This window comes from Doryrhamphus excisus, chromosome 1 (assembly GCF_030265055.1).
Source record: "Doryrhamphus excisus isolate RoL2022-K1 chromosome 1, RoL_Dexc_1.0, whole genome shotgun sequence".
NCBI classification, from domain to species: Eukaryota; Metazoa; Chordata; class Actinopteri; order Syngnathiformes; family Syngnathidae; genus Doryrhamphus; species Doryrhamphus excisus.
The window spans coordinates 35,266,170-35,554,527 of NC_080466.1; the positions used below are offsets into that span (position 1 = coordinate 35,266,170).

The 288,358-nt window shown below is 41.2% G+C and overlaps 13 protein-coding genes, 1 long non-coding RNA gene and 2 other non-coding genes across 28 annotated transcripts; 8 read left to right on the forward strand and 8 right to left on the reverse strand.

Annotated features, from left to right (window-relative positions):
• Positions 1 to 8,301: 8,301 nt before the first annotated feature.
• Positions 8,302 to 112,451, reverse strand: pde1cb (phosphodiesterase 1C, calmodulin-dependent b). Of its 4 annotated transcripts, none has more exons than XM_058065233.1 (18): positions 112,020 to 112,451; positions 91,682 to 91,732; positions 89,660 to 89,825; positions 36,044 to 36,157; positions 34,155 to 34,337; positions 32,842 to 32,908; positions 32,602 to 32,718; positions 31,165 to 31,305; positions 26,892 to 26,992; positions 25,190 to 25,318; positions 23,153 to 23,254; positions 19,159 to 19,279; positions 17,416 to 17,497; positions 14,896 to 15,016; positions 11,874 to 12,049; positions 10,758 to 10,988; positions 10,613 to 10,675; positions 8,302 to 9,322 (listed from the first exon to the last, which is right to left on the reverse strand). In XM_058065233.1, exons 1-18 carry the CDS (start codon positions 112,255 to 112,257, stop codon positions 9,234 to 9,236), a joined length of 2,292 nt encoding a protein of 763 aa, XP_057921216.1. In that variant the 5' UTR covers positions 112,258 to 112,451; the 3' UTR covers positions 8,302 to 9,233. The 4 variants fall into 4 exon arrangements, with proteins under 4 accessions (XP_057921216.1, XP_057921217.1, XP_057921218.1 ...); XM_058065234.1 differs by having other exon boundaries at positions 8,302 to 9,327; positions 112,020 to 112,450; XM_058065235.1 differs by lacking the exon at positions 112,020 to 112,451 and adding an exon at positions 102,046 to 102,260.
• On the forward strand, positions 12,796 to 14,838 carry LOC131120556 (uncharacterized). The gene is made up of 3 exons (XR_009127114.1): positions 12,796 to 13,029; positions 13,214 to 13,325; positions 14,694 to 14,838. It is a non-coding gene; the product is annotated as an uncharacterized LOC131120556 (long non-coding RNA).
• A 1,147-nt stretch (positions 112,452 to 113,598) lies between the features above and the next one.
• On the reverse strand, positions 113,599 to 124,079 carry LOC131132311 (vimentin A2-like). The gene is made up of 9 exons (XM_058077831.1): positions 123,493 to 124,079; positions 121,784 to 121,844; positions 120,164 to 120,259; positions 119,859 to 120,026; positions 117,269 to 117,394; positions 116,963 to 117,183; positions 115,065 to 115,108; positions 114,911 to 114,996; positions 113,599 to 114,831 (listed from the first exon to the last, which is right to left on the reverse strand). Exons 1-9 carry the CDS (start codon positions 124,029 to 124,031, stop codon positions 114,790 to 114,792), a joined length of 1,383 nt encoding a protein of 460 aa, XP_057933814.1. The 5' UTR covers positions 124,032 to 124,079; the 3' UTR covers positions 113,599 to 114,789.
• Positions 124,080 to 128,435: 4,356 nt separating this feature from the next.
• LOC131132303 (oxygen-regulated protein 1) lies at positions 128,436 to 138,300 on the reverse strand. Its single transcript, XM_058077820.1, has 4 exons — positions 137,869 to 138,300; positions 136,064 to 136,741; positions 135,800 to 135,953; positions 128,436 to 133,928 (listed from the first exon to the last, which is right to left on the reverse strand). Exons 2-4 carry the CDS (start codon positions 136,730 to 136,732, stop codon positions 129,514 to 129,516), a joined length of 5,238 nt encoding a protein of 1,745 aa, XP_057933803.1. The 5' UTR covers positions 136,733 to 136,741; positions 137,869 to 138,300; the 3' UTR covers positions 128,436 to 129,513.
• Positions 138,301 to 140,002: 1,702 nt separating this feature from the next.
• Positions 140,003 to 146,732, forward strand: tcea1 (transcription elongation factor A (SII), 1). 3 transcript variants are annotated; one of them, XM_058079061.1, is made up of 10 exons: positions 140,003 to 140,250; positions 140,668 to 140,730; positions 140,817 to 140,922; positions 142,870 to 142,969; positions 143,042 to 143,187; positions 143,260 to 143,316; positions 143,455 to 143,609; positions 144,903 to 145,049; positions 145,536 to 145,607; positions 146,081 to 146,732. In XM_058079061.1, the coding sequence occupies exons 1-10, from the start codon at positions 140,176 to 140,178 to the stop codon at positions 146,087 to 146,089; spliced, it is 930 nt and encodes a 309-aa protein (XP_057935044.1). In that variant the 5' UTR covers positions 140,003 to 140,175; the 3' UTR covers positions 146,090 to 146,732. The 3 variants fall into 3 exon arrangements, with proteins under 3 accessions (XP_057935044.1, XP_057935036.1, XP_057935054.1); XM_058079053.1 differs by having other exon boundaries at positions 143,039 to 143,187; positions 146,081 to 146,727; XM_058079071.1 differs by lacking the exon at positions 140,003 to 140,250 and adding an exon at positions 140,275 to 140,349 and having other exon boundaries at positions 143,039 to 143,187.
• Positions 146,733 to 152,992: 6,260 nt separating this feature from the next.
• rgs20 (regulator of G protein signaling 20) lies at positions 152,993 to 166,113 on the reverse strand. Of its 3 annotated transcripts, XM_058079093.1 has the most exons (6): positions 166,048 to 166,113; positions 165,552 to 165,878; positions 158,373 to 158,539; positions 157,318 to 157,392; positions 157,004 to 157,238; positions 152,993 to 156,101 (listed from the first exon to the last, which is right to left on the reverse strand). In XM_058079093.1, the coding sequence occupies exons 2-6, from the start codon at positions 165,738 to 165,740 to the stop codon at positions 155,913 to 155,915; spliced, it is 855 nt and encodes a 284-aa protein (XP_057935076.1). In that variant the 5' UTR covers positions 165,741 to 165,878; positions 166,048 to 166,113; the 3' UTR covers positions 152,993 to 155,912. The 3 variants fall into 3 exon arrangements, with proteins under 3 accessions (XP_057935076.1, XP_057935066.1, XP_057935085.1); XM_058079083.1 differs by lacking the exon at positions 166,048 to 166,113 and having other exon boundaries at positions 165,552 to 165,906; XM_058079102.1 differs by lacking the exons at positions 165,552 to 165,878; positions 166,048 to 166,113 and adding an exon at positions 160,662 to 161,010 and having other exon boundaries at positions 153,182 to 156,101.
• A 1,602-nt stretch (positions 166,114 to 167,715) lies between these two features.
• On the forward strand, positions 167,716 to 191,447 carry atp6v1h (ATPase H+ transporting V1 subunit H). 2 transcript variants are annotated; one of them, XM_058078932.1, is made up of 14 exons: positions 167,716 to 167,787; positions 168,174 to 168,326; positions 169,460 to 169,559; positions 169,641 to 169,730; positions 171,124 to 171,237; positions 172,555 to 172,659; positions 175,297 to 175,356; positions 176,195 to 176,292; positions 180,040 to 180,232; positions 184,071 to 184,249; positions 184,340 to 184,465; positions 186,267 to 186,368; positions 186,448 to 186,561; positions 191,137 to 191,447. In XM_058078932.1, exons 2-14 carry the CDS (start codon positions 168,223 to 168,225, stop codon positions 191,204 to 191,206), a joined length of 1,455 nt encoding a protein of 484 aa, XP_057934915.1. In that variant the 5' UTR covers positions 167,716 to 167,787; positions 168,174 to 168,222; the 3' UTR covers positions 191,207 to 191,447. The 2 variants fall into 2 exon arrangements, with proteins under 2 accessions (XP_057934915.1, XP_057934917.1); XM_058078934.1 differs by lacking the exon at positions 175,297 to 175,356.
• Positions 191,448 to 199,521: 8,074 nt separating this feature from the next.
• oprk1 (opioid receptor, kappa 1) lies at positions 199,522 to 205,248 on the forward strand. The gene is made up of 4 exons (XM_058046148.1): positions 199,522 to 199,689; positions 200,049 to 200,298; positions 201,994 to 202,346; positions 203,799 to 205,248. The coding sequence occupies exons 2-4, from the start codon at positions 200,069 to 200,071 to the stop codon at positions 204,329 to 204,331; spliced, it is 1,116 nt and encodes a 371-aa protein (XP_057902131.1). The 5' UTR covers positions 199,522 to 199,689; positions 200,049 to 200,068; the 3' UTR covers positions 204,332 to 205,248.
• Positions 205,249 to 206,045: 797 nt separating this feature from the next.
• Positions 206,046 to 209,952, forward strand: chmp5a (charged multivesicular body protein 5a). Its single transcript, XM_058046149.1, has 8 exons — positions 206,046 to 206,228; positions 206,447 to 206,551; positions 206,617 to 206,663; positions 206,814 to 206,907; positions 207,779 to 207,850; positions 208,043 to 208,151; positions 209,396 to 209,511; positions 209,594 to 209,952. The coding sequence occupies exons 1-8, from the start codon at positions 206,160 to 206,162 to the stop codon at positions 209,642 to 209,644; spliced, it is 663 nt and encodes a 220-aa protein (XP_057902132.1). The 5' UTR covers positions 206,046 to 206,159; the 3' UTR covers positions 209,645 to 209,952.
• On the reverse strand, positions 208,409 to 208,502 carry trnar-ucu (transfer RNA arginine (anticodon UCU)). The gene is made up of 2 exons: positions 208,466 to 208,502; positions 208,409 to 208,444 (listed from the first exon to the last, which is right to left on the reverse strand). It is a non-coding gene; the product is annotated as a tRNA-Arg (tRNA).
• Positions 209,953 to 210,107: 155 nt separating the features above from the next.
• trnar-ucu (transfer RNA arginine (anticodon UCU)) lies at positions 210,108 to 210,201 on the reverse strand. The gene is made up of 2 exons: positions 210,165 to 210,201; positions 210,108 to 210,143 (listed from the first exon to the last, which is right to left on the reverse strand). It is a non-coding gene; the product is annotated as a tRNA-Arg (tRNA).
• A 185-nt stretch (positions 210,202 to 210,386) lies between these two features.
• bag1 (BCL2 associated athanogene 1) lies at positions 210,387 to 213,424 on the forward strand. Its single transcript, XM_058046150.1, has 7 exons — positions 210,387 to 210,519; positions 211,119 to 211,247; positions 211,313 to 211,395; positions 211,476 to 211,589; positions 211,681 to 211,788; positions 212,771 to 212,833; positions 212,922 to 213,424. The coding sequence occupies exons 1-7, from the start codon at positions 210,483 to 210,485 to the stop codon at positions 213,009 to 213,011; spliced, it is 624 nt and encodes a 207-aa protein (XP_057902133.1). The 5' UTR covers positions 210,387 to 210,482; the 3' UTR covers positions 213,012 to 213,424.
• myl12.2 (myosin, light chain 12, genome duplicate 2) lies at positions 212,798 to 214,808 on the reverse strand. Of its 2 annotated transcripts, none has more exons than XM_058046152.1 (4): positions 214,431 to 214,631; positions 214,095 to 214,304; positions 213,866 to 214,027; positions 212,798 to 213,793 (listed from the first exon to the last, which is right to left on the reverse strand). In XM_058046152.1, exons 2-4 carry the CDS (start codon positions 214,276 to 214,278, stop codon positions 213,621 to 213,623), a joined length of 519 nt encoding a protein of 172 aa, XP_057902135.1. In that variant the 5' UTR covers positions 214,279 to 214,304; positions 214,431 to 214,631; the 3' UTR covers positions 212,798 to 213,620. The 2 variants fall into 2 exon arrangements, with proteins under 2 accessions (XP_057902135.1, XP_057902134.1); XM_058046151.1 differs by lacking the exon at positions 214,431 to 214,631 and adding an exon at positions 214,672 to 214,808 and having other exon boundaries at positions 212,812 to 213,793.
• An 875-nt stretch (positions 214,809 to 215,683) lies between these two features.
• Positions 215,684 to 242,610, forward strand: myom1a (myomesin 1a (skelemin)). 3 transcript variants are annotated; one of them, XM_058046141.1, is made up of 39 exons: positions 215,695 to 215,783; positions 217,508 to 217,636; positions 219,517 to 219,752; positions 221,515 to 221,655; positions 221,717 to 221,903; positions 221,977 to 222,134; positions 222,257 to 222,349; positions 222,439 to 222,527; positions 222,599 to 222,643; positions 224,085 to 224,246; positions 224,320 to 224,481; positions 226,077 to 226,218; positions 226,284 to 226,483; positions 226,548 to 226,601; positions 226,670 to 226,794; positions 228,732 to 228,915; positions 228,983 to 229,157; positions 230,065 to 230,186; positions 231,729 to 231,925; positions 232,018 to 232,144; positions 233,418 to 233,602; positions 234,751 to 234,865; positions 234,926 to 235,082; positions 235,246 to 235,352; positions 235,500 to 235,544; positions 235,629 to 235,765; positions 235,840 to 235,984; positions 236,095 to 236,154; positions 236,227 to 236,294; positions 236,360 to 236,485; positions 238,640 to 238,729; positions 238,938 to 239,025; positions 239,982 to 240,020; positions 240,103 to 240,208; positions 240,821 to 240,984; positions 241,062 to 241,098; positions 241,295 to 241,317; positions 242,161 to 242,216; positions 242,302 to 242,610. In XM_058046141.1, exons 3-39 carry the CDS (start codon positions 219,562 to 219,564, stop codon positions 242,569 to 242,571), a joined length of 4,572 nt encoding a protein of 1,523 aa, XP_057902124.1. In that variant the 5' UTR covers positions 215,695 to 215,783; positions 217,508 to 217,636; positions 219,517 to 219,561; the 3' UTR covers positions 242,572 to 242,610. The 3 variants fall into 3 exon arrangements, with proteins under 3 accessions (XP_057902125.1, XP_057902124.1, XP_057902126.1); XM_058046142.1 differs by lacking the exon at positions 217,508 to 217,636 and having other exon boundaries at positions 215,684 to 215,783; XM_058046143.1 differs by lacking the exon at positions 241,062 to 241,098 and having other exon boundaries at positions 242,302 to 242,448.
• A 1,851-nt stretch (positions 242,611 to 244,461) lies between these two features.
• lpin2 (lipin 2) lies at positions 244,462 to 265,702 on the forward strand. Of its 2 annotated transcripts, none has more exons than XM_058046146.1 (20): positions 244,462 to 244,778; positions 250,423 to 250,623; positions 252,077 to 252,172; positions 253,243 to 253,589; positions 253,660 to 253,767; positions 255,263 to 255,389; positions 255,479 to 255,776; positions 255,844 to 255,943; positions 256,903 to 257,090; positions 257,228 to 257,321; positions 257,406 to 257,475; positions 258,258 to 258,350; positions 258,444 to 258,526; positions 258,618 to 258,765; positions 258,944 to 259,092; positions 259,787 to 259,873; positions 260,174 to 260,326; positions 261,796 to 261,910; positions 263,146 to 263,249; positions 263,348 to 265,702. In XM_058046146.1, the coding sequence occupies exons 2-20, from the start codon at positions 250,432 to 250,434 to the stop codon at positions 263,490 to 263,492; spliced, it is 2,697 nt and encodes an 898-aa protein (XP_057902129.1). In that variant the 5' UTR covers positions 244,462 to 244,778; positions 250,423 to 250,431; the 3' UTR covers positions 263,493 to 265,702. The 2 variants fall into 2 exon arrangements, with proteins under 2 accessions (XP_057902129.1, XP_057902130.1); XM_058046147.1 differs by having other exon boundaries at positions 253,246 to 253,589.
• Positions 265,703 to 266,054: 352 nt separating this feature from the next.
• emilin2a (elastin microfibril interfacer 2a) lies at positions 266,055 to 281,692 on the reverse strand. Its single transcript, XM_058046144.1, has 9 exons — positions 281,295 to 281,692; positions 280,026 to 280,151; positions 278,333 to 278,526; positions 276,376 to 278,256; positions 269,412 to 269,723; positions 269,292 to 269,345; positions 268,492 to 268,542; positions 268,243 to 268,383; positions 266,055 to 267,314 (listed from the first exon to the last, which is right to left on the reverse strand). The coding sequence occupies exons 1-9, from the start codon at positions 281,429 to 281,431 to the stop codon at positions 266,953 to 266,955; spliced, it is 3,258 nt and encodes a 1,085-aa protein (XP_057902127.1). The 5' UTR covers positions 281,432 to 281,692; the 3' UTR covers positions 266,055 to 266,952.
• Between the last annotated feature and the right edge of the window lie 6,666 nt (positions 281,693 to 288,358).

Sequence of the window (288,358 nt, forward strand, 5' to 3'; positions counted from 1 at the left end):
TATAATATTAGTAGTAGCCATAGCAACAGTAATGATAAACTAATGACACATCCTGGGGGGGGGGGGGGGGGGGGCTTGTTTGGGCTTGTTCCCAAAGCCCCCCCGCCCACCCCCACCTGCAGACTCCTCTTGTGATTCCAAAATCAAAGTTAGCAAAGTTTTTTCTAGCCTTTTTACAAAGTAAAAAATAAATAAAAATAACAAAGTGCCCCCCCCCCCATCCTTTGGTTTTCAGTAGCATTTACTTATAGATTTGCATTATTCTATTAAAGATGAAATTATCAATTTTTACATTAAAAATTATGCAAAAAGATGTTAATGTTTGTAAAATAATAACAACACACATTTTGGTGCCCGTTGTGAAAAACAAAGCTGGTAAAATAAATAGTAAAGATTAGGGGCGTCACTTGGTTCTGAGGACAGGGGGGGTTTAGCCCCCTGGACATGCACAGGATATGAATGAATGTAGTAGACGTTAAAAACAAACAAACAAACAAAAAAAAGAATTCCAAAAAACAAATAAGGAACAAGAACCGGGATATAACTTTCCCACTTTTGGACAGATTTAGTAGAGATACTCAATTGTTTTAGGCCAAATTATATTATTAATTAGCCTATTTTTATTACTATCATTCTTCTTCTTCTTCTGATTATTACTACTATTATTACTACTTTTGCCCTATTAAATGAAATTTGTCAGATATTTTTTTGTAAAAAAATCAATAAAAAATATCTAAAAAATCAATAAAAAATATCAAATTATTTAGGGGGGCTTAAGAACATTTTAGGGGGGTTGAAGGCCCTCTAATGACAATATATACATATATATATATACCAGTGGCCTAATGACGCCCAACAGCACAGGCAAGCACTTTATTGAAGGTCTTGGAGAGGGCTACATTGAATAGAATGGAGACGTTTATTATATCATCGGATAATCAGTTTGGATTTAAATCCAAGCTTGGCACAGATATGTGCATTTATGCTTTAAAAAAAATGATAGATTTGTATAACAGACATAACTCCACACAGACATGGCCGAGGGCGGAATTGAACTTGGGTCTCCTAGCTGTGTCCCCTGCGCGCAAACCACTCGTCAGCTGTCCAGCTGTCATTAGTGTGCATATAAATAATATTTAATGTGTAAATAAACATAATTTGGAAACAATTATTTTTTCCAGGTTTTACCTTATAGACCTTATTTACAATATGACAATAAATAAGGGACTAAAGTGTAAGTGTAGAGCTTAAAAGATATTTACCAAGTGGGAATTACATTTTATGCAGAATTATAGCTGCAGGGACTCAAACGTATTTGTAATGTTGTCAATCATGCGACATCTTCACCTTTGAACTTTGAACTCCTATATGTCTTTGCATCAGATGCATGACCTGCCCATACACGTTTACTGTATGTACTGTATACAATACAAGCACTTGATGTTTGCTAAAAAGATGAACCATTCATGATGTGCTATATATATCACTATATTGACACTTACTATGGTACCTATTATGTCATTGGATGCTCATATCACCTCCTACTTAAAAAATAAAATGTAAAAAAAACTAAAAAAAAACTTAAACTGTATTATGAAAAGCAGGAAGTGAACAAATGTAACAGTTACTGTTTTTATTTTAATTAAAAAATTAAAATTAAAATTAAAATTAAAATTAAAATTAAAATTAAAATTAAAATTAAAATTAAAATTAAAATTAAAATTAAAATTAAAATTAAAATTAAAATTAAAATTAAAATTAAAATTAAAATTAAAATTAAAATTAAAATTAAAATTAAAATTAAAATTAAAAATAGGAAAGCAGGAAGTGAACAAATGTAACAGCTACTGATTGTAAAAGTATCAGATGGAGGGGTAGGATTTAATAAGCTTTGCTTCTTCCTACTCCTTTTGGACATGTGGAACTGTGAACTGATAATGGGATGCACTCAATTGTAATCTGATTCATGTTCAAATGAAATAAAACCATTACCATTACTGTATACTGTATGTACTCTATACTGTATGCACTACGTGTACGTGAGGAGGCTGCTGTGCTTGTTTTGCTGAAAAGTGGCGCGAACACGAGAGCGTCCACGTGACTGAATCACGCGCACATCCAGACGAGTAACGAGAGGACAGATTGGCGAATGCCTTCTGCCTCCCTGCTCCTCCTCCTCCTCCTCCTCCACTCCACGTCCTCGTCCGCCAGTGAGCGGTGCTACTGGAGCTCAGCCCGAGTCGGGACAGGAGGTAGGGTGGAGCACAAATACCAACACACACACACACACACGGATGGATGCATGAATGTATTTGTAAAACAGCAGTGTGAAGTATGTGGTGGCGTGTAGAGAATAAAGCCAATGAACTCACATCCATAAGATAAAAGTGTGTGTGTGTGTGTGTGTGTGTGTGTGTGTGTCTGGAATGAAGTGTAGCAGCTCATTTCCACATCTCACTCGCAAGCAGATTGACTATTAAATAGAGTAATGGGCCAAAACAAAGGCTCTGTAAATCAGCAGTGAGCCAAAAGACAAATAAGTCGCATTCTAGCATCCAAACACAACAACGCACACACACAAAAAAACGCCTTTAAAATGCTGCGGGCCCTTGTGGTGACGCCTGGCAATGTGCTTTAATGGCGGCAGAGCTAATAGAAGATTGCTGCTCTAGTGCAAACACTGTGGCCAACGGGCAGAGAGGAACAGCTGCCGTGTAATTGAATTAACATTCGCCGTCTGCTTCGGCAGCGGCGAGGCCTCGCACACGTCCCTCTACTCGCACCATCAAGAAGTGCATGAATATGCATGCGGACCATGATGAATTTTGCTCTTGTTTGTGTGTGTTGTGTCTAATGTGGTTGTGTGTGTGTGTGTGTGTGAGAGAGAGAGAGTTTCTAAGAAGTGATGTCCTCCACACACACACCATCTTGACATAAACACACCTCATAGAAGTCCACCGCTACTCCGGTGTTAGTGCCTCAAGGCCTCTACGGCAGTATTGTGGCTTTAAGTGAAACAGCGACATCCAGTGTTTGTTTACGGAATAGCATTACATTAGACCCCTTCGTCGCTGCATAGGCTAGGATTCTTGACGTAGGAAATAAAGGGAAAAAAATTTAATAAAATAAAATTGTTATTTCTTAAAATAAACGTATATTTAAATAAATATAAAAACAATATTTAAACTGTATAGTTGAAACTTTTTTTTAATATTACAAAAAAATGTATTTAATACTAGTTATTTCAGTGTTTTTATAAAAAATAATTTAATAAAATCTAACAAATATTAGTAAATATAAGGGTTCAGGAAATCAAGAGTAAATAACAAAAATCATCCATACGCTCAACCTAAATTCAAGAAAATATATTTTAGTAGAAGTTAGTTCACTATTTAAAAAAAAAACTACCTTGTATTGTAAAAAATATATATAAAAATGCACACAAAAAATAAATTCGCCCTGCGATTGGCTAGCGACCAGTTCAGGGTGTACCCCGCCTCTCGCCCAAAGACAGCTGGGATAGGCTCCAGCATCCCTGCGACCCTCGTGAGGAAAAAGCGGTAGAAAATGAATGAATGAATGAATATTTTAGTAGAAGTTAGTTCACTATTAAAAAAAACTACCTCATATTGTAAAAAATATATTTAAAAATGCACACAAAAAATAAATTTGCCCTGCGATTGGCTGGCGACCAGTTCGGTGGCAACTGGGATAGCCTCCAGCATACCCCCTTACAGCCCTAATGATGATAAGCGGCATATAAAATAAATGGATGGATGAATGAACAAAAAATTTGAGATACAAAATATGTATGGCTTCTGGAAATAAACATAACAACAATTAAAAAGAATGAATGGACCCAGTACTACTTAAACATGATTCACAACACAAAATGAATGGGTTAATACATTAATTTAATAACGCATTATTTATCTATAAAATGTAACAGACATTAGATGGGATACAACAAGATGGTCTGCATTATTCAGAGATACTGTATGTATCTTATAGTAAAACAATCAAAACCAAAGAGTTACTGATTGTTACCTGTTACCAAAACACTGTACACACGTCTAGAATGAGCGGGGGGGTGGGAGGTGGAGGGAGTAACCCACTGACCTTAAACCCAGACACTTGGACCCGATGACACTTCAGTAGGTCAACGTAATGACATAGAATGTCACAAAGTGCCTGCCTTTTATCACACAGTTATAGAAATACGCAGTATATCATGTCATATAGTATATAATTTAATAGTATATCATGTCTTCCATTAGATTGCTGATTTAACGCGTCGCAGTTGGAGGAATAAGGACATGCTGACATGATCTGAGCCCTTTGAGTCCAGTTTATTGATACAGATGTGCAGTCACATAGCATGGTGGCACAATGGAACAGTGACACACACATGCATGCATGTACATGCACACACACACACACACACACACACACACACACACACACACACACACACACACACACACAGACACACGCCTTCAGTCGCTTGAGTCTCACAAAGGCACACACACAGACTTGCAGATTTAGGGGGTATACTGCGAAGCGGGTTTCATTTCTTTAGCAAGGTTGTAGACCAGGGGTCTCAAACACGCGGTCTGCGGGCCACACACTAGTTTGAGGCCCCCACCTTGATATGAAAGTTTAATGTTAGTGCGGCCCGCGCAAGTTTGATATGGATGCTGTATGGTATCATGTACCCAGAAAAAATTATTATTACGTTTGGTTAATGTTCATGTTAAAGGTTAAATAACTGTTAATAGTTACCCTCCCGATCCGTGTGGAAGTGGTAAGTTTTTGGCTATTTAAGTTTAAAGGAAATAACTTGAAGGCTACCGTTTAGGTCGCTAGCGCTCTAGTTTGCGAGTTAGCATGTGTCTCAAGACCCTGCAGTTGCGCAATATGTTGTAAATAAAAAGAGTATAAATGTGTATAGTCGTGTTTTGTCATGTCTACAGGGCTCTAATAATGCTTTGTTCATTTTAATCTGAAAAAAATAATTTGTCTACCCACCAACTATATGTGGACTCTTAAGTTTTTATTATTTGCCCTTTTATTATTATTATTATATTTATTTATTTATGACTGATTGATTGATTTTCTTTATTCTTGATTTGTTTATTTATTTTTCATCTTATTTTGTGTAGAAAAATAAAAAGTAAGATATTTGAGAACAGTGGAATGTTTTATTTATATGAACTTTGTTTTTTGGGGAATTTGGGTTTTGTTGAGCTGCATCTTGAGCACAAAGACCGGGTGTTGATCCACTGTCGCAGTATACCACCTTAGACAAGAGATTTCACTGCTTGGAATTGATCTTTTCGTGTTGTTTTTCAATCAAGCACAGCAATTTGCCCTCTCTCTGTTAAGAAAGCGCTTATCTGAAATGCATTTGTGATTGTGTCAGCACTTCTCATACACACACACACACACACACACACACACACACACATTCATCAGCAGAGCAGGTCACAGTGAGGAGATCAGAAATGCACGTTTAAGTATTTTCCGGTGTTTTTAACCTCACACTCTTCCGCATCCATCGGACCTCAAAGTCACCGCCAGTGAGATCAGTCGTGTTAAGAAATAGGAAAAGTGGAGGACAACGGATTCTAAGAACAACATATCCAAATGCCACATGGAGAAGACCACGAGGCCGCATTCACACTTGTCACGTTTGGACTGCTTCCAAGGATGTACGTTGCGTTTGCTCTGCCAGTGCTTCGTCCCGTCAAATGTGACACCATCACCCAAATCCAGAGATCCCTATTGCCTACTTCCGCCTGTGAGTGAACTTTGGCGCGGTTTGGGTCACTTGAGCTCAAATGTGAACGCTAAAGGCAGGGGCGTCAGATTATATTTCAGAAAAAGCTTCTAAAATAGACTTTTAAAGAGCTTTTGTGACATATTATGTGAGGTAACTCAAATATCCCAAATCAAAGTGCCGTCAGCCGGGGTGATTATGTTGGCAATTGTTATATTCTCCTGTGTTTTACCAGATTAAATTTCACAAAAAGCTTCTAAAATAGACTTTTAAAGAGCTTTTGTGACATATTATGGGAGGAAACACAAATATCCCAAACCAAAATGCCATCAGCTGGGTTGATTATGTTGGTAATTTTTATAGTCTGCTGTGATTTACCAGATTTTATTTGACAAACAGCTTCTAAAATAGACTTTTAAAGAGCTTTTGTGACATATGTGAGGTGACTCAAATATCCCAAACCAAAATGCCATCAGATGGGGGGATTATGTTAGTAGTTTTTATAGTCTGCTTTGATTTAGCAGATTATATTTCACAAAAAGCTTCTAAAATAGACTTTTCAAGAGCTTTTGTGAAATATTATGTGAGGTATCTCAAATATCCCAAACCAAAGTGCCATCAGCTGGGTTGATTACTTTGCTAATTTTTATAGTCTGCTTTGATTTACCAGATTATATTTCACAAACAGCTTCTAAAATAGACTTTTCAAGCGCTTTTGTGAAATGTGAAACCAAAATACCATCAGCTCCATCAGCTGGGTTGATTATGTTGGCAATTTCTATAGTCTGTTTTGATTTACTAGATTATGTTTCACAAAAGGCTTCTAAAATAGACTTTTAAAGAGCTTTTGTGACATATGTGAGGTAACTCAAATATCCCAAACCAAAATGCCATAAGATGGGGGGATTATGTTAGTAATTTTTATATTCTGTGTTTTTCTAGATTATATTTCACAAAAAGCTTCTAAAATTGACTTTTCAAGAGCTTTTGTGAAATATGATGTGAGGTAACTCAAATATCCCAAACCAAAATGCCAACAGCTGGGTTGATTACGTTGCTAATTTTTATATTCTGCTATGATTTACCAGATTAGATTTCACAAAGAGCTTCTAAAATAGACTTTTCAAGCGCTTTTGTGAAATATGTGAGGTAACTCAAATATCCCAAACCAAAATGCCATCAGCTGGGTTGATTATGTTGGCAATTTTTATAGTCTGCTTTGATTTACCAGATTATATTTCACAAAAAGCTTCTACAATAGACTTTTAAAGAGTGTCATTGTCACACACAGAGGGAGACAGCAAAGCAGAGAGATTTTCTCTTCCACATTTGTGGGATGATGACCAAACGAAGCATACGAGCAAACGCAGCATAGTTGGTGGCAATGGAAACAAACATGACACGTGTGAACGCAACGTACATATAAACGTCAGTGGCTTGCTAGACAGCCGTAGAGCAGCGTGTGAAAGATTACAGAGGAAAGAGGTTCTACTCCACGACGCCACACAAGCTGTGTGTTGGTTCTAAATCATCACTGAATGCTTCAATGTAGAAAAATACAACAGAGAGACAACAACACTCAATCCAAAAAGAGGAAAACACAAAGAGGAAAGCGCAAAGAGACACAAAAAGAGCAAAAACAGCACATCAAAATGCTAAAATCAACATGGAAGGACCGAATGAAAGTACATGTCAGAGGCACACAGCCAGCCAGCGTGGCCGCAGGTAGAAAGTAGCATGGATATACACACACACACACACATATTGTACAGCAACAACAGCACATTATGTCCTATAAAAACATTTTTTTTTTACAGAAAAAGGCAAAAAAAAGGTTCTGTAATTCCTATTTATATAAATGTATAGTTAAAGGTGCTGCCTGCCTTGGCTAGGTATCACACCGTCTTGCCTCTCCAACATTGCAAGCCACGCCCCACGTAATACACACACACAAACACACACACACACACACACGAGTTGTTTGTTGACAGCTAATAATAGCAAACTGGCCAAGTCTATTGAATGTACATTCCAACACACTTAGGCTGTTCTTGTGTACGCACTAGATTCTTATTCCTCCCGGAAATGTGGGAAAAAAATCTTCAAATTGTGACAAATTTGAATTTGTGACAATATTTATTTATTAATACATTTAAATTAAAATTTAAATGAGCAAATTTAAATTTTAATAAATTTTAATAAATTTTAAGTTAACATTAAATGTTTTAAATTTAAAATTCAATTTAAATTTATTACAATTTATTAAAATTTATTTAAGTTAAAATTAAATTAATTTAAATATTTTTTTTAAATTAAATGTAAAATTAAATGTAAAATAAAATTTATTAAAATTTATTAAAATGTATTAAAATTTATTAAAATTCATTAAAATTCATTAAAATTTTAATTTAAATTTAATTATAAATAAATATTGTCACAAATTCAAATTTGTCACAATTTAAAGATTTTTTTAATAATTGTTTTTTAAATCTAAATTTATTAATAAATAAATATTGTCACAAATTAAAATTTGTCACAATTTGAAGATTTTTTTTCCCACATTTCCGGGACAAATAAGAATCTAGTACATAATTAGATTTAAATTACGCACTGGATGTAATTTAGTAATTACTAGAAGTAATTTAATTTTAAATGTATCAATATTTATTCTACTGCTATCTAGTGTTGTTCTTATAATTTTCGTTTAAAAAAAGTGTAATTTAGAGCCGAAGACGGACAGCACCTTTAAATTAAATAAAAACAAAACAATAATTTAAAATAATGAACCTATATAATTATGAAATGAATAAAAGTACACAGTTACAAGGGAAATGTCCCGTTTGTAATGCAAATACTGCCCAAATGCAGTATCCAAATCCGTCTTTGTAGCATCCTAATTATAGTATATTTACAAATACAACTAAAGCAGATGTTTGCTACACTATATTACATATGCCTCATAAGCAATATTTGCATCTTATATTTAAATGAATGACAATAAAACAGACACAAGCTGGATGGATAAACAGGGAGCTTGTAAGAAGGCATCGTGACGAGCGACACACACGCATGCGCGCATAAAGGACGTCAACAAATGAATGCATTTGTGTGTGATATGTTTTAAAAAAGGTTTTTTTATGTGACAAAAGCTTACGTTAAAGTCCACCATTTACATAAAATGAGAGTAAGGACGGGGAGTGAAGGAGCACAAATGCATCAAATGCATGAACGAGTTCTCCCTTTTTGCTTCTGTTAAGAGTTTAAAAGCAGCGCTGGTAGCAAACTTTTACAAAAGCTCAATCCAGGACGTAAAATGTACATTTGACATACAATAACTAAAAGCAGCAGCCATCAATCTCACATGTGAATGCATCAGGAGGAGGGACGTATGGCAGAAATCAAAACACATACTCAATACAACACAGGAAAAGAATGGTGTCAGTTTGTCGCTTTCCTACAGGGGGCGACAAAGTCCAATGAAAGACTTTTGTCCTGCCTGCTGGTTCTTGGCTGTGATTTCCTTCTCCTTTATTCCATTGCCACCTCCACTTGGGAAGAGAAAAAAAAACGGAAAATATGAGGGAAAAAATATGGGTGCCCTTTAGAAATATAAATACAGTGGAACCTCAAAAAAGTCAAACATTGTGAAGTGAATTCACCTGTTCATAAACCCTTGATATAAACTGTACGGCCAATGGTCAAAAAAGCGTAAAAATAATCATACAACTTAATTAATCGCAATAAAAATAATGAGACATTTGTCATTTATGGAAAAGCATATTTTCACCACTGAAAAAAAGTCATAATAATGACATGAGATGTCAAAAATAATAGAATTATGAAATAAAAAGTCAGTATTATGAAATAAAAAGTCAGAATTATGAGATAAAAATTCAAAATTATGAGAACTGTACGGTCAATGGTAAAAAAAAAAGTGTACAAATAATTATACAACTTAATTAATCGCAATAAAAATAAAGAGTCATTTGTCATTTATGGAAAAGCATATTTTCATCACTGAAAAAACGTCATAATAATGACATGAGATGTAAAAAAAATAGAATTATGAAATAAAAAGTCAGAATTATGAGATAAAAATTCAAAATTGTGAGAACTGTACGGCCAATGGTAAAAAAAAGTGTAAAAATAATCATACAATTTAATTAATCGCAATAAAAATAAAGAGTCATTTGTCTTTTATGGAAAAGCATATTTACACCACTGAAAAAAAGTCATAATAATGACATGAGATGTCAAAAATAATAGAATTATGAAAAATAAAGTCAGAATTATGAGATAAAAATTCAAAATGATGAGAAACTAACTGTGCATGGTACTACTCTTCACATGGTATCAACTTTTTATCTTACAATTCATATTTTTTCATCTCGTAATTTTGACATTATAAATAAAGTTTGCTTGATTGATTGTATACAAGGAGTCCATGCTGTTTAAGTCACAGGTGAGCTCTGACTTGTGAGGTAAAGTATCTTATATCTCGTTTCCTTGATTAGTGATTAATCAGACTTTTGTCATATTGTACTCCCAAATTCCATTTCCTGTGGTTCCATTTTCCTATGGTTGTCATCATCATATTTTGTCCCGTCGTTTTTGGTGTTGACTTGTCCTTTAGATAAATTGTACTGAGCAACCCAGACAAGCGTACTACTTTTTGGTTGTTCATTACAATAAAATCACACAAGCTAAAGAAAAAGCAAAGTTCTTTTCAATTTATGTTTATGTGCAACTTTTGGGGTAAGTTTTTCCACACAATGTTTGAACTTCGGAGGTTCCAAAGTGTATATTTACTATGAAATATTGTTGTCAACTCACCATCAACCATTGTGTTTTTGGTCTCGTCATTCCCTGGAGAGTCCGCACCCTCAGACAATTCTCCTGACAAGTAAGACATTTTAGATAGATTGTTATGAAATACATCCTATGGTTTATCTTAGCCGGTGCTAGTCTTAGCTAGTACCGTTCTGCAGCGAGGGACTCTTATGCGCAGCAGCGTCCCCTGTTGATGGCGGCGCTGTGTCTCCAGTGTCGAGTGGCGTGCCCGTGGCCTGCTTGGACGGCACATCCTCCTCCTGCTTGCCGTCTTTTGGCTCCGGTTGCTTAGTGGACCCCGTGTTGTCCTCTTGGGGATCCATAGAGTCCTCCTGCTGGGCCTCCTCCTCCGCTTCCTTTTTCGCTCGCTCCTCTGCCTCTGAGGTCCACATGGAGGCCAGTGACAGGTTAGCATGTGCTTGTTAGCATGGATGGATGGATGGATGGATAGATGGATAGATGGATAGATGGATAGATGGATGGATGGATGGATGGATGGATGGATGGATGGATGATAGATGGATGGATGGATGATAGATAGATGGAGATAGATGGAGATGGATGGATAGATAGATGGAGATGGATGGATAGATAGATGGAGATGCATGGATGGATGGATGGATGGATGATAGATGAATGGATAGATGGATGAATGGATGGATGATAAATGGATGATAGATGGATGGATGGATAGATAGATGGATGGATAGATAGATGGATGGGTAGATAGATGGATGGATGGAAAGATAGATGGAGATAGATGGATGGATGGATGATGGATGGATAGATGGATGGATGGGTAGATAGATGGATGGATGGAAAGATAGATTGATTGATAGATGGAGATAGATGGAGATAGATGGATGGATGGATGGATGATAGATGGATGGATGGATGGATAGATGGATGGATAGATGATAGATAGATGGATGATAGATGATAGATAGATGGATGATAGATGGGTAGATAAGATAGATGGATGGGTAGATGGACGGATGGATGGGTAGATGGATGGATGGATAGATGGCATAAACAGTAAATTGTACAAATAATTTAAATAATTACGTCTCCAGAACCAAAACAAATCCAGTTTCTCTTTAAATGAGCTTTGTTAGGATTAGTATTTATACAACCTTGAGGCGTTGTGTGTGTGTGTGTGTGTGTGTGTAGGTGTGTGTGTGCACAGATGCTCCAAGTGTAAATAGTCAATCCACGAGAGAGTGAGAGTCTACCATAAAAAACAGTAGAAATGTTGAGGCCCCACCTTTGGTAGCCTGTGCTTTCCAGCGCTCCCTGTTCTGGTAGACCTCTTCATTCCACAGCGCCTTAAAGTTCTTCATGTCGACAGCCAGCAGGGAGCCCTGACCCAAGGAGCAGCTGTCGGAGCCCATACTCTTCACGCTGTGCCTCTTGGCCTCCTCCGAGCTAATACTGTTCAGACTGGACACAGGCAAAGCACACACGCATGTGAGGAAATGATCTCCGAGCACATCGTTTATGGGATCGGACATTAGCATGTTTATCCCGGCCTTAGTGCAAAAAATAAATAAATAACGTAAATCTCTTAGTGATGGATGACTCCATTTTAATCTAGTAACACAGATTATAATATATTTCGATATGATCCAATACAGTGTCCAAACAATGGGATTCGATTCAATTTAGTTTGATCCGATGGTTCATGTTTGTTCATGTAGATCAGTGGTTCCCAAATTGGGGTACACCAAATGGTAATTAATGGTTTAATTTCATTTGAACATGCATCAGATTACAATTGAATGCATCACATAATCAGTTCACAGTTCCACATGTCCAAAAGGAAATACTACCCCACCATCTGGTACTTTTACAATCACTTTTACTTTTACATTTGTTCACTTCCTGCTTTCCATAATACAGTTTAAGGTTTTTTTTTGTTTGTTTTTTTAATAATGCACCTCGTACCGAAGTACAAGGTGATATGACCATACAAGTATGGATTTATGGCTGTTTTCTATCGATCCAGGAGGCTTCTGCCAGTGCAACTGTATCTCTGACTTCTCCACCCTGGTGCAAAACAACAGTGTTGATCTGATGTGGCTTTCTAAGGACTGGATTGCATAATGTTTGTAAAAAATATCAACCGTAGCAAAAATTTAAATTTTGAGTGTGATTCAACTAAAATTGACAGAATTGGAAACTTTTAACAAAATTAATATTTTAATTAGAATACCTGTGCTGCCCTTCATATGTTGTATTATTTGGCTGTTGATTTGGCGACACCTAGTGGACGCAATAATTCACTGCATATTCGTTGGCTGCTGTTCAACTCGAACTATCGCCATATATGCTATTACTTGTCGTAACGGAATATGATCTATTACGGTTCTGCCTTGGATACTATATCTCTGGAAGTAACGTCTAACATCATTTAAATAATTGTAAGACATTAGAAATGTAATTTTGCGACTGTCGTATTGTTTGTATAGGTTTGCTAAGTGTGATGCTAAGTTGTGACGCTCGTAGCTATTATGCTAGCTGTACTCATATTGATGGTTATATTCTTTGTACACATATCTCTGTATATAATGTATATTTTGATGCTGTGTTTATGTTTCTGGACAGTTTTACAATATTAGAAGAAGAATTACTCCAATAAAGGACAAGAAAAGACAAACCTTGTTTGTTTATGGAGCAGCTTCCAGCTACCAAGCTTTGCATAGAAACGCACTGCAAGGTCAGTACAATAACATTTATTTAAAATGTCAAAATGTAATTACATTTTATTATTATATTATTTATATATAATGCACATTTGAGAAATTATTGTAATTTTATAAAATTATAATTTTGTACATTGTATTTTATGACATCAAAGTGTTTAGAAAACTGTATTTCCTTACTTTTACCCACATGATGCAACAATAAAACGCCATAAAACCGACGAAATGATTGCAAATTTGTGCCAGGTTGCCATGTTATGTATTAAGTTTAAGTTAAGAGTCTAAAAAAAGATATACAAAAGCAAATAACTGCTAGGGTCTCTAATTAGAACAGCATCAAAAAAGATTATCAGTCACAGCTGTGGCTGTAGGCAACCTCCTGATGTACAATTGTTATTTTTGGTCAGTATCCGGGTGTCCACCTCTGCATGCGTTATAAAATGTTGCCACTCAGCTGTTGGTATGGAAGTCATGATCTAATTGTTTACATGAAATCACGTAGCATTTTGTAGCATTTCCTATTACATTGTGGTGACTTTTCTTTGGTTTCTATGCCTTTTCCTCCCTTCATAAAAGAGCGAGAGCATCATAATCAATAGAATACATTAGTAACAGCGTGTGTCCCATCATCTGACAGCTCTATGAGTGGATTAGAGAAGATGGGCATCAGGGTAGTCAGTGGCATTCATCATTTGGGGCCATCATGAATATCTGAATACGAGCAAATAAGGCATGAAGAGGCATTCAGGAGCTCTTGCAATAATTCAGTTTGGGCTCAAAAGTGTCCGTCTGACCAATGAGATGGAAGAGACAACATGGTGAGCGGTGACTGAATACAGCAATAATTGCTGCGACGGAAAGCGGACGGACTCCAACGTGGTCCATCAGCACCCAGGTGTGCATGGAGGACAAATCAGCCGCCACTGTCTGAGAGTTCCGCTCGGTTAGCTCGGACTGCTGAGTGATGCTGATGGCGGATGCTGAGCATAAGCAGCAGGCAGATATCGATGCGTAGACGTGATGGTCGTTCCCGGGGAACCACTCAATGAGCTCTTTACCCACTCAAACTTTTTTTTTTTTTCACTCGGATTGTCAGATAGTTTAGACATGAATAATAGGGTGAACCAAACCCTCCTTTTGTCAAGTTTGTTCTTTCCTGCCTGCACGCAGCTTCCCCAGCTTGATACTTTAAGTGTTAAGCGTTTGCTAAGCTGACATTAATCATTTTTTATTGGTGCTTTCATTTGAAAAAAAAAAAAATTGTTATTAATGAATGTGATATAGTATTAGCTATTATGCTAATTTGCTTTGGAATATGTGGATGTCATGTTTGAATAGTTTAGCATATATTAATAGCATATATTGGTCCATTATTTTTTCAGTCTGCGGCCTTTTGGACAAGAAATTTGGACACCCCTTCTATAAGCTAAAGTGGTCCTAAATGGAATGGACCTGTTGTTGATCAAAATGGCGACCTACGGAGGAGCAGTATCAGTATACAAAGACGAGTGACTGTGCTGAATGAAAGCTGAGGCTGATGCCATGCATACAAAAACGAATGATCACAATTAGCACGAGTCCCACCTCGAGCGGCGAAAGCCAGCGAAACCCGAGTGCGAGGCCTCGTCCATGAGCGGTGTCACGATGCGTTCCATCATGTCGGTCAGCACGGTGAAGGTGGGCACCACGATAAAGTCGATGAAGCCTGCAGATGAAAAGATCAGCACATTCTAATGATGTGTTCAATGTCCTGTCCAACATGCTAGTTTGATGTGTTCGTCTACTGCAGGTGTGCTCACGCTTTTTCAGACCGCAAGCTAATTTGAAATTTAACTGGAATGGCTGATCCCAAAAAACTGTGATTTATAAGGGAAAATACATACAGTGGTATAAAAAAGTTTGATCATTTTCAACCTTTTTCTTAATAAATGACTGGTTGTTGTGACCGTCCATTCCAGTTAAATATATCATATATCTATATATTTAACTGGAATGACTGATCCCCCAAACCAGTGATTTATAAAGGAAAATACATACAGTGGTATAAAAAAGTTTGGGCACCCCTGATCATTTTCAAGAGTTTCCTTTATAAATCACTGGTTTTTGGGATCTTCCATTCCAGTTAAATATATCATATATCAGACTATTTGACTGGAATGACTGATCCCAAAACCCATTGATTTACAAAAGAAAATACATACAGTGGTATAAAAAAGTTGGGGCACCCCTGATCATTTTCAACCTTTTTCTTAATAAATGACTGGTTGTTGGGATCGTCCATTCCAGTTAAATATATCATATATCAGACTATTTAACTGGAAGGGCTGATCCCCCAAACCAGTGATTTATAAAGGAAACTACATACAGTGGTATAAAAAAGTTTGGGCACCCCTGGTCTTTTTCAACCTTTTCTTTAATAAATGACTGGTTGTTGGGATCGTCCATTCCAGTTAAATATATCATATATCAGACTATTTAACTGGAAGGGCCGATCCCAAAAAACAGTGATTTATAAAGGAAAGTGATATAAAAAAAGTTTGGGCACCCCTGATCATTTTCAAGATTTTCCTTTATAAATCACTGGTTGTTGGGATCAGCCATTCTAGTTAAATAGTCTGATATAGGATATATTTAACTGGAATGGACAATCCCAACAACCAGTCATTTATTTATTAAGGAAAATCTTGAAAATGACCAAGGGTGCCCAAACATTTTTATACCACTGTATGTATTTTCTTTTGTAAATCAATGGGTTTTGGGATCAGCCATTCCAGTCAAATAGTCTGATATATGATATATTTAACTGGAATGGACGATCCCAAAAAACAGTGATTTATAAAGGAAAATCTTGAAAATGATCAGGGGTGCCCAAACTTTTTTATACCACTGTATGTATTTTCCTTTATAAATCACTGTTTTTTGGGATCAGCCATTTTAGTTAAATAGTCTGATATATGATATACGTATTTAACTGGAATGGACAATCCCAACAAAATCCCAACAAAATGACCAGGGGTGGCCATACTTTTTCATACCACTGTCTATGTTTACTATATTCATGAGTATTCATGTATGTTGTAGATACATTACAAGGGGCAACGCTTTTTCAGCACTCCTACCCAAATGACCTCAATGACTGACTGGTCGCTCACAATCGATGTCATCTACTGTATGTGCATCCCGAGGAACCGAAGAACGATTGTCATCTTTTCATCACATTTTAATAATTCACAACTTGAGAAATGGAGCGTCAAAGCTAAAGCAGTGTAGATGAATAAAACAAAATTAGGAGCCATACCAAACGTCTAGCCAGGAAATGTGATAAAAACGCAATGAGCCATATTTTTAATAGTGGCTCTCCCACTCAACTGCAGATAAAAGAAAAATCTAATGTAATGTTTTTAAAAAAATGTATATTGATAAAATATGATGAAATGTGTACATATAATAAAATACTATATAAATATCTCTACTTTTTCTTTTTTTTTACAAATGCAAATAATACTAAATATGTTGTCATAATTCTCATACACTATTAGATTTTTTTTGTATAATTTATATACAATGTAATATATTTTTGACCAAAAATTGCAGATTTAGTGCCGCCATCTGTTTTGTTTCAATGAAAGGCAAAAATGTGGTATTTATTTGAGGTGAGACGTTTATTTGTGTTGACACTATTTGTGATTTATTGGAGGCATGGCGTCTATTAGAAGTGATTCTCAACTGGTGGGACTGCGACTGAGCCATTTTCAGTAGGTCACGGGTCTTGCAAGGGCCCAAAAAAACCTTGAGGTCCATGAGGTTCACATTCACGTCTCTGCTGTTCGCTCGCTTTGCCGCCACAAGGTGAGTGCCATGTTTTTGGGCGACTTTGTCAGGCTTGAGTGGACGGGGAAGGACATCAAGCCCGGGGCTTTAAGCGCCATCTGTCATTGCTTTGCCTGTCACTGAAATAGTGTTGATAGATGAGCTAACATATTTTGGATCAACTAAGCAAAATGAGATCATTTAACTTTAATTTATCAAGCTGAGGGAGTCACTGGCTTGGTTGTCATGTGTTGTTACTAAGGTAAACCTTCCATAGGCGGAGGAGCGACTCACCAATCTGTGACTGCGCCACCATTGTTGACTTTCGGTCGCAGAGCGGCGAGAAAGGAAGGCCAAGCTCTGCTTCTTTGTCCCCCTGTGAAAAACATTTTTATTTGGTTTTGTACAAACAACAGAAAAGCTCTGACTCATAAACATGAAGTAGTACTATGAACAGGCCATGTTGTTTTGAGTTTTTCAGACATATGGAGGTGGGAGTCAGCTTTTGCGCGGAGATGCTGTTTATTGACACTGCGCTGCCCCTTGAGACTAAAGCCTCGTGATAGCAAACGTAATGGCATAATGGCAACACTACACTTTAATAGTAGAGTCTGTTAAACCTCTGCCCCATTAAAAAGCATGGCGGCAAAAAAAACAGCCACAAACACCAGCTCAGAAATCATTTCAATATTTCTGTGGGTGAAAAGTGAGAATGAAAGACTGAATCAACACCTAAAACTGTTCACTGTTTATGATTATGTATTGTCCTAGTGGAATTGTTGCACAATATAATATCCATTAATTCATTTTCTCACAAGGGCTGGGGGGGGGGGGGTTGCTGGAGCCTATCCCAGCTGTCTTTGGGCGAGAGAGGCGGGGTACACCCTGGACTGGTGGCCAGCCAATCACAGGGCACATATAGACAAACAACCATTCACACTCACATTCATACCTATGGACAATTTGGAGTGGCCAATTAACCTAGCATGTTTTTGGAATGTGGGAGGAAACCGGAGTACCCGGAGAAAACCCACGCATGCACGGGGAGAACATGCAAACTCCACACAGAGATGGCCGAGGGTGGAATTGAACGCTGGTCTCCAAGCTGTGAGGTCTGCGTGCTAACCACTCTATCCCCGTGCAGCCTGGACCGAAACAGTGGTGGTGATTCTCACAATCTGAATACAAGCTCTTTATTTACAAATACGTTGCGTTCAATGTTCTTAATGAAATGATTGTGTCCAATGAATGCACAACACTGGTGTACATAAACCTGAGTATGTCAGTCAAAATAACTATGTAGCGTTCATTAGAAACGCAGTTCATGTTAGCATTTGCTATTAAATGTTACAAATATACAAGAAATTAAAATGATTATGCAAAAAAAAATTCAATCAAAGTCAAGGCAACATTAATATTAAAGTTTTCGGCGATGGGCACATTTTCAATCAAGGAATAAGGAAACTGCCCACCAAAATTTGGATCATTTGGACAACCATAACAGCAGTATAGTAGTGATTACTAGAGCTAAGTTTTGGTTAACCCTTAGATGCATGAGTGGGTCAAAAATGACCCGGTCAGGTTGTTTTCTTGAAATATCTTTGTAATGAAAATTTTTCATCATTTCATATTCCAGGTATTCCTCAAAAAACATGTTTTTGATATCATATCACATTTTTAACTTACCTTTTATACATTTGAAGACATTGTTGTTTTTGTGTTACTACCCCAACCTTACATAAGTGGGTCAAAAATGATCCGCATGCATTTTCTATGGAATCCAATAGGAACCTTTGATTCTTATCAACTTTGGCTGTCAGGAATAAATTAACTGTAGAAATCATTCTTGTGTGGTCCTAAATATAATACTAAATATCATACAAGTCATTATTCCTAACCAAAATGACAAAATTGGCATAAAAACACATTGATTCTAATATGGGTCATTTTTGACCCATATTTGACATTTTTGACCCACTTATGGAAGAGTTTGGGGTCCAGTCACTCGTGCATCTAAGGGTTAATACTGGTGCCCACCTGTCTGAAAAACTCTTCCAGCAGAGAGGTGGTCCAGCGGTGGTGGAGGTCCCAGCTTTTGGCTGGGTGGCTGATGTCGGCAGTGTGCAGCAGTAAGGAAAGAGCTTTGGGCTTGTCAATGCTACAAATGAGAGAAGATGGAGTGTCAGAAAAATAAGAACACCAAGTGATTAGACATTTGTCAGTGAGCCTCTACATCAGGGGTCACAAAGTGCGGCCCGCGGGCCAAATGTGGCCCGCAGGACACTAGTTTGAGGCCCCCGCCTTGATATGAAAGTTTAATGTTAGTGCGGCCCACGCAAGTTTGATATGGATGCTGTATGGTATCATGTACCCAGAAAAAATTATGTTTGATTAATGTTCATGTTAAAGGTTAAATAACTGTTAATAGTTACCCTCCCTATCCGTGTGGAAGTGGTAAGTTTTTGTTTTTTTTAAGTTTAAAGGAAATAACTTGGAGGCTACCGTTTAGGTCGCTAGCTCTTTAGTTTGCGAGTTAGCATGTGTCTCAAGACCCTGCAGTTGCGCAATATGTTGTAAATAAAAAGAGTATAAATGTGACTATAGTGGTGTTTTGTCATGTCTACAGGGCTCTAATAATGCTTTGTTCATTTTAATCTGAAAAAAATAATTTGTCTACCCACCAACAATTATTATTATTATTTGCCGTTTTATTATTATTATTATATTTATTTATTGCTGATTGATTGATTTTCTTTACTCTTGATTTGTTTATTTATTTTTCATCTTATTTTGTGTAGAAAAATAAAAATTAAGATATTTGAGAACAGTGGAATGTTTTATCAGAGCTTTTCTTGTAGAAAATCAGAACCAAAGCAAAGTTTATTCATTTTTCTGTTTTTAATAAATGCGTTTTTTGTTTTTTTTGGGAAAACCTAATGCGGCCCAGCCTCGCCCAGACCCTAGCTCCAGTGGCCCCCAGGTAAATTGAGTTTGAGACCCCTGCTCTACATTAATTCATAAGTCATTTAACACGCCGGGGAAACCTTTGGGCTGCGTGACAGATACAAAGTAAATAACCCTCGAAGAAGGAGAACAAAATGTACCAGAACAAGAGGAGCATCGGCACACATTCTCTGGCATCCAGAGACAATGGTGGTGCCCCGCTAGGTGAATAATCAGTTTTGCTGAGAGCAGCGTCTGATGTGACTCAGCAGTCTGATTCCATGGCACACACAACGTTGGACGGCTGGACAGAGGCCTGGCTTTGCTGTCTCTGTTTTGTACGTTCTTGCTTACTTTCCAGCTGGAAGTTCCTCGTCTCCTCACCTCTCCTGACTCCTTCAAGCACAATGCAGCTGACACTAGTTCCCAAACTGTTTGGATCAACGTCTGCCAGTTTCATATCCTTAAAGCGTAGTACTACGTCGCCATACAGTATGTCCTTGGGGATGCGGCCATGGTTCATGAAAAACACATACCCAAACCCAGGATGCGTTGTAGGCAGTGAAGGTAGCAGATTTCCAGGCGGTTCTCCTGTCTGGTCCGTTGGTAATTGATTAATCGTGTTTTTTTTTTTATTTCAAAATAGAACCTCTGATTTCACCATCTCAAATGTGAATATTATTTTATTTATTATTTTATTTTCTCTGTCATCTATGGAGCTCAAAGTATCCATTGTCATCCTGGCTTAAGTAAGAACCATTCTTCCGCTTATCCTCACTAGGGAGCCTATCCCAGCTGTCTTTGGGCAGGAGAGGGTGAAATCACTAACTGTTACATTTGTTCACTTCCTGCTTTCCTAATATAGTTAAAGTTTTTATTTTATTTTATTATTCTTTCATTCATTCGTTCATTTTCTACCGCTTATCCTCACGAGGGTCGCGGGGGTGCTGGAGCCTATCCCAGCTGTCTTCGGGCAGGAGAGGCGGGGTACACCCTGGACTGGTGGCCAGCCAATCACAGGGCACATATAGACAAACAACCATTCACACTCACATTCATACCTATGGACAATTTGGAGTGTTTTTGGAATGTGGGAGGAAACCGGAGTACCCGGAGAAAACCCACGCATGCAAACACCACACAGAGATGGTCATCCGAGGGTGGAATTGAACCCTGGTCTCTTAGCTGTGAGGTCTGCGCGCTAACCACTCGTCCGCCGTGCCGCCCCGCTAGCAAGTCATCCAAAGCATTTTGACAACAACCCATAGGAGGCGCCACATGTGTCCATTGTTTTTTTTCCCATTGCTGTATTTCACATACAATTCCACCGTCCACTTTCAGCTAATTTGTCAGTTCCACTGCAACACGGTGTGAAGATCATATCATTTTCGAAATGAGCAGTCACATGATTCCATTACAACCCTGTCACGCTTAATGAAGTCAAGCAGGGCCAGAAAAAAAAACGTAAAGGCAAAACAAAAACACAAACACATTCATACAAGGTTACACCACAGTGAGAAGAGACGCTTTACATTTCCTCTCATCCTATTTCCGTCAGGCCTGCAGGAGCCCAAGCTGGAATTACATTACAGTCCATTCAGCATTACAGCCTCCTGCACACTCAATCTCTCATGCATGATTGTGTGTGTGTGTGTGTGTGACACAATGGTGGATGGATGCCCTCCCGTCAGCATTCTTCTTGTGTTGTGCTCACACATCAGGCAAGGTCTGGTGCTGATTCCAACACATGCTCCTCCAGGAAGCTTGTCTTTCTCCTATCAGTGCTTTCAGTGCAGTTTTTGGAAATAACACCATGAAGGTCAACAGTTTGCCCCTTGGTCTTTTCTTATCATTACACTCTCTTAAACGCCGGTTTGTTAGTCATCTCTCGGCTTGCACCATATATGACAGTCCAGTCATGGACCATAATAAAGGATATTGTGCTGACTAGAACGATACGTGTCGAGCTGCAACAATGATTAATCAAGACTCCAATCAAGCCACAACTATTTTGGAAATTGATTAATCGTGTTTTTTTAATTTAAAAATGTAAATAATTTAGGGCGGCACAGCGGTCGAGTGGTTAGCGGGCAGACCTCACAGCTAGGAAACCAGGGTTCAATTCCACCCTCCGCCATCTCTGTGTGGAGTTTGCATGTGGCTGTCTTCGGCCGAGAGGCGGGGTACACCCTGGACTGGTGGCCAGCCAATCACAGGGCACATATAGACAAACAACCATTCACACTCACATTCATACCTATGGACACTCATACCTATGGACGACTATGGAGTCGCTAATTAACCTAGCATGTTTTTGTAAAGTGGGGTTTGTTTGATGTTAAGCAGCACTTTGGGCATGTGACCAATCCCAGCAGAGTGGGCCTGCCCAGAGGTGGGCTGTGGGTGGAATAAATTAAAACAGATGTTTTGGCAGGTAGCATAAATCAATCAGTAATAAATAAATATAATAATAATAATAAAGCGGCAAATAATAAAAACTTAAGAAACCACATATAGTTGGTGGGTAGACCAATTTTTTTCAGATTAAAATGAACAAAGCATTATTAGAGCCCTGTAGACATGACAAAACACGACTATAGTCACATTTATACTCTTTTTATTTACAACATATTGCGCAACTGCAGGGTCTTGAGACACATGATAACTCGCAAACTAGAGAGCTAGCGACCTAAACGGTAGCCTCCAAGTTATTTCCTTTAAACTTAAAAGTCCAAAAACTTACCACTTCCACATGAATAGGGAGGATAACTATTAACAGTTATTTAACCTTTAACATGAACATTAATCAAACGTAGTAATTTTTTCTGTGTACATGATACCATACAGCATCCATATCAAACTTGCGCGGGCCGCACTAACATTAAACTTTCATATCAAGGCGGGGGCCTGAACTAGCATCCGGGCTGCGTGTTTGAGACCCCTGCTCTAGTACCTGGTTACCATATTTTGCTGTATTTGTACCTAAGTGCACCACCTGCTGTACTGTAATGTACTGTACATGTAGAATGTATGAATGATTGCGCCATCTAGTGACAAAAGACCTGCGCAGAAAAAAAACCCAACTGACCTCTCAGGTTGTTGCAGGAAGTTTTTCATGGCCTTCACCTGCTGGAAGTGGCACGACATGTCGGTGGCCAGCACCATTTCCACCACCAAAGCTCTCAGCTCTCTGCATGGAAAAGAGGAGTCAAATCATGACGTGTCACACCTTGGTAGAAAATAAAAGTGAATACATTAAAAAAAAGCATTTGCTACAACAAAAGAAGGCAGCCAGCAGATATTGCAAGAGCTATTTATAATGTCTGTGCTTTGATAGATTTGGATCCAAATCCAAATTGGATTGCAGCTGTCTTCTTTAACGTCCTATCACATGTTCTGGGGTGCAGAAGAATTGGACCTTGAAAGCGCACAGAATGAGCTGAATATAATGTAAATGGCTGCACTTCCTGCACTGTATCAACACTCTATTTCTCCAGTATGGTTTTTCGGTATCCATGGTTTGAACCCGAACCCCACCCCGATCCCTAACCCTAACCAACTTCCACCACGAGCTTTCGATTGAGACCAACCGTGACTCTGTACAACTTTCAATTCCGAAGATACTGCCTTTTTTTGACGGTTACGCCCACTTCCGGCGGTCAAAGGAAGTCGGGGAAAGCTCGTGGCTACTTATGGGGGGGCGGGCCTTGGTTTCATCTTGATAGGACATACCGTTCTCGAGTTATTTCGGTATGATAGCAACTATCAAAACCCCTATACCCTAACTCTAAACCCTAACCCCAACCCTAACCCGAACCAACTTCCGCCTACACTAATTCGGTCACAAGCTTTCGATTGAGACCACCAGCAACTCTGTACGACTTTCGGTTCCAAAAATACACAATTTTTTGACGGTTATGCCCACTTCCGGTGGTCACAGGAAGTCGGGAACGGTTCCAAACGAAAGCTTGTGGCCACTTATGGGGGGGGGGGGCGGGCCTTCGTTCTATCTTGATAGGACATACCGTTCTCAAGTTATTTCGATATGATAGCAGCTATCAAAACCTCTGTCACTCCTATACCCTAACCCTAAAATCTAACCCCTAACCCGAACCAACTTCCGCCTACACTAATTCGGCCACAAGCTTTCGATTTAGACCACCCACGACTCTGTACGACTTTTGGTTCCGAAGATATACGGCCGTTTTTTGACGGTTACACCCACTTCCGGCAGTCACAGGAAGTTGGGAATGGTCCCAAACGAAAGCTGGTGGCCACTTATGGAGGGGGCGGGCCTTGGTTTCATCTTGATAGGACATACCGTTCTCAAGTTATTTCGATATGATAGCAGCTATCAAAACCTCCGTCACTCCATACCCTATATTCTAACCCTAACCCCTAACCAACTTCCGCCTATACTAATTCGGCCACGAGCTTTCAATTGAGACCACCCACGACTCTGTACGACTTTCGATTCCGAAGATACGGCCGTTTTTTGACGGTTACGCCCACTTCCGGTGGTCACAGGAAGTCTAATATGCTTCTACTTGGAGGCTATGTCTGTAAGTAATGTGCAATAATGATAATACCTGTGTGGATCAAGAAATGTGGTATTTAGTGTTGGATAAATAGTGTGGATAAATAGTGTGCAGATTGTAGATACCGCTTATCCTTATTACGATTGTGGGGGTATAGAGGCGGGGTACACCCCCTCCAATAGGGCACATACGTATAGACAAACAACCATTCCCACCCACATTTATACCTATGGACAATTTGGAGTCGCCAATAAACCTAGAATGTTTTTGGAATGTGGGAGGAAACCAGTCATGTCACATATTTATTTTAGGTATGTTTATATTGTATTCATATACTTATTTCAGTTTGTGTTCTGGTTGGCCTCTCCCTTGTTTTATTTTCTTGTACTTTAATGTTGTTAGGAGCGGCGCTATGAAGATTTCTAAAAAAACTTCTCCATCCAAACGTCATTTATAGTCCAGTGCAACTTAAATTGTTTTTTTTCCCTCTTCATGCTACAAATGTGACTTATTGTCAACAAAATACAATATTTTATTTCACTTTGCTGGCACTGTGCTCTTGTCATCCCGGCATCCATCATTCTGACCTCCAGTCATCCTTGGAGAGGTTGTAGAGGATGTTCATCTCGTCGTCGTCCTGCAGCAGGCGGTAGGCTGCGCTCACATGGTGGCTCTCCAAGACGGAGCGGTCGTTATACAGGATGGCTGTGTCCGACCTGGGAGGAGGCAAAGCAAATAACTACTTGCAGAATGCCAGTAAAAGACAGTCCTTTTTCCCTGTCACTATTGCAACACTGTGGCTGGGAGAAAATGAATGGAGTGAGGTTCCCTGGGGCTAAAAAAGTTAGCGTGTCAATACGTACTCATTAGGCAGCTTTCACATGTTGACATGCGGGAATCAATAGGCCTTTTTTTGTGTTGGGGCCTGCGTGAGGTCACAGTGGGCTTTGACTTTTTTCTTATTTCAAGTTGTTCTGTTTTTATTTCTGTTACGTAAGGTGGTGGTTATCATTACTCCATTCATTAATAGAGGAATAGAGGAATATACGACACAGCTTAGATTGAGATCACCGTGGGCTTTGACTTTGTGGATTATTTCAGATCATCCTGTCATTATTTCTTCTGTGCAAGATTAATCATTAATACAAGGATGAAGAGTCTTGAACCAGTCATGATGTGCTATATATATCACTATATTGACACTTACTATGGTACACATTATGTCATTGGATGCTCATATCACCTCCTACTTCGGTATGTGACAAAAATAAAATAAATAAAAATAAAAAAAACTTAAACTATATTGGGAAAGCAGGAAGTGAACAAATGTAACAGTTATGCTTGTAAAAGTACCAGATGGAGGGGTAGGATTTAATAAGCTTTGCTTCTTCCTACTCCTTTTGGACATGTGGAACTGTGAACTGATTATGGGATGCACTCAATTGTAATCTGATGCATGTTCAAATGAAATTAAACCATTACCATTACATTACCATTACCATAATAACCGGTGGAAGGAAGAATCTCTTTAATTATATAACATGTTCTTGTTGTTTCCCCGTGCACGCGTTTGTGCATGAGGAAGCTCACACTGGTTATTGTATTGTATTTCTATAGTACAAGTGGTGGTAATCATTAGTAACAGTGAGATGAAGACATTGTGGATTATTTCGAGTTATTGTATAGTATTTCTATTGTACAAGTGGTGGTAATCATTAATAACGGTGAGATGAAGACTTTGTGGATTATTTTGAATCGTCCTATTGTATTTGGACAAGTGGTGGTAATCATTAATAACAGTGAGATGAAGACTTTGTGGATTATTTCGAGTTATTGTATTATATTTCTATTGTACAAGTGGTGGTAATCATTAAGAACAGTGAGATGAAGACTTTGTGGATTATTTTGAATCGTCCTGTTGTATTTGGACAAGTGGTGGTAATCATTAATAACTGCGGAGAGGAAGAATCTCTTCAATTATACGACATGTCTTGGTTGCTGGAGGTGGCGGGTATCGTTAATAACCGGCAGGGGGAACTACAAGAAGTGTGCTGTGCTTGAGCAAACAAGTCAAAAGGCGTTTACGCCTCCTATAAAATTCGTATCTGTCCATATCACGGTTCTCCATAAACACCAACGACTCAGAACGGGGATGAAGTTGACCTGACACTCTGTTTTACAAGCTTAGGAGCTCCATTTTCTCCATTTGTTTCTGCACACATTCATAGGCCCTGCAGTGTTTATGAGGGGCATCCATCTCAGAGCACTTTTGATTTTATGATCCATTACCTTGTCTGAATGTGGAAGTTGTTTGTGGTCCCCGTGTGCTCATAGTCGTGCACGGCCGCCGCAAAGATCATGGCAAAGATCTCCAGCTCACTTAACCAGTGCTGCGACGAGGGGGCACATACAGTCGAGAAGAACAAGTGGGGTGTGTGATGGTGGAGAAAGGACATGAAAAGGGAGCGTCATGCAACAATGGAAAGGGCAGGCGTGAATGAGAAAGGAAAAATAATGGACAGGAATTACAGGATAAGAAATGGGAAGCCAGTGAATGGAAAACAGGAAGGTTCCACCATCAAGATGTGGAGGAGACACCATGGAGACACATGAGGGTGAATGGAAACACATAAGGGTGGGGAAGCAAAAAGAAGAAACAAGAAGTCACATTTCTGAACATTCCCTTTTTTTCCTCTCAGTTGCTAAATATAAATACATCTTTATTATAAATATAATTTTAATTTCATAAGGAGCTGAGAGGTTGTCACAAGATAAAAATACACATCGTTCATTTTTTTTTTGGTCAGGTTAAAATCTTTTATCCTACTAATATGCAAACACGAATGGAAATGGATGGAAATATTTTTCAAATGAGGCTTGTGGCTTAAACACAGAAATGAACAAGGCTTGACCGGAAATTGCAGTGGTATTTTTCCGAGAAAAGATTAGTATACAATATGGAAATATTAGTATGGTGTAATAGTACACCATAATCACGGTTTAGTTCATTTTAGGTACAGGGAAGAAAACGGTAAACATGAATGTGCTTAGCTTTTGTGTACAGTATTCTGCTTTACTGAGCCGTCAAAAAAACACACGATTGTTTACATCAATAAAATGCAACAAAGTGAAAAGTAAAATGTTACAAAAGACAGCACAGGGTTGGGGTGGTGCTAGGAGCGCCGACAAAAATGGAGAGATCCTGGGCAAGGGAATTGTGGAGCTGTTCGGATCTGACAGTGAAGAAGATGACTTTAGTGGTTTCTGTCCGGGAGGACAAGAACAGCAATGAATGACTTTTTTTGGTAGACTACAGTTTAACCAACCGTATTACACGCACTGTGGAACAACTTTCTGCGTACTAAATATCGTATGGACACCTACGGCTTATAGATCGGTGTAGTCTAAATATGTAGACATCAGGCTGAAAAACGACGGTATTGTAAATTGTATTCAGTAATCGTATGTTTCAATTTGAATCTGCCCACCTGGAACGAATTACTGACAAGGTTCCATTGTACTCTTAAAAAATACATCTCTTATAATAATTGTATGTGTTCTTTAACTAATACATACAGTGGTGAAAAAGCCTTCCTGATTTGCAAGTTTGTCACACGCAAATGTTTCAGATCATTCAACTAATTTAAACATTAGTCAACGACAACATATTAAATTAAACCTTTTATGATTAAAAACAAAAATGCCAAAACATAACTGAGATCTATCAATCTGATAAAGTCATTTCTAAAGCTTTGGGACTCCAGCAAACCACAGTGAGAGTCGTTATCCACAAAATATGTAACTACGGTGAACCTTCCCAGGAATGGCAAGCCAAGCAAAATTACTCCAAGAGCGGATGACTCATCTAAGAGGTCACAAAGGACCCCACAGCAACATCCAAATACTCTGTGGTCTGACAAGACAAAACTTGAACTTTTTGGCAGGTGTGTGTCCCATGACATCGAAAAGTAACTGTAAAAGCAACGCCGCATTACATAAAAAAAACATCATACCAACAGTAAAATATGGTGGTGGCAGTGAGATGGTCTGGTACTGTTTGGTTGTTTCAGGACCTGGAAGACTTTCTCTGATAAATGGAAGCATGAATTCTGCTGTCTACCAAAAAATCCTGAAGGACAATGTCCGAAATTCCTCCACAGCGCTGTAAGAGACTCATTGCAAGTTATTGCAAATGCTTGATTGCAGTTGTTACTGTTCACTAAAGACCCCACAGCAACATCCAACAAACGGTAGGCCTCACTTGCTTCAGTTAAAGTCCGTTCATGACTCCACCAAAAGAATAATAAGGCCAGAAAATTCCTAGATGATCCCCAAGACCTTTGGGAAAATACTCTGTGGTCTGACAAGACAAAACTTTTTTGGCAGGTGCGTGTCCCATTACATCGAAAAGTAACTGTAAAAGTAACGCTGCATTACATAAAAAGAACATCAAACCAACAGTAAAATATGGTGGTGGTAGTGAGATGGTCTGGTACTGTTTTGTTGTTTCAGGACCTTGAAGACTTCCTATGATAAATGGACCCATGGATTCTGCTAGGACAATGTCCGGCCTCAAAACTGAAACCAACTTGGGTTCTGCAGTAGGACAATGATCCAAAACACACCAGCAAGTCCACCTCTGATTGGCTGAAGAAAAACAAAAGTCCTAGTCAAAGTCATGACCTTAAAAAAGCTTCATGCTGGAAAAGCCTCCTTTGTGGCTGAATGACAACAATTCTGCAAAGATGAGTGGGCCAAAATTTCCTCCACAGCGCCGTAAGAGACTCATTGCAAGTTATCGCAAATGCTTGATTGCAGTTGTTGCTGCTGAAGTGGCCCAACCAGTTATTAGCTTCAAGGGGCAATCACTTTTTCACACAGGGCCATTGACTAATATTTAAATATTTAAGTGTGACCGACATGCAAAAAAATAACTAATCAGGAATACATTTTACATACATTATTTCCACTGTATTTATATTATTATATTATTTTGCGTGTGCGTTGCACACTGTAACCCTGTGTATGAAATGAGTAGTGAAAAGAAACTTGACCGTTCATGCATGAGCTTTTATTAACCTTCAATCCGTGTGTTCACGTTGCGCACACACACGGCTACACACACAGCTGCTAGTGGGTACTTTGGTGTGAGCGCCATGTTCATCGGAGTGCACTCATGTATGTAAAGGGGGTTTTATGGAGCCTGATCGATATCTTTCACTAACCAACATGGAGGTGTAGAGGTCATTAACAACAAGATGGCCGATCCCCCCCCCCTTCTGGTATATTTCCTTGTGAAGGCCTTGCTTTATGAATGACCTGTTGATTGTTGATTTAATGGCGTCTGGAGGGCGTGCGGAATGATAAATGCTCTTCGGCGGCTCTCCCAGGAGAAGCAAGGCTCCAGCAGTAATGTTCTTTCCTCTCCAGGGAAAAGGCGGCATGTGGACAGCTGTCATGGCCACCTTATTAAGGTGATGAAATAAAAACAGTGGGAGCAGGGCTGGCTGGCTGGCTGGCTGGAATAGAGTATACACCAGCATACACCCCAAGGAGACTTGAGGTTGTTTTGTGTGCTGGGGGGGGGGGGTTATTTCATGAAGAACAGCTACATCATGACATGACTTCAAAAAGTACAGTAATGACTCAATATTTTCAAATATTCACTAAAACGCAAAATGATCGCTCTTTCGTAGTATACTATGGCCTAAAAAATGTTGAAAAACAAGTTATATGTAGCGTAGTGGTCACTTCAGTAACATCAGTAATGTTTTGAGACATGACATTAGACGACATCATCTTCACACTACATGGAGATGGCAGGAACGAGCCGACATGCCATGGCTGAGATGGAGAGGACAAAAAGGTTCTCCTCTCATTCCATGTGGAAGTGGTTTTTGTTTCCTTCACCACTCTGTTTGAAACACTAAGTTTAAAAGAAGTCAATTGGAACTGGTAACGAGTTAGCTCGGCAGCTTGCTATGCAAGTGCTAGCCATCTGTTACGTCTCTGCAGGGCTCTCTGAGAAATGCGATGTAAACAAATAATAAAAGTGTTTATTATGGTGTTATTTCTTTAGGGGCTATAAGGGCTGTTAAAACAGGTTTTGTATGAAAATTCATTAATTTTCTACCGCTTATCCTCACAAGGGTTAGACTGGTCACCAGCCTATCACAGGGCACATATAGACAAACAACCATTCACACTCACATTCATACCTATGGACAATTTGGAGTCGCTAATTAACCTAGCATGTTTTTGGAATGTGGGAGGAAACCGGAGTACCCGGAGAAAACCCACACATGCACAGGGAGAACATGCAGAGATGGCAGAGGGTGGAATTGAACTTGAGTCACCTTGTTGTGAGGCCTGAGTGCTAACCACTCGACTACCGTGCAGGCTTGTATGAAAATATTGCTATGAAAATATTTAATGTATTCACTTTATTGCGGAAATTCATTTAATGTGGTCAAACCAATGAACCGTGATAAACGAGGGATTATTGTAGTGGGAAAATGAAAGTAGAAATTAAATGGTCAGGTGTGTGTGATGGTTTACTCACCACCATGCCAGTCTTGAGTAACAAGTAATGAACAGTCTGCGTGACATCAGCAGCATGTATCAGGTTGTGGTACGGGTTTTTATGCTTGCTGTATCCCACTTCCAGAGCCTCCACAAACGACACCACGGCAGAAATTGGGATCTGGTAAGAAAAGTCAAAATAACATAACGTTCCCACTTTTGGACAGATTTAGTAGAGATACTCAATTGTTTTAGGCCACCATTAAATTTACACAAGTAAACACAATCTACATTGCAAAACTGCTGCTCAAGCTTTGCAACCATCAATTATATAATATTATTATCAATTATATAATAATCATTATTATATTATTAATTAGCCTATTATTATTACTAACATCATTATTCTTCATTATTCTTCTTCTGATTATTACTACTACTACTAGTAGTAGTAGGCTAGTATTAGCCTGCCTATTGGCTTTCTTATTAGCCTGCTTTTGCCCTATTATATGAAATTTGTCAGAGATTTTTTTTGTTAAAAAAATCAATAAAAATTTTGAAAAATCAATAAAAAATATCAAATTATTTAGGGGGGCTTAAGAACATTTTAGGGGGAATGAAGACCGCCTAAAATAGGCCTAATGACACCACTGGATCAAGGCTTGTCTATATGACAGAAGCAGATGAAATTTGTCAGAGATTTTTTTTTTGTTAAAAAAAATCAATAATAATTGTTTAAAAATCAATAAAAAAATATCAAATTATTTAGGGGGGCTTAAGAACATTTTAGGGGGAATGAAGACCCCCTAAAATAGGCCTAATGACGCCACTGGATCACGGATTGTCTATATGACAGAAGCAGATGAAATTTGTCAGAGATTTTTTTTGTAAAAAAAAAAAATCAATAAAATTTTTTGGAAAATCAATAAAAAATATCTATATGACAGAAGCACTCGGCTGTTTTTAAGGAACTATGACAAAAATGCCAGTCAAAAATTTTCTAGAAGTAATGCTCTGCTGTTTTTAAGGATCTACTCCAAAAAAAATACTCAAAGATCCTCTCTATATGACAGAGCACTTGGTTATTTGAAGATGTACTGCAAAACCGCTTGTCAAAGATCCTCTGTATGACCGAAGTGCTCTGTGTATTTTTTATAAATCAGTTGCAGTACTTGCTACAATGTTTTGACCTATGTGGTATCAGTACGGTATCATTCACGGGACAGATAAGGGCCGCAGGCCACCAGTTGTACATCCTATGATAGACATCCCCTGCAGCAAGTGAGCCTGCTGCGGCAAGATGGATTGTGCATCATTTGGGCTGTGATGGCCCGTTCATATTGCCCCCCCCCCCCCCCCATCATTAGTCATGTCCTCAGCAGATCTAATGCAGTATATCCGACCTCCTTCATACATAACAACAGCAAAACCTTGTTTTTTTTCCATAGAAATGACCAAAATAGATAATAATCTTTACCTTGAAGCGGCTGATGAGGTCATATCTGGTGAGCAACTCGTAGAAAATAAACTTAAGTGAATGTTCGCTGCTGACTTCATTTAAAGCGAAGACATCAAATGACCACTTGTCAACATTCTGTGTGGGGGAAAAGAAAAAGGAGTTCAAATTATCATGTGTTCCTTTTTCACAGAAATTGTGGTGGGGGTGCACTCCCTAAGTCCTGTGATGTAGTTGCATTGGAGGGGCATGTGTTCATACCTTCAGCACAGATATAACGGAAGGCGGGTAGCTGAGTCCCACCAAATTAGAGGTGCGCCGGTACATCCTGTTTGGATGAGATAAAACACATCAAACACACATAAAAAAAAAACAAAAAAAAACACTGAGCATAAACACCAAAGTGGCCCGAAACCACAGCTTGGGTTGATTGCTCGTTAAGCTGCAAATCTACACAACAACACTCGAACAAACGTGACCGTGACTAAAGATGACGAGGATGACGAATGAAGGATCTGGATTTTTGTTGTTACATCCCCCATTCTAGCATTTCACCATTTGGTGTGTCTGTAGCTTTAATGTTAATGAGCTGTGTTTGTCGCTGATAATGTGTCTACACCAAGCGTCATCGAGTACTTCATAGACTTTTTACAAATATAGTACAGTCCTCCCTGCTTCACTCTATCAGATGTTTTCAAAATATATTCATAAATGATGCTCTGTCATGGTGAAATATGGCCCATTATGACTTTTTACAAATATACTACAGTCTTCTCAGCTTCACTTTATCAGATGTTTTCAAAATATATTCATAAATGATGCTCTGTCATGGTTAAATATGGCCTATTATGACTTTTTACAAATATAGTACAGTCCTCCCAGCTTCACTCTATCAGATGTTTTCTAAATATATTCATAAATGATGCTCTGTCATGGTGAAATATGGCCTATTATGACTTTTTACAAATATAGTACAGTCTTCTCAGCTTCACTTTATCAGATGTTTTCAAAATATATTCATAAATGATGCTCTGTCATGGTTAAATATGGCCTATTATGACTTTTTACAAATATAGTACAGTCCTCTCAGCTTCACTTTATCAGATGTTTTCAAAATATATTCATAAATTATGCTCTGTTCGCGACACTAGCATACAGTAGCTATCTGAGCTACAGCGCTAACAATACGCTCACATTTTAACAGCAGCGTCTTGCTAGGTTAGCCTGAAGGAAAAAAAAAGATGAAACTTACAGCTCATATGTCTGTAGCACACAGATTGTGGAGCAAATGATAAATATTTCCCACGTTTGATGCTCAGAAAACATGCTCGGTTAATTAGCAACTCCAAATTGTCCATAGGTATGAATGTGAGTGTGAATGGTTGTTTGTTTATATGTGCCCTGTGACTGGCGGGCAAGCCAGTCCAGGGTGTACCCCGCCTCTTGCCCGAAGACAGCTGGGATAGGCTCCAGCAGCACCCCCGCGACCCTCGTGTGGATAAGCGAATGTTGTGAAAATACAATGTAATAAGCATAAAGCTTTGTAGCATATTATTCTTATTTTTATTATTTACCTTTCAACAAATATTCCAGCCTGTACGGCATGGACAATGCTGCGGAAGCGAGGTTTCTCCTCATTGCGACGCAGCATCAAGCCCATCTGCCGAGTGAAGGTGGAGGCCAGCCAGTCGCGCACCTCCGAGGGTACTGACTCCGACTGTATGTCACTGAGCTCATCCTCCGTGTCCACCAAGCGCCTGAAAGAGGAGAGGTAAAATGGGGTAAAATAGATAACAGTCTGACAGCGGATCAACGGCCAAATCCTAGTGCGCTGTCCATCAAACATCACCACATCTTACGTAACGCCCGAAGCAACCCCGTTTTCTTCAAAACACCACTATGTGCTCTTCAAATCCAATTGTGTGACATAATTCTTCTTGTTGACATGTGCTGGCAAAGCCACCACCGCCCCTTTGAACCAAATCCAAGCTGGGATAGCAACGAGACAGCGCCCGTATCGCGGCCATAATTCATCATTGGATTGTTCATCCCTCCTCCATTCTGGGGTGCTCGTGCCATCGCCAGCCCTAATCTACTTGGATCCAGATGACGAGAGGTTTACATAATTCCATAATCTCGGACTGCGGAACCGCAATAATCGGTTGACATACACTGTCCCAACCTCATATGTGTCATTCTGCTGCGTTTGCTCTGATGGTACAGTGAGTGTGAATGCTATGGTAGCAACCTTGGTGGTACGGCGCCTGGTGTAAGGAACCTACTGATTTGTTTGGGGACTGAGTACTTCTTGTTGTTGGTACCTGTGTGGGAATTACGAGTGAACAGAAGGGGTCTGTATTCAATCTGTGATGAGAAAAAAAGATCCAAGGTAGTGATTTTAGGGTGGGGGGTGTTGTGTTGACATTTCCTGACCTTCATTAGGACATTTGGACTAGGCAGACCTGTTTTGAATGTACTGTAATACCACATGGTCCATCAATTGACTTCATCAGTCTGTCAGTTATACTGTGTATTGACCTTGATGTACATTGCGTTCAAGGCAACGCCAGAATCCAAACATCAAAGTTTGGCGACGTGCCACGCCCACATCCTATGGCGCGGCCCAAAATCCTTCGCAATTTAACATCGCCCATCCATCTAGTGTCTGTTGATGCGACATTGGGTTAATTTGGTCAAACCCCCTAGGAGGAGTTTGTCGAGATACGACCCCTACTTTTGCCCCCAAATCGTCGCCGCCATCCAAAAATGTCCGACTTCCTGTTGGTTTTTGAACATGGGTTCTTGAGACTTTTTTGTGCATCCTATCATGAGTGATGTCTCCCCCGAAAATCATGACGATCCGTGCAACGGGTGGTGAGGGATAATTATTTAAAAACTTCTAGGTGGCGCTAGTGAGTCAATTTGGATTGGTTTCATATGGAAGCCCCACCAGGGCGCTCAGGCCGGGATTCTGACCTCCCGTATAAGTTTTCAACCACATGCGACCTTCTGCGGGCGAATTATGACCCTTTGATGGTCAATGACGAGGCCTGAACATTCACCGCCATGCCACGCCCACCACATGCGCTTTTCCCGCATCATGGTCCATCAATAGGCTTCATCAGTCTGTCAGTCAGTGACCTTGTGACCTTGATGTTCATCTGATGAATCTCCTGCCAGAAAAGAGCTGATGTAGATCACAAAATTTATCCTGTTGCCAATAGGAGGCGCTGCTTTGCAGGGAACCCAATGAAGACGCTGGTACAATAATCCAGTCTTGAGTCTCAATACCTCGCAAATGCTGCCTTTGGTTCCATGTTAATGCTAAGTGAACTGCACCAAAGTTTGCACCAAGTATCTTTTTTCTTTATAATTTTTAGTCAAACCCTTTGTATACCTCACATAAAAAAATAATCAAAAATTAAGCATCCCACATCAAGTATCATGGTGAATGAAATCTCACCTGGTCTCCTCGATGTAGACCGACTCCAACACAGAAGCCGCATACTCCAAGTTCTTCTTGAGGTCAGCCAGGGAAGCCTCTCCTCTCTCCAGCTGTTTGACCAGACATCTTAATCTAAAACAAAGATAACAGCCACTTCACAAATGGGATTACTTCATATGATTTACCTATGATGACCCTTTTCTGAATCACGTCTACTACAGTGCCTCGTGATGTAGAAATCCTCCTCCTGAGGACTCTAAGTGGGTTTCGAATACAGGATAAGGGAATTTTAAAGAACCAAATCATAGCATGAGAACCAGATTGTTTATTCCTGACAACAATACCTAATACAGACGTCCGGGCTTATCTGCAGTCCCTGTATGCCTACAAGTAAGCGGGTGTTATTACAGCACAGCTGAAAAAAAGTACCCTTCCCTAGAAAGTCATCCCTCACTACTTTAAAAATATTCATGATGTTTTGTAGTTGAGACAAAACAAATGCATTTTTTTTGCAAATGTTGCATATTTTTGGTGTACAGTGGTGGCCTATGGAGGGCAGTGATGTTATGCATGCTGGGTTTAGAAAATAGGAAATGGGAATTCGGAAAACTGTTCATACGGTGCTTTGAGCGTTTGCATGTAGGACGTAGTGCCCTTTGTCTATATCAAATACAAAGACTGACTAGTTTACTGCCATCTTGACGTGGTGTCACTCAGCCTCCATTACATTACATTGATGAGACAATAGCCACCGCAGGAAGTACGCGCTAGAAAAGAGCCCGCATACGTCTTCCTATAGTCAAAAGATGAAGCATGTTGTGAGCGTAGGTTTCTGGGCCGAGCATAGAGTACTAGGTCCACCGAATAGGAAGGTACCAAATGTCATATTTTATATTTTGTACTAACTTTTCAGCACTAATTATTATACATTTAGGATTAATATGATTAAATGTGTTTTGCCACGGCGGCACGGTGGTCCAGTGGTTAGCACGCAGACCTCACAGCTAGGAGACCAGGGTTCAATTCCACCCTCGGCCATCTCTGTGTGGAGTTTGCATGTTCTCCCCGTGCATGCATGGGTTTTCTCCGGGTACTCCGGTTTCCTCCCACATTCCAAAAACATGCTAGGTTAATTGGTGACTCCAAATTGTCCATAGGTATGAATGTGAGTGTGAATGGTTGTTTGTCTTTATGTGCCCTGTGATTGGCTGGCCACCAGTCCAGGGTGTACCCCGCCTCTCGCCCAAAGACAGCTGGGATAGGCTCCAGCACCCCCGCAAATCTCATGAGGAAAAGCGATAGAAAATGAATGAATGTTTTGCTACTTCTTATGTACCTTTGTGGACATGTGGAACTGTGAATTGTAACATGTGATGTATTCAAATATACCGTAACTTGTATGCATGGTCAAAATAAAACTGCACTGGCATTTTACATCTAATACTAATGAATGAGTTAAAAAAATAATCATTTGTATTTTGTGTACTCTGACCTCTTGCAGGATACCACCTGCTGCACTCGAGGTCATGTGTTTGTTGACTGTGAATGCCCACCATCCGGGCTTTGCATGGTATTGAATTATTTAGCAGATAGGTGGGAGACAAAAGAGGCTCTCATTGATTCCCTGACAGTGGCAATATTGTTTCCCTTAATTAAAGGCTCCTGTGTACGGCAATCCTTTAGAATCATCTGTCAGGCTACATTTTGTGTGTGTGTGTGACAACAACCGATAGAGGCCAATATTCACAGACAGTAGATGAAAGGAATGCTTCAAAAGATTAGGGATACCCCAGTCCGATGTCGTATCAGGTGAAGTTAGTTTCACTTTGGACGTTGGATAACAGTCTACAACAGTAGGTACAGCGGTAGTTACCCCTCACTGTGCCCGGACTGCTTTGTCATGTTGCGGGGAGCTCTAAACGCTGGTTAATAATACAGACCGTCAATAAATTACAATATATAAGTATGATAACTATAGATATGATATATGATATATTCTAAATCACGCCACAAATTGATCAAATTGTTCAAGAATGTTGGCTGCACGGCGGCCGAGTGGTTAGACCTCACAGCTAGGAGACCAGGGTTCAATTCCACCCTCGGCCATCTCTGTGTGGAGTTTGCATGTTTCCTCCCACATTTCAAAAACATGCTAGGTTAATTAGCGACTCCAAATTGTCCATAGGTATGAATGTGAGTGTGAATGGTTGTTTGTCTATATGTGCCCTGTGATTGGCTGGCCACCAGTCCAGGGTGAGAGACCCCGCCTCTCGCCCGAAGACAGCTGGGATAGGCTCCAGCACCCCCCGCAACCCTCGTGAAGATAAGCTGCATTAGCCACCTGACTCACATGCTGTGTAATTTATGCAATACTTTTGTTACATTAGTTTTAATGCTTTGAAGAGTTATGTTCATAAACATAATCAATTCCACAAAATGATGTTTGTAAAAAAAAAAAGCTCATTATCATTAAAAATAAAAATAAAGTAATCTGTACCGGATCGGATCAGCAGGACTAAAAAAAAACATCTAATCGGATCGGAAAACAAAAAAAGTGTATGTGGACATCCCTATAAACACTAGCAATTTTCTACCTCAAGACTTGACCGACACGCCGTCTTGCTCTGCGATAACGAGTAGTTAAATAAAACAGCAGCTTGACCGCCAATGCCGACCCTGCCTGGCGGCTCATTGTTATCTCTTTATAGTTTTACCCGCACAAAAGGGTCAACAAATTAACCTTGTGAGAGAACACACACTCCTGGGAATTCTGCTTTATAATCTCACAAATCCATCATGTCCAACCTCGGACTGATAAGACAGGGGGGAAAAAACGTGTGTGTGTGTGGGGGGGGGGGGGGGGGGGGGGGTTGTATGATGACAACGGCAGTCGACAAAGACGCTAGATGAGATTCGGACAAACAAGCAGTTTTATCAGAATTGTTGTGACTGGTGGCATTTAGCTTATTAGCCTATGTTTCCTTCCCATAACTCTTTCTCTGAATAATTTAACGAGTCAATAGCGAATAACGGTAAAACCAACCCAGCTTGCTTTAAAAGCTGCCATTGTACAGATACTGTATATCTACAATGCTAATGCTAATAACTGAAGTGGAATGATACATGTAGTATTCCTTATTGGATTTCCTGGTATGATACCAAGGCGTACTAATCTTAAAGGGGGCCTATTAGGCTCATTTTTCGACCCTTTTGAGTTGTGGACCCCAGCCACACCCAACAATCTACACATAACTGTCTAGATTAGGGGTCTCAAACACGCGGCCCGCGGGCCAAATGTGGCCCGCAGGACACTAGTTTGAGGCCCCCGCCTTGATATGAAAGTTTAATGTAAAGTTTGATATGGATGCTGTATGGTATCATGTACCCAGAAAAAATTATTACGTTTGATTAATGTTCATGTTAAAGGTTAAATAACTGTTAATAGTTATCCTCCCTATCCGTGTGGAAGTGGTAAGTTTTTGGCTATTTAAGTTTAAAGGAAATAACTTGAAGGCTACCGTTTAGGTCGCTAGCTCTCTAGTTTGCGAGTTAGCATGTGTCTCAAGACCCTGCAGTTGCGCAATATGTTGTAAATAAAAAGAGTATAAATGTGACTATAGTCGTGTTTTGTCATGTCTACAGGGCTCTAATAATGCTTTGTTCATTTTAATCTGAAAAAAATAATTTGTCTACTCACTAACTATATGTGGTTTCTTAATTTTTAATTATTTGCCGTTTTATTATTATTATTATATTTATTTAATACTGATTGATTTTCTTTATTCTTGATTTGTTTATTTATTTTTCATCTTATTTTGTGCAGAAAAATACAAATTAAGATATTTGAGAACAGTGGAATGTTTTATCAGAGCTTCTATTGTCGAAAATTGGAACCAAAGCACTGAAAAAGTTTGTATATTTTTCTGTTTTTAATAAATGCGTTTGTTTCTTTTTGGAAAACCTGATGCGGCCCAGCCTTGCCCAGACCCTAGCTCCAGTGGCCCCCAGGTAAATCGAGTTTGAGACCTCTGGTCTAGATCTTCCAGAATCTGCACCTATTTCAGTTGTATTTCCTTGGATTTGTGCTTTCCGACAAAATGGTCTTAATTCATTCCACCCATGGCCCGCCTCTGGGCACGGTCACTCCACTGTGATTGGCCACATGCCCAAAGTGCTTCCTAACTACAAACTGGATGGAGACCCCTGAGTTACCGTGTATCAACTCAAAAAGTAGGCATCTGGTGCTCCTCCAACGTCGTCTGCCCAAGGAGGAGGACTCACTGTCAGACACACTTTGTCAGGGCCTCAGAAGCAGGACGTGGAGGCGACGTGTGGACGCACAGCGTGTCCAAAATTTATGCACCTTTCCCGGCGAGAGCGCACTGCTTCTGGCTTCAGCAGATATTTCACGGTCCCGTGTGAAATGTCGTTGACAAAATGAAAGTATTTTTAATATTAATTAAAAATAACTTCTGCCAGAGCTTGCGTCGTAAACAGAGAAGCAGAGCTTGGGGGAGGGCAGAGAGTGTATCGCGCCTACAGCCACGCCCATATAAACAAGCCCGCTCCTCTGTGACATCACAAAGGAACAGTTTTGTAACGCCCTCTGAAACCGAGCGTTTTGAGCCATCCCAAACTTCTTTCAGGGCTCACTTCCAAATGTGCAAACCTCATTATCTGTAACTGTGGCATGGTTTAACACCAGAATACAACATTCTTTTATTTATTTATTTTCAATTTTTTTTTTTCATTTTTTAAATTTATTATTTTTTATTTAATTTTATTTTATTTTATTTTTTAATATACAGTATAGATAACCATAACCCAACATTCTAACTACATTTATAGGTCAGAAAAGTGGAAGTCCCCGTTAAAACAAAGGTACGCACCAAACCGTGACGACGCCGTTCCATTACACCCCAACTAATAAGCGATACATCTCCTCTCTGCTCACTGCCGCCAATTCCTACGTCGTGGGCTGGCTATTTTAAGGGTCATAAGGAAGTGATTGCATGAAAGGCAGAATCAGTGCTCATGTAATTTGACTGCACTAATGGTGGTTATTAAGAGCAGCTGCGTGCCACAGAGCCTCCTTGCTAATATGCAGGAACAGGAAGAAAAACAAATCCCCTTCCACAAAAATCAGCATTCAAAACCTGGGGGTACGTATGTGCTTTATGATTATGCTTTTGTCATAATCTTTTCTAGAGGGACGTATTTATGTCAACATAACTGCAATGACGGCAGTCGAGTGGTTAGCGCACAGACCTCACAGCTAGGAGACCAGGGTTCAATTCCACCCTCGGCCATCTCTGTGTGGAGTTTGCATGTTCTCCCCGTGCATGCGTGGGTTTTCTCCGGGTACTCCGGTTTCCTCCCACATTCCAAAAACATGCTAATTGGTCACTCCAAATTGTCCATAGGTATGAATGTGAGTGGTAATGGTACTGGTTTTATTTCATTTGAACATGCATCAGACTACAATTGAGTGCATCCCATAATCAGTTCACAGTTCCACATGTCCAAAAGGAGTAGGAAGAAGCAAAGCTTATTAAATCCTACCCCTCCATCTGGTACTTTTACAATCACTAACTGTTACATTTGTTCACTTCCTGCTTTCCAAATATAGTTTATTTTATTTATGTTTTATTTTTTTGTCACATACCAAAGTACGAGGTACCGATTATCCTCACGAGGGTCGCGGGGGGTGCTGGAGCCTATCCCAGCTGTCTTCGAGCGAGAGGCGGGGTACACCCTGGACTGGTGGCCAGCCAATCACAGGGCACATATAGACAAACAACCATTCACACTCACATTCATAGCTATGGACAATTTGGAGTGGCTAATTAACCTAGCATGTTTTTGGAATGTGGGAGGAAACCGGAGTACCCGGAGAAAACCCACGCATGCACGGGGAGAACATGCAAACTCCACACAGAGATGGCCGAGGGTGGAATTGAATTCGGGTCTCGTAGCTGTGTGGCCTGAGCGCTAACCACTCGGACCACCGTGCAGCCATCTAGGATAATAATTTATCTATTCATCAGTGCGCATGTGCTCACACGGAATCACTATAAAATGAATGAACAAATGAATCAGCTTCAATATTTCACATTTTTTTAAGGTTTATGTTTTTTTAAGTGTGAAGGAGTAGGGGGTACATGGCTTCAGGTGAAATGTCTGAAGGGGTACGTGACGTAAAAAGTCATTACATACTATCATGACTGTACCTGGTAGTGCAATAAAGAATTTATGATTTAATTTCTACTTTTTTTAATGTATTCAAAACAAAGATAAATACAAATTCAAACAGCAGGCTGGAACAGATGGAGTAAAAATGTTCTTTGGCAAAAAAAAAAAGTGATGTATTTGTCCCTGCTCATCATAAAAAAGTCATTTTCAGTCGTGATAAGAGTATTTTCAACACAGCAGGAAGAAAGGGGGCGGGGGGCATAATGGGCAGCCAAAGTCAACCAACGCAGCGGCGGGATGCAGAAATCGGTCAAATGACATTCTCGCCTCGACGGTGCATAATCAATAGCCTGGGGTCAATGTAATCACCAGCGGATTTTTAGCATGCGCTCGAGGAACACACACAGCTTTTCCCACCGATAAGACCGTAAAAAGACCATGTCTGAGTCCAGCCGCATGATTGGTGCCTGCGGCCGCCTCATCAATATCACCAGAAACTTCCCGAGCGTCTTCATCCGAGACAAGATAGATGGCAGGAAGCAACAACTCCAATCGAAAGTTGGTGTGTGATCATATTTATCCTATTCATTCATTTTCTACTGCTTTTTCGAGCTTATCGTTATGTAAATAGAACTTATAAAGCGACACCCACACTTCATTTTTTTTGGGGGGGGCGAGCATCTGCAGTGGAGCAGACTAAATGATTGTTGATAATCAAATGACATTACCTTCTTTTGTGTGCAGGCAAGCACGCTTTGTGGAAAAATGGCGGTGACTCCTTGAACATTTCCGATATCGGTTCTAAACAAAGCCTATCCCGTGGGAGGCTGTTGATGACAGATGTGACAAGTCTGGCGAGTGGGGGGGGGGGAAGAATCCTTAAAAAAGATCAGTGGTTGGCTGAATGCAGCCCACTCATGTCAAAGTCTCAATCAAAAGAAATATTGACTATGCATGAAATACTCGCATATTGTATCCATTTTGTATTGGATGAACAGCAGCGTTTCCATCATCATCCATTATGATTTGGTCATCTTATAACAGATTCCTTTATAAAGTGGACCTATTATGCTTTTTCCACTTTTCTGACCTATAAATGTAGTTAGAATGTTGTATTCTGGTGTTAAACCATACCAAAGTTTCAGATAATGAGGTTTGGGCATTTGGAAGTGAGCCCTGAAAGACGTTTGGGATGGCTCAAAACACTCTGTTTCAAAAGGCGTGGCAAAAGTACACCTTTGTGATGTCACACATTGGCAGACTTCCTTATATGGGCGTGTCTGTAAGCTAGATAAGCCCTCCTCCAAGCTCTGCTCCTCTGTTTACTTGGTAGCAAAGCTACATTCGTTTACAATTCCAACAACGCCACCATTAGACACAAGTGGTTGGAATTCCTGATTCCCTACCAGCAAAAGAAATGTAATTTAATCTGTCAACGGCATTTGAACCAGTCATGATGTGCTATATATATCACTATATTGACACTTACTATGGTATTTGGCTAGTTTTTCACTTTCCGAATGGAAACTCGTCATGAGTCCTCCGAATGACCTTTCCAAAAACAATGGTATCCATGGAAACGAATATTCCAATCTCTTGTTTACATGCGCCGCTATAACCAAACAGAATAGTCAATGGGGCATGCGCAGTAAAGCGTAAACACCAACATCACGTGATACCGATTTCTTCGAGTTTTTCTTTGACTTGTTGGAATAACTCCGTATTGCCAGTTTTTCGTTCGTCCAGTCTTGAAATTTAGTTTGGATCAAAAACAAACTTTCCGCAGCAGTCCAGTACCGATTGCTGGCCTCCATTTTTAAAACTGAAGAACATCTGGAGCTGCGTGTTACGTCATATCTGAGCATGTGCTGAAAGAACGCACCCGGGATAAATTTAAACAGGAAAAGATCAAATTCAATCTTGCTAATATTTTATAATTAAATTCGGGACATGTATTATATAGATATATTCATTCATTCATTCATTCATTTTCTACCGCTTTTTCCTCATGAGGGTCGCGGGGGTGCTGGAGCCTATCCCAGCTGTCTTCGGGCGAGAGGCAGGGTACACCCTGGACTGGTCATATAGATATATATTTAAAAAAAAAAAAAAAATTCAATAAAAGTGGACTTGTGAATGGCGTATAGAAGGGTTTAGATTCTGTTCCACAAATGGCGCTAATGCACACGAAAGCTGCTCGCCAACCGCCAATAAACAACAGAGGAAGAAAAACACCACGAAGAACAACTTTCCGTTTGAGCCGATACAAGATACCTCAATGGGATTGGGGAAAGGAATATTCCACCCCCGGGAATCCGATTATATATTCATTCGGATTGGCACTTGGTGTATACAAAGGTTCAATTCTTTCCGTTTGTGCAAATAAACCGAATGCAATTGGACTATTTGGGTCCATGTATACGTGGATACTGATGCGGCTCACTTGTTCATTATGGAGAATGCATGGAGAGGTGAATGTGATGCGCTTTCAGGTTGAAGATGATAAATCCAGTGGCTTTAGCTCAGGTCTGCCAGTGGATCTTGACAGCATTGAGTGGTGTCAGGAGATCCAATGTCGCCGGTGAGTTATTTCTTGAATTGATTGTCTAAAAAAAAGAACATCTTTCTGTGTACTAAATATCACATGTTACGACATGTGACAGCTTATAGACCGGCGGTCGAGTGGTTAGCGCGCAGACCTGGGTTCAATTCCACCCTCGGCCATGTCTGTGTGGAGTTTGCATGTTCTCCCCGTTGCATGCGTGGGTTTTCTCCAGGTACTCCGGTTTCCTCCCACATTCCAAAAACATGCTAGGTTAATTAGCGACTCCAAATTGTCCATAGGTATGAATGTGAGTGTGAATGGTTGTTTGTCTATATGTGCCCTGTGATTGGCTGGCCACCAGTCCAGGGTGTACCCCGCCTCTCGCCCAAAGACAGCTGGGATAGGCTCCAGCACCCCCGCGACCCTCGTGAAGAAAAGCGGTAGAAAATGAATGAATTAATAAATTTGATGTGTGCAGCTTGCATACCAATGTGTTCAATAGTCTGTAAATGACCGTAATTTTACCCTCATTGACGATGTGAGACAAAAACATGAAAAACCACGCTGTGACAGTGAGATCAACACAAACACCACCTTTCTTATGAGTTGTTTCTTGAATTCAATAGTATTCCTCACCTTCTTTATCAAAATGCTGGCACTTGCAGCTTTCTTTGGCTCCATTTTGGGTTATTTTGCAGCCCTGATCAAAAGAAAAGCAGAGACCTGACGTGAGAAACACTATTGAGCTCAAGAAATAACATATGGCAAAACAAGAAGGTGGTGTCACATGTTGCCATATCGTTTCTTTGGCTACAAGCACATCTTCAATGAAGGTTGAATAAAGGTAACCTTATTTTATAACCTTATAATGATTGCATTAGAGTAGTTTTTGGTTAGAGTTGGACCTTAATGACGCTAACCAAGGTTCTGCTGTATGAACTTATACAGTGGACCCTTGGTTAGCCAACAGTGTACAATATACCACACATCTTGTCGGGTTATTAATGTGTTCGTAACATCACGCTAGCATCACGCTAGCATGGAAACCGAAACCGAAGGTCATTACCCTCCAGCATCGTCACCTGTTTTACTCTATGCAACTTAAAGTTGCCACCATTTTGACAAAGAAGGCGGGAAATAATTCAAGAAATAACTCATAGCAAAGGTAGTGTTCGTGTTGATCTCGATGCCGCAGCGTGTTTTTGTCTAATGTCGTCAATGAGGATAAAATTACCGTAATAGTCCATAAGCTGTAATATGTCGTAACATCACAACATGGGATATTTAGTATACAGAAAGTAATTTTTTTTCCACATTAATGAATTCAAGCAATAACTCATAGCAAAACACCACAAAGGTGTTGTCCGTGTTTATCTCATTGCCCTTCATGTTGATTTATCGATATATGCATTTCCATTTGTTTTTTGCATGGAAAACTATAATTGTGAAGCATAAATAAAATAATAAAATAATAAAATAATAAAATAATAAAATAATAAAATAATAAAATAATAAAATAATAAAATAATAAAATAATAAAATAATAAAATAATAAAATAATAAAATAATAAAATAATAAAATAATTATTCATTAATTCATTCATTTTCTACCGCTTTTTCCTCACGAGGGTCGTGGGGGATGTTGTAGCCTATCCCAGCTGTCTTTGGGCGAGAGGCGGGGTACACCCTGGACTGGTGGCCAGCCAATCACAGGGCACATACAGACAAACAACCATTCACACTCACATTCATACCACACAGCGATGGCCGAGGGTGGAATTGAACCCTGGTCTCCTAGCTGTGAGGTCTGCGTGCTAACCATAATAATAAAATGATAAAATGATAAAATGATAAAATGATAAAATGATTAAATGATTAAATGATTAAATGATTAAATGATTAAATAATTAAATCTTGTGTTTTTTTGGATGTCTGGAACAGATTCATTGGATTGGCGTTATTTCTTACGAGAAAAACTGATTTGGTTAGAGGACATTTAGGTATGAGCCTGACCTTCTCCTTCATTTGTCATGTAGTTTATGGGAAAAAAGGAGGCGTCGTACTGGTTAGATTTCAGCAATGTCCCCAGATTTTAGGAAATGCAATAAGACGTCGTTGTCCCACTCTAAAAACGCTGAAACACTCAAGCAAATACACATCTGCTTAGCTCCAGATGCTAAACTGGAGTGAAAAGAAGGAAATGAACTTGGGCAAATTCTTGCCTCTTGTAAGCGTCAGTGAAAGCAATGCGGTGTTTGCCGCCGACAGCAGAGGGTGGGTGTTTGATTTACCAAGTAGCCAAGTCATCGTTTTAAAAGGTTGGTTCATCTGCCATATGGGCTTTTAGCGTCATGCTAGCACTGCATCTTATTTTACAAGCTACATGTGAAAAAAAGCAGCATTTCTGGCTGCGTATCCAGCATCTATGGCAACAATGGCAACAAGACTACAAATGGCTCAAATTACATTTGATTAAACCCCCCAAAAATACAAGAAAAACATCAGCGGATACCATTTGGTTTCTGGGAAAAAACATACCACAGAAAACATCCGCTAAAAGACAAAGTAAAGCGGAATAAATTCATTCATTGATTCATTTTCTACCGCTTTTTCCTCATGAGGGTCGCGGGGGTGCTGGAGCCTATCCCAGCTGTCTTCGGGCAAGAGGCGGGGTACACCCTGGACTGGTGGCCAGCCAATCACAGGGCACATATAGACAAACAACCATTCACACTCACATTCATACCTATGGACAATTTGGAGTGGCCAATTAACCTAGCATGTTTTTGGAGTGTGGGAGGAAAACGGAGTACCCGGAGAAAACCCACGCATGCACAGGGAGAACATGCAAACTCCACACAGAGATGGCCGAGGGTGGAATTGAACCCTGGTTTCCTAGCTGTGAGGTCTGCGCGCTAACCACTCGACCGCCATGCCTCCCCAGAACTAATTCCAATTTAATAATTAATTTTAGTCCTAAATAGTGCGTTATCGGTGGTGAGTGGTTAACTCGCAGACATCACAGCTAGGAGACCCGAGTTCAATTCCACCCTCGGCCATCTCTGTGTGGAGTTTGCATGTTCTCCCCGTGCATGCGTTCAATTCTATATGTGCCCTGTGATTGGCTGGCACCCAGTCCAGGGTGTACCCCGCCTCTCGCCAGAAGACAGCTGGGATAGGCTCCAGCATCCCCCGCAACCCTCGTGAGGATAAGTGGTAGAAATTAATCAATTAATTAATCTGTTTCTTTGCATTGGAGGTGGAAAACATGGATTGTCTGCCATTGTGTTTTGGCTTGTTTAGTAAAAACTGAGAGGTTCCCATTGTAGTCGGGAGGGCAAGGTGAGGAGCGGTGACAAGAGACAAAAATGGAGGCGCATGTGAAAGCTGTGAGAGCAGTGCAACTGGTTTTAGAATTTGACCAAATAACCAAATATTCTTTAATATGACAATAAGGGCCAATAAAAAAACAAGCCGCACTTTGGACACCTTTGTGTTAATGATTATTATATTTTTAGTCAAGTGTGTTATTGGTTGAATTATACTGTAGCAGTACGCATTCATCACAGTTGTGTGATGACCTGATACTGAGTAAAATTCAGGCCGGTATTTGCGATACCAATACGATACTGATACTTTGTGTAAAATACTACTTCAGTGTGGTGAATATTTGTCACCCCTGTGCTATTTGTACTTTTTCAGACAAATACACCACATGGTGACGATCCTATTGCACCCCATTGACCTGAAAGTTCATATAGGAGGAGTCACTGCATAGATAGCATGAAGTAGGTTATCCAAAAAAAAAAAAGCACCAAGATAACATACAATAATCCAGAAATATACCTTGACCTCACTTGAGAGCGTTCAAATGCAGCAGACGGTCAAATTAGGGGAATAAATGGTGGAAGTTACAAAGAGCATCGTGTAATCAGCTGAGTTCAGTGGCCTGATAATAAAACAACCCAAGTGCATTAATTGACCTCGACGAGGAGCTATAGCTCCACAATTCACACTGGGACGGGATGATCATTGCCGAAATGGAACATGCACACCACACGACCTTATTTATAGTCTTTCACCGTATCTACACTCCACCCCCAACTCAGCTCCGTGTCCATGAAGCTCCCAAGATGCAACACTGACCGTATGTTTTGTCCCTAAACGTAACCAAAACCTGACATAGGAGATATTTCAATCCAGAGCACACACAACAAAATAATAAAAAAAAAAACATCAACCATAATCTGAAACAAATCCGCACTTTTGATTTGCATCCAGCGGGCATACCGTCAATACAGAACTATGCTATCCTGTCAAACATGCACTCTCCAATGACATGGAATATATAATCCCAAATGCACATTGGTGCAATCGCTGTGTAATCCCAGAGATTAAAACATGAATGACCCACCCCAGTTGTAGTGGGATTGGAGGATGTAACGATTCATCTACTATATCGATATATCGATTTATATGACATATATATCGGGCAGTACGGCGGTCTAGTGGTTAGCGCGCAGACCTCACAGCTAGGAGACCAGGGTTCAATTCCACCCTCGGCCATCTCTGTGTGGAGTTTGCATGTTCTCCCTGTGCATGAGTGCTCCTGAATAAACATAGGACATGGGAACATACAGCTGATAGTATATAACACTTTTACAACCCTTGTGAGGAAAAAGCGGTCGAAAATGAATGAATGAATGACATATATCAGGCTGCACGGTGGACCAGTGGTTAGCAGGTTGGCCACACAGTCAGGGAGACGTAGGTTAGAATCTCCGCTTGGCCATCTCTGTGTGGAAGTTGCATGCGTCCAAAAACATGCATGTATGAATGTGAGTGTGAATGGTTGTTTGTCTATATGTGCCCTGTGATTGGCTGGCCACCAGTCCAGGGTGCACCCCGCCCAAAGACAGCTGGGATAGGCTCCAGCACCTCGTGAGGAAAAAGCGGTAGAAAATGAATGAATTAATGAATGAATGACATATATCAGGCTGCACGGTGGATGAATGATTAGCAAGTTGGCCGCACAGTCAGGAAGACATAGGTTAGAATCTCTGCTTGGCCATCTCTGTGTGGAGGTTGCATGCGTCCAAAAACATGCATGTTCATTGTCTGCATGTATGAATGTGAGTGTGAATGGTTGTTTGTCTATATGTACCCTGTGATTGGCTGGCCACCAGTCCAGGGTGTACCCAGCCTCTCGCCCAAAGACAGCTGGGATAGGCTCCAGCACCCGTGGTGAGGATAAGCGGTAGAAAATGAATGAATAAATGAATCCAGAACATGGATGGTAACATGTCAGGTGAGTATGCTGGTCATGCAAGTACTAGTATGTTTTCACTTCCTGCTTCATACATACAGTATACAGTATATATATATATATATATATATATATATATATATATTCAATTCAAATGTGCCTGTGTTGTGGATGGAGTGGCCAATGGTGGAAGTGGGGTTATGAAATGGGAGGACACATATGTTACGGACAACAAGCATGTTGGTGTGTGTTGAAGTATTCAACCCCAAGTTACTCCTGATGCTACGTCTTCAGTAGGTTAAAGTGCCAACGGCGTGGAAGCGCTTTGGTGTGGTGGGAAAGCGTTAAATACAGCTTAACTGTATTGATGGCATTTTGAATAGAGACCTCGGGATGCTCTGGATCAGTGTATACGGTATCTGAGGCAAATGTCAGTGCAATACAAAGGGAAACGCTCACACTCGCAAACAGTCAGTAAATCACAGGTCAGGGTATAACTTCTGCTTAAACCGTATGCTCTGTTTACAGATTCCCATTAGAAGCTGGAATAATGAGATGGAACCAATCAGCCGTTGGCCACTCACAAGTGACCTCATCTCCTCAAGGGGTTAAAAGCTTTGCACTATTACACTGTGTATAGTTTCAACAAGAGCGGTGAATGAATCAAGTCCAAAGCTCCTACACTAGAAAACAGGAAGAAGAATACAAGAAAAAGCGAAGAAGGCAGCGATCCAAAGTCATTCATTTTCTACCGCTTTTTCCTCACAAGGTGCTGGAGCCTATCCCAGCTGTCTTCGGGCAAGAGACGGGGTACACCCTGGACTGGTGGCCAGCCGGGCAGATCCAAAGTCAAATAATTGTAATGATGAAAGTGCAGCAAACCAAATGAAGCCATTATGGTTTGGAACAGACGCTCCCACACTGTCAAAAAGCCAACATATTCCCATTCTGGTAAGAAAAGTAATCATCCAGGGACATTTCTTAACGATCCTAAAAACAGCATTTCGCCCATTAACAAAACTGTTTCACAATCCCACGTTATGTGTACGTATCATGGGGACGTTGATTTGCAAGAGCCGTCCTGTATGCCAACAACAAGTCCTGGCATTGCCAAATTCTGATGCCATGATAAATAATAATTTTAATACACACACACACACCTCGATCTGTCAGTCCCATTATGAGATGTCAAGCCCTTACTGTGGCAACCGTGTTGCAGCAATGGTAACTACTACTAAAAGCCAAAAAGTACACTTTAAGTGTGATGGTGAAATAGAAACACAGTAAAAGATGTGAATAAATGAATTAATGAGGTACTATGACACATGAAGGTCTCTATTCAGGCACCGGGTATCCTAGTCGCTGGATGATCTACAAAATATTTCCTATAAATGGTTAATTGGTTCCGGACCCGACGGTGATTAGTGAATTTAATAGTAGGACTCCATATTAATAAATGTAATATTTTCATCGTTAGAGCATAAATATGGGTTTTAACATTATTAGAGCACTCTAGACATAAAATAATACCCACTATATGAGATATAATGATGTCAGGGGTTCAGAGTTGAGTTTTAGTGTCCTGGGTTATAGCCACAACAGTACCCCCTGTTATGATTATGATATATTTTTTGTATTTTAATATTGTGCCTGAGATCATTTACTATAAAAAAAAATATAAAAGCAATCTTCACTCGCTAAATGTACTGCAAAAAAGGTCAGTAAGGATCATTCATAATGCCGCCTACAGAGAACATACTAACTCCTTATTTCTAAAATCACAAATACTTCAACTTGCTGAGTCTTGAACCAGTCATGATGTGCTATATATATCACTATATTGACGGTTACTATGGTACCCATTATGTCATTGTATGGTCATATCACCTCCTACTTTGGTATGTGACAAAAATATATAACAAAAACAAATAAAAAAAATATTTAAAAATGTAAAAAAAATAAAAATAAATAAAATAAATAACAACTAAAAAACTTAAATTATATTAGGAAAGCAGGAAGTGAACAAATGTAACAGTTAGTGATTGTAAAAGTACCAGATGGAGGGGTAGGATTTAATAAGCTTTGCTTCTTCCTACTCCTTTTGGACATGTGGAACTGTGAACTGATTATGTGATGCACTCAATTGTAATCTGATGCATGTTCAAATGAAATTAAACCATTACCATTACCATTTAAACCTGCAATAAAAGCCTGCTGTTCCGGAGATCAGGTCTGGTCCATGTCTCACCAAACAATTACAAACCTAGTGACATTGAAAATTCGTAGGTATGCATTAATCTTTTACTAATAACAGCATGATTAATCAATTAATTTGTGTTTGAAAAACTTTGATAAAGTGTAGCTGTGAAATTCGAACCGCGACGTGGCGAGGGACATCTGTAACAAAATGCTAGTATACATGGAACACATACCATCATTTTATCATCATCAGACGAATGCTCAATAACTTATGGACAATTTGTCCCAAAGACATTTTGATTGATGGTGGCCATGTTTTTCCAATCAATTTAGTTGAAATTGTACACACCCGTGCTTGTCAGTACGCTAAAGGTGTATACCACATTTACCACAATTTACATTGGCTTGTTTCAATCAATATTTGTCAGAAAAATAATAGCACATGCACACGTTTGGACGCATTTTCACTCTTTTATGTGCAACGTTTCAGGAGTAGGAAAGTTAGTTTCTATCAAAACATCCTGTGAAAAAATTACATCAGAAAAGTTTGAGAACTAACATATTATTATTATCTAGTATTAGTCCATAAATGTCATGGATTTTGTAAGATTGGGGCCAAATTGAAAAGGTAAAATGCATCATTTTTTAGAGCAGTGAGACGTTCCGCCGCTCTTTCCCAGCAGAGATCCGACGTGGGAACAGAAGCTGAGAAATATTTGAATAAAAGTGGGGCCATAATCTTGAACGGTACTTAAAGATAACTACATTGTTGAGGTAAAGGGCAGTATGGATGACCCGTGGTAGGCCACTAAGCTAACTCGATAAAAGGAGACAAGGGTAGAGAAAGCGGCGCGGTCAATGGGATTATTATGCTGATCCAGCGAAGTAATAAAACATAGTATATAATTCTGTGCCTCCATCAGATTATTGCAGCGGTAATCCAGGTAGCGGGGGTCAGCCGTTGACAAAAGACAACAGATGCATCAGCTCATAAGCAAACACAGGGAGGCTGATCCTTTTAGGCTGAGCTGCAGCGATAGCGCCGCTGCTAACTGGCATACGTATATATACACCACAGGACAGATGATTCAGGTGGCTAATTACAAAAAACAACCGAGCCAGGAAGAAAAACGAGGAGGATGCGGGACAATGTAGTTGTCACATGCAAACACACACACACACCATTAAATCAATACATGCTGAAAAGTGGTGCAGATCACCCATGGTCTGTCCTTCAACCTGTCACAAACAAGGACATCACATTGCATGTGTGTGTATATATATATATATATATATATATATATATAGTATGAGGAAAAAAACAATAGCAGATAGTCCTTCTTATTCTTCTATGCTACAGCATGCCTCTTCGACTGGCGACCAATGGCTAAATGCAAGACTTCACCTCAAACCTTGGGAGAGACAACCATTTTTGAAGAAAGTTGCTCACAACACACAGTCTTGTCATATATAGAGGATCTTTGAAGAGCGTTTGAACAGCAGATATTTAAAAAGAGAAGCATGCTCCTGACTAGTGTTTGAGCAGTATTCATTCATTCATTCAATTTCACGGGGGGTGCTGGAGCCTATCCCCATAAAAACCTAGCTCTACTCATACTCATCTCTTACATCCCTGAAAGAAAGAAAGAAAGAAAGAAAGAAAGAAAGAAAGAAAGAAAGAAAGGAAAAAAGGAAGAAAGGAAGAAAGGAAGAAAGAAAGAAAGAGAGAGAGAGAGAGAGAGAGAGAGGGAGAGAGGGAAGGGGGGGCGGAGGGAGGGAGGAAGGAAGGAAGGAAGGAAGGAAGGAAGGAAGGAAGGAAGGAAGGAAGGAAGGAAGGAAGGAAGGAAGGAAGGAAGGGAGGGAGGGAGGGAGGAAGGAACAAAAAAATTAGGAAAACCATGAAATAGATTTCATAGGGCCCTACTAAGGGATTCCAGAATCTGTCCATTGTGTCCTAACCTTAACAGAACCATGACCCATTCTTCACAGAGACTGAGTTGCCAATGATGCTGCGTTTGGGTACTCGATTCCACAGAGTGGTACACAGGCAAATGGACTTCAAAAACGAAACCGAGGTTCCACTCTAATTTCGTCATTTAGTTCCACAATTTTATTTACTGTCTACGCTGGTAAAATAAGAGTAAAAGGTAAAAAAACTGATTTCTGAAACATTAAAAAGGAAAGAAAGAACCTGGAAAAAAAACAAAAAAACTATGAAAACCATGAAATAGATTTGATAGGGCCCTACTAAGGGATTCCTTGGTCAGAATCTGTCCATTGTGTCCCAGCTCTAACAGAACCACAACCCATTCTTCACTTAGACTGAGTCGCCAATGATGCTGTGTTTGGGTACTCGATTCCACAGAGTGATACGCAGGCAAATGGACTTCAAAAACCAAAACCTGTGAAAAACGAGGTTCCACTCTAATTTCGTCATTTAGTTCCACAATTTTATTTACTGTCTATGCTGGTAAAAATAAGAGTATAAGGTAAAAAAAAATGATTTCTGAAAAAATTAAAAAAGGAAAGAAGGAACTTGGAAAAAAACAAAAAAAAATAGGAAAACCATGAAATAGATTTCATAGGGCCGACTAAGGGATTCCTTGGTCAGAATCTGTCCATTGTGTCCCAGCTCTAACAGAACCACGACCCATTCTTCACAGAGACTGAGTCGCCAATGATGCTGTGTTTGGGTACTCGATTCCACAGAGTGATACGCAGGCAAATGGACTTCAAAAACCAAAACCTGTGAAAGCCGAGGTTCCACTCTAATTTCGTCATTTAGTTCCACAATTTTATTTACTGTCTACGCTCGTAAAATAAGAGTATAAGGTAAAAAAAAAAAGATTTCTGAAACATTAAAAAGGAAAGAAAGAACCTGGAAAAAAACAAAAAAACTATGAAAACCATGAAATAGTTTTAATAGGGCCCTACTAAGGGATTCCTTGGTCAGAATCTGTCCATTGTGTCCCAGCTCTAACAAAACCACAAGCCATTCTTCACAGAGACTGAGTCACCAATGATGCTGTGTTTGGGTACTCGATTCCACAGAGTGATACGCAGGCAAATGGACTTCAAAAACCAAAACCCGTGAAAACCGAGGTTCCACTCTAATTTCGTCATTTAGTTCCACAATTTTATTTACTGTCTACGCTGGTAAAATAAGAATATAAGGTAAAAAAAATTATTTCTGAAAAATTTAAACGGAAAAAAAGAACTTGGGGGAAAAAACTAAAAAATCAGGAAAACCATGAAATAGATTTGATTGGGCCGACTAAGGGATTCCTTGGTCAGAATCTGTCCATTGTGTCCCAGCTCTAACAGACCCACGACCCATTCTTCACAGACACTGAGTCGCCAATGATGCTGCATTTGGGTACTCGATTGATCGAATGATACGCAGGCAAGTGGACAAATGGAAACCGAGGTTCCACTCTAATTTCGTCATTGAGTTCCACAATTATTTATTTTTCGTTAACTATTTTTCAATCCCATTTTTGCTTTTAAATCCACATTAAATCTATAGTGTGGAGCTACTTTCACTGCAGATGCATTGATCCGTGGGCGACTGCATGGAGAATGATCTACAATCACTTTAGTCATCATTTAATTTAATCGGAATCACAAATCCAGTTAATGCTGCTAATGAAAATGAAGGTTCCAGAAAAAGGAAGAATCGCCACAAAATGAAATTAATGAGGCAGCGAGATGTAGTGGGCTGAATTCATCATCTCTTTGTCACCTTGAAGATATTTCTATCCTAGCAAAAATAATGGTTTCATTGGGAAAAGGAGGAAGTAGAAAATCAAGCTACATATGATTCCCTCCCGCCAGTGGACTCAAAACCAGCCACTCGGTTCCTGTCTCAATTAGGCCGCATTGCATTGGGCAAGAACAGCGTGCAGAGATACTATGAACACTGAAGGTGCTCCACTTCGACTTAATGATCTTCCACGCTCCTTCAGATTGGCCGTGAGAGTGCGCTAATCAAGTGTGCATTACGTGGACCCAACCACTCACACAAATGGCTCCCATCCACCAATGAAAGTCTTTGTTTTGTATTTCTTAGCGTCATAGCATAGCAAGCTGTGAGGAATGTCAACAGGAAATATTCGGCTCGTAGCTATCAGGTGTGGGACACGTACTCATATAAGCCATAAAGCTGTTTTCATCATTGGCTTGGATACACAAAATACTATTTTTTAATGTACTTTTACAGTACTACTACATGTACTGACGTGACATGAGTGCAAAAGAATCCTGATTATTTGGGAGCCATTATTTACCAAGAATAACAGTGTCAATTTTTTTGTGTAAAATGTATTTTTTGTAATTTTGTGTAAAATCATTACCATAGTCAAAATATTAGCATATTCATATGACCAACATACGTGGCGTGTAAGTTAGATTCTACTTTAGTATAGTATTTTTTAGACAATAAATTACAGTAGGTGTGGCTTATATATAACAAAATACATATTTTCATTCATTCATTCATTTTCTATCGCTTATCCTCACGAGGGTCGCAGGACCCTGGACTGGTGGCCAGCCAATCATAGGGCACATATAGACAAACAACCATTCACACTCACATTCATACCTATGGACAATTTGGAGTCGCCAAAAAATACATATGTAATATATGTATTTAACATGCCTTTTTAAAAACTATAATTCTATAATAATATAGTATATAGTACTATAGTATAGTATATAGTATAATAATACTCTATATTATAGTTCTTTCTAGAACAGAAAATAAGGGTTTACATTATTTCTTATAAGAAACATTGATTCTGTTCGAGTCAATTTCAGTTAGTGTCGGACCTTCTGAAACTGACTAATGCTGCTAACTAAGGTTCCACTGTTTTTATTTGAATACTGGCACCAGAGCCAATAACCAGAATTGCTCGTAAAACATCCTTGTTGGTTTAGCGTTGATGTTGAGGAAGCTGACGCAGCACTGGGGTGTTTATTGTTGGGCCGTCATGTTGAACGAAACAAGCAAGCCCGATTGCTTATTTTCAGTGTTTGGTTTCTACTCATTTTCTCTGCTGTCTCCACTTCTGCCTCACCATGTGTTCTTTCTACATATTGACCTTATGCATCTTCTTATAAATAAATGACAATTTTATTAAGCGATGCACCGCCTGTAACAAATTTGCATAATTGACGTTGTCGATTATGTTGAGTGACGTTGCAGCCATTATGCAGAATGTATTCTTCTCCTCAGGTTGCTGACAAAACAACTGAGATGATTACCTTCAATTTGCTCTTCACCGCATTCAACAAGAGCCCGAAAGAATACGATCCAAGATTTCCCTTGCGGACACGCTCGTCTCCAGAGAGTCAGTTTTAGTCTCTGCACCGATCCATCCACATCGGTGTCATATTGCAATCTGTTTTTTTCTTCTAAAATTGACCTGCCCTTGTAGAGACAATACTGAAATAAGGCAAACCTCCACCTAAACCTGCCGCTGATATCTACACCAAAACAGTCCTTAGCATGTATGAAGCATCAGTGTAAGGATATTATTGTTTTTGTGCTGTCATTGATGAAAACAGCCTAAAGAGAAGCCTTCGTTCTTTTTTGAAGACGCGTCATTCACAGAAGCTGAGCTGTTTGAATATGCTGCAACTCCCACTAGGAAATAACTGGGTTGGCTGGAGATGAATGAGGTGATCTGACAGATAGCTGAATGGAAAAACAAACACACACACACACACGTCATACTTGGCGAGGACACGCATCCACTAGAGCAGCGGTGTTCATGATGTCATTATCGCCAAGGTAGTTTGGGTTGCTCGTGTAAACATCATATGACATCATCATCATACTGAAAAGCCATAGCTTTTTTTTTTTTGGAGCGGTAGTGTACATATAAGCATCTTAGAGTTTAGAGTTAGCTTTTCAGTATGTGGAATCAAACTATGGAATGGATTGAGTAAGGACCTCAAACAATGCACAACGATGAGCCAATTCAAGAAACAATACAAGCAGTTGATGTTTGCTAAATACAAGGATGAAGAGTCTTGAACCAGTCATGATGTGCTATATATATCACTATATTGACACTTACTATGGTACCCATTATGGCATTGGATGCTCATATCACCTACTACTTCGATACGAGGTGCATTATTTAAAAAAAAAAAAAAACTTAAACTGTATACTGTATTATGGAAAGCAGGAAGTGAACAAATGTAACAGTTACTGATTGTAAAAGTAGCAGATGGAGGGGTATGATTTGGGTCGGGTTGGTGTTTGGGCGAGACGTGGGGACGCCTCCCTAGGGAGGTGTTTGGGATCCACATGGAGGACCTGGAAGAAGTGGCCGGAGAGAGGAAAGTCTGGGCCTCCATGCTTGATCCGACCTCGGATAAGCGGTAGAAGATGGATGGATGGATGGCTGGATGAATGGATGGATGGGAGCATGAAGAAGTAGCAGAGGAACTTGCTAACTTGTATCAACTTTTAAGATCAAATTAGGAATTATTTAGATAATATTGATTTTCAGCAAGTCACATTCGAATGAAAAAATATGCAAACAAATCAAACTCCGAGACCAAAAACAGGGAAATCACCTGGGGAAATGAATTATATCAAAAGTTTAAAAATCTAATTGCCCCTTTATTTATAAGTGCCTGTAACTATGAATTACAATCAGGAAAATGTGCTCAAACTTGGCAATCATCACTAATAAGATATAATATAATATAATAATAATAATGAAAGTATTAATCCACAATGAAGGGAAAGACCAGGATACAAACTCAGACCAAAAACCAAAATAATTCAACTGTACATGACTAAAAATAGTAGTAATTTAACTCATACACCCTGTCTGTACAAAACAACACCTTAAAGAGTCATAAGCCAGACAAAAGTGAGCATTTTACTACAGGAAAGCATGCTGGGAAATGCATAATATGCTAATTTCACAGCTGCAAACTCTTCCGGGTTAAACATCTCGCCGATTGTGATTGTATGATTTATGTTGATATAAATCACAACTAATACAACAATGCCAAAGCAACCATACCCATATATCCCAAGTAGGAACGAACGGAAAACAAAATTCCCAATTCCTTTATGTCCATTTCTGCCTATCTGCCTCAGACACATGTGGACAAACAGCAGGCTGTACGGTATAGCGGCGCGATGCAGAGGCAGAGGTTGGTTGGAGATAAACAAGCAGATTGAGTCGACAATCAGCACCATGAATCTGCAATGCAGGCAGCAGGGATGGGGAAGCTTTAAAAGAGCTGAATCTGAAACCAGGGAAGCCCTGTGACGTTTATGTCCTTATCACCGCGGTATGGACTCAACACTGGATAAAAACTTGAAAGCCTCAGAATCGATCACGAGGATGCTAATGTAAGGTACAGAAAAGATAAGGTAACATGGTTTTTAAAAAAATGCTTAAAATGCATAAATATGCTTAGAGTATTTAAGAGTAGTAATAGTTCATGTCATACATATAAAATTCAGTTGTAAAAGAAAAAAAGACACCCTACTATTTTTTTTATATATTTGTTTCTAAAATAACCAAATCTCCATTGTTGGCGTTTGGGTGTAATACCGCAATGTCCACTAGGGGGTGCTAGCAGCGATGGCGGGATAGAGTAGATGACAAAACCACAGAGGAAGAATAAATCCTGAGGGTAAATATATGTCAAATAATCGTGGATTGCCTTCCTTATTCTGTACCACAGGTTAGTACAAAGTATAATAATTTATATTTTAACGACTGTAAAGAGTTTAGAAAGTTGCTAGAGTAAACAGCTGCCTGCTAAATGTTTGTTACAAAATGTGTTGTAGAGCATTTGAACATAAGCGAAATGGCTAATGCTAGCCAGCTTTAATGTACAGTTGATAGCATGAAGCAGGCTAGCTGAAAAATGTGAAAAGTGTCTGGAAATAAATTGGTAATTGTTGATGTAATCATCTTATGATATCTGAAATGTTGTTATTTTTGAGAGGAAGAATAAATCCTGAGAGTGAATATACGTCAAGTCATCGTGGATTAGCTCAGCTATGCAAGTGAGGTCAGCTAACGAGGTCGAAATAAGCGACGCAGACACTTACACATACTTTTACATCCACTTGACATTAATGTGGTCCATGCACAAAGCAAGGACATCCTTGGAATTGGACTTCCACCCAAACACAGACTCACAAAATCACGCTCAAGCAACCCTACAAAACAAAACGTGCACCTGCAATACTTGGAAACGGCTCGAAGGAAGAAAACACGACAATATAATTAGCCCAGAGATGGTGGAAGCGGGGAAATTACTACTCTAATCATCAGGTGGTAGCCGAGACGAAGAGACGTGGCAACAGGAGGAAAAAATAGATGAAGAAAGGTACATGCAACAAAAAGAAAGAAAGGAGAGCTAATCAGTGCACATTTTTCTCCCTGAGAGAGCTTTATTTCACGCTTTCATCTGAGGATGTACTAAGACTTTATTATGCAGTGGAAAAAAACGGGGGGAAAAAAAAAGACCTGACACCTCCATTATTCATTAACAGAATTACAGAAGGAAGGAAAAGTCAGTCATGGCTGAAATTGATGTATTCAGCTTCCTGTACTTTTGGATAGTTCCTAAAATTGGAGATACCGCTACAAGCAGGAAGTACAATAAATGCATTTTGGTTTGTGGAAAAAGGGAAGGAAAAACTTTTGCTACTTCAATCGACAGTAAAATTGAACTTTTACAGTAGATTATTTTAATATAAGTGAAAGAAAACAGCACGGCGGTCGAGTGGTTAGAGCGCAGACCTCACAGCTAGGAGACCAGAGTTCAATCCTACCCTCAATTTGCATGTTCTCCACGTGCATGCGTGGGTTTTCTCCGAGTACTCCGGTTTCCTCCCACATTCCAAAAACATGCTAGGTTAATTAGCGACTCCAAATTGTCCATAGGTATGAATGTGAGTGTGAATGGTTGTTTGTCTATATGTCCCCTGTGATTGGCTGGCCACCAGTCCAGGGTGTACCCCGCCTCTCGCTCGAAGACAGCTGGGATAGGCTCCAGCACCCCCTGCGACTCTTGTGAGGATAAGCGGTAGAAAATGTATGGATGGCATATGATTGGTATTGGTATTGGTATTGGTATTGGTATTGGTATTGTATTGGTATTGGTATCGGTATCGATTTCACTCCTAGATTATCAGGATCGGTATCAGCAGCATAACATCCTGATGGGAACATAATTCCTTTTCATTCATTCATTTTCTACAAATTTCTACCAATTTGGACCAAATTCACACTCACATTCATACCTATGGACAATTTGGAGTAGCCAATTAACCTAGCATGTTTTTGGAATGTGGGAGGAAACCGGAGTACCCGGAGAAAACCCACGCATGCACGGGGAGAACATGCAAACTCCACACAGAGATGGCCGAGGGTGGAATTGAACTCAGGTCTCCTCACTGAGAGGTTTGCGGACTAACCACTCATCCGCCGTGCAGCCGTATTATTATTATCATCATTATTATTATTATTCATTCATTCATTTTCTACCACTTATCCTCACAAGGGTCGCGGAGGGGTTGCTGGAGCCTATCCCAGCTGTCTTCGCACAAGAGGCGGGGTACACCCTGGACTGGTGGCCAGCCAATCCCAGGGCACATATAGACAAACAACCATTCAAACTCACATTCATACCTATGGACAATTTGGAGTACATTTTCTATGCCACTTATCCTAATTAGGGTATGCTAGAGCCTTTCCCAGCCTTTATACGTATAACATATTCAAGCAAAGTGAATTGAACACTTTAATTGTCCAATATTTACTGACAAATACAGTGCATTGTGGCGCTGTTATTAAACCCCTTAAGCCAAACTGACTTGAAAGTTCTCGCACAGCTACACATGAATGCACTGTAACTTTAGAGTGTGATACTGAAAAATGACCAAATTTGATACACAGCTTTAGGGAACTGACAAAATTTGAGCATGATTGGTTGGAAAACATGGCAATCAAGGAAAACATCCTTGAGGGGGTATGGGTGCAGGACGGAGCAACTCAAATGTTCAAATGTTACTAAAAACCTTTAGACTTAGAAGGGTTTGTTTTTTTGTTTTTTTTAGCTTATATCTTTCTGTTATTTGTTTGTCCTTTACACTCAGCGAAAGATCTCGACCTTTACTGTTTTTGATTTTCATGTTTGCGTCAGTGAATGCTCGTCTTTGTCGCGATGAAGATGTCTGAATGCATCTGAAGTGTTTTGACAGCGCAGCCCACCTCGCATCGTTGGCCCACCCGGCAATATATCTTTGTAGTAAGCGACTTTTTGTGTCCGCTCTCGCCCCTCTGGGACGACCATGTTTGTTCTCCTGTTTTTTCAGTCGCGGCCGTGACTCTGCTTCTGTGACATTTACAGTCGACTATTCTTTTTCATGATGTGTTTACACAGCAGGGGGATTGAGATGTGTTTTTGGCATTCCCGACCAGTCCAATGAATCAACTGTGGCCTGGACTCATAATTCCCTTTCAGCCCAGTAATGAGATCATTTCATGTGAGTAGTGTTTCGCTCAAGTTGAAATGACTACTTTAAAGGTCCACTGTCTTTCATAAGATGAGACATTCAGGTACCAGTGGAGTCACCCTGTTTTTTTTTTTTTCATTTTTTTTTTTTAATTCATGTACCCCCCCGGGTTAGGCGTACCCCACTATGCGAATCGAGGATGTAGGTTACAGCAGCATACTAGGACTGAAAAGATGGATAATGGTTAATGGGTAATTAAGCCATATTAATTTGAATTAATATAGATTAATCGTGATCTGTTTGCATTATATATTGTATAAAAAGTGTCTAAAATATGTGTTTACATGTGCATTTAGTAGTTATGAGAATTATAGCACTAAAAGCTACAACAACAATGGATTCATTCATCCATTTTCTGTGGCGCTAAAAGGTCGCTGGAGCCTATCCCAGCTGACTTTGGGCAAGAGGCGGTGTACGCCCTTGACTGGCATTTGGAATGTAATTGAGTAATCGAGTGGTTTGCGCGCAGGCCACACAGCTAGGAAACCCGGGTTCGATTCCACCTTTGGCCATCTCTGTGTGGAGTTTGCATGTTCTCCCCGTGCATGCATGGGTTTTCTCCAGGTATTCCGGTTTCGGACTGAATGGCAGAAAATTGGGACTCTCAATTTAAGACAAATTTCACCAGGGAGTGTCCCAATCCGATGCTGATATCGGAACGATCCATCCAAACACAAGCATGTTTTTGGAATGTGGAAGGAACCCGGAGTACCCGGAGAAAACCCACGCATGCACGGGGAGAACATGCAAACCCCACACAGAGATATCCAATGGAGATTCGATCTCCTGACCTGTGTAGCCAACATGCTAACCAATAGCCACCCTGTGGGCCACAACAACAAACACCTTTTATTAAAATCTTGCAGCATTCCAATGTGATATACACCGTAAACACCAACGAGAGGGTGCTGTGAATATGAATGTACCAACCAATGGTCAGTCACTCACAGGAAAGGAAGTCGCCAGAGAGAACTGAAGCTCATGTCAGTAATTAGCGAGCAGATCTTGCAGGCATCGGTTGCCTTTCAAGAGCAGCCCATTAGGCCATGTCTCTGTGTCCTCCATCAGTCTCTTTATTGGCCGGCATTTATTAGCATTCAGGGGCCAACTGAGCCATACTTGACTTGTTTGTTGCATTTGGCACCTCGAGCCAAGACGGTGACCAGTCCCATAAAGCAAATACATTTTCCTAATAGCGGGTATAAATTGCTTTATCATTAAGACGATGATGTGCTCCATTAACAAATGAGAATGCAAATGATGCATGCATAGTTGATGCTGGTGTCAGCTTGCTCTTTTTTAACTGAAAAAAGAAAGACTAATGGATGGATGATCCAAGGATCCAAGGATGGATGGATGGATGGATCCATGGATGGATGGATGATCCATGGATGGATGGATGATCCATGGATGAATGGATGGATGGATGGATGATCCATGGATGAATGGATGGCTGGATGGATGGATGATCCATGGCTGGATGGATCCATGGATGGATGGATGGATCCATGAATTTTGGATGGATGGATGAATTTTCACGGAAACATGAAGTAGCTTTTAACATTTTTTTCCCAGATTTGGGAGTATGAGTCGCATCAGTCAAAAAAACGTGTAAAGTCACACTGGACTATAAATTCCATGGCTCCATGGATGGATGGATCCATTGATGGATCCATGGATGGAGGGATCGTACCGATATCCGATATCAGCATCGGATTGGGACACGCCCTGGTGAAATTGGTCTTAAATTGAGAGTCCCAGTTTTCTGCCATTCATTCCGAAACCGGAGTACCCAGGTCTCCTAGCTGTGAGGTCTGCACGCTAACAGCTAGGAGACCCGGGTTTGATTCCACCCTCGGCCATCTCTGTGTGGAGTTTTCATGTTCTCCCCGTGCATGCGTGGGTTTTCTCCGGGTACTCCGGTTTCCTCCCACATTCCAAAAACATGCTAGGTTAATTGGCCACTCCAAATTGTCCATAGGTATGAATGTGAGTGTGAATGGTCGTTTGTCTATATGTGCCCTGTGATTGGCTGGCCACCAGTGCAGGGTGTACCCCATCTCTCGCCCGAAGACAGCTGGGATAGGCTCCAGCATCCCCCGCAACCCTCGGGAGGAAAAAGCGGAAGAAAATGAATGAATGAATGTCAGTTGCAATTCCACCAAAGGCAGGTATGCTTTTTCCCAAAGGTTTGCAAAGGCAGCATCAGACAATAATAGCGACCATGTGATCAAACACAATCATCCAAAATAGCGACAGTAAACAGTTTGTGTTCCACCAACGCCAAGCCCACGTACTAGATCCACACAAAATATCTTCTCTTTGCTTCCATCTTTTCTTTCATCACGCCCTCACCTCCTCCATCGCTCCCCACTCTCTCTCTCTCTCTCTCTCTCTCTCTCTCTCTCTCTCTCCCTCCATCTGAATGAAGGGCTGTCCTGGTGTGCCAGTAATGACAATGTCCCAGTGTTCCTCTCTGCCAATTAACCCATCTGTAATTACACAGACACATGTGGCGCTGTCAATCATATGGCTCCTCCACACAGGAACTCACCCAGCGAGCATGGCGAAATAGAAAGAGAGATAGAGACTGTGGCAATGAGCAGCATTTCGCTCGATTGCTCTAACTGTGCAGCAATCCCACAGCTCAGAGGAAAACGCCATGAAAACCGCATCAGAGTGGCGCCTCAGCAACCGTTATTTGTTTAGAGCTTGGTTACCGTGTGCCATTTGCTCACGTCATGAACTTTGTGCCAACGCACTCCACAGACTGCAGCAGGTGTTAGTATAGACAATATACAATAGTACACAATACTAATATAATACAATATTCATATTATATATTTATGCCATAATTGAAACATTGGAAACCATGCCGGCTGCAAACTTTCACAAAGTGTACATTTGTAGCCATAACTGATTCTGATTCTGAGGAGCACTCATTGTCGGGCACACTATGTCAGAGGCACCACTCGTGCTGTGGAGCTCAGAAGCCGGATGTGAAGGTGCCGTGTTTACGAACTGCAGACAATCTTAGCAGAATATCGGTAGTGGAAATGTGGTCATTACACGTTTTTTACAGGACTACCAGTAAGCACTGCGGTTCTCACTGCGTCTCTGACATTAATGCACCTTTCCTGGCGAGAGCACGGCGGATATTTCACGTTCATGTTCACAAATACAGTCCTGTGTGAAATGCCGTTGACAGATGAAAATATTTTTCTTTTGCTCGAATAACTTCTGCCTGAGCTTGCCTCAATTTTCAAGAAACAATACAAGCAGTTGATGTTTGCTAAATACAAGGATGAAGAGTCTTGAACCAGTCATGATGTGCTATATATATCACTATATTGACACTTACTATGGTACCCATTAAAAAATTGAAAAAAATTAAAAAATGATTAAAAAAAAACAAAAAAATGCCTTAAACTACATTAGGAAAGCAGGAAGTGAACAAATGTAACAGTTCCTGATTGTAAAAGTACCATATGGAGGGGTAGGATTTAATAAGCTTTGCTTCTTCCTACTCCTTTTGGACATGTGGAACTGTGAACTGATTATGTGATGCATTCAATTGGAATCTGATGCATGTTCAAATGAAATAAAACCATTACCATTACCATTAAACAGAGAGGCAAAGCTGAGAGGAGGGCAGAGTGTGTATTGTGCCTACAGCCACGCCCATAAGGAAGCCCGCTTTTCTGTGACATCACAAAGCAATAGTTTTACCACGCCCTCTGAAACCGAGCATTTTGATCCATCCCAAACTTCTTTCAGGGCTCACTTCCAAATGTGCAAACCTCATTATCTGAAACGTTGGCATGGTTTAACACCAGAATACAACATTCTAACTACATTTATAGGTCAGAAAAGTGGAAAAAGCATAATAGGTCCCCTTTAATAGATGACACGCCACTTCATTTAAAAAAAGTCTCCATTAAAATGAACTCACAAGGTTATATTCATATTATTTTTTCACTTTCACTGAAAGCAAGTTCACTGACCCACCGGTTTGGAATGCTGCTGTATATTGAGTTACACAGAGCGAGGTTTTGTTTGTTTGGTGTTTTCATAAGCACATCATTTCATGGTATTATTAGAACAGAAGGGGTTTTTCAAGTGTAACTTAATTTGACGATACAGCCTCAACAATTTAACTATCTCAACTCAAAAGTCCCCACAGCTCCTGAATCGATGCAATTTGCTGTTTTGGTGTGCAAAAAAAAAATAATCACAGCAGAGAAAAGAGTAATGGCCACCGATGGCATGTTTCAGATCAATAAAGAGACAACCTTAATAAATGATCCTTAAATATCCATTAGCTACTTCTTCAACTGGCATGAATTAATCCTCGCTTTTTGTGCCATTAAGTAAATGCATTTAACTGCAGTTAATAGAGGCTGTGATTTCCCTCCGGGCTTCGCCAAACAGAGTCAAACAAATGAAAGTTTTACGCAGGCGTCAATAATATGTGTGCATGTGAGTTATGGTTGTCTACGGCATCCACTTCGTGCTTGCTCAAGGCGCCATGTATCGAGGGGGGCGACTGATATGTCGCGTTTACAAATGAATACTTGTGGAATAATGAGGATGTTTTGACAAGCACATTAAATAGTAGGACGAGCTAACCGGTGCAAAAAAAAAAGGCCAATTAAATACAACACAGTACTGTATACAGGTACACATGGTTATATAATGCATACTTTTATTCAAAACTGGACTTTTCTTCTATTCACATAGTAGAAAGATAAACAAATCAAATTGCAATAATAAAGTCATTCAATCAGGAGAATAAGAATAATATTACAAGCATAAATCACCTTTGTTTCAGTCGGTAATGTCATATTATGATGCAAATTTTAACAAATACGCCATAAAAGAAGCAATAAATATCAAGAATTATGGTGGCATACAAACAGGGACAACGAGTCTTAGACTGCTGCTTCTCATAAACTTATGATTTATATTACAAATCATAACAGAATGACTTTTACCTCATAACTTGAACACGTATTAACATAACAGTTCATCTATTCTCGGACAATTACGACTTTACAGGTCATAACTATTAGTCACATTAGGATGTTTTTTGTCAGGATTTACACTTCCCCCTCATGCACATCTTTTTATCCAGAGACAGACTTGATTTTTCCGCCACTATCCCAATGGGAATTTTGTCCATCATCCACAATCATTATGTGAGAGCTTTTTTCTTTCTCCATGTTTTCTAAACATATAAAAACAGTTAAAAAGAGGCAGGTAATTCATGCATGTAATGGGACACACCTATTCCACTGAGATAGTCTGGTATTTTTCCCTATTTTGGTCATCATAAACGTTACCAGAGCTTCCATAGAAAAGAACACTACACCTGTGGGCGAGTGTGTGGTGAAGCTAGTCACTACGTGGCTCTGTTTTTATATCTTTAGAATTCACGGAACAGAGTTCATGTCCCACATAGAGATTGTGGAAGATGGGCGGAATTCCACAAAAAAACTAAATTGAAAATAAAAAACAACAAAAAAGAAAATTTAAGGATAAAAAAGATGGACATGAAGGGGAAATATGAGTACACTTTTCAGACACTGAAAAACACAATACAGTGGAACCTCAGTTAGCATGCGCCCCAGTTAGCATGTTTTTGTGTTGACGTCCAATATTTACAGCAACATTTTGTCGAAGTTTTAGTACATTATCCGGTACAATATAGCATGCGTCTTATCGTGTATTTACTACAAGAGAGTGACCGTGTTCTTAATGTATTTTTATCACAAAACATCGTTGTTAGCGACTTGCTAATACACGGCAACAGGAAGCGGAAGTCAGCTCTGTCGCCCGTCTATGATGTCATCAACGGTTGACTCATGTTATTTTGACTCCAGTACAAAATAAAGCCAAAGAAAGTCACAAGTTTTGATAAAGAAGCACAGAAACACGACAGAATTCAAGAAATAACTCATGGCAAAACACAAGAGTGGTGACTGTGTTGATCACACTCACTTTGTCAAGAATCACATCATCAATGAAGGTATAAGTAACCCTACATTTTCGGCATATATATCATAACAGAGAGGGGTGGCTTGACATGGTCCGCATGTGTTAATTACGCTGAAAATGTTAATTAATGGAATGAATTAGCTTCCTCTATTAATGTCCTATTTGTGAGACCCCTAGGCAAAACAGAATGGTGGTGTTGAAGAGGAAGGTGTTGATCTCGCTGCCACATCGCGTCATCGTGACAGTCTTCAATGAAGGTAAAAGAAAACTTAAATGATCTTTTATCTCTTCCCTTCATCAAACTATCATTGTAAAATTCTACAAATTGTGTTGATATTTTGGTCTTTCTGGAACAAATTAATTGGATTGCGATTATTTCTAATGGGACAAATTTATTTGGTTAAAGTACATTTTGGTTAGAGTCGGACCTTGTGGATGCTAACCAAGTTTCCACTGTACTTTGACCGTAAACAAAGCGAAGGATGAGGCATCCCGGTGTCCCGTCGCCAGGTCTTACCTCTGGGATGTCTTCTTGTACTTCCGCCTGCCGGAGATAAAGACAACGTTAGATTTGGATGAAAATAAATAATAAGAGTGCTTACTCACATACCACTTTGCTCTATAAATAAACCACAAGGGCTAAGAACACAAAGGCTCGTATTTATATGACATTTATTGTGCTGAATTTATTCATATTATATATTACAGACAGTAAAGTTAATAACAGTACAACGTACTATTACTTAAGCGGATGATTTAAGAGGAAATGGTGAGGACATGCATAAAACATTAGCATTCTATCGCATACGTGCACACAAGCACTCCACCCTCTGACATCCTGCCCACTTGACGACACACACATCTTATGTAGAGCGAGCCCACACATCGCTGAAACACACCCACACCTGCACGAGGAGGGTGCAGCGCCTCCTGTAAAAGCCCCAACGCACACCGAAGGCCCTTGTCATGACGTGCAAGTGGTAGGCTTCCACTTTAGATTGACAACACGCAGGCGTGGATTGAAATTCCGCTCATGCAGAATTTGCAGCACTTAGCTTGATTTGTTTCTTCAATAGTTCTTTGCAGCAATCTTTTCCCGGAGCTCCGTCTACGACTGCGAGATAAGGAGTGTATTCCACGTAGGGGAGGCAAAAAAAAAAAAAAAAATCAATCCCGTGTCTCCATCAAGTGATTAAAATGATCGGTATGGAACAAACTGTCAGGTAAATGTAGGCCAGACTTGTTTGAGTTGTGACAGAGCTTCAACAACGATACTCAAAGGCCGATGTAGCAGATGGTAAAAAAAAAAAAAAAAAAAAAAATGACTAAATAGATAAACAGGAAGCAGCTGTAATGACCTTCCCTTGCATCCTTACTTCCTCTCCTTTCCTTCATCCCATCCTTCACCTCTCCTGCCCCTGTTGAGCTGACTTGAGTGTCAAGGAGACAGTGTTGTATAATTGAATAGCTGGACATAATGAGGAAGTGGGTTAAAATCCCATGAATGACTGACTAACACACATTACGTTAAGACATTCATTAATTAATTCATTCATTTTCTACCGCTTTTTCCTCACGAGGGTCGCGGGGGTGCTGGAGCCTATCCCAGCTGTCTTCGGGCGAGAGGCGGGGTACATCCTGGACTGGTGGCCAGCCAATCACAGGGCACATATAGACAAACAACCATTCACACTCACATTCATACCTATGGACAATTTGGAGTGGCTAATTAACCTAGCATGTTTTTGGAATGTGGGAGGAAACCGGAGTACCCGGAGAAACCCCACGCATGCACGGGGAGAACATGCAAACTCCACACCGAGGGTGGAATTGAACCCTGGTCTCCTAGCTGTGAGGTCTGCGCGCTAACCACTCGACCGCCGTGTCGCCTACGTTACGACATAGTGTTATTATTTGAAGACCCATATAGTGCAAAAGGAAGGTTAGCCAGTCACTGCTGTTGTGTCCTTGGGCAAGACACTTAACCCACATTAGCTCTAATTCCACCCACAATCGTGTATAAATGGTATACTAACTGGTTAGACCACCCTTTGCAGCAACAACTGCAAACAAGCGTTGGCTACTCATCCACTCATCTTTGCAGAATTGTTGCCATTCAGTCACAGTTGAGGGTTTCCCAGCATGGGCCGACTGTTTAAGGTCATGCCACAGAATCTCAATCGGATTCAGGTCAGGACACTGACTAGGTCACACCAAAGTCTTCATTTTGTTTTTCTTCATCAGCTATTCAGATGTGGACTTGCTGGTGTGTTTTTGGATCATTGTCCTACTGCAGAACTGCAGAAGTTGGATTTGTTTGGTCAGAATACCTGGTTCTATTTATCACAGCAAGTCTTCCTGCAAAAGAGCCCTAAACCATCATACTACCACCACTATATTTTACTATTTGGTATGATGTTCTTTTTCTGTAACTGCATTTTCTGTTCAGTTGTGTTGTCATTGACTAATAACTAAAAATTTAATTTTGTTTGATGATATGAAAAGGGCTGCACGGTGATCTAGTGGTTCATGCGCAGGCCTCACAGCTAAAACACCCGAGTTCAATTCCACCCTCGGCCATCTCTGTGTGGAGTTTGCATGTTCTCCCCGTGCATGTGTGGGTTTTCTCCGGGTACTCCGGTTTCCTCCCACATTCCAAAAACATGTTAGGTTAATTAGCGACTCCAAATTGTCCATAGGTATGAATGTGAGTGTGAATGCTTGTTTGTCTATATGTGCCATGTGATTGGCTGGCCACCAGTCCAGGGTGCACCCCGCCTCTCACTCGAAGACAGCGACCCTTGTAGGGAAAAAGCGGTAGAAAATGAATGAATGAATGAATATGAAAAGGGCTGCACGGTGATAGAGTGGCTAGCGCTCATGCCTCACAGCTAGAAGAGCCGAGTTCACTTCCACCCTTGGCCATCTCTGTGCGGAGTTTGCATGTTTGTCTATATGTGCCCTGTGATTGGCTGGCCACCAGTCCAGGGTGTACCCCACCTCTCACTCAAAGACAGCTGGGATAGGCTCGAGCACTCCCGCGACCCCGTGGTAGAAAATGAATGAAACGTGTGACAAACATGCAAAAAGACAAGTGAGGCGTTAGAGTGTATTCGGTGTATCACAGTGCATTTAGTCATCCCTCGTTTATCACGGTTAATTAGTTCCAGACCCGACCTCGATAAGTGAATTTCCACAAAGTAGCAAAGAGAATATTTTTGCAGTTAGACTATAGAAAACCTGTTTATGACCTTCTGAATAGACTGACTACAGTCACCTTTACACTCCTATTACTCTTTGTTTACACCACATTGTGCAACACTGTGCGGGCTACAGGATCACTGCAGGGATGTATAAGAGTAGAGTATGAGTAGAGCTAAGTTTCCATCCCTGAGCTAACTAGTTAGCCAACAATTTATTTGTTCTAAACTTACATTTGCATCACAAAAATACCTCCTTAAAAGAATCGCCCGGTGCTACTTTCTCTCCGATGGTATCACTGTGCATTGCATTCACGCACGGCAGGCTTCATGTGGATGCGTGTTTGTTAGCACAAGCCTACAACTCCATCTTTTCTTTCTTCACATCGGCTCGATTACGTACAAGTCGGCTTGTGGGGCTGAGAGAGTGCAGCCCGTGTTGCCAACTTGGCGATTTTGTCACTAGATTTGGTGACATTGACGACTCCTTGACAACATATTTTCTCAAAAGCAACAGCGGAGGCTGTTGACAGGTCCCCCCACCCCCACCCCCTAAAAACAATCACAAGCCAGCAGGAACGACGCGGGTGTCAAGCTCTAAAACGCTCTTCAATTAGCCTGGATAAAATAGGAGGTGTGGAATATCCCTGTGAAATATGTGAACCAGGGATGTCCAAAGCGAGGCCTGCGAGCCATTTGTGGACCGCATTTTTTATGGGCCCATTGTAGAAACAAATATAAAATAAAACTGTAAAAATGAAACAAAAAAAGTAAAAACAAAGGTTTGGATTGCACTATTTAAAGTCAATAATTCATCATAGTCAACTCTGTTCCTCCTGATTTTCTCATTGATCATTTATTCTCAAGTATGTCGGCATTATTAATCATTCATAAAGCAATCAGAATCTAGGAACCTTCACCTGTACTGTCCAGTATGCAAGTTTTTATTTTACAATAAAATAAACCGTTTTGGCTAAAAAGTTACTGAATCAAATCGTATTCTTCAAAATGAAACGAAATCGTCATGGAATCGTATCAGCAACCACAAATCGTGAATGGAATCACTATTAAAATTCATCATTACCCCCCTAGTTATGTGGCATTAATGTGACTAGTGTTGTATACTATAGACCAGGGGTGGGCAAACTACGGCCCGGGGGCCACATGCGGCCCACTAAGCGTTTGAACTCGGCCCGCCAGTTGCTTTCTATAGTAATGGTAATGGTTTAATTTCATTTAAACATGCAACAGATTACAATTGAATGCATCACATAATCAGTTCACAGTTGCACATGTCCAAAAGGAGTAGGAAGAAGCAAAGCTTATTAAATCCTACCCCTCCATCTGGTGCTTTTACAATCAGTAACTGTTACATTTGTTCACTTCCTGCTTTCCATAATACAGTTTAAGGTTTTTTTTGTTGTTTTTTTTAATAATGTACCTCGTACCGAAGTACGAGGTGATATGACCATACCATGGCATAATGGGTACCATAGTAACTGTCAATATAGTGATTTATTGTATTTATTAGTGATTATTTAGCAAACATCAACTGCTTCTAAATATTTCAAATTTTAACAATTTTAACAACAGCTGGCAACATAAGTCAAGTCGGATGTTTGATTCAGAAAAAACAAAACTGTAAAATTAAATTTCGTAATTTGCTGTGGTCTGATAGTGACAGCTGATAGTATGATTTACAGATAAAATTAGACTAATAATTCAATGCAGACTGTCAGAATTATAAGCGTAAAATAGTGTGTATTAAATATATATTCTGCCCCCCCCCCTGGGACAAAGTGGCCAGCGAGTCAAAAAGTTTGCCCACCCCTGCTATAGACTGTATATGATTTGTCTTTCTATTATTTTTGACGAGTAGTCGACCACGAAACAGCCATCAATTATTACCATATTTTCCGGACTATAAGTCACACTTTTTTTTCATAGGTTGGCTGTTCCTGTGACTTATACTCCAGAGCGACGTTATGTTACATAAACACTGGACACCTTTTGTGTTCATGTTTATTTTTGGTGTAGCTGAATAAGCATTGTGTTAGCATATCTTACACCTATTCAGCCTGTTCTCTATTCTTTTATTGTTACAACTTGCCTTCCAAGAGGACGTAATGTCTGTTTTGGTCAAGTAGTTTGGAAAATAAATTACCCACAAAAAGTGCGACTTATACTCTAGTGCGACTTATGTATGTTTTTTTCGACCTAATTTTTGGCCTTGTGCGATTTATACTCCGGAGCGACTTATAGTCCAGAAAATACGATAATTCTTTTTTTCCAACAATGATGTAGCATCTCAAAACTTCAGTGTTCCTGGTGACAAACACAATGTCGGAGACGAACACACAACACGGAATGTTCTATTTTAATATTGTTGATAAATAGTATTGCATGGTACATTTAATGTCGGTCACGCCCTAACAAGCCAGATGGTCGTCCACCTTGAGTCAAAGTCACCTATACCTTAAGGGAACCTCCTGAGATGAACTCTTAATTAAGTGACTGAATAATTCATTGATTTCCATTAATCAGTGAAGACGACAGTTAGGTCGGTCCATGGTCGGCTATGTCATTTATTTATGGAAATCCATTGGAATCCATGCAAAAACATAAAGGGCCAATTTGTCAAAGAGAAGAGGTAATAAAGCCAAGTGGACACACTGTTTCATGCCTTGATCGTCTGATGCCAACGTGCTTTACGCTGCATAATGGACTGCAGAGCAAGGACAAGAGCTGTCCAACGCAAACGCACTAGCTGTCTATCTAAGAGCAATTGGCATGCCCTGTGGGAGAATCCATGCCGCGACACGTGCACCAATCACGCAGCTGCCATCCAACTCTGGCATGATATGATGACAGCACATACAGTCAATGTCACTATGCCGCCATTATGTACATGCCAAAACAAAAGCATTTACACTTTTTCCACATGTGCACAGTGTCAACCCTCGCGTCTCCGTTTACTGTCAACAGCTGTGGATGTGACAATCACCGTGCACTCCCTCATTGAGATTACACACTGATATGATCTCTGACATGCAGGATGCACGATAAAACTATGACTAATCCCTGATGAGAAAATAACACAAATTATTTACAATTATTACCTGTCGGATTTTATTTTAAAAAAAGGCTGCAGTTGCAAGTACACTCTCGCCCTTGCTGGGTGGGAATGACGAGAGATAAAAGTGCATAAAAGATAATTGCCACTTCATCTCAGGCCGGACTAGCGTGGAGATTCGTTCTAGGAGCCAGGAGAGGTCAGGGAGGTGTTGATTGGTTGGCACATACGGGGGGCTTCTTCGAAAAAGACACAGGGACTTTAAAATATCTTGTAAAAATGTCAGCCCTCAGAGGTCCTCCTCGTTAATACGTTATTAAAAAGAGCAACACAGAGAATGAGGCGAGAGAAGACGACAATGATGGCGGAAAAAAATTTCCTGTGTCATGGTCATACCGACAATAATAACAAGTGGAATAATGCAGACGACAAATCGAGTAGAGTGGCCTCTGTTGATAACCATCCAGTCAAAAATAGAAAATTTAATGTAAAAAGTGGAAAAACGCAAGGGGTGCTGGAGCCTATCCCAGCTGTCTTCAGGCAAGAGACAGGGTACACCCTGGACTGGTGGCCAGCCAATCACAGGGAACATATAGACAAACAACCATTCACACTCACATTCATACCTATGGACAATTTGGAGTGGCCAATTAACCTAGCATGTTTTTGGAATGTGGGAGGAAACCGGAGTACCCGGAGAAAACCCACTCATGAACGGGGAGAACATGCTAACTCCACACAGTGATGGCCGAGAATGGGATTGAACTCGGGTCTCCTAGCTGTGAGGTCTGCGCGCTAACCACTCACGAGATACAAAATGACTCTTTACGAGATACAAATGACTCTCGATGAGACAAGCTTTTAACGTTCATTTTAAGAAAAGTACAATCACAAAAAAAAAGACTGAACCGTGTCACAAAATAACGCAAGTGTGTTTTGTTTATGTTTATTGTCCCACAAATTGATGCTAAAAAAATATTTTTGTTGAGGGGGCTGCACGGCGAACGAGTGGTTAGCGCGATGACCTCACAGCTAGGAAACCCGAGTTCAATTCCACCCTCGGCCATCTCTGTGTGGAGTTTGCATGTTCTCCCCGTGCATGCGTGGGTTTTCGCCGGGTACTCCGGTTTCCTCCCACATTCCAAAAACATGCTAGGTTAATTAGTGACTCCAAATTGTCCATAGGTATGAATGTGAGTGTGAATGGTTGTTTGTCTATATGTGCCTGTGATTGGCTGGCCACCAATCCAGGGTGTACCCCGCCTCTCGCCCGAAGACAGCTGGGATAGGCTCCAGCACCCCCGCGACCCTTGTGAGGAAAAGCGGTAGAAAATGAATGAATGAATGAATGAAAAGTTGTGGAATTGCCATTTTTTCCACAGGAAATTCATACTGTCTGCCAAATGTTTGCAGCATTTCTTGAAATGCTGCCTTTTCAACAGTGTTAAAGAGCAGCACCTCATGCGATGACTTTCTGTGAACACATACGGTTTTGTGCTGTTGAGTATGTTTGAGGTGGGCAAGTTTTTTTTTGTCTTTTATGTTGCTAGCAATTTCACATAAATGTGGCATCTCTTTCCCTGTAATTTCTCATTTTCTATTATGTTACTTTGCATTTCTCTTCCGAAAGCTCCACTCTTTTTGCTGTGTGTGTATGCTATACCCCCCGGGCTACAATTTAAAACGGATTACATCATCGCACCCGTCACTGTCACGTGACTATACGTGAGCTTTGCAATAAGCTAACAGAATATGTTACTATTTGGAGTATCCCGACTCACCGCCGTCAACATTCCGCCTTTACTTTCTTGTCTTATACTCCCAAAATGACGCACATGTAATTCCACTCTTTAAAAAGCTACATACAAGTGACTCAAGCACATATGTTCTTTCTTCTTCTATGCTTTGGTAGGTCACGTGGATTGGTCTATGTATTTCTTCACAGCGCCACCCTAGCATCAACATAGATTTTTTCGAAAAAGTAAGAAAAAGCTTCAAAAATGGTTTTAGTGCTATTGCAAAAATCAATGGCGCCATAAAGTGTTGTGATGCCAAGAAAAGGTGAGGCGGAACCGCACAGACACACACTTCATGTTGTGTGAGCTCCATCTAGCATCATCATACACACACACACACACTTGTTGACAAGATGAAATAAACGGTTCATACTCACAGTCCTCGAAGTCTGAGCCAAATCTTTTCAATTTGTTCCGGCTGGAGGTACTTCAGGGCCGTGCTTTCAAACTCCTCGATCTCTTTGGTGGGAGACTCCATGTCACACGCTGACACTCAAGTTACACTCGTGCCAACAGGAGGATCAGGGAGGAAAAGGAAAAAAAAAAAAAGTTTAATCCCCCTCACGTGTGAGTGGTTGAGGAAGAGAGAGCGGTGGCAAAGTGGCGGCGCTCAAATCGGACCTACAGTTACCCAAGAGTGGATCTCTTACAGGGGCGGCATGCTTCCTTTCCTCTTCCCCCCCACCACCCCTTGCTCTTAAATTCTGTAAGCGAGTCTTTCAGTCAGGCGGTGGTTATGGCAGCCCTTCCTTTTCACTTCTCTCCCGCATGAGGACAGGGGTCCTGGAGGCATGCCATGCTCACCCAGCAAAGATGGGACGCAGACGGCAGGGCAGCGCAATCCGGGATTAACGCGCGTTGCCGAGCTCTTCACACAAAAGAGGGGAGGGAGGGAGAGAGAGGGAGAGTGGAGGAACAGCAGCAGTCAAAGAGGGGGAGGAGTCGGGCTTGATAATGAGAAAGCAAGTTCTGGTCCATCGACTGGAAACCGCAGAAGAGGATGATGGGGGGGATGATGCTACTGAGTGAAAGGACGACCATAACATGACTTCTACGCTATTGTTTACATTCAAAATTCACCATTTAGTTGTGATCTATAGTAGGAATGTTGGACCAGTCACCAGGGACGTGGTCTACCCCACTAGTGTACTAGTAGTGTACTACACTAGTGTACCTTGAGAAACAGTCAGGTGTACCCTGAGGAATTATCCAATATCACTTTTTTATAATTAACATTTATTAATCATCATTTGCAAATACAGGGTGAACCCCAAAAAAACCGGGCCTGTGTACACTTTATGTCAGGGGTCTCAAACACGCGGCCCGTGGGCCAAATTTGGCCCGCAGGACACTAGTTTGAGGCCCCCGCCTTAATATGAAAGTTTAATGTTAATGCGGCCCGCACAAGTTTGATGTGGATGCTGTATGGTATCATGTACGCAGAAAAAATTATTACGTTTGATTAATGTTCATCTTAAAGGTTAAATAACTGTTAATAGTTATCCTCCCTATCCGTGTGGAAGTGGTAAGTTTTTGGCTATTTAAGTTTAAAGGAAATAACTTGAAGGCTACCGTTTAGGTCGCTAGCGCTCTAGTTTGCGAGTTAGCATGTGTCTCAAGACCCTGCAGTTGCGCAATATGTTGTAAATAAAAAAAAGTATAAATGTGACTATAGTCGTGTTTTGTCATGTCTACAGGGCCAAGGAACAGTATTTGGAGGTCCTCAAAACCTTCAAGAATGAACTCCAGACCAATCTACCCGTTGCTCATGAGCAAGTTCTGGTTCCAGCAAGACAGAGCAAGTTCTCACACAATCAAACCTGTCCCGCGATTGGCTGAAAGAGAACTTCGGAGGCCACTGATTTTGAGTGGGCACCCCATAGCCCGGACCTAAGCCCCCCCCCCTGATTTTTTTTCTTTGGGGCTATCTTAAGGACAGAGTCTACGCAGGGAAACCCAGAACCATTACGGAACTCAAGAAAGCCATCAGGGAGGAGATGAGAGCCATTACCAATTCAGTCTGTAAGAACGTCATGGACAACTTCGTCCTGCCGTGGCTCAAAAAAGGTTAAAAATCACTGGTCTACCCAAACAAAAAACATTGACATTAACAACATTGGCTGTGTCGACCTCTGCATGCAACCTCCAAATGTGAAAACTCAGTCATTGGTGTGAAAGTCATCCATGTGACCGTATGAACTCATAACCGCTATTAATACCATTTTGAGCAGTTTGCTTACCGCTATTCCAACATTGGTTCTGTGTTGTTCAATATGCATACACTACCGCTCAAAAGTTTGGGATCACTTGCAAATTTCTTTGTTTTCCAAAGAAAAACAAATTTTCCTGCATTTCACGAACATTTTTTTCCATTTCACAAACATTTAAAATGAATCAGATGATTCATTTTTGCATAGAGGCCTACTATCAACAACTGTCCTCTGCATCAATCTCCTGGTATGGCTGCTAATCCAAGTTCATCATTTTATAAGGCTAATAGATGATTAGAAAAGCCATGTAAAAAACCTCTTACCATGCTGTTAACTACTCCCTTCAGAGAGCAGCACAAACTGGGTCTAACAAGGACAGAAAAACGATGCACAACTGTGCAAGAAGACAAATATCTGAGAGTGTGTAGTCATTAGGAATCAACCGATATGTTTTTTTTCGGGCCGATGCCAATAACAATTTTTTTTCCATCACCCTTAGCCGATGGCCAATTTTACTTGGGCCGATATTGCTTTTGCTCCCTAAATTTACATGAAAAACTGACAATTATAACAAATATTACAGGTCTCAAGTTTAAACAAATATTTATTGAAATGTAAACACTGAACACAGTAGGTAGGATTGAGCTTTCTTAAACACGCATTTAAACGGCATTATCAACTTTAAAAGGAATAAATATTCAACCATGTGCAAAACATTTCTGTCGTAGTTTAAGTTTTATCTAGCATCGATGATCAATGACTGCTCCTCCGCAGTGAGACGCATATATCGGCCGGCCGATGTATCGGTCGAACCTTAGTAGTCGTCACCTGGCAGCTGCACTAAATAGTAGCCGTCAAACACCAGTGTCAGTATCAACAGTGAAGCAGCGACTTCAGGATGTTGGACTTCATGGCAGGATTGCCAAGAAAAAGCCATGAATCCTTAAACTGCAAAGTGGCAATAAAATGTTTGAGTCTGCCAATAATACCTCCGCTTTGCTAGCTCTTCACAACCAAAATATATATAGTACTAGCTACAGTATATACGTACTCTCTTGGTGGGCCTTACCTCCACCATACAGCAGCAACAGTGCCATCATCACATGGACTGAGAAAGTGACGCACGTCATCAGCAAACACACGGATCAAGATTTTGACGTTTGATGGCAAAAGCATGCAGTAGGGCTTTGCGGACTGTCGTCATCGCCAACATGCAGATAATACTTTTTGCAGTGGAACATATTAAATGCCGAGCCAAGCGGGATTAAATAGCAGGCAGACAGCGCCCTGACACTGATTTGACCGAGATTACACTGATCCAATGAGAGCATCTCCACATCCTATGATCACATCCAACACAGGCATTGTGGACGGAATCATTTCTATCCCTCCTGTTTCTCCTCTGCTTCTTCTCTATGATCAAATTTCTCTGTGTTTGGTTTAGGGCTGTCAGTCCATTTAGTCAATATTTAATCACAATCATATTTTGTCAATAGTTAACTCATAATTAATCACATTCCATCACAGCCGATTATATTTATATTATCTATACTAAGTAGAGATGTAAATCTATTTGTGGTAATCGATTTGATACACAACGATAACTACATCAAATTTTATGGAAAGTGGATACATATGGACCATTATTTTAAGGGACTAGCTAGGAGACCGGAGTTCAATTCCACCCTCGGCCATCTCTGTGTGGAGTTTGCATGTTCTCCCCGTGCATGCGTGGGTTTTCTCCAGGTACTCCGGTTTCCTCCCACATTCCAAAAACATGCTAGGTTAATTGGCCACTCCAAATTGTCCATAGGTATGAATGTGAGTGTGAATGGTTGTTTGTCTATATGTGCCCTGTGATTGGCTGGCCACCAGTCCAGGGTGTACCCTGTCTCTTGCCTGAAGACAGCTGGGATAGGCTCCAGCACCCCCCACAACCCTCGTGAGGATAAGCGGTAGAAAATGAATGAATTAATAATAATAATAATCATAATCAATATTATGATTAGGATTATTATTAATGGTTAATGATTATTATTATTGTGATATTATTAGTATTATTATGGTTATTATTATGGTGATGATGATGATGATTATTATTATAGTATTATCTAATATTAAAATAACAATAATTATTATTATTATGACTCCGGTTTCCACCCCCAATCCAATGAATAATAATAATAATAATACATATTATTATTATTATTATTATTTTAATATAATATAATACTATAATAATAATCATCATCATCATCATAATTATTATTATTATTGTATTAATATTATAATATAATATTCTAATAAGATAATAATAATTATGATGATGATGATTATTATTATTATAGTATTATCTAATATTAAAATAGTAATAATAATAATTATTATTTTAATATGATATAATACTATAATAATAATCACCATCATCATAATAATAATTATTATTAATATTAATATTATATTAATATTATAATATAATATTCTAATAAGATAATAATAATTATGATGATGATGATTATTATTATTATTATAGTATTATATCATATTAAAATAATAATAATTATTATTATTATTAGCATTCATTGGATTGGGGGAGGAAACCGGAGTCCCTGGAGAAATCCCATGCATGCACGGGAAGAACATGCAAACTCCACTGCCGGATGTTTTTGTTTGGGGATTGATTCCACTCATTGATACGTGGGCCAATTTTTTGGCACACTGTTGATAACAGAGACATATTTTTTAGCAATATTTTTCAGCAAAAGCAGAAGAGAATCCTCCACAAACGGGGGCCTGTTTTTCCTCTTGTTTCTCCCAAGCTGCTGCACCTCCACAGTAGCTTGTGGAGCCTCCCTAGAGAGATGAACATTGCACATTGAAAAGCCCTGAACTATACATACTCCTCAGATGACAACAAACACAAAGAAAGAAGAACATTAAGCTCCATTTTCTTCTCTCCAAAACTTGCAAGGATGACTCAACAACACTCTTCTCTGCCATACCCCCCCCCCCAACACACCCCTCGGCCACAGTCGCAGGTCTTTCAATTACTTGATGCAGGGTGCGGAGATAAAGCCAGGGTGCCACCTCAAAAGAGGCACCGCCTTTCATCTGCCAAGAGGGCTCTTGCATGGGGAGGAGGTGAGAGGTTTTCCCGAGCGCCACAAAGCCTGCTGATGTTCTCTTCAAAGACACGCTAGTTTCTCCTCTTCTGTCTTTCAGCTTTCCTAAATGCACTATTCATCAATGCTTTTTTTTTTTTTGTGGAGGTATGCTTGCAGACCGAAAAGGCCAGGTCAACTCGAGGGGAAAGCTGCACAACAGTGGCTTCGGCCTTCTGTTCGCAGGTTTGAACCCCCGGGAACTGGACTACAGTGTGATGTAGTCCAGTGAAATGTGTAAATATGACACACAGTCTTGTGACTACGACTACAGCTATGTTGATAAAAGCCTGAAAAGGACCCAAACGTTTATTCATTCATTCATTCATTCATTCATTCATTCATTTTCTACCGCTTTTCCTCACGAGGGTTGTGGGGGGTGCTGGAGCCTATCCCAGCTGTGTTAGGGCGAGAGGCGGGGTACACACTGGACCGGTGGCCAGCCAATCACTGGGCACATATAGACAAACAACCATTCACACTAACATTCATACCTATGGACAATTTGGACCATTTTCTATACCATTTTTCCTCACAAGGGTCGCAGGCATGCTGGAGTTTTTAGCCTTAGAGAGGCTATGTGAGATACTGTAATCCAGGGGTCTCAAACATGCGGCCGGCGGGTCAAATGTGGCCCGCAGGACACTAGTTTGAGGCACCCGCCTTGATACAAAAGTTTAATGTTTAAAGTGCGACCCGCGCAAGTTTGATATGGATGCTGTAGGGTATCATGTACCCAGAAAAAATTATTACGTTTGATTAATGTTCATCTTAAAGGTTAAATAACTGTTAATAGTTATCCTCCCTGTCCGTGTGGAAGTGGTAAGTTTTTGGGTATTTCAGTTTAAAGGAAATAACTTGAAGGCTACCGTTTAGGTCGCTAGCTCTCTAGTTTGCGAGTTAGCATGTGTCCCAAGACCCCGCAGTTGCGCAATATGTTGTAAATAAAAAGAGTATAAATGTGACTATAGTCGTGTTTTGTCATGTCTACAGGGCTCTAATAATGCTTTGTTCATTTTAATCTGAAAAAAATAATTTGTCTACCCACCAACTATATGTGGTTTCTTAAGTTTTTATTATTTGCCGTTTTATTATTATATTTATTTATTTATTACTGATTGATTTTCTTTATTCTTGATTTGTTTATTTATTTTTCATCTTATTTTGTGTAGAAAAATAAAAATTAAGATATTTGAGAACAGTGGAATGTTTTATCAGAGCTTTTATTGTAGAAAATTGGAACCAAAGCGAAGTTTTTGAAATTTTTTTGTTTTCAATAAATGCGTTTTTTTTTGTTTTTTTTGGAAAACCTGATGCGGCCCAGTCTCACCCAGACCCAAGCTCCAGTGGCCCCCAAGTAAATTGAGTTTGAGACCCCTGCTGTAATCTATCCCAGTATGTTTTTAACAACACAGTGGACTTCATATGACATGAGGCATCTTATTCCGCACATCAGAATTAAATAATCACAGCAACAAAACAAGACTAAATAATCAACTCACACACAAAATGAAGGCTCTATCAACTGTGACAAAATGACAGTCAAGGTATTCTTGTCACTGTGCTCGGGCGCCCTTAAAGCACACGTATTCCAATCATGGCATTAAGCGGGAGGTGGCCATTTGGAGGTACATAAAAAATTCAGAGCTCATTAAAATCCCTAAGCAAGTCGATAAGGCCATCTATGCATCAAAATAGCAACAGCGCTCCCTGGAATAGCCACATTTGAGTATTAGCATCCATCATAAAACATTAGCCGTCATAAAAGTTTGCCCATCAAAACACAATTTCTCTGCTTGATTGGGCGACGGGTAAAGAATAGAAGCGAGAATCTAAGGATACACAAGCACTGAGGTATTGGAGGTGGGAGTATGCGGCAAAAAGGATGTAAGATCTACGACACAGGCTGGAGGGGAAAATGGAGAGCAATGTGGATTTTTTTGGGGAGTCAGTGAGGATGGATGGAGTCAAAAGAGCTCTGATTTTTGCACTGATTGGAAAGTTAAAGGGGAACTGCACTTTTTTTTTTAAACTTTGCCCATCATTCACATATTTGGAATGGAATGGAATGGAATGGCCTTTATTGTCATTATACAAGATGTACAACGAGATTGGAGAGCTTCTCCTTTCAGTGCAGTAGTCAAGTTAAAAAAAAAAAGTATATAAAAGTAGAGTAAAAAAAGACAATTTAACAAGATATATACAAGATATCAAAAAAATACACTTAGTATTGCACAGGAGCATATGCAGGAGCAGACATATTGCAGATATATTAATTTTAGTGCAATGATAAATGGGTCATAGTGCAAATAATAACTGTAATAATGAATGTGTATTGTATTGTGTTGTTAAATAAATAAATATGATTGAGGTAGTAACAGAGGCAGTGGTGGAAATATTGCACATTTGCATTACGCTAAATATTGCACATTTCCATTATGCTAATGACTGGGTACGTTGTATGTCTGAGTTCAGGGCGGTGATGGCTCTTGGGAAGAAGCTGTTTCTCAGTCTGCTTGTTTTTGCCTTATATTTCTGTTGTTGCCGGGAAGTTTTGCTAGTGTTTTAAATCATAAAAATACGGCAAGATATTGGAACTATGACGTTAGCATCTGTGTATGTGTTAATGCATAATCACAGCATGGATATGAAACGATGCAACTTTGTGAGAGGTTGTTTTAGAGGGCTTCATAGTCGAAATAGTTGTATCGCAATGATGTGCATTGTTAGCACATTGCTAGCACATTGTCTCTGAACTGGCCTGGAAACGCCTCGGGATCCGTCGGGAAGAGCTGGACAAAGTGGCCGGTGAAAGGGAAGTCTGAGTTTCCCTGCTAAGGCTGCTGCCCCCACGACCCCACCTCAGATAAGTGGATGGATGGATGCCAACATTGCGGCAATTTATGGATGTCAACCGGGTCCTTCGTTTGCTCTTTGGGTGTTCATCATAGCTTTACATAGTAGTACAACCAGGGAACCACTGAGCATCATCCCCGTCCAAGTTCATATCTCAGTTGTCAACACTTATGGCTCCCCCAAGCAAGTGATGCATGGCGGGTTTCTGTCCTGCCAGAGTTCACGTCAGGGTCAAGGCTTTGGCAAAGAGCACACTCATCTAAAAGTGACAACGCTCCCTGCAGAATTACACCTTTCACTGTGAGTGCCTACCGGCTGGTGGCTACTTTGACGCCCTCACAGGTTCAGAAAAGTTAAGTAAACAAAGACGCAATACAAGACTTTACAAACACTTAAGACCTTAAAATAATTACTGTGTCTATATTGTCACATAAAACACAATCCTCTGACAGTTCTGTGTAAAAGCCATTGATATTGTACAATGTTTTATTGAACAGGAAGAGAACAAAATGTCAGCAAGTATTATACTGCAAGTGTCAACCTGTAAAATGTATCTTGTTTAGCATGTCTGAGAAGTATAGACCATTGGTTCCCAAACTTTTTACAGTCACGTACCCCCTCAGACATTGGACCTGAAGCCACGTATACCCTACTCCTAGACCCGTACAAAACATAAACCTTTTTTAATCTTCATTAACTTGAAATATTGAACATAATTAATTGGTTAACTAATGTTTACAGTAATTCCAAGTCAAAAATGTGCACTTTTCATGGTCACATTTTGATACATTTTCACATTGATAGATTAGATTAAATGATCTGATTGTTGTTTTTAGTCACGTACCCCATGACAATTGCTGTACCCCTGGGGGTATGCATACCCCACTTTGCTCAGGATGTACAATTGTACTATACCATACCAAAAAGTACAGTATGTGTGCGTGAGGGCAGGAGTTGGGAGGTGAAGATGAGGACAAATCCCAAGAAAAATGACCAAAATGTAAATGTAAAAGGTTTATAGGTTGTGAACACAGGGACAAACTTATTGATGTAAGCCAAGGTTAAAAGCCTTTGCCTAACAGCACTGATAAAAGGATATGTAAAACAAGCCAATACAATAGCAAGAACATATTTATTTTTTTTATATTATTTTTATATTTATATAAAAAAAATTTTGGGGGGTGGGGGGTTTGGACCACGGCATCTAATTTCACAAGAAAACTAAGCAACAACAAACTAAACAACAGCAAAAATAAGCAGTAATTTCACATGAAAAAGTAAAAATATTAAAAGAAAAAAAAGTAAATGTAACTCAAACAAACAAATCAAACAAAAAAAGTTGTAGCTTTACAATGTAAGAAGAAATAAATATTTGGAAAATAATAGTAAATAAAATAGCAATTATGTGTAAAAAAGAGCAAAGACTGAAGTTCATACATTGGTGATGATGTTAAATGTTCATTTAACTACAATCTTAATCAATCAATAAAATGTGTTTTGTGTTTTTTTTTAAATATTCGGGGGTGTGGAATTAATTGGATTTACATCATTTTCTATGGGAAAACTTGTCTTGGTTAAAGTCCGTCTTGGTTTACGTACAATGGATTAATGATGCTAACCAAGGCCATTGCTAGGGCAATAGTTTAGTTGAATAGTTTTCTTGAAATATATATATATAAAACTTAGTTTCCAAAATATCAAAGTGACCCTTGCATTCTTTCCTTTTTCAGTATGCAACCTCCGCAGGAAACTGGAAACGGAGAGCAAATGTATTCTAACCAAAGCTGAAAGGAGTGGCCTCTGGCAGAGGGGAATATAACCGTTTAACTATCATTACTGGGAAGTGACGTCTCTGTACTTCTGCTATATGTCCATGCATGTGCGTGCATACACACACAAAATGGAGGCTCGTTAGCCAGTATGTGGAGCTCGTGATGAAAGCAGCAGCAGCCAAAGGACAGGGTCAGCCAGCAAAACTGGGGCTGCCATAAGACGCTGTCGTCCTAATGAACTGCAAAGTTCCCAGCAGTACATGGCATCCAATTAGCCAGCAGATAAATCACGGCAGCGGGCCATGGAAACGCCATCCATGACCCACCATGCTAAAATGTAAACACGATAGAAGGGCATGCTACATTTGCTTTTGAAATTTTAACTGTAATTGTAATTGTATTATATTTATTATTTATTATTTATTATTTATTATTTATTATTTATTATTTATTATTTATTATTTATTATTTATTATTTATTATTTATTATTTATTATTTATTATTTATTATTTACTATTTACTATTTATTATTTACTATTTATTATTACACAGGACGACATTTCGTTGGCAATTTCACTGCTGTGTTATTGTGCAATGACAATAAAGAAAGTCTATGTCAATGTCTTATCAGTCCCCTAAAGGCCAAATATACCAAATTTTGGACGAGTCAACAAAACCCAGTAGATTTGTAGAGTGCCTTGAGATGTGTGAGAAACTTCAAGGCATTCCAATAATTGTTGTGTTTAATGACAGTGTCATCTTGTGGAGGATTTTTCTGAAATATAATAGCACAGGCAATATAGTAGTTACGTATGAAACTGTTGTGAAAATTTCACCCTTTGGTATGCAGTGCTTCAGGAGTAGAAGTGTTGCTTGACTCACACAAACAAATACTCAGGTGAAAAAGTTGGCCCACCCATTGGGTGAAATGACATTCTAAAGATATCCTCAAGGTTTCATCATCATTGGTGCCTGGTGACTTACGGATGATTAGATGCTGAGTAAGACATTTTGCAAGAAATCTTAACACATAGACCCCTAAAGGTGCCAAATTTACTAGCGAGTCGGCAAAACAACCTAAAGTTACAGGGGGTATTTTTCATGGCTATGTGAGAAATTTCAAGTCAATCTGACTTATGGGGTATAAAACTTCAAGGTTTATAGTACAGTCCTACCAAGTTCACTTTGCCAGTAACAGCTGTCCTATCGCTTGCTCCTGTCCCGCCCGCTGCATATCACACATCACGCTCTTCAATAAAATGTCATTTTCATCGCCTACAGGATATAAATGGGGCAGCGATGGCCTCCAAGGTGACAGAGCAGTTACATCACTTTATGGATTACCAGAAATTCTGTGCTCATTTAGTCAGTAGCTACTTTAAACTGGCTATGTGTCATCCCATGGTGCATCCCCTCCATTCCCCAATGGATTGACCTATTGACCTTCAGTTAACTGCTCTCGGCCTGGCCAAAGACGTCCACGGACATAAGTGGGATTATCCATAACATGACCTAACACTGTAAAATGGCTTTGCATGAATAAGTTGTAAAAACTAATTCACCGGCTGAATTATGACGGCCGAGATGCTGAATTAATGGTTGATTCCAAATCCCTTATTTATCGTGGTTAACAGATTTTAAGACCGTTCAAAATCCCATTTAAGAACCTTTTAGACATCTTAAGGCCTTCAGAAAATTGTATAATTGCATATATTGTAATATTTATATTTATATTTATATTTATTCATAAAAAATATTTAGAATTTAAATAAACAATTTCTCACATTTAAGAGCATTTTAGACATCTTAAGGCCTTGAATTCATATTCACAAAATTGTATATTTATTCATTGTACATTGTATATATTGTAATTGTATATATTGTATTATTTATATTTATATTTATTTTATTATTAAAATATTATTTATATTATTATTTTATTTGTTCATAAAAATATTTTTAATTTAAATAAACAATTTCTCACAGGGGCTGCACGGCGGTTGAGTGGCTAGCACGCAGACCTCACAGCTAGGAGACCAGGGTTCAATCCCACCCTCGGCCATCTCTGTGTGGAGTTCGCATGTTCTCCCCGTGCATGCGTGGGTTTTCTCCGGGTACTCCGGTTTCCTCCCATATTCCAAAAACATGCTAGGTTAATTAGTGACTCCAAATTGTCCATAGGTATGAATGTGAGTGTGAATGGTTGTTTGTCTATATGTGCCCTGTGATTGGCTGGCCACCAGACCAGGGTGTACCTCTCCTCTTGCCCGAAGACAGCTGGGATAGGCTCTAGCACCCGCGCAACCCTTGTGAGGATAAGTGGTAGAAAATGAATGAATGAATGAATTTCTCACAGTTTAACAGAGAAAATGAGTGAACCTAAGTCTGTGTGAAGTCCATATACAAAGAATCTTATCATCATAACCAAACGCCACCTGTGCCATTTTCTAGCAGTCCTCCGGTGGAATCACACGTTTAAAAAGGAGGTTCAGTATTTCAAAAGTAACAACAAATGATGCTAATGTCCTTGTCATCGAGGTGAAATCAATCACGGCCACATCCCTTGAGGTCAGCATCAATACATATCAATTAGCATAGCTGTGTGTGTGTGTGTGTGTGTGTGTGTTCGATTGCGTGCAACAAGGATGCTAAATGTCCAGATTATTATGCAGCCAACAAAGATTCTCCTTCAATGTTGACACATGATTGTAAACGTGTCAATATGGCGTCCAAATATAGAAAAGCATCAGATTGTTTGCACAGCGGACAGATGCTGACTGACGTGTGACAACAAGAGCAAACCTGATGGCAGTTTTCTCAGACGCATCTGGTTCGTCTGTAGCTGGAAGCTCATCCGCCAGAATCTCCTCAGGACTTCGAGGGTCAATCTGGGGGGGCTTCTGCTCTTTGCCTTTGATCCCCATGCCTGTTGTGATGGCGTTCCATAGAGCGCTCTGCGATTTGGAGCCTGAAACACAAACCAGTGCTGGGTGGTGGTGGTGGTGGAAAAATTCGATGCATCGGTCTTGTGTTGCAAATGTATTTTCAGTGTTGTTTTTGTTTGTGGATTCACATAAACAACACTGACCTGAATGAGCGGAAGTGGAAGTGGACTAACATTCTTATGCTGCCATCATGTGGGTGTTTAATGTAACACAAAAATAAATAAGGTGATGTTTAAGTATGTTGCAGTACTTGAAATGCTTTTGGAGACATATTTCGGAACTAAAAGTAGAGTCAAAAAAGCACAGAGGGTGACCAGAATTTGATTACCAAAAACCAGGACACTTGGAACGCCAATGAGAGTCTTACAGTCCTAACAGCTAGGAGTTCAATCCCACTCTCGGCCATCTCTGTGTGGAGTTTGCATGTTCTCCCCGTGCATGCGTGGGTTTTCTCCGGGTACTCCGGTTTCCTCCCACATTCCAAAAACATGCTAAGTTAATTGGCCACTCCAAATTGTTCATAACGATCGACCAATATGTTTTTTTTTCGGGCCGATGCCGATACCAATTTTTTTTCATCACCCTTAGCCGATGGCCGATTTTGCTTGGGCCGATATTTGTAGCCGATGCTGCTTTTGCTCCCTCAATTCACATGAAAAAATGAAAATGATAACAAATATTACAGGTGTCTAGTTTAAACAAATATTTACTGAAATGTAAACACTGAACACACATTTTTTAAACACACATTTAAAGAGCGCTCTATAAAGGTTCAGATTAGTTTAGTTTAGTTTAGTTTAGTTATACCTTTATTCATCCCTCAGTGGGGAAAATTACCTTGCACACCAGCAAAGAGGACAGAACCAGTTAAATAGTAAAAAATAAAATCTAAAATAAATATAAAAAAAAAAAATACATCTAAAAATAGACAATTTAAACAACCTAATAAGTAGTAACAAATTAACCCAGGATTATATCCAAATAAAGTTTACAATATAATATGAAATATATGACCAGTATATACACTGAGATCTTGCTAGTAAATTAAATCTCAAATATGAAGCATTAAGAATATTATACTTAGAACTTAATATATTGCACTAAGAAATGGGTCCTTAAAGGGGGCCTATTATGCTTTCTCCACTTTTCTGACCTATAAATGTAGTTAGAATGTTATATTCTCGTGTTAAACTATGCCAAAATTTCAGATAATGAGGTTTGCGCATTTGGAAGTGAGCCCTGAAAGAAGTTTAGGATGGCTCAAAACGCTCGGTTTCAAAACGCGTCGTAGAACTGTTCCTTTGTGATGTCACAGAGGGGCGGACTTCCTTATATGGTTCATAGTTAGGAAGCACTTTGAGCTTGTGACCAATCACAACAGAAAATTAAATTAAAACAGAGCATTTTTGCTGGAAGCACAAATTTGTGCTGGTTATTGTGTGTAGCTGCTCTATAGGAGACCACAACTCAATACATTCATTCATTCATTCATTTTCTACCGCTTTTTCCTCACGAGGGTCGCAGGGGTGCTGGAGCCTATCCCAGCGGTCTTCGGGCAAGATGCGGGGTACACACTGGACTGGTCGCCAGCCACAGGGCACATATAGACAAACAACCATTCACACTCACATTCATACCTATGGACAATTTGGAGTCGCCAATTAACCTAGCATGTTTTTGGAAAACCCACGCATGCACGGGGAAAACATGCTAACTCCACACAGAGATGTCCGAGGGTGGAATTGAACCCTAGTCTCCGAGCTGTGAGGTCTGCGCGCTAACCACTAGACCGCCGTGTCGCTCAACTCAATACAAAGTGACAAAAAAATGAGCATAATAGGTCAAAATATGCGATTATACAGCTCATACAAAAACTTACGTGCAAAACTGGCCTGCGGTCGAGTTGAGCTTTCTCCATCTTCATTTGCCACTGGAAGAAAAGAAAAAAAATACAAAGTTAAAAATATGAAGCCAAAAGCGAGTAAACAAGAGTGGCTGCAAACATTTAATAATGAAACACATTGGTGCAATATCGTTGAAACCCTTCCAAGCTTCTCGGGGAACCTCAAACTATGTTCACACTGAATATTTGATTTATAGACACTTACTTACGTCTAAAGGATCTTACTGTGAAGGTGCCAGCTTATTGAGGGAAAAGTAATTGAGCCAGGTTATTGCCCTTTTAAAGTGTTGCGGTGAGTCCCTCCATAATTCTGGTGAAATCGCTGGAAAGTAAGCCAGCATTGGACCCAAGACAAATCTCACCTTAACTGTCAGATTTATTACACAAATGGATCATTTCATACTGACTGACATGAACCATAGTTTGAACTTTACTAGGGACAACAGCAAGAGGGCGCTGCAGGCTTGTGTTAACTATATATGTTGCTCCTATGTGACTTCAGTGAAGTGGAATGAGATCGGGAGCTTGGTGAACTTTCGTCACGATAATTTGCTTGTTGTTCTCACCGACTTGTTATGTTTATTTAGCCTATTCAGCCTCTCAGGTGTGCTCATAATGCAATTATGTAACATAATAAATAACTCTTGTTATTATGTGTTATGTTAACATACCGAACACTTTTGCGGCTTTATATATTATTATATATCTATATAAAACATGTCCAGAGTTTAATTATTAAATATTAGCAAGATCTTTTCCTGTTCCCGGGTGTGTTCTTTCAGCGCATGCTCAGATATGACGTAACATGCAGCTCCAGACGTTCTTCAGTTTTAAAAATGGAGGCGAGCAATGAGCACTGGACTGCTGCGGAAAGTTTATTTTTGATCCAAACTAAATTTCAAGACTGGACAAACGAAAAACTGGCAATATGGAGTTATTCCAACAAGTGAAAGAAAAACTTGGGGAAGTCGGTATCACATGATGTTGATGTTTACGTTTTACTGGGCATGCCCCATTGACTATTCTGTTTGATTATAGCGGTGCATATAGACAAGAGATTGGAATATTCCTTTCCATGTATACCATTGTTTTCGGAAAAGTTATTCGGAGAGATTCCATTGATCTTTGAATGATAATTTGTTTTCTTAGAAGTTGCCAAATATCGGTCAATAATCGGTCAATACCACAATTATCAACCGGCAAAATTTGTTAACATGACAGGGCTAATTTGTGTACAACCAGAGGCAACATTTTCTTAACCAGATGATGAATAATAATAATAACGGATTCGATTTTATTGACGCGGGCCACAGTCACAGTCAGGAGCTCGGGAAGACCTGTGTTCGATTCTCCACTTGGGCATGTCTGTTTGGAGTTTGCATATTGCCTGTGTGTGGTGTACTCCGGGTACTCCGGTTTCCTCCCACATTCCAAAAGCATGCATGTTAGGTTGATTGGCCACTCCAAATTTCGTACATCTTTAGCCACAGCTGTCCCTACGCCCTCTCCGGCCGACCATTATTCTGGTTTCTATGCCACCTGCTCTACACCTCCTGAACAACTGCCGCCCAATTATCAGGAGATTAAGAAGAAAGAGGGCAAGACTTTTGGCTAAGGCAGTTAGAGAGACCTGTTCCGGAGCCGGGAATGGGGGGACATGAGCCACTTCACTGAAAGAGATTTTTTTTTTTAATGTTCAGATGACAAGAAGAATTTTTGCCCACATTTGTGAGTAATCGCTGGAAAGTGAACCAGCATTGTACCCAAGACAAATCTGATGTGGAATGAGATCGGGAGCTCGGTGAACTTTCGTCACAATAATTTGCTTGTTGTCCTCACCGGCTTGTTATGTTCATTTAGCCTATTCAGCCTCTCAGGTGTGCTCATTATGCAATTATGTAGCATAATAAATAACTCTTAATGTGTTATGTTAATATACCAAACACTTTTGCAGGCTTTATTGTATGCCTGACACTAGCATCTAGTGGCTCAAACGTGACATGACCCAATAGCCACGTATACACGGACCCAAATATTCCAATCGCATTGGGTTTATTTGCTCAAACGGAAACAATATAACCTTTGTATACACCCCATTCCGAAATAAAAGTGCTAATCCGAATGAATATATAATCGGATTAACGTGGGTGGAATATTCCTTTCCCCAATCCGATTGATGTATCTTGTACCCGGTCAAACGGAAAGTTGTTCTTTGTCACGTTTTTAATTTTCAGATGACAAGAAGAATTTTTGCCCACATTTGTGAGTAATCGCTGGAAAGTGAACCAGCATTGTACCCAAGACAAATCTAATGTGGAATGAGATCGGGAGCTTGGTGAACTTTCAACACGATAATTTGCTTGTTGTCCTCACCGGCTTGTTATGTTCATTGAGCCTATTCAGCAGTTGTTCTACGTCACGTTTTTAATTTTCAGATGACAAGAAGAATTTTTGCCCATATTTGTGAGTACCTTTCCCCCAGAATTCTCGATTTTCGATGACGTGTAAGTCATACATATGTGACCAGGCTGCAGTAGTATTGGATACGTATCGGATTTCAAGCTGCATACAAAAAAGTTTTTTTTTTTTTTTGTTTGTTTTTTTTTTAATCATAACTACTCGTCACATATAACCAAAAAAGAAAATCAAAATTGACATAGAAATTTGTAAACACACACGTGCCGTCATTGTTTAATACTACAGTCACCCAACAAGAAACTTACTACAAATTCAAGTAATCATTACATTCGTTCCACAAAGGCAACTTTGCGCATACTGTAGTAAACTCCGATTGCGTCCTAAAGGACAGATGGTACCTCTGGCTTCTGGTTGACCCCTCACCATGAGCCCGACTCTCACTATACCTTATAACCTGGTCCACTGCAGGTCTAAAGGGAGGGTTGATGCAACCATCTGCATGCTGAAATGAGATGAAAGGAGGGCCATCACCCTCCTCTTGGGGATCATCATAGATTACTGGTAGAATTTCAACACAGACGCCGCAGAATTTTTAACCAAAGAACATAATCCACCTGCATGAAATTATTTCCGCAAGTATATTTCCAGGCATCTTTGCATTATCTAGAGCTGTCAATTTCACATTTGTATCCTGCATCCTTGAGAGGTCCTTTAGAGAGCGGACAGACAGATTAGCAAGGCCCTCAATAAAGCTTAAAGTCGCGTGGCAGACTCAAACTTCATCATTTCCACTCTTGATTTCAGTCTTGAGCTGAAATATGCATGCAGAAAATGGGAAAGCTCTGCATTTTTATTAAGACTAATCCTGATTTTTATTTTAACACGGGACTTGACTTTGAAAACGTCATACAGTGATATTTTATTATCATTTCATCATCATCATCATAAAAGGTCCAATAATAAAATAAGTGTAATTTATCGCGGTCAACTTGTTCTAACCCCGACAGAGGTAGGCTTCACTATTAATACACAGAATATTTTAGTAGCTAGAACAAGGGTCTCAAACATGCGGCCCGCGGGCCAAATGTGGCCCGCAGGACACTAGTTTGAGGCCCCCGCCTTGATATGAAAGTTTAATGTTAGTGCGTCCCGCGCAAGTTTGATATGGATGCTGTATGGTATCATGTACCCAGAAAAAATTATTACGTTTGATTAATGTTGATGTTAAAGGTTAAATAACTGTTAATAGTTATCCTCCCTATCCGTGTGGAAGTGGTAAGTTTTTGGCTTTTTAAGTTTAAAGGAAATAACTTGAAGGCTACCGTTTAGGTCGCTAGCTCTCAAGTTTGCGAGTTAGCTTGTGTCTCAAGACCCTGCAGTTGCGCAATATGTTGTAAATAAAGAGTATAAATGTGACTATAGTCGTGTTTTGTCATGTCTACAGGGCTCTAATAATGCTTTGTTCATTTTAATCTGAAAAAAATAATTTGTCTACCCACCAATTATATGTGGTTTCTTAATTTTTAATTATTTGCCGTTTTATTATTATTATATTTATTTATTACTGATTGATTGATTTTCTTTATTTTTATCTTATTTTGTGTAGAAAAATTAAAATGAAGATATTTGAGAACAGTGGAATTTAGACATAAAATAACACCCTTTTAGTTCCCTTTACACTCCTCTTATTCTTTGTTTACGCTTATGGTTTGTAAGTTTTGAGTATCGACTCTACAACTTTAGCTAGAGCTAACACTAGGCTAGAGTAGCTAGAGCATTTTTCCTTTCCAAATATGTTGTTTTTACCATTACAAAAGCCATTTAGACATAAAATAACACCCTTTTAGTTCCCTTTACACTCCTCATATTCTTTGTTTACGTTTATGATTTGTAAGTTTTGAGTATCAACTCTACAACTTTCATATTTTTCTTTACTTTGTGCTTTTCTTTTTTATTTTTCCAGTTTTATTTTATATTTTGTTTCTACAATGTGACAAACTCCACTTATCCCTGGTTTACAAATTTCACAGGGAGTGTAGCCATGCTATGTTTATCTATCACGAAATGACCACAGCTATAAAGCAGAGGCTAGATACAGGCTTCCACAGTGGTGCACATTTGTACATTTGTATATTTCTTCCCAAGGTTGGCCCGGTGTATTCAGTTGTACTTTGTGCCTTTTCCTCACCTGTGAGAGTCCCTTTGTTAATAAACTCTTGTTTTACTACTACCTCTACATTCTGGAAAACTAATTTAGCGGCCTTGGCCAACCGTGACAACTGCGCCCTATCGACAAGCCTCTCGTGAGGATTAGACAGTTAATGCATGACGAAACAAACACTTTATCGCTTTCCTTTATTTTCTGCATCAGGGGAAGAGTACATCAGTCACAGAGAGCGGCCATCTCCCCTGCAATGCTCCAGTATGCATCTGATAACATACGTAGCTAGTTAGCCACAAGTGCATCTGGTATGGCTGAGACGTCAGCGCGCATCAACGCAAGAGTTGCTGGCAAATAAAATTTGTAAAAGGTTTATATAGACGAAGAAGAAGAATTATATACAGACATGTGAAAATTTTACCCCAATACAGAGGGATGGCAGTGAGCTAGGTAGTGAAATCCCTATAGAGCAGCTCCACACAATAACCCACACAGTAAGCTTTCAATATCTTCCAGAATCTGCACCTATTACAAATGTATTTCCTTGCTTGCCAAAAAGATCTACCACCCATGGCCTGCCTCCGGGCATGTGATTGGTCACACTCCCAAAAGCTCTTGATGACTTCTAGACTACTGCCGAACCCCACTCTGTAATTTTGTCAATATAGGAGTTAGTAATAAATGAATAAACCCTTTGGATAGCTACTTGAAAAGTAGTTAGGTTAGTTAGTAGTTAGCTACTGGTAACTCCTGACTTAACGTGTAGGAACTCAGAGTGGTAAAGTAGGTCCACGTTTATTGAGTGCAGACAATCTTGACACAGCATCGGCCAAATGAATTAGGTCACTAAACGTTTTTTGCGGGACTAACCATGTTTCCAAAAATTGTGGTGGAAAAGACTGCTAGCAACTTCAGACAATGAGTTTGTAATTTGCATGCATGCAGGTAAGACCTCCCTATATGCGCACTCTGTACTACTACACAGACAACAACTTACTTAATTGTTTAATTACTTATTTAATTGTTACTTACAGCTTGCACTTTGACTCTGTGCACATGTTCATAAAACAGTCCCATATTTTGGTAGTCAAGAATCGGAAACTCCAACCACTTCTGCCTGATGTTTGCCTCTTTAGGCAAGCTCATATTTGAACAAATATTTCCTAGAGGCCATTAGCTTTAGCTCCTTGCTAACACAGAGCTACAGCTTGTACCTGGGAACGCCCACTGTCACAATGAGCCATCCCAAACTTCTTTTAGCGCTCACTTCCAAATGCACAAACCTCATTATCTAAAACTTGCCTTTGTTTTCATTTCATTTCAATTATTTCAATTATATTTACTGTATGTGTAACTATGCTGCATTGTTTTCCTGCTTGTACTTTGTATGCCACGGTGTTGCAGACCCCTAGCATATAGCATAAATATTGCAGTTCATTTGTTATAAATAAATCCACCAAACAGAAGGCAAAACCTTTGGCCACTTCAAACCAGTCAATCCCAGGAGACATCTCACCCCTCAGACCCTCTTCGTTTTAGACCAGGATATGTGCAGGACACAAGACTTTTTTGAGCAATGATTAAGGCCAGAATAACTATACAGACCATGCCTTCATCCTACGGAGTATACGAGCCAATTAATTTTACACCGGCCTGGCACTTGTCCTGGTGTATGTCCAATTAAGGACGACATCCTCTTCAGTAAAGATTGTCTTTTCCATCCAACCATCCATTTTGTATCCTGCTTATCCTCACTAGGATTGCAAGTATGCTGGAGCCTATCCCAGCCGACTAAATAAAGCATTTTCAAGCATAGACATGGCTTAATTAACTAAAATTCAAATATAAAGTATTCAGGAGACACATTGAAAAACATGACAAGTAGTATTCTACATTAGTCAGTAAGTGTTAGCAAGTATCTGATGAGACAACAGGAAGTCAAAAAGGAACAAGGAACTGTTGTTGTTAAAGCTAAAACGTGTGAGTCTATATTATCGCTTTCTTATTTACTCTTATTGTGTCCATTACAGGGTAATATGAGTGTAAAGTTCACTATAGGGGTGTTATTTCATGTCTAGAGGGCTCTAATAATGAAACCATATTTAGCAACAGGTCGCGAACAGATTGTTCATTCATTCATTCATTTTCTACCGCTTATCCTCACCAGGGTCGCGGGGGTGCTGGAGCCTATCCCAGCTGTCTTCGGGCGAGAGGCGGGGTACACCCTGGACTGGTGGCCAGTCAATCACAGAGCACATATAGACAAACAACCATTCACACTCACATTCATACCTATGGACAATTTGGAGTCGCTAATTAACCTAGCGTGTTTTTGGAATGTGGGAGGAAACCGGAGTACCTGGATCTTCCTGATCTCCTGCTTGTGTGGGCAATATGCTAGCCACTCCACCACCGTGCAGCATGATTTTCTTACCCCCCAAAAAAACAAACAATGACATAATCATAGAGTTTATATATTTTAATAGGGGTGCTCTGATCGATCAGCCAATGATCGGTTTCGGTTGATATCAGTAAAAAGCATGGTATCGATATCGGCTGATACTTGCTTTAAATCACAGATCCACTCCGTGTTCAATCCTGTTCAGATTTAATATTTGTGTTTTTCAATATACAGATTCAAGTAAAGAACACAAATATCGCCCCAATATATCAGCCGGACGATGTAGTTTGGAGACATTTTTTTTTTAAGCATGACAATGTGTCTCCAAATTTTGGACTAGAAAATATAAGCTATTATAAACATATACATTTTAGAATACCACATTTGGTCCAATAAGCTGCCTCCATAAGACAATGTACCTCAATTAATTGAATTACTGTATTTTCCGGACTATAAGTCGCACTTTTTTCATAGGTTGGCTGTTCCTGCGACTTATACTCCAGAGCGAATTATAAATGAAAAAAGTGTTTATGTTACATAAACACTGGACACCTTTTCTGTTAATGTTTATTTTTTGTGTAGCTGAATAAGCATTATGTTAGCATATCTTACACCTATTCAGCCTTTTCTCTATTCTTTTATTAATGTTAGAACTTGCCTTCCAAGAGGACGTAATGTCTGTTTTGGTCAAGTAGTTAAAATAAATTACCTACAAAAAATGCGACTTATATAGGTTTTTTTCTACCTAATTATACATTTGTGGCATTGAGCGACTTGTAGTCCGGAGCAACTTATAGTCCAGAAAATACTGTATTTGCTGTACTTCCTGCGGTGGTTATTGCCTTATCAATGTAACTTTACAGTGTCAAATACTACATATCAACTACCTGTGTTTGAATGCATCTTCTGAATGCCTTATCTTGGTATTTCAGTTCATTTAGTCATTTTTATGCTTATATGCATTTTTAATTCTGGACAGAAATCTGTCAAATTAGCTTGAATTTGGATATATCTTTTTTTTACTCAGCCGTGAAACAATTTAATGTATGTATTTTTGAAAAACTGTACGGTAATAAATGCATGACCTCAAACAGACTCCTTCATTTGCAACTTTTAACAGTGTTGAATGGCAAATTTGACCTTAACTATGACTGATAATACAAACTTGCCTGCAGATCGGAAGTTTAAAACTGAGTTTAAAGAACGAAATCTCTTTAATATCAAGCCTGACACGACTGTTGACCATTGTTTCTTCTCGTTATTGAGTAAGGGAATGTGCTGAACCACTAAGTGGTCGAAAGAAAACAAGAACCCGATGTAATTACTGAAGAAACATAAAAAAAAGTCTGATTATGATTATGACGAGCCAGCGGCCAAGTTCAGCTCCGTTTGCATCGGCGTCCATAACCAGTAGCGACACCAGCGCGCTAACAAGCCGCTTCACGACAAAGCGCCACAGTAGGAGTCCAAACATCAGCAGCCCGTCCGTGTTTTAATAGAGCGATTGGACCCAAGCGGTCCAGCCAGGCAATGAGGTACCAGTGCTTTGCAGTCACGCTTCAGAGGACGTGATTGGCAACAGACCCTGGCCCAGTGAGCCCATTGATTGTGATTCTAACTGGGTTGCCATGAGAACTGCTGTTTGCTTGCAGACAGCGTAGCGGTGATACAGGACGACTATGACAACCGGCAGATATTTTCAGACCTACTTACTTCCTTGAAAGTACAAAGTTAATTTGGAAGGGAATTGTAAAATCCTCTTGTGTTGTGTTTATTGCTTTAAAGTGGCATGCCTGGGGATTACGTGAGGATTTGTCTCCACCCGGAACTATGAACACCCCCATCTTATCACTTTGAGAGCTCCAGGAGTTTGAGTACTCTCTGGCTTCAGGCAATCTAGGCAGACATCAAGGCTGGGGTGCTCAAAGCAAACTACAGCTTGTTTTTTTTTTTTATTGGAATGTGCAATATTGGAAAAATAAATTGAAACACAGCCTGCAACAGAACAGAATTAGGGCCACGTTGAAAAGGACAAAAAGCTTAAAAGTTAACACGGTATTGCAAGCATATGTTGAGCTACGTAACGTTTTGTAAACTAAACGTGAGGAATCACAACGACCTGGAGTCACCAATTAACCTAGCATGTTTTTGGAATGTGGGAGGAAACCGGAGTACCCGGAGAAAACCCACGCATGCACGGGGAGAACATGCAAACTCCACACAGAGATGGCCGAGGGTGGAATTGAACTCGGGTCTCCTAGCTGTGAGGCCTGCGTGCTAACCACTCGATCGCCGTGCAGCCCTTTCATTCATTCATTCATTTTCTACCGCTTTTTCCTCACTAGGGTCGCGGGGGATGCTGGAGCCTATCCCAGCTGTCTTCGGGCGAGAGGCGGGGTACACCCTGGACTGGTCGCCAGCCAATCACAGGGCACATATAGACAAACAACCATTCACACTCACATTCATACCTATGGACAATTTGGAGTCGCTAATTAACCTAGCATGTTTTTGAAATGTGGGAGCAAACCGGAATACCCAAAGAAAACCCATGCATGCAACACGGAAATGCAAACTCCACACAGAGATGGCCGAGGGTGGAATTGAACTCAGGTCTCCTAGCTGTGAGGCCTGTGTGCTAACCACTCAACCGCCGTGCCGGCATGATTACTATTATTATTATTATTATTCATTTATTGATTTTCTACCGCTTATCCACACAAGGGTCGCAGGGGTGCTGGAGCCTATCCCAGCTGTCTTCGGGCGAGAGGCGGGGTACACCCTGGACTGGTGGCCAGCCAATCACAGGCCACATATAGACAAACAACCATTCACACCAATTAACCTAGCATGTTTTTGGAATGTGGGAGGAAACCGGAATACCCGGAGAAAACCCATGCATGCAACACGCACATGCAAACTGGAATTGAACTCGGGTCTCCTAGCTGTGAGGCCTGTGTGCTAACCACTCAACCGCCGTGCAGCCTATTATTATTATTATTATTATCACACAAACAAAGGCAGAATGATGACCCTCCTTGCCTATAACATCACAACAAAACATTCCCTCCTAAAACACTCCGAGATTGAACGTTTCCCCACATGCTCATAAACTGATGACCACTGTGGATGTCAGGACAATAGAATGAATGGCGACGTCTAAAAGCTGGCTTGTTTCCATGGTGTGCTGGCAGTACAGTAGCAAGCATCAACTTCAGCTGAATCGACTAATGCGCCGAATTGAGCGGCAAGGCACAAATGTAAATGTACGTAACGATGCTGCCGTGTCATCCCGGCTAAAGTGCTTGGTTACCGAACACACACACACACACACACAAGTGTGTGGAAAAGCGCACCTACCTATAGTGATGTTGAAGCCGTCAATGCTGAAAGTCGCACTCCGACCCTTTCTAAAGCGATGCTTCTTTGAATTGGCCTCCATTGTTTGGGCACCTTGGAGACTCTAATCTGCTTTTGAAAGCAGCCACTCAGTTGCTGAGTCTTTGCTTTCAGTTCAACAACTCTCCTTGGGGATAAAAAATAAATAAATAAATAAATAAATAAATACGACCGTACGCGCTTCTGACTTCACTGCTGGTGGAGAACTGTCAGACTCAGGCGCAAAAACCTTCTCCACCTCTCCACCCTCCCTCCCTCCCTCTCGACGTTTCCTCACACCTCAACAAGCTAATTTCAACTTATGCCTCTTGACTTCTCTGCCTCTCTCTCCCATCCCCTGGAGGTATGGTAGGTGTGGAGTGGGTGCGGGGAGGGGGACATCTCTGGAGATCTTTCAAAGAGCATGACTCCTCCTCCTATTCCATCAACACTTTTTTAGCAGAAAACATTGGAGGCTCGTCAGAGTTGTCATGACAAACAACGTTGGAATCTTTCCTGAAAACAGCAAAGGTTGTATTGCAAAGAGAAAGCAGGAAATAGGGACTATGTGTACAGAGTTCCGATATATCAATAATTAACGCCACTGTGTGATTTCTTTTTGCAGGAGCTGATTTACAGACACTCCAATGAATTCATGCTGGAACAAGGACTGGATTTTTTAATCATGATCATCCCTTTGTGCCTGTTTCCTTTAAATACGATGTGCACACACACTCGATCAACAAAGAGTATAAAGCTACCCTCATTAACACCATCTGACATTTAGCTATGGAAACCCCTTACCCTCTCCATTTACCCATTCCATCCTTGAGTGCTTTTCATGACGCCGTTCTCACAATTTCCCTTTCAGTGCAGATGCTGGAAGCAAAAAGTGCAGATGACATCATGGGATGTCTCCTTAATGTCATTTAATTCTTAATAAATTACACGTAGATATATAGTAGAAACGCAAATCAAACACAATAGAATTATTATTTTTGTATGTATTTTGGATTTACTGTTGCGTGTATGGAGTTTGCATGTTCTCCCCGTGCATGCGTGAGTTTTCTCCAAGGACTCCGGTTTCCTCCCACATTCCAAAAAAAAAAAAAAAACATGCTAGGTTAATTAGCGACTCCAAATTGTCCATAGGTATGAATGTGAGTGTGAATGGTTGTTTGTCTATATGTGCCCTGTGATTGGCTGGCCACCAGTCCAGGGTGTACCCCGCCTCTCGCCCGAAGACAGCTGGGATAGGCTCCAGCACCCCCCCCCGCGACCCTCGTGAGGAAAAAGCGGTAGAAAATGAATGAATGAATGAATGTTGCATGTATTATTTACCCTCTACCCTCTTATATTAGGAAAGCAGGAAGTGAACAAATGTAACAGTTAGTGATTGTAAAAGTACCAGATGGAGGGGTAGGATTTAATAAGCTTTGCTTCTTCCTACTCCTTTTGGACATGTGGAACTGGGAACTGATTATGGGATGCACTCAATTGTAATCTGATGCATGTTCAAATGAAATTAAACCATTACCATTACCATTTATTCTGTTGGCAAACTTAATAGCAGGTTCATTCATTCATTCATTTTCTACCGCTTTTCCTCACAAGGGTCGCGGGGGTTGCTGGAGCCTATCCCAGCTGTCTTCGGACGAGAGGCGGGGTACACTCTGGACTGGTGGCCAGCCAATCACAGGGCACATATAGACAAACAACCATTCACACTCACATTCATACCAATCGACAATTTGGAGTCGCCAATTAACCTAGCATGGTTTTGGAATGTGGGAGGAAACTGGAGTACCCGGAAAAAAACCCATGCATGCACGGGGAGAACATGCAAACTCCACACAGAGATGGCCGAGGGTGGAATTGAACTCGGGTCTCCTAGCTGTGAGGCCTGCGTGCTAACCACTCGTTCACTGTGCAGCCCTGCGATGATAGGTGTTTGGTGTTGTTATTCCCGTCCGACATTGGAATGCATGACTACTCTGTTAACAACTGGTCTGGCATCAGGACCGCATGTAATGTTAAGCTAAGTCACAATCACTTTCTTCATGTGTGCACTCTGCTCCAATTCATCTACCCAGCACATCCTTTGCTTTACAATTCGATCCTGTTCATCATTGTGATTCTTTGAAGAATCCACCTTTTCTTCAACCCCCAAAAAAATTTTGTGTGTGAACACAAACACAGCATCTTATTAGGATTCAGGTCAGGACTTTGACTACGCCACTCCAAAGTCTCTATTCAGAGGCGTACTTGCTGGCGTGTTTTCGATTATTGTCCTTCTGTGGAACCCAAGTTTGTTTAAGCTTGAGGTCACCAAGTTTGGTGTTGGTTGGTAGATAGCAGAATCCATGCTTCCATTTATCACAGCAACTCTTCCAGGTCGTGAAGCAGCAAAACAGCCAAACCATCACACTACCACCACCATATTTTACTATGAAATATTTTTGCTATGATGTTACTTTTACACTACTCAGGAGCAGACATGGCTGACAAACAACTAGAAATGAATAATTATTCCAAAAAAAATCCTCCAATTCTATCACACTATAATGAGTGATTACATGTTGAGGTGAATGTAAAGTGGCATGACTGTGAGCAATAGCCGGTAATTAAACAATATGTGATGCGGCAAACAGGCACGTAACCAAAATGACAATAAGCACTCTACGGACGCACTGACGTATACATCGTAGGTGTAGCGGATCAATCACAATCAAGACATCTATCCAATTACAACGGAGAGCCAGAGTAACCTGCAGCAGCTCCAGGAGACACATTACACTCGACACTTGTTAGGTAATTACGTTCGGACTCATTTTGTCTGCCGCTGCCGGTAAGAGCTCTGAAAGCTGCTCACGGCCTGTAATGTAGGCCCCACAACGGCAATTTGTGAAGATCCTCATTTTGTCCCACTCCCAATCCACTGAGCCTGCCTGTTGCAAGGTGTACTATGATGCATTTGCACCTCCAGGAAAACAGGACAGTATGGATGGAGTTGATCCCCGGGGCAGATTCACACACCTATGGACAATTTAGAGCCAGGGGTCTCAAACACACGGCCCGTGGGCCAAATGTGGCCCGCAGGACACTAGTTTGAGGCCCCCGCCTTGATATGAAAGTTTAATGTTAGTGCGGCCCACGCAAGTTTGATATGGATGCTGTATGGTATCATGTACCCAGAAAAAAATTATTACGTTTGATTAATGTTCATGTTAAAGGTTAAATAACTGTTAATAGTTGTCCTCCCTATCCGTGTGGAAGTGGTAAGTTTTTGGCTATTTAAGTTTAAAGGAAATTACTTGGAGGCTACCGTTTAGGTCGCTAGCTCTCTAATTTGCGAGTTAGCATGTGTCTCAAGACCCTGCAGTTGCGCAATATGTTGTAAATAAAAAAAGTATAAATGTGACTATAGTCGTGTTTTGTCATGTCTACAGGGCTCTAATAATGCTTTGTTAATTTTAATCTGAAAAAAATATTTGTCTACCCACCAACTATACGTGGTTTCTTAATTTTTTATTATTTGCCGTTTTATTATTATTATTATTATATTTATTTATTACTGATTGATTGATTTTCTTTATTCTTGATTTGTGAGGATAAGCGGTAGAAAATGAATGAATGAATGAATGAATATTTTATAAATTAAAATTTAATGAAATTTAAATTTAAGTCCAATGAATAGCTTGAAATGGTATAAAAAGTGGTGAAGTGTATGGAGGTGTTGGGTGCCTTCAATGTCACTGTACATTTTTACAGTACTGTGCGTCGCGAGTAATTATGGTATCTTTACGTTACTGTATGTTGGACCACATCCAAGAAAATTTCAGTGTAAAATCTTCCTGATGAGGTGTTTTGTTTTAAATATTAACAACGCCATAACACATTTAAAAAGACAACAACACTGCATACTGCGAACATGTCAGTCTGTCAGTGTGATGGCTTTTTAAGGACATAAAGCGTCCCAATGGCAACACGACAATAACGCAATCAAACAGCAACAACAAGCTCATCAGAGGTTTCTCCAAGACTGTGGAACGACACACGGCTTTTCAGTCCCCACACTGCTGTCACCAGAGTGACATACACACTCGTGTAATTACGACACCAAGGGACTGGGCGCTTTCCTTTCCCCTCTGTTAAATGCTCATTAGAGGCACTTTCAAAATATTGCTGGAGTAATGCTGGAGCACAGCGGAAACCTGAGGGAACTCGCTGACATGAAAAAATAAGTAATGGCAACAACATCCTGAAGGTAACATAGCCAAAAAAATAGCTAAGGATTTTTTTTGTGTGTCGCCGAGAAACAAACTGTTGGGGACAGTGTTCAGTCAACGACAACATTTTGATTGGAAGCCTCGTATATATATTTTTTTTACCAAGGCGCATCCTAATCAGTCACGTTTGGCCAACACCAAAACCGTCTGGCTAATTAGCAGATGCATTCCCCCATGGAGGCTTCGAAAGAAACACAGAAACATGGCTACTCTGATACAATAGAATACAACACAATACTAGTATCATTTTCTTCCATCTATTATTGCAATGTTACGCAAATATTAATTCATTGTGTCTACAAGCAATTGAGGCAATCTGCACGATGTAGTTAGAACCAGAAGAGGGTTGATCATCGCGGTGACTGTTTACCGGTTTATCTACACTACCGCTCAAAAGTTTGGGATCACTTGGAAGTTTTTTTTAATGGCTTTTTCTTGGCAGTCCTTCACTGTTGATACTGACACTGGTGTTTGACGGGTACTATACTAAAGTACACACTCTCAGATATTTGTCTTCTTGCACAATTGTGAAGCGTTTTTCTGTCCTTGTTAGACACAGTTTGTGCTGCTCTCTGAAGGGATTAGTTAACAACAAGCTCAGAGATACTTTACATGGGTTTTCTAATAATCTATTAGCCTTACAAAATGATTAATTTGGATTAGCAGCCATACCAGGAGATTGATGCAGAGGACTAACAGTTGTTGATAGTAGGCCTCTATGCAAAAATGTACATCCTTCTTTGAAAATCATCTGATTCATTTTAATTGTTTGTGAAATGGAAAAAAATGTTTGTGAAATGCAGGAAAATTTGTTTTTCTTAGGAAAACAAAGAAATTTGCAAGGTATGCAAAACTTTTGTACCTATGGACAATTTGGAGTCACAAATTAACCTAGCATGTTAAATGCTAAATATTAAAAATATGTTAGGTTAATTGGTGATTCCAAATTGTCCATAGGTATGAATGTGAGTGTGAATGGTTGTTTGTCTATATGTGCCCTGTGTTTAGCTGGCCACCAGTCCAGGGTGTACCCCGCCTCTCGCCCAAAGACAACTGGGATAGGCTCCAGCACCCCCCGTGACCCTTGTGAGGAAAAGCGGTAGAAAATGAATGAATATTTGTCTCCATCTTAGCCAAGAAGTGTTGCTGAACGAGCATTCACACATTTTTATGTGCAGTTTTAAGCCTTTTCAAATGAGTGACTCAATCTTTACAGTCCTTTCAGACTACTGAAATATTAAATAATAAAAAAAAGTAATTTCCTTGCTACAGGCTGACGTTTCATAAGTTATTCAGGAAGCAAAAAATGCCTGAGGCCTGCCACTCCACAACACTAACAACTGCATCAATATGTCATGTGGCAATGTTGTCAAACAGGAAATCATTTAACATCAAAATAAAAACACATAACCTTAATCAGTGCAGTATACGGTATATGCACAGTCTGTATTATCCAGTTTTTAGAATCTATTTTAATCCCAGAGGTCCCTAAATATAGTCCACCATAATAGATAGACATAAATATAATAATAATAATAATAAAACGGCAAATAATAAAAACTTAAGAAACCACGTATAGTTGTTGGGTGGACAAATTTTTTTTTTCAGATTAAAATGAACAAAGCATTATTAGAGCCCTGTAGACATGACAAAACACAACTATAGTCACATTTATACTCTTTTTATTTACAACATATTGCGCAACTGCAGGGTCTTGAGACACATGCTAACTCGCAAACTAGAGAGCTAGCGACCTAAACGGTAGCCTTCAAGTTATTTCCTTTAAACTTAAATAGCCAAAAACTTACTACTTCCACATGGATAGGGAGGATAACTATTAACAGTTATTTAACCTTTAACATGAACATTAATCAAACGTAATAATTTTTTCTGGGTACATGATACCATACAGCATCCATATCAAACTTGCGCGGGCCGCACTAACATTAAACTTTCATCTCAAGGCGGGGGCCTCAAACTTGTGTCCTGCGGGCCACATTTGGCCTGCGGGCCACGTGTTTGAGACCCCTGGCTTAAGGTTTGTAGCTTTTTATCCAAGATCTGCTGAATTTAAACTTTGTATCATTTCATATTGTCGTATCGTGATACATTCCAAAAAATATTGTGATATACGCTAATGTCCATATCAGCCAGATATGTAGCAACGCCTGATAAAGCCTGATACATACACACAATGTAAGACTCAAAATTACAAATGCGCCTGAACGCCTCAAAGTGCGAGGAGACTGGGTCTAGGGTTGTTGAGCTTTAAACACCACTGGGACTGTCTGACACTGAGAGTCAGCCAGGAGACACCTCAACACACAAGAGCATCACTGAGGGGTGTGGGAGGGGCTGAGGGGGGGGGCATGATGGGAGTCTACGCTGTGATGCGGTCATGGAAACACAACAGCAGGGGCGGTAATTTTAGGTTCAGCCCAGGAGACGGCCGTTCCCTCTGAGGACTACAGTGCTAGGGATAGTGGATTGTAAACAGGACAGATACTATCGCTCAAAAGTTTGGGAAAACTTGGAAATTTTTTGGCAATCCTGCCATGAATTCTGAAGTTCTGAAGTCCTGAAGTCACCGCTTCACTGTTGATACTGACACTGGTGTTTGATGGCTACTATTTAGTGCAGCTGCCAGGTGACGACCTGTGAGGCGTCTTTGTCTTAAACTACACACTCTCAGATATTTGTCTTCTGGCACAGTTGTGCAGCGTTTTTCTGTCCTTGTTAGACCCAGTTTGTGCTGCTCTCTGAAGGGAGTAGTTAACAGCATGGTAAGAGATTTTTTTACATGGGTTTTCTAATCATCTATTAGCCTTATAAAATGATGAACTTGGATTAGCATCCATACCAGGAGATTGATGCAGAGGACTGACAGTTGTTGATAGTAGGCCTCTATGCAAAAATGTACATCCTTCTTTGAAAATCATCAGTTCTTGCGTCGACATGTCATCCTATTAGACATATCCCGTAGGTCCTGCCCTATTAGACATATCGGTATCAACTGATGTCGGCATCGCATATTGAGAGTTGGACAATATCGGCATCTCGGTTTTCGGCAAAAAAAAAGTCAATATCGGAGATCCCTGGTTATTATACTTTACTTAATACTTTGTTTTTTATATTCAGTATAGTTACTCCAGACTCCATTCTCTGTGCAATATCTGATCAACCTCCACGTGCAATATTAAGGCTCTAAATGCAATATATTGAGTTCTATGTGAAGTATTTCTATAATGCCTCATATTAACTCACTAGCAAGATCTCAGTGTACAGACTGGTCATATATCTCATCTCGTATTTGGTAATGGTAATGGTTCATTTGAACATGCATCAGATTACAATTGAGTACATCCCATAATCAGTTCACAGTTCCACATGTCCAAAAGGAGTAGGAAGAAGCAAAGCTTATTAATCCTACCCCTCCATCTGGCACTTTTACAATCACTAACTGTTACATTTGTTCACTTCCTGCTTTCCATAGTACAATTTAAGGTTTTTTTTTGTTTTTTTAATAATGCACCTCGTACCAAAGTAGGAGGTGATATGAGCATCCAATGCCATAATGGGTACCATAGTAAGTGTCAATATAGTGATATAGATAGCACATCATGACTGGTTCAAGACTCTTCATCCTTGTATTTAGCAAACATCAACTGCTTGTATTGTTTCTTGAATTGGCTCATCATTGTGCATTGTTTGAGGTCCTTACTCAATCCATTCCATAGTTTGATTCCACATACTGAAATGCTATGGCTTTTTAACGTAGTCCTAGCATAGAAGTGTTTCAAATGTACTTCTTCCCTGAGATCATATTTCTCCTCTCTTGTAGAGAAGTATTGGATGACATTTTTAGCTAATTGCTTATTTTTAGCCTTATGCATTATTTTAGCTGTTTGAAGATGAACTATATCATCAAGTTGAAGTATTTGTGATTTTAGAAATAAGGAGTTAGTATGTTCTCTGTAGGCGGCATTATGAATTATCCTTACTGACCTTTTTTGCAGTACATTTAGAGAGTGAAGATTGCTTTTTATAGTTATTAGACCATATTTCCACACAGTAAGTAAGATATGCTAGAACCAGAGAGCAATAAAGAGTGTGGAGTGTGGAGTGATTTCTGATTGAGAACAAGTATTTGGGAACTTGGGTTGTTTATATTGTCTATTTTTCTATATTGTGTATTTTGTACTGCTTAACTGATTCTGTACCCTTGCTGCTGTGCAATGCAAATTTCGACACTGAGGGACGAATAAAGGCATATCTTATCTTATGTCCGTACCCCACACAAAGGATACGTCCTTTAATAATCGTACAACAGAATAATGCCGAGCTGCACATAAAGGTCAAATAGAAGTTGAAAAAAAAATTGCACATTCTGCTTAGTGCACACGGCACTACTGACGCCTCGCTAGTGGAGATATGCTGCATTGAGGTTGGCCTTCAAAGAGAGCTGCATTCATCCACTAAATAGCTTTTTTTAAGCGGAATATTCACATCCATCCTCTGAAGTGACCACTTGCTCTCATCTACAGATAGAAGCATGCAATGAGCCGCAGGGAAATAACACAACAGCTGTACCGAGGAACAGAACGGCCTGCGGGACATTATCATTGTTGTTTGAACAAAAGGATAAAGCATTTTCTTTTTTTTTTTTAAATGAAAAGCGACAATGAGTGAAAAGAAGCTCTAAAGCTCGTCTCATCTGTGGGTGCGTTTTTTTCTGTTTCCATGATAACTGTTTTATAATTGTGATGCTTTGGCTTGAATGCAAAAGCTCCGTGACCTTCAGCTGATGAGTTAAGCACAAACACATTTAAGTGCGCCACTTGCTGAGGTTGAGTATTTTCCACTTTTGAATCACCTGCAGTGAAAACATTGTTTTTGCTCAGAAAAAGCAGTAACCTTTAAGAGGTAAGGTAAAGCTGCATTGCACTGAATTTTGCCCTCCATCTTGTATGTAAGACATACAACACATATGTCCTTCTCTTTTCTGTGTGGTCTAAAGCAGTGTTTTTCAACCTTTTTTGAGCCAAGGTACATTTTTTACGTTGGAAAAATTTTGCGGCACACCAATAACCAACATTATTTGCTTCTTTCAGTTTTTTCCTGATTACGGACTCGCCACAGCAGATCCTTTTGATCCGCATACTAATTTAACCAACAATGTTACAACATGTCACAACTACCTCTCACGTGCATCACTAAGTCTATTAGAAGAACGAGGCAACGAGTCTTTACACCAATGACACGCGACAATGACATAATATTTGCAGAAAATTATTAATACATATTAATCTAAAAAAAGTGATATTGAATAATTCCTCACGGCACACCTGACGATTTCTCACGACACAGTTGTTGAAAATCACTGGTCTAAAGATGTTAAAAAAAAAATTTTTTAAAGAGACAGTTCATGTCGTTTTTTTTTTAAACACTGGCTCACTGTGACTTCACAGTTAGTCTTGAATGGGCATGCCCGGGTACAAGATGAACAAGCTGAGTGGGAGCAATCACAGCAAAGTGGGCAGTGGGTGGAATTAAAATCCAAATTGTAGTAAAATAAATTCATATCTCTGCCCCTGTAAAGTTTTTGCATTGCTCCGTGTAACACATTATCACCTTCTCAGTGCAACAGGTGGGAAACATTCCACTCACCACTTGGTTGCATCTCGCCTGACTTTTTCACGCTATCCGAGTCCTGCCGGCTCAAAACCGATTGGCGGGAACTCTGCCGAGCGGCTTGGATTGTGATGTGGAACCGACCGCTCCTCTTCCGTGTTCGGTCCGACTGGGGCGCAGACTGGCTCCTCTCCGGGTCGTGACTCTGCGGCTCCGAACCCACTTTGACCAGAGCGTGGCGTGTCCTCGTGAGGGCGGAAGTCACTGAGCCCATCGCCGGGTCGGTGGGGAAGGGGAAGCAACAAGTGTAAACCCCCTTTTTACTGGACAAAAAACGCTACTTTACTTCACTCTTCATTAAAAAAAAAAAGAAGGAAAGACCAACTCCCGCCATTTACTCGCTTAATGGCGTCGGTTGAAAAGGGGACAACTGAGTTCAAGCGGGTCATGTCGGCGTGTCCCTCGGTGTGCTTTTCCCACCGCTGCAGACACGTCACAGGCGGAGAAAGTTTCCCTGTCAACAAACACCGCTCCAAGGTGGCGCCCCGCCGGAAGCAACAGGCATCATCCATACGGTAATGAGTTTATATTTAGGAGTTTATGTTTTTCAGTTCCTTTCGATGGATATTTCATCAAATATCTATTGATTTTGTTGTGTTGTTCATATTCTCACCTTGTTTATATATGGTGAATATATTTATATACATGTGTATGTATATATATATATATGTGTGTGTATGTGTGTGTATATATATATATATATATATATATATATATATATATATATACACACACACACATATATATGCATATATATAGCTATACATATACATACATACATACATATATAGATATACATATATACATATATATAATAAATATCATACATTTTGATCAGGAGTGTATGTATGTGTGTGTATATATATGTGTATGTATATATATATATATATATGTGTGTATGTGTATATATATATACACATATGTGTGTGTATGTATATATATATATATATATATATATATATACACACACACATACGTATATATATACATTCACATATATATACACACACATACATACACTCCTGATCAAAATTTAAAGAATAGTATATATATATATATTCATTCATTTTCTACCGCTTTTCCTCACGAGGGTCGCGGGGGTGCTGGAGCCTATCCCAGCTGTCTTCGGGCGTGAGGCGGGGTACACCCTGGACTGGTCGCCAGCCAATCACAGGGCACATATAGACAAACAACCATTCACACTCACATTCATACCGATGGACAATTTGGAGTGGCCAATTAACCTAGCATGTTTTTGGAATGTGGGAGGAAACCGGAGTACCCGGAGAAAACCCACGCATGCACGGGGAGAACATGCAAACTCCACACAGAGATGGCCGAGGGTGGAATATATATATATATATATATATATATATATATATATATATATATATATATATATATATATATATATATATATATATATATATATATATATATACGTACACTCACAAGACACAGGACCGCCATCCTCGGCCCCCTGGTGTTGGGTGAGTTGAGAAGTTCCATTTACTGTTGCTAACAGGAAACGTACATAAACTTGCCTAGCCCTAGCCACAGCTCCCATCCTTTATTTACATCGAAATTCCACATCAGCTGGCATCCGGAAACCCTGGCAGACATTGGAATGAGACAGATTCGACTTCCTCATATACTGACTGCTTATAGGAAGTCCGACATAGCATGCTAAAGCTAGGATCCAACACATGTGTTTCACAGCTAGCGGCACAACACCGGAATTCCTTCTAAACACTTGGAAGTGTGACCAATCACGACGGGGTGGGCGTGCCTGGAGGCAGGCCATGGGCAGAATACATTTAAACAGACCGTTTTTGCAGGAAGCACAAAAACTAAAGAAATACAGCTGGATTAGGTGCAGATTCTGGAAGAACTAAAAAGTGTTGTGCACTGGTTATTGTGTGTAGCTGCTCTATAAGAGTCCACAACTCAATACAAAGGGCAGAAATATGAGCATAATAGGTCCCCCTTTAAGTGAAGGTGTACTGTTATTGAACACATTTTGATATGAAACAGCAGGGGAAATAATAATAATAACCGTCATGTGTTAATAATCATAAAGGCACTGAATCCAGGATACTTGCTGAGATTACTGTATGTGAAAACACTTGCAGGTGTGGAGCTATCTTTTCTTTACAGTTTTCTATCACAGTACGACACAACATATATCAAACCCGGCTCACAGTCTTACTTGTTTATTGCTGCTTATTGGCAATTGTGACATTATATTTAGCATTCAGAACTGCTGCTGGTTATTTGTGCATGATGAATCTACAGTTTACTACAAATTAAATCATTTGTACAAGTCAACAAAAGAGTGTTAGGGCCACACTGTGAAGAAAAACATGTTATAATAAGTTTATTCTAAGGGGGAAAAAGTGAAAAAAAATTAGACATAATTATAAGAATAATCAGACATTTTTTTTCTCAAACAAGTTTTAAAAACTTTGTTGTTGTAGTATGATTTATTTTTCGTGACACCGTGGCTGTAATGCTCCTTAGTAGACCACTATGATTGACAATACAGTCGTTGTGTTGTGTATCACACCTGTGTCTAGACAAAATGACACCAAAAATATACTGCTAAGCTAACTAGCTAGCTTACCAAATCATCACATAAAAAGGCACTTAGAGAAGTTGTTTTTTGTGGAATTGTCGTTTGAATGCGAGTGAAAATCTTCTGATTGTTTTTGTTGGTCATTTGGCAAGAGCCTTATTATTCTTATCACTACTCCATGTCATCGTGGTTCTGGGTTGACTCGTTGATCACCTTAATAAAAAAAAAAAAAGAAAAGACATTAGAGTGGTTTCATTTGAGATCAATCTGGATCACTTTATGGGTTTTCTACCTGACCGTCTCTGGTCTCGATGGTCTTGATGAGAACCTTCTTGGTCGTCGAGGTTTCGATGTGAGGTTTGGAATCAATCATGGTTTCTAGAACAGATAAATGTTGCAATGGCATCAACTTCTCAGTGGTGCAAAATGTGTAAACATCAACTTACCTCTCAGGTTAAGAGATGAGAAGTTTGGCAGAGGGGTGGAGATTCTGGAAATAATGGAAAGCAGCAATCAGATTCTGTGTTGTGATTTCTCCTTCAAGGCCTAATTTCATTCCATGATTTGAGTATATGTCACGGGTCGGTCAGAAACAGAAGACCTGTGGTCTTTCTTGTGAACGGGCTACATAAATAAACCTGACTTGACTTGATCAAATATAAGTGTGATATCACACTCGTCACACTCGTCACGTATCACATATCATCCGAATTCCAACACAGCCCCGCACACAACCAAAGTTCCTCCTCCACTAAAAGTGCTACTAGTGTCTGAGTGCTCCCAAATCCATACTCACATACTCATCCCCAAATTTTCCCCACATTCCCAAGTACAGCGGGTCGGGACGGATGGTCACATCGCCAGCCTCGAAAACTCACCACACCCTGCTAAGTGTTCGCCCCCGAAACGCCACACCAATCTAAAGCTTTTTAAAGCTCCACTCCGGTACTCCGATATTTTTGTGGCAAAAAAAACTTCTATCACTCTCACAAAGACAGGAAGTCCCACACTCGGCAGACATGCTTGTTCTGGATGCTGCAGCAAGGGCGGAGCTGAATGGCAGATGGGATTGGCGTTCTGAAACAAGTATCAGCCGATATCGATACCGTGCTTTTTCTACTGATATCAGCTGATCCCGATCTGTGGTCGATCGATCGGAGCACCCCTAATAAATATAAATAAATATTTTTGCCGATAATTCCTGTGTTAGATGTGTGCTCAAATGTTCACAAATATTTACAGTTTTTTCAGCACTTTTCATAATAGTTAGTTTTCTCTTTTTTTTTTAGTCTGCAACTGATATTTTCCTTAAACCTACACATGTTCTACTGCTGATTGATTAAAAATGGAAAAAGGTAGAAAAAACTTTGTTTTCTCTAATGAAAGACGGGAATCTAATATTTCTTTTGTTTGGTTCTATGTTTATACGTATAGCCATAGAACACAATATTCAGTGTGCCTTGAAAGATTTGTCAAAATCGTCTAAAATGGCCGGTCCTGAAGGGGTTGTCTTTGGAAAAATTACTGAGATTGAAGTTAATCTAAAGAGTGTTGTTTCGATTAATTTAGTAATGGTGATGGTAATGCTAATGGCTTTATTTCATTGGAACATGCATCAGATTACAATTGAGTGCGTCCCATAATCAGTTCATAGTTCCACATGTCCAAAAGGAGTAGGAAGAAGCAAAGATTATTAAATCCTACCCCTCCATCTGGTACTTTTACAATCACTAACTGTTAGATTTGTTCACTTCCTGCTTTCCATAATACCGTTTAAGGTTTTTTTTTTTTCTTTTTTTTTTTTCAATAATGTACCTCGTACTGAAGTAGGAGGTGATATGACCATCCAATGACATAATGGATGTCATTGGATCCCAGCTGTCATCGGGCAAGAGGCGGGGTACACCCTGGACTGGTGGCCAGCCAATCACAGGGCACATATAGACAAACAACCATTCACACTCACATTCATACCTATGGACAATTTGGAGTCGGCAATTAACCTAGCATGTTTTTGGAATGTGGGAGGAAACCGTAGTACCCGGAGAAAACCCACGCATGCACGGGGAGAACATGCAAACTCCACACAGAGATGGCCGAGGGTGGAATTGAACCCTCGTCTCCTAGCTGTGGGTCTGCAACATAGTATCAGAAAATGGGCAAAAACATCCTTTGCTGTTTTCTTCTGCTTTAACTCAAAAAAATCACATTTGAGAGCCTAAAATCAGATGAATTATTTTTTTTAATTTAAGAAAAAATTAATCAAATACTGAAATAGTTGTAATATCGATTCATTGATTAATTGTTCTAACGCTCTAACACTAAATACAAAGATACTGATTACCTGCTCTCCTCCCCTTCCAGCAGCTTCCGATAGGTGGCGATCTCAATATCCAGGGCCATCTTGACATTGAGGAGGTCCTGGTACTCGCGGAGGTGTCGGGCCATCTCATCCTTCATGTTGTGAATATCATCCTCCAGGCGGGCAATGGTGTCCTGATAGCCCCCGGTCTCCATGGAGAAGTTATCCTCCATCTCTCTCATCTGGCGCTCCAGGGACTCATTCTGGGATAAAAAAAAAAGATGACACAAAAGTGGCATCAAATATCAAATCCATCCTTTCCATATAAGTATTAAGTTGCACACTCACAGTTCCTTTGAGAGCATCCACCTCACAGGTGAGGGCCTGGACTTGACGTCTGTAGTCATTCGCCTCCTGCTTGGCCATTCTCAAAGCATCATTATTGCGAGCAGCCGCTTCGGTGAGGTCAGCAAACTAGCCGTCACAGCGCATAGAAAAAAAGATGGAGGGTGCAGAAATGAGTTTTTTAATAAATGATGAGTCACTTTGGGGGGAGTGAGAGTAAATGGGGCAGACTATGAAAAATGTACATAATGACAGATGTAATATCACTTTACTGTGAAAATGTCATGCAAAAGGAAATGTAGTTTTACAGTGTTGATTAGAGCCTTTGGGCCTGACCTGGACTGTAAACAGTACAAATAGGATTGGTATCCTTTTATAGGTGTTCCATAGAAGCAATTCCTACATACTGTATGGTTTAGTAGCTGCACTGTGACCCAAAACAAAGGCCTTCCAAAAGGTCATCAACACTGGACGACCTTCACAGTGCTCGCTGTGCTAAAAAAAAAAAGCTCTGAGGATTGTTAAAGACTGTCAGATAGACGTTACAGGTTAATAAAATCAAGAACAAATCCGGAATCCGGAAATCCTTCAAACACAGCGACAGTAGATACAAATATCTTCGGTCTTGCTACAAGAGTCATCTGCCAGGGCTTTGAAGCTAACTTTACCAATCTAAGTACTCTTTTCGTTTTCCATTTCCCATTTTGGCGACAGAGTTACAGTGCTTTAATCAAACTACGGTGGGGGCCGAGGGTCAAACAGGAAGAGTGCACTTTAATCGCACATTCAAAAATTCATATCATATAATATATTATATATATCAGAAAGGTACGTTTCTTGGTGAGACCGCAGAGCATGCCGGGTTCAGCCAATGAGTGACTGGTGTTCAGCAGTCGGGGGGCGGGGACAGAGCTTCACACAGCAACGGAAGAGGCTGAATTTAGTTAGCATCCGTATTTTGCTTTGTAAACATACGACCTTTCACCTCAACTGGGTTTCATATGCTGTTTTCAACCATCTGTAATCGCGGAGTTTGACTGGGAGATGATTCCGTTGGGCTGCATTTAGTTGCTATTTATTTCTGCGGTTGGGCGTTCTCCTGTTGGCTGTGTTAGCATTAGCTTGCTAACGTTAAGGTTGTTGATAGTGTAATGTTCAAATTGGCTTTAAACGGTTAAGTAGGTAAGGCTTAGGAACTTGCGTAGAATTGTATGCACTTCTGGGTGGTATTTGGTATGTTTAAGTTAGTGGTGGTGGTGGGGGGGTCATGTTCACAATTATAATTTTTTTTAAATGTATGAAAAAATATGGTCAATTTATTCTTAATTAATTAATATTATTATTATGTTATATATATAATTATATAATTACATATATATATAATTATTTTTTTAATTATTATTTATTATTTAATTATTATTTTTCCCCGGGGTATTTTTTATTTTACTACATACAATACAAATACTTTTCCCACCTCAACAAATACAAATCCAGGCTGCGTTACACACCCTAATAGACCCTAATACACACTCACAGTACATAAGTACTTCCCCACATAGTAACTCACTGTTGATGTTGGTTTTATTACAGTGATGGTGATTTCAGCAATAAGATTATAGCTATTAAAATTGTGTGCATTACAGTTATTGTCTTTCTGTTCACTATCAAGGTTAGTATTTCCATTATTACTATAATATGTACCACTGTTTTAATTCAGTATTATCACTGTGGATGTTGATATTACATTATTATATTGTTGTTTTGTTATTGTCTTTGCAATTGTTGTTGTTGCTGTTGTTCTTGTCTGCTTTCTTTTCTCTTCTTTTCTATCCCCTCCTGCTCCCACCCAAACGCTCCAAATTTGCCTATCAACAAATCATCAAATTAAGTCAATTAAAAATGTATATAAGAGGTAAAGATTATCTGACACATTTCCCTGGCATGTCCGGCCATCTGTTCATGACCTCGAGTGTTGTGACGGGACGCGGGAAGGAAGACCCAAAGGCAGAACACGTGAGTGAGGGTCAGTACACTATGAAATCAGTCCAATAAGGCAAAGGTATCCAAAAATGGCAAGCAGAAGAAAAGGTGGGGAAAAAAAAACAGGCGAGGCGAGAATGTGACATGGGAGTACAGCGAACTTGCAACTAACAGGAGGAACCGGAGGCATGACACAGGTTCAAACCAACTTGGGTTCTGCAGCAGGACAATGATCCAAAACACACCAGCAATTCCACGTATGATTGGCTAAAGAAAAACCAAATGAAGACTTTGGAGTGGCCTAGTCAAAGTCCTGACCTGTGGCATGTTGGAAAAGCCTCCAATGTGGCTGAATGACAACAATTCTGCAAAGATGAGTGGGCCAAAATTCCTCCACAGTGCAGTAAGAGACTCATTGCAAGTTATCGCAAATGCTTGATTGCAGTTGTTGCTGCTAAGGGTGGCCCAACCAGTTATTAACATTTGCATGTGACAAAAATCAGGAAGTGGGCTAATATTTCTGCCCAGGATTTGAGTTTTTTGTACGTAAGAACAAAAATGTCGTATAGGATGAGGCTGATTTTCTTGTGCATTCCATGATTAATCTCCTCACCTTGGATTTGTACCATTCCTCAGACTCTTGGATGTTTTTGGAGGCCAGGTTCTCGTACTGCAGACGGACGTCCCTCAGAGCTGCTGTCAGGTCAGGCTTGGCCACGTCCGCCATGTCCACTTGAACGTGCTGCTGCATGTGAATCTGGTTGTGCAGTTCCAGCATTTCCTACAACACAAGCGGCGCGGTATGTGCACATGTTTGTCTCATTGAATTCCGTTTAGAATTTGTTCCTGTCACATTCGTCAGCCAACACAGTAGTCAGTATTTGTCCGGTAGCTTTAGCCACAAAAAAAGAAGCTTACCTCATCATGTAGCTTCTTCAGGAAGTTGATTTCCTCCTGGAGAGACTCCACCTTCCTCTCCAGGTCCAGTCTGTTGAGGGCAGCATTGTCCACATCCTGTACCATGACAGCCACTCTTAGCGAATGGAACATCAACAGGGGGGAAAAATGCTATCACACATGCTAACACACAACTACTATTATGTACACACATTGAAAAGGCATACACAGACAGATGGGGATTCCATCCATTCATTTTCTATACAGGTTAGCCTCATTAGGGTCGCAAGTATGCTGGAGCCTATCCCAGCTGTCTTCGAGTGAGAGGCGGGGTACACCCTGGACTGGTGGCCAGCCAATCACAGGGCACATTTTGGAGTTGCCAATTAACCTAGCATGTTTTTGGAATGTGGGAGGAAACCGGAGTACCCGGAGAAAACCCACGCATGCACGGGGAGTACATGCAAACTCCACACAGAGATGGCCGAGGGTGGAATTGAACCCTGGTTTCCTAGCTGTGAGGTCTGCGCGCTAACCACTAGTCCGCCGTGCCGCCCACACTAACATTAAACTTTCATATCAAGGCGGGGGGGCCTAAACTAGCGTCCTGCGGTCCACATTTGGCCCGCGGTCAAATGAGAACCCTGCGCTATACAAATAAAATGTATTATTATTATTATTAAAGCGTATTCAGCAAAATGAATCAATTTTCACTGAGAATTGACAGAAAATGTTCCAATTCCAAATCCAATTAGTTTCTGCATTCTTGCAGAATCCGTCTTCACCTGAACCTACCCAAAAGCCACATTGTAGTCCATGTGAGTGCTCTCTTTGAGTGTTGCCATGCCTGTCTCAATTTAGCAGCATTAAGTGGCTCACCTGAGCATAAAAACACCGCATTGTCTTGTTCCAATCACCAGTGGTTCCTTTCTGCGTTGTTCTGAGATGACGCCACACTGCGGTGCATTGTCCGCATGTTGGCAGACCCGGTCTATGAGGTATCAGCAAATGAAGCAGCTTAGCCCCGGCTCTAATCCGACTAACAAAGCGCACTATTCACCAAACTGGCCGGCGGTTCGGAGGGTCACTGTCTGCCTGACTGAGTGACAAGTGAGCGTGCGGGCAGCGAACACCTCATTGTTGGCGGCACGTCACATCGGCTTCCTTCCTGACATTCACGTACCAAACACTTATAGCTGACTTCTTCCTTAGACAGCATCAATACATAAACACTTATTATATGACAATTCATGTTGTGGCTATTATGCATGACGTGTCCGGCGTCTGACATTAATCCTGATAAGTAACGACTGACCATGCCAGAACCAGACTTGTCCTCTCGCTCTGATAACCACATCAGCCCCACACTGTTCATGCCCAGCTTATTCTCTGTGACCAGCCAGACTTAAAAAGATCTCCTGTCGTTGTAGGCCTCATTTAACATCAAAGCAACCAGCCAAGCCTGTCTTTCCCAACCCCGGGACCTGATCTCTGTACCTACTTTGGATCATCTACTTTGGAGAATCTGCTGTTGTGCCCACCACATGGGCACATTCCTGTGCAGCCACGGGAGAAAGGAGACAGTCATTTAGGTCTGTCTCCCAGTCAGCATCCCTTTCTCTTGACTGAGGTGGATCATACCTGTCGGAAGCTCTGCATGTTTGCCTCCGCCTCCTCCCGCTGGGATATCTCATCCTGTAACCTGCCATGACAGGGAATATATTTATTATATTTTAACAGGCTTCTTCAATACAATTGTAAAGGTACAAAATCAAATGAGGTGAAAGAGAATGGAACCTGTGTGGAACACAGATCTCTCTGTCAGGGGTCTCAAACACGCGGCCCCCGCCTTGATATGAAAGTTTAATGTTAGTGCGGCCTGCTCAAGTTTGTTATGGATGCTGTATGGTATCATGTACCCAGAAAAAAAAATATTACGTTTGATTAATGTTCATGTTAAAGGTTAAATAACTGTTAATAGTTATCCTCCCTATCCGTGTGGAAGTGGTAAGTTTTTGGCTATTTAAGTTTAAAGGAAATAACTTGAAGGCTACCGTTTAGGTCGCTAGCTCTCTAGTTTGCGAGTTAGCATGTGTCTCAAGACACTGCAGTTGCGCAATATGTTGTAAATAAAAAGAGTACAAATGTGACTATAGTCGTGTTTTGTCATGTCTACAGGGCTCTAATAATGCTGCTTTGTTCATTTTAATCTGAAAAAAATAATTTGTCTACCCACCAACTATATGTGGTTTCTTAAGTTTTTATTATTTGCCGTTTTATTATTATTATTATATTTATTTATTACTGATTGATTTATTACTGATTTCTTTATTCTTGATTTGTTTATTTATTTTTCATCTTATTTTGTGCAGAAAAATTAAAAAAAAGATATTTGAGAACAGTGGAATGTTTTATCAGAGCTTTTATTGTAGAAAATCAGAACCAAAGCACTGAAAAAGTTTGTTTATTTTTCTGTTTTTAATAAATGCTGGGTTTTTTTCGAAAAAAAATGTTTTGTTTTTTTTAAAAAAGGGGGGTTTTTTTTTGGAAAAAATGTTTTTTTTTTGGAAAACCTGATGCAGCCCAGCCTCACCCAGACCCTAGCTCCAGTGGCCCCCAGGTAAATTGAGTTTGAGACCCCTGCTCTATGGAAGAATGCATTGCATGAACTCATCACATTATTTAATCCTACCACTCCCACATGTCTCAACAATTACTGATTTGACAACAAATATATAAACTCCAAAAGTAATGAAACTAAAGTTGAGAAATGATTACAAGCATGCAGGAAAATGTTTAACCCGGCACAAGTATTACTACATTATTAGAAGTAGTATTACTAGTCGAATCAGAATCAGAAAAGGGTATGATCAAACACATTACTTGCTAGGAATTTGTTTTGGTATAGTAGGTGCAGACACATCTATTAAAAAAGAATGAAAAATACAAAATATACAGAATAACAGTATAAATATATGTACACAGTCTGTAGTATTATGTATTATTATTATTACTAGTACTATTAACCAATGAATGTTGTATTCTGGTGTGTCTTCTATTCTGTTTACTTGCTTTATTCAACTTCATTCTTTGAGTATTTTGAAAAGCGCTATACAAATAAAATGTATTATTATTATTATTACAAGTATTACGGCCCCAATGTGATAGTTAGTACCACTTGTGATATGTTAATTACTGCTGTTGTATAGTTTGTAGTGGTATAGAACTGAACTAAGTATTGTAGTACCTGCTCTGAATTATGTTCCACAAGCACAATGATAAATGAATGGACATGGTGTACCTAATAAAGAGACCACTTAGAAGAAGTAAGAGAAAGCGGGCACGCCTACTTGTCTCTGAGTCGATCGATGTCGTCGGCCAGGTTGTCCCGGTGCACCTCCACTCGGGCCTTTTCGTTGGTCAACTGATCCACCTGGCGCCGAAGCTCCCGCATCTCGTCCTCGTACAGGTCCCCCACTCTGGATGTGCCCTTGCCGCGTAGCTGCTCCAGCTCGGCCAGCAGGATCTTGTTCTGCTGCTCCAGGAATCGAACCTTCTCGATGTAGCTGGCGAAGCGGTCGTTGAGGGACTGCATCTGGGCCTTTTCGTTGGTGCGGTTGGTGATGAACTCGCTGTTAATCGCGTCAGACAGCGTGAAGTCCAGGTGCTCGGAGGTCAGCCTGGGCATGGCGGCGCTGCTCCGGAGACGCTGGGTCTTGGCGGCGTAGATGGTGCTGGGGGGAGCCGAGGAGAGCCCGTAAGACACCCGGGTGGTGCGGATGGGACTGGAGTACTGGCGGCTGGTGTAGCTGGGTCTGACGCCCGCTCTCTCCGCGGCGAACATCTTCCTGTAGGAGGAATGGGGCGCTGCTGGTCTAAAAGAAGACATGCTTCGGCTCTAGTCTTGGACGTCCCGCCCGGTTTTTCGTCCCGTCTGGGCTTCGCCTTCGTATTTATAGTCTCCCCCTTATGCAAATGAGGTAGCGGAGATTTCAGCCGAATCAGAAGAGGCCAATCGCATATTAGTCCCGCCCACTTGCGTCATCACGTGGGTCTCAGTGCATTGAAGTCAACCTGCTGGGTTTTTTTTGGTATTTTTTTAAATTTGTGTTTAATTTTTTTTTATATAATTTGTGTTTATTTTTTTAAAAAATGTTCGACTTTATACCGAGAACACTAACATTTTTATCATTTTTTTGTGATAATTTTTATCACTTTTAATTTTTTGTCTAAATGACAATACAGTGTCTAAAGTCACACTTTCACTTTCAACAATTTATATCATTTTAATTTTGGCCAGAAATGTTCATCTAAATCAAAAGATCAACATTGTGCATGTGTTTTGCTTTTTCTTTAGCTTTTCCCCCCAGCAGACTCACATTCTAAGCTTCATATCAAAGTATCTTCCTACTACTATGAACAATATTTAGCACTTTTGTCACAACAAAGAATATTCCAAATGAGATGCATTTGGGAAAATTTGTGTTCTGGAATGAATTGTTGTCAACCGGAAAACTGTAAACAAGAATATACAAAAGATTCTATACACACTCTAAAAAGTAATTCAGAGTATCTGTTGACACCACTTGATTTAATACATAAATGCAATGTAAAAAATGTAATTAATTGATTTAGATAAACTTTCTAAGTTGCTAACTTTATTTTTTAAGTTATGTTCAAATAATAATGTTGGCTATTACATGAACTTAATTTAGCATGTCAAATTTTATTTATTTATTTTATTTAGCAAAAAAATAAATAAATATATATATATATATATATATATATATATATATATATATATATATATATATATATATATATATATATATATATATATATATATATATATATTAAGTTACTGCTACTTAAAAAGCTGTGTGCATTGTTATTATAATTAAGTCGACAACAAATTAAACTACTTTGAATAAAATGAATAAGTCAGTTGACTTAACATATTTTTTTGAGTTATGAATTTAAAAACTTTATTATTGTTATAAAGTTTGTATTTTGTATATTGTATTCTTTTTTATTTAAATACAATTATTCAGTAAGCATTACTTAAAATAAGCTTTGAGTGACGAGGAAAAGCTGATTCGTGCAATGCAATATTGTTTGTTGGTTCAAAGCAATTTCAAATTAATTTATTAGTTTATTCTGCAGATTAAACGAGTACTTGTACGTGTATTTAATATATTATATAATATAATCATGTATGACGCTCATCCATCCCTTTGTGGTGTGAGTAAACAGTAGGACCCCTTTACACAAACTGACAATGGGCATTCACATGATCAACCCCTTAGAGGCAGAAGGGAGGGATATGTGGGGGGGGTGCAAAAATTCCTGCTCCCAGGCCCCTTTATGGGGCGGCCCTGCCAGTATTGGCTTGCAGACGCAGGCAGGGATTGTGTATTGCTGACTTGTCAGCTAACAACGGCAACAGAATGCAGACAGTAGGCGCTAGTTATTGTTTGTTGGCCAACCCTGCTTTGGACGTGTCACCGTTTGGGACAAATTGTTTTCATTCCATGCGAGGAGAATGCATCATTGGTGACCTCTGGTATGGAGGTAGTTGTTTTGACTGATGTGTGTGTGTGTGTGTGTGTGTGTGTGTGTGTGTGTTAGAGGCCTTACATAAAACCAAGTGAACCAAAGTTTGATTTCATTTTGCAGACTGTTATTATATAATCACCCAATAATCACCATCTCTTATAAATGACTAAGTTGTTGACTGGATTTGAAATTGTACTTTTGATTTTTTTTTTTAAATACTGAATTCCATCCATGGAGAAATGGTAATGGTAATGGTAATGGTAATGGTAATGGTTTAATTTCATTTGAACATGTATCAGATTACAATTGAGTGCATCCCATAATCAGTTCACAGTTCCACATGTCCAAAAGGAGTAGGAAGAAGCAGAGCTTATTAAATCCTACCCCTCCATCTGGTACTTTTACTATCACTAACTGTTACATTTGTTCACTTCCTGCTTTCATAATATAGTTTTTTGTTGTTTTTTTAGTTACATTTGTTCACTTCCTGCTTTCATAATATAGTTTTTTGTTTTTTTGTTGTTTTTTTTAGTTACATTTGTTCACTTCCTGCTTTCATAATATAGTTTTTTTTTGTTTTTTGTTTTTTTTGTTTTGTTTTGTCACGTACCGAAGTACGAGGTGATATGAGCATCCAATGACATAATGGGTACCAGAGTAACTGTCAATATAGTGATATATATAGCACATCATGACTGGTTATGGGGACGTTTTACTCATGTTTTAACTGTGTATTAACGAATAAATGTTGTATTTTAACGTATCTTTTACTCTGTCTTTGGGTATTTTGAAAAGCGCGATACAAATAAAATGTATTATTATTATTATTATAGTTTACGTGCTCAAAGCAGGAAGCGCCTTCTAGGCAAGCTGCCTATCAGTCCTTACTGTCCTTACTTCAAAACCGCAAACACCAGGCCCAGCAAAAAGCCCCTCTTTGTCTTCATCTCCCATGATTTCGAATCACCCCCCCCCCCCCCCAACAACTCCCTCAACCAGGTCGTCATGGCAATCGTCCCCAACATTATTCAACAGAGCTAACAGAGTGAGAGGGGCTGCCATGTTCAGCACAGCCAAATCAAGCAAATCTAAAAGTGTCATGTTGGAAGTCAGAGGGATTTAATTTAATTAAATTTAATAAGTAATACTAGCCTATCTCTAATGTGTTCAATGCTGGTGTCTTGTAAAAGTTTACAGGTTTAAAAAGAGCGTCCTGATTTTGAGGAATGGCCATTCTGCCCCTAATAATAGAAGAATGAGACTGCAGGGGCTTTTCTCAAAATCACCATAGTGACAAACCAAAGCCTTGGAAGGAGTCCAAAACGGTCAGTTTATAACCACCCCACTTTCGATTTCTTTATGAATGTGGGTGAGTGGGTGCGGTTGATTGGTTGAAGGAAGCGTAGCGTGACCATGTCACACTTTTTTCCCCCCTGGAAGTTCCCATTCCCAGGCTTAGCATTAGCACAAAGTCAGTGCAGAACTGCTGTAGGTAGATTTAGTAATGCGTGCAGACCTCACAGCTAGGAGACCAGGGTTCAAGTCCACCCTCGGCCATCTCTGCGTGGAGTTTGCATGTTCTCCCCGTGCATGCGTGGGTTTTCTCCGGGTACTCCGGTTTCCTCCCACATTCCAAAAAAAACATGCTAGGTTAATTAGCGACTCCAAATTGTCCATAGGTATGAATGTGAGTGTGTTTGTCTATATGTGCCCTGTGATTGGCTGGCCACCAGTCCAGGGTGTACCCCGCCTCTCGCCCGAAGACAGCTGGGATAGGCTCCCGCATACCCCAGTGACCCTTGTGAGGATAAGCGGCATAGAAAACGGATGGCTGGATAGTAACAAGCAATAACAGGCTCTGTGGCGCAATGGATAGCGTGTTGGACTTCTAGTAAATAACATAGGAGAAGTTATTCAAAGGTTGTGCGTTCGAGTCCCACCAGAGTTGCTTGTTTGGCGCCATTACCAGTATTAACATTAGCATGGCAAATTGTTAATACAAATAGGTGTGTAGGGTGTTCCCTGCCTCTCGCCCAAAGACAGCTGGGATAGGCTGTTTTTGGGCGAGCTCCAGCACCCCCGCGACCCTCGTGAGGATAAGCGGTAGAAAATTACTGAATGAATAAAAGCCAATGTGTCACTTAGCATCACATCAAGTGTCAATTCCATAAGGCTAACAGCATCTGGGAGCATCACCTTGACTCAATGGCAGCTGCAGCTGACACCCTTCTCAATATAGCCTCTGCAGGGGCCGAGGGAACTGAACACATCATGGAGGAAGACAGTTCAAATAATTGACATTGCTTTTCCATAAAGTCCATTTATTGACAGCAGACTGGAATCAAGTTGTACGCAAGTTTGGAAGTCACATGTTATGCTGTTGCACAATCTTATGATAGTCATAAGTCCTGATGTTGCTGAAGGCAGCAGCAGTCTGAACACTTAGCATTCTATCATATTTGTAACCCAAGGTGCGAAAGAGACAGTGTTCTTCATTCATTCATTCATTTTCTTACGAGGGTCGCAGGGTTGCTGGAGCCTATCCCAGCTGTCTTCAAGCGAGAGGCGGGGTACACCCTGGACTGGTGGCCAGCCAATCACAGGGCACATATAGACAAACAACCATTCACACTCACATTCATACCTATGGACAATTTGGAGTCGCTAATTAACCTAGCATGTTTTTGGAATGTGGGAGGAAACCGGAGTACCCGGAGAAAACCCACGCATGCACGGGGAGAACATGCAAACTCCACAAAGAGATGGCCGAAGGTGGAATTGAACCCGAGACAGTGTTCTTATAAGAATAAATATAAATGTTTTATATTTAAATATAAATAAGAAAAATGTTTTATTGACTCATTGACGGCGACACGGCGGTTGAGTGGTTAGCGCGTAGGAGTGACATCCGATAGCTTTAATGTGCATTTGAGTTCCCTCCCCCAAGACCTCCCCCAAGGCTAAAATACCCCAATTAGATTGAAGTACTCTGGCATAAGCTTGAATTGCATCATTATTCAATGAAAATGAAAATGGGAAATAAATAAATATACAGTAAGAGCTCGGGCTGCACGGCGAAGGAGTGGTTAGCGCGCAGACCTCACATCTAGGAGACCAGAGTTCAATTCCACCCTCTGGATTCCAACATCTTTGTGTGGAGTTTGCATGTTCTCCCCGTGCATGCGGTATTATATCTAATATTGTTGTTTGGGGGCTGCGCGGTTGTCAAGTGGTTAGCACGCAGACCTCACAGCTAGGAGACCAGGGTTCAATTCCACCCTCGGCCATCTCTGTGTGGAGTTTGTATGTTCTCCCCGTGCATGCGTGGGTTTTCTCCGGGTACTCCGGTTTCCTCCCACATTCCAAAAACATGCTAGGTTAATTAGCGACTCCAAATTGTCCATAGGTATGAATGTGAGTGTGAATGGTTGTTTGTCTATATGTGCCCTGTGATTGGCTGGCCACCAGTCCAGGGTGTACCCCGCCTCTTGCCCGAAGACAGCTGGGATAGGCTCCAGCACCCCTGCAACTCTTGTGAGGAAAAGCAGTAGAAAATGAATGAATGACTCATTGACATATTCATACAGAATTAATCACTCCTTAGTTTATCATTTTTCATAATAAAATATAATTTAAAATGGGTAAAAGTTGTGTATCAAACAAACATTTAAGCATCACTGTTAAAAAAAAAACAAAACAAGGCAGTACAATGGAATAACTGTGACAATTTTTGGCAGAATGTGTCAAAAAATATCAACAAATTCTTTCAAATGTGTTATTAAACCCGAATTAATCACAAGTAAGACTAATTTTAATCATAGAATTGGACAGTACTGTCCGCATCTCAAATGCATTGCATCCGAGGAGTCTTGTGACTGCAGCACTGCCCCCCTACCACCAGATGTCACTCTTGCTTCAGCCCCAGTTGAGGAAGAGGCGGACGCCCCAACCTCGGGGTGCACTTTTCGACCTGGTACTCGAAACTCCACCGACGCAAACGAAGAAACGCTGCCGTTTCTATTTGCCCACGTTTTGGAGGTGTCGACAGTCGGCGAAACCCTGAAGTTTTTCCCTTTCGTGCTGCCGCCGTCTTTGTTCGTGGCGTCCTCCGAGAAAGGGTCTGAATCACTTCCGTGGGGCATTGTGAAGTAGCTGCACTTCGGAGGTTGAGGTTTGGCCAGTTCCTCCAGTTCTGATGAAGATATCGCCGTGAAGGGACTGTGCTGGTTTACAAGGTGAGTCAAAGAGTCTTCATTTGAGGAGTCGTGACTCGAACTGCTGCCCAAATCCGCATACATACCCTCAGAAACCGGAGGAGAATTCCTTATGAGGTGGTTTTCCTTGAGTAGCCATCGACCTCGGTCGATCAAAACCCCGTCATCGGGGTGCCGGTTCGGTTTTTCCTCAGTCTCCAGACCTTTATCAGCCTTTAATGAGCTTGCTTTGCTGCAATAAGAAAGAACCTCCATTGAGGCTTTGGTGAGGGAGTCACTAGAAGATAAACTCCATTTTTTTTTTGGACCAGATAGTTTCAGGTTTTGCTTCGGATTCTCTTCCTCACTGTTCTCCGAAATGATATCTACAGAGTCCTGACTTTGGTATCCACCACTTTCCAAACTTTCTGGTCTGTAGTCAGACAAATCAGACGTCATTGGACTCGGAAGGCGTTTTGAACCGTAGGTACAATCACTTTGGTTCTGGAGAACTTGACTTTGCTTTGTTTCTGGGATTTGAACACGATCTGACTCGATTCGAATGTTTCCGCGATCGTCGTACGTAAATATGAGCGAGGAAGACTGTAGTGCAGAGTTTACAAAGTCCAGAAGTTCTTGAGATATTTCCACCGGGTGACTCAAGCTGTTGCTTCTTCGCTGGTTTTGCGGTCCTGCTTCATTTTCAGTGGTTGTGTCCTCCTCATGATGTTCTTCAGATAAATATTTCAGAGGTGATTCCTTGCTGTGTTCGATTTCCATGCTTTCAGGTCGGTCTTCTTCACTGGATTTCGTCTGTGGACTTTTACATATTGTTTTATCATAGACTTCTTGTTCTTTGTTAGGTTCTTCACAACGTCCATCGTAGAAATCATTAGCTCCATCATCATTGTTTGTTCTCTCCAGTTCTGTAGGCTTTCCTCCTTCGTCTTTGTCGCCCGTTAAAGGTCCACAAGTCCGCATCTTGTTGGTGTCCTCCCGAATGACGTCGGTGTCTTCCGAGTCTTCCATGTTTTCTTCACGCTCCATCTTGTCGTTGACATCTTCGACCATCACGATGCCTTCATCGTTTTTTTCCACTCTATTGTCCTCATCTTCTGCCACCATATCTTGCCCCTCGTTCTCCAGTTCACCACGACTCTCGTCTGTCTCAACACGGCGTTCTCCTGCTTCCTCATCTGTTGTTCCATCCTCTGGATCACCTGATTCTTCTTCCTGATCTGTGTCTGCTTCACTTTCGTTTTGTCCGTTCTCATCTTCTCTCACTGCTTCCTCTTCTGTGTCCTCTTCAGTTTCTTTCAGTTTAGGCTCCCCTCCATTGTGAGCTTTCTTGTCTTCAACCATCACCTTCTCACCCTGCTCCATGTAGACTTCGTCTCGATTTGTCGCTACCGCATTTTTCTCGTCGACTGAGAACTCATCTGTTTCTACCCGCAAGACTTCTGATTCTTCTGAGTTGTGACCTTCCTTAACTATTTGGTCCTCAGACTGAGGACCAAGATGAGGTGCCATCTCCCCAGCGTCCCCGTCATTGCAAGCTTTATCAAACCACTGCTTGGATTCAGGTTGACAGTCCTGCAAAAACTTCTCCGCACCTGAGTGGTTTAATTCAGTACGCTGCTGTTCAAGAGGTAAAATAATTCCCTGAAGAATCCCTGAGGAAATCTCTGCTCTGAGGTTGTACGGCATATTCATCTCCTTCATTAGCTCATTGACTCCCAAAACATCGATTCTATCTCCAACTGCATGTGGTGCTTCTGGAAATTTGGCGACAAGAGATTCAGACTCCATCTTTTCCCTCCACGTTTGGAAATCTGTCCAACATTTCATTAACTGCGGAGATGCTCCACTGTGCAAATCAGTCAGTCTTGCAAGTTGTTCGTTCTGGTCCTCGATGACAGAGATTTCCTGCAGGGATTTTACAATTAGCATGACCTCAGTGGCGTCATCGTCGTGTAGATTGTCTCTCAGAGCTGTCACTGATAAAAACGATAAAAAGGCTTTGCATGAAGAACCAAACAATAAAGCCACGTTGGACGACAACTCAAGAGGACTGATTGATTTGTTAGTCGAACAAAGTTCCTGCAAAACTGTTTTTATCTTTTCCTCTTCCCGTCGGGAAGCCGGATCGTCGTTGTCAGCTGGATCAGTCGACCGAGCTGACTGATTTGATCCGGTGTTGTTCCGTTCCTGGTGGACAGGTTCAACTGTGGCACTTAGTACTGAATCACCGAGCAGTTTCGGTTCAATTGTTGGTCCGTCGCGGTAATTAGGAACCGATAGACAAGACGACAACTTTGTGATGTCATCACAATGCGACAGACAGTAGTCTTCGGGATCGGTTTGGGTTTCATTCTTTTCCTCCGTTTCCGAATCACAACCGAGCTGAAATAAAACCGTTGTCTGTTGTTCTGTGTCCTGTGTTGATACCGTTTCGATGTAGGTCACTGGGTCTGGAGTTACCTCCTCTAACCAGTTCTCAACATATTTGTGGATTTCTGATGGAGTTGGGTTGGGAGGAACCTTGGAAACCCTTTGGTTTAAATCTGAAAATGATATCCTGTTTCCATTCGTGGATTTGGTTTTTTTTTTGGAACTCAGAGATTTTTGGAGCTTTAAAAGATCCGAGACGTTCTTCTTCATCACAGGTCTTACAGACGGGGTATTGACATTGTGGCCATTGTCCTTTGTTGAGGTTCTAACTAAAGAGTCTGATTCCTTTTCATGTTTATTAGCGAAGTCTACTTTCCTGTTTAAGCCACTTTTAGCACTTTCCGACGAACTCTTTTTCCCACCGTTTTCCTCTTTTTTACCTTTCTTTGAGAGTTTTCCTTGTGTGGTATTTGGACCAGTGTTATGCTTTTTCCCAGATAAACTTGACTGCGAGGACTTTTTTGTGTCTGTGTTTTTCTGTAGCTGAGTCGTTGGGATCTTTTCGGTTTTGGTTTCATTCTTAGACACCGAAGAAAGACTTTTTGCCAGTGGTTCTGATGACAACGACAGCATTTCTTCGGTCTGTCTTTGCAGGGAGTCGGCGGTAGGTCGCTGCCAGCTAAAGTCAATGTCATTGCTGGACGGAGGCCCCGAGGCAGTAGACAGGTTGCTTGGTGGCACCGCCGAGGAACCGTGCAAAGGTTCATCGGGTTCTGAATCACACGTGTCATTTACAAGGTAATTATTATAGCAACCTTGACTTTCGTAAACGTGCATCACAGTCTCTTTAACTTCTATCCCGTTATTTTCGATCTTGAGTACCTCGGCGACTTCTGTACATTTAACGGAAGAGATGTTGTCCCTAGTTTTTCGAGGCTTTGGGACAGGTTGGGTGCTGTTGACGCTGTGTCTTACCTTGCAGTATTCTTCAGTTTTGTGCTCTCCAGTTGTCGTCTCCGTATAAGAATAATGGCCAAGGGTCCTCTCTTGGACGTTAGACTCGGTTAGCATCTTCACACTGTCAACAGACGCCTGCTTCTTCACAGTACAAGGACCTGGAGTAGGAGTCCGTCGAAAAAATGTTCTTGAAGTTCTTGATTTCTCTGAGTCATTAAAACAGACGACTCCTCCGTTTGTGGAAGGCTGATTTTCCTCTTTGCCGTCATCTTCGTGTACGTTTGAGGGCTCTTTGGCAACGTAGATGTTTAAGTCAGGTGATATGTTGCCTGACTCGGTCACTGAAGCATGAACTGTCCTTCTCCTAAAGCTGGAACGGCTGACTGTAGTCGTCCAGTGCAGCATCTCCTCCTCCTTGATGGTGAGCCGCACTTTCATCTCCACCGTCATACTGCCGTCTTGATTCACTCGGAAGGATTTCTCGATGTCATCGTCATGAGGTAAGATGCAGGCGTGGTGCTCATTAGCCTCCAAGCATGTAGTGCTGAATTGGGGGGAGGCGGTGCGGTGATGCTCATGGCTGTTATCGCTTCCATTTCGAGATCTGTTTATCTGGTTGATGATGTATTTCTCAGATGATAAGGAGAAGTTCCTGGAGCCTCGTTCGGTGGAGAGTGATTTGTTGTTGTCTTTAGGGGGTGTTTGGGTAACAAAGGATGGGAAAGGAGAAGAGATAGATGATTATTACCATGATAGTACTGATGTTAACTGATCACAATTGAAGGCATCACATAATCAGTTCACAGTTCCACATGTCCAAAAGGAGTAGGAAGAAGCAAAGCTTATTAAATCCTACCCCTCCATCTGGTACTTTTACAATCACTAACTGTTACATTTGTTCACTTCCTGCTTTCCATAATACAGTTTACGTTTTTTTTTGTTTTTTTTTAATAATTTACCTCGTACCGAAGTATGAGGTGATATGAGCATCCAATGACATAATGTGTACCATAGTAAGTGTCAATATAGTGATATATATAGCACATCATGACTGGTTCAAGACTCTTCATCCTTGTATTTAGCAAACATCAACTGCTTGTATTGTTTCTTGAATTGGCTCATCGTTGTGCATTGTTTGAGGTCCTTACTCAATCCATTCCATAGTTTGATTCCACATACTGAAATGCTATGGCTAGCATAACGTAGTCCTAGCATAGAAGTGTTTCAAATGTACTTCTTCCCTGAGATCATATTTCTCCTCTCTTGTAGAGAAGTATTGGATGACATTTTTAGCTAATTGGTTATTACTAACTGTTACATTTGTTCACTTCCTGCTTTCATAATATAGTTTTGTTTTTTTTTTGTCCCGTACCGAAGTACGAGGTGAAATGAGCATCCAATGACATAATGGGTACCATAGTAACTGTCAATATAGTGATATATATATTGCACATTGTGACTGGTTATGGGGCATGGACCAAAGAAGACCGCTTAAAAAGTTGGTACAGATCTGAAAGAAGGAGCCTATCTTTATATAGACGTATATTTATTTATTTCGAATTTTCATTTTCATTGAATAATGTATGAATTCCAGTGATGCAGTTCAAGCTTATTCAAGCCAGAGTACTTCAATCTAATCGGGATATTTTAGCTTTGGTCGAGGTCTGTGCTTAACTGATTCCTATTCTAGTTCCTCCTCAGAATTCAAATGCATATTAAAGCTACCGGATGTCACTAGCTCAAGATTACATTTTTTTTTCAAGCAAAAAGTATATGGGCATACTAATAGTACTAATAGTGGTTTGAACAAAAAATGTCAATATTTTTCACAATTACAAATTAGAAGATTACTGCTCACTCTAGGATGCCTGGTATTTATGTACTTGTCCAATACGAATCATTATCATTAGCTAACAACATGTTACGTGGTTAATGTATAGATATGTATAGTCCCCCAACGCATTCACTTCAAAGTTCTTCTCATCACCTACAAAGCCCTCCACGATCTGACCTCCTCCATCCACACAATCCCCCCCGCGTCCCCTTCGCTCCTCAGACTCCAACCTCCTGGCACTCCCCTGTAAGACCATGCTCCGAACCTGGGGAGACAGAGCCTTCTCCATCGCTGCCCCCCACCCTCTGGAACTCTTTGCCCCATTCACTCCGTGCTTGCCCTGACCTTCCCACCTTCAAAAAATGTATACAAATACAAAATTTATACAAATTTCCCCACTGAGGGACGAATAATGGCATATCTTCATCTTAAAACAACTAAAAACCCACCTTTTTAAATCTGTTTTTAATGTCTAACTTTTTATATCTGACTGCTGTGCCCCCCCCCTCGCTTTTACTCATGTTTTAACTGTGTATTAACTAATGAATGTTGTATTTTAATGTATCTTTTACTCTGTTTACTTGCTTTTATTCTATTCCATTCTTCTGTAAAGTGTCTTTGAGTATTTTGAAAAGCGCTATACAAATAAAATGTATTATTATTATTATTAATCACTCCTTTGAATGTGATTACGACTTACATGACCGACTCAAACGCAATACTTACAAGTTTGAGGCTGTAGCGTAGATGTTGCTTCCATAAACATGGCCTGAACCATTTGGCTTGTTCTATGAAAGCTGTGGTTTCCTAGTCTGAATGACTCATTTCCTGCCGCCACAATGAATCCAGAGCACAAGATTAGCGCCGCTAGACCTCTAATCTGGAAGAAAAGGAAGCCAAAAATGCTTCTTGGGATTACTTAAGAAACTCACAAGCGACCATCACTCAACGTTATTACAGAAATGAAGTAAAATATAAAACTATACTCACTCGTCTGCCGTCGACAGAGTATAATTTCAGCACCGGAAACTGCAAAATCTGGGAGAGGTAGTCCAGCAAAGCGTCGAAAGTCGGCGCCGTTCGTTTCTGCAGAACAATCGTACGTCTAATTGTGGGATCCTTGTTCTTGATGACCACCAGCCTCTTCGGCGTTCTTACAGCCACCCGCTCCGTCGTTCTTGCTGGCCTGTTGTTGGTTTCATCCCCTCTTCCGAAGAAGCCAAATTGAAGCCGCTGCTGCCGCCGCGGTCGACCACCGCTGAAGGCTCTCGGGGTGTTCCAGGGTACCTGCCGTCGATTCACTTCCTTCAGGTTGAGCGGCTTGACCCGCCTCCGGTCAGAACACAGATAGGACCCCCCGTCCTGGAAGTCATCCAATCCTTTCACAAGGTGCGTCCCTCGAGGTGTAGTGATGGTACGAACTCCGAAGGGCAGAGGCACTTTTTTGGAAAGGGCGTCCAGGAGAGCGTCAAAGGTTTTGAAGGTGCGGGTGTTGATGACCATGCGATGCCCACTGAATGTATGATCACCGCTTTTGTAGAAACACAACCGTTTAGGCACTGAGGGGTCCGACGTGGGCTGAACTGATTGGGGTAACGTGTGCACGCTGGCTGAGGGAATCCCCTGGAGGGTCTTCTCCTGAGTGGGTGTGTTGCTCATGTTGAGGGACTATGGAGACGACAAACAACATCAATGACATTTATATTGCATGCAAAATTGTTCAAAAATGTTGAATACTGGGGCTGCACGGTGGTGTGTGGTTAGCGTGCAGACCTCACAGCTAGGAGACCCGGGTTCAATTCCACCCTTGGCCATCTCTGTGTGGCGGGGTACACCCTGGACTGGTGGCCAGCCAATCACAGGGCACATATAGACAAACAACCATTCACACTCACATTCATACCTATGGACAATTTGGAGTCGCTAATTAACCTAGCATGTTTTTGGAAGGTGGGAGGAAACCGGAGTACCCGAAAAAAACCTACGCATGCACGGGGAGAACACGCAAACTCCACACAGAGATGACCGAGGGTGGAATCGAACTTGGGTGTCCTAGCTGTGAGGCCTGCGCGCTAACCACTCATCCACCCTGTTTTAGTCTTTATTCATTAATTCATTTTCTACCGCTTTTCCTCACGAGGGTCGCGGGGGTGCTGGAGCCTATCCCAACTGTCTTCGGGCGAGAGGCGGGGTACACCCTGGACTGGTGGCCAGCCAATCACAGGGCACATATAGACAAACAACCATTCACACTCACATTCATACCTATGGACAATTTGGAGTGGCCAATTAACCTAGCGTGTTTTTTTTTGGAATGTGGGAGGAAACTGGAATACCTGGAGAAAACCCACGCATGCACGGGGAGAACATGCAAACTCCACACAGAGATCGCCGAGGGTGGAATTGAACCCGGGTCTCCTAGCTGTGAGGTCTGCACGCTAACCACTCGACCACCGTGCAGCCTGTTTATATATTTATATATTTTTATGTTGTGTATGTCATTATTATTATAGCACATGCAAAAGTAGAAAATCAAAAGTATGAAATATATTCTCTGCGGAATAAATTCATGACTTGAATGATTTGACTGCCAAAATAGATTACATACCCAAATTCACCATGAGGTGATTAGACTTTAGTGAAAGTTAGGCGCTAATTGTTTTTAATTGTATCCCTTTTTATCTGAAAACACAGTAATTTTTCAACCAAAGTAAATTACCGTGACTGACAGAAAGAAGGGCGGCTAAACTAAAGCAGTCTTGGGGAGGAAGTGTAGGAAATCTTTGTTATCTTACCTTATTTCTCACATTGCAGCCGATTCAGAAAGAGCCCCCCGTTTGTTCTGTCATTGTCCAAGCTAAAGCTAAAGCCTCTCAGCAGCATCCCAGGCTATTTTAGGCCATTCAGCACGTTGGCCAATTTGCTTAATCCTTGCTCGGTATTCCAAAGTAAGGCCAGTGTAAAAAAACGATTAAAAAAAATATACAACATACTGCATATGCTGTACTACAAATGTATTGTTGTTGTATTGCAGGAACGGGAGGCTAACTCTGCTAATGGTATAAAGTACATCTCTACCTCATTGGCCTCCTCTTTTCCATTGAAAAGAGAAAGTAAAGCTCACTAAAGGAAGTGAGGAAGTGATTCAATCAGAATGAAAGTAAGTGATATCCTCGGTTCAAACAATATCAGGAATGAATCCACTCCCATGTACAGTTGACTGGGACTGTTGGTATTCGCTAAGTAACCTGCATAAACAGATTAGGGACGTCTCAGCCTAATTGGGATTAGTTGAAAGATTTTGCGCAGTTGCTTGAGTCAGAATAAGGTAGTGTGGTCTCAAATCAGGTGAGGGAGGCTTGCTACAGTTTGCACTGAGGTTTTGTACCAACATTTTAGGGCAATATCTCAGTATTTTTTTTTTACATCAAAATAGTGGACACTACCAGTGGCGCCATTCAGCCTATTGTAGGGGGTCTTCAGTCCCCCTAAAATGTTCTTAAGCCCCCCTAAATAATTTCCTATTTTTTATTGATTTTTAAAAAAATTTTATTGATTTTTTTTATTTTAAAAATCTCTGACAAATTTCATATAATAGGGCAAAAGCAGGCTAATACGGCTAGTATCCACTGCTAGTAGTAGAAGTAATAATCAGAAGAAGAATAATGATGATAGTAATAATAATAGGCTAATTAATCATATAAAAATGATTATTATATAATTGATGGTTTTAAAAATTGTATTGTTTTTTTTATTTAAAAAATCTCTGACAAATTTCATATAATAGGGCAAAAGCTAGGCTAATAAGCAAGACAATAAGCAGGCTAATACTAGTCTACTACTACTACTACTAGTAGTAGTAATAATCAGAAGAAGAATAATGATTACAGTAATAATAATCGGCTAATTAATAAGTAATAATTATTATGATATAATTGATGTTTAAACATTTTTTATTGATTTTTTTATTTAAAAAATGTCCAACAAATTTCATATAATAGGCCAAAAGCAGGCTAATAAGCAAGCCAATAAGCAGGCTAATACTAGCCTACTACTACTTCTAGTAGTAGTCGTAATAATCAGAAGAAGAATAATGATTATAGTAATAATAATAAGCTAATTAATAATATAATAATGATTATTATATAATTGATGGTTGCAAAGCTTGAGCAGTGGTTTTGCAGTGTAGATTGTGTTTACTTGTGTACATTTAATGGAGGCCTAAATCAATTGAGTATCTCTACTAAATCTGTCCAAAAGTGGGAACGTTATATCCTGGTCCTTGTTCATTATTTGTTTTTTGGATTTTTTGGGAATGTCTACTACATTCATTCACATCCTGTGCATCTAAGCCCCCCTGTCCTCAGAACCTAGTGACGCCCCATGGACACTACTCTCATTGAGCGTGGATAGTAATGACATCACTTCATGTGTCTTCATTCACTGAGGGGTGCCACCAGGAATTCTGGGCCCCAAGTACGTGTCTTCACCAACTGCATCCTTAGTTTTCCTTGGAATTGCCCTAACTTCCCCCCGGCCCCAGTACTCAATAAAACCTGCTAACATCTTTACACCAGTAGTCAAACTGGTTGCAGTAAATGGCTAACCTTCAGTCAACTAGTCAGTCAATCAGTCAAAACTCTGACTTACATCTGCTAAGCCATTATTGTTATTTGTTATTTCTATGGAAAAGATCATGTCTAATTTGGAGTGTATGTGTTTGTAAGAGTTTGTGCTTTGGCGCCCTCTATAGACGCAGATGCCAAAATGTGTAATTACACTTTTTTATGGACAGAATTGTCAAATCTAGTCGTAATATTTTTTCATCTTTAATGTTTGATTTTGTTCACGTTAGGCACCACGCGGTAATTGATTTCAGTGAAGTGATCGTGCTCTCCGACTCGATCGATCACCTCCCGGATATCTTGTATCGATTAGTCAGGTCTGCTACACAGCGGCGGGGTCAGTCCGGATCCGCCGAGCACAATCCGCTGCTACCGCTGCTGTTTTGGTTTGAGTGGTGTGGTTTCTTTTCTGGATATTTCCTCACTCTCTTCCCTTTCACGCCTCATTCTTGGATTCCAGCGGTCCAGTCGTCCATCATGGGCAAAAGGGAGGAAGAGGAGATCATTAGAATCGCAAAGAAAATGGACAAAATGGCGCAGAAGAAAAACGGGGTAATGTGATGATGAGAATGAATGCTTTGCGGCCAGTGATGGATTTTAGCTGCCTGGAAGAAAAGTGGCCATTTGCCGGTCACTGTAGATAAAATGCTGGTCAGTCGTGCTGTTTTATTTGTGTTCCGAGTGCTAACCGCTGCGGTTACCTAATGACAAGATGCCACAGAGGCTAACGTACAGTACCTGTTGTTCTGGCTAACCGGCTAGCTAGCAAACAGTTAGCTCGCGGGCTAGCTGTTAGCCGCTAGCAAGAACATGCTACTTTAATGGTAAACATTACACAGTGAAACCAGCGTGATTGCTCCATTCATAAAAAGTAGTAACTGATTTCCACAATTATTGAATTTAATAATATAAAGTAAGTAGCGTCGTAACGTCCACAGAGTGTTTTAATGCACTGATGTCGCTTCACAGTCCGGTGCTTTGGACCTGCTTAAAGAGCTACGCAGCGTCCCCATGACTCTGGAGCTGCTCCAGGTACATTAAGAAAAGATGAAGTCACACTACACATTACCTTCAAACTGTCAGTCATTTTTATGCTCCGTGTGTCTGTGTGTCAACAGTCTACCAGAATTGGGATGTCTGTCAACGCCATCCGCAAGCAGAGCACAGATGAGGAGGTCACATCTCTAGCAAAGTCTTTGATCAAGTCGTGGAAGAAGCTTTTGGGTATGTAAAACCTCTTTTAAATCTACTTATACTTTTCATACTTCATTTTTTTTACATGGGAAGAGTTTGCAGCAAGGATGACACAGGAAACAATTTTTTTATAGCGAATATGGTCATTGTATAATTTGCATAATTGACCATGATGCAGAATTTAGTGTAAAATGAAGATATGTGTCATAAGCAATACTCTACATTCATACTGCAGGTAAATTAAATTTATTCCCTCACATGTGGCCTGTATATTGACTTTTTAATGTCAGTGAGAACACTACAGTTCTGATTTTTTTCTGTTTTATGTGGATATAAATCCGATATGTATCCGATCTACAGCAGTCTAAACGGTTAGGTCGCATATGTTCCACCCTAAGGTGCGGTGTACCATGCAAGACTAGGATAAAGGTACTTTCAAATGTAGGCAAAAGTTATTTTTGTCATCTGAAAATAATTTTTTTAAAGTGTCAGTCACGGCAATAAACAGACTTTTATGATATTTGTTGTGGAGTGATCATTTTGTAGGCTTTGTTGTAGTGATTTTGTGTTGTTTCTGTGCTAATTAAGTATTTTCTATTTATTCATAAAGTCTGCCCGAATTCTTTCCTGAATATTAACTGATTAATTATCTAAAAGGCAGATCACCAAAAAGGTCATAAAGATTAATCCAGATTTTGATTGATTCAGATTGATGATGCCACCTGCACTAAACTAGTGTAGTAGCTGAATGAGATGAGACACGTAAACGTACATATGTGCATATCATTTTATCGAGGATGTCATAATTATCAACTTTTTTTTGTTATTGTTTGATCGATTTGAATTATCCATTATCATGACAGGCCTATTTGCAGGATTAGATAAAGTCAAGTAGCCCAAAGAGCCAAACACACACACACAAAGTACCATAACACATAGTTCATTGGAGTTCACCTCACTCCAGTATCTTCACTCGGAAAAACCTCATGAAAACCTGAGACTTAGTACCACCACCTTGTGCAAGTTGAGTTTATTTGTAAAGCACATTTAAACCCTGTTTAAGATGATTACACTAAATTAAAAACCAACACATATGCATGTGTCATGGATCAGCTAACAAACTTAACGCTAGCATCATGCAAGTTTCCACAGTAATTAACGTGACGTTTCCTCACCTTCAAAGGGAACAACTTAGGCTATTGTATTATATATACTCAACCTGCCATTGAGCTCCGTTCATCCTCACCAAGGTGAGGAGATGACTCATTGCAAGTTATCGCAAACGCTTGATTGCAGTTGTTGCTGCTAAGTCGTGATGGCGAGATGAAGCCCCACGAGGCTTTGAACCATTTCAGTCAACTGGTTCGAGAATGGATTCATTTCTTGAAGCTTCATGTGCACACGAAACCTCCTGCTGGCCATGTATCATGTGATATGGCTAGCTTCATCATGGTTTTATGTCACCTGGCATAGGCTCAGTGAAAGTGCTTGTGTAACTAGGAAGATGTATGCTTGTGTAACTTAATTAATTGATTAATGACTTAATTGATTTTTATTCAATAATATTTTTTTCTGAACAATTTTTGATTTGAGGCGATTGCTCTTTTTTGATAGAACATCTCCAATATCCTTTAGGGTTGTGTATCTTTGACATCCATGTCATGTTCATTTAAAAACTGCATTTTGTGTTCAGTTCATATTTAAATTGATGATCTGAAACATTTACGTGTGACAAACAAAATGAGAAATCTGGAAGGCTGCAAAGACTTGATATCAGGAGCGATATCGGACATGTGGCATAAAGAAGACAGTTGCAACACTTCCCATGTATATGTTTACAGTGATGGGACAGAACCAGGGAAGTTTAATACAACCAACCTCGTTCACATTTGAAACCGCATCATACTTTAAGTACAGAAACAGAAAAGAGCCCCTGTTGGTCTTGAGTAATGTCGATTTTAAACGCTTCAATTTCAGACGAGCCTGCAAGCGGAGACAAACCCTCAGATGAGAAGAGGAAAGAACAAGGCGCTCCTGTTTCACCCTCGCAGGGAAGCCCAGAGGCAAAAGAGGAAAGGTAACAAGCGGAGGAAACCCTTTTTGACCATGTACAGTATATCTGTAATGTGTGGTGGTGCTTGGCTAGCAGTTCCAGCAGTAACTCCAGCAGCAAGAGCGAGCATGCCGACGTCTCAGCCAACACCCTAATCAACACCTTCCCTCGTGCTCCCAGCACATCCGACTCCATAAGGATCAAGTGCAGAGAGATGCTGGCCAATGCTCTCCAAACTGGAGGTATTATTATTATTAGCATTATGAAAGGTGATGTGTAAGTTAAGTGGTTTATTACATGATATCTGTTTGTAGACGACTATATCGCCATTGGTGCTGATTGTGATGAACTCGGCGCTCAAATTGAGGAATATATCCTTTTCCTGCACATATCAAGCTTACAGTTTACATATATTTGTTTTGATAATATTCATAATAATATTCAATAATTTGAATAAAAATAGTTTAGTGTCCCTGAAGCAGTCGTTAAGGTCCTTGACTAATGATTACGCATATTCCAAGAGTTTAAGAACACAGACATGAAGTACAAGAACCGTGTTCGGAGCCGAATTTCCAACCTGAAGGACGTGAAGAATCCCAACTTGAGAAGGACGGTGCTGTGTGGAAGCGTCACCCCTGAGCGAATGGCCAAGATGACGGCAGAGGTAGTAACAGCGTTTCATATCGTGTCTCAACTTCTCTTTTTATTCTGGCGTGGGGGCAGTCACTTGTAGAAATGCCATCCATGCATTTTCCTTCGTTAATCTGGGTCTGGGTCGCGGGAGCAGCACCCCCCGGCCACCCCATCCAGCTCCACCGGGATGACACCAAGGCCTTCCTAGGCCAGCTGTGAGACATAATCCCTCCAGCGGGACATAGGTCTGCACTGGGGCCTTCTCCCAGTTGGGCTTTTCCGGAACACCTCGCCGGGGAGTTGTCCGGGAGGCATCCGGACCAGATGCCTGAGCCACCTCAGCCGGCTCCTCTCAATGTGAAGAAGCAGCGCCTCTCTTCACTCACGTGTCTAGAATGTGTGGACGCAGATCTGATGATACGACAACTACAAAGTCGTTCATAGACCTGTGGCCGAAGCACTGCAGGTTTTCTTTCCAACCAGTTTCTCCAAGCTGGTGATTTAATTGATTCAATTTAATTCAAACCAAAGGAGGGTTAATCATTAAAATCACTCGGCCCTCCGTGGAATGAGTTTGATACCCCTGGTCTAGGGTGTCCCCGTGCCAAGTGCACCTGTGGACATCCTTGTCACCGATTTTGTTCATAATTTTCATCGACAGAATTTCTAGGCGCAGCCAAGGCATCGAGGGCGTCCATTTTTTTTTGGGGGGGGGGGTAGGATTTAGTCCCTGCTATAATGCAAACGATTCGGTTTTGATGGCGTTATCGCGCCGTGACTTTTCACTGGGATGGTTTGTAGCTGAGTATGAAACTTCTGGGTTAAGATTCAGCACCTCCAAATCCGAGGCCATGATTCTCATTCAGAAAAGGGTGGATTGCATCCACGGGGTTGGGAGTGATGTCCGGCCCCAGCTGGAGGAGTCTTGTTCAATCTCAGGTTCTTGCTCACAAGTGAGGGAAGGTGGAACGCAGTAATGCAGACGCTGCACCGGACCTTCGCGGCTAAGAAAGAGCCGAGACTGAGGGCCAAGTGCCAAGCTGCCGACGGCAGCACATCAACTCCAACATAACCTTCAGCTTTACAGATACCATGTCTGCTCTGAAGGCAGTTTGTGTTGTGCCAGTTCTATAAAAGGTTATTGAAACCACCTGTTTGTTTTCTCCTAAAAGGTACATTTATTCGGGTACTGCATCTATGAGACCGGTGAACACTATTTGAAGAAAAACGTACATGATATGAGGACTCTAATGCACTGACAAATGACTTCATAATCTTGTTGATTTTTTCATGTTCATTTTGGCCAATCTTCCTCTTCCTGCAGGAAATGGCCAGTGACGAGCTGAAAGAAATGAGGAAGAATTTGACCAAAGAGGCCGTCAGGGACCACCAGATGGCCACCACGGGCGGCACCCAGACAGATCTGTTCACCTGTGGCAAGTGCAAGGGGAAGTCCTGCACCTACACACAGGTACAGCCTTAGCATTCATGTTATGGTAATGGTTTTCATTTGAACATGCATCAGATTACAATTGAATGCATCCCATAATCAGTTCCCAGTTCCACATGTCCAAAAGGAGTAGGAAGAAGCAAAGCTTATTAAATCCTACCCCTCCATCTGGCACTTTTACAATCAGTAACTGTTAAATTTGTTCACTTCCTGCTTTCATCATATAGTTGAAGGTTTTTTTTAATGTTTTTTTTTTGGGTCATGTACCGAAGTATGAGGTGATATGAGCATCCAATGCCATAATGGGTACCATAGTAAGTGTCAATATAGTGATATATATAGCACATCATGACTGGTTCAAGACTCTTCATCCTTGTATTTAGCAAACATCAACTGCTTGTATTGTTTCTTGAATTGGCTCATCGTTGTGCATTTATTGTTTATTATTTATTTATGGCCTAAAGGAGCATTAGAAAGGGGTTTACAGTATTTGGGGTTTTTTTGCAGGTCCAAACTCGCAGTGCTGATGAGCCCATGACCACGTTTGTCTTCTGCAATGAGTGTGGAAATAGGTGGAAGGTATGTTGCTTTTTCACTCATCCCCTTGTCCCAGCCTAGACTTTTATCACTGTACAATACATCCCCGCTTATTATAAACCTGGATCTCCAGCGAATGAATGAAAACTACAAGTCATTAAATATGCCCATAGAAATGTTAACATTTGCAATAAAGTGCCTTATAATTATTAGATTACATTCACTTCTCCTTGTCTCGTCAGTGACTATTGTTCATGTGCAACACAATCCAAGTTTAAACCCTAAATATGCCTAACACACCTATCTTTGAAACATTTTAAAGTATAAGAAGTAGAGCTGCTAATGAATAGTATGTATGAAACTGAGAAATATCAAGATGCTCTTTATTTATAATCATCAGTGGGCTGAAGCATCACTGCCTCTACTGAAGTTGAGCGTTCCAACAGTGTGGACTCTTGGTGCAATGTGGATATTATTGATTTATGTATTTTTTTGTTCTTTTTTGTATGCCCTAGTTCTGCTGACTCCACAGGCATCTTCTTCGGTTGCTTGGACAAGTAGCAAAAACCCTGGACCAGATCGGAGCTTTTTATCATGTGGTAGACATTGTACACAAACGCGGTGTAAGGATGCCACGACTTGCAGTTTTGAATTGGACTAAATATCCTGTCGATAGTTTGAGCTAATTGTTAAAAGCCCCGCCCAGCCCCCAACACCTCTCTTTCACATGCAATCTATTTTTGTCAATAGTTTTGCCCCACCATTAGATGTATGCAATCAAGCTTGACTCATTCTTTTTATCTGCGTTTTTTTATATGTAGTTTTAACACTGTGTTGTTCTGCTCTCCATTCACAACAACACAACATTGTTTTATTTAATTTCCCAATAAAGTGTACTCCATTTGATTACAAAAACAAAACAAGTGGGGTTGGTTGATGATTGGTGTTGGTAAGGAAAACCTTAGTGTCACAAGTAAAGCAGTGTTTCACAGCGGCGGCCTTTTTGGGATCTGTCCATATGCAATATAGTACAGCGGTGCCTCGGTTTCTGTTATTAATATGTAACAAAATGTCATAAAAAAACAAAGCAAGAAATAATGGAAATCCAATAAATCCACAAAAAAGTACATTTTATAGGGAATAACTATGGATTTACATTCACAAAATAATGATGAGCAATTAAATGTATAAATGAAGCATTTAACATCACTTTTTACGGGGAGTGCAGAGGGAGGAGGGAAGGCGATACCATCTTCATACTTTACAATGAGTTCTTTCTTGAATTCAGTACTCACCTTTGTTTGTATCAAATACTTACTCAACTTATTTTGGCCCCGTGGTGGGTTATTTAGCCGTCACACTCAATAAGAAATGCATAGTGAGTCAGTAATCCACAAGGTGCTTTGCTTTGTTGGGTCATGAAAATAACACAGTACCGTGCAAATGGACCAGTTTAGTTATGTGTAATATTGTACAGTAACCAAGACTGTATGGAAACCCAGGCCAAATTTTGGCACAAAATATCGACTCTATAATCGTGAATGGTCCCCTATTGTGCAAAAGTGACATTTTAATGAGATATAAGCACCAAATGTGAGAAAAGTTAATCATTTAGTTTTACTTCAGGGCTGCAAGGCGGTCGAGTGGTTAGCACGCAGGCCTCACAGCTAGGAGACCCAAGTTCAATTCCACCCTCAGCCATCTCTGTGGAGTTTGCATGTTCTCCTCGTGCATGCGTGGGTTTTCTCCGGGTACTCCGGTTTCCTCCCACATTCCAAAAACATGCTAGGTTAATTAGCGACTCCAAATTGTCCATAGGTATGAATGTGAGTGTGAATGGTTGTTTGTCTATATGTGACCTGTGATTGGCTGGCCACCAGTCCAGGGTGTACCCCGCCTCTCGCCCGAAGACAGCTGGGATAGGCTCCAGCACCCCCCGCAACCCTCGTGAGGATAAGCGGTAGAAAATGAATGAATGAGCATAGACAATTTGTTCACGACCTATTGCTAAATATGGTTTCATTATTAGAGCCCTCTAGACATGAAATAACACCCCTATAGTGAACTTTACACTCATATTACCCTGTAATGGACACAATAAGAGTAAATAAGAAAGCGATAATATTGTTACGCTCCCGGAGGGTCTGGGTCCCGGACACGGAGACTGGAGACAGAAGGGTGACTTCTGATGGCTTTATTAGGCCCAAAAGGTAATAACAAAAGGCGATGGTGTCGGGATGGAGCACCATGGAAAAACACAAAGAGGGTTGGCTAGAGGCGAGTGCTGCTGAACGCAAAAACACAAGGAACTAGGAGACAGAGCAGCGGCATGTGTAGCTTAGCGGTTGCTGTGCAATAATCCGGCGTTCCCCAGCTGTCTGCAGTCAGCTTAAGAGCAAGCGGAGTAATTGGCCTCAGGTGCGTTCAGCAGCTCCGCCTCCAGCCAGGAACAGAGGATCTGGGGAGACACAAAAACAGGGAGGAGACTGGGGAACAGAGCAAGGGCACCAGGATGTGACAGTACCCCCCCCTTAACGATGGGCGCCACCTGGCGGCCTACCTGGCTTCTCCGGGAAGCGACGGTAAAAGTCCGAGAGTAAGTCAGGGTCAAGGATGAGCGCGCGAGAGACCCACGAGCGGTCCTCGGGGCTGTACCCCTCCCAGTCGACCAGGTACTGGAAACCCCTGCCCCTTCTTCTCACGTCCAAAATGGCCTTGACCGAGAATGCGGGGTGGCCGTCTATAAGCCTGGGAGGAGGAGGAGGCACCTCTGGAGGGCTGAGGTCACTGACCTTGACTGGTTTGAGGAGGGAGACGTGAAATGTGGGATGGATACCAAGAGAGTCCGGGAGACTGAGCAATACAGAGGAGGGGCTGAGGACCCGTTCAACGGGATAAGGGCCGATGAACCTTGGTTGGAGCTTCTTCGAACAGGTGTGGAGGGGCAGGTCTCGTGTGGACAGCCAAACCTTCTGTCCCGGCTTGTACTCGGGTGCAGCCACACGGTGGCGGTTGGCCAGGCGCTGGTTGCGCTCCGCTGTGCGTGCCAGGGCCATCCGGGTGTTGCGCCAAGCCAGGCGAGCGCGGCGCAGGTGGGCGGACACCGAGGGGACAGAAGACTCTGCCTCCTGTGAGGGGAAGGCTGGGGGTTGGTACCCATAAGCCCCATGGAAGGGAGAGAGACCCGTGGCAGAACTGACCAGGGAGTTGCGGGCATACTCGATCCAGGGCAAGTTGATGGCCCAGGAGGCCGGCTGCTGGTGGCACACGCAGCGGATGGCGGCCTCCAGGTCCTGGTTTGCTCGCTCGGACTGGCCGTTAGTTTGAGGGTGGTAGCCCGAGGACAGGCTGGCGGTCGCCCCCAGCGCCTTGCAAAACGCCTTCCAAACGGCCGAGGAGAATTGGGGACCCCTGTCGGAGACCACATCGATGGGGATGCCGTGGAGCCGGAATACATGGAGGACCAGAAGCTGGGCGGTCTCGAGGGCTGAGGGGAGCTTGGGGAGGGCGACGAAGTGGGCCATCTTGGAAAAACGGTCCACTATGGTGAGGATGACAGTGTTCCCGTTGGATGGGGGAAGGCCGGTGACAAAATCCAACGCCACGTGGGACCAGGGCCGGGAAGGGATGGGCAGGGGGCATAGAAGGCCTGCTGGGGCCTGATGGGAGGATTTGTTACGGGAACATGTAGTGCACGCGGCCACAAACTCAGCGACGTCCGAGCGCAGGGAAGGCCACCAAAACCTCTGCGCCAGGAGGAAGGTGGTGCGCGAAACTCCGGGATGGCATGCGAGCTTTGATTCGTGCGCCCAGCGAAGAACCTCTGGGCGGAGACCAGGAACGACAAACAGGCGTCCGGTCGGGCAGCCCCCCGGAGGAGGAGAGTCCTTCAAGGCGTCCAACACTTGCTTCTCCACGTCCCACTGAAGGCCTCCCAGGATGCGGGATGGTGGGAGGATGGTTTCCCGATGAGGTGTGTGCGAGGGAGGGGAGTGCATCCTAGACAGGGCATCGGGCTTGCCATTCCGGGAACCGGGGCGGTAGGTCAGGGTAAAATCGAATCTGGTGAGGAAGAGGGCCCAGCGTGCCTGCCGTGGGTTAAGTCTGTGAGCAGAGCGGAGGTAAGCCAAGTTCTTGTGGTCTGTCAGAACGACGAAGGGGACCGCCGAACCCTCCAGCCAGTGCCTCCACTCCTGTAGGGCCAAGACGACGGCCAGTAACTCCCTGTTGCCAATGTCATAGTTGCGTTCCGCTGGGGTCAGACGGCGAGAGAAGAAGGCACAGGGGTGCAGCTTCTGATCGGTGGTGGAGCGCTGGGAGAGGACAGCCCCCACGCCGGTGTCGGACGCGTCCACCTCGACAAAGAATTGACAGAGAGGGTCAGGGTGGACAAGAACAGGTGCAGAGGTGAAACACAACTTAAGTCTCTCAAAGGCGGAATTGGCGTCTGGGGTCCACACAAAAGGAACCTTAGGGGATGTGAGCCTGTTCAAAGGTTCTGCGACCCGACTGAAATTCTGAACGAAGCGGCGGTAGAAATTAGCAAAGCCCAGAAACCTTTGCAGGTCCTTCCTTGATGTAGGAGGGAGCCATTCGACCACAGCCTGGATCTTGGCAGGGTCGGCTCGGAGTTGCCCCTTCTCCACCACAAACCCCAGAAAAGAGACAGACGACGAATGGAAGGTGCATTTCTCCGCTTTAACAAAAAGCTTATTCTCAAGGAGCCTCTGTAGGACCAGCCGCACCTGCTGGATATGCTCCTCGAGAGTGGCGGAAAAAATCAAAATGTCATCGAGGTAGACGAAAACAAAACGACCCAGCATGTCGCGAAGGACATCGTTTATGAGACACTGAAAAACGGCGGGCGCGTTGGTGAGGCCAAAAGGCATAACGAGGTACTCGAAGTGGCCAATAGGGGTGTTGAAAGCAGTCTTCCACTCGTCCCCCTCTCGGATGCGGACAAGGTGGTAGGCGTTGCGGAGGTCGAGTTTGGTGAAGAACTTAGCTGAGTGGAGGGAGTTGAAAGCAGAGTCCAGTAAGGGAAGTGGGTATTTATTTTTGACTGTGATATTATTGAGGGCCCGGTAGTCCACGCATGGACGGAGTGATTTGTCCTTCTTCTCAACAAAGAAAAAGCCGGCAGCTAAGGGAGAGGAGGAGGGGCGAATGAGGCCCGACGCGAGAGAGGAAGAAATATATTCCTCGAGTGCCTCTCTCTCAGGCTTAGACACGTTATACAGGCGTGAGGTGGGGAGTGTGGCACCGGGGTGAAGATTAATACTACAGTCGTACGGACGGTGAGGAGGGAGTGACATGGCCCTGCTCTTACTGAACACGTCCCGGAGATCGTGGTAGGCGGAGGGAACCGAGGAGAGATCAATGTGTTCGGGTGTAGTGGTGCGAGCGGCCGGCAGACGGGGACACGCCCCCCTCAAGCAATGCGTGTGGCAGAAAATACTCCAGTTTGCAATGGCTGGCTTAGTCCAGTCAATGTGAGGGTTGTGTCTGCTCAACCAATTAAGCCCTAAAACCACGGGAGCGGAGCGCGAGGGGATGACGAAAAAAATCAAGTTTTCGACGTGGTTGCCAGATAGGCGTAGCGCCAGAGAGTGTGTCTGATGAGTGACACTAGCGAGGTGGCGCCCATCCAATGAGCGTACAACTTTGGCCGACGCTAGCGGCACCACAGGGATAGATGATCTAACCACAAATGCTTCATCGAGAAAGCAGTCGTCCGAGCCAGAGTCGATAAAAGCCTTGATATCTATACTGATATCAGACCAGGAGAGTGTACCTGGCAACTGCAATCGGCTGGCAGCAGGCGTGGTCGAGGCAGGAGGCGCGGTCAGAGGGCCCACAGACGAACCAGGAGAGGGCGCGACCGTAGCTTGGGAGCGTTGGCTGTCTGGGCGGAGTGGACAGCGGGCGACGGTGTGGTCGGGTTGTCCACAGTAGATACAGAGGCGTAGCCGAATGCGACGCCTTCTTTCGGCCGGCGTGAGGCGATGTCCGCCGAGCTGCATAGGTTCCTCTGGTGCCAGCATAGGTGGTGTCCCCATGGAGGTGGACGGCCTGTTGTAGAGGGCGAGCTCATCGGGGATTCTCGGAACGAAGGTCGGCGCTGCGCGTCGGAGGAGCCGGTCCTGCTCGCGGAAGTTCAGGCGCTTTTCGATGCGGACGGCCAAAGCGATCAACTCGTCCAGATCGCCCGGCGTCTCCAGGGGGATCATGTGATCTCTGATGCGTTCTGCGAGCCCGTCGGAGAAAACATCCAGAAGAGCTGAGGGGTTCCAGTCGCTCATGGCTGCGAGCGCGCGGAACTCGATCGCGTAGTCCGAGACACTGAGTTTGTCTTGGCGAAGCCTCAGGAGGGTCCGAGCAGCCTCGCGGCCGGGAAGATTCCGTTGGAACACCTGCTCCAAGGCCTTTGCGAACGAGGAGAAGGAGGAGCAGATGGCCGAGCGCCGGCTCCACTCCGCCGTGGCCCAGGCGCCCGCCTTGCCCGTGAGGTGGGAGGTGGCAAAGGCTACCCGAGCGCGTTCCGTGGGGAAGGCGGCTGCTTGGAGCTCGAAATGCAACTCGCACTGAGTCAGGAAGGTGCGCACGTCACCTGATTCCCCGGAGAATCGTTCCGGTTTTGAGAGCTGGGGACACACGGCTGCTGGGCTGGGCACCACCGGCAGAGGGGAAGGATCCGGAGGGACGTCCGCGACCGGAGGTGCGGCGAGAGCCGGGTGGACTTGCAGGGCCGAGAGCACGGCGTTGATCTGGGCTTCGAGGGCGGCCATGCGTGCGTCTTGCCGCTCGGCCAGGTTCTGCACGCTGGCGCCGAGTGCGCCGAATTGTTCCTCTTGTTTGGAGAGGCGCATGGCTTGGAGACGGAGGGACTTCTTGATCGGGTCCGCGTCGCCGGGTTCCATACCTCTTCTTTTGGCCGGATTATTCTGTTACGCTCCCGGAGGGTCTGGGTCCCGGACACGGAGACTGGAGACAGAAGGGTGACTTCTGATGGCTTTATTAGGCCCAAAAGGTAATAACAAAAGGCGATGGTGTCGGGATGGAGCACCATGGAAAAACACAAAGAGGGTTGGCTAGAGGCGAGTGCTGCTGAACGCAAAAACACAAGGAACTAGGAGACAGAGCAGCGGCATGTGTAGCTTAGCGGTTGCTGTGCAATAATCCGGCGTTCCCCAGCTGTCTGCAGTCAGCTTAAGAGCAAGCGGAGTAATTGGCCTCAGGTGCGTTCAGCAGCTCCGCCTCCAGCCAGGAACAGAGGATCTGGGGAGACACAAAAACAGGGAGGAGACTGGGGAACAGAGCAAGGGCACCAGGATGTGACAAATATAGCACGTTTTAGCTGTAACAACAACAGTTCTTCTTTTTGACTTCCTGTTATATGGAAGTGAGTTTCCAATTATTTTTTTTTTTACAAATAAAGCATAGTCAACCAGGAAACGTCAATGATGTATTAATTACTAGTGTATATTTTGGTTAACCGTTGATAGAGTGAAGCCGCAAAATTCAAAACATGAAGTGAGAAGGATGAGCGTACATTATATGTAAAAATGATAGCATTCAAGCGCAACTCATTAGCATTAAAGCTACAGACAACTGAAGACTTATTTACAAAGCATAGTCCAGAGTGGTTAAAATTATTGTGCTTTTTATTTTATCTCCATCAAAATGCCCACAAGTCATCATTTTCTTCTTATTTGAGAGTAGCAGAACAAAACTAAACCATATACTTGTAAACATTCACATTATTTGTCTGCTTATTTTTTTTTTTCAATGTCTTTTTTTCCCCAGTAAATGCAGCGCAAAAATAACGTTCCATATCGTAAACAGAAGAAGAAACTATATATTTATAGGCATCACGCCAAATCCAGCGCTGGCTTAGGTCGTGTTTGAGGTCGATCCATTTATCGGCCAGCTGCGTTCATCCATAAATCCATAGCGATCCCCCTCAACATGCTATTTGTTTGTACTTCTTCTGCTTCATGTGGTCAAATACCCAGAAGAAACGCAAAACATCATGAGAGCTGGCTGTTGTGCTCCAGTCTAAAGCACCTTTTATGGCGAGAGCTTGCTCCATGAGAAAGATGTCGTCCACACTGAATGTCAAGGCACTTCCCCATGTGAGGATCTCGTCTTTGAGTGACACGGTCGTGAGGCAACCAAAAGAATGTAAAAACGGTCAAAACACTTGGCAACTCCAGTCATAGTCAGCGGGAACTTAGGCAATACGAACATGCTAGCTTTGGTGTCGCCACTAACCCTTCACCATTCTTTTAAAACTTTTCCCTTTTTAAGTTCTTTTCAACATTTAGATGTTGTAGTAGATTGAAGCTGATGGGGGTGACGGTATTTGCGGGTTCGATATTTGCGTAATCATGGTAATGATTAGCTTGCCAGGTCGAGTTTAACCAGACTTGTAAATTGTTAAAAATCGGCATAAATGACATGATGTATATGTTAAATCTGAAATACAAATATTGACTATTAACCTCGGGTGGCACGGTGTCCTAGTGGTTAGCGTGCAGACCTCACAGCTAGGAGACCAGGGTTCAATTCCACCCTCGGCCATCTCTGTGTGGAGTTTGCATGTTCTCCCCGTGCATGCGTGGGTTTTCTCCGGGTACTCCGGTTTCCTCCCACATTCCAAAAACATGCTAGGTTAATTAGCAACTCCAAATTGTCCATAGGTATGAATGTGAGTGTGAATGGTTGTTTGTCTATATGTGCCCTGTGATTGGCTGGCCACCAGTCCAGGGTGTACCCCGCCTCTCGCCCAAAGACAGCTGGGATAGGCTCCAGCTGAATGAATGACTATTAACCTCGAACCGTTTTCTGGCAACTAGCTTGCCAATTAACTCCCAGTTAGGCTAACATTGTATTTTCTACTTGCAGTTAGAACAAAATTAAACTGCTTGTTTTGTTTCTTTCTTTATGTGGTGTGCTAAACTCAACTAAGCTAACCAGTTTGTTGGCAGTGACGTCCCTCCCATCCAACTCTCCGTTTATTAACTTAATATCAATTAATAGCCACCAAAACTTTAAATAAACTAAAGGACAGTCTTATTTCCGGTGATACCTGTCACCAACATATCTAAGAGAATCGGCGTTCCTTTGCAAAGTTACATAAATATATGGAAAAACATATGTAAGATACATAATATTAATAGTACTGATAATAAGATGCATAAATAGAATAATTTAATTGAATAAATAAACACTGGAAATGTGAATTTCTATATTGTAGTCTAGAAAAATGTAATTAATATATACTGACAGTCAATATAAACTTTGAGTAGAAATGTGTGTATATTTGTACTTGTAGTAGGGTTGTATTTATACCTTGTGGATTTATGATTAACTTACTGCTCGGGTTGTTGAGATAATGAGTTGGTTCATTGCACATGTAGATCAATACTTAATTTGAGGATTGGTGTTGGAGGCCCAAAAAAGGCCAGCATTGTTAATCCAGTGAACGGCATGAACAACATCTCCGAGCATTGGGTATCGGGAGGCCTGCCCCAACACCACTCTGTTGACTGTCAAGTGGCCAAATAGGCAGCACCGGAGAGTGGGTTAGGGTTCTGCAGGACACCGTCCAACACTTAAGTCCCATCGGATCGCCACCTGCATCAAGAACTGTTACTTTCTGATTGGCGGCTTCCATTTTCTTAGTTTTTTGTTTTGAAATTATTAGTAGTTTCAGAGTTCCTATTGACTTTGATTTTGTAACATTTGAAGTTCCATCAATGATCTGGAGTTGCCAAGTCACCAGGTACCCGAGTGAGGTTCTGTTTTAAAAATAAATAAAAACAACTACAAAGGGTGCCGCACACCCCCACAAAGCTGCCTGCAAGTCGAGCTAACATGTAGCATTTGCCTTGAGCTTTGATTTTCATACGCAGTGAAATAGAACGAGGCGTCTCCACGTAAAATACCCACAATTCCATTTGTACTATTTACAAACTCCTAAATATACTGTATATGTAGTCTAAAGTAGGAATCGTTTACCCCACCCACACAAAAAATGATAACAACAGACCATAAAAAACCCTCAAATGAAGTAGAATATTTCTACAAAAAGAAAAGAGGAACAATACAAGTCCTTTGGACTGTTTTGCTGTGTAGTACGTGTAGCAGTACTTGCGATGTCGAGCCCTCGCGAGATGCTGAGACCTGAGTGTCGGCGGTCAGGTGCGGATCACAATAGCGCTGAGATTCCTGGGGTTCGTGTAATCCTGCAATGGACACACAAAGCAAGGAAAGGAAATAGGACGCCCCCTAATTTCCCTTAAAAAAAGGAAACGAGGGAGGAGCGGGAAGGGGGGGGGTGTCTTAAGACTCGGGTGACTGCTCAGACAGAGCGTTGAGCAGGTTTTTGTAGGCGGGGGAGTTCATGTAGCGCGGGTACGAGTCTCTTTGCATGAGGGTGTAGATCTGCAGCTGGGCGTCGTCAAACGTGTGCAAGGTGGGCTCCTGGATGTTCCGGTTGATGGACTCGCGTACGCGGGAGTCCAGGCTCACCTGGGAGGTGGGGGAAAAAACCCTCTGTTAGTAAACATGAATATATATGTACTACAGTATACTACACTATACTGTATATATAAATATATATGTATGTATGTATATGTATATATATGTATGTATGTATATGTGTATGTATATATATGTATGTATATATATGTGTGTATGTATATATGTATGTGTATGTATATATATGTGTATATATATGTGTGTATGTATATATCTATGTGTATCTATATATGTGTGTATGTATGTATATGTGTGTGTATGTATATGTATACATATGTATGTATATATGTATACATATGTATGTATATATGTATACATATGTATGTATATACATATGTATGTATATATATACATATGTATGTATATTTGTATACATATGTATGTATATTTGTATACATATGTATGTATATGTGTATACATATGTATGTATATGTGTATATGTATACATATGTATGCGTATGTGTATATGTATACATATGTATGCGTATGTATGTATGTATATATGCATGTATGTGTACATATATGTATGTATGTATATGTATGTGTATATATGTATGTGTATATATGTATATGTATATATGTATGTGTATATATGTATGTATGTATATGTATGCGTATGTATATATGTATGAGTATGTATATATGTATGCGTATGTATATATGTATGTATATATGTACGTATGTATGTATATGTATGTGTATATACGTATGTATCTATGTATATATGTATGTGTATCTATGTATATATGTATGTATATATGTATGCATATGTATATATGTATGCATATGTATATATGTACTATGCGTATGTATATATGTATGTATATACTATATGTATGTATATACACATATATATACATACATATACATATGAGAGAGACATGATGCAAGACCTCTTTCGGGGAGAGGATGGAGATGTAGTCTTCATAGATGACGCGGGCCTTCTCCTCAATGGCGCTCTTGTTGCTCTCCTTGCCAAACTCCTCGCACGCCAGCCAGAAGAGCATGTTCTCTTCACTGAACTCAGTGCGCAGGAACTGCCGGAAGGAGTTCCTCCCGGCAGGGCAGCACATCAGCTTGTCGAAGGACTGGCCCCACGAGCACACCTCCTCCAGCGTGGGCTTGGGGCTGCACAGCGACACCACCACTGAACATGACTGCTGAAGCTACCGGAGCCATAATGGAGCGACGCAACAACGCAACCCACCAGTCTTCACAGTCCGCACTCCCTTCTTTGACGTCGTAGGATGTCTTTCGGTTCCGATCATCTCTGTCCTCGTTCCTAGCAGAAATACACCGCAAATGTGAGTATAGCATCTTACCTCGCTTTTCCTTTATTTTCCTTTACATTGTTTTCCCATTGATTTCCCTAGATGACGTCATAGTCCTTCTAAAGTCTTTTCTCTGCTGTGTTAGACAGCTGAGTCCTCCCAAGTTGCCAGGCAGTAATGTCCCTGATTTTAAAATGTAAAATATTAATATTGCAACTGGTAAGTTTATCATTCATTCATTCATTTTCTACCGCTTATCCTCACGAGGGTTGCGGGGGGTGCTGGAGCCTATCCCAGCTGTCTTCGGGCGAGAGGCGGGGTACACCCTGGACTGGTGGCCAGCCAATCACAGGGCACATATAGACAATATATGGTCATGTGGTTAGCGTGCAGACCTCACAGCTAGGAGACCTGGGTTCAATTCCACCCTCGGCCATCTCTGTGTGGAGTTTGCATGTTCTCCCCGTGCATGCGTGGGTTTTCTCCGGGTACTCCGGTTTCCTCCCACATTCCAAAAACATGCTAGGTTAATTAGCGACTCCAAATTGTCCATAGGTATGAATGTGAGTGTGAATGGTTGTTTGTCTATATGTGCCCTGTGATTGGCTGGCCACCAGTCCAGGGTGTACCCCGCCTCTTGCCCGAAGACAACTGGGGTAGGCTCTAGCGACCCTCATGAGGATAAGCGGTACAAAATGAATGAATGTAAAAATATAAATACAACACTGCTGTCCCTGTCCGCCATTTTTGATGACTTTTGCGACTGATGTCACAACATATGTAATGCAATTTATGTAGATGCCTCATATGATGATGCCTGTTATTCAACACCTGCTCTATTTTTTTCTCACAAGCTGAAATACGATGATCCCGAAGGCTCCAAATTACATATTTGACTGCACACAATGTAAAAAGTAAAGTGTCTACATTTTCGGATACCCGGATGTGAACTAAATATGTATGAAGAGAGTGAGCTGTCACAGGAACCTACCAGGAGCAGCTACAGCAGCAGCACCAGCAGAAGCAGCACGCATTGGACCCCCGCGGGTTGGCCTGGCCTGGCTGGCCCTGCTGGACCGATGCAGTTCCCCCCGCTGCCGACTCCTGCTGCACCGGCATCTGCCTCTTTCGCATCTCCATCGGCTCTGATCCCATGGGCTGCAACACGAGGACATGCAACACAAGCACACTTTTGTAGTACATGGAATTATTGACTGCTCTTTCTGTTGGGCAGAAAACATCTTTTGGCTTGTTTTGAAAAATAGAAATCGGTGCCAGTGATCGGAGGAGAGCGAAGCGGTGAAAATACGTGGATTCGGGCCACATCAGATGTTGCATTTCTTTGATTTCAAGTGCGGAATTCACTGAAGGAATGCACAGGTATGTAAAATATGACCACAAAGTCCAGATGAGGAGGGCATTACTCAATGTAACATTCATTCATTCATTTTCTACCGCTTTTCCTCACGAGGGTCGCGGGGGTGCTGGAGCCTATCCCAGCTGTCTTTGGGCGAGAGACGGGGTACACCCTGGACTGGTGGCCAGCCAATCACAGGGCACATATAGACAAACAACCATTCCCGGAGTACCCGGAGAAAACCCACGCATGCACGGGGAGAACATGCAAACTCCACACAGAGATGGCCGAGGGTGGAATTGAACCCTGGTCTCCTAGCTGTGAGGTCTGCGCGCTAACCACACGACCGCCGTGCCGCCCCTCAATGTAAACAATGTAAACATATTTATTTATTTAACAACCCAATACAATACACATTCATTATTACAGTCATTATTTGCACTATGACCCATTTATCATTGCACTAAAATTAATATATCTGCAATATGTCTGCTCCTGCATATGCTCCTGTGCAATACTATGTGTATATTTTGGATATCTTGTATATATCTTGTATATAGCTTGTTAAATTGTCTTTTTTACTCTACTTTTATATACTTTAAAAAAAAACTTGACTACTGCACTGAAAGGAGAAGCTCTCCAATCTCGTTGTACATCTTGTATATTATGACAATCAAGGCCATTCCATTCCATTCCAGCCTGACTCAGCGCTCATCAAAGAAGTAACACTATAATCATCACACAGCAACTTAACATGCAAGCATGCTTTGCGGCACTTTTTTTGTAAAAGTTTCAGCGTCTGTGTGTGTGTGTGGGGCGGGGGGTGGCACAAAATATCTTCTGGCCCCTTATGGGCCATGAGTTTGACACCACTACTTTATGGGGTACCACAGGGCTGGTACTTTTTTAAGTTACATCTCTACCTGTACCTTGAAAAACAGCGCAAAACTTTTTCCCGGAGGACAAAATCGACTCTTTCTGGACTGTGATTTGCTGATTTTGCAAATGAAACTGTTCAATTACGGCGTACAAAAACGACACTTGCACAATCTATTGACACTGCATCACAAATGATGCCTTCACAACACCACACAATATAGCAGTAGTTTCATCAATACTGATCAGTACTTCTGTTACACCTGAATTCCATACCATTCAGGTAAAAAGATTACCCACAAAAAACAAATTCCGAGTGTGGATCAATACCAATAATGCCTAAAAAAAACAGTTCTGTATGCAAAAGCATAATTGCTAACACAACTATTGCATAGAACATGATGGCATGTACAGATGATGTCAATATGGAGGTTATGCACGGATACAAGTACGTACATTATCAAGCACATTTCTCCTTTATGCTTTTTTTTTTGTAGCAGAGGCGGTGCGATCCCAGTGCAGAGGAGGAGGCCCAACTTCAAGTCATCAGGCAACAAAAGGTGTCATCAGCAGGTCACACAATCCCCTCACGTTATTTATGTAACACAACCACACACACACACATACACACACATATACACAAATGGATGCGCACTACCTGACTGGGTGTCAGTACAATACTGTAGCTATATGCTAGGAAAAGATGGATAAAGGGGATGGGGGGGGGGGGGGGGGTAGGGGGGTTGGCTTGCACAATGCACATCTAAAACCGCGGCATCGCTCCCACTACCGCACCACAGACCCCCCCCCCCCTCCCCAAATGGATGCAACGGAGAAGAAACGCAGCCGTTCCGTTTGCCTCACATTCTGTTAGGGAGGGGTTGCATTCAATTGCACAAGGCTAAAAAATTAAAAACCCCAAACCCACCACCCCCTCCTCCATTATTATTATTAGCACGCAGCACGCATGAATGGACGGCACAGGAAAAAAAAACACACACATCACGGTGACATTACAAACACAAAACACCCGAAAAGTATACTCACAATTGCACCATGTATGCACAGCGACAAGAGTTAAAAAAAAGATTAATGTATAGAAACGGCAGCGCTGCTCTTGATTGCGTCCGATGGCACATACGGCTCTTCCCCCCCTCCCTCCTCCTCTCCTCCCTGACCGGCTGCTTGGAGTCAGCGCGCATGCGCAGTCTCTCCCGACTCCCAAGTACAGAGCAGAGACCCCAGCAGTGTGGCTTTGGAGGGGAGGGGTTACAGTTTAGTGTGCAGGTCATCTGACATCACTTTAGCATACAGAAGGGGTGTCCCACCTGCGGCTCGGGGCCATTACTTAACAAGAAAACAAAAAATATATATTTTTTAAACAGTAAAAATGGAAAATCAGTCATTTTACAACATTCAAGTCAAAATATTAACAGAATAATGTTGTAATCTAACGAATAAATACCTAATTTTATGAGATTAACAGTATATTATGAAGGAAAAATAATGTAATTATTGTGTGGAAATATGGGGTAATAACTATAAAAGCAATCTTCACTCGCTAAATGTACTGCAAAAAAGGTCAGTAAGGATAATTCATAATGCCGCCTTCAGAGAACATACTAACTCCTTATTTCTAAACTCACAAATACTTCAACTTGCTGATATAGTTCATCTTCAAACAGCTAAAATAATGCATAAGGCTAAAAATAACCAATTAGCTAAACATGTCATCCAATACTTCTCTACAAGAGAGGAGAAATATGATCTCAGGGAAGAAGTACATTTGAAACACTTCTATGCTAGGACTATGTTATGCTAGCCATAGCATTTTAGTATGTGGAATCAAACTATGGTATTTTGATGATTTAAAACACTACACAAACATCTTTCCTCGGTGCAGTAATACACATAATTATGCTAGTTCCGACAACACTCAGGATGTCCGCTCTCCTTGGGATGGCTGTGTCTTCCAGCACAAGACATTTGCTCCAGTTCTCATGTTAAAAAAAATGCTGATGCAAACCAGCATCTTGTTGAGTCTTTGTAGCTAAATGAAGAGCTAGGTATCGCTAGGTATCGCTATTCTCAGCGTCATTCACATGTCCTCTTCCATGTGAATGACTCTGAGAATAGCGATTAGTGAGGTGTCGTGTTAGTCTGGCAGATAAAAATAGTCTGTTAGCTGCTACAATTTAAATAATAAAATAAAGTTTAAAAAATAACTTAAATCATATTAGGAAAGCAGGAAGTGAACAAATGTAACAGTTACTGATTGTAAAAGTACCAGATGGAGGGATAGGATTTAATAAGCTTTGCTTCTTCCTACTCCTTTTGGACATGTGGAACTGTGAACTGATTATGGGATGCACTCAATTGTAATCTGATGCATGTTCAAATGAAATTAAACCATTACCATTACAATAATAACAATAACAATAACATGGCTGTAGCTTGGTTAATATACAAGTCAGGTATGTAAATGGAACACTTTTTTTTGTTTTCTTTGTGAGGGCTTTATCTTTATCTTCAAAATAATTTCCCATGACACCTGTTGTTAGCTAGCTCATATTAACTTGTTTTCTCACGCTAGAATGCACAGAAAAGGGAAATAAATACATGTTCATGTTTTCACGTTTCGGTATTAAGTATTGGGAATGATGGACAAAATTTAAAAAAAAAGAGTTCCCCTTTAAGAATAAAAAATTTCATTTAAAAACTGCATTTTGTGAAACATTAAAGCATGACAAACATGCAACAACAAAAAAAGGAAATCAGAAAGGGGGCAAACATTATTTCACACCACTGTATTCTAACATTAAAAAGTCACGCTTTAATGAGAATAAATTCATAATGTTATGAGAAAAAAAGAATGTCATTTTTGTAGCAAGTTTAGTAGTAAGTTTTCCCGGGTACTCCAGTTTCTTCCCACATTCCAAGAAAACATGCATGTTTTGGTTGCAAGTACGTACATTTAAATGGCTTTCATTTGATTTACTAAATAATTTATTAAAATCTACTCAAATTGTTGTATATTATACAGTAATTTATTTGACCATACTTAAAAATTATGAGTTCAGTCAACATAATCAAATTATCGCGTTTCAGATCAAATCATTTTGTGCAACCAATTACAATAATACATTAATTTCCATTCAACTAACCATTATTTTCAGTGCAGCATTAAAGGCAACACACAAGTGCATTATGGGGCAGTTTTACAGCCAGCACCTCCTCAGGGAGGGAATAGAACCTAAGGGCCCTTTGGACACAGACCACAATCTCAGGAAATTACTCAGCCAGCTGCACCTGATCCACATGTGCTCCGGTTTGATGCCCCCCAACCCCCAACATAAATTTTTATAAACAACTACTAAGTCTTGCTAATATCTTCTATTTGCTTTCTATTGTCCATAGGTATGAATGTGAGTGTGAATGGTTGTTTGTCTATATGTGCCCTGTGATTGGCTGGCGTCCAGTCCAGGGTGTACCCCGCCTCTTGCCTGAAGACAGCTAGGATAGGCTCCAGCACCCCCTGCGACCCTCGTGAGGAAAAAGCGGTAGAGAATGAATGAATTAATCTATACTATGCATGTAATTATGTCATTGACAGTACAGGCCTGATGATGCAGAGGGAAACATTGCCACCTAAAGGCAGCTGAGAGTACAGCAATAATGCCTCCATGTATAGTACAATTCATTCATTCATTTTCTACTTCTTCTCCTCACGAGGGTCGCGGGGGTGCTGGAGCCTATCCCAGCTGGGGTACACCCTGGACTGGTGGCCAGCCAATCACAGGGCACATATAGACAAACAACCATTCACACTCACATTCATACCTTTGGACAATTTGGAGTCGCCAATTATTTTTTTTAATGTAAAATTATTTATAATGCATGCAATCCTATTTCTTTAATAACTTATTGATAATATAATTAATAGCTTTTTTTTCAGTTATCCGAAGTATTCCAAGTCGATGGCCTGGAATACTGTACATTCAATCCTACACATCAGACAATGCATATGTTAGTTAATAGTTTGCTTTATGAGTGTTTCTGCTGTACATAAACACCAGATGGCACTCAGCAGCTGCATTTTATACTAAGAGATGTCCTCCATTGACACCCGTTCATCATTATTGTTTTTCCAGCACTGCTATACAAGTGGATGAGTGGTTTGCAATGGTGCCTCACACACTATGGTTACAGGTTTGAATCTGGGCCTTTTTTGGGAGTAAAATTGCTCTCTCATACATAAACAGTATAGACTCCAAAGTCGCAAAATATGCTAAAATTATAGTACAATTAATACTACAGTATTAATTGGCCCTGTACCCTAGAAACCACCCATGAATGATACGGGAAAAGGCCCAAATGATACTGTGTCAAAGCCCAGGTCAGTGATACTGATAAAATATAGAGTTTAACCATGTCCAGTATCAGCCCCCGTAGCTGTCCACTCAGAGCGCGCTGCTCTGGTATCGTGCCCGTGAAACAACCAATCAGAGAACAGCGCACGAGTGCTTAGTGCCTAGTGCTTCTCCAGTCACCAAAAAACCCAAACTTGATTAATGGAACTTTAATTGTCAGACATTGATAAGATAAGACTGTTGATAACATATTATTGTTGAAATATTTTTGCAATTATTGTGTTTACACTGTTTAGATATAATACATGTAATAAACTGAACATTTTCTGGAAACAAAATGGTCTTTTGATTAAATAGTACGTGATAATAAGCTCATGATTAAATAGTATATGATAATAAGATAATCACATGGTTTATCTGGTATCAGGCCAGGTATCATGCCCCCAAGTGTCAGTATCACAAAGTGGTTAGTGCGCAGACCTCACAGCTAGGAGACCAGGGTTCAATTCCACCCTCGGGCATCTCTATGTGTGGAGTTTGCATGTTCTCCCCGTGCATGCGTGGGTTTTCTCCGGTTTCCTCCCACATTCCAAAAACATGCTAGGTTAATTGGCGACTCCAAATTGTCCATAGGTATGAATGTGAGTGTGAATGGTTGTTTGTCTATATGTGCCCTGTGATTGGCTGGCGACCAGTCCAGGGTGTACCCCGCCCAAAGACAGCTGGGATAGGCTCCAACACCCCCCCCCCTCACCCCCCGCGACCCTCGTGAGGAAAAAGCGGTAGAAAATGAATGAATAATCAAGTTTGGGTTTTTTGGTGACTGGAGAAGCACTAGGAATATTTATAGTGTGTGTTCACGCTCGTGCGCTGTTCTCTGATTGGTTGTTTCACGGGCACGATACCAGAGCAGCGCGCTCTGAGTGGACAGCTACGGGGGCTGATACTGGACATGGTTAAACTCTATTTTATCAGTATCACTGCCCTGGGCTTTGACACAGTATCATTTTCGGCCTTTTCCCGTATCATTCATGGGCGGTTTCTAGGGTACAGGGACAATTAATACTGTAGTATGTGATAACAGTAAATATACTGTAAGTTACACAGTAAAGCTCAGTCCAATCAATCAATAACAGACACAAATGAGGACTGAAGGAAGGAATAAAGCTTGAAAGCGTTGGTGTCACATTCTCACGTAGGTTTGCTGCATTGTGACTTTATTTAGACGCCTCGTGGCCTGTCGCCGTTATTTCAAGACACCTTCCTCTTTTAATCTTATTAAGCCACGTTCAGACATGATTTACTCGCCGGGAATAGAACTTTGACGATGACGACCGGTGTACAGATGGAGGAGACATGTCATGTCGGCCAATGTATTTTGGAGCTCCATTTTCTTCTGATAGGCTTTGTAAAGTCATACGGGCTTTTTTATTTTTATGCACGTAACCAGCATGTACATCGGGACTGGAATCAAACCGCAAATTTTTGTGTAGCATTGCACCCCTACTAGTTCGGTGGTATCTACTTAATAGCAATGAAAGCCATGGTTGCATTCCGGGTGCCCTACCTCAAGGCACACCATGTCCTGCTCCTCGCGGTCGGGATCATTGTAGTTCACCGTGCATCCCGCCCCGCGGCGGCAAGCCCGGGACAGTCTCTGCATCCGCTGCCACATGACAGCCCGGCTGCGTCTGATCCCCCGCAGAGCAGACGAGGGCCTGACTTCCCACTGCTCGGCCCGTCTAAAACGTGGCATGCTCCGTCCCTGAGGCCTCCCTCGCCACACAGGATTCTATCGCGCTCGAGATCATCAGGGAACTGTCCCACTCCTCTGACCTTTCCTGTGCGCTCCGGCGGCCGGGATATGCCCTGGAGAACATAGTGCTGGTGCGAGCTGGGACAGGAAGCGGCGTCCAATGAAGGGAAGAGTGTTGTGTACCAAAATGGGGGAGGGCAGATGGGGATTAGTGCAATGTTCCTACTGGATGCAATCCTGATTCCAGATTAACACAGCAGGTCTTAGAGTGTGAGGGGCGGAAGATGAGTGACGGACGAGGACTTACTTGGGCTGGATCTTCCCCATGATTAATTTCTTGCCGGCACACAGCATTACATGTACTGTACAGCAGGGGTCTCAAACTCAATTTACTTAGGGGCCACTGGAGCTCGGGTCTGGGTGAGACTGGGCTGCATCAGGTTTTCCCAAAAAAAAAAAAAAGCACATTTATTAAAAACAAAAAAATTTAAAAAACTTCGCTTTGGTTCCAATTTTCTACAATAAAAGCTCTGATAAAACATTCCACTGTTCTCAAATATCTTCATTTTTATTTTTCTACACAAAATAAGATGAAAAATAAATAAACAAATCAAGAATAAAGAAAATCAATCAATCAGTAATAAATAAATAAATATAATAATAATAAAATGGCAAATAATAAAAACTTAAGAAACCACATATAGTTGGTGGGTAGACAAATTATTTTTTTCACATTAAAATGAACAAAGCATTATTAGAGCCCTGTAGACATGACAAAACACGACTATAGTCACATTTATACTCTTTTTATTTACAACATATTGCGCAACTGCAGGGTCTTCAGACACATGCTAACTCGCAAACTAGAGAGCTAGCGACCTAAACGGTAGCCTTCAAGTTAATTCCTTTAAACTTAAATAGCCAAAAACTTACCACTTCCACACGGATAGGGAGGATAACTATTAACAGTTATTTAACCTTTAACATGAACATTAATCAAACGTAATAATTTTTTCTGGGTACATGATACCATACAGCATCCATATCAAACTTGCGCGGGCCGCACTAACATTAAACTTTCATATCAAGACGGGGGCCTCAAACTAGTGTCCTGCAGGCCACATTTGGCCCGCGGGCCGCGTGTTTGAGACCCCTGCTGTATAGTATATATGTAATGTGTAAACAATATTTAGAGGTGTAAACAACATAAAAGCAACAGAGCATTCTATGGGGGAAAAAAAGCAATTGTGAAGAGAAGATGGAAAATCTGGACTGGTGGCCAGCCAATCACAAGGCACATATAGACAAACAACCATTCACACTCACATTCATACCTATGGACAATTTGGAGTCACCAATTAACCTAGCATGTTTTTGGAATGTGGGAGAAAACCCACGCATGCACGGGGAGAACATGCAAACTCCACACAGAGATGGCCGAGGGTGGAATTGAACCCTGGCCTCCTAGCTGTGAGGTCTGCACGCTAACCACTCACATCTGCACTTCATAGAAAACTTTATGAGCAAAAGTAAGAAGAACAGGAAGGCCAGGCTGGAATTAGCCACAAAGTACAGAGATGAGCCGCAAAAACATCATCAGTCAATAAAAGTACCAAAACGTTCAACCGTTGTTGTTGTTGAACATGTGCATTCAAAAGTTCAAAGGTCAAATGAAGATCCTCCTGGAAGTTCCCATCGTGTATTTTAGCTTTGTTCTCAAAAATAGTAGTTAGTATGGTCAAGCTTTGAGATAATTTGTGTGTGTGTTCTACAGTAATAGGTAGCTCAAGTCGACTTCTAACTAGCATGCTGAAAAACTATATTTATAAATATATTATATATATAAATATATTTTTATATACATTTTAAAAGTAGCACGCAGGCTAAAAAAAAGTGTGAGGACCCCCGCTGTGCTGTTTTCCTTTGTAAAATTAAAACAAAACACACACGTTTATTTCCGGGTAGATGCACGTGACTGGCTGTCACATCAGTCACATGATCCAGCGTGACGTCGTTTCAGTCAGCTGACGTTCAAGGCTCTCGCTGGGTGAGTGATTCAACCTCTTTCATTGCATTTTGTGTAAAAATTACTTTTAAATTCCAATTTTAATTCATTTGTAGTATCATTGAGTGAGTATTTGCGCCGAAAAATGATGCGTTAGTGAAAGGGGCGAAACGCATTTTAAAGCTAAGCTAGCTTAGCACAAACACTGACGAGTGTTAGCATCCGTCGGTTAATTTACTACAAGATTTTATTGCCCAGCTGCTAGCTAACATTTCACCCAAAATGTCTGCTATGTCTTCGTTATATTTAATCCATTATTGTAGGGGCAAAGAGAGCTGTTAAAATGATGTCGTGACCGTGAGCATATTGCTACCCTTGCTAACTATCTGAATATGTCACCTGTTTACAAGTCTAATATCTATTGTCAGCTTCAAAGGTGGTACCTGTGAATAAGAAGCGCATCTAGCACCATTCAGTATGGATATCCGGGGGGCCGTGGACGCTGCTGTCCCCACCAACATCATCGCTGCCAAGGCAGCAGAGGTTCGAGCTAACTTGGTCAACTGGCAGTCTTACCTGCAGTAAGTAGCACAAATTGTGCCTTTATTTTCTAATGGGTTGACTTATTGCGGTATGTTTGTGTCACTTGAGCAGGGAGAAATTGAGTCAGAACCTTGCGTGGTGCTTCCTAAAATATAATAAATAGATTCTCCGCTTGTGTGGAGATTGTGGGTTTTCTCCGGGTACTCTGGTTTCCTCCCACATTCCTGTGACCCACAATCCTAGTGAGAATAAGCAGCATAGAAAATGGTAATGGTTTAATTTCATTTGAACATGCATCAGATTACAATTGAGTGCATCACATAATCAGTTCACAGTTCCACATGTCCAAAAGGAGTAGGAAGAAGCAAAGCTTATTAAATCCTACCCCTCCATCTGGTACCTTTACAATCAGTAACTGTTACATTTGTTCACTTCCTGCTTTCCATAATACAGTTTAAGTTTTTTTTTATTTTTTTTGTAATAATGCACCTCATACCGAAGTATAAGGTGATATGAGCATCCAATGCCATAATGGGTACCATAGTAAGGTTCAATATAGTGATATGTATAGCACATCATGACTGGTTCAAGACTCTTCATCCTTGTATTTAGCAAACATCAACTGCTTGTATTGTTTCTTGAATTGGCTCATCGTTGTGAGGGAGGTTTATAAAAATTGCCATCAGTTCCAGACTGTTGGTGGACCCTGGTGAAGCCATCTTCATGAAGGGCCTCCTAGAAACACTCACATCAAGCATGCCCAGACCAATTTATGAAGCGATTAACAAGAACGGTGGAGCTACCCATTACTGAGTCCTACTGAGACATTTTTTTGTTCTGGTTTGGAGAGGGTTTTTTGCCATTTTTAGAGCAATGATCTTCAACTTTTGATCATCTGATAAACAGCCTTTTTCACTTTAATTGTTGTTTTCAATAAATGACTTTTTGTCCCAGCTATTTTTCGACTGGTCTGAAGATTTTAATCAGGTCCATACTGTAATATATTACTGAGGATACAATCGTAATTTTATTTTATGACGGATCATCTGATCTTCACAGCGCCTGCTGAGAGCAATTCTGGTAGTTGATGACCCCTACTTTTTATGCTTGGATTGTAGTCCACTGCTGCAGAACATTTCATCCAAACTACTTGAAATGTTTCCCTTCTCAGGAGTCAGATGATTTCTGCAGAGGACTGTGAGTTCATCAAGAAGTTCGAGGTGGCCAACTCTGAGGAGAAACAAGTCATCCTGACCAATGAAGGCCATCAGGTATATACTCATTTTAGAGCATCCATCCATCTTTGTGCTGTAGGAGTGTGCATCAAAATGTGTGTATTTTGTATTTTACAGTGTGCTAAAACCTTTCTCAACCTGATGGCTCACATCTCCAAGGAGCAGACTGTCCAGTACATCCTGACGCTCATTGATGATACTCTACAGGTATCAAACACACTTTGGTCCAGATGTATTCAGATAACACTGTAATTATAGATAAAATTTAGATTTCATAAAACTTCACAGCAGGCGATAATTGGAGCCTATCCCAGCTGTTTTCGGGTGAGAGGTGGGGTACACCCTGGACTGGTGGCCAGCCAATCACAGGGCACATATAGACAAACAACCATTCACACTCACATTCATACCTATGGACAATTTGGAGTGGCCAATTAACCTAGCATGTTTTTGGAATGTGGGAGGAAACCGGAGTACCCGGAGAAAACCCAAGCATGCACGGGGAGAACATGCAAACTCCACACGATTGAACTCCTAGTTGTAAGGTCTGCGCACTAACCACTCGACCCCCGTGCAGCCCTACTGGAGTTAAATAATAATAAAAAATAAAAAATATAAATAAATAAAAAAATTTTTTGGACCTGGCCTTGTTCAAATACTTCTGAAAACATTAGCCACGTTTACATGAAGAGTTTTTCTCTTTCCGAATGACCTTTCCTAAAGCAATGGTATACATGGAAAGGAATAATCCAATCGTGTGTCTACATGCGCCACTATAATCAAACAGAATAGTCAATAGGGCATGCCCAGTAAAACGTAAACATCATGTGATACCGACTTCCTCAAGTTTTTCTTTCACTTGTTGGAATAACTCCGTATTGCCAGTTTTCCGTTCGTCCAGTCTTGAAATTTAGTTTGAATCAAAAACAAACTTTCCACAGCAGTCCAGTGCCGATTGCTCGCCTCCATTTTTTTAAAGCGAAGAACATTTCGACCTCCGTGTTACGTCATATCTCAGCATCCGCTGAAAGAACGCACCCGGGAACAGGAAAAGATGAAGTTCAATCTTGCTAATATTTTATAATTAAGCTTTGGCTCATGTTTTATATAGATATATATTTTCTTTTTTAATAAAAGTGGACTTGTGAATGGCGTATAGAAGGGTTTAGATTCTGTTCCACAGATGGTGCTAATGCACACGAAAGCTGCTTGCCAACCGCCAATAAACAACAGAAGAAGAAAAACGCCACAAAGAAGAACGCAGTCTGACAACTTTCCGATTGAGCGGGTACAAGATACCTCAATCGGATTGGGGAAAGGAATATTCCACCCCCTGTGAATCCGATTATATATTCATTCGGATTGGCACTTTTCTTTCGGAATGAGGTGTATACAAAGCTTACATTCTTTCCGTTTGAGCAAATAACCCGAATGGAATTGGAATATTTGGGTCCATGTAAAAGTGGCTATTGTGTATTAGTGTTTTTTTTCTTTTGTTTATTGATGTTTTTTTCTTTCCCCCTTCAGGGGGTCCAAAACCCCCAAATGTTTTTCTATTAGTAAGATGAAATGTCAACTGAAATGTCGAAATCTTACACAGGAGAATCATCAGCGGGTGAGCATCTTCTTTGACTACGCCAAAAAGACCAAGAACACAGCCTGGTCCTACTTCCTTCCGATGCTGAATCGCCAGGACCTCTTCACTGTTCACATGGTGAGTTTGTTGCATGCGTCATTATCATTATCAACTTTCAAAAGAAACCCCTCACTAACAACAGCTTCACCTATAAGGAGCCCAGAGACCACAGTCATTTGTGTCAAGTTAACCTTTTTCCACCGGAGAATATCACCCTGTGAACCTTTCACAGATGTTTCTAATCGTAGCAAGCCATCAATAATTCCTCACAAAGCACCTCACTCACCTTTCCCCACAAAAAACAAGCAATTAATGGCTTGATTTTTCCATGGTAACCCTATAGCCATTATGGGTGTACTAAAATAAGACCTGAAACCACCTTGAGTTAAGGTTAGAGCTAAATAAAAACCTTTCATTCATTTATTGCTGCTTTTTCCTCACGAGGTTGCGGGGGGTGCTGGAGCCTATCCCAGCTGTCTATGGGCGAGAGGCGGGGTACACCCTGGACTGGTGGCCAGCCAATCACAGGGCACATATAGACAAACAACCATTCACACTCACATTCATACCTATGGACAATTTGGTGTCGCTAATTAACCTAGCATGTTTTTGGAATGTGGGAGGAAACCCACGCATGCACGGGGAGAACATTGCACAACTCCACACGATTGAACTCTATTTGTAAGGTCTGCACACTAACCACTCGACCGCCGTGCAGCCCTACTGCCATGTTATGGAGTTAAATAATTTTAAAAAATCATTTTTTTGGGACCCGGTCTTGTACAAATACTTCTGAAGACATTATCCACGTTTACATGAGGAGTTTTTCTCTTTCCGAATGGAATCTTTCCGAATGACCTTTCCTAAAGCAATGGTATACATGGAAAGGAATAATCCAATCGCCGCGTGTCTACATGCCCCGCTATAATCAAACAGAATAGTCAATAGGGCATGTCCAGTAAAACGTAAACATCAACATCAGCTGTCTTCGGGCGAGAGGCGGGGTACACCCTGGACTGGTCGCCAGCCAATCACAGGGCACATATAGACAAACAACCATTCACCCTCACATTCATACCTATGGACAATTTGGATTCGCTAATTAACCTAGCATGTTTTTGGAATGTGGGAGGAAACCGAAGTACCCGAGTGCACGAGGAGAACATGCAAACTCCACACAGAGATGGCCGAGGGTGGAATTGAACCCTGGTCTCCTAACTGTGAGGTCTGCGCGCTAACCACTTGACCGCCGTGCCGCCCTAAATAAAACTAGAAATAAAAAAACAAATAAACTCACATGTTCATTCCTGATACTTAAGCATGGAAATCTCACCGTATTACTACTGATGTGGACTTTATACCTTTCTTCTGAATCTAACATTTGTCCAACCTTAGGCGGCAAGGATCATTGCCAAATTGGCTGCTTGGGGCCGAGACCTGATGGAAGGAAGTGACCTGAACTACTACTTCAACTGGATCAAAAGCCAGCTTAGTTCACAGGTATATCAATTGTTTTATGTTTGCCGTGTGTAACAGGGTTTCCAAGGCTGCTTTGTTTCAGCTTGATGAAGGAGTATCTTGGGCATCAACTCATACCTAAACTTATACCTTACTTCTTAGATGTAAAAACAACACTTTGTAGCCAATAGCATGTTATTGTGCTTACAATGACAATATCGGGTAGATGCAGTACAGGCGTTCCTCGCTGTATTGCGGTTCAAACATCGCTCCCTTACTCTATCATGCCTTTTTTCCAACATAGTAAATCATTGCTTTTTTTGTGAAAATTTTGACAGACAAATTATATGTAAAAGTCTGGTCACTAGGCATTAATGTTACATTATATCACCATGGCTTGCTTGACATGATAGATTGGAAAAAAAAAATTATAATCTCATTCCGTGCGGAGGTAGTATGTTTTTAGCTTGTTACTTTGTCCTTCATTCATTCATTTTCTACCGCTTTTCCTCACAAGGGTCGCGGGGGTGCTGGAGCCTATCCCAGCTGTCTTCGTGCGAGAGGCAGGGTACACCCTGGACTGGTGGCCAGCCAATCACAGGGCACATATAGACAAACAACCATTCACACTCACATTCATACCTATGGACAATTTGGAGTCGCCAATTAACCTAGCATGTTTTTGGAATGTGGGAGGAAACCGGAGTACCCGGAGAAAACGCACGGATAAATTGCCGAGGGTGAGATCGAACTCGGGTCTCCTAGATGTGATGTCTGCGCGCTAACCACTCGACCACCGTGCAGCCCCGCATCTTTGTCATAATGTCAACAATAATAGTATAGTATAGGCGACATTAATAAACATGAATTATGTTTCATTTACAGTACCACACCACCATGACGTTCCAAGTGTCTACAGTGTGTATTGCACTGCCAGTATTACAGTATTATTTTTGGAATCAGTCAATAAAATACAGGGAGGCATAGACAAGCTAATAAGGTGGAGGAAGTATTAATAATGAGCACCGCACTGCTTAGTTATGAGTTCTAAGATAACATCTTTATGATAATAATATTGCTGGCCTTGATATGTTGACACGTATATGCGTGTTTGTTTTCCATCCATCCATTTTCTGTACCGCTTGCTGGAGCCTATCCCAGTGTTTCCTCTTTACCAAAAAAACAGGCTTGATGAAGAGGTTTGTCTGTCTGAACACTTGTGCGCATTGGGTCTATACGGGGGGGGGGGGCTCTAGCAAGTTTTCACTCGCTAGCTGCATGTGTCATGTGACACACAATCAAATACTTTCTTTATGCTTTTTGGGTATAAAACATGACCTGATGTCAATTTCAGCCCCTTTGCACATAGTCATTTTTAAAGCGGGAAGAGATTTCCTGTAGGACAGGGGTCTCAAACTCAATTTACCTGGGGGCCACCGGAGCTAGGTTCTGGGTGAAGCCGGGCCGCATCAGGTTTTCAAAAAAAAAAAAAAAAACGCATTTATTAAAAACTGGAAAAAAAATCAATAAAAACAACTATCTTCAATGCTTTTGCTTCTGCTATACCCTACACTTTTTCAGTACTTTGGTTCCGGTTTTCTACACCAAAATATCTGATAAAACATTCCACTGTTCTCAAATATCTTAATTTTTATTTTTCTATACACAAAATAAAATACAAAAAAAATAAGAATAAAGACAATAAATCAATCAATCAATAATAAATAAGTAAAATAATAATAAAACAGCAAATAAGAAAAATGTAAGAAACCACATACAGTTGGTAGAGAAATAATTTTTTTCAGATTCAAATGTACAGTATTACCAGTTATTTAACCTTTAACATGAACATTAATGAAACGTAATCATTTTACCCAATTAGCAAGTTAGCATCATACTCAGTTCCATTTGGGAGCAGCGTGGTAACTTTAACAACATGTTTGATGAGATGCTTTATCTTGACGTGTATTTTCCGTTTTATTCCAAATCATTTCCTGCATTTATTTGTACCCAGCGTCATAAGCCTTTAGCTTCATTGCTAATCCAAAGCAAAACAGGGCGGGGTAACAGGGTAGGGTAACAGTATGGGCGGGGTAAAATCATGTTAATTGTGTCTGGTTTGCACACAGCTGTCAACATTAAACTTTGGTATCAAGGTGGGGGGCCTCAAACTAGCGTCTCGCGGGCCGCAAGTTTGAGACCCCTGCTGTAGGGGAAGACTGTTTGGACAGACAAACAAATTACAGGTGGAACACCGCCCTTTAGCAAATTACATCCGACCTGGTAGTTTCCACTGTATATAAAAATGTAATGTACTTCAGCTGCGAGGCGCTCAAATGTGTTTTAATATGGAAAAAAAGGTGCAATCACCTTCAATTAAGTTATTTTCCACTATTTTCAGTAATTGCTGTCTGCTGTGTGGGCTCATGATGATAGCCTGTGTTGTTCTAGTAACACATAATTTATAGTCCATCATGATCTGAATGCAGATAAAGGGACATGTGGCAAGACGGCATTTCATTTGTATTCAGTGTTGATGTTCTTCTCGAGCTTGCAATTTGTTATATCATCTATCCACAGCAGCCGTACTGTTTTTTTTCCCAGCATGGATCTTCCATTTTCTCTGCAACACAGTCCGAAGGCTTGGATTTGTTTTTTTTTTGTCTTATCTCTTATTAGAACCTGCACGGTACAGGTCAAGACACAGGGTCAGGAGCAGGAACTATATCCCCCAGTGAAGTGAGTATAAGTGAGGTACTCTCACTATGGGCTTCTGCAAGCTGGCCTCTGGACTTTCACCTTTTTTGCCCGTCTCACTAATAAACATCTCCTGACTGCGGATGAGCAGAACGCGCACAGAAGCATTTAGTTTTGAGACAGCACCGGGCAAGGGGTCCTCCGTGTCGACAGCATGATGTTTTGCTGCCACTGATTGCTTTAAACACTGACAACTTGCATGCTGTATAAGCCATGAAGGTGCTGCAGGCATGACAAAATGGCTCTTCCCTTTTGACCTTAATGACACCAGGTTAAACTGGAGTAGCAGTTGCACACCAGCAGTAGCAGCATCCATTATTGCTCTCTTTCTCTCCACTAAAGGCTAATCATTCTGAGAAATGTACTTCTACTTTCTATAACTGAATGCAGTCTTTTCCTCTGCATTTCAGCCAGGTAACAACCTTGCTCTTCTCCCCTATCTTCACTCTTCTTCTGGCTGGACTGTTTTTGCTTCTATTCACCTGATTAATGACATCTATTTTGTCCTCCTCTAATCTCTATTGACATGATTCTGCTCAGGTGTGATGGGTACACAATGCCCTCCTTTCACACCGCATTGCACCGTCGTGGTAGCATGTTGCTGATGCACATTCACACAAATTGCATGTGTCATGCCTCAGGTTTGATAGGCGGTGCTGCTGGTGGTGATGGCGTAAGTCTTGAACTGGTTTCCTTCCGTGTGCAGTCTTATGCTTGCCAACTGCTTCATGTTTCTCTCTTTTAATGTTATCTTTTTTCCGATCACCGATCGAGGCTCCCTGTGACATGTTGGTGAATGTTTTACCTTTGTCCTTTCCAGAGCTCTCAGTATGTCCAGTGTGTGGCCGGCTGCCTTCAGCTGATGCTGAGGGTCAATGAGTACAGGTTTGCGTGGGTGGAGGCCGACGGCGTGAACTGGTAAGTCAAGCCTCTCTAACTGTGGAACTTAGAAGGTCGAGCGCTATCCTTGGAGGTACAATGTCCCCCTCATAGCAAACCGGACTGAGTAAAAAAAATCAATTCCAGGGTCAAAACAGCGTGAAAGTACACCTTTTGTTAAATACACAAGCAATGTTTTATGTAACATTTTAACATTCTGTCACTGTAATTCTAAAAATAAGTTAGTATTGAGAACTAGTGATATGGCTGGTCCTCGGTTTATGGCGTTTTGATTTTGGTGGTAACATTTGCACTTCCATTAATAATGTGCAAAAAGAAAGAACTACGCAAAAAATAAACATGAACACAAAAGGTGTCCAGTGTTTATGTAACATGAACACTTTTTTCATTTATAAGTCGCTCTGGAGTATAAGTCGCAGGAACAGCCAACCTATGAAGAAAAGTGTGACTTATAGTCCGGAAAATACGGTATTCTTTCTTTGCAACACTCAACATGCTCACATTGGGTTTAACAATTAGAAAGACAGCCAGCTAACCAGTTAGCCTTCAATTTACTTACTCAAAAGTTAGGAAAGGGTTTAAAACGGAGTGGGCAAGAAGGACAAAAAAGACCACTTCCACATGGAATGGGAGAAGAACTTCTTTTCCATGACTGACAACATGCAGTGTGACCGTAATTTAATGTAATGTCACAATAATGGAACATTACTGACACCAGAAAGCTACATATACCTTTCTAATATTTTTTGGATTAATTATACAGCATGGGCTGTGCACAGCGGTCAAGTGGTGCAGACCTTACAACTAGGAGTTTAATCGTGTGGAGTTTGCATGTTCTCTCTGTGCAGGCGTGTTTTTTTCCGGGTACTCCGGTTTCCTCCCACATTCCAAAAACATGCTAGGTTAATTGGCCACTCAGGTATGAATGTGAGTGTGAATGGTTGTTTGTCTATATGTGCCCTGTGATTGGCTGGTCACCAGTCCAGGGTGTACCCCGCCTCTCACCCGAAGACAGCTGGGATAGGCTAAAGCACCCCCCGTGACCCTTGTGAGGAAAAGCGGTAGAAAATGAATGAATGAAGAAAGAACTACCGACGTAGACATAGTTGTGTCTCTAGACCAGGATCGCGATCGCGAGCTACCGGTCGATCGCGGAGGTGGTACTGGTCGATCGCGGCGTGACATTAAAAAAATATCATCCTAGCATCAATGCCGTCACTTGATTGATATACAGGGCAGCCATTCAGATGACAACTGAATGTTGCCCTTCGGGCGACCAATCAAATCAAACAACGTCTCTAAGTGCAGCAGAACTTACGATGTCAGCCTATCGTCCATCCCCGTTACTTGATTGACATACAGGACAACCAATCAGATGACAACTGAATTTTGACCTTTAGGTCACTGCTCATGCGTAAACAACGATGCAAAGTGCTAAGCTAGTCGGCGAATTGCGAGATTTTAAAGCCCTCGCTAAAGTTTATGGTCGCTAAAATGAGTGAAGGAGCTGGACCGAGTAAAAAGGCAAAAACTGGACCAAGTAAAAAGGCAAAAAACATATCACTTCCATACGGATATGGAATATTATACGGATATTATGATACGGATATTATCCATGACTGATAAACATTTGGAAGTGTGCTTGAGGCTGGCTATCAGCAGCTACTGTCCGGACTATGCATCCCTGGCTGGTTCAATTCAGTGCAAGTCATCAAAGTAAACTCAGGTAATTACAAAAAATGTTAATAGTTAATTATGTGTGTTTGCAATATTTGCTCATTTGGTTATGTAAGGTACATCAACATACATTGTACGTACAAATAATCCTCAATACATTTGAAAATAAATAGATGTTTTGCATTTTTGTAGTGGGTAGATCATTTTGACTCATTTTAAAAGTAGCTCGCATGCTGAAAAAGTGTGAGCACCCCTGCTCTAGACTGTGAGGAAGGATGTCGTCATCTTAGTTCTTTTTAATGAACTATTAAAGTTTGATCTCCATTATGACTCCCGAGACACTGAGGCAGACTCGTCTGGTGGAAGCACATAAAAGTAACATTAAAAATACAGAGATAAAAGGATTTTTTTTTCATTTTTTTCCCATTCAATACATGTCTTTAGTGTTTTATGACTGTGTTTTATACAGTTGGGTAATATATACTCAACAAAAATATCAACGCAACACTTTTTGCTTCCATTTTTCATGAGATGGACTCAAAGATCTAAAATTAATTCCAGATAAACAATATTACCATTTCTTTCAAACATTGTTCACAAATCTGGTAAACAATATTACCATTTCTTTCAAACATTGTTCACAAATCTGTCTAAATGTGTGATAGTGAGCACTTCTGCTTTACTGAGATAAACCATCCATCCCACCTCACTGGTGTGCTACATCATAATGCTAATCTGACGACATGATTAGTGCACAGGTGTACCTTATAATGCTCACAATAAAAGGCCACTCTGAAATGTGCAGTTTTGTGTAACAGCAAAATGCCACAGATGTTGCAATTGGCATGTTGTCAACAGGTGAATGAACGAATGAACACAGGTGCATTTTATTGATGGCATTGTGAACGCACAGAGATACCATGATGAGATCCTGAGGCCGATTGTTGTGCCATACATCCATAAACATCAACTAATGTTTCGGCAAGATAATGCACGGCCCCATATTGCAAGGATCCGTACACAATTCCTGGAGGCTGAAAATGTCCCAGTTCTTGCATGGCCAGCATACTCGCCGGCCATGTCACCCATTGAACATATTTGGGATGTGCTTGACCGACGTATACGACATTGTGTACCAGTTCCTACTGATATCCAGCAACTTCTCAAAGCCACTGAAGAGAAGTGGACCAACATTCCACAGGCCACAATTGACAATCTTATAAACTCTGGTAAATGGTTATGACAAATGATTGTCACAGCAGATACTGACTGGGTCTGAGTCCCCAGAGTTGGCGAGAGGCGGGATACACCCTGGACTGGTGGTCAGCCAATCACAGGGCACATATAGACAAACAACCATTCACACTCACATTCATACCTATGGACAATTTGGAGTGGCCAATTAACCTAGCATGTTTTTGGAATGTGGGAGGAAACCGGAGAACCCGGAGAAAACCCACGCATGCACGGTGTGAACATGCAAATTCCACACAGAGATGGCCGAGGTTGGAATTGAACTCGGGTGTCCCAGCTGTGAGGCCTGCGCACTAACCACTCATCCGCCATGCAGCCTATTGACTAATATTTAAAAAAAAAACATGTAAGAGTGACAAAATAAGAAATCATGGGCAAACACTTTTTCACACCACTGTATTAGCTCCGCCTTGTAATTAATATTCATCAAACAGATAATATAATTATAAAATAAAGCGCTGCATAGTGAGTTAATCATAGGCTCGTTTTTGTCATGAACATGGTGGCTTCATTTGCATTTACATCTTAGGAGGTCTGCATCCCACCACTTAGCGCCTGTGTCTACAAATGCCCCCCCCCCCCCCCCCCCCCCCCCCCACTTGGGGGAAGTCATTCATTTTCTGCGTTTGAACCAGCTCTATAGACCCTGTGTGGACATTGTATTCCAGGCCCGTCATTTGTGCTAATAGCTCAGCAGCATGGAGGCACACTGTTGTGAAACCCTGGCCATTAGGAAATCGATTCGGCACACAAAATATGGCTTCTCATTATTCTTTGTGCAGCTTCCCTTTCTTCTTATTTCTTTGCCTTTTCGCCCCCTCCCTTGTCTTCAAGCATAACAGCGGTGTTGAGCAACAAGTGTGGATTCCAGCTCCAGTACCAGATGATCTTCTGCGTTTGGCTCCTGGCATTCAGCCCCCAGCTCTGCGAGCAGTTGAGGCGCTACAATGTTGTGCCTGCCTTGTCTGATATCCTGCAGGAATCTGTCAAGGAGAAGGTCACACGGATCATTCTGGCTGCCTTCCGGGTATGTGCCAAGCCTCCTTGCTTTTGGTGGGTTACGTGTCGAAGTGCACTCAAATATTTACAAAGTCCACGCAGCACTTTTCACTTGTAATTGTGCTGACTTCTTCCTTGCCTCAGGGGGGGAAAACTGAAATGACTCTATTAAACAACAGAAGACGACTATAAAAGAAACCCAAGTCCATAAAAGTTACATAAATAAGATTTATCTCCACGCTGCTCTGTCAGCTCCCTGCTGTCGTCGGTCAATACCAGCGATGAATATTTCATGCCAAGCTGCTTTGTGGAGCAAAATTACTTAAGTTTTCAAGGATAAAATTTGTGAATGTCAAATAATTCATCTGCCTGGATGCTCACTTAGTAAGCAGACACGAAACCAGATGACCATCTAAGCAGTAAATTAAACTATGGTTACAGTTCTCCAGGTGATCCCCGGGTTATGAGCAAGTTCCGGAATGCATACCTAATCAGAGCTTGACATTAAAAACAAAAATTACTTGCCCATGGGGAATCCTTAAGGTGACTACTTATAATATAATACATTTTATTTGTATAGCACTTTTCAAAATACTCAAAGACACTTTACAGAAGAATGAAGTTGAATAAAGCAAGTAAACAGAATAGAAGACACACCAAAATACAACATTCATTAGTTAATACACAGTTAAAACATGAGTAAAAGGGGGGAGGGGGGCACAGCAGTCAGATATAAAAAGTTAGACATTAAAAACAGATTTAAAGAGGTGGGTTTTTAGTTGTTTTTTGAAGGTGGGAAGGTCAGGGCAAGCACGGAGTGAATGGGGCAAAGAGTTCCAGAGAGTGGGGAGAAGCGATGGAGAAGGCTCTGTCTCCCCAGGTTCGGAGCTTGGTCTTACAGGGGAATGCCAGGAGGTTGGAGTCTGAGGAGCGAAGGGGACGTGGGGGATTATGTGGATGGAGCAGGTCTGTGACATATGGGGGGGTCAGATCATGAAAGGGCTTTGTAGGTGATGAGAAGAACTTTGAAGTGAATACGTTGGAGGACGGGAAGCCAGTGGAGGTTTTTAAGGACAGGGGTAATGTGTTCACGGGAGCGGGTGGAGGTGAGGAGGCGGGCAGCGGAGTTCTGAATATATTGTAGTTTGTTGAGGGTTTTGGATGTTGTATCGTAGAGAATACTGTTGCAGTAGTCCATTCTGGAGGTGATGATTGCATGGATCAGGGATTCAGCGGCAGAGAATGTAAGTGATGGACGGAGTCGGGCTATGTTCTTAAGATGGAAGAATGCAGTCCGGGTTAACTGTTTGATGTGGGGTTCAAATGAAAGGGTGGGGTCCAGGAGGATACCAAGGTTGCGGATGAGCTTGTCCGAACTTGCCCCATGTAAAATGAAAAGACTGCCATAATGATATCATACATCAATATATGCTGATAATTCATCAGATAATAGTACTGATGCATTGTATTTAGAGGAATGTCTGAAACGTATGTTAACATGGCATGCCATACTACCTTACACATCGTAGTCGTCGTAAGCAGTGATAATTATAAGTTGTGCACCACAATGAAACATTATTGAATAGACACATTTGTGTACTAGTAAAGTGTTTTTAATCCAGAAAAAAATGCTCAATGGTCAAATATATAATAATTTGTGAAGCAAAGGTGAGAAAAATACACAGAGAAATGGAAGCGCTAGATTTTGTAGTTTGTGCAAAATCAGCACTTGGTATTGGATCTAATCGGTGGTGTTTCATTGTGACCACTTCAAATTGTCACAGCAATGTGATTCACTCACCTGTGCCATCATTTGATTTGCTGCCGCTAATAAAATACTTGTTTAGGAGGCACTGGTTCATCACTTTTTGCTGTTTTCCTTCACAAGTTGTTGAAGAATTAGACCATGTTGGCAGGGACGCGATCGTTTAGTAGTCAAACGATCGCTGATTGGTTGATTGCGAACAAGACCCACAAGGTGTGGGTATAACGCGGACCGCGGTCTAAATAAACGATTCTGATTGGTCCATTTCAAGATTTGCAAGGATTGGTTTGCAAATTACCACCGGAATTACGCAGTCCGTGTTTTACCAACACCCAACAAGAACCGCTTTAAAAAAAAAAAACTCTTGGCAGTATGGCATGCCAAAGTACACTTGCCCGACGGGAATATCACTGATTGGATTTACTTGCCCCGAATTTTGTTTTAACTTGCCCCGGGGCCATCGGTACATTGTTATTGTCGAGCCCTGCCTAATGCTAGGAGTCCACTGGGACGGCACCAGTTGGCTTGCTGTGGCGACGAATTAATGTTCGCTCGGCATGTTGACATTTGGAGCCACAGCGAGCCACGACACGCCAATTACATACTCTTTGGAATGAACGGGCATCAACTGTTGCCGGCCCAGTGTATCTTAAAAGTGTATATTAAATACTTTGGAAGCATCTGGTGGGCCGGGATGGTGTGGTGCTTTCAAAGTAGTTTACAGCCCCCATTGCCACCATGATCATGGTTCAGTATCCCACTTGAGACACAGCCTCAACAGTTGAAAGCGAAGCATCACTCTCCCACCTGAGCTTCTCTTCTCCACTGCTGGAGAGACGCATTGATGTTGGCTACTGCGTCACCAAGCCGACATCACGTGATGGCAGGCTATTGTCAAAGGAAACAAAAACTAAATAAATAATAAATAAATCAGTATGCAGAGAGTGCATACTGTCATGTCATCAGTATATATTGATGAAAAACCTCAGTTATTTGGTATATGGCAGCCGACCGCTCCCAGCGGCCCTGATCAGCACAATGGGCTTTGATTACATGACTGCAGCATGATTTGCAGCTGACCTTGCCCTGCTCAACTCTGTCTATTCACTATCGGACGCTTATTTTTTGTGTGTGTCATTGACATTCTTGTTTGTGGGAATTGTGATTGTTAAGAAGTTGGACTTCACTTCCATGGAGATGAACAATTCTCACTTGCACACATTTATTTTTTATTTATTTATTTTTCCCTTTATTTGGGCAAATATATGAATCATTACAGTGCATTTCTTACATCAATCAAAATATAACTTTCCATTATTTACATTTGTATTCAACTATCTGATCCCAAGCCCAAAAGGAGTAGGTTGAAGCAAAAGCTTATAAATACCTACCCCTTTTTGCAAGATATAATCATGTTCATGCCACTGTCTTGTTTCCCTTGTTATTATTATCATTGTAATATTATTATTATTATCATTATTGTTATAATCTTTATCATTATTACCATCATTATAATCATCATTAATATTAACATTTTCATCATTATAGTTAAAAATTTTGTGATTTTTTTATTTTTTATCACAAAATTTTTAGATCATGACTTGACATCCTGCATGAACAGCAGACACGGGTGGTAAATTATGTCTCTGTTTTTCCATTTTTTCCCCCTTTAACAGTTCGAAATTCAATTTTTTTTTCACACATGTTGACTCTTTGGGAAATGGTGATGATCCAAAAGGTTTTCCATATAGTCTTGTGCATATCTCCGTTGCTCCCAAGCGTCCTCATTAGTTGGTGATTGTGCTGAGGGGAAGCGCGCAGCGGTGCCATCTGCAAGTGCTTGAACATAATGGCAGCGTGGTAGCGGTGGTGTGTTTGCCGTTTTAGTTCTGCTGCTGCTGTTATTGTATGTTTGCTCAGCAGAGTGCCTTTTTCGTCCCACTGCTCATGTCACTTTTCATTTGTGTCACCCCAGAAATCACTACCAGCGTATCAACAAGTGAACGTTAAAAATGACTCATTTAATTGCTCTTATTTTAGTAGGGTTTCACTGAGTTAGATGCTAACATTGTTGTCTCCATCTCCTGTCCCACTTTGCCAGAATCTCCTGGAGAAGTCGTCAGAGAGGGAGACTCGCCAGGAGTACGCTCTGGCGATGATTCAATGCAAAGTGCTGAAGCAGCTGGAGAACCTCGAGCAGCAGAAGTATGATGACGAGGACATCACAGAGGACATAAAGTTCCTGCTGGAGAGACTGGGGGAGAGCGTGCAGGATCTTAGGTGCCACTCCTTCATGAAGCCGTGCAGTCAAACGAAAAGTCAGTCATTTAATTTTAATCTTTTTTTTTTATTGTATTTTTTTTTATTCAGCTCATTTGACGAGTACAGCTCTGAGCTCAAGTCGGGCCGCCTGGAATGGAGCCCTGTGCACAAGTCGGAGAAGTTCTGGCGGGAGAATGCTGTCCGCCTAAATGAGAAAAATTATGAGCTCCTCAAGTAAGAAGACTCTCTCAGTCGCATAATAAGGGGGGAAAAGTGCACATCGTGTTGTGAATGAATAAATGCAGCCACTTCATTTTACAACAAAAAAACAACAAAATAATAATAATAGCAATTGCATGCAGTAAACATTTAGGAACAAATCCATTTAGCAAGAAATATTGAATATCTGGCTGACATGCAAGGTTTCCAAGCTTTCACTGGACATAAAATCATTTGGCAAGCCTGATGTGGCCCCCGGCCCTTGGGTTTGGTACCCATGTTTTAGGATTATATTGACTACAATAGCAAGTCTTCAGATGTCTTGTTTGGACACTTAATGACCATGTACTACAATAATATCACTCAGTAGAGCTCTTAATTAGCAGACTACTTCCTGGTTCATCGAGGTGATGTCATCGTGACGCAACCAGTAATCCAGATCCTCGCCAAAATTCTTCCTTGACCTATAAAGGAAAGATCTTCATATTTGCATTTTGCATCGTGCTTACTTGTGCTATGTCAAATTTGCTGTTCATGAAAACAACAAGCTAGGAGTGGCCTTGAACTTTTCACCCAGAATACACCCAGTGGTGTTATGTCTTATATTTTTGCATATATGGTAATGGTTATGGTTTAATTTCATTTGAACATGCATCAGATTACAATTGAGTGCATCCCATAATCAGTTCACAGTTCCACATGTCCAAAAGGAGTAGGAAGAAGCAAAGCTTTTTAAATCCTACCCCTCTATCTGGTACTTTTACAATCACTAACTGTTACATTTGTTCACTTCCTGCTTTCCGTAATACACTTTAAGGGTTTTTTTATTTTTAATAATGCACCTTGTACCGAAGTAGGCGATATGAGCATCCAATGCCATAATGGGCACCATAGTAAGTGTCAATATAGTGATATGTATAGCACATCATGACTGGTTCAAGACTCTTCATCCTTGTATTTAGCAAACATCAACTGCTTGTATTGTTTCTTGAATTGTCTCATCGTTGTGCATTGTTTGAGGTCCTTACTCGATCCATTCCATAGTTTGATTCCACATACTGAAATGCTATGGCTAGCATAACGTAGTCCTAGCATAGAAGTGTTTCAAATGTACTTCTTCCCTGAGATCATATTTCTCCTCTCTTGTAGAGAAGTATTGGATGACATTTTTAGCTAATTGCTTATTTTTAGCCTTATGCATTATTGTAGCTGTTTGAAGATGAACTATATCAGCAAGTTGAAGTATTTGTGATTTTAGAAATAAGGAGTTAGTATGTTCTCTGTAGACGGCATTATGAATTGTCCTTACTTTTTTGCAGTACATTTAGCGAGTGAAGATTGCTTTTTATAGTTATTAGCCCATATTTCCACACAATAAGTAAGATATGGTAGAACCAGAGAGCAATAAAGAGTGTGGAGTGGTTTCCGATTGAGAACAAATTTAGCTTTGTTCAATATTGAAATGTTTCTTGCCACTTTATATAGAATAAAATAAATAAATATATTTACTTAAAAAATATATATATAAATATTGAATGTGATATATTGGTGTGGATTGTATCTGGAGGAACAGACACAAATGTAAATTTATTAAAAAAAAAAAAAACACACACAAATTTATATTCCAGTCACAGGTTTCTCCGCCTGTTATCATACGGTCAAAAAGTCCATAGCTAAAACTTGTCTCCGTCCAGTTTTCTAGCTTTGCCTTATGCCTCAGGCTCAGATCATTCTAGAAAGAGTAAGGAGACATGCAATTGTTAGTTTGACATACGCTAGCAGTGTTAACATGCCCTTTACAATCTCCCCCTTTTAGGATATTAACTAGGCTCCTGGAGGTGTCCGACGATCCACAAGTCATAGCGGTGGCAGCTCACGACGTCGGCGAGTATGTGCGGCACTACCCGCGTGGCAAACGGTACAACCTTCAGCTTTGCATCCTTTCCTGAACCAGCGGTGTATACTCATGTTTTTTTTTTTTTGCGGGGACTTTTCAGAGTGATTGAACAGCTGGGCGGGAAGCAGTTGGTGATGAATCATATGCACCACGAGGACCAGCTAGTACGCTACAACGCCCTGCTGGCTGTGCAGAAGCTCATGGTCCATAACTGGTATGAACACAATAATGTGTGGCGCGTCTCTGTTCCTGCAAATCACTTGTCACAAATAATAAACCTTATCCAAAGTATGTAAACTTAAAATGAAATGCACAACAAAACTAAGGCCTTAAAGGATGTTTAGTCAACTAATTATTGAAAGCATCGGCAAGGCCTTTTAAAGGCCACTTAATGTTCATCCATATATTCTCAAAGAATATAGTTTTTTTGTGTGGTGGAAAACGGTTATTCACAGATAATACCAAAGGTGAAAATAGCTGCCAGTGTGTGTTTTGTGACATTCAAATAGTCCATAAATGTCCCATGTTTGTTTTCAGTCTATTTCACTACTGTGCCCTAAAAGCCTAAGAGCTTCCCAGGCAACAAGACTGTGCTGTTTCCTAATCTCAATGATGGTGATGCTCACTGCACACCAGACACAGTCTTGCTGAAACTGGCTTTTTGTTTGTAATTGGTCCGTGATATACAGTATAACACAACAAAAAAACACATACATGTAACAATACAGCACAATAATTCCAATATTGTATTCTCCAAAGTTTCAGATAATAAGGTTTGCACATTTGGAAGTGAGCCCTGAAAAAGTTAAGGATGGTTCTGAACGCAAAGTGTTTTTCTAACACGGACTTCCTTATATGGGCGTTCCCTGGTGTAAGCTGTAGGTTTGCCCTCTCCCGTCTCTCCTGTTTGCTGAATATTTCACCGAGCTAACATTGATGGCTTCCAGGAAAGGTTTGTTTGAGCTTACCTAAAGAGGCAAACATCAGGCAGAAGTGGTTGGAGTTACAGATTCCTTACCAGCAAGACCAAAATATGGGACTGTTGAGGTAACATGGGTGAAACTGGGCTAACTGCCAAACTGTTGCTGAAGCCCGATGCCTTTCCAACGTTACTTGGTCATGTTAGAGTCAGAAGCGCGAGCAGTAAGTAACTATTTAATTTATCAGTGTACAAACTGTTTGTTTATGTGTGAGTCAGCACTTGTTTGCGTATTATTATAGAGTAGGCATACAGACAGCTTTTACCTGCAAATTACGAGCTCCGATGTCTGGAGTTGCTAATAGCCTTTCCCACCACAATCGGTGGACAAAGTTTTTTTTCAATCAATCAAACTTTATTTGTAGTTAACGCGTTATTTGTGACAGTGCGGAGATGTGATTTGCGGTGAGACAAGAGTCGAGGCACGTGGAACTAAATCGTTTACTCTCCACTCAACAATCGACAACAACAGTTTTGTAACGGCTAACCATAACAGCCCTTGGTGAATGACATAACATTACATTGAGTTACATATTACATATTGTGGGTCACCACAACAGCCCTAATATATACGTTTTTTACTGGATATGCACATGTTTTTTTTTCAAGCCAATAATAACATTCTGCATCTCTAGATCTATACTTATATCTATTGTTTTTTAGATTTTTATGTAACTTTTTGTGCCAAAAAGATGACAAACTGTACCTGTAGATTTGTCAGTATCAAGTATCGCATCGCTAATATTAGCAAAATATTTATCAAATAGTGACAGCTCCGAAGTCCAAACCCTGGTCTGAAGGCCGTATCTTCAATGATGGTAAAGGGCTCGTTGTCCAGCAGAAATCACAGATGGCTTTAGCTCTCGGGTCGTCTCTGGCAAACCTTTATGCAATATTCAGATGCTGCAGATAGGAACAAGCCCCGGGTGTCGTGGCGATGCTGGCGTTTCACGCGGTACGGATAATCTCACATCATTGGAGATTTTTATTTTAATCAGTTATTGGAGATATTTTGTAATGTGATGGGTTATCTTGGTAAGATGTCATAATTCCTTGTATTCCTCGTATTTCCTTGCATGTCAGTATTACCTGGCAGGTTGTAACCATAGAAGCTCATGAAGTAGATTCTGGATTGACTGCATGAATTTGAACCCGGAGGAACATTTGTGGTTGTTTCATTTCCAAGAAGTACATCTATGTTGATTTTCTGTCCGACCTGTTGTCAGCAAACATTTGATATTTGTGTTGTTTGTGCGTTTGTTCGGTCCCGAACTCCCAGTAATGAAACATACAGTAGCTTCTCCAGAATGCTTTCCCTTTTCAACTCCATCCACCGTTGAGAGCTTCAGCTTTACAGATGTCATATCTTCTGTATCTTCATATCTTGTGGAATTAAAACATGACATGATTTCATGTTCAGAAAAAGAACTGGACACTAATTACACATTGTATTTTATTATACTAATTATAACACAAAGATGAGTGGTTAGAGCGTAGACCTCACAGCTAGGAGACCAGGGTTCAATTCCACCCTCGGCCATCTCTGTGTGGAGTTTGCATGTTCTCCCCGTGCATGCGTGGGTTTTTCTCCGGGTACTCCGGTTTCCTCCCACATTCCAAAAACATGCTAGGTTAATTGGCGACTTCAAATTGTCCATAGGTATGAATGTGAGTGTGAATGGTTGTTTGTCTATATGTGCCCTGTGATTGGCTGGCCACCAGTCCAGGGTGTACCCCGCCTCTCGCCCGAAGACAGCTGGGATAGGCTCCAGCACCCCCGCGACCCTCGTGAGGAAAAAGCGGTAGAAAATGAATGAATAACACAAAGATGCTTTACCCAGATAACCTGGAATATTTTGATTTAGCTTTTTTTCTGCGGGGTTAAAAGGAGGCATCTAATTGGGGTGTGGTGTTAATTTGTTTAACTGAATCATGCACCCAGTCATGAAAGGGGGGGCCTGGCATTTATTACAGAGAAAGCAACCATCTGTGTTTACAAATGCACAAAAAAAAGGACATAAAAAGGTGACATCTGCAAGGGGAAAAAAAAGAGATGCAGCAAATAATGAGCTGTGTACAGAGTAGCATTGATTCCAGCATGATGGGATGCTTTTCGGGTTGAAAGCATTCAAGAGGGTGACTGATGGAGACCCCCCTACCCCCCCCCCCCCTCCCTCCACCACCTGCTCCTCATATTTCATCTCGATGTTTTCAAGGTGACGCAGCGGTCATGGCGGATTATTTGCTGCCCACATGCAAAGCAACGATGATGATAGAAAGGAGGAGGAGGAGGGGGCGGGGGTGCCCGTCTTGTTTTTTTTTGTGTAAAATAAAAAGTCTCATAAAAAAAAATAATCTCGCCACACACACTTTGCCAGATGAAGACTATTGAAAAGTAAGCACGCCCTGTGTTGTCATGACAACAGCACAGCGATGTTATTTCACCTCGCCTTTTTGTCCCCCAATTCCATTCATCGCCTGTGAATTGACACACTGAAATTTTCAGAATTGGAAATTTATCTGCAGCAAAGACTTCTTTTTTTTTGAGTGTCGTGAAAGGCGTTTGATATTTCCCAAGGAGACAAAGGTGAGTGTCATGGCGCCACATATTGGAAATGTCAGTTACCTTTCATCGGCATTCACTGAAGTTCAAGCCACGATGATGTCGGACCGAGACGCATGCTCATATTATCGGATCAAAACGTTGCCATTCTCAATGTTTGATGGTTGAATGAACGGTTTAATGAATGAATGAATGGTTTAATTTCATTTGAACATGCATCAGATTACAATTGAGTGCATCCCATAATCAGTTCACAGTTCCACATGTCCAAAAGGAGTAGGAAGAAGCCAAGCTTATTAAATCCTACCCCTCCATCTGGTACTTTTACAATCAGTAACTGTTACATTTGTTCACTTCCTGCTTTCCTAATATAATTAAAACATTTTTTTTATTTTTATATGTAATGGTAATGGTTTAATTTCATTTGAACATGCATCAGATTACAATTGAGTGCATCCCATAATCAGTTCCCAGTTCCACATGTCCAAAAGGAGTAGGAAGAAGCAAAGCTTATTAAATCCTACCCCTCCATCTGGTACTTTTACAATCAGTAACTGTTACAATTGTTCACTTACTGCTTTCCTAATATAGTATAAGATTTTATTTTTTCATTTTATTTTAATTTGTATTTTTATTTGTGTTTTTATTTTTGTTATTTTATTTTTATTTTATTTTTATGATTTTGTTTTTATTTTGTTTTTATTTGTATTTTTATTGACTTTGCAAACAACTAGTCAACCGCTGATGACATGAGAGCTGGGGGACAATGACTTCTGGTTCCGGTTTCTAACTAGGACATTTTGTGATTAATATGACGTTTGGACTCGTGCTGTTATGGAAATGTTATAATATAAAAGGGTCGCAGGACAATGATAACGTGTGTCATATTGTATGCTAACTGGGAAATGTCCACAAACCAAATCAAGATTTTTGAGTACATTCTCAACGCAAAAATACACTAACCAGAACGTATGCTAACAGAGGTTCGGCTGTATGTTGTACAGTCGTCCTTCACGACATTACGGTTCAAACATCACCCCCGTCACTCTATCATGTTTTTTCAAAATGTATTCTTGTTTGATCGCTTTTTCACTGTTGAATACGATATGTTATTAGTTATTTAAAAAAAATGCATATTTAAGCACAGCGGTAGTAGAGTCCATATTATTGGCATATTTTCTATGATTATTATCTCTGTTTTGTAGTTTTCTCGCTACTCATTTGTACCCAACCCTTTTGTCTGGCAGGGAGTACCTGGGTAGACAGCTGCAGTCCACCGACCAGCAACAAGCTCCAGCTGTGGCGGCTCGAAGCTGAGTTGTCTGTGTCTATGTGTGTGTGTGTGTGTGTGTGTGTGTCTGTGTGTTAAACTGCGCCTCACTTTGCTAGTTAATGACCCACGTGACCAAGCTGTGTTGTTCCTCCCGCACCCCAAATTAGCTCCCATGTGTTGTGACTCGGTGTCTTATGATTCAGTGTACTAAAAAAAAATATATATATTTAAGTCTGGCCTGTGAAAGCTGATACAGTATGTGCCCCCCCCCCCCCCCAATAAAGATGATTATCTATGGTGCTTGTGTGTCGCTGTCTGTGTTCCTTGTCCATTTCTTCTGCCTTTACATTTTGGGATGAATACATTTAATTGTCTCTCGCTACATGACCAAAAAGACAAAAACAGTGTTGAAAAACTAAAACGGGGCTTAAAGTATCTCCGGCCAATAGAAAAAGAGAAAAATATGCATATTCATATGCTGTTTTCAATCATCATTAATAGCGGAGTTTGACCGGGAGACGATTCCTTTGGGCTGCATTTAGTTGCTATTTATTTCTGGGGTTGGACGTTCTCCTGTTAGCATTAGCTCGCTAACGTTACGGCTGTTGACAGTAAGTAAGGCTTGGGAACTTGGGTAGAATTGTATGCACTTCTGGGTAGTATTTGGTACCTTTTTAAATTAGTGTTCACAATTATATTTAAAAAATATTTTTTTGCGCCGACATATATTATAAGCACTGTGCTTTTATATGTATATATATTTTGGGGTGTGTGTATATATATACACACTATAAATATTGTGTGTGTGTATATATTTTTGTATAGATATTTTTTTGGTGTGTATATATATATATATATATACACTATAAATATATATTGTGTGTGTATATATTTTTTGTATATATATTTAGTGTATATATATAATATATTTATTTATTTTTGTGCGTGTGTGTATATATATATATATATATTTTTTTTTGGTATATATATATATATTTTAAATTTTTTATATATTTATTAAAAATAATTTCGGGGGGGGGTTCAGGCACAGGATTTTTTTTTTTTTACTTTAAGCCCTGCTAAAATAAGCAATATGTTTTTTAAAAAATAGACAACCTGAAGAATGTATGATTACCAATTGATGGAAAAAGTGAAAAAAATGAAAAGGCAATTAGAAATAGAAAATAAAATAAATGACTAAGGACAATAAATCCCATTTGAGAGGCTGAAATCGGGATATTTCCAGTACATTTTTCAAAGAAACAATCGCTTACCAAAATAGTTGATTCATCGCATAATTGATTAATCATTGATTAATTGTTGGAGCTCTATGAGCAGTTAATAAGAAATTCAATTAATAGAAAAAATAAGAATATATGATGAGCAATAGATGAGAAAAGGTTGTTTAAAAAAGTCTAACTAAAGTCTAACAATTAATAGAAAAAATAGGAATATATGATGAGCAATAGATGGGAAAAGGTTGTTTAAAAAAGTCTAACTAAAGTCCATAAGAAATAAAGATGTAATGACAGTCCTTCTACGGCATGAAATGCGTCTTAAATGTGAAGTGTCTTTTTCCTCTCAAATGAAATTGAATGTGTTTCCACCTCTTCTCATATGACCTTCAAAAAGAAACATTGCATTACCTCGTTGCGAAGCTTCTTTCTCGTCTGCGTCATTCGCCACTCAAAGTAACCTTTTCCCTCCAATCTTTCACTCTTATTCCTAACATTTATTTTAAATACCATCCAAAAGCTGGTTTGGATTCTTGCAGGTTTCGCTTTCCTTCTCACGCCTCATTATGGCCACTGATGCGCTGTCCCGTCTGCTAATCACATGTTCATTTGGCTCACCTGCACTTTTTCAATTTACCAGGAGACGGGATTCATCCATTTGAGAACATAGCATGCCAACGATTCTGCAGTTTAAGAACATGTTGATGAATCTGACGTAGCGTTTTGTCAAGAACCCTCTTAAGAACAATTTATGAGAAAATCGAAAAAAGATTCTTGGGAAGATATTAGTGAATGACGTACACGCTGCTACCGCGTTTTTCCACTTTTCTGACCTATAAATGTACTTAGAATGTTATATTCTGGTGTTAAACCATGCCAACGTATTACAAATATACAACATAAGGTGGCCAGAAATATTTCAGTATTGAACAAAGCAAAATTTGTTCTCAATCAGAAATCACTCCACACTCTTTATTGCTCTCTGGTTCTACCATATCTTACTTATTGTGTGGAAATATGGGCTAATAACTATAAAAGCAATCTTCACTGGCTAAATGTACTGCAAAAAAGGCCAGTAAGGATAATTCATAATGCCGCCTACAGAGAACATACTAACTCTGTATTTCTAAAATCACAAATACTTCAACTTGCTGATATAGTTCATCTTCAAACAGCTAAAATAATGCATAAGGCTAAAAATAACCAATTAGCTAAAAATGTCATCCAATACTTCTCTACAAGAGAGGAGAAATATGATCTCCGGGAAGAAGTACATTTGAAACACTTCTATGCTAGGACTACGTTATGCTAGCCATAGCATTTTAGTATGTGGAATCAAACTATGGAATGGATCGAGTAAGGACCTCAAACAATGCACAACGATGAGCCAATTCAAGAAACAATACAAGCAGTTGATGTTTGCTAAATACAAGGATGAAGAGTCTTGAACCAGTCATGATGTGCTATATATATCACTCTTTTGACACTTACTATGGTACACATTATGGCATTGGATGCTCATATCACCTCCTACTTTGGTACCAGGTACATTATAAAAAAAACAAAAAAAAAAACCTTAAACTGTATTATGGAAAGCAGGAAGTGAACAAATGTAACAGTACTGATTGTAAAAGTACCAGATGGAGGGGTAGAATTTAATAACCTTTGCTTCTTCCTACTCCTTTTGGACATGTGGAACTGTGAACTGATTATGGGATGCATTCAATTGCAATCTGATGCATGTTCAAAACTGTGGTAAAACTGCCCCTTCCTTATATGGTTCATAGGAAGCACTTGACCAATCAAAGCGGAATGGGCATACACGGAGCAGGTTCAGATTCTGGAAGATCTAGAAGGTTTTCTGTACTGGTTATTGTGTGTAGCTGCTCTATAGGAGCCCACAACTCAATACAAAGGGTGGGGGAAATGAGCATAATAGGTCGCCTTTAAGGCTAAAAATATGCAACAAACACAGTTGGAGGCATGTAGTGTATTAATAGCAGACCAACACGTTAACTGGAAGAACTCAGGCACATTTTGTCCAAAATACATTAATGGTAGCATATGCTAACCCAGATTCAACTGAACTTTATGTGTCATGTCTGACCGTACGAAAACCATGCCATGATGCGTTCTTTATTGACTAATTCTCTTCCTGTCGGTGATTGAAATTGTGAGGATAAGCGGTTAGAAAATGATGCTCTCCTGGTGAGGTCAATATGAAATCAGCCCCTTTTACTTATAGTGTTTAAGTGACATGGACCTGCACTCCTGATTCTGAAGGCCTTTGTAGATTACGTTCACATGGCAACACAGAGAAGCTGAATAAGAGAAGTGTGTATAAAAAAATGAACACACACTACTAGGAGTAATACAGCTAAAATACATGCGACAAAATGAAAAATTAAGCTAGGACCCTGGTCTCACAGCTAGGAGACCAGGGTTCAATTCCACCCTCGGTGGAGTTTGCATGTTCTCCCCGTGCATGCGTGGGTTTTCTCCGGGTACTCCGGTTTCCTCCCACATTCCAAAAACATGCTAGGTTAATTAGCGACTCCAAATTGTCCATAGGTATGAATGTGAGTGTGAATGGTTGTTTGTCTATATGTGCCCTGTGATTGGCTGGCCACCAGTCCAGGGTGTACCCCGCCTCTAGCCCGAAGACAGCTGGGATAGGCTCCAGCACCTCCCGCGACCCTCGTGAGGAAAAAGCGGTAGAAAATGAATGAATGAATGTAGCTCAGTGCTTTTGATAATGTTTAGGCCAGCAGAGAAGGCCTTGTTGGCCCTGACTGCACATCACTGCTTCCCATAAACCAAAACATGACAGAATCAATCGAAATCGAACAGGCAAACATCTTCACTGCACGTGTTGCATCTCTGATGTGTTCATCCTCGGTGCGTCAATGTGGTGGCCACACACACACACACACAGGCAACATAGATATAATGCATTATTGCTTATGGCGATGCTATTAATATTTTCAATGGTGGCCACCCATCAAGAGCAGTGAACTCTGACCCCTTAAACACACGTGCGCCGCCTCCTCTTTGCTTTTGTTGCGGAGGGTCAGGTAAAGCACAGCCAGCCATCCTGGTCACATGACTGCATTCATTTCCTGTACAAGCCTTGTCTACTCTACTTGATGGGAGTATTTGCTTGAGTATTTTTACATTTGTTTCTATATTTCCTTTATTATTATTGTTTATTTATATATCGGAATTTCTTATTTTATCATTTTTTTAAACCATTCTTAAATTATAATAAAATCAGATTTTATTTAAAAATATATACGATTTATCACAAAATATTGTAGAATATAGAATGGTAATTACAAATCAAAAATAATAATTGCAATAAAAAAAATTACAAATCAAACACAATTGTCCCTCACTGCTTATTTTTATATTTTAAAAAATTATATATTAATTTTTTTTATTTTGCAGTCTCATTCGCTTTCAGAAATATATAAATGAATCGTTTTGGGGGGTTGAATCTGGCCTATTATTGGTCAAAAGATATGCCGATTTCATCAAATAGTAGGTGTTTTTTTCAAGCATTCAGAAGGCGTATTCAAACACTTCAAATGTAGCACTCACTGTTTATTCGGTATCAGTGGCGTTACTGGAATGTTGGATGAGACACACAAGCACCAGACTTGATGGACAGGCTTTTATTCCAGGAACTATAATTCATTCATTTTCTACCGCTTTTCCTCACGAGGGTCGCGGGGGGTGCTGGAGCCTATCCCAGCTGTCTTCGGGCGTAAGGCGGGGTACACCCTGGACTGGTGGCCAGCCAATCACAGGGCACATATAGACAAACAACCATTCACACTCACATTCATACCTATGGACAATTTGGAGTCGCCAATTAACCTAGCATGTTTTTGGAATGTGGGAGGAAACCGGAGTACCCGGAGAAAACCCACGCATGCACGGGGAGAACATGCAAACTCCACACAGAGATGCCCGAGGGTGGGATTGAACCCTGGTGTCCTAGCTGTGAGGTCTGTGCGCTAACCCCTAGACCACCATGCCGCCCCAGGAACTATAATACCTAATAAAAATTCTTAATAAAAACACAGGCTACTGTTGGAACCAGTAACCCAGTAATCCAAGGTGGAAGTCAACTCTGTATCCTTTGAGATCACTTCCTGTCCATCCCTCGCTCATATCCTGTAGCACCAGAACAGTCTTATTTATGTATTAAATGTCTTACTTTCTGTTATAGAGTATTCTATATCGAGTAATAGGAGTGTAAAGGTAGCTATAGGGCTGTTATTTAATGTCTAGAGGGCTCTAATAATGTTAAAATCCTTATTTACAAAGTCGGAAACAGGTGTTCTATGCGTTTAACTACAAAAATATTCCGTTAAGGAGTCCTACTTTGTGGAAATTCATTGAGCGCAGTCGTCTGTGGAACCAATTAACAGCAATAAATGAGGGATTATACTCGTTATATACGTTCTAAATGCAGTAAAATATGATTAGCATGATAATAATAATTCAATTACGGCAACACAGCTTTTTCCGGAAAGTACAATTGGAACTAAATATATGCTCAATGTTTTTTTTTATATATTATTATGATAAAATAATTACAAAAGAAAGGAAAATAATTACAAAATAAATATATGAATCATGAGAGAGATGGCAGCTTTAAGGTGATGTTGACTTACTGCACTTCCACTACTCTGATGCAGGCTTTTTTTTTTTTTCAAAAATGGTCATGGTTGCCATGGTGATAATCACTCGCACATGAGCTTTGTGAAGGTCACATTAGGTGAGATTTAAGTGATGCTGTTCCGCTTTCACCATCACACAAACCGCTCAGCGCTTTATTGTGTAGAACCTTCTCCAACAGGAAGTGCACCTCCGGGGAGTCTCATGGTGTATTTTTCATAACATGCAAATTTATTTGTATTAGTATGTTATATCTGAATGCCTTATATTTGTATTTTAGTTCATGTAGCTATTGTTATGCTTGAAAGTGTACAGTTTATGGAAAGATATATGTAAAATTTGCTTTAATATTCATATTGTTGACAAATAGCCATATACACAAAAAACACAAAACAATGATGATTTGTTCAAAATATATTTCTGAACACCGAGCAGCAGGATGGACCAAACAGCAGTGTCAAGCAGGATATATTGCGAGTTGGTTCGCTTCTTGTTTTCAAAGTAAAAGCAGTGATTTATCATGTTTTTTTTTTGTATGAGAAAAGTAAGGGGGTGTTTTATTTTGTGAAAATAACCGAAAGTGCGTTGCTCACTTCGGCTAGCTTAAATTTTACCGAATTCGTCCAAACTAAATTGTAAACGGTTGGTATTTGGATGCCGCTGCACGAGTGGTTAGCGCACAGACCTCACAGCTAGGAGACCAGCGTTCAATTCCACCCTCGGTCATCTCTGTGTGGAGTTTGCATGTTCTCCCCGTGCATGCGTGGGTTTTCTCCGGGTACTCCGGTTTCCTCCCACATTCCAAAAACATGCTAGGTTAATTGGCCACTCCAAATTGTCCATAGGTATGAATGTGAGTGTGAATGGTTGTTTGTCTATATGTGCCCTGTGATTGGCTAGCCACCGACCACCGTGCAGCCCCCTTAGTTTTCTCATCCTGGAACTTCTCACATACTCAAAAATTGCATACTGCCAGTGTACAGTGTACGCACACTGCATACTCAAAGAGTTAGTATGAGTAGTAGGTAAGTATGTGCTTTCCAACACAGCCATAGACTTTTAACACACAGGATTGTAAAAGGCAGCTAATGTTAGCATCTAGCAGCTCGTCATAGCAGTTTTGAACAGCTTTGTTTTTCAAACTATTATAGTCAAACTGTTTTGACGGTGTTTACTGTACATGTATCAGTAAAATGTTTTTCGCTGTGTTGCATTTTTATTTTTTCCGTGGTATTGTTGCCATAGTGATCCAAGATGGCCGACCCGAAGATACACAGCAGTCCGCCCTATTACCGCCGTCCTCGGCTCACTGCCAAACCCATTTGTCCCCTTTTGTTGTATAAATGTATCAAGGTTTCATTCCTGTTATAGCTGTTTAATACGGTTCTATCCGTGTCCCCCAGGCACACACGGGAAGAAAATCCACTTTCTGCAATATTTGCTTTTAGTGTTACATGGCTGCCCTGTGAAACACCAATGTTTTGGTTGTTTATTGTAGTCAATCATTTCACTGACAGATGGAAAAAGTACACTTTAATAGTGGAGAAAATATTTTTCTTTATTTGTAATCTCTACTTTTTGTTTTAGCTAGCTAATTTTTTTGTTGCAGAGATTATAATATATTATATTTACAATTTTATGTTGCTCTTGGAAGACAAATGACTTGAATGTGGAGCAAGTACCCGAGCAGTTCTGTTGAGCTATAAAGTCACACACAAAAAGTAAAGGCAAAGAAAATAGTCATGGTAATGGTTTAATTTCATTTGAACATGCATCAGATTACAATTGAGTGCATCCCATAATCAGTTCCCAGTTCCACATGTCCAAAAGGAGTAGGAAGAAGCAAAGCTTATTAAATCCTACCCCTCGATCTGGTACTTTTACAATCAGTAACTGTTGAATTTGTTCACTTCCTGCTTTCCATAATATAATTTATTTTATTTTATTTTATTTTATTTTATTTTATTTTATTTTATTTTAGCTCTCCAAATGGTTAATTTGTCAACTCCTTTACCGACAAAATTACAAAAACGGGTTCGGCAGTAGTCCGGAAGTCATCGGGAGCGCTTAGGGGGGTGGGACAAATACAGCGGAGTGGGCGTGGCTAGAGGGGAACGTGGGTGTAATAAATTAAAGCAGACCATTTTGGCGGGAAGCACAAATACAAGGATATACAGCTGGAATAGGTGCAGATTCTGGAAGATCTGGAAAGATTTGTGTGCAGGTTATTGTGTGTAGCCGCTCTATAGGAGTCAGCAACTCAATACAAAGGCTGATAAATGAACATAACAGGTCCCCTTAAGTATTGTAAATGGTTGTTTTGTTTTGTTTTGACATACATTTGAAATACATATCTGTGATGACGTCACAGGGTTGGTGTTGGTGGGGGGGGGGGGCGGGGGGGTTCAGTGCCGCTTGCAGCGCTGATGAGTGAACGAAGCTCCAGCCTCATTCACTCCACTCTCTTCATCTTCTTCTTCTCACCACACAATAACAATCTGCAGACTATTAATAATTTCTTTCTATTTTTCTATTACAAAGAAATATTCATCAAAAACTGATTCCAGCCATTTGGAACAAGTTAGTATTAAAGCTGAAGTAACGAGGTAAGCTCCCTTTTCTAACACTACTGTCTTCCTTTTGCTTTTATTGTCGGCAAAATGTGTTTTTAAAGCTCATTTATGTTGCTTTTGTTGTCATGGTAATGTCAGTAGAGCTCATCCTGCTGTCGTAAAGCGTTTTTGTTTTGTTCGACTATAACGGGGAAATTTATTCATTTTCACCCGTGTTCTTTTTCCAACGTTCATAGCTCGATATGGTTTGCGTTTATTCTTCTAAAATAATATTATTCTGCATTTATATTCTCCTAATTGTTTCTTTGTGCACGTAAAAGTATACTTGAGCGAATGCATTTGTGTTTATGTCGCAAAAAGTGTTTGTGTGAACCCGGGTGTTGTGCTGACAGTGTCCACTGGTACACCTTGGATGGAGAGCGGCGTGGTCCACATCCACAGGGGGCGGGACAGGTGTCCATGGGGGGTCCAGGCCGAGGAAGACTGCACCTCCTATTCGTCCCCGGGGGTGTTGAACGGGACGTGGGAGGATGTGGACGCCGAGCCCATGTCTCCCATCATCCCCATCATAGTGGTGGTGTACTCGGTGGTGTTTGTGGTGGGCTTGGTGGGAAACTGCCTCGTCATGTACGTCATTATCAGGTCAGAACCGCTGCTAAACTTCATTTATCTTCAGTGTTATTCATGATAATTCACGCACTTGTTGCTGGAAACTTCTCAATCACTTTCACACCCAAGTAGAGAAACAAGACATTTTATTTCCCAACCGCTAGATGGCACTCGTGCACCGTCATGCTTGTTGATGAGCGATTGGAAGCGAAGCAGAGAAGCTTGGAAAAAAGTATATATTTAAAGAAGAATAGACAGAAGAATGACGGATGGGTGCATATAAGACATTATTTTTTATTTATATACTTTCTTTACTCGGCCTGCCTTCTTTTTTTAGCCTCATTGTCTTACTGAAATGTCATTGTATTGGCACACCCCCTTACTGTACATAGCTTAGCTTAACTTAGGTTAGCTTAGCTTAGCTAAAAGGTAACACACAGATCAAAGGTGGATAGAAAGACACAGAAAGGCAGGACAATAAAGAGGGAACGTGTGGGAAGAAAAAAAGAAGGGGGTAGAAAGTGAAATGGAGAATGGGCAGAAAAAGGAAGTAAAGGAAATAATATGAAGGAGAAAGGACGGTATGATTCAAGAAAAGTTGGGCAGAAGATGGAAGGAAGGAGGGATGGGTACAAATATGAAAGAAACAGGGATGGATGGAAGGAAGGAGGGAAGGAAGGAAGGAAGGAAGGAAGGAAGGAAAAAAGGGGGTGAGGGGGGTAGAAAGTGAAATGGAGAATGGGTAGAAAAAGGAAAGAAAGGCGGAAATGTGGATGGAAAACAGACGGATGGCAAGGAAGTAAAAAAAAGAATATGAAGGAGAAAGGACGGTAGGATTCAAGAAATGTTGGGCAGAAGATGGAAGGAAGGAGGGATGGGTACAAATATGAAAGAAACAAGTATGGATTGAAAGATGAAGGAAGGAAGGAGGGATGGGTACAAATATGAAAGAAACAAGGATGGATTGAAAGATGAAGGAAGGAAGGAGGGATGGGTACAAATATGAAAGAAACAAGGATGGATTGAAAGATGAAGGAAGGAAGGAGGGATGGGTACAAATATGAAAGAAACAAGGATGGATTGAACGATGAAGGAAGGAAGGAGGGATGGGTACAAATATGAAAGAAACAAGGAAGGAAGGAAGGATACAAGGAAGGAAACAAGAAAGGAAGGAAGGAAACAAGGAAGGAAGGAAGGAAATGAGGAAGGAAGCAAGGAAGGAAGGAAACAAGGAAGGAAGGAAGAAAGCATGGAAGAAAGGAAGAAAGCATGGAAGGATGGATGGATGGATGGGAGGAAGGAAGGAAGGAAGGAAGGAAGGAAGGAAACAAGGAAGAAAGGAAGGAAGGATGGATGGATGGAAGGATGGATGGATGGATGGAAGGATGGATGGATGGATGGAAGGAAGGAAGGAAGGAAGGAAGGAAGGAAGGAAGGAAGGAAGGAAACAAGGAAGGAAGTAAGGAAACAAGGAAGAAAGCATGGAAGGAAGGAAGAAAGGAAGAAAGCATGGAAGGATGGATGGATGGAAGGAAACAAGGAAGGAAGGAAGGAAACGAGGAAGGAAACAAGGAAGAAAGGAAGGAAGGATGGATGGATGGATGAATGGATGGAAGGATGGATGCATGGAAGGAAGGAAGGAAGGAAGGAAGGAAGGACAGTATAAATGGCGGAAGAGTGTGTGTAGCCCGCAGTGATGATAAAGCACTAAAGTATGTGTTTTGTCAGGTACACCAAGATGAAGACGGCCACCAACATCTACATCCTGAACCTGGCGGTGGCCGACGCCCTGGTGACCACCACCATGCCCTTCCAGAGCGCGGACTACCTACTGAGCTCCTGGCCGTTTGGCGAGGTGGCGTGCAAGGTGTTCATCTCCATCGACTACTACAACATGTTCACCAGCATCTTCACGCTCACCATGATGAGCGTGGACCGCTACGTGGCCGTCTGCCACCCCATCAAGGCACTCGACTTCCGCACGCCTGTCAAGGCCAAGGTCATCAACGTGTTTATCTGGGCTCTGTCCTCGGCCGCCGGCGTGCCCGCCATGATCCTGGGAAGCACCAAGACCAACAATGGTACCTCTTGATTGCTAGCAGTGGTTAAAACATCAATGGGGCAATCAAACACGCCTTCATGCAGTCACTGTACTGAGCTGAGCACTACATTGTAGTACATCCATTGTCCACCTAATGCTCTAAATATCATCTTACTTATCTTCTATGTCTGACCATTGCCCCACTGTCTATCACAAAATGAATCATACATTCATTTCCTTTTTACAGAAATAATCATTTAGTTTTTGTTTAATTCAATATTGAGATTTTTATTAAAAACTGTAACCTATAATATACCGCACAGACCTCACAGCTAGGAGACCAGGGTTCAATTCCAACCTCGGCCATCTCTGTGTGGAGTTTGCATGTTCTCCCCGTGCATGCGTGGGTTTTCTCCGGGTACTCCGGTTTCCTCCCACATTCCAAAAACATGCTAGGTTAATTGGCCACTCCAAATTGGCACCCTCACGTCTCTACAAAGTGTGTCCGACAATGAGTGCTACTCCTGCGGCAAGCGAGGTACATAGACGCAGCACCCTCATGTCCAGGATCTTCTTAGCTCCACGGCACCAGCGGTGCTTCTGACAAAGTGTGTCTGACAATGGAGGAGCCTACTCTTTGAGTTCATACACGTTAAGCCAGGAGTCTCCAGCCAGTAGCTCCTAAACACTTTTCAATTAGCTCTCTAAAGGGTTTATTCATTAAGTATAGCTGAATAGGTGCAGATTCTGGAAGATCTAGAAAGATTTCTATGCTGGTTATTGTGTATAACTGCTCTATCAGAGTCTACATCTCAATACAAAGGGCTGAAAAATGAGCATAATAGGTCCCCTTTAAGATCCAGCAAAACTATCTTTTCCTGCAAGGCACATACGCACTTTGTATTTCATCATTTTTACTTTTTATCTTAAATATATATAAATAAAACAAATAAATATATTTTATATATATATTTTTTTATCTTGTAGCTCCTAAACACTTTTCAATTAGCTCTCTAAAGGGTTTATTCATTATGTACAGCTGAATAGGTGCAGATTCTGGAAGATCTAGAAAGAGTTCTGTGCTGGTTATTGTTTATAACTGCTCTATAGGAGTCTACAGCTCAATACAAAGGGCTGAAAAATGAGCATGATAGGTCCCCTTTAAGATCCAGCAGAAGTATCTTTTCCTTCAAGGCACATACGCACTTTGTATTTCATCATTTGATCATTTTTATCTTAAATATATAATATATATATATATATATATAAGTAAAACAAATAAATATATTATATATTTTTATATATTTTGGGTTTTTTTTTAATCTTGTTGCTTCTAAACACTTTTCAATTAGCTCTCTAAAGGATTTATTCATTACGTATAGCTGAATAGGTGCAGATTCTGGAAGGTCTAGAAAGATTTACATACATTTTTGTTTATTTGTTGTGTTACCTTTGATGTCAAGTTTGAGGTCATTTTTTGTGTGGTTACCAGGGACGACAGAGTGCGCCCTCCAGTTCCCCGAGCCTTACATCTACTGGGACACGCTGATGAAGATCTGCGTCTTCATTTTTGCCTTTGTGGTGCCCGTCATCATCATCAGCGTTTGCTACACGCTGATGGTCCTACGCCTCAAGAGTGTCCGCTTGCTGTCAGGCTCTCGCGAGAAGGACCGCAACCTGCGGCGCATCGCACGCCTGGTCCTAGTAGTGGTGGCCGCGTTCGTGGTGTGTTGGACGCCCATCCACATTTTCATCCTGGTCAAGGCTTTGTCGGCCGACGTGCCCGAAACTACCCCGGTCATAGCGGCTTACTTCTTCTGCGTGGCGCTTGGCTACACCAACAGCAGCCTCAACCCTATCCTCTACGCCTTCCTGGACGAGAACTTCAAAAGGTGCTTCAGGGACTTCTGCTGCCCTGCCGCCCGAAAGGACTTCCAGGGTGTGAGTCGGGTAAGGAGCACCCTGAGGGATCACTCGTGTCCCCCGGTGGCCCGCAGCGACCCCAAGAAGGCCAGGCCCGTATGACTAGCGATGGATGCGTCCTCGCCTCACAGTCTCGGTTGGGAGGACTCCAACAACATCTTGACCCAGATCACCACAGCCGTCTGAGTTTCTCAACAAAACGCATGAAATTTAATTATTTGTCTGTAAACATAAATAACACACATTATGGTTTTCATTTTCTCTACATGATATATGAACAGCCAATCAGAACAATGTTTAGTGGCTGGTAAACTAAATGTTTCCTGTCAATTATGTTTATGTTTGTGTAAAACCTGAAAAAAATCTGTACACAAGAATAATGGTTTATGCTGCCCCCTGTGGCCAAAAAGCGTATTGCAGCTTTGACAAGTAGGCTTGTTTCCTATTAACTTCTATGGATCAGCATGCTTACATATACTGTATTATTGTATTATATTGCATTATTATAATGTCCATTGTTTCAATTGCTGTGTAAAGGAATTAATTGTGCTCTCATGTAAAGTCAGAGTGTGTGTTTTTGTGTAACAATGGCCGTGAAAGTGCATCCTACTTGGACTGTTCTTGTGTCTTACCTGTCGTGTTTGCGCTCAAAGTGCTGCTAAGACAGTGTTGCCATGGTGATTGTTTTTCTTTTCTTTCCTCCATCAGTGGCCTTGAATGGAGAGCTTCTTGATGCGCTGCAGATGATCCTTGGGACATGAGGACATGCCAGCTGTGAACATTCATCCCATCTCAGTTATGTAAAAGGCCGGTGAAACAGAAAAGGATCCATTTATTTACTAACTTCAACTGGAGTCAAAATAGACGATCTAGGAGTCGAACCATCTTGATTTCTATATAGGCTTGCATAATTCCAGGTATTTTTTCATAAGAATATCCTTGGGAACGATTGTCATAGTACAAGAATCAACCAAAAATGTGCTTTTGAGCGTCAATGTTAGCATAAGCTTGCCTACTATTGTGTGCATATTTGATCTATCGTATTAAAAAGATGAAACAGTCCAAAAAATACACATTATATTTTTGACATATATTTTACAATATTGTTTATAATTTGCATGCATATCCATGCATAATATTTATTTTTACTTTTAATGTTTTATTTTACTTTTTACTAAGCAGAAACAAATGTGTTACTGTATTCATATTTTTGTTTAGTATACTTTCATATTATATTTTGCCTGCACAAAATATGACTTTACAAATAAATCAATGTATTGAACAAATGCATACAGTAAGTATAACATACAAATTTATATATTATATATATATTTTCTATTTATATTAGTTATATTTATATTTTGTATATATTCATATATTTTTTCTATTTATATTATCTATAATATAATATATTTTTTTACATTTTTTATATTATATATATTTTTAAATATTTTTTTATATTTTTTACTTTAACAATGGAATTTGGACATTAAGATAAGAAAATGCGGACATCAAGTGAGGATATATGTGAAGTGGAAAGGTAGTAGCTGAAAGTTATGCATGGGCAATTATCGCCCATTATTAGCAGAATGTATTTCCTAACTATAATAACAATAGTCAAACATGAAATAGTGATAATAAAGAAAGAATCGTGCCATTAGAGCTGTGATGACGCCAAACAAAGCAAGTGGACAAGGGGCACAATGGGCTTTCTTTCAAGTTGCACCACCCACTCTCACCACATGAGGGCAGTCGTGCGCCTCCGACGCTCATTGGCTGGATGGCCCTACACCAACCAATCAAACTCTATCCACCCCCGTCTCTCGCTTCCGGGTGGCTTCAGTGTCGAAATCCCTTTAACGTTTGACAATATTCTGTGTTTTTTATCAATCAAAACTAACACTTTGTGTGACAAAAAGTCGCTGCAGACATGAACAGAATATTCGGGCGGAGTAAACCAACAGCACCGCAGCCCAATTTGTCGGACTGTATCGGCAATGTGAGTACTGGCAAAGCTGGAGTGTATTGTTTATTATAACATGTATGCTAACACTGTGCCGTTAGTTAGCTGACAAGCCGGCAATAAAGAAGCCATTGCTGTTGCTAGAAGCTTTCACTCATTTCAGTCATTGTATGGCATAATGTATTTGGTATTTGATATTTTATATTTGTCAATACCCTGGTTATGAAGTGTCCATGTATTTGTCTACTATTGAGGTGGATGCTAGGGCAGAGTCCATTGAGAAGAAGATTGGCAGACTAGACGCTGAACTCATGAAGTACAAGGACCAGATGAAGAAGATGAGAGATGGACCTTCCAAGGTGGGGACACATACTTTAAAGATAATCAGAATGGCTCAATTTTGATCTTATATTTGGCTTTGCAGAACATTGTGAAACAGAAGGCGATGAGAGTCCTGAAGCAGAAGAGGATGTGAGTACCCTGACTACTATTTGGTAGTAAAAGTGGCGTAAATAACCAAATTTTTATTGTGTTTGGCGCTCATATAAACAGGCTCTATTGACACAAATTACTGTTCAAAGATGAATCAAAGTTACCGGTGTTGTTTTTGTTTTGAACCAGGTATGAAGGTCAACGAGAACAGCTGGCTCAGCAGTCTTTCAACATGGAGCAGGCCAACTACACCATCCAGACACTGAAAGACACCAAAACTACTGTAGGCGTTGATTTGTCCTCGTATGATGGATCTGCGTGATCGATCGATAGCGCTGCGCCCGAGATGGATCCATCATTAGCGCACAAATCGATCGATTTCCGCGCTCACGATCGATGGTATATTACTGCGTCCGGGATGGATGTGTGTAGTTTGTTTAGACGCCAACAGATGGCAGCGCTGAGCGTTGTTACTTACAAGAATCAACAAGAAGTCATTCATTCATTGGTGTGCTGGGGTGCTGGAGCCTATCCCAGCTGTCTTGGGGCGAGAGGCAGGGTACACCCTGGACTGGTGGCCAACCAATCACAGGGGACATATAGACAAACAACCATTCACACTCACATTCATACCTATGGACATTTTGGAGTGGCCAATTAACCTAGCATGTTTTTGGAATGTGGGAGGAAACCGGAGTACCCGAAGAAAACCCACGCATGCACAGGGAGAACATGCAAACTCCACACAGAGATGGCCGAGGGTGGAATCAAACACTGGTCCTCCTAGCTGTGAGGTCTGTGTGCTAACCACTCGACCGCCGTGCCGCCCCTCAACAAGAAGTCGATTCATGCAAATTTCAAATCTTTGATTAATTGTCAAGCAGTTCACTTTGTTATCATTCTCGGCGGGGGGAGTGTGAACCCTAAACCCTAAACCCTAACCCTGTCATTGTATGCAATTAGCAGATCCACGATTGTCATTATATCGTCAGCGCAGTAATATACCATCCATCGTGAGTGCAGAAATCGATCGATTTGTGCGCTAATGATGGATCCATCTTGGGCGCAGCGCTATCGATCGATTGCGCAGATCCATCGTTAGCACGTAATATATGCACAAACATTTATGAAAATACATTATATTGTTTTTCCAGGTGGATGCCATGAAGATGGGCGCCAAGGAGATGAAAAGAGCCTACAAGGACGTCAAACTGGACCAGATTGATGTATGTGCAGATTTATTTTTGGACAAAACAACCGTAATGTTAAAACTAGAGCTGTCCATCGATTAAAATATTGAATAAAATAAATAAATATCAGTCCGCCACCACCACAGTTTTGAACATCCTACGCGAAAACCTATCTATGATGTATTTCAATGCAACATGTTCAGAAAATGCATTCTTTTGCTCTTCCAGGACCTGCAGGACCAGTTGGAGGACATGATGGAAGAAGCCAGCGAGGTGCAAGAGGCTCTGAGTCGCAGCTATGGCACTCCAGACATTGACGAGGATGATCTAGAAGCAGGTAACAATGAAACACAAAAACAACCCAGAATGTTCATATTTTATTATCAAACTTTACAACTCAATCTTTCTAGTACATGCAGTTGCACAGAAGTGCTCGTATTATTGTGTCTGGTTCTATTATAACTTATAATGATCATGACAAGAATAATTATTCAGGCGCTGACCACAATGAGTTCATTTTCACTGTAGTAGTACTGTCAATACTATATTCAGTATTTGTATTAACAATTTGCCATGCTAATGGCGCCAAACAAGCGACTCTGGTGGGATTCGAACCCACAACCTTTGAATAACTTCTCTTGCGTTATTTACTAGAAGTCCAACGCGCTATCCATTGCGCCACAGAGCCTGTTATTGCTTGTTATTATCCCAGTATATTATCCATCCATCCATCTTGTATGCCGCTTATCCTCACGAGGGTCACATGGGTATGCGGGAGCCTACCCCAGCTGTCTTTGTACACCCTGGACTGGTGGCCAGCCAATCACAGGGCACATATAAACAAACAACCATTCACACTCACATTCATACCTATGGACAATTTAGACTATGGAGAACATGCAAACTCCGCACAGAGATGCTCGAGGGTGGAATCGAACTCGGGTCTCCTAGCTGTGTGGCCTGTGCACTAACCACTCTGTCCGCCGTGCAGCCCCCCTTTACGTACAATTTTATGTAGAAACGCATTGAATCGTTTACTATCAAGCGATTTCCCCTACTTGTTATTGATAAAAAACTTATTTTTATCTGTGATTAAATTTTTAGTTAACTGGATGGAATGTAATTAATCACAATTAAAATTTTGAATCGATTGCCAGCCCTAAAAAATTCTGATTCTGACTCTATATATTTATTTTTTAAAAAGTGTTATATAAAATGTATGGATGGAATGGCCCATATTTTGGGAAATTATCCCTTTTCATAAAATTTTATGCGCATCTACAAATAGTTACCCTACTTATGATAGATAAAAACTAATTTATAGCCATGATTAAATGGGATTAATTCTGAGTTAACTGTGAACAAAATGTGGTTAATCACAATTAGATATTTTAGTCGACTGACAGCCCTAATAATATGATAGCAATTCTAATTTCTCTCATTGCTACTACTATTTCTTTCGAATATTTTTTCTACCCAAACGTAGCTCTAATATAATACTCATAAAAATCAAACAACATAACTCATGTGAAATTGCAGTGAGTGTTTTGTATTGAATGTAAAATACATATTTGCTTTCAGAGCTGGACGCTCTAGGTGACGAGCTTTTGCTGGATGAAGACAGCTCTTACCTGGACGACGCCTCGGCTGCTCCCTCCATCCCAGAGGGCATACCTGGAGAGAGCAAGGCAAACAAAGTAACCACCAAGCAGCAATTGAGTTGTTCTATTTATAGATCGATGAACAGGAAGGTGTAACATTTTCTTCTTATATCTGCAGGATGGCGTCCTGGTGGATGAGTTTGGCCTACCGCAGATTCCCGCCACATAAAAGCATGCTACACTTTGACAACACTTTTTAAATATTGAAATAATGTAGATTAATATTACATGCAGAAATTATTTAAGCACTAGAGTGAAAGTGGGCTAGCATGTAGCCATGTAACATACTCAACATTTTATTGTTTGCACTAGTCGGTATTTATGAATAGAGTTTACTTTCACTTACTTGATTTGGTCAGTATTTTGATGATTGGTTTATGATTAGTTGTATGTGAGACTACCTTTGTTTGTCTAAATTGAGCGTGTCTGCAGATGATTTGAACCATGCACGTTTGAATTAAATCTGGATTTATTGATTGTTGTAGTTGACGAGTATCCTGTCATTTCTGTCAGTTTCAAAGAAAGTTATTTTTAACAAACTTCAGTTAATCTTAAGAAATACAGTAATAAGGTAGTACTGACAATACTACATTCAGTATTTGTTTTATCAATTTGCCATGCTGCAAAACAAGCGACTCTGGTGGGACTCGAACCCACAACCTTTGAATAACTTCTCCCTTGTTACTACCTAGAAGTCCAATGCGCTGTCCATTGCGCCACAGAGCCGGTTACACTTGCCTGAGGAGTCTTCTAAGTTTCATAAAGTCTACCCACACCTGTTGCACTACAAGTGCAAACATATTTTGCAAGTATACGCGTGATTGGATATATTTACTTTTGTATCAACATCCAACTTTGTCTCTGAGCGAACGAAAGCACTCTTTCGTTAAAGAAGGAAAAGAAACAAAGTTTTTCCATATTTCCGGTGTAAACCGGAAGTGACTAGCCCGTTGTTAGCTGTTAGCCGTGGTCTTCATGCTACGGTTAATCTAACGAACACATTTAAAATGTCTGAGGAAGCTGTAACCGTGACAGTTGCTTACGGTAATTCTTATGCATTTATTAATTTGAAGATATTTGATAGAAATGTTTATTTTATTTATCAGTCCCAAGTTTATTTAAACAAAATCGCCGACAATGTCTAGCTACATAGCATGTTAGCGATAGCCAAACTAACGCAGCGGAGCAGAGCAATTTAAATATACATTGTTCGAGGGGAAACGTTTGACTATGCTAGTACTATTATATACTATTGTCATTCATTCAAAATACAAGCATGATTGCAAGCACACAAACGAAATCAAAATCCTTCGTATCAGATTAATGTTGTGTATTTTACGAACCTACTGCTAAATTTGAAAAAAAAATGCTCATCAAGCTCTTCTGTAATGTTTTCAGGAATCTTTCGCATAAATTAACTTTTGTGACAGGTTTATCCCACTGGGGTAATCTGTATGAGGCAGAAAATATTGTTTATAAATCTGATAGTACTGTGATATTCTCAATATTAAGCACAATGGCCACATTCCTTAAGTGTATTGATATTTAAAAGTATATTTGTGTTAAATTACAGGAATGTACAATTTGAGTGTGTTTGCATGCTTTACTATATAGCAATAATGAAATTGCTGTTTTGCCTGCAGGTTCTACAAAGCACAGCATCACAGTAACAAGTCAGGAAGATGGCAAGAGTCCAACTGTTAAAGACCTGGCAGACTGTCTCACTCAGCTAACGGGAGTGCCCGCAGCCTCACAAAAACTCATCTTCAAAGGTACATATTTGGTTCATTGTCATTGTGTTTAATTTTTTTGTCAATTGTCGTGACGTCGCTTGCAGGGAAGTCGCTGAAGGACATGGAACAGACTTTGTCCAGCTACAGAATCAAAAGCGGTTGCAAACTAATGATGATCGGAAAGAGGGTGAGGAGGCCTTGATGTGTCTAGGTTGGCCCTAGTGTTAATATTTTGTCATCAAGCTCTGATAACAATATCCAAAACAGAACAGTCCTGAGGAGGAAGCCGAGCTGAAGAAGTTGAAAGACATTGAGAAGTCCGTGGAGCAAACTGCCAAAAAGTTGGAGAAGGTGGACGGGGAGTTGACTGGACTTAAAAACGTAAACACACCATTATGTTGCATTTTCTTGCATGATATTGTCGTTTGTAAAAATTGACACAATACTTTGTCTCTGGTTCTTTTATTGTCAGGGTTTCCTGGCCAAAGATCTGCAGGCGGACGCTCTTGGTAAACTGGATCACCGAGTGAAAGTAGCAGCCGAACAGTTCATGAAGATCCTGGAGCAGATAGACTCTCTGGTAAGCTTTTCTTTCCAGTCATGAAATAAAACAGGAATGCCAATTACAGTGGACTGCAACATTTCCATTGCGGATAATAGAAATGGAATTAATCCGTTACAGGGTCAAAGTGTCACCATACTTTAAATCAGGGATCTCTGTGCTGTGTGCACACCGGATACAATTGACGTGATTTTGCAAGTTACGATGCTGCTCCTAGATGTAGCTAACTTGCTAATTGGGTAAAATGGTTAAGTTACATTAATGTTCATGTTAAAGGTTAAATAACTGTTAATGCTGTTAATTTGAATCTGATTTTTTTTATATTATTTTATTTGTATTATTATTTCATTTATTATTTATTATTATTTTGCTGTTAATTTGAATCTGATTTATTTTTTACTATTTTATTTTTATTATTGTTTCATTTATTATTTAATATTATTTTGATTTTTATTATGATTTATTTTCTTTATTTAGATTTTTTTTCATCTTGTTTTGTGTAGTAAATAAAAATTAAGATATTTGAGAACAGTGGAATGTTTTATCAGAGATTTTCTTGTGGAAAACCGGAATCAAAGCACTAAAAAGTGTATGGTATAGCAGAAACAAAAGCATTGAAGACAGTTTATTATTTATTATTATTTTTCTGTTTTTAATAAATGCGTTTTTTTTTTAACCTGATGAGACCCAGCTTCACCCAGATCCTAGCTCCAGTGGCTCCCAGGTAAATTGTATTTGAGACCCCTGCTTTAAATGGACAAGCCGCTGCCTTAAATGGCGCAGTTTTATTTGATTTTTAAGAGAAAAAAGAAGTTAACCACCAACTGTACTAAAACGGGTGAGAATGCTTTGAATGTGTCCAGAGGCAGCAAAATGCATTTAATCCGGGCTTGAAGTGATGTCACCGAACAAAGCCATCAAACTTGACAACTTTATTTCTCCTGAAAATGTTAACACTGTGAATTTTACAGATTTTAACTCAGTCTCTTATCATCAATAGAGCCTCCCGGAAAACTTCAATGACTGCAGAATGAAGAAAAAGGGCCTGGTAAAGACGGTGCAGGTTAGTTTTTATTTTTTTGTTCCCTTGTGCGGCACCCCCCCATCCCCATCCCCAACAGGAAAAACACATGATGAAATGCTGTTTGCAGGACTTCCTGGCACAGTGCGACAAGATGGAGGCGTGCATATCAGACCACTTGACAAAGATCCAGTCTAAAAATCTGGCTCTGGTGGATTAAAATGTGTTAATGTGTTGCTCTGTGAGCAGCTGCTGTGTACAGAAAGCTCATCCTCGTGTATTTATTGATATAGTCATGTGATGAAAGGTTGTTACAGCATTAAGACTGATGCTTGTCCGCCTGCATTTTCCCCGTCGCGCCCCGTTGGTGGGGGGGGATTACACATTAGGTTTCTTTTAGGTCTGCAGGTGTATTAGGATTAGCCTTTGTAGATTCCATTACGTGACACAAAATTCGGGACTTGAAATCATGAACCTTTGAATCACTTTCCTGTGTACTTATCCAGTGTCCTATCCATTATGCTGCAGAGCCATTTGCTAATTAGCTCCCGTTTGCAGAACAGATGGTCACATGTCAATAGCATGCATGCATTTTATTAAAAATACCGACAAAACAGCAGCTTCAATTTTTTTTATCCATGTTGACTTCAAGCACATTTCCCAGAAGTGCCATTTTTATTATTAGACATATTCAATATTCAAGTTTATACAGATCCTTAGTGATGTTCTACACATGTGCAAATGAGCTTCAAGATGAGGAAGAGCAACGGAAGCTAAACGAGAACCTTCCAGTCATGACAGAATTAAGAATGAAGCTCAAAGCGCACCTCTAATCGTCCTTGTCCTTGGCACCGTGCTTTAGGATGCGCGTGAACGCCACGTAGTTAAAGTTGCCTTTCTTGTCAATGGGGGCCTCACGGAAGAGCTCGTCCACTTCCTCGTCTGTGAACCTGTCGCCCATAGTGGTGAGGAGCTCGCGGAGGAACTCCTCTTGGATCAGACCTGTGGATCCACAACGGATTCAGTTCGGTTATGTGAAATTGTGCCGTTTTTTCCCATTGTGTGTTGACTCACCCGTTCCCTCCTCATCAAAACAAGCAAAGGCATTCCGAATCACATCCTCCGGGTCAGTGCCGTTCAGCTTCTCTCCAAACATGGTTAAAAACATAGTGAAGTTGATTGGACCGGGGGCTTCATTCATCATCGCTTCCAAGTAGTCATCCGTGGGATTTTTACCTGGAAAAACAAAATGCCACATGTTATAAGAGCAATAATATTCATTAAGTAATTTACAATTGTGTACCTAATGAGGCCAACATGTCATGCAGGTCTTCCTTGTCAATGAAACCATCCCTGTTCTGGTCTATCATGTTAAAAGCCTCCTTGAACTCCTGGATTTGAGACTGGTCGAACATAGCAAACACATTGGAGGTAGCGCGTTGGGGACGCTTCTTGGTGTTCTTTCCCTTGGCCCGTTTGCTTGACATGCTGGCAGCCAGTAGATCCCCTGCTCCTGGAGAAGAATTTTCACACCAACAAACATGGAAAAGTTCACATGAAGTCTAGCAAAAAAACGGGGTGCTTTGATGTTTGCGGAAGTATATCCGTAGCATCACATTTGTCATTAGCTTTAGCATACCAATTAATACAGCCGGAATAGTTGTCCGTAAATCACTACCGTTATCTAGTGCTAAATTATTATTATTGCTGAAATTCTGCTAACTAAATTTACGTGAGCTAGCACACCGATGTGACCTAGTTTAACAGTCGATTTAAGCTAGGAGACAGCTGGCGTTCACAACCGCTGATTTGCAAGATTTAACATTATTTCAAACAACTGTGACGTAAATACGACAATTTGTGTAAAGAAAGCCACCCACTTTGGAATGTTCAGGTGCGCTCGCCTAATAAAACAGCACAGCTAGTAAACGATGATAAGGTTGGACTCGTGTCGGTGTTGTACTTCCTGTTTACCAAAAGGGACCAATCAGAGTGAAGTCTCAGCAAGGACACTAGAAATGGTGTAGTTCCGTTAAAGCAGGAATCACTTCCGTAGTACGCCTTGGAAATCTGACTACAAGTCTGCGTGGGAACCTGACTACAAGTCTGCGTACTCCGGAAGCCTCAAATGGGCATACGGACAAAACTAGTCAGACTACAAACGGTCAATGCAAGGTATCTAATAAATACTGCGGCCACATTTAATGAGCCTTGAATGATGTCAGGACACACATTTCCATTTTTTGTGAGCGCGTTTGTACATTTTCCCAATTGATTTTTGACATTTTAGATTAATAGTGTACGCAATGACTCAAAACGTGGTAAATGTAAAATGTTATGTAAAGGGATACTTTTGGAAATATTTCCATTATTTAATAAAATACAGTCAAAAGGCATATTTTTGTATTACTACTTTATTTATTATTAGCATATTAGCTCTTAAACGTGCCCATAAAGGTTTAGCAATACAAAATGTGAGCGAGTGAGACCTCTCACACTGACACAAATATTATTTTTTGATTACTGTCAGCTCAAAGTTTTTTTATTCATGACACTGGCTTTAAATTCCAAATTATCATTTATTCTAATTATTACATTTTTGCCACAATGCACCTTTCCTTCATGAAATTTACAAATTAAACTACCTAAACACATTAAATTGTGGAGAAGGATAATAGTCATAAAACATTCAGTCAAAATTGCAAACAAAGTGTAATTTCATTTTTTCTCTTTTAAAACACAGTCATTAAAATATGTATAAATCAATAATTATATTACAGTAAATATTAGATGATTACAATACTGTAACTATTAATTTGAAATACCCCTGTTGGTGAATGTTTAATGAGAACAGCGATTTGTCCTACTTTGTTTGCTGGTCATCGAACGCTCCATCTAGAGTTGTCTGGTGCACAGGTGGATGTATTTTCCCTCTTTTTCTTTCTCTTCCTATGTGCTCCCAAATGCTGATACTATGTGGGAATGCATAAAGGTAAGATTTAATTACTTTGAGTGCTAATATGTAACATTGTGGCACACAACCTCTCAAAAACAAAACAAAGTCCACCAAGCTTTGTATTCATTTAACGCTTTTCATTTGATGTTGTTCCTGCTATAGTTTTATACAATACATATTACGTCTGTATAGTGTACGTAAGTTATACTGAGATGTTGACAAACGTTCCCTCGCTACTTCGATGCTAATGCTAGCACAGCACTCCACGGTCGTCACGTGGACAGCCTGTAAATAGCAACTGTATCCCCAAATTTTAGCTAGCAGTTCAGTGGAAAAATTAGCCGAGAGACGGCTCGCATTAAAAAAAAAACACTGTATATAACAATAAAAATAACCACGGCTCCAGTTTCTGGCAGGCCATGTAATCCGTGATAAGTCAAACACAGCAACAGTAGATACAAATAAGTATGTCATCTGCCAGGGCTTTGAAGCTAACTTTACCAATGAAAATACTCAGCAGTTGTCCGCGTAGCTCCCGCCCACCTCTGTTGCTTACCATCATGGCGGACTTTCTGCTCAATTGCTACTACACTGTTCCATTCATTGGACTTGACAGTCTTATTTATATAGCGTACTTGGCGTAAAGCAGTGCTTCAATTTATAGCAGCCAACATGCAATTTGACTCTTTAATACACTTGTATGCCTCAATTTTGTGTAATTTGCACGGGAGACATGAGGATCATTGACCCCGCAAAAATCAGATCCAGCTAATATACCCCCTCCCCCATATAAATCACTTCCATTTAATAAAATATACATTACTTGCCATTAATATCTTGTTGATCTGTCTTTATTGATATCATTTGCCAGTAAAAGAGTAGCATGTTTAATCATCCAGTAACAACCCCACCCTCTCGCCACCCACCCATTGAATACCTGGTATTACCCAACCCACTTTGGTACGTGACAAAAATAAAAAATAAAAATTAAAAAAAACTATATTAGGAAAGCAGGAAGTGAACAAATGTAACAGTTACTGATTGTAAAAGTACCAGATGGAGGGGTAGGATTTAATAAGCTTTGCTTCTTCCTACTCCTTTTGGACATGTGGAACTGGGAACTGATTATGTGATGCATTCAATTGTAATCCGATGCATGTTCAAATGAAATTAAACCATGACCATAAATAAAAAAACAGGCTAAGATTGTAACTCTCTAGTGGTAGGCCCAAAGTTCCGCCCTTTTCTAAAGTACCCACTGGTCTGAAATGTTCAGATTAGCTTCCTGTTTTATCGAATTGTTCCACATGTGATGAACTCTAAAACAGAAATGAAAATACGTGTCAATGAAGTAACAGTCGTCCAGATGATGGCGGTAGCGCACCTTTAAGCTGTTCCCTCCACTACCAGTAAAGATAAAGAAGAAGAAGATGGTGGCTTCACCACCAGGCGAATGAAGGCCGATATTAACTTGAAAATGAACCACTCAATACTAAACAGCAACATATTGTTCACAAGTTTGGTGTCCATATACAACAATGGAAACAATGAAAGTAAATGTTCACTGTGATTTATTAATGAATGAACCAATATGTAATCAATATATACTGATTAGAAATCAATTCAAGCCAACATTTCCTGTATGGAGAGCCTCAGCATGTTGGGGGTGCCAAGGAGCTCCACTTCTCTTCTTCTCATGGTCTAAATTTAAATGCGCCTCAACCCTAAAAGGTCCTGAGGGTGTCTTGTGCATTCTGCAGAGTGGCAGCATTATTTTTGGTCTGTGGACTACTGTCCTGTCCACGGACACTCACCCTGCTGCTTTTCCCTTCCTTACATCTGGATTTGTTTGGCTTTTCCATTGTTGGATTTGTGGAATCTTAGCTGAGGTGAGTACTGCATACATGTCATTTATTGCCAAGTCATGTTTACAGTAAGGAGGTTTATAGTCCTGGCTTATACATTATATAATACGCAGATACGTCTCTTCTATAAAATACTCATCTGTACTCACAGTATTAATCTTAATATGCTTTATCCTTGTGGCCACACAGAGAAAAGTATATTTTATTGCATTGTTGAACAGGTAAACTACATTCATTGTATACTTTGTAAGTAGGACAGGTTAGCAGTATCCATAAGATGTATTACAGGGAATTCAGTCATTAATTCAATTGATGTAAAAATTCACATTAGTCAACATAACTTGTTGACTAATGTGTGTTTTTTGTTTTAATTTCTTTAACAGGCAGTGTAATTCATTTGATGTTTTACTAATTTTATTTCAAAACAAGTTATTATTATTCACAGACTTAAACAGGCAATACTGTCATTATTATTATTATTATTCATAAAAAAACAGAGTATAGCGTCTACATTTTAATTTTTTTAAATTTTTGTTATTATATTTTGTCATTTTTTCTCACTGTTAACTGTGTATAAGATAAGATAAGATATGCCTTTATTCGTCCCTCAGTGGGGAAATTTGCATTGCACAGCAGCAAGAGTACAGAATCAGTTAAGCAGTACAAAATACACAATATAGAAAAATAAACAATATAAACAACAACAAGTATTAACAAAATCAACAGTTTTTCCCAGAGTTATATACAAGTACAGTATGCAGATAATATGAAACGAGATGAGATATACATATGACCAGTCTATACACTGAGATCTTGAGTTAAAGTGAGTTAATATGAGGCATCATGGAAATACTTCACATAGAACGTACAAATGTAAAGTTGCAGCTTATGTAAGTCGTTAATCATCTCGCTGTTAAGAAGACTAATTAAAAATATATCATTATATTTTTTGCTGCCATTTAATGTTTGGTTGTAATTAATTAAAACCACAAGCGCTGTTTCTTGATGGTATACGGTGTACGATGTAAACATCTTGCTGAACACGAGCCAGTTGACAGGTCACTTTTAACACTTTTATAAATTAATTTTTTTTTTTAAACTCCATCTTTGATCCTCTGCCCAATATTGCTGTTTTTCTTACATTTTCCAAATATGTCAACGTTTGTTATTTTATGATTCTATTCCATTAATATTTTGACTTTATTGTCAACTCAATTGTTTCAACTTAATGCTACTAAAATGATGTTATTATTCCGCATGTTACGAGCTTATTGTCATTAAATTGCAACTTTTTTCCTTAATATTTAGACGTTCCTCTCATAAAATTACTGCTCTTTTTTTCCATTTTTCCAAGTAGTTCGACTTTTTTTGCAATTATGACTTCATTCTCATGTTATTTTGACTTTATTCTTCTAACATTATAACTAGAGATGTCCGATATTATTACCGATATCAGCATCAACATGCAATATCGGTTGATATCGGATATTTTACCAATCATGAAAACCGATACTGTAAAAATGCTGCATAGCACATATAGTGTATGTGTCCGTTCCACCACAGGAGACATGTCATGTAAACATATTGGTATCGGTATCGGCTGATATCGAGATCGGAAATTGAGAGTTGGACAATATTTTTTTTTTTGCAAAAAAGCCAATATCGGACATCCCTAATTATAACTTTTTCTGCAACGTAATTTCCCCAAACTTTATTAGTTGTTGTCTCATAATGTTACGACTGTAAATATATCTTGACTTTATTCTTGTAAAATAGCTGCTGATTAAAAAAAATTGTAAGGCTACATTTTTAGAATCTGCCGGGGGCCGCATTTTGGACACTGTGCCCGAGCTGGTTGCATATGCTAACCATTGTAGCCACAAACCAGCCTACTTGTTTTCCAGAGCTGCTAAAGCGTGACGTCAACAGTCGGTGACGCGGCCTTCAGGATGTCAGCATCGGTGCAAGTCTCACAGATGAAGCGGCAGCATCATCAACATAAGGAGCATCATCAACATAAGGAGCATCGTCAACATAAGGAGCAGCATCAAGAGCAACACTATGAGAGCAGCTGTCACTTGAGTGCCAAGTCGTCCATTAGCAAGCAGTCCTTCTCCACTTACAAGACCACCAGCCATCGGTAAGACCTTATGAAAGTTATGTCTGTCATTTTCATACATTTCCCCTCATAAGTGACGTATAAAATAGCAGCGCAGTTGTTTTGCTGTCTGTGTGCCGCTGTGTCTCTCACATGCAGTGTTTGTCCTCAGTGCTGCAACTGTTTCAGCCTCCTAAAAGAGGTCAGGGAAGGAATTTCAGCTGTAGTGTCGCAATGCCAGATACATTCACGGACGGGGGGGGGGGCTATTTCTGAAGGCAGAATAGGAGGGGGGGCCTCACTGTAAGTCACGGAAAAGGCACCTTCATGGAAGTCTAATAGCAGGATTCAAAATGGAGGATGAATATTACTTTCATGTTACGGCACTCAAAATCATTCCATCATTCATTCATTTTCTACCACTTTTACCGCTGGAGCCTATCCCAGCAGTCTTCGGGCAAGAGGCGGGGTACACCCTGGACTGGTAGCCAGCCAATCACAGGGCACATATAGACAAACAACCATTCACACTCACATTCATACCTATGGACAATTTGGAGTCGCTAATTAACCTAGCATGTTTTTGGAATGTGGGAGGAAACCGGAGTACCCGGAGAAAACCCACGCATGCACGGGGAGAACATGCAAACTCCACACAGAGATGGTCGAGGGTGGACTCGAACCCTGGTCTCCTAGCTGTGAGGTCTGCGCGTTAACCACTCGACACCGTGCAGCCCTCACCACCATGTACATCATAAAATATGGTCCCACTATGGACTACATGTTTCACATCCAAACTTTTTTTGTCTGCCCCCCCCCCCCTTTTGGAGATGAAATTCATTTCCATTAATGTCCTTTTCAAATAGAAATAGCAAAACTGAATATTTTCTTGAAAAAACGCCTTCTCACGGTTGCCTTGCACCCCTCCCGTCATGACGCAGGGCCCCCCCAGTCTGAAAAGCACTCACCAAGAAGGATAAAGTATTGGGAAAGAAAACAGGGTGGATTAATTTATTCCACGCAGTACAAGTAATGTCCATACTGAGTGATGGAGGGTAATATTTTATATCAAGGTACTGCACATTCCAACCCAAATTACATATTACATATTTTAGAAAAGGAGCTGCACGGCGGACGAGTGGTTAGCGCGCAGACCTCACAGCTAAGGGACCAGGGTTCAATTCCACCCTCGGCCATCTCTGTGTGGAGTTTGCGTGTTCTCCCCGTGCATGCGTGGGTTTTCTCCGGGTATGAATGTGAGTGTGAATGGTTGTTTGTGATTGGCTGGCGACCAGTCCAGAGTGTACCCCGCCTCTCGCCCGAAGACAGCTGGGATAGGCTCCAGCACCCTCGCGACCCTTGTGAGGATAAGTGGTAGAAAATTAATGAAAGAAAAAAATAGCGGGTACATGCTTTTTATTGGAAGGCAATAATATTGTAGTGTTGTATTTTTAATACATTATCTTAATGAAGGACCTGTGTAGCGTAGTGGAAAATGACCCTTTATGAATGTCTGGTACCCTCTGCAGTTGCGCAAATGAATTCAAATCATTTATGAATATTATTAATACTGTACTGTCTTTGTTATGCTGCTGTAGTTGCTGTCTAAATTCCTATTCCAGTGTCGTGACATGGGACTGGGGGGTCACATAAGGCTGCCTGAAATATATCTTTCATCTGTACCCGGACTGCCAAAAGATGCATCACTGCATGCCGGACCCCCGAAAATAAACAACAGTGCACATGTCCGTCATTCTAACAAAGCCCAGAGTCCACCAATGCATCGTTTCCTGTTTCATCCCAGTGTGAAGACCGTAGTGAAGACAGAAAAAGGGCAGGAGGTGGTCAAACTGAGTCCGCTACCCAAGAGAGCCAAGCGCACCTACCTGGCCACGGACTTGGACAAGGAAGTCATCGGATATGTCATTCCGGTTTTCAGAGCCAAGTGAGTGCACCGTAACAAAAGACGGCAACTATGAAGCATTTATGGTCGTTCTGTCATGCAGTCATGAAGAAATCCGCGGTCTGATGGAGGCCCGTGAAGAGGATGTGACCGAGGAGGGCATCAACTACGTGGCCATGAGGAACCTCTTTGTCAGGGAGGCTAAGGAAGCCCTGGAGGTCAAGGTGGAGAAGAAAACCAGGACTACACACATCCGGGAATCTGCTGAGCGCTTGGAGCTGAACAAAACTGTAACGACATCATAATTGTTTTGGGACGTCCTTGCTGTACCCCAATAAAAAAAAAATCCTTGTTTTGCTACAGCTGGAAGAGTGGACAGAGTTCCGCAAGAAAATGAACCCAGACAGCTTGACTCACGCCCCGGAGTTCATCGGCAGGCCCCGTGGACAGACTGTCTGGGAGGGCCAGACCATTACACTGCACTGCACCGTAGCAGGCTGGCCCAAACCCAGAATTGCCTGGTAGTTCCCCCAAAACACGCCTCTATTATTCTGCTCGAAATTGCATTGAAACAGGGGTTCAGAACTGCCGGTGAAGCATTTTCTCAAAAATCAATCATTTCTGTCTTTGTGCTGCATTCAAGGTACAAAAACAACGTACTGATCAATGCCGATGCCCACTCTGAGAAATACACCATTGAGAGCAATTACAACATGCACTCACTGGCGATCAAGAAGTACGTAATCCTAAAGACCTTGATAGACCTCCATGGGCTCTCGGAACCACCAGCGTATATTCTTGAATGTTATTGGGCTTCTTTTTCAGCTGTGACTTCTACGACACGGCTCAGTATCGCGTTTCTGCGCTCAATGTGAAAGGAGAGATGTCGTCAGTGGCTACCATTGTCGTTAAACGCAAGTAGACAATTCCTATGGAATATATTCCATATGATATCCTACTCCAACATGGGTGACTTTCTCTGCAGGGTTCCAGGACGACGAGGAATGTGGACCGCTTCCATCCAAGCCTCGTGAGTCGTGATCAGCCTCATTTAAATCCCTAGTTCTCAAATTGGATTGTACTTGAGATGGTTAAGAAATACTTACACTCTTAAAAATGCTGGGTTAAAAACAACCCAATCTGGGTTGTTTCCCAACCAAACGCTGGTTAAATATTGGACCAACCTCACGTTGGGTTATTTTAACCCAACAAGTTGGGTTGGTTCTCTTAACCCAACAATTGGGTTGTTCATATGACCCAACGCTGGGGTCATATTTACTACACGGCTGGGTTATATCAACCCAGCAAGTTGGGTTGCCAATATACATATATATATATATATATATATATATTTGTTTGTTTGTATTTTACTGTATATTTGTTATACAGTAAACCTCGGATATATCGGACTCGGATATACCGGAAATTCGCTCACAACGGACAGATAAAAAAGAACCGATTTTTCTGTAATGCATTTCCAATAAAAATTCATTGCATATATCGGATTTTTTATAACGGATTTCGCCTATTTCGGACAAAATCTCCAGTCCCGTTCCAATGCATTTCCATTAAATTTCCCTCGCATATATTGGATGGCCGCATCGTTATGCTAATCTTGTTGATGTCACTGGCTATTGTCCTTCTCCTGGCTCCAGATTTAGGACAAATATAAAAGTGAGTGACGTCAATAATACTAGCACAGCAGTGAATGAGATCTTAACCTCACTATTGGAAATAACGTAGGCCTGACGGGCGTAACAGGGCCTAGCTTAATTAACAATTTGTTATGCTCAGAGTCCAATAAAGTTAAATTCTCATTACCTTACATCTCCTTTCATTGCCCAGTCCAGGTACATTGGAAACATAGTCAAGGAAGTGCCTTTTTATAACGGATAAAATCCGATTTACGCATATACCGGATATAAATCAGATATATGCGTAAAACGGACATTTTCCGGTATACGCATATAACGGATTTCGCTTATATCGGACAAAACCAGTGGGAACAATTGAATCCGATATATCCAAGGTTTACTGTATAATAATATAAAGTCAATTCTACGGTGAAACAATAGTGGGAATGTAACAAACCTTGCTCCATGCTGAAATTCGTCTCCTCAGATGAAATGTGCGGTCCAAACGAAGTAAGTTTGTGAGCGTGTCCAAAATTCTACCCAAAGCTTTGGGTTGTCCAAAATAACCCAGCACAAAATAATGGAAATCACAACCCAGCAGCAAATGACTTAGCACCCAACAGAGATAACCCAGCGAATTGGGTTCTCAGAATACCCAATTCAATAAAAATTACCCAATTAAATGACCTAACAGGCTCAACCCAGCGGTTGGGTCAAAAAAAATAACCCAGCATTTTTAAGAGTGTACATACATAGTATACTACGGTGGCGTGAAATTCCTAATTCCCAAATAGTTCCTAATTTCATAAAAAAAAACAGTCATGCTCCTTTCCACAGATGGCTTCTCCCTCCAGCACGGCGTCACCTTCGAGACCACCATCCTGGACAAATTTGAAGTGGCGTTCGGGTGCGAGGGCGAGACACTCAGCCTCGGCTGCACCGTCATCGTGTATCCCACAGTGAAAAAGTACCAGCCTGAAGCGGTGTGGTACAGAGACTGTAAGCGGGCGTATCAGTAACACGATATTACTCCATTTTTTCTACTACTAAGTCCATAAAACCTGTTTCACAGCTGTGCCCCTAAAGGAGTCGAAATGGGTTCATAGCCAGTGGTCCGGTCAGCGTGCCACACTCACGCTGGTCCACCTCAACAAGGAAGACGAGGGTCTGTATACCCTGCGTGTCAACACCAATTCCGGCTATGACACCTACTCCGCTTACGTCTTTGTTAGAGGTGAGCCAACATGGACTTGGACTTTAAGACAAGTACTCAGTCCGTATGCTGACTCCTCAGATGATATAAACATGAAAAAATTATTTATTCAGGAGCAGGTTTTGGTCTGGAAGACTGAATCCTGACCTGAATCCCATCATGCTAATTTTTCATGAAGTAGTACTGAGATGTGGGCAGTTGGATAAAGAAGAATGTCCACAGGACATACTCCAAGATCCTGAGTTCGGTATGGAGGAACGTATCCATCCGTCATCCTAAAAGTGTTTAGTGGGATTGAGGTCAGGGTTCCGGAAAGTTCTTCCACACCAAACGACTCCAAGTAGGCCTTTCTACAAGATTGTGTGTGGGCCATCCATGTTCTAGTTCTTCCCTAATGTGTTTTCTGGGGTTCTACGTACCACACCAAAGCTATCCAAGTACCTTGATGGACTTTGCGTTGGAATAATGCACTGGGAATACAGAAGGGAAGTTCCCAAACTCGGAGCCAGCTGGTCCATTAGGTAATATCGGCAGATGCTTAGAGTGTCATAGCCAAAAAAATATTCAACCGTGAAGCAATGTCCAATTAGTATTACTCCAAATGATAATACTATGTTGTTGTACATAGCTTTGTATAGTTGTACAGTCCATCCCTAGTTGCTTTACACTTTCAATTTCACAGCTTCACTTTATCACGGGTTTTCAAACATAAATTAATTAATAAACCATTAAGATATGCCTTCATTCATCCCTCAGTGGGGAAATTTGTAAGTTTTTGAAAAATTGACAGTTTAGTCTTTGAATACGGCCTATTATTATAAAATTTTATAACATTTTATGCCTAAATCATTATTCATATTCATCGTATTCAAACATAGAAGTACCTAAATGAAGTAAAATACAAATAGAAGATATTCAGAAGACGCTCTAGAAGAAAGATTTTGTAACGATATGAATGTTCCACACTGGTCATTTGATGTCTTACTTATGTCTGAAATGGCTTATTTATTCTTATTATGTCTACTATATTGGGTAATAGCAGTGTAAATGTGATTATGGGGGTGTTATTTCATGTCCAGAGGGCTCTAACAATGGTTAAAAAACATATTTAGAAGGACTTCTTTATATAGTCCATTTATAAATAAGGACTCCTACTTTGTGGAAATTCACTTGTCACTGTTATGTATGGATCCAATTAACGCCAATAAGTGAGGGATTACTGTATATAGATATTTTGTATAGCTTTTGTATGTAGTTCTATTTATTTTTGTACATAGTACCTGCATTGTGTAAATGTAGTTCATGTGTTCATTTAAATTGCTTGCTGTTGATTGTTTTTATAAATCATTTATAATTATTTATTTTATTCTTTTATTTACATGATTTTTATTTTGTTGCAAAGGTATTTAAATTATATTTCTGTTTTTTTGTGTTAACTTGTCATTTGTTAGCCATGTAAATACGGTGACATATTAGCTTACAAATTAGAGACAATGATATTTCTTGCAGTTTCCTTTGTAATGCATATGTACGGTAAATCACCAATGGGGGGGGTACCTTATAAAAGCTTGGGCATTGTGTAGGGAAACATCCCTGCTCACGTGTGTGTGTGCCAGATGCTGAGGTGGAGGTGGCGGGGGTCCCTGTCGCCCCCTTGGATGTCCGCTGTCATGATGCCAACAAAGACTATGTGGTGGTCACCTGGAAGCAGCCAGCCGTGGAGGGCAGCAGCTCCATCTTGGGATACTACATTGACAGGTTGGTCGGTGCCATGATTAGCAACCTGCCCCCCGTCCCCTTTTCTAAAACACCCATGTTAACAGGTGCGAGGTGGGCACTCACCACTGGGCCCAGTGCAACGACAGCCCGGTCAAGTACGCCCGCTTCCCCGTCACAGGACTGGTGGAAGGTCGGTCCTACGTCTTCAGGGTGAGGGCCTTGAACATGGCGGGGGTCAGCCGTCCTTCACGTATCTCTGAGGCGGTGATCGCCATGGATCCCTTTGACAGGGCCCGCCTCCTCGGTGAGCAAATCAAATCCTGAGCCACAATCCTAATGTACTTACTGAAACGATCCCTCATCACCAGGCCCGTCTGCTCCATGGACGGGTATGATCAAGTTCACCGAGGAGGATCACACCGGTAAGAACATCCGTCATCAAAATGAAACTTCTAAGTGATAAAGTTTTGTCCTGTCCTGTTGTTCCCAGTGGGCGTGATCCCCGGAGAACCCAGTGATGTTGTAGTTACCGAGGCAACTAAGAGCTACGTGGTGCTAGCCTGGAAGCCCCCGATCCAAAGGGGCCACGAAGGAGTGATGTATTTCATTGAGAAAGTGAGAAGTGGGGTGCATTCATTGGACTGGACACTCACTGAAAGTTAGAAATCATGGCAAAGTCATGACAGTATTCCCTCATTAATCTTGGTTAATTGGTCCAGACCCGACCGTGATTTCCGTGAAATAGGATTCAACATTAATAAACAGAATATTTTCATGGTTAGAGCACAGAAAAACTCTTTATGGCTATCTAAAAAAATGGTTTTTTACCATTATTATAGCCTTCTACACATGAAATAACACCGTATATGATACAGATAACTTAATTGGGTGAACGGATACGGATACAGATACGGATACAGATACGAATACAGATAACTTAGATGGGTGAACAGATACGGATATGGATACAGATACGGATACAGATACGGATACAGATACAGATACGGATACAGATACGGATACAGATAACTTAGATGGGGGAACGGATACGGATACAGATACGGACACAGATGACTTAGATGGGTGAACAGATACGGATACAAATACAGATACGGATACAGATACGGATACGGATACAGATGACTTAGATGGGTGAACGGATACGGATACACATACGGATACAGATACGGATACAGATGTCTTAGATGGGTGAACGGATACGGATACAGATACATAGATGGGTGAAGGGATACGGATACGGATACAGATAACTTAGATGGGTGAATGGATATGGATACAGATACGGATACAGATACGGATACAGATACAGATAACTTAGATGGGTGAACAGATACGGATACAGATACGGATACAGATACGGATACAGATACGGATACAGATGAATTAGATGGGTGAACAGATATGGATACAGACACGGATACAGATACGGATACAGATAACTTAGATGGGTGAACGGATACGGATACACATACGGATACACATACGGATACACATACGGATACAGATGTCTTAGATGGGTGAACGGATACGGATACAGATACGGATACAGATAACTTAGATGGGTGAACAGATACAGATACAGATAACTTAGATGGGTGAATGGATACGGATACACATACGGATACAGATACGGATACAGATAACTTAGATGGGTGAACGGATACGGATACACATACGGATACAGATACGGATACAGATGTCTTAGATGGGTGAACAGATACGGATACAGATACGGATACAGATAACTTAGATGGGTGAACGGATACGGATACACATACGGATACACATACGGATACACATACGGATACAGATGTCTTAGATGGGTGAACGGATACAGATACGGATACAGATAACTTAGATGGGTGAACAGATACAGATACAGATAACTTAGATGGGTGAACGGATACGGATACAGATACGGATACAGATAACTTAGATGGGTGAACAGATACAGATACAGATAACTTAGATGGGTGAATGGATACGGATACACATACGGATACAGATACGGATACAGATAACTTAGATGGGTGAACGGATACGGATACACATACGGATACAGATACGGATACAGATGTCTTAGATGGGTGAACAGATACGGATACAGATACGGATACAGATAACTTAGATGGGTGAACAGATACAGATACAGATAACTTAGATGGGTGAACGGATACGGATACAGATAAGGATATGGATACGGATACAGATGACTTAGATGGGTGAACAGATACAGATACGGATATAGATACGGATACAGATACAGATAACTTAGATGGGTGAACGGATACAGACACAGCTACGGATACAGATAACTTAGATGGATGAACAGATATGCATATGGATATGGATATGGATTCGGATACAGATACGGATAGTGGTGTACTCGCTCTTCCCTAAAATTTCCACAATGTATATTAAAGGAGATAATACTACGATGATGCAATGTCTCTTCTGGAGTTCACCAGTGTGTTTATTTCCATCCTCCATCAAAACCTCCAACTTTTCCAAATCCTTCCGCTTCTCTGTAGTGTATTTCTGGGACAGACTCCTGGCAGAGGGTGAACGCCGGCATGCCAGTCAAGTCCCCTCGCTTCGCCCTTTTCGACCTGGCCGAAGGCAAATCCTACAGCTTCCGTGTGCGCTGCTGCAACTCAGCAGGCGTCGGCGAGGCCTCTGAAGCCACGCGGGACATCACTGTCGGCGACATGCTGGGTGAGAATTCAACCACTTTATTTAGATTCTATTTCCTTTTTAACATGATCATCCTTCTTCTCCACAGACCTGCCCTCAGCTCCAGGAACACCAGTGGCCACCAGGAACACCAACACCTCCGTGGTGGTCTCCTGGGCAGCCTCAAAGGACGTCAAACACCTTGTGGGCTACTATATCGAATACAGCGTAGTGGGCACAGACGTCTGGATTCCTTGCAACAACAAACCTGTCAAGCAGACCAGGTAAGTATAGAAATGAGCTGAGGCTACATTATGCACTATTTGCACAGCTGGGTGCATATAGGGGTCTCAAACTCAATTTACCTGGGGGCCACTGGAGCTAGGGTCTGGGCAAGGCTGGGCTGCATCAGGTTTTCCAAAAAAAAAACAACGCATTTATTAAAAACAGAAAAATATAAAAAAAATTTCAGTGCTTTGGTTCCGATTTTCAACAATAAAAGCTCTGATAAAACATTCCACTGTTCTCAAATATCTTAATTTTTATTTTTCTGCACAAAATAAGATGAAAAATAAATAAACAAATCAAGAATAAAGAAAATCAATCAATCAGTAATAAATAAATATAATAATAATAATAAAACGGCAAATAATAAAAACTTAAGAAACCACATATAGTTGGTGGGTAGACAAATTATTTTTTTCAGATTAAAATGAACAAAGCATTATTAGAGCCCTGTAGACATGACAAAACACGACTATAGTCACATTTATACTCTTTTTATTTACAACATATTGCGCAACTGCAGGGACTTGAGACACATGCTAACTCGCAAACTAGAGAGCTAGCGACCTAAATGGTAGCCTTCAAGTTATTTCCTTTAAACTTAAATAGCCAAAAACTTACCACTTCCACACGGATAAGGAGGATAACTATTAACAGTTATTTAACCTTTAACATGAACATTAATCAAACGTAATAATTTTCTCTGGGTACATGATACCATACAGCATCCATATCAAACTTGCGCGGGCCGCACTAACATTAAACTTTCATATCAAGGCAGGGGCCTCAAACTAGTGTCCTGCGGGCCACATTTGGCCTGCGGGCCGCGTGTTTGAGACCCCTGTTCTACATACTAACAATGCTTCTCCACTGAAGAAAGTCTAATGAAACATCATACTGTTACAGGTTCGTGTGTCACGGCCTCACCAGCGAGACCACCTGCGTGTTCAGAGTGAAGGCGGTCAACGCCGCAGGATACAGCCTGACCTCCTCCGATTCCGAGTCGGTGATCGTGCGAGCTGCCATTTGTGAGTCACCTTCTACTTGACTTTGTTTTGCCTTCAGGCTTTCTCTCACTCTGCTCCAACATTCTAAACTTTTATTTAACCAGTGGAATATCCCGCTGAGAACACATTCTACCTTTTGAAAATCACACACTTTAACATCTGTACCCTTTGTCCCCTGCGATTTTTTCTTAAACTTTTCACAAAACTTTGCTTTACTTTTATTCTTACTTTTTTATTGTTATGCTTGCCTTCATTTCTAAATAATAAGCAGCCACAATAAACATGTTTAAGTGTCCATTTAAAAATGCTATTTGAATGTTATATACTACACACGCCATTAGCATGCTAATATATGACCAATACATACTTTCAGAGGCGAAGCTCTATTTTCCGGCCTATATCGGTTAAGTCTCCGGATCCGTTCAGAACAACAGAATAACAAATATTCCGGCGGAGGTTTATACTTCAAGATCGCCGATTCGCTCATTTCACGGCCAATCAAAAAGGGATTCCTCCTCAGACAGACCATCCAATCATCACGCAGAAACTGAGCGTCCAGGCCAGCCCACTGCCCCATAGACCCCCAGAGATGCTGAACGTCCGACTGTGTAAAAGCTCAATGGCGCTGCTGGGATGATAGACAAGGAAGTCATGTCAGTTACCTGTGATAAATGGCTGATTCTGAACAAAAGGTTTAGGTGTTCTAGTGCATATTTAGTCAATTAAATGTACACGCAGAAGTACATATTTCACCACTTTCTTTTAGCCTTGCTTCCCATGTGGTCTTACAGCAATTAACACTACGTTTTATACAAAAAAACCCAAAGAACAGCAAAATTTGAAAAATCAGCATCAATTTTACATGAATAAAGTGAAAGACAAAGTTATCCAATGAGAAAATGTTGCAATATTAAGAAAACCAAACAAAACAATGAATAAATTTGTCCTTTTGGGCATTGAAAAAGTTATAATAGTATGAGAATAAAGTCAAAATATTAAGAGTAAGAAGAAGTATTTGCGAGAAAAGTCCCAATTTTACAAGAAATAAGTAATCATATAATGAGGAAAAATAATGTCATAGCATGGAGATGAAATATTAGGCAAGAAGAATATGTTGATACTTGACTGCACGGTGAATGAGTGGTTAGCACGCAGGCCTCACAGCTAGGAGACCCGAGTTCAATCCCACCGTCGGCCATCTCTGTGTGGAGTTTGCATGGTCTTCCCGTGCATGCGTGGGTTTTTTCCAGGTACTCCGGTTTCCTCCCACATTCCAAAAACATGCTAGGTTAATTAGCGACTCCAAATTGTCCATAGGTATGAATGTGAGTGTGAATGGTTGTTTGTCTATATGTGCCCTGTGATTGGCTGGCAACCAGTCCAGGGTGTACCCCGCCTCTCGTCTGAAGACAGCTGGGATAGGCTCCAGCACCTACCACGACCCTCGTGGGGATAAGCAGTAGAAAATGAATGAATTAAGCTGTTGAGTGTTCATAAATGCAGAATTAACAGTGTGATAGAATATATATAATAATAATAATAATAATAATGTTCTTTGCTCAGCCATCCCTGCCGAGCCAAGCGGTGTGACACTGCTGGAGGCTCACAAGGACACCATGGTGTTGGGCTGGAACGAGCCCTCTAACACCGGGGGAGCGGCCATCAGAGGATACTTTGTGGACTACAGGACCGTGAAGGGAAAGGTTGTCGGCAAGTGGCATGAGCTCAACCTCCAGGCTTTGACCACAACCTCCTACAAGGTCAGATCCTAAGGCTTCGAGAACGTTACTATCTGACAAAGAAACTCAAACCTCAGTTTTGACCTACGGCTTCATCCTCTTTTTCTGCTTAGGTGGAGGACCTGAAGGAGAACATTATCTACCAGTTCCAGGTGCGGGCCATGAACATGGCAGGTGTTAGCAAAGGCTCGCTGCCCAGTGTGGCTCTGGAGTGCAAAGAGTGGACCCTGACTGTGCCAGGTACCTCTTACAAAGTGTTTTTAATAAGCCCCGCTGGGAACACGCCGTTTTGTGTCTGCAGCTTTAATACAAATGAGGCACGGCCGAGATACCCTCACCACTTCACACTTTAACTTTGGCGGCTTCGCTCTGTTATGGTTTGTTAGAATACAGCATTCTTCATTTATTGTGGTTAATTGGTTCCTGTACCCCGCCTCGAAGTCCCCCCGAAGTCAGCTGGGATAGGCTCAGGCATACCCCGGAGAAGCGGCATAGAAAATGGATGGATAGTTCCAGCCCCACTATGATAAGTCAATTTCCACAAAGTAGGATTCCTTTTATGAAGTGAATATTTTTGTAGCTAGATAATGGAATCCCTGTTTCCGACCTAAATACATTTTAACATTATTAGAACCCTCTAGACCAGGGGTGGGCAAACTACGGCCCGGGGGCCACATGCGGCCCACCAAGCGTTTGAATCCGGCCCGCCAGTTGCTTTCTAAGTAACTTCAACTTTTAACATACAAACTGGCAACATGACTTGCAAGTCGGATGTCTGATTTAGTAAAAAATAAACAACAAAACTGTAAAATTAAATGACATAGTTTGATGTGGTGTGATGTTTAAAGTGCTCCTAAAAAAGGGACATGAGAACATACAACTGATATAGGATAACACTTTTACAGATAAAATTAGACAAATAATTCAAGGAAAATGATAAGCATAAAATAGTGTGTGTGTGTTAAATATATGTTCTGGCCCCCCAGACAATTTTGTTAACTCAATGCGGCCCTCGAGTCCAAATATTTGCCCACCCCTGCTCTAGACTTAAACTCAAACACCTATACTCACCTTCACACTTGTATTACTCAACATATACAAACATATAAACATAATAACAGAAAGTAAGGCATATAAGATTCATCCTCGCATCTATTGTTGTTCCCTCGGGGAACGGAATGGCGGTCGGACAGGAAGTGACGTCAGGAGTTCAGGGTTGGGTTTTAGTTGATGTGGGTAACAGCCACCATAGAAGTATGTGTGCTTAATAGCGATTATTATGCCTGTTATTAGATCATTCAAACCTGCAATAAAAGCCTGTTGTTCTGGCAATTAAATCTAGTGCATAAGGAATGCTACCTCGTGGAAATTGACTTATCATGGTCAGGTCTGGAACAAAAGAATTACTGTAACTGTGCACTTGTCTAGCTCGGGGCGGCCATGTTAGTAGAAGTAGAAGGAGGCGCATAAGCAAGGCTTTACTTACGATATTGAGAATTTTTCTCTATGCAAGGTGTTCCCGTTGGTCTTCATTTTCTGGAGGTTCGGGACTCCTCTGTAGTGGTCCTGTGGGAGGCACCGGCATTTAATGGGCGTACTCCCGTCAACGGCTACTACCTGGACATCAAGGAAGCTGAGGCTGGGGAGGAAGGATGGAAGGCCGTCCACGAGAAGGCCAACAAGTCGAAATATATGAAAGTAAGGATTAATGTTGCATGTTGAACAGTCAATCCTGTTTTATACAGGGGTGCTTTAAAATGACTGTGTTTGTGTGTGTATATATATTAGAGCTGCAACGATTATTCAGATAATTCCAGTACCTTGATGACAAAAAGATTATTTTTTCACGCAGCAACTTAAGTAAAAGATGTGGTTTTCTGTTTATTATTCTGTTTATTTTGTGACTGGCTGTTTAATTGTTATATTGTTATATTTCATTCCACTTAACCCTTTTCCAAAACATTAGCCCAAAAATAAAAATTCATTCATTCATTCATTTTCTACCGCTTATCCTCACAAGGGTCGCGCTGGTGCTGGAGCCTATCCCAGCTGTCTTTGGTTGAGAGGCGGGGTACACCCTGGACTTGTCACTAGCCAATCACAGGGCACATATAGACAAACAACCATTCACACTCACATTCATACCTATGGACAATTTGGAGTCGCTAATTAACCTAGCATGTTTTTGGAATGTGGGAGGAAACCGGAGTACACGCAGAAAACCCACACATGCACGGGGAGAACATGCAAACTCCACACAGACATGGCCGAGGGTGGAATTGAACTCGGGTCTCCTAGCTGTGAGGCTAAACACTCCATGCAGCCCCCAAAATAAAAATGTTCTTGGAAATGTATTATTGCTCTTTAAACCAGCAAAAATATACTTTTTCTGATTACTTAATTCATGGGAAATCTAACTGTTAAACTTTGAATTACTATTGTAAATATTTATCAGTCTACAGGTAGTCAAAGTAATTGATATAATAAGTACGTCATAATAGTACATCAGTTAAAATAGCTACATAACATTCATTGGAACACACAGTAAACTGATGTATGCCAACCACCATAATACAGAATAAGAAGAAGACATTTGCAGACAGTCCCTGAGCTGCTGTCTCGCTGCCGGTTTCTCACAGAGATCAAGGATAACTTTTGCTATCCATCTTCTGGCTGATGTAGTTTATCTCAAATCAGGAAAATAAAGATGAAATGTGCATCTCTGCGTGTAGCTTGAAATGTCGTAAAGAACAAGAGCGAATCAGGATGGGAGCTTAATGTCAGATGACTGATGTGACATATGACATCTACGCCATCGACCCAAGCTACCTTGTTTTATGTTTCAGGTGAGTGGGCTCCAGGCCGCAACATCCTATGTCTTCCGTGTGCGGGCTCAAAACCTTGCAGGAGTCGGGAAGCACTCTGCAGTCTTGGGTCCCATCCTAGCCGAGACTCGCCCTGGTGAGAAAGCTGTGAAACATCTCGACATCTCCATATTTAGCCCTTATTTCCCTCCCTAAGGCACCAAGGAGATTTACGTGGACGTGGATGACGACGGCGTGATCTCCATGGTCTTTGAATGCTCTGAGATGAGTGAAGGTTCTGAGTTTGTTTGGTCTAAGAACTACCAGGCCATCACAGACACCTCTAGAGTGACGATCATCAACGAGAAGGGCAGGTTCGCATCTTTTGTGATCAATTGTTGACTCCCACTCCCCCCCCCTCACCTCACGGTATGTTGACTGAGCCAAGCCATGCACAGCGGTGACGCAAACAGACCCATGGAAACGTGGCTTCAAATATCTCACATGACTTTCCTACGTCATATCCTCACTTTCCAGGACCAGGGCTATCTTTAACGACCCCTCCCTGGAGGATCTGGGCATTTTCTCCTGCGTGGCCACAAACACCGACGGCATCTCCTCCAGCTACACGCTGACCGAGGAAGGTGAGATACGTGCCAGGAAAACACATCTTTGTAACCGATATTCCCAGTGGGTAGCAGGCGTGATCCTTTAAAATGGAAATTGGAACTAGAGTGGTATGAAGCTCTGCAGAGGTCATGACAATCACCCTTTGTTGCCGCCATCAACAGATCTAAAGCATCTTCTGGACATCAGTCACGAGCACAAGTTCCCCGGTGAATACTGCCATCAATAAAATACCTTTCATCAACAAGCTAAGCAAACACGTATACAACATGCCTCAAAATGTTTCTTTCCAGTTATCCCATTCAAGAATGAAATGGTCATGGAGTTGCAGGAGAAGGGCCGTATGCGATTCTGGACTCAGGTGGAGAAGTTCTCTAAAGACTGCCAAGTGGAGTACGTCTTTAATGATGCCATCATTACTCAAGGAGAGGTGAGAGTACTCCTTGTCTGTTCTTTTGATTTTTTTTCCATTGTGTACAAACATTTTTTCCCTGTGGCCTGCAGAAGTACACCATGAACTTCGACAAGACCACCGGTATCATCGAGATGTTCATGGACTCCCTGGAGATGACTGATGAAGGAACATTCACCTTTAATCTGGTGGATGGCAAAGCTAAGGGCACGACTAGCTATGTGCTCATCGGGGAAGGTGCTGTTTTACTTTATTACTGTGTACTTATGTTGTTGTTAGCATGTATGTCCACTGAGGGGCAGCAGAGGAGAAGCTTTCATAAGAGCCATGTCTGTTCTTTTCTGTAGAGTTCAGAGAGGTGCAGAAGAAGTCACAATTTGAGAGAGCAGAATGGATCAGGAAACAAGGTATGGCGTCATTCTGTCATAAGACTTTCCCATCATGTGTGTTTATAACATGTTTTCACCTTGTGCTGACAGGTCCTCACTTTATCGAGTACCTTGGTTTCACCGTTACGGCAGAATGCGATGTGCTGCTGAAATGCACGGTAAGACCACAAATGCACCATGAAGCTAACACTTGATCTTAATGTGTTATTAATTCTTTCCACAGGTAGGAAATATCAAAGCAGAGACAGAGATCATCTGGTCCAAAGACAGCATCGAAATCCGTGATGGTGATGAAGCCGCAAAGAAATTGGAGCAAAAGGACGGCGTGCTGACCTTTAATATCGGAAAGGTCAGGTCGTTCAACCGAGGGTCACATGGGGTCGTGAGCTTTCGCGAGTGTTAAAAGTGACACTTCCTAATGTGGCCGTGCTTCTATTTGTCCATATTTGACATGTTTGGCCATCATGCACACACACACACACACACACTCAGAAGTGATGATACAATACCTGCATTTGGCAACATATAAGCATTGCGGCCTGGGTCCAGATTCTCCAATAAGAATACAGTGACCTCTGACCTCACAAATGGACAAAAGAACCCCACAACTTGTAGATGTGAAGGCTGGGTGTCTTTTGACTTTTGTCTAGTTTCGGTATTTTTTTGCTTTTCGAGAACAGATAGAGGTGTCGTGATTCAACTTTTTCACTTAAAGGCGACTTATTATGCTTTTTCCACGTTTTTGACCTATAATTGTACTTAGAATGTTATATTCTGGTGTTAAACCATGCCAAAGTTTCCGATCATGAGGATTGCACATTTGGAAGTGAGCCCTGAAATAAGTTTGGGATGGCTCAAAACGCTCGGTTTCAGAAGATGTCATAAAACTGCCCCTTTGTGATGTCACAGAGTGGCAGACTTCCTTATATGGGCGTGTTTGTATGCAGATAAGCGCTCTTCCTTCCTCCAAGCTCTGCTCCTCTGTTTACTTGCTAGCAACGTCACCATCAGGCAGTGGTTTGTGTTGCATAGAGGAAGCGGGTTGCTAATAGCCGTTTCCCTTTACAGATGCTGTCGAAAACGCTAAAATGCTAAAGCTACTTACCATTGAGAGACGTAATATATTGCATAACCTATTTTTTTCAACTTCAAACTGTCCAGTCTCTACTTCCGGATAGGATTCGGGATCCAACACATAAAAGCTGCCATTTTAAAAAGATACATCGCCGTTTATTGTCAACTCCTAGTGGCTCAAACCTAGCTACTGTGACGAACCACAGCGGCGTGGACGTACATCGAGGCGGGTCGTGGGTGGAATACATTAAAACAGTTTTACACAGGAATCACGAAATCCAAAGAAATACAGCTGAATAGGTGCAGATTCTGGAAGAACCATAAAGCTTTGTGTGCTGGTTATTGTGTGTAGCTGCTCTATAGGAGTCCACAACTCAATACAAAGGGCCAAAAAATGAGCATAATAGGTCCCCTTTAGTATACGAAAATGATATTGCAGCTTGAGTATCAGCTGATCCGATCCCCAAATATTTTTGGGGGGGAGAGGGCAGTGAAACAGTGGGGGAGCTGTGCATGGCAGGTTTTGGACTCATTTTTTTCACTTTTTGTATTTTGGCAAGGGATGCTTCCAGGCGCCCGATGCCGGCGCTTCACCTTACCTGTTAGCACTGTTGCTGTGATCACACACCGGAATGAACGACTTGTAGCGTAGTGCTAATACCATACTGGGCCTGTATAATCGGCACTTTTCCAAGGGGTCCATTTTCTGAATTTTTTTTTCTCTGCGGCGATAATCATTCATTCATTCATTTTTTACCACTTTTTCCTCACGAGGGTCACGGGGGTGCGGGAGCCTATCCCAGCTGTCTTTGGGCGAGAGGCGGGGTACACCCTGGACTGGTCGCCAGCCAATCACAGGGCACATATAGACAAACAACCATTCACACTCACATTCATACCTATGGACAATTTGGAGTCGCTAATTAACCTAGCATGTTTTTTTTTTTTTTTGGAATGTGGGAGGAAACCGGAGTACCCGGAGAAAAACATGCACGGGGAGAACATGCAAACTCCATACAGAGATGGCCGAGGGTGGGATTGAACCCTGGTCCCCTAGCTGTGAGGTCTGCGCGCTAACCACTCGTCAGCCGTGCTGCCCGGCGATAATCAAAATCAATTTTTTTCAGGACGCTTCAACTGCGCTTTTCTGTTCCAGAAAATGGGGGAAACTACCCAACCCCCACCAGAAATGGCAGAAAACTACCCTTTTTCAAGGGGTTACATTTTTTTCTGATATTGGAAGAATATTTATATGAATATGAACTTCTTCTATGAACTTCTTCATCTTCTGATAATGAAGATGAAGATGTGTCTCATTCACACTAGTCTGTTTACTAACACGCTATTCAACTTCAGCGTCATCAACTCGCACCATGTCGCTTGTCCATCGCTGTCTCGCATTAACATGCTCATATGTCTTAATCCGCAGTGGGTTAATAAGCAAGACGTGCAAGCAGACACAGAAGACACAAAGCCGCCCGCTGAGGATGCTTCGCTGCTGTCGCCGCCAAGACCCAAAGTCTGGACAATTAGCTGCTCATAAGTTAACGCTTCTCATTCCTCCATGCTGTGCTACCATTTCATTGTTTTCCATGTCACTTCTGCAGCTCAGAAAAGCTTGCTTAATGTGCTGTCATGCTATCAGTAGCGATTAGAATTTATCAACGGTGGAAGAGATGTTGGCGTTGGCTCCAGGACGCTAACGCTGCCTTTGTTTAAACCCCTAGATTTCCAAGAAGGATGCGGGTATGTATGAGGTGTTCCTGAAGGACGAGAGAGGCCAAGATATGAGCAGGTTTGATCTGACAAATGAAGGTAAGCTCATTTAACATTCAGTAGGAATTTGGACAACACTTTATAATAGGGGCATCTGAATGAAGGGTTTATAAATACCATGCTTCCTCTAGGTCCTTTATCATTTTGGTACCCTCAACTCTGCTTTATACCCTCCACAGCAGATGTGGAAGGTGACATGGTGGTGTCAGACAGTATTGCTTTACAGATGCCATGTCTACTATGCTTCTGTGCTGCTATAACGATGCTAAGTCAGTTTTGGTGACTGTCTACTATGACATGTAGTGGAATCAACGGACAGACTATAATTATTTGTTGAATGGTTTGCAAGAACCTCTTGGAGTCCGACCAAAAATCATCCGCCATAGCCTCAATGAACTCAAATTTTTTCAGCAGCGCAGTCTGCTGCAGCGCCATGCACCCACGCCTCCGTCCCTCCCACTGGTGGAGGGTTTAACACAGCCGAGTGTAATCCTAACCCATCAAATGAACGCCTCTCATTGACTTTAAATGCGCCGGAGAGGCCACCATGCACGTCATTCACCACATATGCCACGTGGTGGGGCACTTCATCTGTTCCTGACAGTTACACTAAACACAGCAGCAGGCTAAGTTCAAAACTCTTGCCATGTATGTCCTCTCTGGTGGTAGATTCAAAGGACAGATTGACAGATGCCATGTCAGTTTTTGGAAACAACTACTGTGACACTTGGTTCTATCATAGGACAGAGTACCGCTTTACAGATGTCATCGTCAACATCCATACCCCTTGGGGACAAAGTGTCTTTGCCCAAGGAAACAACAGCAGCAGCTGGCATGGAGGAAACAGGATTCAATCCGAAAAAACTCACTCTACCCCCTGAGTCAGCTTTTATAAACCCTTCAAAGTGTTCCCTTATTGCAAAGTGGTCCTAATGTGTGTGTTCTGGCTCAGACATCTATGCTGTGACATGAATTGCTGCACTTCTATCCTCCAGGCTACCAGGATGTGATGAATGAGCTGTTCAGGGTGATTGGTGAGTCGTTCAAGCCCTAATGAAGGACGCATACGCCGAAAGACTGAATGAGACAACACTCTTCTGTTTTTCTCCCTTGCAGCCAACTCGTCATCTCAAATTCAAGTCCTAAGTACCGAACACGGCATCATCCTCTACTCCACTGTCACATATTATCACGAGGAACAGCGTGTTAGCTGGCTTCACAAGTACGTCCAATACATCTAACATTCCTCTTGTGTTTGGGTTGGCAGGGCGGTTTTACATTTTAATGCATAAAAAGAATCACATAACATTTGTTTATTGCATCAAGGCTTTTTGACTTTGTCAGGAAATTCTATTTCAACAAAATAAAACCCCAAAAATAATTTTTACTACATTTTAAAATGGTCTGGTTGAAATGATGACCACTGTATTGTTAGGGTCGGTTTCGACACGTTTATAATAATATGACTATAAAGTAATATTTTGAGCCAAAACTGAAATCATAAGTGTACAATTAGCCAACACAATGACAACCAGCTCCTCTTCTCATCATGTAAGCTTCAGGGGATTCTCATTTTGACCGCTTTTCCAGTATACCAGCAGAAAAACAATGTCCAGACATGTGAGGGGAATTCACTCATTTGATTGGCTGATTTCACATTTACAATTTGGATCATGGAAAGAATGGCAAGAAGTACAGTGAACCAAGATCTGGACCTGTTCTGCTTTTTCATTTCACTTTATACTAAAGTTCTGTAACATAAGAGATGATACCAGAAAGCTAATCATTCCTAGCTGATCCCATCACTTCAATATTGTTTTCTTTCTATGTAAAGGGACACTAAGATTTCCGCTTCAGAGAGAGTCAAGTCGGGAGTGACGGGTGAACAGCTGTGGCTGAAGATCAACGAGCCCACCGAGAAGGACAAGGGCAAATACACCATCGACGTGTTTGACGGCAAGGACGGTGTCAAGCGTGTGTTTGATCTGAGCGGCCAAGGTGAGCCACATCTTCAGAGATAAGACCCTTGTGATTCGTTCTAAGAGAATATTAACCTGGGAATGATTCCCATGCAGCTTGGGAGGAAGCATTTGAGGAATTCCAAAGACTCAAGTGAGTAAACAATCGGAGGAGTGGAATTGTGTGTGCTTCAGATAAAGCTACAAATAAACAGTTCCAGACGGCATGAACTGAAAATAACCTCCTGTGCGAGTGCTTTTTGAGTGCATTTCCCGGCATTGTGTATATAGTATGTATGCATTTTTTATTCAAGATGCTTCTGACACTGTTGCTTTGCTTCCTTCCGTAGGGCGGCAGCCATTGCGGAGAGAAGTAAGTTGATATTTACTACGTTCTTTTTAAGAGGCTCAAGAGCCAGGCTTTATAACAACGATGAGCCAATTCAAGAAACAATACAAGCAGTTGATGTTTGCTAAATACAAGGATGAAGAGTCTTGAACCAGTCATGATGTGCTATATATATCACTATATTGACTTACTATGGTACCCATTATGTCATTGGATGCTCATATCACCTTGTACTTCGGTACGAGGTGCATTATTAAAAAAACAAAAAAACAAAAAAAACAAACAAAAAAAACCCAAACTGTATTATGGAAAGCAGGAAGTGAACAAATATAACAGTTAGTGATTGTAAAAGTACCAGATGCGGGGGTAGGATTTCATATCAACTCGTACTTCGGTACGTGACAAAAAGAAAATAAAAAATATATATTTTTATAAAAAAAATATATATTTTTTTTAAAAAGCAGGAAGTGAACAAATGTACTGATTACTGATTGTAAAAGTACCAGATGGAGGGGTAGGATTTAATAAGCTTTGCTTCTTCCTACTCCTTTTGGACATGTGGAACTGTGAACTGATTATGGGATGCACTCAATTGTAATCTAATGCATGTTCAAATGAAATTAAACCATTACCATTTATAATCAATGTCAGAATAATCAAAGAGTCGTTAATCAGTTAGAATACAGGGAACTATTACAATGGGAGCGTGTTCTAGGGGCATCAACTATTATTTGTTGTTACCTTGAGAAGGTGTTTACATGTTGAATGAATTAATTCGGATGATGCCTCAAGTAATTAACAGTTATTCAGTCATTAACACAGAATTACAGGATAAGATTAAACAGTGGTCTTGTATTTGTGGTTTAGATCGTGCCCGTGTGATCGGAGGCCTGCCAGATGTGGTTGCCATCCAAGAGGGCAAGGTAAATAATTCACTTCATCGCTAGTTTACATTTTTAACCTCCTGTCCTTTAACATGGTGGTTTTGCCCCCCCCATATCTTTGTAGTCGCTCAACCTGACCGGCAACGTGTGGGGCGAGCCCGTTCCTGAGGTCAGCTGGACCAAGAACGAGAGGGAGCTCGTCTCAGATGATCGCTACCAGCTCAAGTTTGAGCACGGAAAGTTCGCCAGCATCACCATCGCTGCTGTCAGCAGGTCCGATTCGGGCAAGTACGCCCTGGTGGTTAAGAACAAGTACGGCACGGAGGCGGGAGAGTTCACGGTCAGCGTCTACAACCCGGAGGACGATGAGAAGGAGGAAGGGGAGAAGGACTGAACCATGGAGTAGATGAAAATAAAGATACATACAGCGGCATACACCTGTGTCGTTTTTCTGGTGGTAATGTATGCATGGGACTGGCTTCCTTGATGATTGACAGCAGAAAAAAGGCACATTATTTTCTTAGTGGTATTGGAAATGAGAAAGAACTGTAAAGAGAGGAAAAAAATAAACCTCTTACATCTCCACCCAATGCCCGTATTGTGTTAAGTACGCAGAGGTTGTCATTGACATAGCACTACAGTATATGTGTGTGTTCTAACCCCGGGGCGGAACCTGTTGGAGCTGAGCTGAGGTGGTTTACTGCATACAAATTAGTGTGCAAGGTGCTGAGGCCAGCTTCTTCTGGACGTCATCACGTGAGTGTCAAAGTGTGTGGAACGTAGTGAGGGAATGTTGTTTTTCCAGTGCAAGCAACTGATAATGCCGTGTTTGTTTTCTAGGTTTCCACTTGAAGGCTCTTTGGAATACACAAACTCAACTTTAAAACAAAGACTTAAATGATGCATATTCAATGGACAGACAGTTACATAATGAGTATGTGATAAGATAGACTAATAATGGGTTAATAATGTCGTGGAAAATGATGCATTTACATTGCAAATAATGGTTTAACCACTAGAGCTATTAGTATAACCGGTTTACTGTTGTACTTTGCATTTGGTATAGCACTTCAAACAAGTAGCACAAACAGCATGAAATAATATGTATTAAGCATTATACTAACTAGTGAACTTTTTGTTTTTTAAACTTGTTTTTCAAATCCACACTCTTTATTGCTCTCTGGTTCTACCATATCTTACTTATTGTGTGGAAATATGGGGTGATAACTATAAAAGCAATCTTCACTCGCTAAATGTACTGCAAAAAAGGTCAGTAAGGATAATTCACAATGCCGCCTACAGAGAACATAACTCCTTATTTCGAAAATCACAAATACTTCAACTTGCTGATATAGTTCATCTTCAAACAGCTAAAATAATGCATAAGGCTAAAAATAACCAATTAGCTAAAAATGTCATCCAATACTTCTCTACAAGAGAGGAGAAATATGATCTCAGGGAAGAAGTACATTTGAAACACTCCTACTTCGGTACGAGGTACATTATTAAAAAAAAAACCCAAAAACTTAAACTGTATTATGGAAAGCAGGAAGTGAACAAATGTAACAGTTAATGATTGTAAAAGTACCAGATGGAGGGGTAGGATTTAATAAGCTTTGCTTCTTCCAACTCCTTTTGGACCATGATGTGCTATATATATCACTATATTGACAGTTACTATGGTACCCATTATGTAATTGGATGGTCATATCACCCCGTACTTTGGTACGTGACAAAAATAAAATAAAAAAATATATATATTTTTAAAAAACAGGAAGTGAACAAATGTAAAAAAATAAAAATACAAAATAAAAATAATAAAAAACTTAAATTAATAACATTTAATAACTTCATAATTTAACTTAATAAATTCATAACTTAAACTATAAACTATATTAGGAAAGCAGGAAGTGAACAAATGTAACAGTTTGTGATTGTAAAAGTACCAGATGGAGGGGTAGGATTTAATAAGCTTTGCTTCTTCCTACTCCTTTTGGACATGTGGAACTGTGAACTGATTATGGGATGCATTCAATTGTAATCTGATGCATGTTCAAATGAGATTAAACCATTACCATTACCATATCAGTACTTGTAATTCAGGTTTTCTTTAAAATACTGTACTACATTTAAAAAAAAAAATTCTCCAGTCTAATTTTCCAAAAATGAAAAATCTTTAATATAATATTTAGTCTCGTGAAAGTACACCTTGTTTCACATTTTTTTTGCTGTTGTAGTTTTGTTTTTTGTTGTTAAATTGTATTGTGCGGCATTGGACGCCCCTGCAAGTTGACAACACTGAGTGAAGTACGCGTGCGTATACCGAGGGCGACAAACGGTCTCATGTTGTCAGTAAAAAACAAGCTCATATCGAAGACGATGAGTAGCTTAGGTTAAAGTCGAAGAGGAAATTGTGTGTGTGTGACTGTGTGTTCTTGCTGGCTGGCCGCCTCATCATCATCAAGTGTTCTGTCTCAGCCTCGGTGGTCTCGGCACCACCGACACGTCAGAAGGTTCGGGAGGACTTTCACGGCTGAGGACATGGAGGACATTTGGACTCGCTGCTAACAAACCGGGACATCCTGCAGAAGACAAAATAAGGTAAGAAAAACAAATCGTATTCATGCGACGTTTTCGTTTATGCTCGAAAGTAGCTAATGGTTGGTAGCTTCTAAGCTCGCCCGTTTTGTTTGCCACCAACAATTCATTGAATTCCATTCAGTTAAATATGAACCAACGGCATCCACGAATGAATCGCGACATTAAAATTAAGACGCAGCCCTCGTCTGTTATTCCGCAATTCGCTGCCATTTAACGGTAACATATCAACGTAACAGCAGCTAGCAAGACGACAGCGGCTAGCGGCGTCTCATTCAAGTTTTCCCCTCATTTACCTTCCCTCTAAAAAAACCTTAAATAATAACTAATATCACCACTTTTACTCACAGAAAAGACGTGTGTCTCCCTTTTCTCCCCTTTGTTGTCCATACTTTACAACATTAGTCCCGTGACGTTCGTCGCTGCAATGACGTTCACAAGCCATGCTAGCTTTGATATGCTAACTTCAGTCGTTAAATCTGCATTTTAAAGTACAATATGAGGGGAAAATTGTGCTTCAATGCTGTGTTTGATTATTTACATGATGATAATAAGACTATCTGCAACTCCTTAAGTAAGTTAGTTGGTTTTTTTCTCCTCGAGGTATTTTATGTAATTAATGTTGCTGTTTTTTATTCGGTGACCAATAAAATGGAGTAAAACATCCTCAGTACGGTTTCATATGAAATAAAAAGTCTTTATTCTGCCAATTTGTTATTCAGTGCAGCTAAAAAGGTATTAAATAACATTGTCAACACTGTTACATGATTGGATCAGGTTGTCAACAACTTCATTTGTAGCTACTGTAGTTTTGCAGCACAACGTAAATTCCAACCTGGTCCTTTTTATAATGTGGAAAGCATTGTTTCATTTGATTTTACACATGGCCCCCAGGCCACACTTTGGACACCTCTGGTGTAGTCATGTACAGTGGTGTTTTCAGGGTAAAAGGCAGTGGCCATTTTGGACAATTTAAGTTCTACACATGTAAAGACACAGCTTAGTGTTATTAGTTGTTGGGTTCAGTATTTCAGTTTTTTGTCATTGTGCATTTTGCTCTATTGGCGCGCACTGGCCCCTCCAGTTGGGCTTTGGGAGCCAAGCTCTGGGCGCAAAGTCCGCCCTGCACAGTGCCTCCATGGAATACAAAATTATGATTGGGGAATTTACAACAACGTTGCACTGGGCAAGTCCCTAAGATTGACTTGTCAATTGCAATTGAGCGGCTGGCAACCCCTGGTATCGGGTACAGTGGTGCCTTGATTAAAATCATTAATCCGTTCATGAGGTCTGATTCAAACCAAAATGGACTCTAACCAAAGCAAGAAAATTTCCCTAGAAAAATGGTACAAATAGTTAAACAAAGGACGTAAACAAGCAAGGGGTCGGATTAAATCAGCTCTTGTTTTTTCCTACTTTTTGTCAAACAAACTCAACCATTTAGCTTGGTTTGAGCTAGTAGCGTGATCCTTGTGCTTAGCCTGTCTGTCTGCTTCGACAAATTGTTGTTGTTGTTGTTGTTAAAAGCCTATAGAAAATGTTGTCTTTGGGGCATCCCAGATGCAAAAAGTAATATTGTTTGAGTACATGTGGCGATATCTAGGCCTGTCATAACAAAGGTTGTGAGTGGATAATTGTGCTGATATTTGATAATTTCGACCTTTAAAAAAAAAAAAAGTCATTTAAAGATCATTGTGTCATGTCACATTTGAACCACTAGATGGTAAGTGTAGTGCACAATTCTTAGCCATACTATATTGGCTAAGAATTACGGGTTGTCACCAGCTCAAACCCAATTCCGAGTCATTGTGTCAAAACAACTACACACAGCAATGCAATAGGTGGATAAAATAGAGACACTACCAACGCATAATGCAGAATATTAACAGACTACTATGTGTATGTTACCATGTGCTTTCCAGACATTTACAAAAACAGCAAAGCACACTGGGAAATGGAAAGTACTTCCCAGCAATGCTACACTATAAAAAAAAAAAGCTTCAATATAAAGCCTACACACACACAGTTATGTAGTATTTGTTAAACTATTGTAGGGGGTCATATGTGAGCGGTGTAAAATAATGGATATGACAAACTGCATGGCTTGCGTGGGTTTAGATGGTCGCCGTCCTTTTAGTGTCATTCTTTTAGTGTCATGAACCAGTCTTGAACCAGATATATATCACTATATTGACAGTTACTATGGTACCCATTATGTCACTGTATGGTCATATCACCTCGTACTTTGGTATGTGACAAAAAAAATAATAATAATAAAGTAAAAAAGTAAATGTAAACTATATTAGGAAAGTAGGAAGTGAACAAATGTAACAGTTACTGATTGTAAAAGTACCAGATGGAGGGGTAGGTTTTAATAAGCTTTGCTTCTTCCTACTCCTGGACATGGACCTTGGACATGTGGAACTGGGAACTGATTATGGGATGCACTCAATTGTAATCTGATGCATGTTCAAATGAAATAATACCATTACCATTGCTTCCTGTGCATTACAAGCTGGGCCGCAGCCCGCGGCGCTCTGAACACGCACAGTGACGCGCTGTTTCGCTTAATATTTACCGCGCCGATCAAAAGCCTCAGTCAGCGTTGATTGTCAGAAGGAAGGCTGTGCTGCACATCCACTCGGGAACTGTGGCATTCGGCTTTTGTGCCTTCATTCATATTCGTGTTTGCTTGCTAACTGCTAGCACTCCGTGTGGCCCCGCCTTCACGAAGAGGATGCCCAGTCTCTTTTGTGTTGATTTCATATAGAGCCAATGCGCACAGACACAAGCGGAGTGATTGCAGTGATCGTTACTCAGACTGTGTGTGTTGTGCTTTAGTACCAAGCGTTTTGTTATCCACTGACTTCACACAAGTTGTGTGTGAAATGGAAACTATACAAGAGACAGTCGGATAGCTGGTGTGTCTGAAAAGTAACAGGACTGGTGTCACAATCTATTTCAAGTCCAAACAAGAGTTGACATGGTTTCACCTTCAAAGTAATCCCCCCTCAAGTCGAATGCACTCGTCCATCCTTTTCTGCCACGCTTCTATGCACTTCCAGAATGCCCGTCGTTGCAGCCCTCTTGATGGCCTCCATGTCTTCAAAACGGTTCCCCTTGGTGACCCCCTTAAGCTTTGGGGAAAATAAAACAGTGGCACAGAACAAGGTCAGGTGAATAAGGAGGTTGTTCCAGCACGGTGATGTTCTTTCCGGCCAAGAACCGTCAGATTCTCAGGGCATCGTGAGCAGGTGCATTGGTGTGGTGAAGCAGATGAGTTCTATACAAAAGCATGGAGAAGAAAAACATGTAAAGGTCGCAGAAAGCTGAGGTTACAGTTACACACTCCCGAGATATCATGTTAACACAATAGCACAATTTGCTAATCCCTCTTTTGCCCACAGCTCAGAACAGCACACCCAGTCCTGTTTCTTTTCAAACATTTACACATAGGTCAAACTTTCATACTTCAACGTAAGAGCAGACTTTTACAGATGAAATGTCTGGATTTCAAAATAAGAGTGGCGCACACACAGTCTAATTTTGGTAATACAGTAAGGGTGTCGTAAATGCGGGTCTTGTTGCGGCTCCCTTCGCCGAGTACAGTGATTTTTTTTATTTTTTAGACTCAGAAGTAGGGGAATTGTGCATTTTCAAAAAGAATGTGAAATATCCCACTCACCACCAGTCCGTGAATGCATCTCAACTGCCTTCTGACTGCAGCCTTTTTGCACATGCTCCAGATGGAAATAGTTCAGATGTGTTTTGTTGAGGAGCTGGAAACTACGGCATGTTTATTAGTTGAGGCCCACAGTCAACAAAAGCCACACAAAACCCTTTTGGATTAGCAAGCAGACACCGCCATGATTGTACCGTACGTGACACTAAAAATATGCTCTTATCAGGGGAAAAACACTGCATAGGCACCCACTTATCAGCCATCAGCACCTTAAAGAAGACACCTCTATGGCTGAGATCGGCACATTCTGCACTCGGCGAAAAAAAAAAAACTATGCAAAGAATTATAAAATTTATGATAGTGATAAGGTAGGGGGATAAATAAAGACAGCATTGAGCATGGTTGAAGTACTATAAGGTATCAGCGGATATGGGGCAGGATGTGTGGTCATGGTGGACAATTAAGAGCTGTACACAATGAAGAGACAAAGATCCTCAGTGGTCCAGGAACCAGCACTGAGGACAACACTGACAGCAGTGAATTGGGCGAGTCCTCACCTCTCAGGCCCACGTGGTCCTTGGTGAGTCTCTTCGGCTGCAACAACCAAGACGGCGCTAACCATCCAGTCGGTGATACATGGAGGCAAGGGTTTTGTCTTGGTCTCTGCAAGTCCCAACTTATCAGACTAGTCGCCATTGACAAATCATTTTTTGCTACTGGTAATGCTTTAGTGGATTTCAAATATGCTTAAAAACATTAAAGTACATGACATGATTAGACTTGCACAATTCAACATGGCCGAAAAGGAGTAGGAAAAAGCAGAACTTGATGACGTAAAATGGTATTTCTAAATAATTATATCAAGCAATTCTTAATTTGCAGCCAAATCACAATAATCACAATTCTTGGATTACATGCTTTTTTTGCCCATATTTTGTGTTCTATGTATTTGGTTCAGGGCTGCACGTAGGTCGAGTGGTTAGAAACCGGCGTTCAGTTCCACCCTCTGCCATCTCTGTGTGGAGTTCTTAGTGTGGAGGACTAAGTGCCAACATCATCAATTAACGATCACTGACGATCAATTAACTCAACTAACTCTTTGCTTAGCTTCATCACAACACTGCCATTTCAAAATATGTCATATTGTGAATGAAGACAAAAAAGCACAAATTGGAATTCCGACAGAATAGAACTTATGATGCTCATTTTGTATCGAGTTGTGGACTCCTATAGAGCAGCTACAGACAATAACCAGCACACAAAGCTTTCTAGATCTTCCAGAATATGCAACTATTCCAGCAGTGCTTCCTTGGTTTTCCAAAACGATCTGTTTAGTTCTGTAGTTTATCTGCACGGTGGTTGAGTGGTTAGCGCGCAGACCTCACAGCTAGGAAACCGGGGTTCAATTCCACCCTCGGCCATTTCTGTGTGGAGTTTGCATGTTCTCCCCGTGCATGCGTGGGTTTTCTTCCGGGTACTCCGGTTTCCTCCCGCATTCCAAAAACATGCTAGGTTAATTAGCGACTCCAAATTGTCCATAGGTATGAATGTGAGTGTGAATGGTTGTTTGTCTATATGTGTCGTGTGATTGGCTGGCCACCGCCTTTTGCCCGAAGCTTATCCCCTTGTGAGGATAAGCAGTAGAAAATGAATGAATGAATGTATTTGGTTCAGTCTCTTGGAAAACATTTCAAGTTTTTCACATGTAGACGAACACGCTTTCAGTCACTAAGCCCCTCACATTCTCAGGGCTAGACTGAACAAAACATCTACCTCTCAGGTTATGCAAACAAAGGTGGGGGGCGGGGATGTTTACAAGCTCCACTAAAAAAAGATCCTTGGCCTGAACAAATCCAAATCTGTCGGTTTACCTCCTTTTGCAACAAATGCAGTAAATGAGCAAGCTTTCCTCCATTACGTATGACTAACTGTTATGATGAAGTTATGATCACTTTGCATCTCCAGGTGGACACCATGAACTACGTGGGTCAGTTGGCCGGCCAGGTGTTGGTCACCGTCAAGGAGCTGTACAAGGGCATCAACCAGGCCACATTGTCCGGCTGCATCGATGTTGTGGTTGTCCGCCAAAGGGACGGCACCTACCAATGTTCACCCTTCCATGTGCGCTTCGGCAAGCTGGGCGTGCTGCGCTCCAAAGAGAAAGTGGTGAGTTCTTGTACGGCTTTGTCATGCACAAATCACCAGCAGCGTTTCATGCATTGTCTTCAATAAATAGACTCGTTTCAACAGCCAGTCCGTCGCCTCAGGTTTTTCCACGTTTTGGGTCAAAACCAATCCTAATTTTGAAATGTAAGCCTCAGAGCGGAACTAATCTTTTAAGCTACATTATTATGTTTGGTGCAGGAACAACAACATGAAGCGTGTTCCATGCAACCCACCTGCCTAAATTAAGATTGGGTAGCAGTTTCATGTGAGTAATTACACCAATTGGAACTGCCTAAATGAAATGGAATAAGCACCTCACTGAGCATAGGAAACCTAATCTAGCTTCCCATCTAATTTAGGCTGTTTTTTGGAATTATTTGCTCGTGAGAGAATTCCCAGAGTACTCATCACTGCCTTTTTTGCCGAGCACAGATGACATGTTCTTGGCTCTTTTTCTCCCACGTTTGACATTTTACGGCAATGGATCGGTGACGTCATTGTTTCTCAAGAACACGGATTTGGCCATCTATATGAAAACGACAAGCAAGCAAAAAATACAATTTCAGGGCACCCAGAAGCCTGTTCTGTGGACGAGAGGCTGAAACGATAAAATACTTCACCGTTTTGACCTGAAAACATGTCCTTGTGAATAGCCTGTTAGTGCTTCTAAAATAAATGATCCTGCGGGATCATGTAGCGCTCGGGACTTTCTGACTATCTCCCCAGAATGCTGATGAAGGCACAGGAAGAATGAATGAGTGGTTCCTATGGCAACAGTGTTACAACTTGAATGCGTGGGAGGTGGTGAGAGGAAACAAAAAGAGGAAGAAGGGCAGCCAAAAATGGGATGTTGTGCAACCTTCCATGTATTTCTCTGCGCCGGAATAAGTATCTCACAATAGTAAAGGACGCCATTATAGAAATGGGACTTGGATATGCTTTACAGAGCCAGTATTGTCTAAATAGTTGGCCACACAAGTGAACAGCAACATCATTGTGTCTGGCCTAGAGTCAAGTATGGTAGTCGTAGCACCATGGTCAGGGGCTGCATGAGTGCTGCCACCACAAGAGAGCAGAGCGGGTCTTCTTGGAGCATAGCATTTCTTTTTCAAACATAGGAGTTCAAACACACTCCCAAGATGGTTAACAAGTGCCATGCTAAAGAAGGTGAAGGTGGAAAAGAGGACAATGTCAGTGGGGCATCCTCACGCAGAAGGAGGTTCACCAGCTGCACCAGTGATGTCATCATGGAAGAAGAAGAAGTGGATTCCAGTAACAACCTGTGCGCCTCTGCTCAAGTCCATGCCCAAGAAGATTAATGCAATGCTACTTAACAATGGTGTTTTTTGTTGTATTTGGGAACAATTGTGTTGTTGCATGTTGTGCCTGGTGAACTTTGTGCCATATTTCTTCAGCATTTTTGTGTTTTTTTTTTTTTTTTTTTCTTCCCTAGATTGACATTGAAGTGAATGGAGAGCCTGTAGAATTGCAGATGAAACTCGGGGACAATGGCGAGGCCTTCTTTGTTCAGGAAGCTGAGCAGCTGAATGTAAGTTACAGCGGACAAGTGTGCCAATATTAAGGATCGACCGATACATTGGGCCGATATTTGCGTTTTTTCCTTGTATCGGTATCGGCCGATACGCACGTGGGTTCGCCGATGTACTTTTCCACTGCATGATTTACAGTCAGGCATCAGAGGACCCCGCAACACACGTAGTCGCGGTACCCGGCCCCCTACTGTTGAATCACATCAAGGGCGCGTTCTCACAAGTAAGAGTTAGCTTGCTTTTAACACTTTACTAAGCCCATCACATTACACTGGGTGATCGCTAGGCGTAACAGTTTAAGTCACGGTGGGACAACAAGAAAGCCCAAAAACATCACATACCAACGCAACAGACGAATAAAAGCACTCTCACTAGTTGAGCAGAACAAGAATGAACAACTATGCAACTTTAAATGCGTGTCATGTTATGTGTGTGCGCTCTCTCCGAGCACACACACACGCACAGAAGGAATTGGAGCAGCCATGTTTGCTTATAAGAGGTCTTTACCGTGCACAACACCAACTTTAATGATGAGAGAAATGTTTTATATATCATACTAAATTGTGTCAGTGTGATGTGTTTGTGTGTGTGGAGGCGGGGGTGGGGTGCGCGTCACGCTGCGGAAGAGCAGTCATCACATCGATGCTAGATAAATTTAAACTACGACAGAAAAGTTTTGCACATGGTTAAAGTTGATAATGCCGTTTAAATGTGTGTTTAAGAAAGCTGAATCCTACTGTGTTCAGTGTTTACATTTCAATCAGTATTTGTTTAAACATGAGACCTGTAATATTTTTTTTATCATTGTCATTTTTTTCATGTAAATTGAGGGATCAAAAGCAGTATCGGTCACAAATATCGGCCCAAGCAAAATCAGCCATCGGCTAAGGGTGATGGAAAAAAATCGGTATCGGCATTGGCCCCCCAAAAACCATATCGGTCGATCCCTAGCCAATACATTTGTGAATGTCTCTCGTGAAGCAACCTTCATTTGTTACAACTCTGCCGTATATAGCTGTCATGAAACACCCGCTCATCTACATTTCTTCATCCTGACCCTGTCTTCCAGCAGCTCGTCCCAGCCCACCTGGCCACCTCCCCGATCCCAACAGACAGCAACCTGTTCTGGATATCAGAAGTGGAGCACAGGCCGGTCGCCCCAGAAGAACGTCCAGAGACGCCTGCTCCCACCAGCATGGCCACAAAAAAGAAGAAAAGACGAAGGAAGAAGCACAAAGGAGACCCTCGAAGAGAAGAACTGACCCCGCCCGTGGCGGTCACTGCTGCTAATGCTAATGCTGCTAACACACCTGCTGCTGCCGTGGTCACGCCTGTGTCCACACTGGGCCAAAACGAGGAGATCTTTGAGATGGACCTGAGCTCTGATGAGGAGGCTGTGGTGCAACATGTTTCCAGGTGGGTCCGGAGTCCGTTTTGGCTTGCATGACCATTTCATGTCCAAATTAATGTGTCTTTTATTATACAGATCACCCTCAGGATCCGCAATACGAGACATTGACCCTAAACTACCTACAGCCAGACGTAACCTGGATGGTTATGCATTGTCTGATGGGGACTGGACAGCAGACGACAGGTGGGTTTGAATCTGGATTTGAAATGTACACTGTAGTCTTTGAAAAGCATGTGCACCTTATTTGTCAGTGCAGAATGTTGTGAGGAACATTACTTCTGCTCTAACATGGATGTAACAACACTAATGACGAGAGGCAAACTTTTACCACCTCAGAAGTATTTTGCTTTGCAAGTACTTTGGTTTTCAGTATTAATTTGTTTCAGAAGGTCAGACAAAAAAACGAAACAAGCAATTTTCCCTTACGAAATGGTGTAAATCTCATTAATCTGTTCCAGACACCCAAATTTTTTTTTTTATCTGAAAACATTTTTTGTTTTACGTTTAAAAATAATTAAAAAGGAGGAATGAAATGGATAATTTACCATCACTTTTACCTATATTGAAGACTGGTTGGGAAGAGGAATGGAAAGGAGGGCATCCACACCAAGAACTTCTCAACATCTTCCATTGTTTGTGATCTTTTTTTTTTTTAATCACCTTTACTCATTTTGCAGCCTTTGCTTTCTTGATTTCTTCTTTAATTACCAGGATACAACGTCCTGGCGAGATCGGCCACCATCTTCTTACATTCTTTTATTCAATAATGTTTCTCACCTTCTTTATGAAGTTGCTGGCTGGAGCAGCATTATTTGGCCCCGTGTCAGGTTATTTAGCAGTCACACTCAATAAAAAATGCATAGAGAATGATCCAGCAACACATAGGATGCTTTGCTTGGACACTGGATTTTGAAAAACGATTCAGTCCACGGCACATGGACTACTTTGTTGTGGATAATGGCTGTCACTCTAGTTCGCTGGATTCGCAAAGCTTTAGAAATTACCTTACAACCTTTTCCAGACTTATCCCAAATGCTTTCTTTCTGGAATCACAGGACCATATAGGTTTGGATTTTTTTTCTTCCTTAATAAAAAGTTTCATTTAAAGGGTACTTTTAATGCTAATTTTCAGCCCTTTCTATTGAGTTGTGGACTCCTGGAACAGCTACACACCCTCACAGAAAGCTTTCGAGATCTTCCAGAATCTGCACCTATTCCCTGGATTCCCAATATGTTTTAATCTGTTTTATTTATTTATTTTTATTTTATTTATTCCACCCTTGACGTGCCTCAGAGCACACCCACTCTGCTGTGATTGGTCCGTCCCACTCAGCTTGTACAGCAAACAGCTTGTACCCGGGTTCGAAAAAACTCTGAAACCGAGCATTCAGAGCCATCCCAAACTTCTTTCAGGATCCAACTTCTGGATGCGTAAAATTCATTACCTGAAACTTTGGCATCATTTAAACATAACACAATATTCTAACAACATTTATAGGTTAAAATGGTTTAAAAAGTAAAAATATTTCAATTTGTTTGATCTGAAACATTTAAGTGCAACAAAAAAAATCAGAACGGGGGCAAACACTTGTCACACCACTGTAAGTCTCAAAATTATGTTAAAAAAACTAATAATAAACTGGTCTTTATGTATTTATGTATTTCTCTGTTTCTCTAGCCACAGCCTATCTCAGGCCTTTTCACCCAAGAGTGACTCGGAACTGGTGGTGAGACCCTCAGAATCGTTGCTCAGAGCTGAGTCCCACATGCAGTGGACCTGGGGAGAGTTTCCAGAAACCACCAGAGTAAGAAAGCAACCTCCCAACTTTCAAGGTGACACCCCCCTCCAGGCTGCGCTTTTGTGTTTAAACCTTTGTTGTTTTTAATTGTTCAGGTCACCAAAAAGGAGAAGGCAGAACTAAAACAGACAGTGACCATCACCCCTTCAGAGAGCACCCACTTCCGTGTCATCCTCAGCACAGAGGCCATGGAGAACGAGGGTGAGCTTGGTGGACCCGAAGGCGTGGCCCCCTCTGTATGCAGCATCGTCAAGCCAGAGCCTCGCTGCCCTACCACCGCTACCGCTTGTGAGAGTCCTGTCACTCTCACACAGCCTGTGGACATCCTGCCGTACAGTGTGGTCACCTCCACCCCCTCCAGCCAGCAGAGTGACTCACCCTCGAAAAAGAAAGGTATTATTTGGCGGATGTTGCCATTTGTAAGATGGTGACTCATTCATTCCTCTTGTTGAATTAACAGGTGTCCCTAAGAGGAGCCATCATCAGGGCCCTGAGGACATCTACCTAGATGACCTGAATGCACTTGAACCCGACGTAGCTGCAAGATACTTTCCCAAGAGGTTAGATTGGTGTAGCATCAAGGGACATTTTTTTTTGGTGCGTTCAGACATGCCGTGTTTGGCTTGGATCAGATGAACTCCGGTGCATTGATTTGCTTTTGTGGTTTGGGGACAAGGACAGAACTTATTTTAATGTTTTAAAGCATTAAAGACGTAATAGAAACAAATCACATTTGTTAAGAAAGTTGACAAAAAATGTAGAAATTGTTTCACTTTTATTATTATTTTTAGTGGAACATGCCAGTTTTACATTAAAAAAGTAAGCTCAATTCCATCCATCCAACCATTTTCAATGCTGCTTATCCTCACTAGGGTCACGGGTATGCTGGAGCCTATCCCAGCTGTCTTCGGTAGAGAGGCAGGGTACATTCTGGTGTCCGAGCGGAAAATTGACCCAGGTCTTCCCGATCTCCTGACTATGTGGCGTACATGCTAATGATAACCACTTGTTGACCGTGCGGCCCATAAGATCAATTCATTAGTTTTCATATTGTTATGCTTGTGATGTGATGTGATGTGATTTTTCAAATTTAAATTTGAATTTTTTTAAAACAAAATATAGCACGTGATGTCATGACAACGCAAATTGCACCCAATTGTAGGAAAGGCCTCCATTGACACACAGCCTTTGGTTCCATGGCAGAAATACCTGTGTAAATACAAAGAGAACCACACCAGAAGGCGCACAAAGTATCTTTTTAAAAAAATATTTTTTTAATAATAATAATACATTTTATTTGTGTGGCGCTTTTCAAAATACTCAAAGACACTTTACAGAAGAATTAAGTTGAATAAAGCAAGAATAGAAGACACACCAAAATACAACATTTATTGGTTAATACACAGTTAAAACATGAGTAAAAGCAGGGCGGGGCACCAAAAATATTTGGTCTCGACCAAAGAACTGAACCTTTAGTGTCAACACAGCCTCACTACATACTTATTTTGTATTTCTGCAGTGAGGCGGAGGCAGCCAGTAAGCACTGGATGGACACGGAGATGCGGTCCGGTTCCCAGTCACCGCAGTCAGTCGGCAGCGCTGCGGCAGACAGTGGCACAGAGTGTCTATCTGACTCCGCCAGTGACGTCCCTGACGTCACCTTGTCGCTGTGCGGAGGCCTCACTGAAAACGCAGAAATATCCAAAGGTAACCTTCGGTTGGCGCCCACTGCAAATAAAGTACACTTCAGTACTTCAGAGTTAACTGCTGACAATGCCTTTTTGAACTTCTGCTTCCTCTACTCTTCTCTCTTTGTAATGTTCTTCTGTCTTTTGTGTTTGCAGAAAAGTTTATGGAGCATATCATTACCTACCATGAATTTGCTGAAAATCCCGCAATTATAGATAACCCCAACCTTGTTGTAAAGATAGGAAACAGGTAAGCATTTTTTTATGTTAACACTGAAATGCACAGCAGAATTAAAAATAATAATATGGTTGTCTACTCTCTTTGTGCACACAGATATTATAACTGGACTCTAGCTGCTCCCTTGATTCTGAGTCTACAAGCGTTTCAGAAGAATTTACCAAAGGTAATTTACATAGATATGCTAGTTGTTTATTTTTATTTTTTCCAACATGCTTAAGAGTTTCAATACAATATAACAATTAAGCACATGTTTACACTTGCACAATTCAGAATGTCCGAAAAGGAGTAGGCCTCTGTGCCTCATTAATTACTTGGTCTGGCCACTTCCTGTGTTCAACTCCATCAAAGTACTTAAAGAGAAATAAAAAGAATAAGACAATGTGATAGTAAGGTACTTCATGGAGTTAACCATATGAATAAAAATGAGCGTTCACTCGATTGCAGCTGGACTGTTCAGGTTGTCTTAGAATACATTTTGACTGTCATTCAAGCAGGCTTCATCAGTTCATGCTCAAAGACTCGGGGGACACACATCAGTCAGACTAAAATAATGATATAATAATATAAAAATAATCATAATGCCCGAGTAGTTTATGCCGGAGGAATCTTACTTACTATCTTAATCTTACTTACTTACTCGTAGCGCTTTCAGCACTTTGTTTGATAAGGTTCGTGAGGTGGGCCAACTCAATGCTATTTTCCCAACAATTCCGCGGTCCAGATTTGTCCCCCCCGGGCTTGAGTTTGTGCTTTTAGAGGATAAATAGACTGGATCTTGGATCATGTTTCCATTTTTGGTTCTAGTTTTTTTTGCTCAAACCACTCCGTAGTTGTACTCCACCTACTGATATGCAAAAGGTTTTTATTGTTGTTTGAGCATTGAGATGTGTTCAATACAAGTTGCATTGTCATTGGCATGCACTGTATGTAATGTGTGTATTACAGGCTACAGAGGAGGCTTGGGTGAAGGAGAAAATGCCAAAGAAGTCCGGCCGCTGGTGGTTCTGGCGAAAAAGAGCAGACAGTGCAATCAAGCAGGTTGGTGCAGCATGGGCAATTTGTTTTGGAATAAAAGTGTTTAAAACTCTCAAATTAGATCAATTTACTGTTTTGTTCCTTTCTCTTTTGCAGTCTGAGACTAAGCTTGAAACCAAGGAAGAGTCTCAATTAGGGGAGGAAGGATCCTCTATTGCACAGGAGAATCTAATCCCGCTGTAAGTGCAAAAACTTAAAAAAAAAAAAAAAAGTGAATACTTTTGGCTAATGGTGCGCATAAGTTGACATTTTTTGACTGCTACTTTAAAGGGCTAAGACCACCGACTCGTCCAGTGACGAGGAGGGCAAAGAGGTCAGTGCTGCGTCGTGCCAGGAGAGACTTCAGCTGAGTGACGGCCAGCAGCACGCCAAGTCACACACTTACAGGAAGTCACTACGCCTCTCTTCTGATCAGATCGTAAGTGAATTTGGTTTTGAGATCTCTGCACTGTGTGCATTTGAAATATCGGCACTCCATCTTCTGGTTGGAAGCGGTACTCACGGCATTAAAAAAAAACGCCCAGCTTCCAGGTTCTTTTCTTTTACCAGGAGCAAATTGGAGACACATTTTAGTGATTTTTTCCTGTGTTTCTTAGGCTAGTCTGAAACTGAAGGAAGGTCCCAATGACGTAACATTCAGCATCACCACCCAGTACCAGGGCACATGCCGTTGCGAGGGCACCATCTACTTGTGGAACTGGGACGACAAAGTCATCATCTCTGACATTGACGGAACAATCACCAAGTGAGTCCATGCACGGAAGCCTCTTTAGAGCGCAATTCATTCCTTGTTGACACCCTCGTAATTCACATCTGCTTGCAAGATCAAACATTATAAGACTCGACATCATCTGCAAAGTCTGTTTTAATGAGGGGGAAAAAAAAAGACATCACCTGTCAAGTCAGCCCACGCATGCATCTTAAAATAAGTCTTCTTTATGAGTTGTATTTTTGGTAACGCTAAAACATACTGCATACAGTCAGGTGATAGACATCATTACGCTCTTCCATTTATCTAAAAATAGCCAATGTGTTCTCCTTTCATTATCATTTCTATATTTATGCTACGCCTTTTAATTAACTTCCTGCTAACTCCCGTCACCTCTGTCACACACTGTCGCCTTCCTTCCCCCGAAAGCCCACCTATTGCGGCGCCTACATGGCCGACATCAAAACCAGCCAGATTGATGGCAGCTTATTATGTGCACGACCCTGCAGGAAACCTGTGACTCTTTTTTTTTTTTCTTCTTCTTTAGCTTAGCAGCGAGAAGAGCTACAGGGGCTATAATGAGCTCATTTACATTTGAGCATCAGAGCCCATGTATTTCTTCCTGCGCGCTGCTAATGCTTCTAGTTACTGGAGAATGGTCTATTCTGTTCCCCCTGTCATGCGGTGTAATGATGGTGCCTTTCATTTTTCTGTTTAATGCCGCTTCCAGGTCTGATGTGTTTGGACAGATTTTGCCGCAGTTAGGGAAGGACTGGACCCACCAGGGAATCGCCAAACTCTACCACTCAGTAGCTGAGTAAGTGGAACACAACACTGATAGATGACAGACGAAGGAGGTGTGTTGATTCCCAGTAGTCCAGATGCAGGGTTTGCTTTTATTATCACCAGCATTTGTGTGCAACAAATAGGCATCATTGTCACCAAATGTCGATTAAAAAGCAGACTGCAGTGCCCACAGTGTGTAATAATAATGAATATAATCCCTTCTTTGGTAAAAACATTCATTTTCACTTCAAACGTCTTGTTATAGCTGATCTAATTAGCGTGCTATTCTCAGTGCTATGTCCACGGGTCACGTTTCTCTCCTCGTCGGCAGGAACGGCTACAAGTTTCTTTACTGCTCGGCCCGCGCCATCGGCATGGCGGACATGACCAGGGGTTACCTGCAGTGGGTCAACGACGGCGGCACCATCCTCCCCCGCGGGCCTCTCATGTTGTCCCCCAGCAGTCTCTTCTCAGCCTTCCACAGGTAAATTGAACACTGTGAGCGTCTTAAAGCCAAATACCAAAGTCATCGAATTTAATAAAGCACATATATTTCTTGTCAATTCCCATTAAATAGCATATTTTCTTTTATTCCGAACAGAAAAGAGAACAAAGAGATTCATACATGTATTTGTACAAATGAATTAATATACTGTAATATTATTTAATATGCTGAACAGATTGAGGTCAAACTGTTTTTTTATGGTCAAAGTATGAACATATTTCATTGATTAATTTTGAGACGGGCGGCACGGCGGTCTAGTGGTTAGCGCGCAGACCTCACAGCTAGAAGACCAGGGTTCAATTCCACCCTCGGCCATCTCTGTGTGGAGTTTGCATGTTCTCCCCGTGCATGCGTGGGTTTTCCCGGGTACTCCGGTTTCCTCCCACATTCCAAAAACATGCTAGGTTAATTGGTGACTCCAAATTGTCCATCGGTGTGAATGGTTGTTTGTCTATATGTGCCCTGTGATTGGCTGGCGACCAGTCCAGGGTGTACCCCGCTTCACGCCCAAAGACAGCTGGGATAGGCTCCAGCACCCCCGCGACCCTTGTGAGGAAAAGCGGTAGAAAATGAATGAATGAATGAATTTTGAGACGGTTACTTCACACACCGACTAACTACAATAAATGAGGAATGACTTCACATACGCATAACATAAAAATACATTTAGTTATCACACTTTAAAACGCATAAATTATGCAGAGGTGCTGACAAAACAAACAAAAGTATATCTAAGAAATACTGTCATTCTAAAATATTTAAAATTCTCCCTCACCTGCAGTGCCCTTGGGTGGTGTGCTGTACATTCTGTAGTCCTATTGCTAATTCACATAGTGCATGTGCTCAAGCACTTCCAAGATAATTAGGTGCTAAATGTGTCAGGTGTTTCACTTTTAGACATCCACTTAATGTTTTTTTTTTTTTACTTTTTTATAGCATCTTTATTTCCTACTTTAAACTGCCACTTTGGAACCGCTGTGAGTTGTTGAGTTGAGTTGTGGACAGTAATTGGCCACAGGGGCTAGAGGCTTTTGTTTATGTGGCCGTCCAAGATTTGGATGGATGCTAAATGGGTGGGATTCAGACAGAAGGAAGCTGCGCTAAAAACCCTCTTGCCATCCTCTGTCGACATCGGTCACATATCTACCGTGTTGATCACAAAGCAGCTTTGTGTTAAATAGCACTTAATGTTGATTACGCTGGATGGCGGTGGGCGCTGTCTCTTTATATTTACTGTTGCATTTTGTCGTCTCCCTGCGTAACCACAGCAACGTCTGAAAAGTCCCCGCCAACAGTGCTGCATCTGTCATAACATTCAATCCGTGATTTTGTAACGGATGCTTTGCACTGTGCATCACGCATGTCTACTGGAAAACAAAGTTTTTTCTAAAGTGACCATGCCCAACTTGGGCGCCCACGCTTTAATCAGTCTGTCCGTTTGCTTCAAGGGAGGTCATCGAGAAGAAACCAGAGATCTTCAAGATCGAATGCCTCACCGACATCAAGAACCTGTTCCAGCACAACAAGCAGCCCTTCTACGCCGCCTTTGGGAATAGAGCTAACGTGAGTTAGATGCTTGTTTTGTAGAAAAATAGAAAAAAAATGATTTTTTTCTGTGACATCATCACCGGGAACATCTTCAGCAAGTGGATGACTGTGTGTCTACAACACTCGCCAAAGGGAAACTGACACGCTCGCAAAACATCCAGTCTGAAGTGTCGTCGTCATCATCACTATGACTATTTGGAAACTTTTGGCTAATGATTCCTGAAAAGTTACATAATCAAGTATGCGCTCCTCTCTCATGCTTTCAATTGAATGCTTTAGTTGAATTTGAAGCACATGTTTGCACTTGCACAATCGAACGTACTATTTGAAAAGGAGTAGCAAGAAGCAGAGTGTATTTCATCCTACCCCTTCTCCACTTTGCAGCAATTGCTGATGTTCCAGGTTACCAGTTAGGGAAAGAAAAGTATGTTTACATTCTACTTACCAGGATAACAATTATTAGTTGAATAGAAAATGGATAACATCATGGATCCAAGGGAATTAACTTCAATATTTTCGTGAAATCATCTCCAGAAGTCAAATAAAAACAGAGCAATACATTTTTTGTTGTTGTTTTTTTTTATATATAAATGGACATAAAAAAAAATCAAGTTACTTAGTTGATCACAAGAGGACAAGTACAAAATTATTTATACACCAGTGATTGATTTACATTTCAAGTGTGGTTAATTGACCAGACCCTTGGTTAGTGTCATTAATCCATTCCAGAAGGTCTGACACTAACCAAAACGTACTCTAACCAAATCAACTTTCCATTTTATAGTATTACAGTTTAAATGCAGGCAACAGTTTGAAATTAATGGTGAATAAAAAAAAGGATAAATTAACTTTTAAGGTTACTTTTACCTTTTTATTAAAGATGTGATTGTAGACAAAGACACGATTGGGAAGCGAGATCGACACAGATGCCACTTCTGTCGTTTGCTACGACTTTATTCTTGAAGTCAATAGTGTTTCTCACCTGACGTCTCTGCTTTTGTTATGGATCACGGCTGCAAAATAACCTAAAAATAGAGCCAAGTGCCACTTGCAGTGGTAAAAAAACAAAAAAGGCGAGAAACAGGCGAATAACTGGCATTATAGACAGGTGATGGAGCTGACGTCCACTTCCTCTTTTCATGTATGAGGAAGCTGCTAACAAGGACGATCTGTGTCAAAATAGGCAGTTACTTTTCAATCACCCTGTATTTTTAATTACTTGCAATTGAAGTCATGTTTTGTGTGTGCAGGATGTGTTTGCTTACAAGGAAGTCGGAGTCCCCGTCTGCAGGATCTTCACCGTCAACCCAAAGGGAGAGCTGATTCAGGAACAGACCAAGGGCAACAAGTCCTCGTACGTACACAACCAGACTTTCATCTCGAGTTGCCTCCTTTCTGTGGCGTTAGAAATGCTACAAAAGATCATCCCGCTGTCGTCTCTCCGCTCGCCAGGTACGGCAGGCTGAGCGAGCTAGTGGAGCACGTGTTTCCGCTTTTGAGCAAGGAGCAGAACGAGGCCTTCGTCATGCCCGAGTACAGTTCCTTCTGCTTCTGGAGGCAGCCTATACCCGCCGTTAACCCCGATGACCTCCTCTGAACCCAGAGGCGATAAGGGGTTGACACTGAGGGGAAGACTGACAGGCTGGCATCTTCATCACTTTGACGCGTTGTGACTCACCTCCTCAGCACGGAGGATCACATCGTCGAGGTGAGTTAATAAATAATAAAAGCAAGCGAGAGAGAGGCACTAGTGGTTTGCTGTGCATACTATGAGGAATAGTTTGCCAAATAACACCCTTTAGGGGGGAAAAGGTTCATATTTTTCCCCCCTAGGCCTTGCAGCTCTTGTGGACTCGTGGTGACTTCATACCGAATGAGTTACTATTAGCTTGCTATTCAAGTCATGCCACTCTCTCCAATGCTTACTTAAACCTTCTGTTTTTTTTTTTTTGGACACACCATTACTATTGAAAGGAAACGGACAATAAATAAATAAGATAACTTACGTAACATTCATATTCATGATGGTGTGATACCTCCACTCGACGGCTGAATCAGCGCGCGAGTCGTTTAACGGCACTCGTTTATTTATGATGATACTTGATGTGTTTAAGTTATTGCCGGTCGTCATGATGCCTTTTTTGTTTTGCCTGAAGATATTTCGTTGTGTACGTCGCTGGACAACATGCACTCGCCGGTTAACAACAAGCCTTGTGTGTTATTGTTTTTGAAGTAATACCAGCTTAAGGTACATTCCTCTTCAGATGTGTACAAAATACATACATTTGTATACATATTCACACTACCAGTCAAAATACGCTTTCTTTTTTTTTTTTTTTAAATATTGAAGAATTTGGTCTGCAGGGGTCGTCCAGATACAATATCAAATATGGAGGAAGAGTTTGGGTGCAGGTGCTGTGCCATTCTCCCGTTTAGTGTTGCTACTGAGTTCTAACATCCAAACGCACTTTGTCGGACACGAGTCGGTCACAAGCACTTCAGTGCTGTTTTTGGTGGCTAGAGAAGACACAAGAATGAAGTCAGTGTAGTGTTTAAAAGAGATCACATAGAGATCCCAGAGCTGTAGCAGTGGATCTAACACGTTTTCATACGGTACACATAGCGATAGTTTTGTCGTGTAGCGGCATTTACTTTCCACACAACAGGAAAGGGAAGAGCAGAAAGCCGGGATATAGATGCTTTTCGAAGTGAACGGATACAGAATGGGCCACCGTCCCAGCTTTTTCTGGCGATTCCCGTTCCTGTTTCACAGAATACCGAGAAACCCTACATTTGTATCCTGTGGCGCTCTCCTGTGTGAACAGCACTGACATCAAACAGCCAGGACCAATATGGACCTGGTGGTGTTCTAACGCATACACGGTAGTAATTTATCGCTTTGCTGGGTTCTGAGTGAAAGACTAAAAGTGGCTCTGTTGAGTTACATGCAATTTGATGGCGTCGATGTGAAAGTCATCACCAGTGCTGTTCACACAACATCACAGGGCGAAAAGCGGCTTTTAAGTCTAAATAGAGTGTGCGTTTGTATGTTAGCTAGAGGTGTGCTCCTCCAGATTTGGGCTGGTATTGACTAAAAGCACCTTGAAGTAATTCGCTAAGTCATACAGTGAACGGGTACAAAGTTTCTGTTTTGCGATATTGATATTACACATGGAAGTTTTCATACAGTGTGAGCTTGAGGGGACTTTAGTTCATCTTATCCGAACAGGAAGTGTGCATAGGAAGTGCTTTGTGTTCAGGCAATGGGCACGAGTGTACCGCAGGACTTGAAGCACAATTAATGCAGACGACTGAAGCGTCATTGTTAGCCTGGACGTTTTTTTCCTCATAACGGTTGATTGTTGTTAAGCCTCATTAGCCAAAATAAATCCATTCTTTCTATGAAAGTAAAGCATCTTGTGTGGACCGCACACACACGACATCCTTACCCGCCACGGGACACGTCAGTTATTATATTATATAGCCTATGTTACGTTTGCTCTTCCTCTCTCTTAATGCATACAGAAATAGTTTATATGGGATGGTTTGGTCACTTTCTTCTCTGTAGCCTTTTTTTTTATGTTTTGTAGGATCATTTCTTGTTAAGTGAATGATTGATTGTTTGTTTGTTTGTTTGGACGTGATGCTCGCTTACGTGGCGTGTCGGGAGACTGTCCGCTGTGTCCATTTGTATGGAATTGATCACATTTACAGAAGAAAAGAACATTCGAGTGTAAAAAAAAAAATGAATGTAAGAGATTGTGGCTCTTCTGGTGTGGTTTCTATCGAATAAAGTTTCTCACTGAATTGGGTTGTCTTCCGCCTCAATAACGGCACGTTGCCACAAAATGGTGGACATCGGTGTTGGCAAGAAGGGAAATACGATGCAAACCGTAGAAGGTTGCTCTGTACGACGCTGCTAAAAAATAAGACGTGCATTCAAGCATCATGGTAAGTGTTGTGTTGCAGAGTAGACACACACACACAGGCGGTTCAGTACAATGTACAGTACAACTGCATAAAGTGAGGTGGGGCTATTATTTGTCAAAAAAATACATATTTAAGCAAGTTTTTTGTGTATTTGAAGTTCAGCATTCTAATCATAAATGAACCATGAAGTATAACATATTCACAAGACTCTTGCTATGTTGTCACCGTCAATACAAAGAAAGCAACTTTCTAAATGCCACCATGTGTCGTATTATGGCTACTAAATTGGGTAATCTGAGTATAAAGGCGACTATAGGGGTGCTATTTCAGGTCTGGAGGACTCTAATAACGTTTTACCATATTTTAAGGGCATATTAATAATTTAGAAATAAAAATTCACTTATAATGGTCAGGTGAGGAAGCAATTCATCATAAACAAGGCATTACGGTAATTATGTCTTTGTCATATTACTATCTTTTACATTTATAGCTAGCCTTTGTAATATGGCTTTATTGTAATGAAATATTTAATTGTATTATTGTCTTAGTCTGCTAATATGAGACATTTATTTTCCATTATGCCAACTTAGTCTCTTCAATAAGACTTTCTCTGCATTTTCTGTCTTTTTTTAGTACTACCGCAATTTTTTTGATTTTATTATCTCAAAATTGCAAATAAAAATCTTACAACTTTCTTCATATATTGTAGTATTACATTATTCTCTGGACATTATTTGGTAAAAGTAGTTGTAATGAAAAGAAATTGCCAGTGGGAACTTTTTTTTATTGCTTTAACCCTAAAAAGCCCAACCCTGCATCGTGCATCATGTCTGAGACGTTGGCTGGTAGAAAACAGTGAAAGCTTCCAGCAACACCTGGCCGTCTCTGGAGATTAGGTCCGTGATCGTCGTGAAGAGTTTTCTAAAAGTGAAATATTTCTATTGATCCTTTCTTTATGTGCATGCTAAAGTTGATTTATCAGGATTTATTGAAGCAACGTCAAAGATGTGTATCATATTCACAAAAAGGGGATACAAAGGTGGTCAGATATACTGAAAACCAATCTTGCTGGTGTTGCTTATTGTTTATGTGCACAAAGTTGCCATTCTCCAGTCTTTGAGCTGCAGCTATCTGTGGTGGTGGTGGTGGTGGTGGTGGGCCGCCGGTGGTCCGTAGAGGAAGATGCCGCTGAAGGTGGAGAGGATCTCCCGGGCCTCGGTGGTGGCCAGCTGGCCTGCGGTCCTCATGAGGCCCACACGGTCTCCTTTCCTCAGCGGCACAATCAGGCTGAAGGAGACGGAGCCTCCTTGGATGCACGCTTCCGAGCACCCGGGCTGACCTGAACCTGAAGGCGCCACTGCCGCCGAGCTCTGAAGCCTCTGGACGCCGCGGTCGGACACGGACAGCACCGCTTCTATGCGATCACCTTCCTTTGCGGTCAGAAGTCCTGAGATGAGGTATCGTCCTTCCTGTGGTGCCGTGAACAGTCCTGTGGGGGGAGAAGACAAGTCATGGAGCCAATCCCAGCTGTCTTCAGGCGAGAGGCGGGGTACACCATGCCAACCAATCACAGGGCACATATAGACAAACAACCATTCACACTCACATTCATACCTATGGACAATTTGGAGTCGCCAGAGAAAACTCACACATGCACAGGGAGAACATGCAAACTCCACACAGAGATGGCCGAGGGTGGAATTGAACTACTGTCTCCTAGCTGTGAGACCTGCACACTAACCACTGACTCACCGTGCAGCCAGCTTGTAATTATTCATTCATTCATTTTCTACTGCTTTTCCTCATGAGGGCCATGGGTATGCTGGAGCCTATCCCAACTGTCTTCGGGCGAGAGGCGGGGTACACCCTGGACTGGTGGCCAGCCAATCACAGGGCACATATAGACAAACAACCATTCACACTCACATTCATACCTATGGACAATTTGGAGTGGCCAATTAACCTAGCATGTTTTTGGAATGTGGGAGGAAACCGGAGTACCCGGAGAAAACCCACGCATGCACGGGGAGAACATGCAAATTCCACACAGAGATGGCCCGAGGGTGGAATTGAACTCCGGTCTCCTAGCTGTGAGACCTGCAGACTAACCACTTTTCACCGTGCATCCAGCTTGTAATTAATGACCGAATAAATACACGGCAGTCGGTGGCACTGCGACCACTAAGGTAGGCTGGATTGTTTATTATGTATTTATAGATATTTATTATTCATTATTATACTGTTTTATCTTTCAGTCTGATTGGCTTCCGGTTTCCCTGTTCTCACCGTACAACTTCTCTCCAAATGAGAAATCTTGTGATAAATTAAAAAAAAAAAACGCCTCATCGCTGGTGAAGCCAAGCGTTTGGAGACATGAGCAACACGAGCATAAGCTACAACAACCAGGTAAGCAGTACCTGTGTGGGGACTGTACTGGCCGCCGTCGTTGACCAGAACCTTGTTGAAGCGGATGATACCAAAGTCTCCAGAGAAAGGCTGGCGAGTGAGTCCGGCCGAGAAGGACAAAGGGTCTGTGAAGGTGCTGTGGTCCGTTGCAGCTGCAAACCACAACAGCAAAGTACTTTTATTATACGAGGTACTTCATGAACGGCAGGAGCAAATATTCCTTAGTGGGGATAGAGTTGAGATTTTTTTTTTTTTTTTACCAGGTGATTGTTGGTATGACGGACTCCAGGGAATTTTGGCTGCTACTGGACCTGCCAGGCACAAACACACACAGAACGAATTAAAGCTGCAACAGCTTTACTTTCCTTTCACATTGTAAAACCCTGTTTTTTTTCTGTCACAAAAATATTATGACTTTATTTTTGTGACTTTATTCTTCGAAAATTGCTCCAAAAGCGAGTACGCCTGTGAATATTCTCACTCATCCAGGTCATATCGATCACCACTGGACTGTTCAGGTTGTCTAACAAGACGCTTTGCCTCTCATCCCAGCAGGCTTCACTAGGTACTAGGTAGGACAAACACCAGCCTGACTGGATAGGACAAAAAAAAAAGCTAAACTGTAATGGTGCGGAACTCCCACTGTACTGTAGGGGGTGTTGCAAGCCAGGGAGCGTCAATAATGACAGAATTGAACTGCTTCATTATTTAATTGTCCATTTCATAGGAGCAGATCCTTTCACTCGTAGCATCTTTCTACTTCACGATGGTCACGTTTGAGTGCCTTGGATCAGTCATGCAACCAAAGTTGACTTTCCTTCTCTTTGACAAGAAGAGTCTTTGTCCCACTTGGGAGGCATAATGGAGGGTTAAAAAGTAGATTCTATTTGTGGTCTCTAGACACAAACATGTATTGCAAAAGTCTGCTGCCAAGCAACCAAGGCTGAAGCTGCACGTCCGCACATCCTGAACTAAACTTTGTTTTTCCTCACATGGCAGGCTGCAGATTCCAAGCACATGTGCTGAAACGGAAGAGTAAAAAGCGCTACGAAGAAAATACCTCTGTGGATACTTTGCCGGGGTTGGAGAGATACTGGCTGCAAAGGAGGGTAGCCTGAAAAGGACAAAAAGACGATGAGATCCAACCTCATTCTACGTTTCCAAAGATATTCACGCTAACCTGGCGCTCCTGCGAAGCCAGTGATGGGCACGCTGGACGAATCCTCCGAGCCCCTCCTCACCGTCACCCTACGTGTGTACCCCGGGGGCCCCGCCTCGCCGGTCTCCACCACGGGCCTACCGGGTTGTTGGGGGCTGGACGGCTGGCTTGGTGGGGCCATCTTGATGGTGTGGACGACCGGTTGGCCTGCTTGGCTGGGCTGCCTTGGCGGCGGCGGTGGGATGATGACAGGTATGTGGATTTGTCTCACTCTGCCTCTCGTTGGGGGGGAGGCCGGTACAGAAGCTGGGGGCTCAGGTCTGAGAACCAAACCTATGAAGAAACAGAAAGCCAATGAAAAACCACATGGAATTTTTTCACATTTGACATCAAGAAATCCTTTACGTTCCTCGCAGCTGATAAGATTCTTTCCCAAGGCAGTACTGATTCATGAAGCAAAGAAGGTGGTTGGTTGGCCGCCACTCACCTGAGGACCCAGACTGCACCTGATCCAGGTGAGCCTGACACGCCCTCCAGACTCGTCATTAATTACAGTGGTTACATCACCACGACCAAATGTCGTGTTTTGTTGTCAAACTGTGCTGGAACTTTGGCAGATATACTATACCAGATTACTGCTCATTCTTTATTTCTTGATATATCTTATTTCTCTTAAAGCGTATTTACTGAAGTAATTATTAACAATCGAGAAAAAAAATATATTTTACATTTTATTGTTCTATACTGTAGTAAAATTCTGAATTTCTCTTAATATTATGGCATTTTTCCTAAGGTTAAGGTTTCTTTTCACCTTAAACTTAATTTGTTTGAAATTGGTAATTGTGCCTCAGACCAAATATGGGGTTCCCCAGAGGTCAACCTTGGGACCTCTATTGTTCAAGCTGTACATGCTTCCTTTCGACCAGCTAATACGCAGCTGCAATGTGTCCTACCACAACTATGTGACGTTCACGAACGAACTGGTTCTTTTGAACGGCACATGAACGATGGGAACCGAGTCGCAGCTGGGAACCGTAGTTCATTTGAACATGCATCAGATTACAATTGAATGCATCCCATAATCAGTTCACAGTTCCACATGTCCAAAAGGATTAGGAAGAAGCAAAGCTTATTAAATCCTACCCCTCCATCTGGTACTTTTACAATCACTCACTGTTGCATTTGTTCACTTCCTGCTTTCCATAATACAGTTTAAGTTTTTTTTTTTTTTTAAATAATGCACCTCGTACCAAAGTACAAGGTAATATGAGCATGAATGTTTCTTGAATTGGCTCATCGTTGTGCATTGTTTGATTTCCTTACTCAATCCATTCCACAGTTAGATTTTTTTTTCTTGTAAAAGTATCGTGTATTTTTTTTTATGTTTTGCCTTTTTTTCTCGTAGCGCTTTGGCTTGTTTTCTCTTCATCTTCTTGAATGTTTGGAAAATTAGGTCTTGTAATAATTTTTCCTCATAAAATTACTTCCCATTTGTAAAATTAATTTTTTTTCTGTTAATACTACAACTTTATTTTCATAATGTATTACATAATATATTAAAACGGCCTTGTATAGTTTTTCCTGACATCATGTTCGCACATGAAGATGCACAGAGCCGATGTTGTACGTGAAACGTCTTCAAGGGTCATCGGCCCCTGTGAACGCCAATTGAACCCCACGGTGGGGTCTTGGTGGGATGACGCCGTAAATTGTGTCAGACACGCTTGGAGGAAATGACCGCTTATTGCCAGTGTTTACATTCTGGGATGATTTGCGGGGAAATGGAGTACGAAAGCTCTCCTAAAGCAACGTATCATAACACATATCACTGGGAGAGAGGTTGAGAATATTAATATTAAAAACAGCTCTGGAGGAGATGATGCAGTGCAGTTGTACGAGCGCATTAATAACCAAGTCAGATCGGATGTTGGCTGCACTGGCATGGCAACTGGCTGGTCGGAATGCATCAGCATAAATAAATCTCTAATTTGCTTATTTAAGCGTCTGCACAATGTTTATGTCAGGAATTGCATTTGTTTATAAAATTAGTAGCATTGCCATTTTAGGCTTAAAATGAATATCCTATGGCAAATATATGGCTATATTCATTTCCCAATACCAGAAGGATCTCTTAAGGGTAAACAGCAATCCTGACATGATTCACCATGACTGGAATGAATCACCATGGCGACAGTCTCTTCAGTCACAAATAAAACAATCATAATAATAATAATAACAAAGCAGAAACACCATGAAAGACAATTTGGGAATGCTGTCCTCAGGATGAGTGCATATTTCCCATGATTCCTCCCCTCCGACCATGTCTCATCGGGGGGGAGGGGGGGGGTCAGCCACAAAGCAAAGGGAAAACCCGTCACCAGGACCAGATGTTACGCCACAAACGTGTTGACGACATCCTTTATTGCGCATCACTCAGTCCGTGACACACGCCTCTCTGCACATGGACACAATTTCACCCCCCCACCCCACCCCTCTAATGACGGGAGGACCGCTGCGGACCTTGAGGGTGGGGGCGATAGGGGGGGGAGCGGGACTCCCATTGTGTATGTGAAGACTTCCAGATGGACTGGCGGGTCAACGATCACGGGATGGCCTCACCGAGCAACAACCCCCCCCCCCCCCCCCCCCCACGTTCTCCATGAAAATATACAGCGCGCCATTTTTCATTCTCTTCCTCCTTCTTGCCTTTGACTTCAAGAAGATCTTTGATGTCCTTGCATGTCTTCTTTTCCATCATCGCTGAAGGCACTTCACATCTTTGCGGGGGGAGGCTTTCTCTCTCTCTCTCCAATTACGAAGCATTGATCCGCAAAATCAAAGCCTTCATTTGATTTGAGGATTCGTTATGTGAAGCCATCCTGCCGGAGGGGAGGCAGAGAAGACGATGTCCTCTGGCACTCCCGCAAGGACAAAACACAAACTAAAGGGGGACTTTCTTAGGAGAAGGCGAGGACATGATGGGACCTGGAGAGGGAACATCTAGTATCTCTATCAGCGCTTCACTTTACTTTGAGACCAGAGCTAAGGGAGACACTCAAGGTTGGGTCGATGAGAACGAGATATGAGATTTCAACATGGATTTAAAGAAAAGTCCAATTTAATTTCTGCTACATTACACTCTTTTTGCACTTTGATCATCTGGAAGTCTGCACTTTGATCTCGGGGAAGAACTAAATTTGAAACACTTCTATGCTAGGACTACGTTATGCTAGCCATAGCATTTCAGTATGTGGAATCAAACTATGGAATGGATTGAGTAAGGACCTCAAACAATGCACAACGATGAGCCAATTCAAGAAACAATACAAGCAGTTGATGTTTGCTAAATACAAGGATGAAGAGTCTTGAACCGGTCATGATGTGCTATATATATCACTATATTGACACTTACTATGGTACCCATTATGTCATTGGATGCTCATATTATTACAAAAAAAACCCCAAAAAACCTTAAACTGTATTATGGAAAGCAGGAAGTGAACAAATGTAACAGTTAGTGATTGTAAAAGTACCAGATGGAGGGGTAGGATTTAATAAGCTTTTCTTCTTCCTACTCCTTTTGGGCATGTGGAACTGGGAACTGATTATGGGATGCACTCAATTGTAATCTGATGCATGTTCAAATGAAATAAAACCATTACCACTTTGTGTATATGCTAGCGGCCCCGCCTCCACCCGCCGAGACAAAGAGACAGAGACAGTATGACTGATAAAAGGTCTCACTCCGTTCATGCCATTGTTCTATGGAAGTAACGTCCCAAGATGCTGAAACCCATGCACACGGTGAAGCCTCATCATAAAATGTCATATTTTGCTTCTAATATCACTTTTGTGCCAATAATTGTTTTTTCCTCATATGAAGTAAATAAAAAAATACATTAAAAAATTCCTGAAAAATTTAGATTTTTCCCCACAAAATGTTTTTTCTCAAATGAAGTTTTGCTAAATTTGGACTTTTTCCTCCTAAAATGACAAATGTTGTCTTTGTTCTTCTTCCACGTTGCGTTATGACTTTTTCTCATCAAAATAACTTTATTTTCTTGTAAACTTTAAAACTATTTCCCAGTGAAATTGATGCTTTATTCTAATATAATTTTGCCTTTTTGTAAAATTGGCTTTTTTGTTATAAAACTATGACTTTTTCTTTATTGTTCTTCCATCCAATAATATGACTCTTTCCTCGAATAGATATATATTTTTGCTTGTAATATTTAGATGTTTTCCCCCACTGTAAAATTACTGTAGAATTGTCTTTTTGTAAAATGGTTCTTCTTCCTTGACTTGATCATGACTCTTGAGCTGACATTTCTTTTTTTCCTGGTAAATATACAACTTAACCTGTCTTTTTTTTTTCGCGTCCAACTAATTTGTTTCTAATAATAATACAATAATAATTATATGACTGTATATTTTATCTTTATTCCAGAACAAACTTGTGTTGTATTTGCAAGTTTACAGCCTTGGTTAATGCTTGTGCTGAGGCAGCAACATTCTTTCGCTCTTCCAGTGGAGTTAATCTAAGTCTTCGTTGACAACGGTGTGTCTGTTTGCGGCCTTCCTCGCGGCTGTCATATGACAGCAGAACTGAAACGCTTTAGCTGAATTGTCAGCGATAATTTTACGGCCATTTAATCTCTTGTTTATTTAATTTATGCGGTACAATGACGAGGCCTAAATACTGAATGCTGGACCTAAATGCTGTAATGTGCATACGAGGCCAGTAGTTGGCGATGTCACTGGCTATACTTTGCCCAGTTTTGATAGTGACTTTTCTAAAGTTTGCGTTATAAGGCCGCTAAATGTTGCCTTAATGACATAATCTTTATCCTTCTTGAAAACACAATTGCATGTAAACCGCCTCTAAATGAAGGGACAACGCCCGGTCTGTTTGCGTCCTCCTCGCAGTCATCATATGACAGCGGGAGACATCTTGGAAGTACGTCACCATGAAATAGTGGACTGTCATTCCTAATTTCATGGTAATTTTTTCTCCTACTTTGACTTGTTCTGTTTTCTTGCCCAGCCAAACTCCCTTCATTGAATATAAGACGGCCAATAAGCGTCTAATCGGACGATATTGATCGGTGGTAGTTTCATACCAGTTGATACCAGAGACTACCTCCTTCCACAACCACACCCCCAAAATCACCATTGTCCATGCTTTGGCAAAAGAGAGGCCTGAGTCATGACATCACAGATGAGGGCAATCCACCATGCATCTGGTCCTGGGTGTGGAGCCCCTCTTTCTGGCCAAAACCCCCATCCCTTTTTTTTTTTTATCCATCAAGACCAACTCCAGCAGTGAGTCAGGGCCCTTAATGAGGACCAGACCCCGACTCGTCAGGCTGAGGTCACCCTCCGGGAATCTACGGAGTGTGTGTGTGTGTGCATGCGTAAGAAGACTGTGGTATGAGAAAAGGAAAAACAAGCTCTATCACGGCTGCAAGATAGACGTCTCCATTACTCAGCGGAGTAAAAGACAGTCCGCTTAGGGCGGACTGACGTTTCCTCCGGAGGGCCCAAAAACAGTGAAATTAAATCACTGCAGCAGTTCAGGAGGGGCCGGAATGTTGCGATTCATGGCACATAAATATTTCACTTTCAATTTACCTACCATGTTCTTTCTATAAAAACTGCGGAATTCTTTACGACAACAACATCGTAAGTCACAGGAAGTCTGCATTATGGGCCTCGGCCTTGCGGTGCAGCCACATATTGAATGACATAGGAGTAAGAGGCCAGTCAGCCAGCCAGCCAGCAGCCCAGTGAACTCCTGTGCTCCCACTCGGGGAAATACCCTGCGGCCACTCAGGGATGTGATCCTTCCCCTCCAAGCCTCTGTGTGAGCTGCACAGGCAAAATGCATTATTATGCAGGATTATCTACAGGAAGGTTTGATGTTTATACAGATGTGAACCCCGCCTGATAAACTTGTATGTGCTGGGGAAGGAAGAACAGAGTCAGCCATTCTTCTGACAGCTCCAAAAGTCCAAACTCTTATTTACACCATCGGTGGTGCCTACTGTGGGTTATGGTTAAAATCATGCTAGCATACGTGTAATACAGATATCATGAGACAAATAGTCAATGACGTATGTGCAATGGTTTGCTCAAGGGCGATCAATCTTGCTGAACATTTGCACATCAGCATGTCAGTACCCTGAAAGTGTGTACTTAATTTTATGGTGATAGGTATACACACCCTACGTCAGTCCGATTTACAGGATTACCGTATGTTTTGGACTATAAGTCACTCTGGAGTATAAGTCGCATTTTCATTCATTCATTTTCTGCCGCTTTTTCCTCATGAGGGGCGCGGGGGGTGCAGGAGGACAATTTGGAATTAGCCAATTAACCTAGCATGTTTTTGGAGTGTGGGAGGAAACTGTATAAAGTGGATTGGATTGGGTGGCAATTGGGTTTTTCCCCTCCATCTGGTACATCTGGTACAATCACTAACTGTTTTTTAATTTGTTCACTTCCTGCTTTCCTAATATAATTTCAGTTATTTATTTATTTATTGGGCGGCACGGTGGACGAGTGGTTAGCGCACAGACCTCACAGCTAGGAGACCAGGGTTCAATTCCACCCTCGGCCATCTCTGTGTGGAGTTTGCATGTTCTCCCCCTGCATGCGTGGGTTTTCTCCGGGTACTCCGGTTTCCTCCCACATTCCAAAAACATGCTAGGTTAATTGGCCACCCCAAATTGTCCATAGGTATGAATGTGAGTGTGAATGGTTGTTTGTCTATATGTGCCCTGTGATTGGCTGGCGACCAGTCCAGGGTGTACCCTGCCTCTCGCCCAAAGACAGCTGGGATAGGCTCCAGCACCCCTGAATGAATGAACGGATTGGATTGATCTCTCTTGACTTGACTTGAGACTTGGATTAGGGACTTATGTGAGACTTGCAAAACACAGAGTTTGGCACACTTCCACAAAAGCTAGCGATGTCATGGACTCACCAGGCTCCTTGGAAGAGACGGCTTTCAAAACTTGTCTAGCCATGGCAGACAGCTGGGCCTGGAACTTCTGCAACGCGTTCTGCAGTTCCACAATGTCTGCGCTGTGGCGTCCACAAGTGACGTTAATCCTTTCCACGTTGTCTTGCAGCATTCCCACGTGTCTCTCCAGGCCGCCCATCAGCTCTGTGATGCTGCCAGAAAATCCGTCCAGCGGGCCGCACACCTTCTCAAGCGTGCTCACTCGTCCTTCCACGCCTCGACTCAAATCAGTAAACATCTGCTTGGTAAGATTGTCCACTCTGCTGTTCAATTCCTCGACTTGTAGACCAGCAGCGCCAAGCGGCAGCCTCCCTTGAGTGTTCTTCCCCGCCTGGCAGCATGTTGAATTTATTTGGACCATATCTTGGTTGTACTTGCTCAAGGAGTCACTCAGACCTGTGACTGCACCAGCCAGACCCAGAACATTATCTTGGAGGTTACTCAACTCCTTCTGGAAGTCCTCCATAGTCTTGGAACGTCTCTCGCTACCGGTTGACTCCATTTTGACGCCGTCCTGCAATTGCCACAGCTTGTCCGTATTTGCTTTGATGTCCGCTTGAAGGATGTCAAAGTCGTTTTTGTAGCGACGCAGATCCTTCCAGATGTTTTCTAGTGAAGAACTTTCTGCTGCTTCTGATCCAGCACACCCTGCGGAGCACAATTCTCCAACAGCATTGATCTTGTCATCCAAACCCTGCAGGAGGAACTTATTGTTGTTGACTTCTGCCTGCACGGCATCCATGGAGTCGCCAAACATTCCCGGGAAGGAGTTGTTGCTCATCTCTACCAGCATGCCCGTGAACTGGTCCTCCATGCTGTTGAGACGCTCATCCAGGACCTGCTGCAGTGACGCCACTTTATCTAAGATGGTCCGCGTTAGCTTCTCCTCCACGTAGAAGCAGTGAGTCTCTGCGTTTTGCTCGGTGACGTTGATGCGGGCTTCCAGTTCCTCAATAAGAGATCCGAAGTCCTTGTCCTCCTCAGGCTCTGACAGATGTGCCAGCTCGTTGTCGATGCGAACGTTCAGGATACGGTAAGCCTCCGTGATGCGGTCGATTTCACGCCACAAATCCTCGTGGTCGCTGTGGTCCTCTTGTTTCTTCACGGGGTCTGTCTGCCTCTGAATACGTGAAGGCCCGTCAGCAGCCGTCATGTCCAGACGCAGCGCGCGGATCTCCTTTCTCAGGTCAGCCTCTTTGTTGTCCACCAGTTTGGTTAGGCTCACCAAACCTTGGTCACGGCTGTCCTCGCAGGTCTTCTGTAAGGTCTGTATTTTGCTGCTGCATGATGCTTGGATCTTGTCCAGCTGTTCCTTCATGGTTTTGTCTTGCTCATTCTTAAGCTTCTCCACTTTGCCGTCGATATAACTCTGAACCACATCCAACTCCATCATAGTTGGAGTCTGAGACTGCGAAGCGTCCATCAGAACTCGGATCTGTCCCTCATGACTTGTTATTGCCCCTCGGAGGTCTTCCAGAACCTCCTCCTTGCTTTTTAGCGCATCGTTGATATCATCTAAGCGTGCTTCTATTTTTTCTAAGACCTTGTCTCCGGCCATGCCGCCTCTAGATGCCTGGTGGCCGTCCAGAACCGCAGGACTCTCCTCTGGAGCCGGGATTGCCACGCTACCTGGCGGTTGCATGTTGTTGAAGAGGGTCACCAGCATCTTCTTGGTGTCCTCCTGCAGGTCTGCACGCACGTTGGCACCTAACTCCCTCAAGGCGGACTGCAGTTCCAGGACAGTCTGAGAGAGGCGCTGGACTTCACCTTCAAGAAGGTGAACCTTATTCGATGTCCCGTCATGCTTTGTCTCGTGGTGCCCCGTCTCTCTGCGCTCGGGTCCTTCAAGCAGAGAGCACAGTGATGCTATACGCACACAATAAATCGACAAAATCCTCAGAGAAAATGTTACTCTTACTCTGCACGTGTCGGCTCGAATACGCGGGACTCGACGGACCATTATAAGGATGAGTTCCCTGCACGATCTGCCGCTCTGGAGTGGGTTTTAAATCTCTGCAGCCGATTCCTTGGTAGCCTGGACAGCATCGCCACTCCAGCTCAGTGACCTTCTTGTAGGCAATTTTATAAGTTGGACGGAACCGGGTTTGGTATCTGGAGAATCAAACACCAATCAGACAAAGATTTCAAAACAGCGTCCTGTTGCACTTACATGACTCGGATAAACACTTTTGAAAAATGATTTTGTAATCAGTGAATCCTACATTAGAACAGTTCACTTAACAATCAAACATGGCCGACCAGGACACCAAAGCATCCACGGACCAGGTACCAAATATGCTAAGATGCTAAGGAGTAGGAAGAAGCAAAGCTTATTAAATCCTACCCCTCCATCTGGTACTTTTACAATCAGTAACTGTTACATTTGTTCACTTCCTGCTTTCCTAATATAGGAATATAAGTTATTTATTTATTTATTGGGCAGCACGGCGGTTGAGTTGTTAGCGCGCAGCTAAATGACCAGGGTTCAATTCCAACCTCGGCCATCTCTGTGTGGAGTTTGCATGTTCTCCCCGTGCATGCGTGGGTTTTCTCCGGGTACTCCGGTTTCCTCCCACATTCCAAAAACATGCTAGGTTAATTAGCGACTCCAAATTATCCATAGGTATGAATGTGAGTGTGAATGGTTGTTTGTCTATATGTGCCCTGTGATTGGCTGGCCACCAGTCCAGGGTGTGTAACCCGCCTCACGCCTGAAGACAGCTGGGATAGGCTCCAGCACCCCCCCTCCGCAACCCTTGTGAGGATAAGCAGTAGAAAATGAATGAATGAATGTTAAATGGGGGGCTGCATGGAGTCCGAGAGGTTAGCCCCAAGGCCACACAGCTTGGAGACCTGAGTTCAATTCCGCCCTCGGCCATCTTTGTGTGGATGGGCCATCTCCCCGTGCATGCGTGGCTTTTCTCCGGGTACTCCGGTTTCCACACAAACACAGCTGGGATAGGCTCCAGCACCCCGCGACCCTTGTTTGTTTGTCAGTGCTTCCCTCTCGACCAAACACCAAAACAACTGGACTAACAGTGTGCCAATGTTGCTAGCAGGCAGACTTTTTCATGCGCTAACATGAATTTAGCAATAACTGGTTGTTTGTTAAATTTCCCTGCGGCAACTTCTTGCCCGTTTTAGTGTCTGCAGCAGCAGCCCGTCTAGGCAGCAAAGAAGCTCAGCGTCTGCCGTTTGAGTCCAAAATGTTAACTGCTACTAAAACTACATAAAACAAAACACGACACCCTTTCAGAGCTGATTTGGATGAGTAAAAAGTTCAACTCTTTTCCGTGCTGACCTACTTTCTCCTTTTTCTTGTTTGTAAACGACCTCTCATATTTTTCTTGGAAGTGACCATGCTCCGATTCCCTGGTGACATTGCGGCTAGCGGCCAAAGACAAAACGCTCCCAGGGAAACAATAGATGACATCACTTCCCTGCAGGCTCAGAGAACATCTGGAAAGTTGTCCAACAACCCACCTCCCCCCCAAAGCGATAACGACCACGCCAGCTCCAGTAAACCTCATTAGCATCCATAGCTGCCATTATTCTTTCCTGTGTGTGTGTGTTTTTTTGTGCTTGTTTTTGTTTCTTAAAGGCACACTCACGCGACTTGTCGGGGGCAGTTTGTCAGGTATGACGGGCAGGGAGCCACCACCGGTTCCTGGAAGCTCTCCACGCTGCCTTGCACAGCGCAGCTGACGTTCTTGTGCACCACGTAGGCGCACCAGTTCCTGAGCAGAAACATTATGGCAGCTTTAACAACTTTTTGGAGTCAAGTCAAGTCCAGATGCAAGAGTCAAGTCATTATGAAGTTTTATTCACATAACAATATAAACAAGTAAGTAATGTTAAAGTACTGGTTTCTTTCTTTAGTGTACTTTTACAAAGACAGCACTACTTCTCAGTTTTGAAGGTGTTCATGTATTATGGTAATGGTAATGGTTTAATTTCATTTGAACATGCATCAGATTACAATTGAATGCATCCCATAATCAGTTCACAGTTCCACATATCCAAAAGGAGTAGGAAGAAGCAAAGCTTATTAAATCCTACCCCTCCATCTGGTACTTTTACAATCATTAACTGATACATTTGTTCACTTCCTGCTTTCCTAATATAATTTAAGTTATTTATTTATTGGGTGGCTCAACCAGGGTTCAATTCCACCCTCGGCCACCTCTGTGTGGAGTTTGCATGTTGCGTGGGTTTTTTCCCGGGTACTCCGGTTTCCTCCCACATTCCAAAAACATGCTAGGTTAATTAGCGGCTCCAAATTGTCCATAGGTATGAATGTGAGTGTGTATGGTTGTTTGTCTATATGTGCCCTGTGATTGGCTGGTGACCAGGCCATTTGTTCACTTGCTGCTTTCCATAATACAGTTTAAGGTTTTTTTAATTTTTTTTAATTTTATTTTTTTTAATAATGCACCTCGTACCAAAGTACGAGGTGATATGACCCTATAATATTATGGTCATATATTATGTTATAATATGCTATTATAATATGTTTATTATTATTCTTTGTACTTCACACTTTCCCTAAAGTTGGTATTACTTAAATGAGAAGATACATAAAGCATTCATAAAGTACACACTACCTCTAACATATGATGAAAAATAAACGTGAGTACAATGCTAGCAGTATGATCACATTTATCGACCACAATAGCTCTATAGTTTCAAATTCTGCTCTGCAACAAAAAGGCCATTATCAGCAGCATTCCCAACTTTTATCTGCTTCTTATCGGAAGCTCTTTGCCATCTTTAGTCGCATTGAAGCGATAAGAAAGAAGATGGTTGTATTTGCGTACACAGTAAAAAAAAAAAAAGTAGTATTTTGAAGTGTTAAAAGTGGATTATGGTTTTAAACTGACCTGTTCCTGTGTCTGTGCACCACTCCGTGCAAAAAATCAGAAGAAGGTGGAGGAGAACCTTGGCTGAAGTCGAAGAAAAAGTTCCAAAAAAGTACGAAAAGCGTCCATCGAAACTCAAGCGGCGTTCCTCCTTGCATACTTAAATAATGAGGGGAAAAAACAAATAAATAATTATGAAAGCATAAAAGAAGAGGAATGATTGTCTTTCGCGCTATGGTCCAAGTCAATCCAAGTCACATTGTCCTCCAAGTCAGTCGGTCCACTCACTGCGTGACGTGACGTGAAGGACCCACGCCCTCCTGCCTTTCAACCAAACATGGAGTGGGGAGGGGGGTCTCTTAATTGTATTATCCGTCTGAGAAAGCTTGTTAATTACTCGGAAAGATTTGATTAAGCTGACATTCACACATCACCGTGGGTGGGAATCCACTCCACTCAATTTCCCATAATTAGGAATACCCACACAGTCTAACCCGGCTTCTAAGCTAACATCGTCACAAAAATGGACATTTCTATACAAGGACTTAAAGATCCTCCATCCTCCATGCACTGTCACTTTAAGAAGCTACTAAAAAGCCAGTCAAAGATCCTCTCTATGATACATCACTTTGCTATATTTAAGGACCAACTGTATATGATGGGGCACCCTGCTGTTTTAATGCAGACCTATTCCAAAAAGTGCTAGTCAAAGATCCCCTATACAGTACGACCAGGCCAAAGTGCTCTACTGTTTTTAAGGACCTTCTGCGAGAACACTAGTCAAAGATCCTATATATGACAGGCTCACTGTTCTGTTTTAAATGAGCTATCGCAAAAATTCTAGTCAAAGATCCTCTAAACGGATTTACTTAAAAAAAAAAAAAACCCTAGTTCAAGATCTTCTCTATGACAGGAATGCTCTGCTGTTTCTACCGTAAAAAAACGTAAGACAGGATCACTGCTGTTTTTGAAGACCTGTTGCTAAAATCCTCATCAAAGATCCTCTATATCACAGGAGCAATCTGCTGTTTTTAATGGACCAATTGCAAAAAATATTGGTCAAAGATCCTCTATAAAACAGGCGCAAAATGCTGTTTTTATGGCCCAAGTGCAAAAAAATGTCAGTCAAAGATCCCCTATATATCTGCTTTTTTAATGGACTGATTGCAAAAAATATCAGTCAAAGATCCTCTATATAACAGGAGCAATCTGTTGTTTTATGGACCAATTGCAAAAATATTCTCTATTCCTCTATATTCATTCATTCATTCATTTTCTACCGCTTTTCCTCACGAGGGTCGCGGGGGTGCTGGAGCCTATCCCAGCTGTCTTCGGGCGTAAGGCGGGGTACACCCTGGACTGGTGGCCAGCCAATCACAGGGCACATATAGACAAACAACCATTCACACTCACATTCATACCTATGGACAATTTGGAGTCGCTAATTAACCGGAGTACCCGGAGAAAACCCACGCATGCACGGGGAGAACATGCAAACTCCACACAGAGAGGGTGGAATTGAACCCTTGTCTCCTAGCTGTGAGGTCTGCGCGCTAACCCCTAGACCACCGTGCCGCCCCGATCCTCTATATACCAGGCGCAAACTGCTGTTTTTATGGATCAATTGCAAAAATGCCAGTCAAAGATCGTCTATATGACAGGAGCAATCTACTGTTATAATGGACCAATTGCCAAAAAAATGGTCAAAGATCCTCTATACAACAGGCGCAATCTGCTGTTTTTACGGACAAATTGCAAAAAATATTGGTCAAAGATCCTCTATATAACAGGCGCAAACTGTTGTTTTTACAGATCAATTGCAAAAAATGTCAAAGATCCTCTATATGACAGGAGCAATCTGCTGTTTTTATTGACCAATTGCAAAAAATGTCAGTCAAAGATCCTCTATATAACAGGAGCAATCTGCTGTTTTTACAGACCAATTGCAAAAAATATTGGTCAAAGATCCTCTATATAACAGGCACAATTTGCTGTTTTTAGGAACCAATTGCAAAAATGTCAGTCAAAGATCTTCTATATAACAGGAGCAATCTGCTGTTTTTACGGACCAATTGCAAAAAATATTGGTCAAAGATCCTCTAACAGGCGCAGTTTGCTGTTTTTAGGAACAAATTGCAAAAATCCTCTATATGACAGGAGCAATCTGCTGTTTTTACAGACCAATTGCAAAAAACATTGGTCAAAGATCCTCTATATCACAGGCGCAATCTGCTGTTTTTAGGAACGAATTGCAAAAATGTCAGTCAAAGATCCTCTATATGACAGGAGCAATCTGCTGTTTTTACAGACCAATTGCAAAAAATATTGGTCAAAGATCCTCTATATAACAGGCGCAATTTGCTGTTTTTAGGAACCAATTGCAAAAAATATCAGTCAAAGATCCTCTATATGTCAGGCGCAATCTGCTGTTTTTAGGAACCAATTGCAAAAAATGTCAGTCAAAGATCCTCCATATAACAGGCGCAATTTGCTGTTTTTAGGAACCAATTGCAAAAATGTCAGTCAAAGATCCTCTATATTACAGGAGCAATCTGCAGTTTTTGAAGACCTATATTGCAAAAATACTTGTCAAAGATCCCTTATATGACAGGAATTATTTCCTATTTTTCTGGACTGACCTGCAAAAACGCTAGTCAAAGATCCTCTATATGTCAAGAGCATGCCGCTGTTTTTGGGTCACGCTGATATCAACAAGTATCGCTTTTTTGTGCTCTATTGACCGTTGACTTTTTGGGAGTAAAATTGTAAAATTCTAACTTTATTCTTACTAAATATTTTTTTTAATATTGCAACTTTAAAAAATACAGTTACTTTATCTCTTGTAATATTATTAATTTTTTTTGTAAAATTATTTTTTCCTTGTTCCTCATTTTCTCTTCATGTCGTGCAGTTATTTTATTACTTATAAATGACACATATATTCTTGTATAATTATTTCCCCCTTATGTTGTTTTTTATAAATTTCTGTTACAAATGTAAAATATGTAATTATGACATAAATCTTGCACGTTGTGCGTTTCCTCCATACAATTACCACTTAATGGTTATAACCAGGAATATGATTCATTAATCACACATTATTGTCATGTACTTGCCAGCAGTTAGACCATAAAATAAGCACTGTGTTTACTTGTATGAAAATGAAATATTGATAAAAAAAAGTATTTTTTTGTCAGCCAAAGGGAGTGACGTGCATGCAAGTTATACAAGCAGCAAATGCACCTCTAACCCGAGGGATAAAAGCTATTTTTTCCTCTTGCCATGACCATAGATAGCCATTCCTAAAATAAAAGCCCTGCGTTTCATGAGACATTTTGTGCACTGCAGGGTGGAGTGAGTGAGAAGATTATTATGTAAGGCAGAACGTGATGTCAGCGAGGCTTTTTAATGATGAAAAAAGATCTGACAAACATTACATAACGGCAACTTCTTATATGCTTGGCAATAACTGCATCTGTTTTGTCCCCATTTTAATTATTTTGGTGTACTTCCGACTGACCTCAAGTAATGAATAAGTCACGTTAAAGATACATGATTAACTGAGAGAAGGTGGCAGTTCCACTCATGGCCACAAGAGGGCAGCACAGCAGCTGTAAAGAAGCTCAAACAGCATCAAGAGAAAAAAAATAGTATTGGCTTGAGTGGAGGACTAAGTGCCAACATCATCAATTAACTCAACTAACTCTTTGCTTTGTTTCATCACAACACTGCCATTTCAAAATATGTCATATTGTGAATGAAGACAAAAAAGCACAAATTGGAATTCCAACAGAATGGAACCTATGACGCTCATTTTGTATCGAGTTGTGGACTCCTATAGAGCAGCTACAGACAATAACCAGCACACAAAGCTTTCTAGATCTTCCGGAATATGCAACTATTCCAGCAGTGCTTTCCTTGGTTTTCCAAAACTGTTTAGTTCTGTAGTTTATCTGCACGGCGGCACGGCAGTCGAGTGGTTAGCGCGCAGACCTCACAGCTAGGAGACCAGGGTTCAATTCCACCCGCCCTCGGCCATCTCTGTGTGGAGTTTGCATGTTCTCCCCCTGCATGCGTGGGTTTTCTCCGGGTACTCCGGTTTCCTCCCACATTCCAAAAACATGCTAGGTTAATTGGCCACTCCAAATTGTCCATAGGTATGAATGTGAGTGTGAATGGTTGTTTGTCTATATGTGCCCTGTGATTGGCTGGCCACCAGTCCAGGGTGTACCCCGCCTCTCGCCCGAAGACAGCTGGGATAGGCTCCAGCACCCCCGCGACCCTCGTGAGGATAAGCGATAGAAAATGAATGAATGAATGAATGAATATTCCACCCACGCCCACTATACTGTGATTGGTCACACTTCCAAGCGCTCCCGAGGACTTCTGGACTACTGCCAAACCCCTAATTTTCTAATTTTGTCAGTATAAGAGTTAATAAATAATATATAATATATATCCATCCAATCCATTTTCTATGCCACTTATTCTCACTAGGATCGCGGGTATGCTGGAGCCTAACACCCCGTACTGGTGGCTAGCCAATCACAACAGGGCACATATAGACAAACAACCATTCACACTCACATTCATACCTATGGATTTGGAATTTGGAGTGGCTAATTAACCTAGCATGTTTTTGGAATGTGGGAGGAAACCGGAATACTGGAGCACACATGGATTCCCACATGGATGCCCACGTGGAGAATCGAAACCTAGGTGTTGTTTTTCTCTAGGTCCCATTTTCCAGGAGCACTTTAAACATCAGTCCACATCAAATAAGAAAATGTAGTATTTGGTTAGTTTCACTGTGACATCACAGTGAGCCAGCCTTCTCAGATATTCGTTCAGGGCTCCCTTCCAAATGTGCAAACGTCATTATCTGAAACTTTGGCATGGTTGAACAAGATAACATAACATTCTCACTACATTTATAAGTAAAAAAAAAACATAAATTATATTTATAAATGAAATTATTAAAATGATGCAGAAGGAAGTTTGCGTGTTGTTTTAAAATTCTACCTGCTCCATGACGACAGCGTGACCTTGACGTTAGCAGGCTGCGTGAGGATGGTGTTGTTGGGAGGGGGGGGCAACGGAGAATCATTCAGTAGGAGTCAACGCATCAATGCTTGGTGGCGGCGTTTTGATGACGTGAACGCCCTGGACAATCGTCCATCATCTCATCCCATCCCGATATGCAACCGTCCAATGTAAAGCTTCTATATCCATCCACGTCACGGCGATGCTATGCACACACGCAAAGATGATCAAACGTGGTGGTGCACTTTAATTAAGGCCGTGACATACTCGTCACCTAAAATGTTAATGAGGCGAGACTGTGTCAGGGGCGGGGGGGCACGAGGTCTGGACGAGCTGCCGAGCAAATATAGCAGATGAGCCGGGCTGGAGCTATAATAAGATTTCATAAGATATCATAAGATATAATAAGCCCGCAGCACCTGAGCAGCATCAGGACGTTAATGAAGGGGAATATCACAACATGAATGATAGCTTTATAGGGCAACGCAACAGATGTGTTTGCTAACTTCATCCACAGATAGACTCTTATTTGGCAGTCCAACCACGCCATCGCAAATGTCAAGTTATCATTCGTCATCGGAATATTATTATACAATTTATGAAGAAGAAAAAGTCAAAGAAATATGGTCGCTTTCGAGGTAATTTCATTCATTCATTCATTCATTTTCTACCGCTTATCCTCATGAGGGTTGCAGGGGGGTGCCGGAGCCTATCCCAGCTGCCAACCTAACTTGTCTTTTGCAAATAAATTACAAGAAAACGTTGTACTATACCATTTTATAACGATAATTTGTCTTGTAGAATTATTAATTTATTCTCATAAAATGTATATTTATATATTTTTTTTATTATTTATTTATTTATTTTAAAACATTTGGAAATAATTTTAAAAACCAAAAATATTATTTCTTTAGGGCGGCACGGTGGTTAGCGCACAGACCTCACGGCCAGGAGACCAGAGTTCAATTCCACCCTCGGCCATCTCTGTGTGGAGTTTGCATGTTCTCCCCGTGCATGCGTGGGTTTTCTCCGGATACTCCGGTTTCCTCCCACATTCCAAAAACATGCTAGGTTAATTGGCCACTCCAAATTGTCCATAGGTATGAATGTGAGTGTGAATGGTTGTTTGTCTATATGTGCCCTGTGATTGGCTGGCCACCAGTCCGATGGCTTACTGTACTTGCAAAAGTACTTTTCTACTTGCTATAAAAAGTTTAACCACTGGTGACATTGGAGTGGGTGCAGCATAATAGCGACGCAAAAAACAAACAATATTCGCTTTTACGCAGTGAAGACTAACTTAGAGCTCAAAACGCATACTTGAAAAGTTTTCCCTGCGTCACGGATCGCTTTTGTGTAACAAACTTGACCTTCTGTCATTCAATACGAATCATTTATTAAATAAATAAAAAAATCTCTCTCTTCACTCCATCAGTCATAATTGAGCCAAGGACTCGTCTGAGTCAGACTTTCAGCTTGCATGACGTAACCTGTTTTAGATTTTTGTCCTTTTGTTGCCGCACCGTGGGAACAAACACTTCTCTCCGTCTGTGCTTTTTTATGTGAATGTGTGAAAAGAGAGAAGAATCCCTGACTTTTTAGTTTAGGAATGCTCAAGCAGGTTTGTAAAAGTCAACTTTTCATGTTAGCAAGGATAAAGTTGCCCACCTATAAGGATAAATGATAATAATGATAATGTGTGATGCATTATAGTGTTGATTCTGTGATCGGGACATAGCTAAACTAACATTCATTCATTCATTTTCTACCGCTTTTTTCCTCACGAGGGTCGCGGTGGGTGCTGGAGCCTATCCCAGCTGTCTTTGGGGTGACTGGTGGCCAGCCAATCACAGGGCACATATAGACAAACAACCATTCACACTCACATTCATACCTATGGACAATTTGGAGTCGCTAATTAACCTAGCATGTTTTTGGAATGTGGGAGGAAACCGGAGTACCCGGAGGAAACCCACGCATGCACGGGGAGAACATGCAAACTCCACACAGAGATGGCCGAGGGTGGAATTGAACCCGGGTCT

Bases quoted from the DNA above. Each gene is read 5' to 3' on its own strand.
- pde1cb (XM_058065233.1), bottom strand. From the start codon at position 112,257: ATGGGCTCAGTGACTTCCGCCCTCACGAGGACACGCCACGCTCTGGTC. The intron at 31,306-32,601 runs GTAAAGATTATT...TTTTCTTACCAG, and splicing joins ACCTCATCAGCCGCTTCAAG to ATCCCAATTTCTGCCGTGGT. The intron at 17,498-19,158 runs GTGGGCACCAGT...TGTTTTTCACAG, and splicing joins TGGAAGAGTTTTTCAGACAG to GGGGACAAAGAAGCAGAGCT.
- LOC131132311 (XM_058077831.1), bottom strand. From the start codon at position 124,031: ATGTCTTCTTTTAGACCAGCAGCGCCCCATTCCTCCTACAGGAAGATG. The intron at 121,845-123,492 runs GTAGGCGTGCCC...CTGTCATGGCAG, and splicing joins ATCGATCGACTCAGAGACAA to GTTACAGGATGAGATATCCC. The intron at 120,260-121,783 runs GTATGATCCACC...GTCATGGTACAG, and splicing joins ACATGCAGAGCTTCCGACAG to GATGTGGACAATGCTGCCCT.
- LOC131132303 (XM_058077820.1), bottom strand. From the start codon at position 136,732: ATGAGCAACACACCCACTCAGGAGAAGACCCTCCAGGGGATTCCCTCA. The intron at 135,954-136,063 runs GTGAGTATAGTT...CTTTTCTTCCAG, and splicing joins ACTCTGTCGACGGCAGACGA to ATTAGAGGTCTAGCGGCGCT. The intron at 133,929-135,799 runs GTAAGTATTGCG...CACCCCCTAAAG, and splicing joins TACGCTACAGCCTCAAACTT to ACAACAACAAATCACTCTCC.
- tcea1 (XM_058079053.1), top strand. From the start codon at position 140,176: ATGGGCAAAAGGGAGGAAGAGGAGATCATTAGAATCGCAAAGAAAATG. The intron at 142,970-143,038 runs GTAACAAGCGGA...GTGCTTGGCTAG, and splicing joins CCAGAGGCAAAAGAGGAAAG to CAGTTCCAGCAGTAACTCCA. The intron at 145,050-145,535 runs GTACAGCCTTAG...GTTTTTTTGCAG, and splicing joins AGTCCTGCACCTACACACAG to GTCCAAACTCGCAGTGCTGA.
- rgs20 (XM_058079093.1), bottom strand. From the start codon at position 165,740: ATGCCACGTTTTAGACGGGCCGAGCAGTGGGAAGTCAGGCCCTCGTCT. The intron at 158,540-165,551 runs GTAGGGCACCCG...CTCGTGTTGCAG, and splicing joins AGGACATGGTGTGCCTTGAG to CCCATGGGATCAGAGCCGAT. The intron at 156,102-157,003 runs GTCTTGCATCAT...CCCACCTCCCAG, and splicing joins CCATCCTCTCCCCGAAAGAG to GTGAGCCTGGACTCCCGCGT.
- atp6v1h (XM_058078932.1), top strand. From the start codon at position 168,223: ATGGATATCCGGGGGGCCGTGGACGCTGCTGTCCCCACCAACATCATC. The intron at 169,560-169,640 runs GTATATACTCAT...TGTATTTTACAG, and splicing joins TGACCAATGAAGGCCATCAG to TGTGCTAAAACCTTTCTCAA. The intron at 184,466-186,266 runs GTAAGAAGACTC...TCCCCCTTTTAG, and splicing joins AAAAATTATGAGCTCCTCAA to GATATTAACTAGGCTCCTGG.
- oprk1 (XM_058046148.1), top strand. From the start codon at position 200,069: ATGGAGAGCGGCGTGGTCCACATCCACAGGGGGCGGGACAGGTGTCCA. The intron at 200,299-201,993 runs GTCAGAACCGCT...GTGTTTTGTCAG, and splicing joins GTCATGTACGTCATTATCAG to GTACACCAAGATGAAGACGG. The intron at 202,347-203,798 runs GTACCTCTTGAT...TGTGGTTACCAG, and splicing joins AAGCACCAAGACCAACAATG to GGACGACAGAGTGCGCCCTC.
- chmp5a (XM_058046149.1), top strand. From the start codon at position 206,160: ATGAACAGAATATTCGGGCGGAGTAAACCAACAGCACCGCAGCCCAAT. The intron at 206,552-206,616 runs GTGGGGACACAT...TTGGCTTTGCAG, and splicing joins TGAGAGATGGACCTTCCAAG to AACATTGTGAAACAGAAGGC. The intron at 209,512-209,593 runs GTAACCACCAAG...TTATATCTGCAG, and splicing joins GAGAGAGCAAGGCAAACAAA to GATGGCGTCCTGGTGGATGA.
- bag1 (XM_058046150.1), top strand. From the start codon at position 210,483: ATGTCTGAGGAAGCTGTAACCGTGACAGTTGCTTACG. The intron at 211,248-211,312 runs GTACATATTTGG...CGTCGCTTGCAG, and splicing joins ACAAAAACTCATCTTCAAAG to GGAAGTCGCTGAAGGACATG. The intron at 211,789-212,770 runs GTAAGCTTTTCT...TATCATCAATAG, and splicing joins TGGAGCAGATAGACTCTCTG to AGCCTCCCGGAAAACTTCAA.
- myl12.2 (XM_058046152.1), bottom strand. From the start codon at position 214,278: ATGTCAAGCAAACGGGCCAAGGGAAAGAACACCAAGAAGCGTCCCCAA. The intron at 214,028-214,094 runs GTACACAATTGT...TTGTTTTTCCAG, and splicing joins TGACATGTTGGCCTCATTAG to GTAAAAATCCCACGGATGAC. The intron at 213,794-213,865 runs GTGAGTCAACAC...GTGGATCCACAG, and splicing joins TTTTGATGAGGAGGGAACGG to GTCTGATCCAAGAGGAGTTC.
- myom1a (XM_058046142.1), top strand. From the start codon at position 219,562: ATGTCAGCATCGGTGCAAGTCTCACAGATGAAGCGGCAGCATCATCAA. The intron at 236,155-236,226 runs GTATGGCGTCAT...TTGTGCTGACAG, and splicing joins AGAATGGATCAGGAAACAAG to GTCCTCACTTTATCGAGTAC. The intron at 239,026-239,981 runs GTAAGCTCATTT...TCTATCCTCCAG, and splicing joins GTTTGATCTGACAAATGAAG to GCTACCAGGATGTGATGAAT.
- lpin2 (XM_058046146.1), top strand. From the start codon at position 250,432: ATGAACTACGTGGGTCAGTTGGCCGGCCAGGTGTTGGTCACCGTCAAG. The intron at 257,091-257,227 runs GTAACCTTCGGT...TTGTGTTTGCAG, and splicing joins AAACGCAGAAATATCCAAAG to AAAAGTTTATGGAGCATATC. The intron at 261,911-263,145 runs GTGAGTTAGATG...TTGTGTGTGCAG, and splicing joins CCTTTGGGAATAGAGCTAAC to GATGTGTTTGCTTACAAGGA.
- emilin2a (XM_058046144.1), bottom strand. From the start codon at position 281,431: ATGCAAGGAGGAACGCCGCTTGAGTTTCGATGGACGCTTTTCGTACTT. The intron at 278,257-278,332 runs GTAAGAGTAACA...CTCTGCTTGAAG, and splicing joins TTCGAGCCGACACGTGCAGA to GACCCGAGCGCAGAGAGACG. The intron at 269,346-269,411 runs GTTAGCGTGAAT...TGTCCTTTTCAG, and splicing joins TGGCTTCGCAGGAGCGCCAG to GCTACCCTCCTTTGCAGCCA.